Here is a 280,117-nt window from a genome sequence, read left to right as displayed (position 1 = left end):
GACGGAACGGGAAACCATTCAGCATCACGGACCCTCAGGTTTAACCTATGCCAATCAATCTAAAAAAAAAAACACACTGCATGATGGCACAACTGTTTTCTAAAATCAATAGGTTTTTGAGATCCTTCAGCAGGTTTGCGTCTTTGAAACAACTGTACATCAAATAAGATGTAAGCTCGGAATGTGTTATCATCTCTGAGAAATTACTCATAATCTTGCCTCAGTGGCCTACTCTTACATTTGCCAAGTTGATGGAGAATCAATTTCTTGAGTTGGTTAAGTCAATTTCGTGTATTCTTTTCCAGCTCAGATATTTCTTTCTTTTACTGACAGATATGTGCAGGTAATTTTTCAAGGCTCAAGGAAGCTGTGTTTTCATTTTATTTGTTGGTTCAATTCCAGGGCTCATGATTAAATTGGGTTCGCAATCCCTACTCCGTAACAGAGGTATCCTCAATAAATTCTTTTCTGGCAATGTTGGCTCCAAAGTCAATACTTCAAAAAAATGTCACAAAAATTCCATATGGTGCTTATGGGCTCATGAATAAATTGGGTTTGCAATCCCCACTCCATAACAGGTTTCCTGACAAATTCCTTTCGGAAATGTTTGATCCAAAGTCAATACTTAAAAAAAATGTAACAAAAAAACATAACAGTGCTTTTGTGGCTACTCTAATAAAGTATCTAGATAAAGAGATGAAATGAAACCATTCTTTGTAAACACACAGTCTGCAGTGAACAAACTATTTGACTCTTGTAAATTTGGGCAAGCTCGGGACAGTGTACGCAATACTGTGACACACGAACAGTCTTCGTTTCTGTTTTCATTAACAAAACTGAGCAGAAACTGTAAGAAAAGTCTCTCAAGAAAAGAGCTTTCTTTTTATGAGAGGGCGCTGACTGAAAATTAACAGCGGACAAAAACTGAGTAAATGTGTGCACTTGAGGGTCTATAGACTGACTGTGCAGTAACGTGGCACATACGGAAACAGTCCGTAAGTGAACAGCTGCCAGTGTCATGCATACCCAGTCAATATTTGCTGCCAAAATTGGACGGAGTTATAAATTCAATTGAGTTAGGCAGAATCATAGACATGAATGCCAGTCACAGGTACTTAATATTTTATTCAAAAGATGCATATCGTTAAAATAAAAACTGATAAAGCTTAATGACTAGAAATTAAATGAAGTACAGTGTATATCGCATTTTTTTTTGCCAGTAGTTTTGAAGATCTTGTTGAACTAAATTTGTTTGTTTGTAACAGGGTAAATTTCACTCTGCTGACTAACGTCATCTAAAATCATCTTGTTTAATTCCATAATATCATGCGATGCTGTGGTATTGTAACAACACCGAAACACAACTATTCTGGTCTTTCTGTTTCTCTTTTTGTTACTAATCCCATGCAGAAATAAGCATGCATCATGTCGCACTGTACAGCTGAACATGAATGATGTACCACACTGGACCATGCACACATTGAATGCGATGTATGTTGTATAAAAACTTCAACAAGAACACTCAATCACTTTGAGGATGCAAGTTTCATAAATGGTATCACTCAAGCATGTCTGACAAAAACATACTAGGGAACAAGTCTGTGCCAAAATATGGCACAACTTGTCTACAAGCATGCAAATAATTGAATATAAAAGGATAATACCGAGTTTGCCAGCTGGTGTCAAAACTTTGAAAAGAAAGGTAGAACAGGGCCGGGAATGGAAACAATAAATAAATAAATAATTACATTTAAATTTGGGTAATTCATATACTAAGGTTAAATCAAGTCAGATTGTAAGGAGATATACGAGAACCCTTGTACAAGACGGGGCCAAACTAAAAAAAAAGAGTATAAAAGCAGCTTTTTACAAGATTTCTTTTTAAATCAAAACTGTTGGTTAAAGGATGTAGCTGCCATTTGCACAAGTACTACAACAGAGAAAAGCTCTGCAACAACATTTGAAGGGTAAAACTTCTTCAAAATGTATCGGCTGAAAATAAAATTGCATAAGATATGCAGGACAAACAAAAACTGTCACTTTTGTACAGGTACAGTCGAGAAAAAATGATAGTGCAAGACAATGTGAAAATAGTGATTTGGGTTAAAATTTGTGAGATTTTCTGATCAAGTCATCAAGTATAAAATGATACTTTGGTGTGAGGTTTTCTGTAACTAATGCGTGCAGTGTTAGTTTGCAGTACCGGTAAGTGTGCTAGTTTGACTGATGTGGCTACTGTTGATGTAGTATGGCATCCAGGCTATTGCTGAGTGTTTCTATCTACCAACTTCCTGAGGGTTAGCCTAGATACCATACTATTGGTGATACAAGGGTTACTCTGTCAACACGAGCATATCCCAAATGGTATGGTAACCAGGCTACCACCAGGCATGTTCTTGACTCAGTGATACCCTGGAGATCATACTACAGTGGCCGTTAGTAATCTGTGAGCTGTAAGAGATTTAGAAATGAGTTAGAGTGGGTAGAGAGAAGATGCTAAAATTGTTGGTTCTCAAATTTATTTTGGGGTTATTTGCCTCGTTTTGCCCTCTGCGGTCGATCGGTGATCGTTTCTGACGCGAAGTCTACATCAGTCTCCTCCCCGATTCTATATTCTCTGAATAACGCAGTGGGGGTAGTGAAGGTGGTTGGGTGGGCTGGTCCGGGGTATGGGTAACGAACAGGGAAAGACGTTAATACATTAGGGGGTTTAAGAAGGGGTTGGGATATTTCGCATGTCCAACGTTAAAAAAACCAATCATTAGAATTTGTTGCAAAAAGGCCCATTTAGGAACCCGACATGTGCTCATTTGTAAAAAAAAAAAAAAAAAACAAAGGGACAAAAAAGAAGACATGTGGTTAGATACGTGCATTGAAAACGTGCAAATTAAGGCAAGCGTTAAGATATTCTTTCTCATGCAAACTGAATTATTGGATTTTTTTTAAAATGAATCTCAACAATTTTATTATCTTGTGAAGTTAGCAAACATACTCAGAAAGACTATAAAATGAATTTGTAGTTCTCCGGCAAATTGTTCAATCTGTTAAACCACCATGCAAAGTTTCAAATCTTATTTGTTAAATCGTGTTACTCGTGTTCTTTAACAACAGTTTATACATCATCTACACATGCAATGCCCATCTAAAGTTAGGTTAATGTTTCAAGTTTTTGCAAAATAAAAACGAGCAACGCTACATACATTAAACATCTCCGACAATAATGCAACATCACAACACCCACAGTCAACAGTTGACCAAATCAACAGGTGCATAAACATTTAAGTTTATATAAAAAAATTATAAACAAATTACCTTTCAGATCGTTCTTTTCCAGATCTTTCAGCACCTGCACAAACGCCCAGCTGCTCTCAGACAAAGGCCAACTCTTACGCAGGACCTTAGCCTGGATGATGTACTTATGAGGCTACGAACAAGAAAAACAAATTACACAAAAATTGATGTCAATTCAAAGTTTTGTCTTAAGTATGATATTCTGTTCAGTATTTGAATGAAATTGTGACTTTTTTGGAAGCTAAGTGTCCTCATGAAGCTACATCTAAAAGTCAATTTGAAACAGTTTTCAACTTTTTAAAAAACCACAAGATTCCAATATCCACTTACCCTGAATTCTGTGTCGTCGCCTCCTTCCTCAAATCTATCTGTAGATCCCTTGCTAGCTCTCTGAAATTGAAAAGAAAAGTACAAATCATCTTTCAAATTTGAGAACAATTTTTCCAACAATTGTCAGCGTTTTTTTTCACTTTTTTTTTTTTTTCCTGACCGACTGAGTCACTGACTGAATGACTGTGTCACTGAATATAATAATGTTCTAAACTGCGACTTTCACGTCCAGCTCAAGTCTTGTCTTTTTATTTTGTTATTTTTTTTCTGCCTTTTGCTTAGCTTTTGTTTGAACTGTGTGGACAGGAAAGTTAACTGACCGAGGCTCTTCCATCGTGACTGCTGGCCGAGGGCTGGCGTTTCCTGGCAGAGTTCAAGCTTGACGAACTACCGTGGTGGGGCTTGGCTCCCCGGCCCAGTACAGCTGCAAAACAAGGAAAACAAATGTCTTTATTGATTCAACAACCATCACGTAAAAAGGGAACAATTAATCCATTGAAGAAATAATCAAATCTAGCTGTGGGCCAACTTTTAGGGACTTAACAAGCTAGACGGCTGTAGTCGAGACACTTGTAAAGGATCATGAGTATGCAGGTCAATCATAAGTCCATTCACAAGTTCAATCATAAGTAACAGGGGATGAACAATAACAAAGGAATGACTTCATCTTGGTTCATTTGAAAAGCTTGTGATTTGACTTTGGACTGGATGACTTGTCATTGACTTGTGAGGACGTGTGAGGACTTGTGAAGATTTGTGAGGACGTGTGAGGACTTGTGAGGACCTGCGAGGACTTGTGAGGACTTGTGGAGGTTTGTGAGAGACTTGTGAGGACTTGTGAGGACCTGTGAGAACTTGTGAGGACTTGTGAGGACCTGTGAGAACTTGTGAGGACTTGTGGAGATTTGTGAGGACTTGTGAGGACTTGTGGAGATTTGTGAGAGACTTGAGAGGACTTGTGAGGACCTGTGAGAACTTGTGAGGACTTGTGAGGACCTGTGAGAACTTGTGAGGACTTGTGGAGATTTGTGAGAGACTTGTGAAGACTTGTGAGGACCTGCGAGGACTTGTGAGGACTTGTGGAGATTTGTGAGAGACTTGTGAGGACTTGTGAGGACCTGTGAGAACTTGTGAGGACTTGTGAGGACCTGTGAGAACTTGTGAGGACTTGTGATCCTCGACTAAAACCCTGCCAGAGACTTACACACTCTGCTTCCCGACCGTCTCTCCTCCTCCCCCGGCTCTTTATCCCGATGGAAGGTGAAGGCAGGAATGACGGCGTGTCCTTTCCCCGTTGTGGTTGCCATCACCTCCTCATGGTCCAAGACTTGTAGATTGACGTAGACGTCCGGCTTGGAGGTGCTGAACTGGACACTGGCGACGTGGTCCTCTTGGGGCTTGACGACGTACCTGGAGAGTGGGGTTTGCAAATTAAGTCAAGTTTTGGTGCTGGTAAATGTAATCAAATTGTCTATGGACTCTTTGTAAGAACAGCTAAAATCTGTGTGTCTACTAAAGGGAGGTGAGCCAAGAAACATTTTGTGTTGATTGTTTCCTGTAAGAGGATCCTTGAGAACAATGGTACCAGCAAGGGCAATTCTAAAACTGCCAGTGTTTGTTGTGAGCCAATGGTGCAGGGTATGACTGATAGTCAACTGAATGTGCACAAAAGCAGACTATAGGGATTAAATCATCCATTCTCAAAAATTTGCTATCAATTCTTAGTTGAACTGCCAAACCAGCAAGCAGGAGTTGCAGGTTCAAAACCTGCTCAAGTAAGTGTGTGGTTTTTTTTGCACAGGCTCTCAAAGGGTACGGTGCACACAGCATTAATAATACAATGCCAAGCATGAAGAAAATCCTTGTTTCACAACTTCTCTTCTAAGTTTCTACTGTATTCAATTTTCACCCAGGAAGCATTTTAGGATATTTTCAATGCTCGTACCTCATGATAATGTCCTCTTTGTTAGGGATGTAGTAATCCCTGATCTCACGGACGGTGAAGTTACTATTAGGATGATCCCTGCTGGGCTGAGGCAGCGGGCTTGACGAGCCAATCAGACGCATCCTCCACTTGCCGCTGGGTAAGGGAAGGTCGATGGTACGCGCCTCGGCAACAAACGTGTAGCCTCTCTGAAATGGGAGAAAATATTGAGAAATGTTTACTCGCAGTTGAGGCCTGGAAGCATATTTTATTAATTGTTGAGTACACGAATTTACTTAGCACAACAAATTTTGCTTAGCAAGAATAGCTTACCAGCCAAAATAAATGTAACATACACTGCTTTCGAATGGTTCCCTACGAATTTAAGTTTAGCAAAAATATTTGCTTAGCAATATTTTCTGGTGAGCACTTTCAAGAAATTGGGCTCATATTGCTGAAATAAATTGTGACCCTCACCCAAATGAATGTCTATTTCATGTCATAGGCTATCTATGGCTTAGGCTAAGACCAAAACTCTTTTCTGAAGCTATTGTCTAGTCTGTAGCTTTGAAAACCAGTCTCGGACGCCGCCTATGACTTCAGACTAACCTTATTGCGTTTGTATTCGTATGGAGCAACACGCTGGAAGACCCTTGGAATCTCTTCACCTGTATCGTTATCGATTACTCGCAGCATGCAGGTTGGAATGGACACGTAGAGCTTGGGGACAACCAACATGGGTTCCTGTACATAGAACACATCCCTACAATGGCAAGCAGAACAAAATATTGCTATCATTGATATGTGCTTGGTATCGATAACTCTTAGCATGTTGATTGAATCTCACAATGTACCTGAATGTAGGAAAGCCAATATTAGTTCAAATAATTGAACAACTTAATTTCTACCAAGGAAAACTGTGAAAATATTGATATCATTGATTTGTAAAATCATCAATAACACTCAGCAGACATGTGTTTTATGCATTTCAGACATTTTCAAATATACTTCAAATTTCAAACAGGTAGTAATACTTTTTTAGTCAAGTTCAAAACAATGCCTCTTGTAAAAAGTTTGAACTAACCTGAAGACGACAAACCACGAGTTGACAGGTTGTTCTTGGTAGGTGCCCTGGAAATCCGCATAGGAGATGCGGTTCCATTCATCCTGATAGAAGGGGAAATCTGGCATCATATCAGGATCTATCTTGAACATAGTCCTGGAGAGACAATAAGATACATAGGCATGGTGTAAGTCATCCCACTTCTGCAACCAAGTCATCCCACTTCTGCAACCAACTTTTTAACCACCTTTTTTTTCAAATTAAAGACAGATGGCATAATTAAAATACACGACTGTTGCAGTTGTTTAAAAAATGACTCCAGCGTCTCGTCAACATTAAATTAATACATAAAGTTTGCCTGACTGAAACCAAAATGTAATTTTGTCGATCCAAGTTCCAGGCAACTCAGGCACACCACTGAAACGGGTGTAATATTGTTATAACTAAAATGACAAACAAACTTCTCAAATTGTAAATGCTCAAATTCCAAGTGATAGCGTCCTCAAGGCTCCCAGTGCTTTACGTACCTGAAAAGATGTAATGAGTGTTGTTCAAAGTTGGCCTCTAGGGTTGACCAGACTTTCAAGAGCTGTTCCTTGGCCTGTAGGTTCTCCTCAGATCCTGAAAAATTGATGAATTATTGATTATTGATTAATTGATCAGTGGATCATTACTGAATAAATACTTTACTGAATTATCATCTGGCAGAATTGTTCATATATTCGAGCATGAATTTGGATGGAATATGTTCTACAGCAAATTATATCCTAAAGTCATTGATTGAAGTACCTGCTGCTAAATCAGAATGGAACTGGCCCACAACCTGTGGTAAGCTCGATGGTTAAGTAGTAAGGCTCTAGTAAACAGACGGTTGTGGCTTCGAATCCTATCCAAGTATTAAAGTGTGTGATTTTCTGTTCTGACAACTTCTCAGAAAGCACTGCTCATACAGTGCTTCTGTTGGTAAATGGCAAAGCCATGCTGAAATGAGCCATTCTGGTTTGGCCATAAGCCCCGCCCACCACCTCTCAAAGTGCTCGTGACTAAATTTGACCAAGCAACCATGGTCACCTGACCACAAGTCTCGATCTAATTGGTCAATGCGTAGTTTGATTGACAGGTAGGTAGGATCAACTGAGTATAATGTAGTCCGGCTGTGTGTCTTAATACCTGGTGTTCTTGAAGCTCTTATCTTGCGGATGAAGTAACTCCTCCAGTGTTTAGAGATGGTAGTGACTGCGTCCATCTCGTCCTCAGAAGGCTCTCTGTGTGAATCAATCAATCAATCAATCAAAGTAAAGTCATAGTGTGACAAGTTAAGCTGAGGACAGGTGATAGGAAACAAATAAAAGTTGAGAGTTCTGGTTCTTCTCAGAACCACTGATCTCTTTAGGAAGAAATGGTTCCTTTTCTCACTTCAAAAAGTGTATCTGCAACCTTGTCTCAACATGTTAACCCTCCCTCTCTCAGTGACAATGTGTAGCGAGTAACCCTAGGGGTATAAATGTAACAGGTTTTAACAGGTCTGTAATTAGCCTCATACTGGTACAATTGACAGGTTAAAATGGCTGCAACACAAGCTGTACCAGTATTAATGGTCAACCTACATCTATCTATCAAACCACTTCAACAGGCTTTGGCAGTTATACGGTGTAATCCATAGGGTCTCTGGTAGTTGATGACCAGCCTGTACAAAAACTACCGAGAGAGGTAGGGGTTAGGGTTTTTGAGAGTTTGCGATAGTTACCAGTATAGGAAGGTTAATCAGGGTTTATTAGGGTAAAAACTATTTCTTTATGCAAATTAGCTCACCTGTTCTGCCATGTGTCAGGCACTTCACCTGCGAAAAACAAACAACAAAACTTCAAATACAATTGCCTCCAATTACTAGCATGGGAAAATCTTTTCAAATCACTGATTGAATTTTATAAAATAACAAGCAGCTGAATTGCAAGGAAGGCAGCAAGAAGAAAATACAGCATTTGTATTCCATCGAAGCGTTAGCAAGAAAGGGTTTGCCAAAAATGCAGAGCATGAGAAAAAAGGGAGCTCTCATGGTGAGTGGGAAATAAGGCATTGTAAAAAAGACTAACCACAGCCTGTTAATTGTAAACTTTGGGACAACTCCTCTATGGCTGTTAAGCTATTGTTGTTAACACCGATGTTATTCTCTCTAATATGAAATTTGTTATTTTTGATGTTGGAATATATCAACATTTTTATGTTCATGCTGTATGAGAATGACGTTAGATATCCAAACTACTATTAGTTACAGAAGAAATTGAAGTTAATCCAAGCTTACTTTGAAGAAATGGATGTTTCTCTTAAAACTTGCCAGGCTAAAAACCGTCAGGCTACTAGCCCGAATGTCACTAAATCTTACGTTCACTATTACCAGGTTTTAAAAAATACTTGGACAAAAAAAATGCAAAGATATAATAAAACTAAAATCTACATGTTTATTAGAAGCCAGCGGACAGCAATGACATTTTCAAGAACACATTCAATAATCAAGACCAAATAAAGAATTGTTTTGTTAATGTTAAGCTTAATATACACGACATACATTCCATTTCTGTAGAAGTATAATCATACTGATATTTGTTATTTTCAATTATTTCTACGCAGAATTCTTTGCAGGTGGTATTTTTCATACTAAGGAGAGTCAACCAGGGGGAGTTCCAACTCACGATGACAACTTTTATTAACCAAACCTCCCCAACTCCATCCTCCCATTTTGGTGGATTTGGGGGACTTGGTCCTGCAGGCCTGGTTTGACTAAATACTGATGGAGTATGATGGACTTGGGCCTGGAGGCCTAAAGCAAAGCATGCATTGGAAGCAGTGTAATTGATGGATTTTGGCGGACTTGGTTCAGTACTTAGTAGAAGACAGTAGGGAGTTAGGGTTAATGACGACAATTTTCATTACTACTTGTATATGATTTCAATTTACACAATTTTGAAAATGCATCCAAAACGGCAGCATCTGCACTACATTATTCATAACTAGAGTGTTAATATATGCACAAGGTCCACAGTGCTACAAATTACAATCACTGTTACAAACGGTCTTCCGACCCCTCCCCAGTCCCATCTCACTACAAGTACTTTTTATAACCACGACAAAAAAACATTTGACTTAGCAAAATAAAATAAGATTTCAGAAGGGGTGCCAGTGGTTGCAAATGCTAACTAAGAATTTTACAGCAGCAGGTGTTGACATACTCTAATGACGACAGCATGGAATTCAGCAAGGGACGTGTTTTATTAACGAGTGTTACGTGTTACCCAACGGGACCAACTTACGTTTCTTGAGTTTGGCGGACTTTCTGGAGGCGGCCGTAGCTGAAAGCAAATTTACGTCGGTTGAAATTTAAAAGACACATTGACAAATTGACGTGTGCAATCAGAGGGTATGTTTTCCTTAATGCCCAAAAGAAATTCATTCACATTGATAAGACTATGATGTGTTTTGTGCAAAAAATCTAATATTCTCAGGTAATCTCTTGTTTATTTTTTACAGCATTTTGAACGAACTTGTTGAGGCTTCCAAAATGTTATTTACCAGAACCAGTGAAGTTTGTTTGGTCCTAATTTTGATATTTTTTTCTAAGTTGTTCTTTTATTGAAAAAGATACGAAATGCTTCCTAAAATTTTAGTATGTGCCTGGTGAAATAGATGCAAAAATGATGATGATCAAAACTACAAAACTGTTAATTAAAACATGCAAACAAGAAAAAAAAAACAAGACTAAAAAAAATAACAAAAGAAAACCAAAAAAAAACCAAAAGGGAATTCAAACCAAGCATGCAACATGTGACAGGGAATTCTCATGCAAAATAGTGAGAAAAAAAATCCTCCAAAAAAGAAATGTAAACATAAAATATAAAGTTCTTAAAATACATAACATTCACCTATAAAGACATCTCACGATACACCAATTGTAAATTTCAGTTAATTCCATTTCCAATAAAAACAAAAACTAAATTCTACGTTTTAATTGACTTACACTGAAAGATCATAGGGTGTAAAACAAGCGGAAGACAAAATAAATCACCAACTTTCCGAATAAAATTTTCAACAGTCTGTACATCACAACTATTCCTACTTTTTGAGTAAAATCCTTAAATATCTAGTTCGCGAAATCCTTGTGGAGACCTATATTCACCTTTAGAAATTGCCAAGTGGAGACATCTACAATATTTTGTTCCGTATACCCAGGTCTCCGCAAGGCATAATTTTTCGAAGCACTCCATCAGACACAAAAAAGCCAATCAAAAAACACAAAGCCAACCACCAGCTTCCAAACAAAGAAGATCACCCCAAAATAAATCCAATTATTTCACAAAACCTGAAAAAGACAGAGAATACAGAGACACAAAAAAAAGATGTGCTACAGGACTTAGGAAATAGACTCCAAAATAAAAACACCATCACAGTCACAAGCTACATACTACCATTAGTACCTGTAGATTCGTGTGCGGCAATTTCATCTATGGTGGGCGGAGCATACAAATTAAGGGGGAGGAAGGTGATCAATGGTTGAAAGGAGGAATTATTGACTGGGGTTTTGTCAACGGGGGCTGGGGGAGGGGGTGCAGCCGGGGGACGGAGGGGTGCAGCCAGGAGGTGCAATACACAGTGTGTAAATGAGATTAAGTTGGGAATAGGTTAACAAAATATTTGTAGGCATTCACGGTTCAGTCAATGCATGCTCATAGAAACTTCATGGGTTAGCTATTGGCAAAAGCAGATAATAGCTTTCTGAATACTTTCTATCTATTGCCCACATTTGAATTACAAGTGCACTATTCAGTAAATTGGGATAAAACCAGCTTTTTCACAATCGCATCTTAATACCTCATAGGGACCATTTTTCTAATAATAATAGTAATCTTATTACCTTGCTAAATGAAATCATCATTGCTAAATTATCAAGTATATTTTAATAAGTTTCTATTAAAGAGTCTCTTTTTTGAGGGCAAAGTATGGATTCTGTCAGGAATTATTACAAAAAATCTTCTTTGCAAAGTTATGTATTTGTCCACAAAAAAATTCAAAAAAATTAAATATTGTGCAAAAGTCAATGAAATTTAGCACTATTGGCCAAAGATGATATATCCATCTTCATGCATATTCATCACTATGCAAATAGTCATCACTGCATCAACCAATCACAGCACACACAATACCTGGCCTGCTTTCTGGAGCCAACGCTGTGCCTCCTGAAATTACCATGTAAAAAGGAATCCCAATTGTTTTTTAAAACTCATAGACTGCTTTGTTAAGTCGACCACTCGTGACAACTTTTCAACACGATATTTCTTAATTGACAAGCCATCTGCTGTTGAAAATGTGTTCATATTTTGTTTTCCATGACTGTAACTGTTTTACACCCTCAAAACTATCTACAAGTGTAAAACGCACCTTTACTTTCCATTTTCAATATTTCATTCCTAGTTCCTTGAAAAAATACCAAGGAATTCTACAATTACATGTTGTAACCCTAATTAGCAGCTGTCGAACGACGTACAGTTTGTGTGCAATTTCCCAATTTAAGGTACCTTTGGAACGATATACAGAGAGTCAGGATTTACTGCACAAACGAAACTAGCAGGACTAAGGTACTACATCTGGAATTTTCTCCAAAGACATTGGTCTGATAATTTGGTTTTTTTTAGCATGTTGTTACCCTAATTAGCAGCTTTCAAATAACGTTAATGCAAATTTCCCATTTTAAGGAAAGACCTGAAAGCCACAAGCAAACCTCCGACAACCCATGTAGGATACCAAACTCTGCGTACCCTCCACCTGCCAAGCAGAGGAACCGAAATACCGCCCTCTATCAACCATGCATAACCCAGATAGATTTTCCCACGCCAGCCATGCTCACCTGGTCTGCTGCCAGCGTAGTTGATGCCGGACACCGTCTTGGAAGTGACGTCCAAGGTGAAGACCTTCCAGGCGTAGGCAATCTCGGGGGTGAAGTTCTCCCCGAAGGCCTTACGAAGGGTCAGGAAGAGAGACTCCCCAAAAACCTGTTGGGGGAAAAATTAAATTCTATATTTCTAATGTTTATTCCCTTGTTCAATTTTCAAGTTCTTGTTGCCCAGAAAATTATGACATTGTATAGTTTTCAACATATTTCTGACATTTTGCTCTAACAATTATTTCTATGATTTCCACCATCTCTTACAAATTTTCACCATTTTTCATCAAGTTTTTATTAGTAATTTCTTGTCCTTGAATTTTCTCACAAATAAATAACAAATGTGGTTTTGAAAAGATTTTTGTGGCTACTTTTTCTTCATTTTTATATTCTGCAGGATTAAAACAAACTGTGATTTTTTACAGCATTTCTTGGCCAATTTTTTTTTCCATTTTTTTTTCATTTTGCAAGTTTTTCAATGAATTTTGTGTTCGTCTCAAATTAACTGAAGGCTTTCCATTGCTATCCCAGGGAATTTAAAGGCTTTTCTAATTGTCCAGGGAAATCTCACACTAACTCACATCAAAGTTGTGTAGGACGGGCTCCCTGTTTTTCCTGACAGGGCAGTGGATGTTGTTCATGGTCGTCATGGCTTCCTTGAGGGTTTCTGCGTTGTCCACTTGCTGGATGACGTTACCGATGGCTCGCATTAATTGGCTGGCATGGTCTACAAAACGACAACTCTCCTGATTGGTAGAAAAAGGTTCAAATATGAGTAGAATAGAGAGGGGGGACCATCTGTGATTACATGATTAAAATGAGATTGGAGGCTTCAGGAGACTGAGAATGATGGAAATTTCTTCAAGTCTGGAGTAACAGATCGTCTCACAACACCGTTGTCCGAAGAGATGAATGTATCATTAAGGAACAACCAGTACATTTTTAGAAGCAATTCAAAGTTGCCATTTAGCAAAGTTTGGAGGCTGGAATAGTGTAAACACTTTGACTTTATGAATTTCAAAACTTTTGCACCGAGTTAACTCAATACCTGCAAAAGGGACCTGTTTAATTTCTATCGTTCTCTTGGGTTTGCAAAAACACTACAAAAAAAATCAAGATAAAGCCTTGTACAAAAAAAAATAAAAGCAACTGAACAGTGTTAGAGGCAAACTTAGAAAATTTACTGAAAAGTACCAGAAGAAGTATGTTACTGATTTCTAAATATTTTAATTCGAAACAGACCAATCAGAAGCTTGTCTGTACCTTGACCAGGTGCGTCATGACCGTTTCCTCCTCCCCATACACGAATGGTACAGTCGAGCACAGGTGCACATGGTAACCCAAGGGGGCGCTCATGGTGAACCGTAACACGTGTCGGCCGGGGGGTAAGGTGAGGGCCGCGGCCTTGGTGGAGGTGGTACGGATGCGTAGGATTGGCTGGCCTACGATCAGGCTCTTCCAGGAATAAGGCTCGGCCACCAGGAGGCCTGGAGTATTGGGGGTGATGGTAGGGGCGGTGGGGGGTTCCTTTGTCAGGGCTGAAGGGATGGGGGAAAAATGAGGGGTTGCTGTTCAGAATTTACAAATATTTGGTTGGACACAGAAATTGAGTGGATTCGAACCTGCGACACCTGTTAATCTGTTTTACGGTTTCATCTGTGCATGATTTGTGAAGCGCCTTAAATCTGCTTGTTCATATCAAAAATTCAAAGATGACTGGTCAAACTAGGGTCAAATGTCACTGCAAAAGATTTTTGGTGGAATTTACGTTGACAAATTCACTGAGATGGTTCCAGGAAGTACGGAGAACAAAAGGTACATTCATTGTTGATTAGCTTTCACTGGATAAAATGTAAACCATTTATCTTAAACGATCTTGCTCACAGAGGTAGCATTAAGTATAACTGAGATAGCACATTAAGAAATCTTTAGTGAACAGTGTGCTTTATAAATGCTGTGTTTGACTTATTCGGAGGCCTTACCGACTCCGTCCGCTACGCTGCTGGATCCAGCCACTGATTCAGCATCCTTGTGTTTGTCCTTCTCTCTGGTGGAGCTGTGGGAGGTCTTGGGGGGCTCCAGTGGGGGTTCCAGCCACCGAGACAGCGAGGAGAAACTCACGATGATCTCCGTGGTCTCCAAGTTATCCACGACTGAAGTTGTGAGGAGTTAAGGAACGGTCTCACTAGCTAGCATTTGGAAATGGCTGTTTTTAAGTGCCTTATTTCTGTAATGTGGCTGGTTCAATTCTCAGTTTTTTTTATGAAAAATTCCTTGAAAGCTTTTGGGGAGATTTAAACTATTAAATGAATGAACAAATCTGAAAGGATACAGAAATAGTGCGGGGCTCGGTCATCCAAAGGAGTCTGCGAAATCAAAAGAAAAATATTGAATTTAAGAAATTTTAGCAATGAGGAATGTATACTGATTTAATGTAATTCATCAATACAGATTTCTGGACTAGTCAAATAAAAACTTTGGGACACTTCAGTTACGTTTTTATCATGGCCGGTTTGGAATGTTATATTGTCCTTGTTTTCTGTCCCTCTATCTTCTCTCCCCTGTCAAACTGTCCACCCTCCCTTCCCTCCCCCCTTGACCCATTCTTTGTCGCATCCTTCAGTCTTGTCTGGTCATACTTTTTCAATTTCCAATTTTGTTTACTTTTTGATATATCTTTGCTTTGTCATTGTACTTTTGTTCATTTGTTGGCCGAATAAATAATAATAATAATAATAATAATCATGGCAGTTATTGTTGGAAGTGATGGCTCATGTAAAACTAAAGATTCTAAACTGTGGACTTCAGTGTCTTCTTAACACTTTTATTCATGGCATGAAATACTACTATGAAAGGAAACTGGTTTCTAAGATGGAAATTTTGTGGAAGCTGGATATTTTTTACAGATCGTTGTGTCTAATTGTTGGACATGTGCAGCTCAAGCAATCATGCACAGATGATATTTACACATCATTTTAACTCTCTCAATACATACATACATGCACACGGAAAGCTAAACATATTAAATGATGAAAGTATCTAAATGGTATCTTAATATTATCTGTGGCTATTCGTGTATTTTATAAATGCTACATAAGGGCTCAAAAGTGCAGCAGCGTTGTTCGCTAAGGTCTACAGGGTGCATTCATACAGTGCAGAGTGAAGCTAAGCAACAGTAGCAGAACCAGAACATTGATATTTTTTTTCCTGGGAAAGCTACCGTTATTGTGACAGAAACTCATTTCAATTACCTTGTCTTTTTCCTGATGTGAAATATCAAAGCAGCAAATGGAAGAATCAAATAAATTGGGGATTAAGTCAGGTTTACACAATCAAAATTTTGTCACTATCCAAAGGAAGAAACAAAAACAAGTTCGGAAGTAAGTTAACATTTAAGTGGTAATAGCCAGGATTGTGAAACAGGATGTCAAATTTTCAGTGAAGTGAAAAACCGGGTGCCTGAAGTGTTCACATACATTTGCATGAAAAAGGGGAAAAAAAAAATGACAAAAACTATTTTTGAATTGAACTCAAGTGATTACAAGACACGTAACCTGAAAATGATATTGGAGTTTTTTGTAGGAGTGAATTTACGTAGCGTGCTGGTCAGACTTACGTGGTGTTGTGGCGACGGGCTGAAGGGGATCCTAGCCGGGGTCTGTGACGTCATGGAGGCGCTGGGGTTAGGTCCACCGGGGGCCGCAGACTTCTTGCTGCCTGTGGGCTGCACACCCTTCACAAGTTGGGAAACGGAACAGAAAAATGAAATTAGTTGGAAAACAAATGGAATGCGGGATTGATTTTTGTAACCGAACAAGTTCAGTGTTTTGAATCTGGCTTTAAGTCCAAGGCAGTACCAGTGAAAAAGAAAACTTGGCATGTATGTGAGTTAAAAACTTGGGAGGGAAAAGGCTCAAAGTTTGACTTAACGTGATTCCTGATTTCAGCCCAGTTTTGATCCTCCACTAAAGTAGACTTTTCAATGTTTTAATGGTCTTAATTAGACATTATAATCTTGGGTCTGAGCTCACCAAGTCTGTGTGCAAGTCCAAGAACGTTATGGCATTAATAAGCAACTTTAAATCCAATTTTGATTTAATTCAGGTGTTTTAGTTGACTACCATATTCCAAATTGTGACTTGTGCAATCATTACATCTCAAGCAACATCAATTGGAAGACCAGACAATGACACAAGATGTCCAATTCAACATAACGTGTGCTCCAAATAAAACCTACCACGCACATAAAAAAAACACAAGTACAACTACAAATGATATCGTGCCTGTCATGTACATGTACATATCACTCCTAATGGAGGTTTCTTTGGATTAATTCAAATGAGTTAATTATATTCTACAAATGGGTTAGTGGTGATGATTGTGTCTTCCAAATTAACTGTGCTGATGCTGGACTAAATGGACAAATCACAGATCTGGGCTACATCATGAATATGCATAAGGTGTGATAATTTTAATCAACCAACAACATACACGGGGGGGGGGGGGGGGGGGGTCCCCAAATCTATGAATGAGATTTACATTTAATATATCTATTTTTAAGTCAACAGAATATACAAAATGTCAATTAAGAATAAATGCAATTTTACATCTTCAAATTTGTACTTTTCACTTTTTTGCTAGACAGAGAATTTACTTGTTTCACAAAACACACAAAGAAATACAGAAAATTAAAAACTTTGTGACTTTTACAAGGAAGAGGGCCACTAAAAGGTGAAAACAAATATTTTTTCAATGCATGCAAAAAAGGGAACATTTCTTTCACACCAGAGGTAAACAAAAAGTTTACTTTTCCCAAGGAAATATTCCACATAGGCAAGGGTGTGCACCATGCTATTAAAAAATAACCAGTAGGATAGACATGCATCTCTACAGAGCAACAAACAATTTGCGTATCATCGTACGTAATCATGACAATATTCCTGTCTAGATGAGGAGCGGCAAATCTTGGGAACTTGCAGGAGCAGCTAGAGAATGAGTAGCAATGAGATTTAGCAATAAAAGAGAATGTTGTTATAGTGTAGAAGAGAAAGAAGAAACATCTGCATTGGTTTATAGTGGAAATTATTAGGCTAAATGTTGGCCACTGAAAAATACAGCCCTTTATCTGGTGTGGCTATCAAAAATTCATTTTGTGGAGGGATACTTATCTGTACAAATATAGCAGAAAGTTGTAAGTGATGATTTGTTCATAAATTTAATATTAAAAAAAAACAGTTCTCCGAGCATAAGATTACTTTTCTCCTTTCTAAGTTTTCAGAATGATGAACAACATTGTTTTCAATGGCCATATGCATGTACATTAGTGGAGCAGAGACTCCAAATTAATTGTAACATGAGTGGCTTGAGCTAGATTATTTCTGCACTGATTTCCTGGAAGTTTTTGTTACGTTAATATAGCATGCACCATCAGTACATGTATGTAAATCTATGCAAATGTTCACCGCTTCGCTAACTTTGGCTGTTATTGATTACACACGATGTCATTATGCTACCACCATGGAAACAGTGAATGTACATGATGTCTTCTATGATTATGCGAATCTATTCAAAAAATGAAATTGTAATTAATTCAAAAAAAAATTTTTTTACATGTCACCTTTGTTAGTTCTGTAGATGGAAGTGAGTATTGTTTTATACAATATTCTGAAAGGGCCGTAACATGATTTTGTAAAATTGAGGAATAAAAGACGATTGAAAACCTGAGATACGTCACTCCGCCGACTGGAATAGGTGGGTAGCATATTAGTCAATGGTGCAACCTCAAGCTGTGGGGTGTATATTTGGGGTCGGAAGGGGGTCAAAAGGGAGTCAGAGGGGTCATAGAGGTCAAAGGGTGTGAAACGGGTCAAAGTGGGTCAAAGCGGGTCAAAGTAGGTCAGAAGTAGGTCAGAAGAAAGAAAAAGGGTCAAATGAGGTCAAAGTGGGTCAGAAGTGGGTCGAAGAAAGAAAAAGGGTCAAAGGGGGTCAAAGCAGGTCAGAGTGGTCAGAAGGGAGAAAAGGGGTCAAAGGGGGTCAAAGGGAGGCAGGGAGGTACAGATTCAGAAATGACACAGGAAAGAGGAATGTTTTGGAGTTCAGAAAAACAAGGAACAGGAAAGGATGACAAAACAAATTTGAAGTAAAACAATAGAAAAAGATTTGATGATGAGCATTTCATGCATTGCAAAAAGCCTCAATGGAAAGACAAATATACTGGCTAAAGCTTTGGAGTTTGTGAATTAAAAGCAGGCGGAAGGAGTGAACTTCCCGACTCGACTCTAGTCAAACTCAATGAGTGAGTTTTCGATAACTCGACTTGAGTCATTCCCAAGTGACTCAATTTATCAATCCTTTCACAGCTTACAAATCAAGTTGTACTAACACAATTACTCAAATTTCAGTATACAAGAGGAACACAATAACAATACCAGATGTCTGTCCAGAAAAACACAACGTATTTCGGAATGATATAAACAGCATACATGTACTACCGATACGGACTAAAAACGTGCCATCAATTACTTGAAAAACCTAGGCCAACACTTTTGTGCAAGATGAAATTGTTAGCCTGGTAAGCAAACTGCATGGGTGTCGGATACAAACAAAGTAAGATGAAATTTTGCAGACTTTTACAAACCTGGGCATTTTTGAGATATTTTTCCAGTTTCTAAGCAGGAGTTAGCATTAATGAGAAAATCAAGACTATTAGCAGAGCATCAGATAAACAAAAAAATGGTTAACAGCTCGAATAAATTAAATTATTAAATATAAAGAGAGAGATGGTTATATTGCCGGTCAAAACCATGCAAAATTTGGATAGGAAAACTGTATACATTAAACTTCAAACAAACAAAAAATGCCCCAAATTTTCAAAGATTTTCAGGGTAAAAGCATAATCAAAATGCAAAACCACATTTTTTTGGATGATATACAAAGTACAGGGTCTAGGAGAAAATTACTTTTTGAAACAGATTTCTAGATTCATGAAAACACAGTTGTTAAAAGGAGGAAAATTGGGACTCTAGCTTAATGGCTGAGACACTTGGCTTGTAACTGGAGGTTCAGGGTTCGAATCTAGCCACATACAAGGGTGGAAATCTTACCTTGAGATCTGATACTCTGTGGTTGCACATGTAGGTAGCTGGCTTGTGGAAGATGTACAGAGTCCTGTAAATCGAAAGACACATTTTTTTTAAGTTTTACGGAAAGGATTTGATGATTCTGAATAACGTTTGTTCCATTTCAATGAAAATGTACAGGGCACAAACATAATTTTTTTAAGAGGATAAAGTTTGGTATAAAGCAAAAATACCGTGAAAGTTTAAAACAGACGTAGAAAGGAAAACAAACAAACTTTAAGTAAATGCTACAAAAAATATTGGTTAGTGTAAAATGCTCCAAACTTGTAAAAAACAGACTGCCCAACAGGCAGACAAACAGACTGACCAACTGATTGACCCAAAATTATAAGACTCACTTGAAGCATTTGCAGAAGTCTTCAAAGTCCATCCAGATATCCTTGGGCACCATCTTCTCAACCTTGACCTCCTCCTTGGGTGGTTCGGCCGTTCCTGCCTCCCCATCCATCGTTGAGCCTAGCCCCTCCCCTGCCCCAGTCACCACTGATAGGGTGTCAGTCATCTCATCACCTGGCTTCAGGGAACCGATCTCTGCCAAAAAAATATCATAAAAAGTATAAAGTTATTAAAGAGCAGGAAAGTGTTTTCTGAATAGCGACTTCATCCCCAGGTTCAGTTTCAGGCTAAATCTCACGTCTATTTTCTGCTACTCAATATAAAAAATAATTTAAAACACAATGGCAAACGTAGAGTTTTTTAGTTCAAGAGTTATAGGCTCCGTTGTCACTCTGGAGCTGCAAATGAAGCCAGAGCTTGAGGCATGGCCACGTTTTGGCAAACATCCCCATGGATAAATTCAGTACCAGCATAGAGCAACAGTCCAGAGCTTATAGATTCTTTGATTGGCTTTTCTCCCCCAACTGACCTGATTTGTCCGATGAGTCTTTCTCCTTGGTTTCCACCTTGGTTTCCTTGACAACCACCTTCATCTCAGCCTTGGCTGGAGTCTTATCGGCACCTTTGATTACCTTACGGGCCGACTTCTTGCGAGTTGGGCTAGCACTCTGTCAAAGAAAGAAATCACAGGACAAGTTACAATGGGACGACTGCAACAGCTAAAATTACAAGCAAGACGTAATAGTCTGTGACAGTTCTGTAGTTATGATCAAAGTTATTGACTACGTCAAAAAACATTTGACCCAAAAAACACAACTTTCAAACTAAAATTCCCCAAAATTTAATTTAAAAAATTTGGCTGATACAATTTGTTCCTTGGACTCATACCTTCTCCTTGTCCTTGTCATTTTCAACTTTGGGGCTCTTGTTGTCGGCACGCTTGACGACAGCTGATGACTTGCGGCGATTGGTTGGCGAGGCACACGAGGTGGGCACCGGTGATATAACATCAGGTGGTTTCTGGATGGGAACCAGTGGAAACAATCAATAACAATTCTCAAAGAACCCATCAAGAAGGAATTTCAATCCCGCTTCTAAATTTTACTTTGCCCCACCCATCAAGATGGACTTTCACAAACCCTCCTCCAAATTCTCCTCAGCCCCGCTAATCAAAACAGAATTTCTATTCCGCCTCCTATTTCTACAGAGAGGACTTTCTATCAATCCCCCAATTCTAAATTGCCCCGCCCATCAAGAAGAACTTAGAGAAGAGACTTTCTGTATTTTCAGATTTCATGCTCGTCTCCTAACAGCCTCCTGATTCAATTCGGCCCCGCCCATAAGAGTTTCCATCTCTAAATCATACCTCAGAGAAGAGACTTTCTCTAGTCTCTGACTTCATGCTCATCTCTTGCAGTCTCTTCTGCTCCATGGCAGCCTTGCGTTCCTCCTCGGCCTTTGCTTCTTCCTCTTCGGACTTCTCCGGAGCGTTCTCATCAACCTCATGGATCTCCAGCATGGAGGAGGAGGCCCCACCAGTACGAGAACCGCCGCGGGATAAGGAGGACCTTGGACGCTTGCTGGAAAATAAATTCTCAAGAATTATAACATCTATATTTTGATGTCTGGATGGGCATATTTCTTCGCTCATGGTTCTGTGAACGGCAAATACCATTCACATCATGTGTTTAGACTGTACTCACATATCGGTTGGGATGGGTATGGGGCTGACTTTGTAGTTAACGTAGGGCGAGGTCAGCTGGACAAACTGTTCTGGTTTCTTGACCTCTTGCTCTGCAGATAAAAATTAAGAAACACACCAAAATAAGTTATGAATGGTCTGCACTCTATCTCACGAACACAACTACTAAAAGCAAGAGTTATAATCAAAACCATTTGAATCTGTCAATTATTGTTACAAAAATACTGGATGAAACCACCCTCTGGCAGCAGAACAGCCTGGCCTCATCACTGCTCGTTAGGGACCGCTCTGAAGCACGTTTCAAGGCACGTGTCCTCACAGAAAATCTGGCTTTCCGACGGGAGCCAGAAGAGTCATGTTTAGGATCCCATGAAAGCATTCATTTGCGGCTACGTCTTGGCTAGATAACAAACGCTGATCTCTAACTTTGCTAGATACTTGAGGAAGATGAAAATAAACTCACCGGCTGCTTCGTCCGTGGGTGCCACTTTCTTCTTCTTGGGTCTGATCATCTTCCATGCCGGGATCTTAGGGGGTGGTGGGGGAGCCACCAGGGGGCAGGATCGGGTCTGGGTGATGAGTAAGGGGTGAGGATTGACGTGGGACAGACCGGCTTGTCTGAGACGCTCCGATGCGTCGGCCTATCACGATTAAGAAACAGAGAGAAGAAGAAATTACTAACACTCTCTTAAATCTGTTGAGACATTTTCGTAGATTTACTGCTTTGTAGTATACTACTTACCATTTCTCCCAGGACAGATATTCGGATAGGCACTTTGGGTGGATGCTGGTAGCTGACAAAGACCGCTACCTGGGGTGTATCAGGTATGATAGGGGAAGGCTGGTCCTTATCTGGAAGGGGGAGAAAAAGATGAAAAGTGAAAGAGACCTTATCTCAACAATCCATCTTCTGAGTTTAAAAAAACATGTACGTTAAATTCATGCACGCATGAGCTAAAGGTTTTAGGTTTGAAGGACAAAGCATAAAAATGTGGTAAATTACATTTACTTTTTAAAGGGGTGCCTGTGCAAAATACTGGCTAAGCGAGAACTCATTCCTGACATGAAGTTGACATTTATATTATTGTGCTTTTCTGCAGTGCTAGAACTCATGTGGGACAATGCAGTGCTTAATGTTGATATCATTCGTTATTAGTTTTACTTTGTTACGTTTAAACATGACAAATGTATTTTGCGTAAACTGCGAAGTTAAAAATGAGGGAAAAACATGAACAGCTTCAAATCCAGTGAGACGAATGCTGTGAAAACCACACATTTCATCTTGATGTACACATCATAACAGTGCCCTTCACATGCTGGTCACATGCTTGTCACATGCTCATCACATGTTTGTCACATGCTGGTGTCATGGAACTCACATGCACATAACATGCAATCTTCATGTAAATCACACGTCTATATAAAACAATGGTGACAGCACAAACTATGTACATGCATGTGATCTATGTTTCAAAAATATGAAGGAAAAATCAACATGTGGGTGAATTCTTAAAAAACAACAACAAAAAACAGCGGTTTGTGTAATTAGTCCATGTATATGAATGGCAGAATGATCATGCAAAAACTCTATGCAAAATTCAAAAGTTTCGGAAATACAGGAGATATCTGCAAATAAATGACGAATGATTGATTCTGAATCGATTAGTAACAGTATGATTAAAGACTAGTAGCTAGTTATTCTAGTAATTACAGTTTTGGAAAGTTGGTCAAGATGAAATGGACATCAAGCACAGTTGTTAAAAGTTTTATTGAAATTAGTAAACCATTAAACCTGGGTAAGAATTGGAGAGAAAAAAATTAGAAGTGGGTGCAAAAAATTTTTGTCTTAATGACTGCATTTTTTTGGGGGGGGGGGGTCCACTGTGGTTCTCAGTTAGCATTCTTGGTGCTAAATCGGGGCAAAAGTATAGCTGGCATGCTGCCAACTTGCTAGAATGTCAGTTTAATACAAATTTGTAACTTCTTTAAAAAAAACACGGTGAATTTTTTTAGCAGATTTTATAGGTTTCAAAGTTAAAGCAGCTCTAATCAATGGAAAAAATGGCACATAACATTCAGCCAACCGAATCCATAGTGTAGATTTTACAAGTCACCACACTCACAGTCATGTGAACAATATGCAAATGAGCGTCTACACTTCAATCTATTGGTTGTGTGCTTTAAGAGACAGAACAGCAGAAAATTAGAAAAAAGTCAAGTCAGAAATAAGAGAGAACAGAGTCAGAGTCTCAATTTATTGAGAGAGAGACAAGCTAAGTGTCTATTTCACACTGCAAAAGAGGCGTTGAGATTTTCTTTCTCTTTTTTTAGCATGCTTCGTTAACAGACCTAACTGCCCGTCCTTGTCAATTGGTCCTGCGATCAGTAGGAAAGGAGTTGGGTTTGAGCAAGGGAAGGGTTAAAATAAAAATAATTATTACAAAAGCAAGGGTGAGGTTAAACGCTTGGAGAACAATTTAAATTTGATGAAAACTATGTCATTACTGTCGACTATTATTTTTTTGAATCAGTCATTTTAGAGGGGACTATAAAATGAGGGTCGTAAAAATTAGTGCTAAAATTGAAGCAAATAATTATGAAGAACAATCATCAAGCTATTAAAAAATTTTCTGCAATTTCTTTAAAAGTATGTTTATAAGCAACAAATTGAGAGATAAGCACAATATTCATTTTAGCATAATGTTTGGTACAGCAGTTATCTGTTAAAAAAACAGAGCAACATCTTCAAGATGAGCTAACAAAACTGATACGGTTTTGAGTTTCTTACGTTTGTCTTTATCCTTGTCTTTATCCTTCTTGTCTTTCTTATCCTCCTTGTGCTCCTTGTGACTGCTTTCTTTGCCTCCTTTCTCCGGTTTATCACCTGTTCAAAGAAAACGTGTGAATTTGTGAAGAAATCAAGTGGAATTAATTACGGAACTAACCAATGTATTGACAAGCAACTAAAAAGAACATCTAACCTTCAAAAGTGTTTTAAAAAATCTTACTTTTGCCTTCTTTTCCCTCTTTGCCCGTCTTCTCATCTTTCCGCGATTCCTTGGTCGTGGAGGAGACCTCGTCTGGCTTGCTGTCCTTCTTCCCAGCACCGTCTACGTCAGAGTCTTTAATTTGTTCCTCCAGGTCCGGAAGTTTGAATTCTGGCAGGATTTGTTTCAAGAGATGCCAGACTTTGTCTAGATGACCGTACCTGATGGTAAATGTGGAAACATTTATAGGAATTAGGCATCTTAATATCTCAAATTTATCTTTGCATCACTACGTCCGATAAATATTTGATTTTTTTTTTTTTACACTTTATTACATTGCAAATTAGTTAAAATGTTACTTAATCATGCAAATTGGAACACTGCTATTGAAACTTAAAAAACAAAAATTTCACACAATTTCACACGTGTTCAATGAAAGATGTTTAAAACAAAACTGTTAAGAATTTTGCTTCACAGCGCTAAATCAATTGTATGTGCAATCATTTGAAAAGCTACCAGCCTCCAAAAGATATTTGAATTGAATGCAAACAATAAAATACCATCAAAATACATGTATATAACATAGTTTGAACATAGTACCAAAAAAACATTAGCATAAACATTTGAAAAACACAATAGTCAGAAAATAGAAATATCAAAAAACAAAATGGAAAGATTTTTTTTTTATTTCAAACAACTTCAAGCCAACACAAAAGCAGAACACCAAAGAATAAAAAATTCCAACTCCGCTGATCAACATTTGTTTACCCTCCTTCGCCAGCTTGTTCTTTCTTCCAAGGAAATTCTTTCGGCCTCAGATTGTTGCCGATTGTGTCACAGAACGTTCCACATGGGTTTGTTCCTTCCAACCCTCCTGCCTTTGTCGGCAGAGCGTGTTTCATCTGTCCGTAAAGTGCCCTTGTGTTGATTCGGGTACATAAATTATTTCACGTTGTAACCGATATTTAGATAGAGTTCTGAGAAAAAAGCTTAAAGACTTTTCAGCAATGTAATTTTTATTTGGTTTGCAGAAACCCTATTCAGGTTGGGTTGAGGAATTCGATTTTTCTTTAACCCTAAAACCATGTTCAATTTTTTTTTTCAACACCACATTTTTTAAGTTCAATGAAGCTGTTTAAAGATTGACCTACTATATTTCTCAATTTGAATAAATATTTTTTTTAAAGATTAGGCTAAAGTCTTTTGAGGACTCCTAGAAATGAGGAACTTAGGGTACTTACTGCAGTGGTATGGTCTCTGGCAACCAGCCTGTCAGTGCGTGGATCACGCTCACATCACCAAACTCACAGCTACTGTTACCAGAAGCATAACTGAAAAGACAAATCAAAGAACTTGCTCAGTTTGATCAAGATGTACATGTAACTAGAGGTACCAAATCAAAAATTTTCAAACATTTTCAAAAAACAAAAACTGTAACTTGAGTGCAACTTTGGAGATGTTTATGAGTGGACAAAATAAGTTTTTGCTCGGAGAGAAATCAGAGGTTTTAACTTCTTAGAAGAACCAGAAGTATAAACTGTATTTTAGTCAGTTCACTCCAACATTCATGTGACTTGCAAACAGGGATGACTGGTGTGTGTAAAACTGGCCCAAGATACTCACTCCAGTGATATGACTTTGATGAGTGCTTTACTGAGCAGCATGGGCCACAGCTCATGCTGCAGCGTGGTGGCTGGGAGCAGCATGTTGCCGTTGTCGTCAAACGGCACCGTGTCGTCAATAGTCACTTTACGCCAACAACCCTGAAGAAGAAAAAGTGGTGACAAGGCAAATTTTTAATACAGCAATAACTATTAGGACCATTTGTGTCCGAATGATGATGAACCAATGAAAAAATATAACCACATATCAACAAAATATATCCACTTCCCTTTCAAGATTCTTCATTCTTTTTCAAGAATAAGATCAGCGTCATAACGTCATGGATGTCAACTAAAATAGCTGAGTAGACTTTTTGGTCCAACAAATTTAGGCCCCAGACCTTAAAGGATATTGAATGTATTAGATATAAATACCGTATAAGATTTATTCAATTTCTGGTATTATTATCTTATTTCAACAAAAAATATAATTATGGTTTGGTCCAAACTAGTAACGAGTAATGTGCAAATAATACTCACCATCCAATAGAGTCGGACGATGTATTTGCCGTGGGGGTTATACTGGGGCTGGTGGGGTCCCTTCCCCACCCGACACAGGGCAAAGATGTGGTCCCACGGGCGCCAGTTGCGGGCCACGCCCCCGATGACCGACGTGGTCGATGTCTCAGGCTCGTTACGGTCGGCGACGGAGACACGCCAGAGGTTGGTGATCTGGCTGATGATCCAACGCATCGTCTGCATGGGAAGCAAAAGTCAAGAGATGTAATAAGAGCGCCCTCTGTCTCAAAGAATTGGCAGGCAGATTTCAAGTTCCTAAGAGTACCTTTAATAATTTGCAATTCCTCAGTCAATTCTTTCATAGAACTTGACTATTAAGGCGCTGGAACAATTTCAAATGGCATTCATGAGCAACAAGAGTGCCCTCGATAGTCTAAATTACTAAGTTGATAAGAATACATTAACAATTTTGTAACACTTCTCAGAATTATTTCAAATTTTGATGATATTTTTTAAATTCATTTCCAAACATAAAAATAGGTTATGAACAGGGAACAAAAAACTGAAGCTTGTGCATGGCCAGGCCCCAAGATATGATTTTGTGCAAGAACCAAAATTTGAGGGTGTTATTTCCTGTGTCTGTTGTGTCGTGGAATTACTACTTCTGTTATTATTTGCCTCAAGTAACTGACCTCACAATCATTGATGTGTGAGTTAGCACTGAGAAGGTCAAAGTCCATGCCGTTGTCAGGGTCAAAGATGACCGGCAGCTTGTCCGTGATGAAGTCCTGGGGCCGCTCAACGTGGTCAATCCTCGTCCTGAGGGAGGGCGGCATCTCGATACGCCCCTCGGGGTCATCAAAGAAATGTTGCTGAGAGATGAAAGAGACAAAAATGTAGAAATTAGATTGGCATAGTGACTGAGGCTCGTTTGACACCCTACAACCAACCTGAAAATGCTCCAGCAACTCAACCAATTTCCTACAAAGATTGAGACTTGCAGCCTCCAGATATGTGTTGATGTACTCTAAGCATAAGTAACCCATCAACAGTTTAAACTAGTAATCCTAACCTCATATTCTTTCAAATTCAACATAAGATTTTCGAAGATTATTGCATGATTGAAAAAGGTAGGGCCGGTCCACTGTAACACTACAATGCGCTTGAAAGTTGGAGTACAAAGAGTGTGCCAGTGGTTTAATTTTGCGGACTCTGGAAAGGTCCTGCCAAAAGACCTAGGGGAGTAAGGTTCCAAAATTTGAGAAAGACATTTCTTCGATCTGCCAGTGTTGTGACTGAACAACTAACTCACCATGCTGCTTGGGCTCTTCCCTTTCTCCTTCTCTTTGCCTTTGTGTGGTGCATCCTGTGGGATAATAACAGACCTTCAAATCTTAGCTCAAGTAGCTGGGATGAATATTAACATGACACGCCATCTAGAACAGCAAAGATTACTGAATTCATTATTCTTCCGTTTTACTGATCAGAACGTATCAATTCCTGTAATCACTAAAGCAAGTCCCAACTGTTTCATATTATACACAAGAAAAAATACATTTTGTAAATAAAGTACTGAACTGTGAAAATGATTGCTATCAAAATAGGTGACACGCTAATACTTGACTTCCACGACTTTGAAAAGCTTACCCATTTTTCTGCGTTTACGTCTGTATCGTTCCATTCCGGCCAGATGACTAGCTTTTGTTTCCTGCCTTCCTGCGAGCCGACCACACTGGCAGCGATGGATGCAGCTCTGCACAACAAACCAAATAATATAAAGTGCCTATAAACAACTAACAAAAAAGTAGTGGATTTCCTTCTTACCCAACTCTTACCCAAGAAATAAAAATACTGCCGCAAACTCATCGCTGTCTGGCTTGACCTGAAATATACACATCGTAAATGTTATAGACGACCGGGCAATTTGAGTCAACTTTTGTATTTTTTGTTCACCTGATGAGTTTTGTCCCACGACTCTCGCGTGAAACACCCAGTAGCAAACTGGAAGGCATTGGCTTTAGATGTGAATCACACAACAGGATCCCGACAAAAATGATAATGAAAACTGGTGAGCAGTGGAGAAATTACTCCACACCGCATCCTCCTTCAAAGACAACTGATACAAAAATGACAACGCTTCTACAACACAACGCTATGTAGTAAGACTCCTTGCACCCAAAACAGGTGTGAAGGGTTCTTCAACTGAATACACCGTTTGCACGATACTTCAGAAACAAAACAATATTTGCGTTGTAACTCAACTCAAGTATCTTCGAGCACACGTTGCCTTTGTGTGTGTAATCCACACCTGAAGAAAACCAATTTTCTGTTTGTGTTGGACACGTATGAGGATTATTTCAATCTCTGCTGTCTTGGTGACCGATTGGACGGAAGTCCGGGGGAAAGGTTTTCAAACCCTGAGGCTATGAATCTGTTGTTTTTATTGACATATCGAGAAGAAATCAAACAACCATCCTAACCATCCTATACATTTGTATGGGTTTATCTGCATGTATGCCTTCACCACCTGCAAAGATATACAACGAAACTGCAAACAAATACAAGGCTCTTCAGTGTAGTATGATTCTTATACATTAGGCTCAGGTGGGCTCCTCTTGTGCAAATATTCCATCTTGGAACAAAATCGTCATCTTGAAATAAAAGTCGTTCCGAACATGCAAAAAAGACTTTGCTTCCTATTAATATACTGTATAAGTTGCGAAGCTATGACAGTCGACCAACTTTATAACAAGGTTTTAGGTCCAAGTAGGACTCTACAAATTACCTTTAATAACAGGTACCTTGTGTTATCAGTAATGGAAAACAAAGGAAACCAAAGAGAACAAAGACTTGGGGACTAACATTCTAAGCAGGACGTTGTATCAGTGTTCTTATTCATGTACAGTTCTGACTAAAACTCCCTACTTATGTTCAAAGCAGGAATGTACATGTACATTTAATTTAAATAAATGGCAAATGGAGTACACATATTTTTCCAGTAACACATTTTTTTTTCTCAATGTAAACAAGTCACTGAAGTCCTCAAAAATACAAATCCTACGATTTTAGTTGTAAAATACAAAATTGTCTCGTATCCGTCGCAAAAAAATGCTGAATGACTTACCGAGTCAAAATCCACTCTCGAATCTTAGCTTTCTCACGTCTTTCACGGAACGAAGACGGATTTTTTGAAAACATAGTTTAACAAGTTTCGAGTGATCAAAGTTTGTACAAAAACAATGTTAAATATTTTTTTCGAAACCCAGTTCATCAGAGCCTGATCAGCAGTACGGCTTGAAGTCCATGTGACTTTTACCAAATTTGAATATGAAAATAGCGACCAACACTCGCATGTTACAAACTCCAAAAATCCAAACAGATTAGATCCCCTATTAAGATAAATCATGAATAGGCGTGATGAATGTCAAGTACTTGCTTAGGTGTGAAGCATCATGTACCCTGCTTTAATGATCACTAACCTCGGCCCTAATCGGCATATTTAGAGAGATTTGTACATTTACGGAGAGTTAAGTGGTGATTATCGGCTGACCCCATGGCTTGGAACAACTCCAGAAACTGTGGATTCAGTGCCTCTTTCAGGACCAAAAATGGCCATAAAATTTGCCTACTTGGGCAAACGGTTTTGCTGAAATTTTCAGATACCAACAAAAAAACAAAGATTCTCTGCAGAGGTCAAACATTTTATCTGTTCTTTTGTGCAATTTGTAATTTATGACTGCAAGACAAGACTTGGCGAAAATAAAACTCTAGGGGCCTATTAATAGCAGCAAGAAACTGTACATGTTGATTGTTGAAACAATTTTTAAGTGAATCTGTACAAGGCAATTCTGGGGGGGGGGGGACTTAGAACTAAGGCCAAAAAACAAGTCTCCGGTTTCTGATATGGAGCTTGCCCAAAAAGTGGTGTGGCGACACGGCTTTTGGGGTTTTTTTTACTGTTTTTTTTCCTTCAAATGTCGGCTGATGACTGCACATGGTGCCCGACTAAACTTAGTGCAAATATATGGGAGTCCAGAGAGGCCACATAATGCTTATTCTTGATCGTAACCCCATCTAAACAAACGTTAAAATTGTGCAGCAGCAGGATTACAGTCAAACCAGTGAGTTTGGCAGTTTTGAGACATCATCTTTCATTGAAAATAATCTTGTTAATTTTGCTGACGCGCATGGCTACGGTGACGGGCGCACATACCAGAAACCTGACATTTTTTTTTGCCTAACAGTTTATGGAGTAAATCTATGAAGTACCATCAAACTTTGGGCGAACATTTTACACGTAATCAATTTTGACAAACTGAAGTCACATACATACATATTTTGAAATTCTACTGCTACAATTTAAAATCTTGCTTCATGTACGCTCTGAGTGAAGGATGCAACATTATAAAAGTTCACATCTATCACTGGTCAAGAGCGAATACTTTGGATTTCCTTGGTCTTCTACTCTTCAGAGTGACATGTGGGCTAAGTTCGTCACCCGAGCCCACCTAAGTCTGAATACAAACTTGAAATTGAAATACAGACTTTCCTAACTTGAAAAGTGCACACTACCTTTTCAGCAAACCTGGCATCCCAAAACAGATATTCCACTATCCCACGGGTTATCATAAACATCCACACCTAGTGAAGAACTTTCACATAGTCTGCTCAGACGAACAGACTCAAAGCACGCGACAACGGTATAAAACACCATCCATAAGATCCTGATCAATATCCATCACACTCACACAAAAGCGAAGGAGGCTTTTAACAAATTGCATTTTAAGTTTCTTCAACCCATTGACGTCAGTTGTTTGAATTTTAATCTGCTGTCAAAAGAATCTCTTGGATTGTCTTTGGGTGTCGGGCTAATCCCTTAAAGTGATTAAGTACTGATCATGACAGGTTGTTCCTGGGTCTTGACAATGGGTACACGCCTAACTCATTAAATATTTATCATCAAACGGCAGTTCAGTATTCTTCAATTTCTTAGCCATGTGAGTATGGATTTGTGAAGGATCACATAAGAATGGACCTGGCAGAGTGGGTAGGATGGGCAAATAAAAAAAGACATCGTACTTTGAGAGTGGACCACTTTCATAAGTTGCTTGTAGGTGCTTTTGGGTTTTCAAAAGTTCGTCTGTTATCATTTTGTTTTCTAGAAACTACTGCCAAAAGTAACAGAATAAGGCCACAAAAAAAAATACTTCTGCTTCCGGTTACCCTACCTACCCTATACTGACAGCCTTTACCCTGATTTTTTTTGGGGGGGGGGGGGGGGGAATGAGCAAAACAAAACGAAAACCATCAATTACTGCCGTTTACCCTATACTACACGCAGACACCTCCATAATGATCGCATACACAAAATCATAACAATGACTTTTTTATACATGCAGTATTTTTTTTTAAGAATAGAACTGATCAATATTGGAAACATGGTAGGCCTCTTCGTATCATGCACATTAGCTAGCTGGTATGATCTAGCTTCTCTGAATAGTTCAACAGCATAATGAGCAGAATATATACACAAAGTTCTAGAACAAATCATATTCCTAGACCTAGGTCTAAAATTAGTACAATTTGTAATTTAAGCTCCCCAAAAATTGTTACATATCTGAGGAAAGAGGAATATAAATAATAATATGTGTCGTGCACTTTGCAAGTTTTACATCATTTCCTTTTTTTTTATTTGTGACTTAGTTTTGTGCAAAGCCTTTTGAAAAAGGCATTAAGCAAAGCGCCGGTTGAACTATAAGCCATTTTGGAGTTACAACTGTGCATGCGCACATCACATGACAACGATTAGGGTCGGGGATAAACAGTTCGCCACAAGCATGCAAAATCATAGCGGGGTACCAACGAAATCAAAGAAAAGTTCTTGTTTTGAAGAAGATGTAAAATGGTGATTGTTTTCAACGGCACCATGGTTTAAGAGGTTTTTGTATGCTCCAACTTTTGTGGGAACAAAAATTTCCATCTTCTTTTTTACTAAAAAACAAAACCGCAAAATGTGGATTCGGTTACCACGTCCCATTAGCCTTGTGTGCATTTATCTGCCGTGCTTATTCCCCCCCAAAAAATTGTCAAATCTTGCTGTGCACCAGACTTTTTTGGAATACTGAACGGGCTTTATGTTGAGGGAGGGAGGCCGGAGGGATCTGGGGGTAGGCAACAAACTAGTCCGAAAATTTGGGACTCTCAATACTGTGTATGAGAGTCCCAAAACTTAAGGTATCCATATCGTGCAAAAGTTTGTGCTGCATAATAAAACCAGTGTGAATCAAATTTGCAAGCTTCTTACTCACTACAGTTTTTTCAATAATCCCTGAAACTTTTGCCTCGTAAAGTTGCTGTTGTGAGCATTGCATCACCAAAAATTCAGCTTTTAAATCTAATTTTACAGAGAGTTATCGAAATCCAAACGTGAGACATCATGTTGATGTGTACTGCAATGCATTGTGCAAAAAGACTCCTCAGCTATAACATTTTCATCGTGTAGATAAAACAGCGCCCTCTTGTTGATCTGAGTAAATGCAAAATGTTTCATTTTTTAACAGAGGGCGCTATGTTCATTTGGCCATCGATTAAAAAACAAGTAAGCTGCAAGGCTTTTCCTACACCTACCCAGAATACATTGGGAATCACACACCCATTTCCAGAGCATGGAGATTGACGTGGATGGTTTTTGAACTGCCAAAAACTTGCCTTAAAATTGGATTTAAGGTCTCAAATTTCGCATGTGACATGCTTGCAACTATATCATTTTGATGTATGTGTTGTCTGGGCATTAATTAGCCTGATGGTGAGTAAAAAAACGTCAGTAGTAATTTTGCACGTTTTTATGCACTCACGGTCCCAGTCTGGCAACAAACATGACAAAGAAATTGTGCACTTGACTGCAATTGAATTAGGACTTTAGGGGCAAACTTTTGACAAGCAACAGAACTTCAGAAGCTACATTATTTGATTAAAGTAAAAAAAAACAACACATGCAATTTATCATTGATTTTGTAAATTGTATTTGTACTTCAATACTAAAGTCTAAAGTAATGCAGTCCGCAGCGCACGTCCCGGCGCCATGTTTGTTTGGCTTTTTAAAAACAGTGTCAACAGACCGGCGAAAACGGAACACACTTACTCCTTGTTTGAGGCAGAGTTCACCCTATTTGTTGACTTTTTCTCTTTAGCGAGCTTGGAAGACATATCTTTGGTATTCTTTAGCCCCAAAGAGGCTTTAAAACTGGCTAAAATGTGTGGTTTTGATAAAGGATAGCAACTGCGAAGTGTCCCGTCGTCAAGAACAGGGGTCAAAAGGTCACAGAGTATGTTAGTGTGGTTACTGTACAGCAATCTAGTTGAATAAACATAGTTTTCGTCTGGGCACTAGATAGTAGATATGGGAGGCTAAATGATAATGCGCATGCGTTGTTCAATTAAAGGTGCGCTGCAGGTCCAACCAACGAACTTTGCTGCCTCGTATTGTCAGTAAGAACACTGAGAAAAATGAAATCGATTGATTATCAAAAGGAAACAAATACAATTTCAATATTCCTTTCTTCCGCAAACCTTTTGGAATACATTTCTCAACAATCGAAGAAAAGAAATCAAATTTAAATCATTATAAAAAAGTTATGCTCTTTTCCACACAGCCAATTCACTAATTTCTTCATACATGTATTTACAATTTGACTCATAGTGTTTAAATGTTACAAACAAATTATGACAACGATGATGATTATAATGATGATAAAGATTAGAAAAGGGAATATGATGAAGATGATAGCCATGATGATTGAAACATTTTGGAATAATTATTGATTTAATCATTATTGTTTGTAATAATATAAGTATAGTTTTTAAATTGTATAGTTACCAGATCAATATTGACATCTTAAAATTATCAAATCAACACAACTCACTCGTCTTCAGCGATCGATGGCGGTACATTTGAAATGCTGAGCCCGCTCTTACGACCCTCGTGGCCGCCAGGCGGGACAAAACCCCTCTCAGACCCCGGGCCAGAAAGCCGCCGGGCCCCGTCATAACCAGCCCCCGGTAAGCCCACTGCTCGACGGCGGTCATACCCGGGCCTCTTGATGCTGTCTTCGGTCTGCGAACCACCGGGGAACGGAGAGGTCGCCAGAGACATCCGTTTCTCGGACAATTGTGAGCGGCCGCGGGCACGGGCAGCCCCAGGCGGTGGTAATGGCAGACCGGCCGGTGCGGCTTCCTCCCCATCCTCGGTGTCCACATAAAACACCGGTCGTGCTAACAATTTGTCGGTGTACTTGGCCGCACGGTCGTAGATCTCGTCCAGGGTGATCGGGAGGGTTGGGTAGGTGACGTCGCGGTGGTAGGCTGTGCCCTGGGCCTGTCCTGAGGTGAAGGAGCCGGGGAGGTTCTGGGTTGTTGGGGTGCGCACGAGCGCACCTCGACGGTCCCGAGCTCGTGACATCTTCAGAAATACAAACTTTCTTTTTCAAAGTTAGAGATGGTTTAGATTAATCCTTGTACAGTTACAGAATATAACTGCAAAATCCTGTATGTGGTTCAAATTTAGCCTGTTTAATCTTTTATGTGGATCCAGATAATCCTGCAGCTGTGATGATGTGGTGATACAGGAAAACCCGAGAACTTGCAAGGAGATTGTTCATCTGCGAATTCTAATTTCTTGAGTATTATCAATCTGCCATGTGAGAGAGAATGGTTTTCCGCCTGAGTTCATGTAAACAGAGTATCAGACTGCACAAAAGTCTCTCAAGTTTCCCGAGAACAGCCTTGTCATTGATTAGTCAGGTATAGGCCTACAAAGCAAAGTCAACTTCTGTCCTGTCCAACAAATAAACAAGATTTTCTCTCAAACGATGGAGAAAATGTCGGAGTATACACGGGGAGCTTGTAGACTTGATCAACGATTGCTGACTCGAGTTACCCGGTTGGGGTTTAGTGACCGTAACTTGGTAACCGACTTCTCCACCTGAAAGTCACTCCTCGCGAGGTCGATTACTTCTGGCCCGTGTGCATATCAAGTTTTCCTTGAATATTGTTCACTCGGAAGTTAAAAATGATTAAATGAACACCTTTTTACATGCATGTAAATCAAGACAAGTCTGCACAAATGACCTTTGGTGAATGTGGGTGGTTTCAGTTTTACTTTTCTGACTTTTTGAAGCTGGTTGTTTGAAGAGAGAGAGAAAATTAATTCCTGCGTCTTGACCATGCATGAAGTCACCTCCTTTTTGTTACAACAAACAAGCTGTTCCTAACAACGACTTATACAAAGTTTACAAACACATAAAGTTCTTCAAGAAAGAGTTGCTTATCAAGGAGCTCCTAAAAGAGCAAAAAAAATACCAGCCCGAGGGGCTCTGAGGAATTCTTCAGCCGATGAAGTATTTCAACAAAAGATGTCATGGAAGACCCGCTGGTGGACGTTTGAAGAGTGACAACTGAAGTTGGCTTCTTTTTGATGTCTCACTTAGTTGTGTTTATTTAGTTGGGCGCTCTGCGACAGTTTACGACCGGCCTCGCCAAATTATCCAATTAAGAGGCTAGTCAACTTGGTTCCAATATTGACAAATAGTACTTCACAACATTTGTTAAATGTTTCTTGTTCCTCCTGTCAAGTTGGTCGGTTGGTCCTTGCTCTGTGGTTGATCAGATCATGGCGGTAGGAATAGATGCCCTTAATTCGTGGATGCTAAGAGATGCAAGATGTTAATATCTCCAAAAATGTGAAGTTGTCGCTGCAATGAGGTATCAGTCTCCGCTCTTAATGTCAACATACGGCATAAGATATGTGTCTCAGTTGGACTTCATCCCGCTGACTTCTTACATCGAAATTCTAACTGCGTGGAACGGTATGAACGACATGACAGGATATTCTAGTAAACGCTGTACTACTTTGCCGAAGCAAACAAATAATGCGAAAGAGTCACTACAGAGGAGCTATGCGTAGGGAGGGCCCAGTAAAACCCTCCTCGGTATCTCAAGGAGACTCACAAAAGGAGTTTGTGTTTGTCTAGCGGATCATCCCGAAATCAGTGTTGTCTCTGTACGGGTGACTTGCAAGAAGCTAGAACTGGTCAAGCGGGTAGTCTATTATGAGTCTTAAACTTAAGACGCCCGTCTCAATAGAGCAATGGAGGCATCAGCTTCTTAAGAAAATGCAAGTTGTGGTAAATGCATCATAAAGGAGTTGTTGTAGTTATGGGACGCCACATTGTTACAAAAAGCCTGCTTGTTTTGCGAAATTGGCCTGGTCTGGCGGGGGTTTGGGTATCGGTTTGCGATGTTTTCAATTCGGCAAGACTTTGAGTACTTTAATCTGATAAGATGCGATCCAATTAATGTAATGAGGAACAAAGAGGATGAGACGTGAATAGGAGAAAGATCATTGAATATAGAGCAGGGAATACCATGCGATGAGATAGCGATGTGGGAAGCGGCACAGGAATCAACTGTTTTATTGCCCCCTTCCACTAGGCTCAGTAAAAGATTTGAAATTGGTGTATATATAGGAGGAAGGAAGTGAAATGTTAGAGGAACTCCACCCCCCCCAAAAAAAAAGAACGCACAATATTGATAATTCCCCCAACATTCAGAAACGTTTTGCACGCATCCGCGCATACGGCTATTCGAGTACCGCAGTGAAATCTCGACAAGTCAAACTCTGATAACTCAAAACAACTGTTAAGTCAAACAAAGAATCCATTGCCTTAAGTTGCATATTCAACCCTTCTTTAATAACTCAAAACTCAGTATGATATGATACATCTCGTAATTCTTGAGTAGTTGCCTCACTGACGGGGTTTGGTGGTGGAGATTGAGACCACTATTCATGTGGCGCGCCCTCTATTGAAAGAAAATTAAAGTAGGCGTTGGTGCGAGGAGACCACTAAGTAAAGGTTTCAGACCTGTAAATCGACTCCCATATTTACTCGTACATACTTTCAATTGTTTTTTGTTTTTTAAATACTCACAACTCTGGATCTCCAGGCGTTTGGAATATTTATTTAATGCTTCTAGTTAACTGCAAAAATGGAAAATTAATATGCTCGTTTTTAGGGCAATTACCCAAGAAATACCAGTTGTTACCGCAAGTTCAAATTTTCTCCAGTTATCGGTCGTGATGTAACATTAGGAGATTCGATTTGGTGAGAAGAGTTTAAAATGCGAAACTATATAGGCCTACAATCCGAGTGAAAGTAAATTTCGTGGAACAAAAGCAACACGTTCCTCTTGCAAACTTCGGAAGAAATACCTGTTTTGCTGAACTGGAAGTTCTTTTGTTTTAGTACTTTGAAAGGGCATTTTACACGCTCAGGTTTGTCACTATTTTTTTGTCGAAAAGGGAGTGCTCAAACAAATCTTCGGCACAGAGGAGAACAATGCATAGTAACTTGAATCTAGGCTGGTATATGCCAACTTGTGAACTGTCTTGTTACACGGCTCATTTTTGGGCACTTCAAGTAATTACTGCCAACTAACAGTTCGTTCGAAAAAAAAAAGGGTTGAGTCTGCAACTGCTCAAGGGAATCACAAATTTACAGTTTCTCATCTTACTAAAGATAATGCGTCAAGAGAAAACCCATAACAGTGATCTGAGGACATGTGCTGGATGGCGCGTATGTAGTGTAGTACCGAGCGATGTACGTACGTGTATGCACTGTATGACGCTGAAACGTTCAAGTTGCTAGAAAGGGAAGTGTGTGTAGAAGGGCCTCACATTTGAAACGATTTTTCTACTTGAGAAGTTTAGGTATTGGGAGCAATTTTCGACTAGCATTATTAAATGGATACTAGACAAAGGGATCATGCTGATTTTTGTTCTTTGTTTGCAATTTGTTTTGTATAAAAACGATGACTTTTGATACAAAATTGTGGATATTGACGTACTAAGAGTTATCAGTATGTTTTCATTGTGATTACTTAAATTTAGAAAAATAAATATAATTCTAAATAATCGTTTAACGCTTTAATTGGGAATTGAGAGAAAATTCATGGAACTGTCGAGGGGGATTTTCATAATTTAGAGGTGTATTTGTGAAGAGACAAACACAAAACAAAAACAAAACGCGACATTTTACAAATATTCTGCATTCCGAACGTACGCCTCAACTACGTCCGCAATACAGATATTAATATGACGCGCAATAAAATTATGTTATTTCTGATTGTGTTTGATCAATCAACTGTTTCATCGTTCTGTCTTCAACAATGGCTGCTTCTCCGAAGAAAGCTGCTTCTCCGAAGCGATCTCAATCGCCGACTAGGTCTCAATCTCCGACCAAGAGAGCCAAGTCTCCCAAGAGGGCAAAGTCTCCCAAGAGGGCCAAGTCTCCTTCCAAGAAGCGAGCCAGGTCCCCGAGCAGGAAGAGCAAGCGTGCGGCTCACCCTCCCGCTAGCAAGATGGTGGCGGCTGCCATTTCTGCCATGAAAGATCGTCGTGGTTCGTCCGCTCAAGGCATCAAGAAGTACATCGCAGCCAACTTCAAGGTAGACACGGCCAAGGAGGCTCATCACATCCGCCGAGCTCTCAGGTCTGGCGTGTCCAAGGGTTCTCTTCAGCAGGTCAAGGGCAACGGTGCTTCGGGTACATTCAAGCTGACAGCCAAGCCCAAGAAACCCGCCAAGTCCAAGGAAGCCGCCAAAGCCAGGGCAGCCAAGGCTAAGGCACGGGCTGCAGCGAAGAGGGAGAGGGCAAGAGCAAGAAAAGCAGCTCAGAAGGCCAAGAAAGCAGCAGCAGCAGCCGCCAAGAAAGCCAAGGCTAAGTCTAAGAAGGCCAAGAAACCTGCCAAGAAAGCAGCCAAACCCAAGACAGCAGCCAAGCCCAAGAAAGCAGCCAAACCCAAGAGGAAGGCAGCCAAGAAATCACCAGGGAAGAAAGCAGCCAGACCCAAGGCAGCTAAGAAGGCACCAGCAAAGCCCAAGAGAGCAGCAGCCAAGAAGGGAAAGAAGACAGCCAAGAAATAAACACGTCTTGGTCGTCTCATCAAAACAAACGGCTCTTTTCAGAGCCACCAAATGAATAAAAGAGATAGATTTCCTTGTCTGTAAAATCAACCTTTTTAACTTGGTTTTTTTTTTAGTCTCACGGGCATTCATGGCTAGTTAACATGGTTAAGCAAGGTCACCTACATTTCCCAAAATAGGCACATGTTTGTCCTTTCTTCTTGACTTCAGCTTCCAACTTTTGATTTTTTTTAAAATTTTTTTTCTTTTGACACTAGTTTAGCCTAGCAATTTAGGCATAGGCCTACCCCTTCAAAATGATTTTAATATTCAATCAAAATGTATGAATTTGTGTTCATTTTTTTAGAGGGATGGGTGTCTCTATTACTTATATAACTTGGGAAGCCTCTCACGAAGTTTCAGTTAATTTCATTTACTTTTTATGACTGGTCGACATCATAATGATGCATAGGCCTAATTAACACTTGCAATACCCGCTCAATTCCCAATCCCAAAACCTATGGTCCACGCCCCCCCCCCCCCCCCCCCACACCCACTGTCGAGTACGAGTCTTGAATAAGATGGAACGTGATCTTCCGATCGAAGCAAGCAGGCCCTGAGATACGGTTGTACAACGCTCTATAAAATAGAATTTCGCTTTTTTTTGGGGGGGGGGGTAATATTCAAGTCAAGTACATTTAATTAACCAAGACATTTTTTTTCAAAGGTGACGTCGTTAGATAAAACACTAACATTTGAATTTTTAATCACAAAATTAACCGCAAAGTTAAAAATTTAAAATATTATGACATGGGCCTACATCAAGGGGAATTATGTGGTCCAGTGGTAAGATCTTTCGCCTACCACCTGGGTGAACCGGGTTCGAATCGAGCCCGTGTCAGCATCATTTCAAGGTTTTCCAGATACTAGATCTCCTTTCTATAAATTATTTCTTCGGGATTCGCGGGATGTACTTTTGAGGAAGCTATTCTCAAAAAGATGTTTACATTTGATGATATTCGTTAACATTCATTCTTCAAACAAGAAGATCTCGCAATGAAAAGTGCCAACGCTCAACAAAATGAGGCAACGAAAGACATGTATACTAATAATCCATTAATTCCGTTTGGTTGAATTTTAAATGGGAGTTCCTAAAATATAGCCTCGACTCAAGTTACCAAAAGTACATTAGCCGTTCAACTGTATGGGAGGATTGAAAAGGAAACAGTCATAAATAAAAAAAAAATCCAATTCTCACATTTTGAACTTTTAAAGGAAATAACAAATAATTCAGTATAATTAAATACAATATACTGTATAATTTACGCTCGATCCAACAAACAATTATAGACCTAGGACAGTGCCGAACATGCATGGTGATAGCTCGCTTCATAAATAAGACGGATTTGTTTCCCCTCAAAACGAATATCTGCACTTATGAAAAAAAAATAATAACTGAAACGATTTAAGAAACCCATTCCATGGAATTTGCACAGATATTTAGAAATTAACATCGTGTGCAACAACAAATTTCATTAACGCAGTTATTTTTAAAAGATTAATGTTTTTCACACAAAACGTTTTTTTACTGCCGATTAAAAACAACGTAGGCCTATGACATGAACTCAAGCCAAAAATGAACTAAAATGCGAGACTATTCCGGTCCCCGTTTAAAATTGGTGGAGAGATGTGACCCGGAATTTCCCCCTTCCTACGGTTATTCCTGGAGGGAACACGAAGTGGCGGCAATGTTTCAGAAGCGACCTCGTCACTTGGTCGTAAAACCAATGGTTTCATGTAGTTTGCGCCGTCGTTTTCAAGAAATCCACTGGACTTCTTCTTTGGAATTATACCGGCAGGCAGTTTAGGGACCCGACTTTTGGCTTCGTTTGGCCATGCGGGGACATTCGTTCTGCCGGTTGAGGTCACTTTGTTCGAAGTTTGTTCGTTCTTGGTAGTAACGACGTCATTTCCGGTTTCGCACCTTTTCTTCTTTTTCTTTGGGGTCAGCCGAAAATTGCACAGATGAATCGGGTCGGTTGATTCTTCAAGTCCGAAACTTCCGTGGCGCTGCCATTTTGTGGGCGTTACCCGTTCTTCCTCGATGTATTCGACTGAGGACTGGCGAAGGAATTCACGTTCAACCTGCATGTAAGTGCAAAGGCCGCTGTGGCGTGCCGGCTTGGCACAGACCAACGGTGACTTGGTGCGATTTATCGGCATGAGTGGTGCGCCGCGGCCCGGTGACTTTTTGCTGTCGGTATTCGACCGTATTCGACTCGGAGAATTTGCACTTGGCGGGACACTTCTAGAGCTGCCTCTGCTTTCCTGGCGAATCAAAGACGCGGAGTGGTTCTGATGCCGCAGCAACATCTCTGATAGCTTAGCCCGCCGAAGCGCCGTTTCCACTGCCGCAAGATGGTCAGTGCTAGTGTGATCGCTCCAGTGGTCAGTAATGGTTAGGTCTTCGTCCCGCCAACTCCGGCGGGAAGATGGTCTGGAGAGGCTCACATCCTCCTGAGGTCTGTCCGGAACTCTTGCCTTGACACAAGGCTCGTCTTGGAACCCAGGCACGGTGAGAAAGGCAGACCTTCCCGTGGTGCCGGGCTCTCGTGCTGGCGTGAAGTTCAAGTCCGGGGTTGGACTGGTGGGCATTGATAACGTGATGACCGGCGGGGGAGAGGCAGGCGGAGACGGTAGGGACACTGACGGCAACCCGGTCACCGGATAGCGCTTCGATGATGAGGCAGGCCCTCGCATGATGGGTTTGAGCGAGACACCGCCCCGTGATTTTGCCAGACTGTTGGATAGCGACAACTGGTAGTACAGCTGTCGATAGTCGGGTGACTGGAGCGAGTGAGCCAACTTACTGGAACCAGTATTTTTCGAACACAAGACAGAAGAATAATCCTTCTTGGTTGGCATGACTCGAACGAAACACGACACCAAATATTTTTTTTTAAATGATAGAAAGTCTGAAGTTTGTCGTGATGAATCCGGTGGCAAGTGCAACTCTTGCAAGGTGAACGATCGATGCGAACAACTCAACGAGAAATTCTCCTCAAGGATCGCTAATTAGACGCAGAATTTAAAATCAGGAAACATGCGAGTTTCACACGGCTTCTCTCCAAGAACGGCACCACATGTGGTTATTACATGCGAGCATACATGATGAGTTAGTTCCCTTAGTAACAGTAGATTTCTAACGTTTTCCCCTCAGTGATGAAGCGACTTCATCTATGGTTAGCTCCCCGCCTGCAAATCATTAGATGGGATTTTGCGGGGGGCATATTTATACTGGAATGTTAATGAAGGGTAAAACATGTCAGCATTTCCTGAAGGTGAACCTCATTTTGTCTGTAATTGTTTTGAGGTTTTATCATCAAAGTGTTGACGTGAAAACGAAATTAGTTGGTTTGTGGATGGACGAGATGTTCGGCTGCACGAAGCACGGACATATTCAGGATTCAACGGCGTCGAAATGATAGTCTGCCCGAGTTAGTCCTTGGCTGTATTTTACATCATCGCCCACGCAAAATGCAGACGAAAAATGCTCTTCCTTTTTTGATGACTGCCAAAATTTCGGAGACAAAAATTTGAAGATGCGAATTATAACCGCCGAATATTTATCCAACGAAGGAAAATCAATCTCGGCCTAGGAACTACTATACAGAGGGAGAGTTATCGAAAGAAGAAAATCGAAACAAAATTATGCTGTCGTTATCGATCATGAATGAGGCGACAGTGTTTACACAAACAGTCCCGGGTAGCTTTGCCAGTGCACTGATCTTGCAATACGGATGTTCCACGAAGATAATGGGATGTTGAACTCCAAAGTCCCGTGTGCTTCGATTACTCAAGTGCTGAGGTTTCCCTTGTGTCACGTGGGTGCATGCGTGATTCTGGACGGTCCCCTGGGACAGCGCGTGTGCGGACATGCGCGTTCGAGTAAATGCAAACTCAGCACGAGCTAATCTCGTCACGTCACTCGAATGCAACCCACTCCGTGTTAATGCCCTCGCGGTGTCTAAACATCACATTATCCTTTTGTTGCGAAGACTCTCTGCTTATTTGTGATTTCAATTTAGACGAAGTAATTTTTGATGGCGATAAGAATAGTGTCTGCACTTAGCCAAGAGCGATGCGTGCGTAATCATCTTAATGGTTGAGTTCCTCGCGCACTTTGTTGTGACATCCGTCCGAGTCGTAATTTTCATCAGTGTTAGAGTAGTCCGTACATTAATGAGAAAGGCATTCATGAAAACCCGAGGAAGCACGTATGGCATGGCTAATCAATAACGTGTCACGCTACATGCTTTCTGCAAAATACATCCACGTATTTTAGCATGTAAGTTTCATCTTCCACAGTGTCATCTGACGTCATATTGAAGATGGCCCGGTATAGATCGCCGAAACGTAGACACAAATCTGCGAATCGGTATATTTCAATTTTCCAAATAGAATTCCCTGATAAACACGATCAGAAATAACTCCGAATTTAATTGTCTGGCAATGAAGCAGTCAGAAACATGGTTTGTTAATTTGCAGGTGTCTCCAATTTACAGCCGCAGGTCCTGGGGCTGTTACGATGATAATATCTTCCTCCCCAACAAGTGCCTCTCTTGCCTCCAATAATGCCAGTAAGATATTTCCTTTTGTCCTCCAAGATGCTTGTTATTGAGCTCCTGTGAATACAGAGAGAGATGGCGGAGAAACTATCCAGTTTAATGTTATCTCCATGGAGCTACTGATGTGCATGAAGTTAGAGCGAAGCATTCATTTAAAATCAGGTTTCTTTGTCCAACTCACGCTGAGTAATTTGTTTTTCACTCCCGATGTAAAAATCAAAAATGAGATAATAAATTGTTTCCATTCAGAGCCGGATGGTTGTTATTGCCACGAAGTTGAGCTGAGGCCTGAGGATATACGGGCTAATCCAGAGGAAAAAATTCTAGGAGCAGATTTTGTTTCCGGGGATGATGAATAAATCGAAGACGACCTTGATGGAACGAGCGTAAGATTGCTAGGAGATATTGTGTCACTTGCAGTCTGGAAGAGATATCTTTTTTATAATCTTGGAGCAGGTGAGATGCCTTCAGGCGCGTGTAGCAAAAATTGAGTCCATCCTGGCCTTCCGTAAGAGGTCCAATCTTCCTGACTTGACGAAAAAGAACTTAAGTCCTGACGTGAAATACTCCAGTTATGTTCTTCTGCTCTTTTTGAAAACACTTGTCTCAAAGCATGGCATCCCAATTTATAATACTCGCTTCTCAAGATCACTAGATACATATCGGAACGGTGTGACGGGGACAAACAACATCATCTATCACGCACGTGTCATTTACTTCGGATGTTTCCTCATCGTGTGTTCCCCAGGTCTCGTTGGCCCAGAGCACATCTCTCTTTTGTTCACGGATAAGACACGAAATCTCCGGAAGACATCCACGGCCGGCCTGTCAGGATGTGAAATATGTCTTCTTGAGACACTTCGTTTTCCCGGCAAGATGTTTATACGGACTCAGCCTGACAACAGCACGATGTCCTTATCTCTCATCTCATCAAATATTAAAGAAAGTGAGGAAAAATAGTGTTTTTTTCTGAAGTGGAGATGCTCTTTTGACCGCCGAGAGCGCAGGTTGAGATGGTGCGAGATTTCGTTCTTGTTTTACCGTGCAAGCATCTTTTGCTTCGGGGTTAGACTGATGCAATCACCGGTTGAGACTTGCTTTGGAGAAGTAGCGATCGATATAAATGCTCTTACAGTGTCAGAGTTGTCCGGGATGAGGCGCGCGCGTGTGCCAAGGAGTGCTGGGCGATGCTGCATTTAATGGATATACTTGACATCTTCGATCGTGCGTGGAATTATAATTAAATTAATACTCCACAGATTTTGTTCAAGGTACTATGTCATACGGAATAATATGTGAGCTAACGATACGATGTCTTTCTGAGAATCGAGGAGCACATCAATATGAGATCAGCATGGTCGTTTATCTAAACTCACTATTTATTTTTCTTTGGGGGGGGAGTTCTTCCTTAATTTTAAGCCTTAAGTCTTCTCACGTTTTAAGTATTAAACATTTTCTTCATGAGTCTGTACATGTATATCAACACAATTAATGTTGCAGATATATCGATTTGTCGTATCATCGATACGTAATCGATAAAAATGATCTTATCACACTAATTCTATTTCCAATTTCAGTTGTTTTTTTAGTGCGTAATAATGACAGTGCCGTTTCGAGATTTTAATCAAGACATGAACATTATGATTACAAGAACATCTTAACTAAGAAAAAAATCTCCCTTAAAAATACTTAATAATTATCAAGACTTCATTATGGCTGATAGGACGAGCGAAGAAAATACTAACAAATTTGATAATATTATATCTGGGTCTGCACTTAAACGGCTTTCCCCTAGTTCATGGCAAGGCAAGGGCCAATCGAATTCAGATTTGAATTTTACAGGCACGAACGATGCTTAACAAATAAAAGAAAACTGGGTGTAAGGCATTAAGTATTCACAAATACGTGGTTATATCTGAAAAGTACTTGCAGTGTTATATGGAAATTATCACACTGAAAACACCACATAACGTATCGCCTCACTAAGCAAACAATGATTTACGAAGCGCACGAACAGCTAAACACACACCACAAATGAACAAACAGACTGGAAAATATTGAACAAACAACACCTTAATACTCTTGAAACAAAACGCACACAAACAAATTAAAGGCTGGTCTTAAAAGGTGGAAATCTTCATTAATTTTATCATCTACATGCGTCAGCAAATAAAAGGGGGGGGGGGGTCTGCTCTTCGCTGGATGAAATGGCCAGGCAGTGGCATTACATCAAGATTTGATGCAAGGAAGATCCAATTACCGTGGCAACGGGCTGTAAAAATGGCGCCAGTGATGTAATTATCCGCTAGATAATGGGAAAACGGTCACTTCTTCCCTCGCTGGGTCAATCCCTGTGTGGATGAGGGGAAGATTGAAGGCGTTGAGCGTCATCAGTGAAGCTAAGATTATGAGGAGAGCGAGAAAGGACAATGACTTATGTGTGTACTGGAGAGTGGAGACGACCTCAAATTGAGGACCGAAACGTTGGATTCATTCAAGTTGCGACTCCAAGTTTGTTGTTGTGAATGAACTTTGCAGTTAATATGCATTCTCTGCATGCACGGACCGCCATGTTAAAACCAAAACGAGGCTCACTTGCAAAATAAAGATTTTTTCCCCGAGTTATTACGTAAGTTACTGAGATATTATGTATGCTTACAATAATGCAGCCTCTCTTTCAACGAAACCCTTCAACGAAACCCTTTACAGGGACAGCTGAGAGGTGCAAAATAACGATGCTGAAATTGGGGTAAAAAAAAAAATGGGGTAAAAAGTGATGAAGATGATAAAGTCTAACGGAACTTTACATTACTGTACAAGTTTTAGAAGGTGTACCGGCGCCGTGGCTTAGATGGTTAAAGCGCCTGTCTAGTAAACAGGAGATCCCCGGTTCGAATCCGGGCGGTGCCTTAAAAAAATGCCTTCTCATTTTAATTATTCGTTATTTTTTGTGTGTTCATTTAAGTTGCATTGGTCAAGAATCGGTTAGTTGTTTGGAGCAAGAAAATGCGGCAGAGCCCGGTTAGCTCAGTCGGTAGAGCATCAGACTTTTAATCTGAGGGTCAAGGGTTCGAGTCCCTTACCGGGCGGAACTTGTTTTTGTTTTCCAAGCAAACCAACCGAAACATTTGTATTCAAATGTTAGCGGCCTAATCAAGTGGAAGAAACTAAAGATGGTGCAAAAGTTACCCTAAGCATCTCGATCGAGTTTATTTTGTTATAAACTCTAAATACTGACCAAGCAGGGGATTATGAAACTGCAATGGATAAGATCCGTACTTCCTCTATCCACGGAAACCAGCTGACCTCTCAAGACCAGCCAAAAATCTCTTACTCAAAATTTTTTTTTTTCAAAACTCAGATGAAGCACATTAGATGATGTCTCACACAAGAAGGATTCCTTCCAGTTCCAATATTCGTATTTCCACACACACACAAAAACCACTCCATGAGCTGCATGACTCTAGGATAAATTGATGACAGATAATGAAGACCTATACCTCCATTCAACAGAAACCGTTTAGCAGAGGGAAAATGAAGAGTTCATTTCCAACTGAACGTGTGACGCGCCATTTTGTTCCCTTTTAGAATCCCACTGGCTCTCCTGGCAGCCCAAAAGCAATTTCGACGGCTGTTATATACTTTAATACAACTTAAGCTCACAAAATTAATTTTGGAAACAGCATTTATACTGTTTCACAATTGTGCAAATGTTTCAATTTGTTTCAAAGGGATATATCGCGGTTTGAAAATAAACTCTTCAAATGAAAACGAGACACGTACCTTGGGTTTAGTTTGGCAGACGCCATCAGTTTGCGTGGACTGGCCATTGCTGTTTACACCGGTTAAAATTCCAGGGTTATTTCCAGTAAAATGTTTTCCAAATTGCGATAGTTTACTCACAGTACATTTGTATACGGGACTGTAAGCGGCTAGTGTTGTTTTTTTTCCTTCTGACAACGGCAATTTATGCATATCGCTATGGATAATATTTCCCTGTGTAAACATAACGTGTAAAATCTCTGCCACGAAATGCACGGGTCCAGAGGTCGGCGATTACTCGGCGGCGGAATAAATGGATATTTCATTTGGATGAAATAGTTAATAAAATTCCACTTGGAATCCGTCCTTTGTAGTTAATGATAACCTTTGAGTGTCTGGTAGGATTTTTTTGATGATGGATCGGACAAAGGCCGCTCGAAAAAAACGTGAGCTGAATACAATGGAATGGGGCTAATTTTCAAGTCATAAAATATTATTGTTGAAAATGTACAGCAAGCAACTGAATTGGAAAACCATTTGTATACATAATAGTGAAGTGAATGCTTTCCATGTGCGTTGTACATACATGTGCATCAAAATATTCTGTGAGTATTTGTGCCAAAGAGTCTGGAAAGAATGCCCAACATTTTTGAGGATTTTATATATTTAAACATAAACCATTCAAACTATACAGACTATAGGCCTATATACGAGTAATGAAAACTGGAAAAGGCTGTTAAATCACCAAATAATTATCATGCCCAACCAGAAGTAAAGACGAAATGCTATATACTGCACATAATGTACACAACCATGGATGCACGGTCTATCTTGCAGCTGTAAAATAGTGTTGATACTGCTTTATCTTTCAGCTGGCGCCGTGGCTTAGTTGGTTAAAGCGCCTGTCTAGTAAACAGGAGATCCCCGGTTCGAATCCGGGCGGTGCCTTTGAATTTTATATTTTCTTCCTCTTTTTTTTTTAGTGTTCATTTACACCTAGAATAAAGCTTGCAACAAAAAAGCGTTCGAGCCCGGTTAGCTCAGTCGGTAGAGCATCAGACTTTTAATCTGAGGGTCAAGGGTTCGAGTCCCTTACCGGGCGATTTTTTTTTCTTTATAAACTTTATCGTAAATTTGCTTTTTAACGAGAGCAAAACATCCGTCTGATTTGGCGAAGATTCTTAATGTGCATAGCGCCGTGGCTTAGTCGGTTAAAGCGCCTGTCTTGTAAACAGGAGATCCCCGGTTCGAATCCGGGTGGTGCCTTTAAAGAGTGCCGTATTATTTTAAAGGATTTTATGTTTTTTAGCAAATGTTATTCAAGAAAGGGTGCAATTCTATTGTACTGTTTATTTTGTGCATCAAGGCGCCGTGGCTTAGTTGGTTAAAGCGCCTGTCTAGTAAACAGGAGATCCCCGGTTCGAATCCGGGCGGTGCCTAAAAATTGTTGGTTTTTTTTAATGGAGAAATTATTCATTGTTTCGGTTTTTTTTATTTTTTATTAAGTCGTCCAAACAATTTTTGCGTTCCAGTCCCTCATTGGGTGAGTACAGATAATGTTTCTTTCTTTCTCGAAAGGTGTCCATTTTTTTTTTACAGGAAATCTAAAAACAGGTGGAAAGCGCTTCAAAAGATAAATGCATCTGCCATTTCACTGGATATCACCGTGATAAAGTGCAGATAGATTTGCTTTTATTATACTACAACTTCAATTGCGTGTTTCTCGTGGAAATATTATTGCGACAGATGCGCTCAAGGTCGGTTCCTATTGATCGTTGCTGGAAAAATCCATTAAGTATCCTAAACAATATTTATAATCCCCACACAAACAATGCATAATAACCCTGTCCCTGTCGATTCACAAAAGGAAGAACACATCATAATCTCCATTACTTCCGTGGAAAGGAGCACTAGGGTAAAGCGGCAACTGAAACGAATACAGCTATGCTATGCAATTGGTCGGCTCGCCTTTCATCGAAATCCTGGGAATTTGATAAATAAAAGATTTCTCCCTCGAGTAACGATACTAGATCTCTTTACAGCGGTTTGACTGGTGACCACTCGAACCTGACAACAATGTGGTTTTGTTGGGGGGCATTTGGCTGAAAGTATTGACCGGAATCTGAGCGGGTTATAGAGGATCATGGCGTCATCGCACGTTGCAGTGATAAGGATATTTCGTTTGGTGTCAGCGGTGGGATTCATCGGCACCTGTGTTGCAGAACATGACATCATGTCCAAATGGAGAAGGTATACACAATATCAGATTGATTTATTACTTTCCATTAAGTTGAAAGATAATATAAATGTTACAAGTAGCCACTTACCTACATGCCTGTGGGTATATAGAAAATGTTCAATTAAGTAATACATTTTATAGAAATTTATTAAGACTTTATGGCCCGAACTACATGTATATATTTGTCCAGGTATGGAGGGGACATGGCCGTGGCTGAATCAGCCGCCATCATGGTGTTCTGTTCCTGTGACTTGGTGGTCGGTCTCTGCAATATCACCATGGCAGGTCAGCTAAATAAATCGTTTTTTTGCTAACTTCGTGAAAAATAACACAACACATCTGAAGGGAAATGTATATTCTATTAATAAATAAATGTGCTGCATTTCCTACTGAACACGAGATTTCTTCTGGTAACCTTACCTGGTTATGTTACCTTTTTGGTAACATAATAATTTCTCTCGTCTTTTATTCCTTATTTTCGTACTACTAATAGTAGTAATTAATTAGTAAGGTATTTTAATAAGTGTTTTTGGGATAATATCATTTTTTTATTGTGAATTTGTCTTAATTCGGCATATTGCCGAGATGACAATTTTTATGCAATAAACCATTTCAATTCAATTCAATTCAATTTCCTTTTAAAAACAAAAAGCGAACAGTAGTTTGATTATATTATAGCTAGGCCTTTACAATAAATCAGGGCCCTTGGGAGAATAAAAGCAAACTTTATTACTAAATGAATAAGTAGAAAAAGCTCAAATGAGTACATGTTTGGATTTTGCAGCCCAGTTTTATCTGCAAGAAGAGCTTGAGTGTCACGCGATATGTGGAGGCAGAGTGGAGTGCGCTTACTGCGCCGAGCCAGGATGTACGTGCTCGCAGCAAGACATGGAGACGTATCGTCTATGCCAGCTGGGCAATAGGTAATTAAAAGATGCAACCATGCAGATATAACAGACCGGTTCCAAACCAAACTCCATCAACCTATCACTGTATATGTTCCCTGGTGAATCCATAAAATAAACAGTGAGTGCTTGGCCGGTTTGGGTGGAACAGAGACTACATTGTAATAGGTTAATTAATCTAACAAAGACCAGCAAAATCAACAGTTCGACAAACAAAAGATTGACGATTGCATCGCTTAATTAACCACCAAATCGACCGACCGACCAGCCAGTCAACAAACAAAAAACCAACATACTAACGAACAAACGAACCTGACGAAAACCCCAACACAAACCAATCAAAATGTCAATTAGGGTATTATTAACAACAGAGGGCGCAAGAGCAACTACGAAAGCAACCACTTTGACATGAATTCTGAATGTGTGGTAAATTTATCTTTAACTGACAGAGCCAAACTGTTCCAGTGTACCAACTACTGCACTGAAAAGGATGCCATACCGATGTGCACCTGCGAACTAACGATCGTCAGACAAGACGAGTAAGTCCTAAAAAAAATTGAATAATTTGATTTTAAAAAGTTTGAAATGACGAATTCGAAAGAAAACTTGCTCCTAAAGGCAAAGAGGTTGGCCAGAACATACGTTAATATTCCTTTGGAACACATAACTTCATAAATATATATAACTTCACACAGGCCATAACTTCACCAATACAGCATCACTTTGGCATACATTTTCAAGATGATTGATAATGATTTTTCGTTCCACTTTAGAACAACGCGCACACCAGTGAGAGTTGACCCAACAACCACGGTCAAAACTGCCCACGTGCCGGCAACCATCAACACCTCGTTCAGTCACGGTTTACTGACAGGCCTAGCCGTTGGGGGATGTATTCTACTGCTTCTTGTTGTCATCGTGCTTGCCTTGGTTATTTTTGTCATCAGGAGACGGACCATGAACAGATCGTAAGATTACACATTTTGACATCTTTTTCCCTTTTTCACCCGTGAATTTGCATGGATGATTAAATCCTATTAACATGTGTGATGTAAACACGAGTAAATGGTAAGTATAAAACGGTTTAATGATTTCGGCAAAAATTACGAGACACGATCATTCAAACAATTTGGATGGGGTAAAAGGATCGGTCAGATGTGTTTGATCTAAATGAGGGCGCCCTTAGCTTACTCCAACACCGCGTTGTACATCCTGAGACACACACTTCAATAACATGATTTTTTTTTCACAACACACCAAAATATATTTGGTTATTTCAAAAGCACCCAGAGGCCTTCCAACTTTTGCTCTCGCTAAACATGACGACAACTTCTTTATTCTACAGATCCATGGCGAGAACCAACACCAATTCATCCACGACACCGATGACGTCATCAGAGGGACTTAAAGGTGTGGTATGGTTTCAATTTTGATAAATTAAAAAACAGTTCTTTGACAACATCATTGGTTTGAGATGTAAACCAGTTTACCAACTCTGTTTATCACAAAATGTGAATCTCTGTGGTATCATTAATTGAGAATTTCAGCCATTTTGTCCAAAGTCATGCATGAAATGCATTGGTCATAATTATCACAGGGGTACCGATTTGTTTATGATCACTTCAGGTGTCAACAATCCTACATACGACTCATCCAACACAACACTACCCGGGATCGCCGCTCCTCATTCCTCAACCTCGTACCTCTACCCGTACGCCCCACGCCTCACAGCCAACAGACAAATGAGCACCTCAAACAGAAACACCTCCAGCATCGCTTCGCCTCAGTCTAGCACCCAACCGACTCCCTATTACCAGGAGATTACACCTCGAAACGGAGACCAGCCGCCTACCTATGAGGACTCCGAGGGGTATACTCGTTACCGGCCGCAGACGCAGGTTGACGCGGGGCTGGAGCGCCGCCAGCCGGTATACATGGAGCTTGTGAGGCCCAGTGATCGTTCTTCCAGACCACCAGTGGACACGTACATGTATTAGGGTTGTTTAAGCACTTGTCAAAACTGAAAAACTTCAATTTCAGTCATTACAATCATATCACAATAAGTAAACAACGAGCTAATTAAGACAAAAGTGGCACCTGCGCATGCGACTGAATGTCTGGACTATAGTTAGCTTGTACCTTTTCTAACAAAAAATACATGTAGCTATATATTAATTTGCTCGAGGCTTTGGTAAAGCTTACCTTCTGTAAACAAAACAAAAACATGGATCTTGACGTATTCTATCGATTAGCAACCAAACAATTATTACGAAGTTAACCAGTTTGGGGCCCTCATTACATCGATAAAAACTTACAGATCTGTTTTGTGGCGCGATGTTCGATTGTGGCGGCCGTCACTCAAGGACGACACCGGGCGATGGACGACTATCGCCGGCACGTCTGCCTTTATCCTCCGGCCCGCTGTGGCCTGCGCTGAGTGTGAATTCCGACGATGGTTTCGCTCCATCCTCAAAAATTTCACGATAGCCGGGCGCGGGTTTTCAGCCGTCTCATGATTCCGTGGCTTGACTTCAAAGTAACAGGTGTAGCCGGCTTTTTTGATTGAAATGATTCGTTTCTCCATCTTTGGCGATTGGATTTTTGGAGCAACAAATTCAAGAATTAGCGAGTTTAATGCCGAGTTTACACCAATTCAATAAAGATTCTTGCGCAACACACAAGTCTCTTTCAATAATGGCCGTCTCAACTTTCTTCAGTTTGGGAGCCCAATTCTGAAGTTTCCCTCGAAGAAAATATAAACATCAGAATTTGAGAAGTAACTGAAATTTTCTCCTGATATCCTTGGTCGTATCATTCGGGTAAACTACCGAGTAGTCTTCCTCAAAACATTCCAAGAATAACCGTGTAAGCGTGTCAGATCGGCAACAGTTCGCCTACACGTCTCCGTATACGTTTCGGTACCCAAGCGGCAGCGACGAATGGTGCTCATGGGCCAAGTCCTCCGAAAAACGGCGGCAGCCTCTGCAGCCAACAAGCCCATAAACCGACCGAAAATAATCAGCGTCCAACTCTGCTGATTCACAAAATACAAAGTGCAGTTACATTAACTCCAAAATTTTGACATCTGATTTCTTTCTGATAGCCAGGTGACAAATCAGCAATTTCGAATATACAAAGGAAACAATTTCCGAGCGCGTGTTTATTGACAGTACTGCCTTTGGCATTAATTTCCCTTCGCTTTCATTTAATTATATTGAAAATTTTTATTTCTCGCTTTAAGTATTATTTTTTTCTTATGTACTATTTATGCATATTATGGCAGATGTTTCGAAATAATTGGTTTGTAATGGTATAGGCCTATTATTCTTTATGGAGTATCTTCTAACGAATATCTTGTTTTCAGAAGCTGATTTTGAATTTCAATTAGTATTGTACCCTTGTCTTTTAGAATAATGAGATGAATTGATATATTCTGTATAAATGCATATGTATAAATCTAGTTTGTGTTTGCTATTTTCTTAATAACTTAATGGTGATAAAAAACGCTCGCAGATTGTTTACTCCTTTAAAGTTAAAACATGTTTAGTTACAATTATTTTAGTCACTTATAAGGGAGTCGCATATAAAAGGTGGCAACTTATGTCTCTTCTAAAGTAAATTCATATGAATTGATAAATTCACATCAAGAAAAAGATATTAAACAGTGCATTTCTTACGATGTTGTTAGTTGATGGATTAACTAGGCGCCTGGGACCCATTCTGGCCACTAGGAAAGGTCAAAGTTCACGTGAGAAAATCACAGTTCTACACAAGAATTCTGTCAAACTTGTCGACTGATTTAAGGCGTAAAGTGGACACAGATGGTGTACACGTTCAAGGACAGCCTGTGCTCTTTGAACCCTTGAAAATAATAAATCTTGGAAATGCGCGACAGATATTCGCAACAAACTGAAAAGAATTATGTTGAGATCGCAAAAAAATAGCTAGGTCAGGAATACACTGCTGGTATTAAATGATGACTTTACAAAACATTAATTGTATGAATTAAATTACGCAATGTAATGTTTGCATGTGGCTTTCATGGCATTTCTCGGTAGAAAGAGAGACTTTACTTAGGACTAAATTATGTTCAAAAAGGCTCAAAATTTCCATCAAACCAAACATGACGAGTAAATTAAAACGAAAGGAAGTTTTTGCAGGTCCGTGTATATGCCTGTAGGTTTTTTCAAACCATACGCCAAAATGAAGCTTGCATGTAGGCCTATAATATGGCCAGCGCATTTAATTGACCTTTCGACCCCATGTCAAACTCGATAGGGTGGTTGAAGGAAATGAAGGAAGCCTACATAATACACCCAGAAGACTGGAACAAACAAAAGCCAAAATGTACAAGCAATTTGCTGTTGAAATAGGGGTTAATATAAATTCACATTTGTGCACCCACTTCACCAATTAAGTGATAAAATCGCAATGCGATATGATACACCAATAATACCTGAACTAAATTACTATATAAACAACACATAAACACGAACAAGATATTCTACGTCACCAAACTCTTCGGTGGCAACATTATCATCTGTACACAAGAATATGTTATTTTACTAAACCAAAGAAAGAGAAAATGACATATTTGTATTCTATTTAAAGCAACATGAGTACCAATTCCGTGGTTCTACTCTAGCGTGACTAGCAGCACCAACGTATCTATGGGGCCGTAAGGCGATATTAACCGTAGCCCAACAAGCATATATAGCTCGGTTCGAGAACCATGTCACGAACTACAATTTATAATTTAACAATACTGTAGCGAGGGATAAAATGGTCATTTATAGGCAACAATTGTCACCGTCAGAATGTGTGAACGTGAAAAACACAGCGCGGCTCCTACTACAAACTTTTTCAACTTTGACATTTTTGTTAACCGTCACACTCACAATGCCTTGGCGTACCGTATATGATTTATCCACGGTAACACGCACGCGTCCATTTTGTTTCTGTCGCAAGGAACTTATCATAAAACACAAGGTGTAAAGCTCAAATACAAACTTTGAATCTGCGATACCATACCAACCACCAAAGCAGACAGAAGCTTTCGAAATAAGGGGAGATATACTTACTTGCTCACCGCTCGCAACTTCCGCCATTTTGACTCTGTGCTAGAACTTGTCAACTTCTCCATCAATGACAACTTTTGCCTTCATAACATCCGTCCACTCAGAAATATGCGGTCCTTTGTTCGAGTACAATAGCGCAGAACACCTGTGTTCTTTTGTTTAATGTAATACATTTACTCCAGAATTTTTCGACAGTTCGTGGTCATGCGTTCAGACTCTTATATCAGTGTGTTATCTTTTTACAGGTTGTGTGCTTTTCGACCGTGAGCGCAAACTGGGCCACTGGGGGTCAGTTTTGAAACGGGCGGTATAACCCCGTCGTCATAGCAACGGAGTGATAATAAATATGATTCGAGAGTATTGCTGTTTCTGTTCAATTATTTCAAGATGTTTGGTAATAACCATACTTCAAACATGCAATGTTGAATGTTTGAAACGTAGTGGAGAGCCTATATACTTGCAAAATTTGCAAATATTTATTCACTTCTTCTAAAACTTTGGGCTTTTTAAACCCTGTTAGTAAGTGGCAACCACGCCAAATAAACATACGATACCATTACCAACCCAAAACGTATTGTTGTTTATTTCTTAAAAAAAAAAATTAAATCGCAGATTCAGCATTATTTCACCAATTTACATGGACAAACGTATGGAATCTGTTTCAAAAATATTTCAAATATTATACAATACTGGAATTTTAAGAGACCAATTTTCTCCCAATAATTGACAATTTATGAAAAGTTTTCAAATCGTACATGTTACTATACAGTATAGGCATGCTGGTGTGTACTCCAAGAAATACAATCAACAGCCAATTTACATAAAGTGCGGTTGTCTTTATCAAAGTATATCGAAATTTATCACTCAACCGACATTTGTTGACTCTACTGGATGTATTTGTTTTTGGCAGTCTGCGGTAAAATAAAAATGTACCTGCATAGCAACCGTTAAGGATTTGAGCTTGACCTTTGACCCCAAAGTTTTCGCTTATCTTCTAATCATGCGTGAATAATAATTACGGCACAAAATAAGTTTCATTGCTCGAGCACTATGCGAAGTTTCACCGGTACGTAATGGATATGTGAGATCACTGAACTAAACCTATTCATTTCATGTTAATTGTATAATGAAGAAAAATGATAATAAAGTAGAATGGTGTATTATTATGCATCTTAAAAAAACACAAAGTCGGTGAGTTATTCAAAAGTATACTCACGCGCGAAACCGTTTCATCTCCGGACTACGGTTCAGCAGGCTGATCATGCTGGCGAATTTTGGCTGCGATTTCTCCATTTCTGAGTTTTTACTAGTCCTTTTTGCCTACTGATTTTCACTCTGTGTCACTTTTCACTTCAAGAAGGTTTTCAAATGAGCAGGAGTATCTTGTGCGTAGCGCTCTAATTGTCATCCCAAAGTTTTCAGCTGACAAGTTAGCAATCTGTTTTTATTTGACGCCACACAGTGAGACTTAACTTTACCAGTACAGCCACCCACGTCAATTAAAAACACAGCAAAAGTCAATGTTTGTTTACGAAGCATGTACAAAGGATGCGTTGGCTACTGTGTACAGACATAATTACTGGTAGGGAGTTATACTACGAAGGCAAACATTTTAGACAAACGGTGGGGGGAAAATCATGTTGGACATACAATGGACGAAATGGACAGTCAGTGTATGACTGTGTGTAAACTAAAGGATTACATCTACAGTTTAGTCACCATGTATACATAAGCTCTACTTTCTTTTGTGGTGTTTAAAATTTGCATACTTCGGTAACTTTCCTCTCAACTGAAGTGCATGTCGACGCCATGTTCACTGTGTTAAATAAACGCTTCCTGGAAATATACTTTTATTGACACTACAGGTGTATTTTTGCAAGAGCTTTGTAAGTATGCAGGTGAGTAAATTTCTTAGACAAAACAGCAGAGTCGCGGAGAACCAATCAAAAGCAACGGAAACCGACACATGCGCAGTTGCGCGAATGGCCACGTGATCAAATAGTCACGTGGAAGTCCGTTTGATTTCGAGTGTAATTAGAAAATCGGAAAAAAACCTGTCACATAAAGTCGTGCAGCATCAATGTTATTGTTTTGTTTTTCCAGCCAGTGTTTTCCAAGAAGTCTCGGGCGAGAATACCTTATGAAAAAAATATCCCTTCATAATCAACCAGTAATTTTGGTCACACTTCAACCCCATAATCAATGCATTATATTATTTTTAAAAAATAACTAGTACATGACATTTAAAATAAAAATTGTGTCTTACTGGTGGACAAGTTTTATTATTAGTGTCACAAGTTTCCATGATTTTCTGATCTCGCCGATTTGCCGAAAAATGACGCGCTGCGTCTTCAATACACACCATGTGGACCGGGGCGATGAGAGGAATTTTACAAAACCTACAGTGGTATTATTTCTCCTCACACACAGAAATAGACCTAGAAATATGCTTCCTAACTAGAATCGGGGTAGAGACAGAGTTTCAAGCAATGGTAAGGTTAAAATAAGAAAATAAAGTAATGGTACCTTAAAGCTAAGTAAAACTACTGATGCAAGACAAGCTAAAGGAACACGCCTAAATGCCGAATCGATTATAAAAACTTGTCTCGGTTAGTCGTTATGTTAATCAAGCTTCCGTTGCCAAGGGCCGGGTCCATAGCAATGATTTCAGCACTAAAAACACGTCGAGTTGTGTACTTACATTCCCCGGCCGTTCAGAAATATTGTCGATCGCCTCCTGTCACGTCTGGCATACTTGGGAAACGAAAAGGTCTGATTCATCACTGATCAACAAAGCGAGACAGAAACTCTTCCAAAATGAAAAAGAACATAATTCTCCGACTTCTCAATCTTTCGAAACAAATTCGTCCATGATTCTGAACCGGAGGTAGTCGTGGTACAAAGTCACGTCACAGTCAGTTGCCGTGAACATTTTACTTGACAAACCCATTTTGTCCCGTTGAAGTGTTTTGTACTGAACTGTTGACATACTTTGGAGAGCCGTTATTTGTTGGATGTGTTCAAGTACTTGTTGCCGAGTTTGCAGGCAGTGGCGTGTTTCCTCCCCAACCGATGAGTAACACAAACTCGACAACCGTTTTAAAAAAAGTCATAGTGCGTCGAATTCAAAGCGAGCATAAAAAAATGTTAATGAAAAAGCCGGGGTTCAAACCCTCAAAATCACGTCAATTTACATAGGACATGGCACAGAGATATACTATTTGAACTTAAGAGCATGCTAGTTCAGAACTACATTGTAGTGTTTGATACAAATTGAAAACAGTGGGATAAAACAAAAAAAACATTGGAACAAAATAACTGAATTGCATAACTTCTCAAAAATATTAAGATTGACACAAGAGAGCTCGAGAGCTCGAGTCGGAGTACCGACACAACACTTTTCCCGCTTTTCCCCTGTTTTTTTAAAATCTAAGTTGGGGATAGTGTCATAAAAAACAAAAAGACTGGATCAGTTGGATTATAATTCGATAAAATATTTCATTTTCTAAGAAATTAAAAATTAAAAGAAAAATCTGACAATTAGCTTTTTTAGTGGTTTCTTATTCCTTTTCATTAAAAACTACCATCAAAATGAATAGGCCAATCTATTTCGTTACAACATCCATGTTGCAGAAAAATGTTGGGTTTTTTTTTTACCTTTGTTGTTATTTTGTAAATTGTGCGATTTCTAATAATTTATTTTTAAATAAAAGAGACAACAAAATTCCCATGACAGTGAGTCAATCAGACAGTGCGCTGGTTTACGACACAACGCGAGGTAAAACTCGTGTATTGAGCAGACGACCAGCGAACAACAAAAGCAAGATGGCGGACTCGGATGAACTCGAAATTCCCGTCAAGTTAAAAGCGATTCGCCCGTACGTTCTGCTGGCAAGAGATCACGACAAAAGGGACCCACTGGTCGCCTACTTTTGTAAGTATCACGGGGTGGACTTTGGATGTAACTCCGGTCTTGATTTATAGGAGAAATCAACTGTTGAGCTTCGGTGTCTTGACATTAATCATCCCATTCAGACACACGTAAAATACATGCACCCGTAACACCGTGCACGTTATGCACGAAGCTTCGAACATTCATTTTTATGCTTTGACTGCAACTTGCACTTAAATTTCAGTGCAATAATGAGACTGTTCATTTACATGTTTATGCAGTGATCATACACGACTACCCGTAAGAGATCACTAAATGCTGTACGTATGCGAGATCAGACAGTCATGATGGGCGTGGTGTCTGATTGGGGCGGGCGGGGGGGGGGGGCTGTGAAGGTATGGGGGTTTTTTTTCTTAGGAATAGGATCTTCTGGGGGGAAGAGCTCCATGCTGGGCCACCACTCATATTCCCTAATATGATCTTAAAAGTACCAAAAGTTGTAAATCTGATGAAAAAAACACCATTTACAAATGATTTAAGGAGTGCAAAAATTCTTAAAATACTTAAACTTTTTCTGTCATGGCCCGCCCATAGACTTAGTGCAGGAGGTCTGAGTGGTGGCCCAGTATCAAATTCTTTCCCTTCAGGGTATTAAAATTGCCGGGACAATTTTTGATAACCAGGAAATGCCAAAATACCAGACTTTTTTCCATTTATTTTTGGACCAAATTTGACAATCACTCATTTAAAAGTTGTATTTTTGTAGGTCATACAAAAATTCCATCTTATGAATAGGTCATATCTTGTATTTTAATATTCTTATATGTTTATTCCAATACAAAAAACGGGGCAAAAAATATATATACTTTAATTTGATCTCTTCAGGTGAATCTTGCCATTCCTTGTATGATAAGAATACTCACCCGTTGTCGTCACTCAGCAAACCATCGTTAAATTTGTCCTTGTCCCTCAGAGAGTGCTTGTATCTAATGACTTTGATTTTAGTGATAAAACGTAGTGCTGTGGATGACATCCTAAAGTGTAAATAAAGGTCTTGCTACATGTTCAACTACGTTTAAAAAATCACTTACATTGTCTGGTCCTATATGGGGAATTTTTCATATGGGTATAATTATATGCCTTTTCAGCTTTTCTCAAAAGTTGTAGTTGCATCAATTAACAGGTGCTCGCTTACATTTGTTAACACAAAGTGAAGGGACGACCACACTTGTTTATTTTAGGCATCAGCTAATTGCAAATTGAAAAGTAAACACAATTAGTGGCCTAGGAGCCTAGGAGGGACAGGAAGATAGTTAAAGAAATTAAGAAGTGCTAAGAATAAATGTCACAGCTTTTATCAAGTACCATTTCTGTTTACACATGTGTATTCTGGATTGATAAGTGATGATAAAATGTCATAGTCTTCACTTAGTATGTCAGACTTTATTCTTGAAATATGTGCTTCGGGATGAGAGGACTGTCATTTTTTTTTATTTACTTTGTTATTTTCAGGCAGGCGTTATGCAATGGAAACAGCCCTTGCACTGGACAAACAAGACAAATCTCCAGAGCATAGGGCGTTTTTATTTTCGTTAATGGACAGGCTAGAAAAGGTGAGGAAACAAGTTTCTTCCAATTAAGCCATAACTTATTTTTCAAAATCCTCCAGTTGCCACCATGTAAAAATTAGATGCAGCCTCAATCCTCCAAAATCGCCTGTTATTTCTTGAATGTGTTCAGTGGGGGTGACCAATGCCTCAATCCTTAAAAATCATCCAACAATCACTGTTAATGGGTTGAGGCAGTGCTGATGACATTCAGAAGCAATGCAGATGATATGGATTATAATGCAGGGCTCAATTATGCACGGCTGAGCATAAACATGCTGGGTACAGCCTACGAACTCAACACAATGCATCCTCCAAAATCAACCGACTCTTTTTTTTTTTGCCATTCAGCCTTAATCCTCCAAAATCCTCCAAAAACCGCCTGGAGGATTTTGGAGGATGTAGAAAGGTCAGGGTTAAGCCCAGCCCCTGATTGTTGACCAATCACAGCAATACTGAAATGGTCCGTTGCAAGGCATTTGACACTAGATTATTCCACAAAATCTTATCGTGGTTGTGGTATTATACAGTGAGTGAAGTTAGAGTGGCTTTAAGAAGTTATTTTTTTGTTTCGATGGTTTTGTTTCAGTCCAAGCAAGAGTTGACTCCTAACGAGATCTTGAGCAATGAGCTGGCGTCCCAGGCACACGTCGAAAACTGCTCCTTGAAGATATTTGTGTATGCAGACAATGAGGACAGGGCAGGCAGATTCCACAAGTAAAGACCAGAATTTAAGTTTTATGCAAAACCTCCAGTTTCCCCAAACAAGATTTTAAGTGCCTTCAATTTAGGGTCTAATTTTTTTACATTTTTCTATGATTAAGAATTGTCACCAGGGAAAATGGGAATAAAATCATACACTAATTTTCATTTCTGTAACAAGCTCTAAATGATGACGTTGTTACAACGGGGATCACATGACCATACCTTCGGATGGACATAGAGGGCGTTTTGGTCCAAGTGTCGATAAATAAAATAAGTGTCAATTTCTACTTTTTTTTCAGGGCAATGGTAAAGTCATTTTACAAGTCTGGTCTCCTCTTCGATGTCATGCAGACATTTGGAGAACTGTCGGACGAGGTATGTCACCATACTAATTTCTTTGAAGTCAAAGACAAGATTAAAGCAAAAAGAACTTTCTTCAACTTACAGTTCTTGTTTTTCCTTTTGTCATCAACTGCCAACAGCTGCAGCAAACAAAAAAGTACGCCAAATGGAAAGTGACGCACATCACCAGCTGTCAGAAGCGAGGAGAGACACCACACGCAGGGCCGCTGGATGAGGAAGGGGAAGAGGGTGAGTTTGTGGTTCGAATCCAACCAAGAACCGAGTTGCATCCTTGAGCAAGGCATTTAACCCTGTCCCATGACCTGTGATAAAAAGGGTACAGGTTCAAATGTCAGCTTTGTCCGTATTTCCTTTCCCTTGACACGGCTCAATATTCCTCATGATGTGTGGTCAGAGAGTATAGGTTCGAATCCAGTTGTGCCTTTAAGCAAGGCAGCTTACCTTACGGCTATTGTTCTCATGACCTGTTATAGGAAGGTCACAGGTACAAATTCATCCACTGGCCTATCATTTGTGTCCATTTGCAGGCTACTTTACCTTGTCTTTATATCCACACGACTCATGATCAGAGGGCCTTGGGTTCGAATCCAGCTATTTACTACAAAATAAATTATGTTGTGTCCTTCAGCAAGATACTCAACTACAATCATCTTGGTAGCCTTTATCATAAAACTCTGTGATAGTTGTGAGTGTTAACAATCCGTAGGAAAGGTGTTTTAAAAAAAATCCATTTCCGACTTCTCTGATTTTTTCTCAACAGGTGCCATGGCGCCCGGCAACCTCTCCTTCCCCGTCCCCCCAGGTGTGCCATCAGGAGCCTCCTCATTCCCTCCCCCGGACCCCAGCAGCCAGCAGCCTGGCCCCGCCTACCCTCCTGTCAATCCGAATCTCATCCCCCCTGGGATGCATGCCCCGCCCACCACGCCGGAGCAGCCTGGGACGTTCCAAGGGGGTATCCCGGGCCCCCAGCCTACACCGCCCTCAGTTGGCGGCCAGAATTCAAACACAGGTTCGTTGTCACGGATATCTCATCCTCCATTCTCGAGATTTTTTTTTTCAGTTGACCATTTCCCTTTGCCATAACTGTTGAGCCTGCTGTGTGGCCTCACAGCAAGTGCCTCTTTTGAAATTCTATTTTGGTTTCTCAAGATATTGATCCATTTACATGAGTTTATGACTTTGACTGTAACTCTCTTCTCAAATCCACCCTGAAATTTTTATGAGGACGCAAAGTTAAGAAAGGTACAACCCAGCCACTGTTAATACATGAACAATTTTGCCCCTTGAAATTGGAAGTACAAGAACATGTGCCATTGGCTTCCTGCACAGCTGAGGATTTTGGAGAATCCACGGAAACTCCAAACATAAATTCTGACGGAGTTAGGGTTCAATTGGCACAATTTCATTTTCACGTTCTCGTCTTTTTCTTTCTTGGAACCAGGATTCCCCAAGTTATCGACGGATGATTTCGGCAAAGCACAGAAGTACTGCAAGTATGCTGGCAGCTCGCTACAATATGACGACATACCGACGGCAGTGGATTATCTAGAAAAGGCGTTAAGGTTGCTCAAAACGGGAAAGGAATAACCGAACAGTTGGAACCAATAAGCCAGGTCGGTATTTCAACTGCGCATGCGCACAATGATATGGGTCACGGGTCATTTATCGAAGGCGTGCGCGCGAACGCGCATGGAGAAGGTAGCACCACGCTCGCACGTTAAGTACAAGCAGAAATGGCGTTCGGGTAACATCACGTCAGCGATTTCATCCTGAATGACCTTTGACCTGGACTACTTCATCGAGATATCGAACTGGCTTATTGTGTAGGGCTGCTTAGTGCAGAAATCTGCTAAGCACCGCAAATATCTGCTTAGCAGAAACAGGTTACCAGCCAAAATGCGATGCAGTGTGTATTGTTTATGGGCATTCAAGCTAAGCATTAAAATTTGCTAAGTGGTATTTTCTGCTCAGCAGAAATTGGGCCTCCGTGGTAGGATATCCAAGCCTCTGTGAAATAATCCCTGTCAGATTCCCTGAAGCATGTTCACAAGATTATTTATATGCATCATCAGCACCAGACTAAAATTTAGACAACTTTATAAAAAGGCATTTCTCAAGCCATGGGTTTGTCTCCAGGTGTGGCACAGACATCTTAATTTTAGCCCCTGACTTTGGCGATTGCTGCTCAACATGGATCGATTTTCCCCTATGAGAACTTAGGAAGATGTGGTTAAATAATCTATTCAGGCAACATTTGTTGTTAGTTGGTTCGTTAAGTCAATCATTAAGTTCTGCAGATGGTTTTTGGGTCAAAAATAGAGCCGAACCTGGGGACAAAACCAGGATTTGAAAAATGGCCATAGCTTTGATAGGGGACAGACTGTTAGGGTTACTTGTTCAACTGGGTCGGAAATGTTTAAAAGATTATTTAACCTTTAAGTGAATGACAACAAAATTATAAATTTATTGGTTTGAATCGTGATAAAGACGATGGTTGTGTGATTGATTGTGTGATAATAATGATGATGATGAAAAGTTCTGTGGCAAAAAATTGTGAAAATTGTAACATATGCAAATCATAAGGATTGACATTCAATGCACAAATGACACATCACCAGTAAATTTTGTCTCACTTCAACACAAATTAAATGTAACTTTAATCCCTGGCTAGTTGTAAACATGCAAAGAAAAGGTGTATTTATGTCTGGTGTCTGTCTCTCAAAAATGTCTTCAAAAGAATGGTTTTGCTCCTTTGCCTTGCTTTATTCAACTATGTGTTGGGGTTTTTATGAGGATGTCTGTGTGGGTACGTTTTGTATGTGAGTAGGAGAAAGTGCTTAGATAAATGATGAAATAATTACAAATGATATGTGAGATAGACGTGAACCGTGGCCTAAAAAGATAATTTGTTGCCGTCTTGATTATATTTGTCAACTTACTGCAATTTGTTTTATATGTGTGCAAATAAACATGTATATACCTATATGTAGAACTTTGTTTCACGTCTTTTCTCTTTTGGGGGTTGTGTTACACGCCATTCTTCATCCATCACCCTGCCCCGCCCTGCTCCACCCCACCCCACCCCATCCCGCCCAAGTTCTATAGCAGGATTGAATTAGTCAATCGAATTCAGATGTTTTTCTTGGTTTCTCCTTCAATTCTGTTTATAGAAAGAAAAAAAAATTAAGTGATTTCCCCTCTTGTGTTTTGATAACTTCGGTTAGCAACAATGGGTCAGAATGTTTATTAAGGAAGAAAGTTAAAAGGTGGTCGTAGGCACCGCCCGGATTCGAACCGGGGATCTCCTGTTTACTAGACAGGCGCTTTAACCGACTAAGCCACGGCGCCGCGTTATTCAAAGAAGATGTTGTATTTGCTGATTTTATTTTGTTTGTAAATCGTTACAAGAACAAAACAAGTACCATTACGCCCGGTAAGGGACTCGAACCCTTGACCCTCAGATTAAAAGTCTGATGCTCTACCGACTGAGCTAACCGGGCTCCGGAAACTCATATTTGCTGCATACTTAAGAATCCACATTATAACTGTATGTAAAAAAAAAAAACACACAGAGAGAAAAACCAAAATGGAAAATAAAACTAAAGCAACGACCGGATTCGAACTAAGAATCTCCTGTTTACTAGACAGGCGCTTCAACCAACTAAGCCACGGCGGCAGCTGTTCACAAGGTGCACCATTTTTCTTGTATTTATATCTTATTTTGTATACAAGGTTAAAAACAAATTAAGCAACTTTTTTCGCCCGATAAGGGACTCGAACCCCTGACCCTCAGATTAAAAGTCTGATGCTCTACCGACTGAGCTAACCGGGCTCTGAACACAAATTTTGCGAAGTAAGTTAACCCATTTCCAAAACAATTTTAAGAAAAATAATGATTTGTTTTATATTACATAACAAAAAAACAGGCACCACCCGGATTCGAACCGGGGATCTCCTGTTTACAAGACAGGTGCTTTAACCAACTAAGCCATGGTGCCACGCTAAAAAGATACCTTTAAAGGTAAAGAACATAATGTCCAGTTTACCAAAAAAGAAAGTTTGATCACCCGCCCACCCCCCCCCCAAAAAACCCCGATAAGTTTCAAGCATAAAAGATAATCCGATGAAGAATTACCCCCCCCCCCCCAAAAAAAAGGCACCGCCCGGATTCGAACCGGGGATCTCCTGTTTACTAGACAGGCGCTTTAACCAACTAAGCCACGGCGCCGATATAATAAACAAAAACAGAAGTTGATGATACCGGAATTCCTATTGCACACAATTATTTTAGGGCCGATATAGTTATGATGTATTAGTGATAATTAGTGAGTTATTTTGATTCTCCCTGTAAACTTGAATCTTTGAACATTTCTGTTGGAAGTCAATTGCTTTATTTTTTTTTAAAAATAATTCATTGATTTATCAATTTGTGTAGTAAATACGTTTTCGATTGATTTTCTGTAAATTGGAGGCAATGCGATTTCAGCGGCTCAAGAAACTGCTCATAAAAACCCAAACTTGTTTTTCTAAACAGAATTTATGAATTTGTAAAATTAATTTCACCTGTTCTTTTACCCTATTGACTTTTAATACACTTAACCCCATTCCTGCGGCTAATCCTTGTACGGAATAAATAACTCCAAGCAAGAAAACAAACAACCAGAAGGTGGACATGTTTTAGGCATTGTTAACGGATTGTCTTATGAATAATTCATCAAAACACAGGTGCCCCCATTGTTGACAAAAGTCTGGCCCCTACTGAAACATGAATGAAGCCCAAAAATGATGTTATTGTGAGCGGGTCAGCCGGACAATGGTTACCCCGGGAGAGCGTCTTTGGCCCCCGGTCAATTCATTCGATCGGCGCGCTGGTGGTCGTGCTTGGTCAATTACCTATAACGTCAAAATTGCACGAGTAGTTGAGACTGCAGTTTCACTTGTACAGTCTTGGAACACGAAGGGCGTACCCTGAATTTGTGAACCGGGAATAAACATCAAAGCAATATCTTTGATTTTAACCGTTGCCCGGAGATGAAGCAGTGACTGATGTTTTGATTTGGAGATGAGAGGTTTCACTCTGTCACGCGGACAGTTCCACCCAGGCATGGCATCCTTCATTATTAACAAGCACTCGTAATGGACTGAGTACCTGCCCAGACAGATTGCATTATTAAAAACAGACGACAACCTCTTGATTTATCAAACTCGGAGGCCAACGAGTCGACAATGTCTGATGTTGGGGAGGCTAAACCGTCCCGTTGCAGGCACTCACACGGTGAGGAGGATGAGAGCACGAGCAGGAAGACCGACCAGAGTAAGGGGGTTCGAAAGCCCTCAAAGACGCCCTCCCAGGCAAGCTCCGTGAGGTTCAACAATTCCCAAAAGGATCCGGGCTCCCAGGTTTCTGTGCCGCTCTCGCACAGTGACAGGAGGTCGTCTGGTACCTCAGAGGTAGCCTCAGTGACAACCAAAGATTCTATCAATGAGGCATCGGAACCAGAAAACCTCTCCATTGATGATGAGGCGGCCGAGAGAGCCTCACTGAGGTCCTCTGGCAGTACGAGGTCCGTGTCGGGGAACCTCACATCAGAGAGGGCCCCGTCAGTGGACTACTCAACAGATCTAGATCTTTCGCAAAGTGCCTCGTCACTCAGAGGAGGTTCCGACAATAGAAGCATGGGAGGCGTCTCCGATCTCTCCAAAAGAAGTGCACCCAGTGAGGTATCAGGTAAGAGCCTCAAGGCCTCAAAGAGTGATTATAACGTTTCTGAGGATGGAAGTAGACATTACCCGAATCAAGGTGCAAGTGAGAAATACGAACCATCTGAGAACGGAACGAGTGAAGTATCTAAGGATCCGGAGGTTACAGCTGATGAGGTTCCTCGGGGGGAAACCAACACGGCCGCCGTCTTTACCTCCTTCATCCAAGCCTTACGTGAGGAGACGCAGCGCCTAGAGAACACCGAGAATCTTAGAAAGTTCGAGAGTTCCCACGTCCGAGGGATCCTGGGCGAGCTGACGGACACGCTACGAGACAGTGAGGATCAGAGCCTGAGGCTCTATGAGGGGATTGAGGCGATCCGTGAGGCAGCGCAGGGACTGAAGAGAACCCTGGAGGCGCGGCTGAACCGATCAACTGATGCTGAGGCTGAGGTGATGATGGAGGGACAAGAAAACACAGGTAAGACATTTTGATCGTTTTCAGCTGTTTATTGAGGTTTTAATTTCATAACATCCATTTTTATATAATAGTGATTAGAAAAGTAATGACCTTTGCAGGGAATTATGGGCATGAGAAACCAAGTTTTATGAAGGACCTCAATTTCCCATACCACGTCCATACCTTGATGAAGAATAACCCAACACATGTGGTCCTCCTTTATGCCGACTCTTACAATCAGGCCCCCAGGTCTCGGTACAATAATAATACCTTCCCATAAATAATAAGACCGCAATATCATGCCAAAATGACGCTCGTGAGATTGTGGGTGGTCTACTGAGAATGGCTGGCACGTTCATCTGCCTGAACTTGATCATCGTGCATGCCACACCCCAAAAGAGGAGCTGATACATGTATAAAGACAGATAAACGGATCTTGAGGGTGGGGTCTCGAAAAACTCGCGCCTACGCAAAGCTACTCCCGCCCTGAGTCAATCATTATGATCAAATATTTCAAAAATTGAGATGAAAATCTTACAAGAAGAATAGCATTCACACCTGATCATTAGTACAGCGGACCCATGTTAATATTTTGCTCTGGCCAGATCAAGTCAACTTTTGGTGACTTCTCCTGAACAAACAATCGGCTTTACATTGTACACTAGCTAATCCAACAACCTGGCACGGCCAATACTCGGTATTAACGCGATATGGGTGAGGCGTAACCATACGATCACAAAACAGTGCAAATAGACATTCAGGATCACGATTGTGTTGTATATCACCCAATATCAACGCCGCCCCAGAATAAACGCCGAATAATAAAAGCCACGGCAAAATAGAATTTGTTCATCATTTATTAATGAAGCAAAGAACAACACTGAAGCAATATTGGAATACAGCATCAAATACAGTGGACTGGGCCGCACGAGGCATTTGGAGAGAAATTGTGGATGTTTTGTCGACGATTTGGATCTTTCGGGATCATTCGTTTGATTGCGAAGACCTTTGCGAAGTCACGAACGTATTTGGAGACTTGTTTAACTTCGAGGCCGACGCGCGAATTTTCAGCCCGGGCGAATCGGTTCTGAATAGCCGCCGAACTTCAGCTGAACTTCAGGTACATTTGAAACCTTTGCCTATCTTAAAACACATGGTTTAAAACAAAGTTTTCTCATTATGAATCATTACTCATTAATACAGACTTGTATTATTCTTCTTAATACTCAATCAATTTTGCCAACATTTTCCAAAAATTGTAATTCCACAATTTGGATAATTTTGTTTTCTCTGAATTTGACACAAGAATTTCTTGAGCTGATAAATCGATTGGGAGACTGTTAGGACGAATTTCCTGTTGTAGCCTCTTTAAAAGTTGTTGTTTGAGTCTTTCCTTTTCTGCAATTAATTTGTTCAGTTTCTTCGTTTGAGCATGAGTGGCCAAAATGTACACGGATCGCCATAATTGCAATGAGAACAATCAAAACCCATCGGTAAATACCTCCTTTACGAGGTCAAACCCTTCGCTTTATTAAAGTTTCCCAAGAGTTTAAAATCGGCATTTCAATTTTTCATGTGCAAGCCTCATCATGTACAAATAATTTAGCATATTACATGTCCTAGCACCACATGTACTATGCATGGCTCTGTTTACGCTGTCATAGCAACGGTATTTGCTCTTCGGCTCGGCCGTGAGGTTTCCCAGCAAAATCGACAAACTGTTGACATTAAACGAAGAGTAGAATTAGCGCGCGAAGTATTGTGTTAATCCTAATTGACGAGTGAAGTGTTTTGATGTTTGTCGTTTTTGGCCATTGAAAAATCTTGGTTCAGTTCGTGGATTTTCATCAAAGCCTGAGAATCATAAAGTTTGTTAAGTTCTGTCAAAACGTTAAAGTTTGAAGCTTATTGGAATTGAATTGGAATTTAAGCATTTCTCGCGACACCCACACTCCTTTGCGTTTGTTCTGGTATAATCATTCCAGTGAATGACTTGCAACGAGCAAATGTTATTTCTGTCATAAAGTGTCAAGAGTTTGTTCTGACTAAAACTAAACAATATGATAAACCGATATTGTGTGGTATGAATCCTGGAAACGGTTAAGTATTGATTCGAACTTTGACCACAGAAAACCTCGGATCTCTCGCTTTAGAACTTTACATTCGTCATTTTACAGACAATATGTCATTTGTATTTGATGGACATTTCGAAGTGCTCAGTCTGAGCTGTTAAATTAATTATTATAATCCACTCAATAAGTTTGCGGTTTATCGAGAAATTGTGCTCCTTATTGTCATTATTTGAGACCTCAACAAAACTGAATATTTTTTTTTTCTAAATTCCAGACGTTTAGTTTTCAGGCTTTCCGTTGATGATTAAACAGGATAAAGTATGGCAGACTTGGACGCCATTTTTTTTTTTCATTTCAGTGCCAAAAGATTTACATGAGATTGTACCTTAGGCAACGTTGGGATGGTCTGAGGTTGCCATGGTGATGATTTGCAGTCAGCGAACATCGAGCACATGCGCATATATGTGAAGGGTTGTTGAAATGTAGGTCTGATCATGTTTGTGCTAGATACTCCAGACAAGCCGGGGCCTGGTGCGTAAAGCATGCTGAGCTGATATTGTTTGGCTTAGCAAAATTGAATTACCAACGAGAATTTAAAGGGATTTTCCTCTGCATGTGGCAGGTTCTCAGTTGTTTTTGCTTAGCGGAGTACAATCGCCAAGTGCTATTCTTGGCTCCGTCAAAAGGCTCACCTAATTTTGGGGTTTATTTCAGATAATAAAAAGGCTCATTCGAGGGCAGTCGCCGCCGTTTCAGCTGCTAAGGCGTTACTGGCCGAGGTAGCACTCGACGTGACGGAGGCTGCCAAGATGGCCGCCGAGGCGGAGACGGCTGCGGCGGAGGCAGCGGCTGCGGCTGAGGAGGTGGTCGAGGAGATTGGAGAGATCGAAGACAGGCTTGATGAGGTTGAAGATGGGGAAGTGGAGGAGCAGGAGGAGGAAGAGAAGGAGATACCGGTAGGGGAGGACGCAGGGAGGCAGAAAGATGAAGAGGATCGTGAAGCAAGTGATGATGACGATGATGCAGGACAGTCTGGGGAGGATGCCCATTCACATACCTCCTCTCGCCTTGAAGACGACAATGAAGATTTACAGACCAAGGAAGATGGAGAATCGGATAGGGAGGATGAAGACAGGGAAGAGGATGTTGCACAAGAGGAGACTGAGAAAACAGACGAGAGAAAGGCGGAGACTCCTAAACCGCCGGAATCGCCAAAGAGGAGGAGGAGTATTAAAGACAACGTCATGGAATGGCCCTATCACATGTAAGAGTTGTTCAAGTTACTTTTAGTTCAGACAGGCATATGACTTCCATTTGTTTGTTTGTCTGTTTGATTGGTTGGTTAGTTGTTCGTTTTCTGTTTTGACGACATGTAGATAATGATGTGTAAGCCTAGGTTTTGAACTCAGTGTATCGTGAAGTTTTTCTTTGTTTACCGATACTAGTTTTATTCTGGTTCTTGCAGTATTACAGTCATTAGCAACAACTTTTATTTTCTTTTTGCCTAGATTGAATCTTCCAGACGATGACGTCACGGACGACGAAATCGGCTGCGTAGTCCGCTACAAGGCCGAGTACTTCACATCCTCGAGCCCAGACTTCTGCTGCGTGGTCAACAACCACATGAGCGTGGACGCGGTTGGGGACAGCGAAGAGTTGGTCAGCCACGTTGTGAGCGTAGAACACGTCGAGGACTCCCCGGGGGGAGAGCTGGAAGCCCCCATCGTGGTGGCCGTCCCGTACGGTGTCAGTCCACGCATGATGAGTACCAGGGAATTCGTGGTCAAGTTTAAGAGTGGGAACGAGGATGAGTGGAAGGTTGTCCCTATGCTGGCAACGGATAGCTCGTTTGCAGAACACAAGGTTCGCAACTTTTGTTAATTTGCACTAATTATGTAGATTATAATACAAAATCGGGGCATTTATTGATACGGTTGATAGGAGACTGAGTGATTTATGACTGACTTGGTTATGTAATGGCATGATGATGGCGACATTGACAAAAACAACAATCTTGATTCAAAGTTGCAATCGAGTCAGTCACAAGTCGAATTTCAAGTCAGGTAACAAGTAGAGTTAAAATACATTTCATATGTGATGACATGCGATTATCTTGTGATGACTTGTGATGACTTACAATAGCTTGTGATGATAGGGATGACTTGTGATGACTTGCGATAGCTTGTGATGACTTGTGCTGTAGATTAACACCTCTTCTTGATTAAAATTTGATTTAACAATCTGGATGCAACACCGTTAACTTCTCTCCATCTTGTTCCATGCAGGGTCCTTTCGCCGAGGTTCGCACGAACCAGCTCGGCTCCTTCGCAGTCATCGCCCGCCTCATCAAGGACCGACAGACCATCACCAAAAAGGGAGGCGTAGTCAAATCCTCCTCCGATCACCGCATGAACGTCGCGTACCCTCCCGGAGTCTGTAGTCTCATGAGCGTCACACTGCAGGTACGGCGTGCTACAAATTGTCTTGCGGCGAGTTTGAACAACAACTAATCGCTTATTAGGCAAACTTTGTGAATGTGGTGTCTGCAAGGTGAATTTTCACTACAATTTTGGCAATCAGGTTTTACTGAGAACAGGACACCGGGTTTTAGTGGACAGCTTGGCATCATAATTGTTCGATTCTCTGTACTGCTGTCCTCGAGTCTGCAAAAGTGTCGTTTAAGTTACTTAACTTTTTCTTGATTTTTTTTTAAGGTTCAACCGGCAGAGCAAGCGGTGAGTGATCTTCGAGCGCGCATGCGCCACTGCTCAGACCTCATCGCCGCAAGTCCGATCATCACCCTAACCCACTCCTCCAACAAGCCCTTCGAGAAGCCTGTGACAGTCACCATCCCCTGCCCTCCAAACCCGCTCAAAGTCCCGGCAGCTGGTGGTGTGAGCTCCGCTAACTCCCCGTCGAAACCCGCGGAGAAGCAAGCCCCGCTGTCACCGGACGGAGCAGTCATCATACGGGGGACCAAGAGCAGTATCTTCGGCGGAGACCCAGCAAACGACACGCTGCATCTGATGCACCGGCAATCTAATTGGAACTACTGGAACGAGGTGGAGAATGCGCAGTTCAAGCAGGTCCGCAAGGATCTGGTGTCAATCGAGTTGGATAGACCCATGGACAAGTAAGAGCCACTGATGTGATTGCCACTGCGGCCAATTTACATCTGCAAAGCAAAACATCGTATTAATTTCTTGTCCTATTCCACCAACAGTTACCTACCAACATCCTGAAGTAGGCCTTGATCTATTTAATATCGATAAACTACCTAGATCTTTATAGTCGTAATACTAACATTGTGATAGGCAAGATCAGCTCCTTCAATTCTATTTGGTTGCGGTATACTCGCTGCAATGAGATTCGAAGCAGCCAGCCAATCACGGCAAGCTCGGTGGTCGAGTGGGTTCGAGTCCCACCAAGTAATTTGTGAACTTTTTCTCACAATAACTCGTGTTTTTTAAAATACGTCGGGGAAGAGAAAAACCAAATATTGAAGTCTTTCAACAGGCTGTCAAAAGCATCAGCAATAACGATGTCCAATTTCCTCCACAGGCTCCTCATCCTTCGCATGACCTCAGACGGACGCTACCCAGCCAAGAACGTCGCCCAGACCTTCGAGAGAGCCCTCCAGATCAAATACGCAAGCATCATCCTCCATCATCGAGTAGACGACCCACAGCGCGTGGTGGTGCAGTGCGTGCCGGCAAGACAGCTGGATAGTGCCCTCAGACGGCTGAGCCAGGATGGGTATGAAGGACCACCGGATCCCAGCGTAGATGTACCCATGTCGGAGGGACAAGAGATAACTTTGAAGTATGCTCTGGGACTTTTGAAATATCGGTTTATCTCCGACTTCGGCTTTAGACTCCAACTTAAAGATCTCAGGCCTTGATTTAGGAGGCCCCAGCTTAATCTGGGTCCATTTCTGTTCTTCAGGCACATAAAAATCCAAAGTTGAATGTATTTCCAAATGGTTTGAACGTTGAATGCATCTAAATGGCTTGGAACCAGAGATGACGTCATGCCGGTGACGTAGCCAAGATAAGCATATATGAGACATTCCAGGCCAATCGGCCCACAAGTAGTCCTATAGCCTCCTCTTGTTCTTGAAGTACTATACGTCCTGTTCTTGATAGGCTTCTGTATCCTTACTTTTGATCAAAAAACGTACATTTTTATTCTTGATGACAAAGTTTCTTTCCTCCTTTATCCAGGTTCAGCGGCAACATCAAGATCGTGGGCCGCGACCAAATCACCTTCACCTTCCATTCCCATCGCAGGAACATGGTCGAGTTCCTCATCGAGGAGACCAACAAGTTCGGCAACCACAGCTCGGACGAGTACCGTGGAATGGCCGAGTTTTACGGCACGCCGCGCATCACGCTCGCTGACATGGAAGATCCGGAGGAGGTCCGTCAAAAATGATGTTTAAATTATTATTCTCCTTAATTATTTTTCTTGATAGCACGATCGAAACTTTGGCCACTACATTCTTATTGGTCCACACTAATAATTATATCCTCTGCTGCCTCTTAAGGTCCTTCTTCGAGAGGCTGAAGCCAAGGCAGCCGAGAAGGAGAACAAGCGCTCCGGAGCATCCATGCTGACCAAGGCGGAGAAGAAGAAACAAGAGGGACTGGACGGAGGTGGCAGGGACTACCAGAGTCTCCGGAAAGTAGAGTCGGATCTCATCTGTAAATTGTCGGTCTTGTTACCAAAGGTAGGCAGGAGTTGACATGTCGAGGTATTTTGGTCTATCTTTCCGTTTAATTGTTTTGCTGTATGACTTAGTATACATTTATTTTGTCTCTTGCAACTGCCGTTGTCGAGATGCTGCTAAATCTGCTTGGGTGTTGTTGTTGTTGCCGCTTCCCTGCAGTCACTGTCGATACGTTGCTGCAGTTTTTGCTATTGCTACTGCCGTACTATACATGTATTTCATCGCTGCACTGCCCTGATAAACTGCAGCTGTTTCTCCTAAAGGTGTTGTGAAGCTGTCACACATGTTGTTATTGTAGCTGCAGTTTCTATAGAAGAATTGTGTTCATGTCAACTACAAAAGTAAGATTTTACATTTCTCTTTCACCAGGCCGAGCCGGACCCTCCACTACCTCCCAGCCGATACCGTGCCACCGCCATCGACGCTGGAGGTTTGACCGTTTTCAGTTTCTTTTCCCTCATAATTTGTTGATTATCTGTTGATCAATAATTTGTTGGCGGGAAGTCAAAACCATAAAAACAGAAGGCTGTAGAATTATTGATAATTATGTCGGAGTAAATTCATCTGAATGTTTTATTTGATCACTTAAAATGCTCTCATAATGTTGTCGGGAATTTTTGGACACTATAGGTTTTGTGAGCAACGCCAATCTTCGTTGGTTATCCTCGGAGCTTGGTAATGAGTGGGAATCTTTAGCTACTGTGCTGGGAATCAAGAGAAGCCGACTGCAGAGCATCAAACGGAACAACCCCATCAAGGTTAGACCGAGTTACATGTGGATTTAATACTATGACCTGACGCACAAGAACATTGGCGTCACTTTTAAAGAAAGCCCTCTACAGAGTGAAAAGGTTTGCAGGCAAGCATAGACCTTGCTAATAGCTTTAAACACAAACGTTAAGTTGTGCAAAATATTTTAAAACGTTGTCAGGTTTGAAATAAAGGTATAGACAAGAAGACGTTACTGGACAGCACTGGTACTTCGCGCAAGCGCCCGTCGCATGCGCACGCCATCTTCAACTTGAGGCGCGCGCGCATTTTGGCAACCACATTGCGAAGATGAGAGCCAGTGGTATACCAAGTCCGTATGTTTGTAATTATCGCTATTAGTCCAAACTTTAACAGGCATGTATAGCATATGTATGTTATTATTACTTACGTTTCCTTGAACTGACTTTGGTAACGCTGTTTTCTCCCAAAGGTGGAGCATCAAGTGCTGGACATGTTGGTAACATGGCGGAGTATGCTACCACGAGCCTACGACAAGGAGAGGAAACTCTGCCGGGCGCTGGTGCGATGTGGACGGTACGACCTGGCCGAGGAATTGAAGGAACGCGACGCTAGCAACACGGAGATCAATCACATCGCTCATAATAACAATCTCAACGTGCTTGATATGGATGAATACTAGGAGTTTGGGTAGAGAGAGAAAGGATAAGGAAAGGGTTGGCGTCTACAAAACAATAGAGGGCGCTAGTAATTAATTGTATGGGTAAATTGCACGTTGTGTACAGCTCTCTGCAATTGCATCGATTATTTTTTTCAAAATGCACTTAAAAAAAAACATGGTTTAAAAAAAACTCACATCCATATTACCGCATAATAACCTTTTCCCAGGCATCATCACAGCGCCCCCAATCGATTAGGCAGGAGAGGCTGTTTGGTAGACTAGTTACAAGTCCTTTCTTTATTGATTTATGATGAGTTTTTTGGGGTGTGAAGAGGAAGGCAGTTCGGGGTTCGTCGCGGGGTATTTTGGTGGGGAGGGTACTTTTTCTTGGGTAATTCAATTCATGCCTTATAAACAGAGAGATAGCTTATATAAAATGAGTTGAACTGTTAAAGTTGTTTTTAAAGCACCTATCTACACATACAAGATTACATGCAACTAACAGAGTTCAACCAATGTTTTTTAAAACAAATTTCATCGATACTCGTGAAAATGCACGATTTTACGCACCTTCACTTTGACCTACGCACAGTCATTGGTGTTACTTTGATGCAACTACATGTAATAATATTTTGTACTTCAATATTCGTAATTTGTAAAGTAATTTTGTTCATAACTTGTTGCAATATTATGACAACCAAATAAATTATGCACTTATTATTTAATGTTAATCACACATTTTCACAAACCCATTTTATGTTCAAATCTTTGTACGAGTTTTAATTTTTTTTTGCATCATATAATAAAATCAGCAAATTTACCACATTTGCGTTTGTGTCCCACTTTATATGCACCTTTGGAACCCACTTCATGTCAATGAAACCGTCCGGAATTCAAGACTGATTAAAGATGATAAAAGATTATAAAGAACAACTAACTGCAAATCAGGAAAAAAGGTAATGACACAAAAAGACCATCATTTTGAGTTATAATCAATCTTTAATATTCACAGTTTTCAAACAAATTAGAAATTTTTTTTTTAACATGCTTACTGTGTTGAAAAATGCTATCCAACTTGCCAAATGTTTATAACTATCTCAAAATCAAACCAAGCGAACTCTTGTAAACTTCTTTTCTTCAGTTAGAACTGTTGTTTCAAATATCTTTTTGTATTGAAATGTTTCAGGTCTTGGTGATGAGAAACTTTTAAATTAAGTTATTTTTTTGAATTCTTTTTAGAGATGAAATCCTAATCCTTGGGAATAGCCAAAAAGATTTATCTTGGGAAATAAACATTTTTCAAACTGCCACACACTATCGAAGCATTTTTCAAACCAAAACATTATAATTGTATTACTCTTCAATGTACAAAACTGCCATTACAAATCCACAAAAAACAATGGGGAGATTCTCGTGTCCTCTAATGCCCCACTGGATTTAGAAGAGCAGCTGAAGACCATCATCCTCTTAGTAACGCTCTTGGTTTCTGCCATTTGCCCTCTGCGTACATTCTCTTTTCGTATTTCTGCAAGCGTGAATAATCAAGCACACAAATAAGAGAAATTTCACAAATAAGTTTGAACGATTTGAGTTCAATGGTTGAAAATAAAAAGAAAAAAAGGGGATATTCCTCACCTTGTACTTTCCTAAGATGTAAATCAAGCCCACTGGAGGTAGAAGTCCGAACAGGAAACCGAGGGCTGAGGTCCTTGGAGTAGCTTTGAAGAACTGATAGGAGCTGTGTCTGGCGTGGTTCCACCGGACCACCGCTGGATCCAACTGAAGAATACAGAGAGAGAAACATTTGTCAAGTTTGGTTAGAGACTTCAGTCAAATTTGATCAAGTTGTGGACTAGAAAGGTGGGTAAGAGGTAATGCTATTTTTCTTGAAGTTTTCTTTTTAGTCCCACTTCAAGGACTAGGACCTCGAGTGCACAAAAACATGCAAAACAAAATCTTGCCAACTTAACTCGCCCTTAAAAATCTCCCAAATTGTCATTAGGCCAAGACAGGGTCCTCAGTTTTTCACCAGGAAAGTTTGAGGTCTCAAGTCAATTTTTGAAGGAGACTTAACAAAGTGAATTCAATGTGAAGCCTAAAGACTAGACTGGTACATTTTAAACTACATGTACATGTATATTTGAAAAGATTGACCATTCAGTAGTCTGGTGCTTGGTGGCAAAGTCAAACTTTTGCCCAAAAGCATTGGGTAGCAAATTTATTTTTCATTAACAATTGTCATAAATGACGAAGCAAATAAAACAATAAACATATAACAAATACTCATCCAAAATATTAAAACGAGCAAACCCAACCGGCATTATTAATCATGAAATATAGTCATGTTCCCTAACGTGGCGCACTTCGAAGCTTACCCAACTTTCCTCGTGTAGTGTTGCCAAACCTCTTTGTTGATGAACCTCAAATTCATGCAGTAAAATACTGGTACTTTTACCTTTTTAATGCTTGCTATTTAACCTCTGTGAACAATTTCGGTTTCATCAAATTTAATCCGAAATGCAAAAACGGTCGCGTCCGGAAATTGGGCACAAATTGGCTGAGTGTTCCCTAACGTGGCGCACTTGAATAAATCTCAGAAAATTCCAAATTAACATTTAAGGATTTCTGTAAACTTGATAAATTCTGATAAATCATTATTATATTTACTTTACAAACCCAGCCAGATGTTTGTCAGAAAATTATTTTCTTATTTTTCGGGGAATTTTCAAAGGGTTCACTTTGAACTTGGAAATAAAATCGGAAAATCACGCCAAAATATTTTTTTCTTTTAACTTTGTAACGGGTAAATAAACTCGCGATTGATGAACGGGAGTGTTTAGAACTTGATGAAATTTCACTTTCTGTGAAATTTCAGTTAAAACTTTTGCTCTAACTAGGCGCTACAGGCGAAAAATAAAAGTGCGCCACGTTAGGGGCCACGCCACGTTAGGGTACATCAACAATATATTATTAACTGCATGCATATGCATTGCAATTTGCAATCAATGCATTTGCAATGGCAACTGTGCAAGCCAAACCTCTGCACCATTTAACCGACAACTGCCCCTATTTCTATGCTTACCACCATGCCCTTTGCCTTTGGATCATTGACTTTCCTTTGATAATCTCTTCGAATCTCATTTCTGATCGCAGCTCTCTCATGTTCCGCTCTTTTTTCTTCGGCAGAAATTCCAAAGCTTGCGTCCGCCATTTTGAAGATTTGCTTGTTATTTCAGCATTCTCTTTCCAGTGGGTAAATGACACCGAGCGTTTCATTAAATAGTCCCTGTTACCCTTTCCTCAATCTAAATTTACACAAAGACGCAACATTCAGATTAATAGATTTGTCCATAATTTTTTTCCCCCAAAGATCTCCTTTCTATTGTTGGTCTGAATTTATTGGCATCTTTACGCAATGTTTGAATGAAAATGCCTCTCTGGTTAGAGAGTAGCAAAACAGTGTACTAAATCGAATGTACTCCAGAGAGATAACAGACGCTTTTAGCTTTCAGTGAATAAAACTACATACAGTAGGCCTGGGTGAAAAATTGAGGGGACAATAATATTGATGGAGGAATTCAGTCTTCACATTGTACAGACGAATTCCTTTATTAATGTTTAAATGAAGTTGATCAAAGATCTAATTAATGAAGTGCCGGATTTTTAAATTTTCTTTATGCCTGTTACAGCCACGCCCACCGCCGATCTAATAAAACTCTTTTCAGATAATTATAAGTACTTAGAACGAAATAGGTTTCAATGATCCCCCCCCCCCCCGGCCTTGGAAATTATAGGAAGCTTAATGAGATATGTACAATTATGGGGTTGCTAGAAGACAATGTTTAATTTTTTTATGACTTAGTCTTATTATTTGGACCATGTGATCATGTCCAAGTTATAAGCGCAATAACTTTGAAGGTTCTCTGCACTTTTGAAGAAATTGGAAAAAGTACTCAAGACTGACAAAACGCCGCATGTCACACCGGTAATACAAACAAAATACCTTCCGTGCCCTGTGCTTGGGTGAATCAATGGCAACGTTCACTTCAACCAATAATTAATTAGTGACCAGGCTCCCACCATCATTAGTCAAGCCTTGCACGCGTACCGTGCGTGGAAAGTTGAGCAAGTGCATCACGTGGGAGGGGCGGACACATACACACGGCCGGCCCTTGAAGCCCGTCCCCCCCCCCCCCCCCCCCCCCCCCCCGCCAGCTCGATCGATCCTTAATTTGGGCATTTCTTGAACTGCCCGTAAACTGCTTTCATTGGGTAAATTTAGTGGATATCTCATGTGAATTGACGGTATATATTTTTTTGATCTTGTGTGCCTAGCTAGTAGCCGAATCAACTTATTCCTTTTTTTCAAAATTGAAATATTTTCCCGACGTCTGAGCAGTGGAGATTTGAGCCTATATAGAAAATGGGATTGGCCCTTTTCTGAACCTCGGATATATGCCACTGTACCTGATCAAATTTTAATAAGCCGTTTTACATTGTGCAAGGATAATACACACACATATTTGCATATAAAGCATGATTTATTAGACTTTTTCGGTTCTCATGCTAGCGCCGGGCCGGCGGGACTACGCAGCGCGGCCCCAGCGGACTGATGACTCCTCGCCGAATCGGTGACACATCGTCACCACATCACCGATGACTCAGTCTGGATCATCACTCCAAGATGAGTTTTTTGTATCATTACATTTTTTTTCAAGAAAAGTATTTGTTTGCCCCTTTTCTATCGTAGACTGTTAAGTTTTATTATGTAAAATACTGATAAAATCATGTCACCATGAGTGCATATTCTAGAATGTGTGGCGCGCACGTTCGTCTGCAAACATCATTTCTGTTGAGACCGTTTAGTGAGACCATCACATGCGTAATACATAAACTGGTTTCGTCTGGTATGGTGTGTGTGACTGAGGACCGACTGTAGGACTTTTTTTGCAGATTTAAACGACATTTCGGTAGGTTTGACTAATTTTTGTTTGAACTTGAATGATAGATATGTTTGGGCAAATTTGAGAGCTAGTTTTATGCTGCAATTATGAGATTTGTGTGTTTGTTTACTCGTCGTCTGGCCTGTTTTTGAACAACGTGCTGTCAAAACTCAAATGTTATGTTGACGCACGCATTGGGCAGATGAGGGCGTTCTTCACAGCACAGGCCTACAAGTACAACATGTCATTCATAACGTTTTTGGGGTAAGGTTATGCAGTATCCTGACTGCCTGACGCCCTTTCACCGTATAAGCTCAGTGGTGGTGAGTCACTGAAAATAATTATTTTGAACCACAAAAAAAAGGATTTGGGAATAAGAAATATTTCCTAATTTTGTCAGACTTTTTTTTTTTTTTTTTTTTTTAAGGTGGCAGTGCGGCATTGACACAAGAAAGATCCTTGACAGTTTAGACCGATAACAACTGGACAACCCAACACAATGCCAGCCAACAAACTCCCAAAGGCTCCATTCGGTAAGAACTATTATGAATTAGGCCTAGGCTTAAATACGACAGAAAATTTCAAAACTTTTATCAAATTTATTAAAAGTGTGAAACTGAAATGTCTCTGTATTTTTATATATTTACCCAACCTGTACTGTACTCTTTTCCCTTCTTTAATTTACCAGTATCATTCACTTGGGACGAGTACCTAAAAGGCAAAGATGCAAATCCGGCGCCCCAGGCATGCTTCAAACAGGTAGGCAGCATTCTCTCCCTCGTGTCACATTGATATTCTCATTTAGGGGCGAGAATTTGGTAAAAATTTCCTGTAGACAAAATGGCACGAGATTTTTCAGACTTTTGTCTAAAATCTGACCTTTTCAATCTGAGTAAGAAAAGACATTTTCAGTCTGGAAGGATATGCATCTTTCAGACACTTCATCCAATTTTCAGACTTTTGTTTTTTAAATTGACAATCTCATCCCTGTGTTGATTGCGAAAGTATCATTGGGGATTCCCCGCAGTGTCGCAATTCAAGATTGCAGTCTGTCACTGGGGAAGTCCCCAAGATATTGCAGTCATCCAGGATTTCACAATTTCACATGCCTAGACTGTTTTTCAGGCTGATTCTCATAAGTTAACCATGTTGTATATTTACCAAAAAAATGTGAAAATGTTCTCTATATCAATTATTATGGATAGACATTTGATAGACATTTTAGGAAATTAAAAAAAAAAATTAGGTCGAATGCCAAATGTCAAACATGGACTTACATTGATTTTCCACAGTTTATCTTTGGTATATAGAGGGGGCTAGACCTAATTTAACTCTGGCTGTCTTGTTCATGATGAAAAGTTTATTCTGCTTAGTGTTCAGAAGTTTCATGTTTCCAAGACAAAAATGAAATCGTTAATCCTACTTCGCTACGCAGGCACCTGTCCCCCCACCCAACGACTTCACCCTCCACTCCAAGCTGGAGGCCCTGGATCCACGGAACATCACCTCCACCTGTATCGCTACCATCGTGGGCCTGCAGGGACCCCGGCTCAGGCTAAGACTGGACGGCAGCGACAACAAGAACGACTTCTGGCGTCTGGTGGACTCGGGGGACATCAAACCCATCGGGTGGTGCGAGGAGAATGGCGGGATGCTGCAGCCTCCACTTGGTAAAGATTGTTGATAACTTAACGAACCCTTCCCAACCCAGAATACAACCAACTTAGGAACTAACCTAACTCGGAATCCAACTTAGTTGAGACTGAAATACCACCCATTTAGTAGTAATCTTTTGCTGCACCTGTAAGAACTGACTATTCAATGACTATTATGTTATCGCAATTTTAAAAGCATGTTTGCTTGGAAGCTTCATGAATGATTCAATATCATTTTTGTAATTTTCTTCCAGGATTCCGTATGAATGCATCATCATGGCCAATGTTCCTTCTGCGGACTCTGAACAATGCCAAGATTGCACCGGAATTGGCATTTAAAAAGGTAACATCGTGTCAACCCTCTAATTTAGCCCAATTCGGTTTACAGCCCCGTTCATAAGGCAGCCCAACACAGGACCCAAACCAATTCAGAATCCAACTAAGTCAGAAACCAACCCGACTCAAGATCCAACCCAACTCAAGATCCAACCCAACTCAAGAACAAACCCAACTCAGAATCCAACCTAAATCAGAAACTAACCCAACTCAGAATCCAACCCCACTCAGGATCCAAACCAATTCAGGCTCGAACCGAACTCAGTACCCAAACCATCCCAGAATCAAACCCAATTCAGAATCAAATCCAAATAAGGCCCAGACCAACTTGAACAAATACCAACTCAGACCCAGACTTTGAGGCAATACTTAGACCAACTTGTAAGTAGGCCAGATCAATCCTAGTCACAACCAGCTCATTCAAACTCCTGTTCAAATTGCAAATTTGTTTTATATAAGATACCAATCTGTCAGAACGCATTCATCCCGAACAGTTAAAATGTGTGAGAATCTTTAGGGCAATTCCACGGTTACTCACATTACATTTTTGATGTACCAGTACTTTTGAGTTTCCTTGGGCTGTAATTACCTTACTGAAAAGGTTTAATAACTGTTATCCCCATGATAGATAGAGTAGACCTAGACCTACCTAAGCACCAAAGATGACATCCAGAAAAATGTTTTATGTATGATAAACAAGACGCACAAAATCGGTTAGTCACATTACGAAAATGTAACGTGAGTAACCATGGAATTGCCCCTTCGAATAAAAGTTGACTTTGAATTCGGTCCCCCAACAGGAGCCTCCCACTCCGCCCGAGAACCTCTTCAAAGTCGGCATGAAACTGGAAGCAATCGATCGCAAGAACCCCCACCTCATCTGCCCTGCCACCATCGGGGGAATCAGAGACAACATGATCTTCATCTCCTTCGATGGCTGGAGGGGTGTCTTTGACTACTGGTGCGAGTTTGATTCGAGGGACATCTTCCCTGTGGGCTGGGCTGCGAGTACTGGTCACTACTTACAGCTACCAGGAAACAAAGGTAGACTCTTAATCAATCACCTGTTTTTAATTTTAAGTCCTGGAACCGAAAAGGATGGATCATACCTGCAGCAGCAGTCGCGTGCATACTGTAAGTAGATGTATCTGCAACTGAAACACCAAAAAGAACTCTACTTCAACTCTGGTAGTGTGATCATTAACCCTAACCCTGCAGTTTGTCTAAGCCTGCCCAACCCAACAACATGCAAGTTTTGTCAAAGTGAGAAGCCCGCCAAATGGATCAAGATCCATCAGGTCCAAATTTCCAAGGACAAACTGCCTCTGAGTCTGTGGGTGCCAACTGCAACAGGATACAACTGTGCCATTGTTCAATGAGACTAGCTCTCATTGTCTGAGAATTGGCTGTTAATGCACTGGTGTTAATAACCCAATGCAGTAAGTTCCCACAGACTTTTAGGCCTGATGCACTGTGAAACTGACAGGGTTAGGGTTAATTACATTGTGATTTTCGGCATTCAGGCACGTCATCAACTAGGGGTCGCAAATCCAGCGCAGCATCCACCGTCTCTCAGCCCCCTGGTGCTACCCCTTCGGCCTCGGCCTCATCTCCTCCGGTATCCCCGATGACTGTGGAATCAGGAGACCAGTCACCTGCTTACGACAACGAGCCTGATACGAGCAGTCCGCTATCAGTCAGCTCAGTCTGTGAGTCAGATATACCCTCATCGTCAATTATAACCTTTACACCAACATTAAGCCCAACCCTGTAGGCCTTTTTTGCTAGGAATCATCTTCAATCCTCCAAAATCCTCCAAAATTTTGCACCTATGTTCAAACATCTATGTTTCTATACCCAGCCGTCTCCTTATACATCAACAACACCTGCGTCTCCGGCCCCTATCTCAGCCCCCACAAGGTACTGCAGATGCCTAGCCTCATCGGCCCAGCTCCCATGGACAGGGTCCTTACAGAGACGCTACAGATGTGCGTCAACTCGGCCGTCCAACAGAAAGCCGTCTTTGCATTCCTGAAAGCCGAGGAAGGCGGGACAGTCAACGTCACAGGTACTTTGTTCCTTTCTATTTAGAGGATTGCTGATTTGATTTGTGATTGAAATTCTGATTCGACTTGTCATCAACTTCTGATGTGACTCGTGATTGACAACATCCATTGGTTGTTTACCCCAGCTCATTACAGCAGTCACACCCACTCCGTCAGCCTACTAGCTCCCGAGACTACCAGAGCATTCTGGTCCCTGATTGACCAACTGTGTGAGGACCTTCTGTGTTGTGGAAACTTCTTCACCAGCAAGCCGCTACACGGACCGTGTAGTAATTGTGCCAAACAGGGTAAGTATCGTTTGCCATCGAATTAACCTTGTGACGTTTACACCAACCTAACGTCACCATAATATTCCTTCATCATCCGTAACTCCCCAGCGTCTTTGATTTTGATGGAGTTGGGTGGTTATGGTTAAATTACAGAATTATTTCTCAATGTTTCTGGTTTGCATGACTGGTGTCAGAGAAATGAAAGAACCTTTCCCCTTTCCCTTTACCTTCTCCCCGTTTTGTTCTCCTCCAGTCTTTCAATTGTTCCCACTGTTCCCTTTTCCCGGTTGTTATCCCTTACCCTTACCCTTACTCTTACTCAGTTACTCTTTTTATGTGATTTTTGTGTCTTTCCATAAATGTTTTAATAATAAAGAACAAGGAGTCGAGTTTCATGTTTTACATGCTGAGAATAAATTGAAATTGAAATTGAAATTGAAATTGAAATTGAAATTGAAATTGAAATTGAAATTGAAATTGAAAATGAAATTGAAATTGAAATTGAAATTGAAATTGAAATTGAAATTGAAATTGAAATTGAAATTGAAATTGAAATTGAAATTGAAATTGAAATTGAAATTGAAATTGAACTTGAACTTGAACCCTGGAGTGTCACCAATACTTGAGGCTTCGTGTTTTTAGAAATTCTTTCATTCCATTGATTCAGACGATGGAAGTCACCATGGCAGACACAGAAGTTACAGCGGTAACACCACCAAACCCTCCGCGGCGACCAAGAGAAGCCTATCCACAGACTCGGCAGTGTCGGACAGAGGAGACCTGAAAGTGCCAAGGAGAATCCGAACAGAAGGTAAGCTGCACCAAGATTTTGAAAATATTATCAAGGTCCAGAGTTTTTATATGTCATAACAGAGTTGATAAGTTAAACTGGTACCAAATCTGGATGTAAAATTAATAAAATAACTAATAAAGGCCATTTTTTTAAATCATTGTGCTTTAAACGTGTTGATGCTATAACAAAAAATCCACTTTGTCAAGAAATTCTTCTCAACATTTTTGTTAAGGCTTGGTCTATATCACATTAATCGCACCCTTCATTATAAAAAATAACGTTGATTTTATGACTTATTTAAGCAAGGAATGGAATACTCGCATACTATACAATTTGGTGTATAACGATTAATACGTTATGTAAAGAAATAGTCAACCCAGGTGGTTTCTGATCAATAACAAAAAACACAAAGGAATTGACTTGATATCTGAATTTTTTTTTGTAAACAGCCGCAAGTTCCACAACAACTGTTTCCGAGAGTAGGGAGGCACGGAGCGAGAGTAGACCCTCACTAGGCCCCCCGTCTCGAGACCCTACCAACTGGTCAGTAGAGGAGGTCATTAGATACGTGACAGATGCTGACCATGGCATGGCGTCGCATGCTGATACTTTCAAGAAACATGTGAGTAGCACTCAAGAGTCATCAAGGTTTGGAAATTAAAATTACGGTGGAATTACGTTTAATTTTTAAGCTCTGGCAGTAGCTTCTACATGTCACTTGGTGGTCGTTCAGATGGTCTGTCTGTCTGTCTGTCTGTCTATCTGTCCCCGGAAAATTGACCAAACATATGGTGTTCCATATGTGCCATCGGCGTCGCATTTTTCGGCTCTGGCAGGGATTATTTTAATAGATTTTATGCAAGGCTTTCGTGCAAGACTTCTTGCAACACTTCTTGATTTTTTGACTGAGGATTCAGTAAAAAAAACATGGGTGTTGAGGTTAATGAAAATTTAGAACTGTAAGAAAACATTAAAGTGAACACTTTTTAACTCATGTGAATTTCACTGTGAATGTTTCGTGACGTCATATTCGCTTAGCATTCGCAGTTGTGTGAACCAGCCTTCAGGAAGTTATGTAGCTAAAATTTTCTTGGGTATTTGAGTCAACTTCAAACCTCAATTCTGGGTGTTTTTTAAATTGTTGACAGGAGATAGACGGCAAGGCGTTCCTACTTCTCAACAGCGAGATGATGATGAAGTACATGTCACTCAAGCTGGGACCGGCTCTCAAACTCTGCAATCTGATCGAGAAACTCAAAAACAAGAAATACTGATGGCGTCCACTCCGCGCCTGACGGGAAACCACAGATGAAAGCAATACTGGTGAGCAAATTCCTTTATTTGATATTCCTTAGGAGAGGTGTAAGTGCTTTGATGAGGTGATTTCAGTCTTGTGTACCCGCCGCACAACGCTGTTGAAGTTTGGATTTACTGGAGTAATGATTGCACAACAGCCGAACACGGATTGACTTGGTTTGGCTAGAGGTGGATATGTTGGACCGGAGGTGTTGCTGACTGGAGATATTTCAAGAATGTTTTGTCTGCGTGCACAGCGCTGAACTGCTGCGATTAACCGAGCTGGTCTGTTTCCTTTTTGGAGAAAAGTGCGTCTTCTGACTTGGATTTGTACAGGATCTGCCTATTCATAGGAGACGAGTGCACCAAAAAAAGATGATCCCTCACGAACAGCTCACCGGTGGTATTTCCAAGTTTTTGACTTCTCCATGCACGAGCCCAACTGATGCGAGTACCAGGAGCTGATCTTTCTTGCCCTGAGAATGTGTCCTCTGATATTATCTTTGTGCATGAACTGTAGAGGGCACTATTTTACCTATTAATGACAGGAAAGTTCACTAAAATTGATTAAAAAACCTACAGCTTATTGAATGTGCAAATTGTGCATCACTCGTTATCGTTACATCCATGGAATGCAACTTTAACACCAACCAACCCCAACCCTTCAAAATCCAACTGCATGTTTTGTTGGAATCTGTTGGAGTGAGTACTGCACTAGTAAACTGATTTTGCAAGAGTGAGGAAGGTTCCTAGTAAATCACTCATGGGGTTAGGGTTAAAGTGGATAAATAGCGCCCCTCACTTAACAGTAAAATTGGCATGTCGGTTGATGAAGGGCCTCTATGCAGTTGTAGCTCGTACTTGAGTCTTCTTATCAACCATCCTAGAACAACTTCAAGAAGTTTGAGTCGACAAGTATGACTAGTTCAGATATGAACATTTGCCGTTGCCAGAAGTTCTGCTCCTTGAGTCAAGAGGGAGTGTTTTTACAAGATTCACATCAAGTTTGCTCGATGCTGAAGGATCCTTCTTTCTTTGATGATTGGATGGATTATCCATCAGCTCCAGCTCTGCGTTTAGGAAAAAATAAATACATCTGCTACTCAGTTGTTAAGTGGTATTTTAAAAAAAATTACAAATTTCACAGTCACAAAATAGTTAACGAATCCAGTGAAAAGTTGGCGTGAAAAATACAGAGGAATTATTTTTGTATCAGCGAATTTCGTTGAATGGATGAATTGACCAAATTCAAGTTATCAAAGTTGAACTTTTTTGCCTTTATAATATCCATTTGAGCTATGCTATATTTTGTTGTTAGAAATAAAGTATTGAAATAAACTAACAGTAAGAGTATTATAAATATTCAAAATTCAGCATTTACAAAAAATACCTGACATTGCTAATGTGTCTTTTAGTCAAAAAATGTGGCATATACAGCTGTCAGGTTTTCATAATTGGTATGTTTTTTTTGTTGGCCGGGACGGATATAGGAATGAATTAATTGTTAACGAACCTTTTCCAAAATATTCCTAATTAACGTGTATATGTTATTACCTGTTAAGAAATTTGGTCTTGTGTTTTTTTGTGGAAATTTGATATTTTGTCACTAAAAAAAATTGTAAAGTAAATACGAGGACCATCAGTTTCTATACAATATTTTGTGCTTCATAGAAGATGTATACATATTTGAGAATTGTACACAAACCAAAGTTAAGGCGTTCAAAATTCACAGCTGTGATCCTTTTGTGCTTGACTTTTCCTTGGATCAGCTGATTTCTTCTTTTTTTACTTCCCATGTGTGCCATTGAAAATAGAAAAGCACTGTACTGTGTACAAAGTCTGGGAAAAATTTTGAATTTCCTCTTTTTTGTGATTTCCCAGTTGCATGCCAAAGATGCTATCTTGCCTTCTATAGTCCCAGTGGTGCCCTTGGAAGAAAAGTTGAAGCTTACTCAAATTCCCATGTTGGAAAAGCATGAAACCATATATTTTTTTCCCATAAATTAAGGTATGCTTTACCTCGAAACGAAATTACATCACGCTTTAATAGAAAACAATGTCAGTTTAGAGTTACATGTTTATCATTTAATGATTTCATTTACTCTGATGAACGTAGAAAACAATGTCAGTTTAGTATATCATTATTTTCTCTGAGGAACGTTTAGAATCTGCACTACCCATCTAAATCAAAATGAAACTTCTTTGAAACAATTATCATTTTTTCTACATTCCAATTGTTCATTTATCATGATTTTGATGCTAGATGTTGCTAAATTTGAGTTGAACTCATGTAATGGTGTGTTCCATGATGTTTTGTGTCCCCAAGGGAACAATTTGTGTTGTGGTGTCATCTGTAAACCAGAGTGAACAAATGTCACCGAAAGGCAACGCTGATTGTGCCTTTCTCCCCCTGGGATGTCAGTTCTAGAAAGTGTACAATTGTAGAAATTGTAGCACACTTCCCCGGGAGATTATATTAATAATAAAATTACTCAAATTGATATTTTTTTTAATTCCCCTTATTTTCTGGGGGTGATTCGGACAAGTACCACAGACGTGGAAAAAATGTCATTGTTATTCACTATATATGTCACTTTAATGTGACACTGTAACAGGTGTCATGATTATTTTAACACATTGTGACCATGACCCTTGTCATGTTGGTGTAAATTACCTAAATCCAATTTTTTTTGTTGAAGGGCATAGTTTTTCTTGAAGTGTCTGATTTTAAGAGGACGTGACACACTTCCTTAGCACCACATGTTCGACAGAAAAATGTGTGTGAAATAGTTAAATATTTGAAGATTGCATGACCAACCACCAGGTGCACAGTTTATTCCTAATTGACACAGACTACGTTGAGATTTGTTTTGCGAGTCAGGTGACGTTCTGATGTCAGATGAGGCATCTCGGGCCTGGGGGAAAAAATGGAAAGGGGGGGGGGGGGGGTAGGCAGCTCCGTGCCAGCTCTGGAGCCACAGCTACATGTAGGGGGGAGGGGCACACCACAAGAAAAAACCAGCATGCAACTTTTCCTCGGATCAGCTGATTTCCTCTTTTTTGACCTCCCATGTGTGTCATTGAAAATAGAAAAACACTGTACAAAGTCTTGGAAGATTTGAATTTCCTCTTTTTTTGTGACTTACCAGTGGCATGCCTGAAAACCATAAACATATAATTTTGATGCTTATTGTTATTGCTGGAGGGGGGCTAATTGCGACAAGCCTGGGGGGAGGTCACAGAACCCCCCCCCCCCCCAAACCACTTTACCCAATTCTTGAACGTCTTTGGTTTTACATTGGTCCTTAAGTAACTTGTCAATGGCCAAGAAACACAAATTGAACCCCAAACTTATGCAGCTTACTGAGTGTAGGCCTAATTTTTGGCAACTTGGACATGCAAATAATAAATACTAATGTGCGCCATTGTATAGAGTGCATTGGAGAAAGCAAAGGTGGCTTTTGCGCAAGTACATGTAGCTCTGGCGCAGACTTTTTTTTTTTTTTTTTAAATCTTTGACATCTTCTTTCGAATTCCGTATCAAAGAAACAAGTAACTGAATGCATAGCATTTACCTGCCCCGTGTGGTGTTATTCCGTGTATATTATGTACAGTATTGTATTCATGAAAATTGTAATTTTTTACATAAAATCTCGCAGGCTGGCTCAAGGAGTTCTCTTGAATAAAACACATCAGTTCTGTTTGAAAGCCCTTTGAGCACAATGAAATATTCAGCTCAAATTGGCATAATAGATATTCTAATGACCAATGACCATGGAACACTCCAAACTTCCAGCTTTTTATAAAAAAACATCTGAGATAAAATGGTTTGATCCTGTAGCGCAGGGCAAATTACATTACATTTTTTTGCAAAAGAGAACTTTAAAAAATGGAGCTACATTTGGCACTGATGGCGACTGCTTGGCCATAAATGACCCCCTTAACAGTTAAAAGAATTGTTTTCCCCAAATATCACAGACGTGTTTCATGAATTAACTTTGCCCCAAGTAGAGATAGTTTGTCTAGAAACTTGTTACACCTGCCCGTTCGGTTCATTTAATCAAATCAGGCAAACAACAGGTGGTTTTATGGCAGATTTGATGGGCGGGGCTGACCGAAAATTGATCCCAAACGCACACGGTGACGGGTAATACCCATGTAGATGTACTTTTCACATCCATATTCTCACATGGTGTTCGAGAAATTGATTGATTACGTTGATCATTCCATAAATTTGTTTTTTCCTGTTCCTGTTACATCTGACATCTATGATTTTATAATTCCAAATGCACTCCTTAATGTGTTTTTCCTCCAAGAGTGATCATGTGAAGCAACCTGCCTACCCAACTAATAACAAATAAATATTTGAAGTCATTTTCAATGACATTTGCATGGCAAACTTTAAAGTTCAGAGGTAAGGCAAAAACAACAAAAATAGTCGGTCTCTGGTCAGACCGAAGTTCCGGAATTGATGCGGCGACGCGGTGTTTTTTTTTGGTGGCTTTTTTTTTTTCAAGCTTGATTTGTACAGACAAGGTGGGTACTATTTTGCTTTTTTGTGTCCTCATTATACATTGGTGTCCTCCATAATTTGCCTTGGTGCCCTTTATCATTTGCCTTGGTGCAATTTCCCCATTCCTTGGTGCTCCTTGGTACAAAAATGTGAGGAAGCGCGGCAATAGAGGGCGCTGTTGTAGCTTCCGTGTTAATTTGAAGAAAAAAAAAGTTGACGCGCATGATTAAAATAGACGCGCTCGCTGACCAGAGACCGAGTTTTTTTGGGGGGGGGCCTAATAACAAATAAATATTTGAAGTAATTTTCAATAACAATTTGAATGGCAAATTTTAAAGTTCAGAGGTAACAGGGACAGGAAAATGTCACACTTTGGACCCTTAAAGGGAAAATACAACATTTGCAAACATCAAATAACGAAATGATCAAATTATCACGAAATACCTTACTGGATTGTGAGGAATGACAGTCTAAAGCATCCTTTAAAATCGTGGCTCCTGGTGTGCTGACATTTTCAAGAAAAACTGCATTTTTCCAACGCTGGTCGGCCGACCAGCGTTGGAAAAAAATGGTTTTTTTTCAAAAACTGTTCTTAATTTTTCATATTTAGTTTTCTGAATTTTCTTTGCAATTTATTACGCACCTCTGTAGGGGTACAAGCCTGCTAGACTGATTCTCTGACCTTACAATTCCCTAAAGTGTATTAAGTGCTCCGTTTCATCTTATTGGGGTCAGGGAACCAGACTACCAGAACATGATAGGTTTTCTTGGTTTTTCCAGCATCTACAAGCCCAAAACGTGAAACATGTCAGTTCAACAATATTTTCTATAACATACTAATCCTCCAAATCCATTTATTTCTGAAAATTGAAGCAAAAGCAGATGTTGTACATTCCCTTTAATTTATAGAATGACCGTACATGTATCCTACTCAACTTTTCCCAGAAAATGTATTTATAAACATGTATTGTATTCAATTCAGAAACCAAATGTGCAGTTGCATTCAGTTCATTATGAGTGTGTGCTAGTTTTGTATGCCCCTGGCAAAAGTAAGTCAACCTTGGGTAACAAGTTTTACATGTATATTGTAGATATGCCTAACTCGATTTGCAGAATATACAGCAGTTGAAAAGTTCGCTGCATACATTTTACAGCTGCTCCATTTAACTTGAACCCTCCAGTGACCTTCAAACCTCTCAAAATCTACCAGGTGGTTTTGAATGCTTTTGTAGGATTTAGGAAGGCAAGCAATGGGCACTATGATTTGAACATGATAACCATGGAAAGTACAGTGAATGTTCTATTGGGTTTTTGGTTTTGGGTCATGGGTTTTGTAGGGTTTATGATTGTTTCTAGCGAAACTGCTAACATTTATTCTTGCATTAACACACTTTGTAAGTGCACAATTACAAAACCTGCTGACAGTGATAATTATTTAGCATGATACAGGCATGCAACTTTTCCTCAGATCAGCTGATTTCCTCTTTTTTTACTTCCCATGTGTGCCATTGAAAATAGAAAAACACTGTACAAAGTCTGGGAAAAATGAGAATTTCCTCTTTTTTTGTGATTTCCCAGTTGCATGCCTGATGATAAACAACACGCAACTTGAACACAAAATCCTTAAAAATAATGAGAACCTCTTGTGTCCAGCCTGACGTTGATTCGTTGATTGTTGCTTCTTTACATATTTAATTAATCACTCTTTTTTTATGTACAAATAAGATAATTGCTATATTTTTGTATTGTTAATTGCATGAGGTTCGGTGTTTGTATGCTTATTGTGTACGTTTAAAATTTACATGGCACATGAACATGTGATGTACAGCTTATTTTATTCTTGTTTACATTGTTGGAGTCAAATGTCAAACATTATGCCAGGCTACATGACTGACAAAATTTCACTCATTTCACGTTGTCCTTAGATATTCTCAGAAATATTGATAAACACACCATATCGGTACCTCCACAAAAAGTATTAAAATGTAATATAGATTTTATTGTTATGAACACCTAACAAATGGTAAAATGATAAAAATGAACTTTTGGTGGATTTGTAATCGAAGTTTTGGAAAAAAAAGGCATCAGAAAAGATTCTGTGTAAAAATACTATAGTATTAGTAGTGGTCTTTTTTAAAATTTTATTTCTTGTATGTTGTCTTGCTTCTGTTTGCTTTGGTTAGAAGAAGTGTAGATACTTTTACTCTTTTCCCTCGGATTTCCCAAATTTAGTTTATAAACTCATTGATCTGTCTGCACTCTGCACATTGGGAATGTTTTACCACTTTGAAGTGGCTGTGATGTTTATAGGAATTTATATTCTAAAATGATTGTCGGCAAACCATTGTGGATTTTATGGTGTTATACACACCATTGCAAGTCACAGAATATAATGTTATTCAGACGAGAAAAATACAATAATAAAGTGCATGTTTTGGAAAAGAACTTGTAAAACAACAAGACATTTGGGATAGAAATGAAACAAGGAATATTACATTCCCTTTTTTGGGGGGTTACTCAAATGAGAGTAAAGAAATTTACAAGGGCTAATTTTGTGTATAAATACCAGTTCAATATGTTGTTATTGATTGGCCAATTGCTCATTAATATGTATGCCTTAATTTTTTCCCCAAAAGGTGCTTTGTGTAAATAAAAAAAGCTTTATATTGTTTTTAGTGCCTGTGAATTTTGTCACAATAATGGAGCTTGTTGGTGACTCTGTCATTTTGTGGCCTTTCTAACTGTCGTCGCCCTATTCAAATATTTACATTTAGTTGAGAATGAGATGCCATTGTTATATCAGACCATTGTTTGACGGTGGTCATGGTTAAACCGTGATTATTTTTTTCACCCATCATGGCTTGTGCATGATGAATATGAATATGCATGATGATGACGTCGAAAACTTTCCAGACCTGCGGCGTTTGATAAGGGGAACACCCCTTCACGCGCGCGTCACAACGCGTCACCGCAGCTGGACAATAGAATCATGCACTGGCCATTGTTCACGTTGGTATAATAGAAAGTGAACGCGGCATAAGGCCAGGTGACTGTCTTGCCGCCGCCTCGAGCCATTGCTCTTTTACACGCCAACCTTGTCCGGTGACCGTACTCGTTTGTGTATATTTTTTTCTATTTTGCATGAACACACAGGATCCGGTTGAATTTTGTGTTTATTGTCCCTCACTTTTTGTCTGCAATCTGTCAAGGTGGGAGGCTGGGTAAGACTAGTCATGTGACTTACTGCAATTATAATGACCTGCTATTTTTGCACACAATTTCGCTGAATGGCACTAGGTCCAGGGTTGTTTACGGTTACCGTCAGCCGCGCAGTCGTTCACCGAGCACAAAGTGCGCTGCGGCCCGCCCGCTGTTATTGCATCATCACGCCGATCAGCTGTGCTCGTAGTGGCAGCACACGATACTCGAACAACGGACTCCCAGTCTTTCACAATGAAGTCCAAAGTTCTCTTTTTCTTTTTCTGTGGACTTACCAACTCTTTTACTCCGTGATTTTATTAAGTAAATTCGGAGCGGGGCAAGGACGAAACCTACAGGCCTACTGATCGCTGGACATACGGACAGATTTGATAATTTGAGTGGAAATAATTGGTCATTTTTACATCGGTACGCTGCTGTGTCGCACACCGGAGGGCGGCTTCCCCGCTGGGAGAACGCACAGAGAAAGCATCGTGTTGTGACAATGGCTACCGTAAAAACCTCTTCTAGTTTAAAAGGACCAAGAAACTGATCGTCAAAAAGCCCAGCTTTTGATCTGTGTCCCGACTCAGGGGTCCACCAGGCCCACGAACTTCCATGACGTGTGTAACTATTTGATCAAACGTCAAAGGCCGATCGGTGCAGGCCTTGCGTGCAGCAATTCCACTGGAGTGCTGCTAAATCAAGGCTTTGACAATCAACTGTCAACATCAGCTGATCGAATTTATGCACCGCCATATCTCTGGAGTAGATTGTGTTTGTTAAACTCTTATTATATTATCAAAGTTTAGGTACGTATACGCCAATCCATTGGGTCAGTACATCCATGGTACATCAGTGCTAGAACTTGGGAAGAAGTTACGAACATCGGTTGTGAGAGGAACAGTTTTCATCGACGGTGACGAATTTATACTTGTGTCCCACAGCTGTCAAGTCTTCGTGTGGCGAAAGTCGGAGTGGTTTTATCAGCTACGTCCTTGTATAGGCCATTGCGACACTGCCGTGCATATTTCCTTTCAGTGGTGTGATGCCTTGCTGACTTATCATATGTCAGTTTTGTCATATGGTGTTACGCAATAGGATGGTAGAGAGCTGTAATAATACTATACAGCAGCGTCACATTTAATGCATGGGTTGGGGAGTGCTAGTTCGTATATGCCATAAACAAGTATAGGCTTGCCGATTTATCGTGTGACTCCAGCTCTCCGAAACTTTTCGAGAAAGCCGGACAACACACTGTATTTATTCCTGAATAATGACGGCTAACAGACGGTGCTCATCGTAGTTCACAATCTAACATCTTCCCCTGCTGTTATTGTTGAGAAACGAGGGGAAACCTGAAGATTTACTAATCTCGCCAAGTGACAGACAATCTTCTGGAGGTAACGTCCGTTGGTCGCCTCCATCATCTGCTCTGAAGTCAGTCGTGAGGAGACAGAACTTTTGTGAATGGAGGATAGATTACATCAAGAGCACGTGTCTTCAAGAAATAAGCATCGATTGTCCGGTCTCGTATTTTGTGGATAGATATCTTCTGCAACTCCAAGTTTTAGGCACCCCTGAAACTGTCATTCACCGGTTTCACTAGCCACTTTCAAACCGGCAACTGTTACAGGGAGGCAACCTCACTGTTGACAAAATCTTACTCTAACTTAGATTTCACGCGCCGGATTTTACTCGCCAAATTTCAATCGGCAAATTTCGATCGCCAGTTTGTAATTTAAAGTAAAAAGCCCCTGCACGTCTCGGGTTCTCAAGAGATTAATAGGGACAAACTTCCACTGGCCACATTTTACCGGCCACATTTACTACTTCAAAGGCCATTTAACAGGCCAATTCAACCATGGGTCGATTCCGGCGTAGCAGCAGCACCGGGATGGAGATCGATATGGACAAGCTGAGGCAGCGGCGGGCCAGCGCCTTCATCGTCCCCCAGGATGGGGGCTGGGGATGGGTGGTCTGCCTGGCTTCGCTCTGGACCAACGGTACCATCTTCGGCATCATCAACTCCTTCGGGGTCATGTACGAGAAGATCTACGAAGAAGTGGAAGGGGCCAACAACTTCAAGACTTGTAAGTGAAAAACAAAAATTGTTTCAAGTTTGTAAGAGAAAAATCAAAACCTGGCAAAATGACACAGGAAATATTGCAGTTTTGAATCAATTTTTCAGTCATTTTTTGTTAATAAAAAAATATTTGTGACAGAATTTACCTAATACTCAAGAAACTATATAGACTTTGTGCACAACCTCATTGAATTGAGGGGATTTAATTTTTCTTTTCGCCATTTTTTTTACAATATACATGTGTTATGGTAAGTGATGCAAAAAAAATATGTTACCAACAAAAAATTGTTCGGTATAATGAGCAACTGTTAAATCTCGATAGGTCGAAATTTCGAAAAAGTTCGAAATATTTTCTTTTGACTTCCAGAAGACATGAACGAAATCCAAACAGAGTGGTGTCTAAATAGCCCACTACATTTTTCTTAGGAACACTTTACAAATTACACCCCAAATCGGTCATTTCGGTAAGTTATGCATTCTGGTTTATTGAGGCATAGCTTTATACAATGACCTGTCCTGTACTGTATCGGGAGAGTTTGATCATAGACAAAATATTATGTCCAATTTCACATAATAAACGAATATTGACTGTTACTAAGTTAATACACTGGGTGCGTGTAAATTGGTCAAGATATTTTTTTGTCTGCCTTCCGTGTCGCAGTTCACCTTTCACTGTTAAGGAATTCAGAAATATACCCCTGTTACAGACGAATTTTATTTGACGCCAAAAAAAGTTTGTCCATTGCACCTTGATCATTATAATAACGGCATAATGTACATTGTACATCACTCTGGCATTCATACACAATGAACATCATATTCATAAAAAAAGTAGTAAAGTACATGAAAGAGGAATTTTATGCCTTGAATAATTATTCATGCATGCATGTTGCAATGATGGCTAAGCGATGTCTCCGGGATTGTACACGTACAGCTTAAATCTATACTACAATTCAAGGAATCTCTGTCTGTCTGTCCGTCTGTCCGTCGGGCTGTCTGTCTGTCCGCCGATTATCTCCAGAGCCGGGCACCGTATGAAGTTGAAAATCGGCGGGTGTATTGCTCGGGGCAATAGAATGTGCAGTGCCAAGTTTGAAGTGGTTTGGATGAGCGGTTTTCGAAAAAGCTGCAAAACAGCAGTATTTTCGGAGGCAAACGTGGCAGCTTAGAACATAACACCACGCACTGCCGTTCTTTTCAATTGTTTACGTCATGTATAAGCTAAAGCGCGCGTGCTCAATATGACGCAAACAATGCAAAAAGGACGGACACGCGCACGTGCAGTGGTGTAGGGCGACACATTGTCCAGTACGGGTGAATAGCACTGCATACCATGTTTTCGTATGTACACGGGCACATTATTTTTGCAGTCGACAGAGCGACCATTGTAGGTGGTCGAACTTCAAACTTGGCACAAACTTTGACGTAAGTGTGCGTTCAACCTGTGAAAACAACACCATTGAATCGCGTGAGTTGTTTGCACGAGCAGTTCTCCAAACCTCTGCAAGTATGCAACCTATACCAGCGGCAAAGCAATTTGCGCTTCCCGAACATGCACATTTTAGACGGGCACTGCACTAGTCCTATATAATTTACATAAATCCCTTTGTTAATATGCAAATTTCAATTTGAATATTCAGTTATCTTAATTCACCGATGGTTTCAGCAGTTGGGGAAATAGCCAGACTGTTTTGTTTCGGGGTAAATTTTCTGCCATGCTTTTGTTTAGTGGACAGCTAATACAGAAAGTGAATTACAAAACGCTTTTGTCGTGTGACCAACAGTTCGACAAATGTACTGAGAATCGAAATCTGTCCGAGAATGTCAAAGTTAATGTCCGTAATGGTGTGTGCTGAGTATAATTTGAGGTTAAATATTGACGGAAATTCGCAGAACAGGTTGCTTCAACTTCCTCGCTTTCATGCACTGAAATGACAGGGTTCTCAGTATCCTGTTTATTTTTTCTACCACTGCGGCCGGAAAAAAAACAATGTTTCTCTCGAATTTGTTTTTGTCGAAACAAAATACCATCATGTAATGTTCTGCTCAAGGTAAAAAAAAAACACCACGTTAATTCAGCAGTTCAAATTTTGAAAAAGAACAAACAAAATTATTGCCCAACAATTTTAATAGTCTCTTATTGCCTTGTTAATGCATTGTTTGTTGCTGAGACAGTATAGCATTAGCAAAGAAACTGTTGATAATGGTTTTAATATGAGTTGTTATCGCGACTATCCGATTAACCTATCCGTGGTGTCCGGGCATTGTTCCTAGCGATGACCTGGTGGTTTTTATTATCTTGTTGGAAAGCGAGTATCTCTCTTGGTTGTGTAAATAACAGAAAAACGTTTCTCGGCTTTGCGTGTTCTATTTTTAGTCAAAGTTACAAAGACATGCTTGCGTAGGTCTTTTTGCCTTTTCGTCAAAAAGTCTAAAATAATGTTGAAACAATAATTTTGCTTTTGATTTTTTTCGTATCTTTTTGGCCTACTCGGAGAGACTCAAAATTTAATCACACCCACTCATGATGTTTCTATTTAGTATTTTTCCGTAACGCAAACTTAATGCATTACATTTTCATATTTGTATAACACTTTTATGAATTAGTTTTCGATAATGGTATTTCCTATAGAACAGGGCAGAAGAAATTAAACATTGAAACACCCCCCCCCCCAAAAAAAAAAAAAACCCGGAGAAATTGTGATCATGAAGACAATTTAAAGGTAAATTGTTAGGGTTCTTAGCACTTTGGGAAATCTGACGAATGTTCGAGATGACGGAGATTACAAAAAACAAACACAAACGTCCAAAGTACACTGAACTTTTCTGATCAAGACATCGATCAATCAAAAGACAATGTTCACAATATGACGATGACCGCGCATGCCCATCAGCTAATATTTGGATGCTGTTTTTCACACCCAACCTTTTGCATCATGAAAAGAGTACGTCAGGGGTTTCATGTTTGACTATTGGGAAATAGCTGGTTGAATAGCACTGGCAGGTCAAATGACCAAAAATGGTTTCCTATTGTCTATGGGTTAAGCAGAAAGACGGTTTCCTGTTTTGCATACAATTGAAGTTGGTTATACCGTTGTTAAGGTGAAGTGGTATATGCCGGCAGGTATGATGCTCATTCAAGCGATGTAGCTTGAGGGAAGTATATACATTTCAGTCTGGCATGGCCATGACCAATAAATTATAATGCTGCACGCATGCGCACACCGCGCGTCTGAGGCGGTTGTGACAGACAGCATACGTTCCGACAGAAAGTACGATCTTCTAGTCTAGAAGGGTATCTAGAAGGGTATCGTCTCGAATCCTGATTTAAAAAAAAGAAATAAGTTTATTGGGATGGAAGTAACATTTAATACTGTTCAAACAATGATAATTTAACCATTTATTATCCTCTTTTAATATGTTATCAATAGTGCATGACTCCACCTGATCTTTACAAAAAATGATATCGTTCTTCACATCGCTGGGTTAAAAGATCATCGTTGTTTATACATAAATATATTTGACAAAATACAAACCATTCATTTTTTAAATTTAAATGCTTAAAGTAAATAAACCAAAGTCTAAAGTTCATTGAAAAACAATTAAATGTTTCAAAGCTTTTATAACGGTTAACTTGTACCTGCTGTTGAATAACTGCACATTATGTATTGAGCATTATCACAGAAAAGTATTGTTGCGGACAAATAAATAAATCAATAAGTAATTAAATAATAAAAAAAAAAAGGTTTTCATTAAAAACAAGTCATGAAGGTGCTTATAAAGCAGCTTGCTTAATTTTTTTATTTAGTACCTAAATATTGCTAAGCTAAAATTTGCTACTTAGCTTTAGTTTGAACACAGCGCGCGTGAGGTTTGATCGGAATTAACCTCGCGCGCGGTATATAAGCGCGTCAATGCAGCTTGTGAAATTATGATATACATTAATGGACGCGGAACGCGCAAAATCTGAGACAAACAAAACTTATTAAGTTCACAAATTCAAAAAGGTTGTCTAAGGGGCGTGGCTAACTCGCAAACGGCGATGGGTCGATTTTTTGGGTCCGGTTGCCAAAGTTCCCAAGACTGGATGTGATTAATTTGTTCAAGTTGTTGATAACGCCCTGAGCGACACCCTCTGCCGTCACGGCGGCTTGACCACGCTTACCAGGGATTGATACTTTTCTGGCTGCATCTCCACTAGGGAACTGAAAACAATAGGAAGAATCAATAATTGTCACACAAATTAAATAATTTGGTGGTGTATTTATTTCGTTCTAGCTTGGGCCGCTTCGCTGTGTTCCGGTCTCACCTTTATGCTGTCCCCCATCTCAAGTATCCTGACCGATCGCATCGGCTGCCGAGCTGCCGGCATCATCGGCGGCGCCTTGGCCTGTGGAGGTATGATCGCAAGCTCCTTCGTCACGAGAATCGAGCTGCTCTACCTTACCTATGGGGTCATGTCAGGGTGCGGCTTCTCCATCGCCTACACCCCGTCTTTGGTCATCCTTGGCCGGTACTTTCGCAGGAGGATCGGTTTGGCGAACGGGATAGTGACCTTCGGGAGCGGCGTCTTCACGATCGTCTTGCCTCTTGGCTTAAAGGCCACTTTAGAAACCATCGGGTTGTCCAACACTTTACGCGTCATGGCAGGCCTCTGTTTCGTCATGATGCTAGGCGCTATCGTCTTCCGCCCCGTGCCACTACCGGCTAATTTCGACATGAAGCTGTTGGAGAGTCTTGCCGAGTCGGCGCCCCGCGGAAAGCCGTCTCTGAGGAACCTCTTCGGTCTCTTGGACTTTTTGGACCTCCGGGTCTGGAAGAAGAGGAACTACAGGATATGGGCCATTGGGGTACCTGTCGCTGTCTTGGGCTACTTCGTTCCGTTTGTACATTTGGTAAGATTTATTAACTGTTGAGGAAATGCAAATGTTTGTTTTATAATTTACCTTGTTGGCCTTTGCTGTGCCCGTCCCCTCGATGCAACGTATATTCACAGCTTCCCAAGAGCTTGTCAAAAAAAATTTCACAAGCTTGCTCGGGTTGGACTTGAACCCACGTCCTTTTGCTTTAAAAGGAGTCCAGACATCTTAACCATGCACCCGACCACCTCGTGAGCTTGCCAGGGTCGGCTGGCTATACTTGAAACTGATGTAAAAGAGGGTTCCGTAATTAGCGAAAGCAATCTTTCCAATCCTTGGGGATGATTGCGTTAGGATATCTAATACCGTCCCCGGCGCCGTCCCCGGTCTTTTAGGACTCTGCATTTATAATTTGGTAGACTTGCACAGGGTGATTTATGTTGATCTCGTGCAATATGTCTTCGTATAATTTGGAAAATTTACCCCGAACCTTTATTAATATTTTTTGTTTCCGACTTTAAGGTCAAACACGTCAACAACCTGAACCTGGGAGGCAACGCTGCCATCCTGATCACCTGCATCGGAGCCACCTCGGGGCTAGCTCGGCTCGTCTTCGGTAAAATCATCGACTCTCCCAAAGTCAACCGCATCTACCTTCAGCAGATCGCCTTCCTCGTCATCGGGGTGACTTCCACCCTTCTCCCCGTGGTGAGGAACTTCTATGCCCTCTGCGTCATGATGTCCATCATGGGTATCTTCGACGGGATCTTCGTGCTGCTGATCGGCCCCATCGCTCACGACGTGGCCGGTACGGAGGACGCCTCGCGTGGCTTGGGGTTCCTGTTCTTCATGATGTCGTTTCCAATGACGGCAGGGCCGCCAATAGCAGGTAAGTTGTTTTATTTATGATAAACCTTTCTGGTAATTGAGATAGACGGAGGAGCCTGACGATGAAGACTAAATTCTGCCTGTTTTGGTGGAAAACTCCCGAAGAATATTCCAGGAGAAACTCAATAAAGGGACTTAACCCGTACTTGTCGACCTGGGAGGCCGACAACCGGTGTTTGCCCTTCCGAGGGCTTGCAAAAAAATACTGCCAAGCTTACTACTCGAACCCACGACCTACTGCTTACGAGTCCAGACGTCTTACCACGTGAAAATGAGCTTGCCGAGGCTGGCTGGCTTGTTAATGTTTAAATCTGATTCAGCGTGCAGTAGGTGCCGCAATGGCGAACAAGGAAGTCTTTATGACTTGTTTCTCCTTGTTTATCTAGGTTTCATCTACGACAAGCTGCAAGACTACACGTTGGCTTTCCTTCTAGCTGGGGCGCCCCCTATCATCGGCGCTTGCATTCTCTTCTTCGTCAGGCCCGAGAGCCACGACGCCGACAGCGACGACGATGACACTCCATCAGACGACAGGAGCTCGGAGGACGACCTGGAGCAATCCCGGAAGCTCCTCAACAGCAGCTCGGACACCGATGAGTTCTGGCAGACCTCACCCTACGCCAGGAGGAAATTCCTGGAGCTCAGAAACGCCTGGAGCCCGCCCCCACCATGTCTGAAACCCCCTTCCAACCTGACCCCAAGGCCCATTCTTAGCACGGGGAGCAATAGGCCCAAGACTAACGGGTTACCAAGGAACGTTTCTGCACCGGCCATGTTCACCTTTGACCTCGAAAGTACGCCACTAGAGGGCGTTAGCGAGACACCACCGCCAGACGTAGACGTAGACGTGAACGAGAGATTTCTCCGGTCTGGTAGGCGGGTCACGTACGGTGACGTGGTCTACCACGGGGAAGTCTCAGAACTGAGGCCGTTGCCAGATCCGGACAGACTTTTCATAGAAGAACGGGTTTCGGTCGTGTGAAGAAAATTTGTGTGTGGATTTAGATGACCAAATTATATAATTGTGTTTATGTCCTCATTGTTGTTCGAGGATGCAAAGATTTGATATTCTACGAAAATTTAAAGAAGGTTTTAAAACTTGTTTAGATCCCTATACATACCTGTTCATAGTATATCATAAAATGGCAACCGTTTGTTTATATAGGTGCACCTTAATATCAACCTTTTAATTAATTATAACACTAGTTTCGTTTGGAAAACAAATTTGCAAAAAAAGTAAGCAAAAAAGTCTACTAATATCTAAGAGACCTATTCGTGAACGATCGGGACGCGTGACGTGCCCTTCATGTTATAATAGAGAAACAAGTTTACAAATTAAATATGAAAGTACAATATTGGAAGACATGAGAAATGATCAAACTCAACTACCGTTATAAGAGAGACAAGAATAACGAAATGATGTTATGCTGTAAAAGTGACCTTCCCTTGCTTGAGAAGACGAATTTTACTAGTTTATGCTCTTATTGGTTACCTGGACTCATTTTCGTTGTTTTCTTTGTTTTACAGTGATTATGTTAATTCTTGCATTCAAATACCAGTAACAAATTGGTACCCATTTGTGGTATATGACTTGTGTGTGATTTAAGACAATATAGATACAAATTGTTTTCGCGTAATATACTGATTGTTTGTTTTTGCCAGAAAGTTATCGTTGGGTACCAGCGAAATGTATGTGCGCTTTATGTTGAGATGGTTCCTGGCAAATGTTTTGTTGACTGAACATGGCTGAATCTAAACTCAGTGAGTATGATTTTAAAAAAATAATTCAATTTCGAATTTGAAATTGTAGATCGATGAAGTTGTAGATCGATTTGGAAAAGGGCATTCGATCGAGCTTTGGTAAATTTCGTTAACGATTGTAATGTAGGATATACTGCCATAATGTAACTTGCATTAGACATGTAATATTTAATGGTTTCGATAATTTATAAAATGGTTTTGGAATTATTGGTGCAGACATATTGCCAAACATCAAATTATTTTTTATTCTGGTGTCATATAAAAACTTGTATGGTTTTTAAATATCAAATAAAATTTGATATCGCTGGAAATATATTTGAAAAAGGTGGTTCTCTATGCTCGGTTTTTTATTTGCATAAACCAATGTCGATTTTCATAGGGCTGATAATTATATGTCGTCTTGGAAACGTGGACTTTTCATTAATAAGATTTTCAACAACAATAAGCTGTGAACTTATCTACAAGAATATGGTAGTCTTGTGGTTTAGGACACCTTTTATGTTTCACAAGTTCCGGTAATAAATCAAAACCCTACCCTCTTTCCACAAAATTAAGCTAGCTGCTATTTCACAGGGTATCTTAGCGAACTGTTTAGATGATTCCAAACACATAAAGTGTCCTGCTTGTATCATCGCCAAATGTTCAGGTATTAAGTCCCAAAACATAAAAGTGTCTTTTTGTTCTCTTCAAGTTATTGGAACGGGGTACTAAACTACACGGTTACCGAGAATATTTAGATAATCTGACTTATCTGAGGACTCATTACATTTTAAAGAATCAGGAATAAAAGTCAGGATTTCAAAGCGACAAATATAAATCATTCCATACCAAAAGCAACCCAAATTCTACTAGTATCTCGAAGCGCCCTCATCGTTAGACCTTAATTTATATGCAAGAAAAATTGAGATGGAAGGACCAGTACACGTCTATTATGATGACTGGCACGCTCCAAGCAATAGAGGGCGCCCGTATCTGCTTGGCGACGTCATCGCGATATTTGCATAGCATAGTTGTGGATGGAAACAGGCAACCTGGACATCAAATTTGCTGAAAATACTTCTTGAAAATGATCAATTCTGAGGCGACAGGAGTGGATTTATACGTGTTTTAATTGTTTGAGTTTAGGCCCAGTATGCATGGGTCATGTAGGTGATGACGTCAACGAATTTTACTCCCCGGATCGGTAGAAATTCAAGATGCTGACGGGAGCGTATTCGTATCCTTTTTCTGTGTGGTGATGATTCCTTATTTTTCGTACAATCAACAATGATTTAACACTCGTTTGCTCCAGTCATGATTGCATATAGGATGACTGCAATGTGATTTGGTATGATTCCCATGTCTGGCTATCACTAATTTGCCCCTTCAGTGACCTGTCAGCCATCAAAAAGTGATAATATGTCCTAAAAAGTCAAATTTTGCAGGGAAAATATTGAAGTATTTTTACAATTATAGAAAAAAACCCACAAATTTTCAGACCAGTCTCATACGGATTGTGCACAGAGTGTCAAGTGATGGCCATTATATGGGAATCTTTTTGTTAGGCTTACTAACTATGCCAAAATCATGTTTGTTATGAATTAATAATGGCAATTTAAAGGAAAATAAATAAGAAGTTAAAAATTTGTATAAAACATCACTTTTTAATTCCTTCTATTTCTAGTACATTAAAGTAAAGGACTAGGACTGTGGTAATATAGGAATATAGGATTGTGCATCGGAACCGCGAATGTCAGGAACCATTTTCAGATTATGGGACCGGGTACCCGTAACCAACTTTAATAAATTAATAAGTAACTTCTCAGACAATGAAAAAGAAAGGTTTGGAATGTTGTTTGTGGGGAATTTTCAAAATGATTGAAAACCAGGCTACATGGAAAACCAAAACAGATTTCACGTTTATGTGCATTGCAACATCGACCTTCTTGTAACGCGCGACAGACGGTCGCTCGCAAAAGTTTCAGTTTACATGATAAAGCTATAAAGCCCTTCAGACACTGCCAATATTCACACTGTTGAGTTTAGTTCAAGACTAGAGACGTGAAAAGTGCAAATTTACCAGGTTGCGTTGTTTTTTTCGTCTTTAGTTTTGTTAAGACCGTCCGTTAATGTTACGGGTACCTGGGTACCAGTGTTTTACTTCATTAGGGTACCCTGTTCCGGTCCTGTACAACCTGTAAATGCACAACACCACAGAAATAATATTTGAAAGGCCCTATATTTAAATTAAAAAAAGAACTACATAAAGTCACAGGAGAAATATGATTTCAAAATTATGATCAAATGAGAATAATCAAGTTTTATTGTAAAAAAAATTAACTGAGTTGATACACTGACAAATCTTATTCTTTGGTTTAGGCAGTAGCTTCACAAAATAGAGTAGGCCTATTTCTAATATTTGTACATTTTTCTCGAAAGATTGGGCAATAATTGTGTACAAGGAAAATCTTGTTAATTATAATATTTAGTGCTGAGTTTGTCATTCTGGTTGTAAATTTGTACTGCCAAACAATGCTCAGGCTACAGAAAAAAGAGTGCTTATATGAATACTGTTTAAAAAAAATAATTTTCAGCCCATTGCACTTGAAAAAGAGCCTTCAGACCAGACAAATTGAGCAACTAACGCCTGTGATTGCAACCAGATGGGTACAGTGAGTGTAACCTTGTATACATAATTTACCATTTTTGCCCACAAAGGTTTCCGTGGTAACAGGCAGAGCCATATGCACATAGCAGGAGATAGCACTTTCAGCAATTAAGTTGTCTGAGGCATTGTTCCAGAGTGGTTGCCATGGAAATGCTTAGGAGGATAATGTGCATCTACGTGATGTATTGCCATGGTGATGATGAACGCTGTGCAAGTTTAATGATGATTTTTCTACAATGAATCATGCATAGTTTTCGTGCACTGTGTCTTATGGCTTCACATCACTATAAATTTAACCAATACCAACAGTAGGGAAAACAAATAATTCATTGTGTTTTTCTTCTTTAGTCTCGACTCTTGCTGTAATTTGCAAATCTCATATTTTAAGGCCTCCACTGGTGAACACAATGTGTGCATTATTAAAGGAAATTGGTGTTCATTTTTCAAGATTGTCTTTACTGATATTTTTAGATTCATAAATTCACATCCTGTTCCCATTCTGAGCAGTTAATACACAAAACCACTTCAACTTTAAGATACAACTACTAGCAACACAATTTTTCAAAGCTGAACCAGTGAATGAGACATTGTCTTTATTTACTTGTGCTTGTTCAATATTTCCAGACTTAATTGCCAAAGTATTTCTCACCAAATACTGTCTTCAATTTTAAAAAGGAATTTACCCCCCCCCCAAAAAAAAAACTAATAACATCCAACATGGTTGATTTTTAGATACATATCATCTCTATTCCCATTGTCTTGTTTTGCCACAAAAATGTGAAGTTTTCCTTGACCAGCCCTTGTCCTTCCAGGCAAAAATTCAAGGATTTGGAGCCGGATCGTCTGGCCAGATCCAGCAGTAGTGACAGCCTGAACCATGCTCAACAGCTAGCTGCCAGAGACAAGGTTCGTCAGCTGTCACTGGAGACCAACAGAAGACGCAGGTAAAATATTGAACTGTTCTCATTGCTGAAATGATTCCAATGAGCTACAGGCTAGGGGTTTGAATCCAGCTGCTGGACATATGTTGTGTCCTTGGGCAAGCCACTTCACCCCCACTTGCCTCTCTCCACCCAGGAGTATAAATGGGTACGGGCATTAGCTGGGGAGTAACCTGCGATGGACTGGCATCCCATCCAGGGGAATTAATATTCTCAGTCGTTTCATGCCACTGACACCGGAGATAAGGTCCCCCCCCCCCCCCCTCCAAAAAAAAAAAAAATAGCTCTGCTTCCGGTTACGTGGCATTTGAAAATAGGGTTGGTAGGTAGGGAATTTGGGTTTTTTTGGGCAAATTTTTTTTGTGTACGATCATGGTGTCAGGTGTCAGGTGTGCTAGTCAAGGGTAAAAGGTAGTAATTGATGGTTTTGGGTTTTTTCCCCTCATTTTTCCCAAAAACAAATTAGGGTAGGGGCTGTCCAAATAGGTTAGGTAGGGCAACCGGAAGCTGAACTATTAGTTGGGTTTTTTTTGGCCTAAATGCCGGCCTGATGGGCCATATTGGCTCGGGACAGACTTTAATTACTTTACAGACGAATCTTGCATTGAATCTCTCGTCTGCCTACGGACAGCACTGAATTTACAGTTCTTACAAATATATTATCAGTGAAGGGTAAAACCCCTTGGTGACTTTACACCTCCCCGACGCAAAATTTCATCTTTTAGCTTGCTAAATGTTCTAAATAACAATATTGTATTGTTTGGATGGTGTGTACATGTGAGTCAAAAGTTTACATCATTAAAATGTGAATATTAGAATACTAAAATTAGCTTCTAAAAAATAAATGAACCTGATTATCATTTCTGGCAGGGCTGCGGAGTTGAAGAGGCGCCTAGAGGCTCAGAAGGAGGCCAAGAGGAGACAGGAGGTGTTGGAGGAGAGACGGAGGAGACAGCAAGAGGCGACTCAGAAGTACCAGAGGGGTCAGAGGGGGTCGCCCAAAACAGGACCAAGGATTACCTCAGGTACTAGGGGGTTACGGGAGGGGCATAAGGGGACAATTTATGGCCATTAAGTTAAAGGCATATAGGGTCATTTGCTTTGCATGCATTTTGTTCGTTTCCAACAAAACACCACTCAAAATCCTAACAAGAACGTTGAAAACCCAACCTGTCGCATTTTCCGCTCACTGGATATTACACGTTATAATTTATATTTTTTAACTTGTTTTGACTTTTCGTCCGAATTGGAATAAATATGTGCTTGGCCGGTATTAAACAAGTCCGTTTAAGACCGGCTGGGGGCCTGGTCGCCAATAATATCCCTCGCCTTTGGCTGAGGCTATTATCAGTGTCCATTCCCAGCGTCCATTCCGTCCTTTGGCCTGGTCGCCAATAATATCCCTCGTCTTCGGCTGGGGCCATTATCAGCATCCATTCCTCCAGCCAGTCTTCAACAGACTTGTTTAAAACTGGCCAAGCACACATTTATTCCCTTATTAATAGGATACCAGCCAACATGATACACATAAAAATCATAATTTTGCCTCTTTTTAATGCACAGGTAAAGCGTACAGTGACTCCAGACTGCATGATGGCGTTAACATCGCCAGAGGGTACAGTCAGAATGCGACTTACGCAGGTACATGTATAGCTGGTTGAACTACCCCCCCCCCTAACTCTACTCCTGTCTCCGCCCCTTTTATTGACATTGTGAATGAAATTCTAATGGAATTCAATTGAATTATTTATTTACTTATTTATTTACTCAATTGATTGCGGTGCATACTTGAATGAAACTGTTCATACTCTCATTATCAATTGATGCTATTTTGGCGTGTCTTGTCTGATCAATATTTACCAGGTTCATATTGTCTCCATTTTCATCAGGTAACTATAGCAACCGAGCCCCGGCATTGGAAGAGGCACTGCGCATGGTGGGAGTCAACACTGCCCCGGCCGGTTCCACTATCTACAGGGGAGGTGGATACGCAGGAGGGACGGATTATACCACTGATTACAGAGAGGGTTACAATGATACGGGGGTGGCTTTCAACCATGAGGTGCCGATTAGGAGGCCAGTAGTTGACACCAATGGTAACAATGTGAGTGAAAATAAGGGTCACCATTACCATGGTTACTCAACGATGGCAACGTCAACATACAACAGCAACGTCAACCGTGACGCGACCAGTGCGCAGTTTCAGCAGACATTACATGAAAAGCAGAAGCAGCTCATGGAACAGCAGCAGGCTGCGCTGAACGAGTTCAACCAGGCTGTGCTGAATGAGACATTACCGTCCCAGGGGGAGGAGCAGCAGCTCCAACGTAGCAGCAGCCTGTCCAGCGTGGACAGTCTGGAAGAGGAACAGCCAAAGAAGCATCTCATCTTCGATGGTCGCAGGCAGCAGCCTGGACCCGCTGCTAACAAGTCCGTCCACACTAGTAAACCAAAAACTGATGGAAGTGCCGTCCAAACTAGAACTACTTATGGGAATAACTACTCGAGGCCAAACGAAGTTGAATCCGGACAGAGTGCAATATCTGATAATCGCTTGTTCACGTCCCAAGTCACATCTGAGCAGCAGCATCCCCACTCTGCACACAGAGGATTGAGCAATGGAGAGCTGCTTGTGGAGGAGACTAGCGAGAGCGATTTTGTCCGTGAACCCGTCGAAACCAAACCCACGCTCCTTCAAGGGACCAATGAGTTGCATTCACAACACCTGTCCTACGGACCATACTCAACCAGGACATCACAAGCTTGGACCACACAGGCACCCACTGAAACTCAGCATTTCCACCACTACGATGCTAGCCACTCACCCATAAAGTATACAACTGGGCCAGTGAGTGTCCATGCAGGGCACCGGCCATTCTCGGCTCGGACCACGGCTACAGCCACTTACCCAGCCAGAGTTCCCGAACCTCCCGTCGACCACCACTATGGCGGACAGCAGAAACTTGAGCAAACCGTGCCAAACAGGGCAATCAATATGTCAAAATACAGCGGCAGTAATCATGAGGATTCAAACTACACAAGATCAAAGTATGGCATGTTAAGCAGCACCCCTCAAGCCGTAGATTTTCAAGTTGCTGATGGACCTACCCAAACATCCAATCACCCCCGAGAAGATGGTCCAGGCACAGAAAAACTCGACAGTACTCTAGAAACACCGGAAAAGATAGTGAAAAGCATCTTGAAGCGTGGCCAGGGATACAGTTTGACACCACAGAAAGTGAAACTCGGAGATATGAAGGTCAGGGACAGTTTGGAGATATCTCGGGCAACTCAAATGACCAAAGCTGACCGTAAGTCAGTCAGATGGACAGATCTGAAATACGCAGAGATGGAGGAAGATCTGAAAATGGAAAAGGAACAAAAAGTATCTATTGAATCTGCTAAGACAGAGAGATCAAACTCTGCTGGCACTGGACAGAATGATGTTGGAAGAGGTCAGCTCAAAAGTGAACGCCAAAGTACAAGTGCCGGCCCACCACCAAGGGGTCCAACGAAGCTTCGACGGAGGACCCACAATGCATCCAAGCCACCTCCTGGCCGCTCAAACTCTAGCACTTCAGGGAAAAAGGTGGAATCCGAAAACCCCCAAGTAGTGTCCAGGGTCAGTGGAAAAATAATAACCCACCAGCAGGAATCGACCAACAAGCTCACCCCAGCTTCCGCCGATGACGGCAGGCAGTACAAGAATGGAATCCGTCTGGATAAGACTCCCACCGACGACGAAATTAACTGGCTGTGGGATAAAGTTCGGACGTGCCTGAACACCCAGGAGCAAGGAATATCTGGCCCTGATTCGGACACCTCAAGCAGGCAGCCAGCTAGTGTGTCCAAGCAGTGCATAGATGGGAACCGGTTAACGGCCAATCTCAGGGTGTCAGCCCAGGGTCACGTGACCGACCCCCACGACCATCCGTTGACCAATCAAAAGAAGTACAACACTTACCCAAGATTTCGGACCAACAGCGACTCCGGTACTGCGTCGCTCCGCAAGACGGCATTACTGCATCAGCGGAGACAACACAACACTGTTGGGAACCTACGTCCCGGGTACCAGGGAAGGAGTAATCAGCATTACGCAGGTCCGGTACCCGGACTTCAGCCAAGCCCTCCTTCCTCTGGGAGTCATCATCAACCGGGCCCGACTGCCAGCAATCAAGGACCCAGCAGAACAGTTGGCGGATTACCTCAAGGTCAAAACCAAGAAGGTATTTTCATGTTTAGTTAAAAAACCTAGTTTCAGAATTTCAGTTGCTTGTCAATGTATCAGCAACAAATAGTTGAAAATTCCCCTAAACCCAAACAATTTAGCCGAGGTTGTAATTGTGTTTGACATAACTTTTAAAACTACATGTTTTAAGACAACTTCACAATAATTTCAAAATGAGTTGTTAAGTATCAACAACAAGGGTTAGAATTTAATTAAGAAATTAGATTTGCGATGTTTTTGAAGTTAAAATTCTTGTTCTTATTACAAACCTTTGACCATCGCAGGTTACATTTTTGTTGTAGATGGAATAATTTTGTTGTCTTGTTTTGCAGTGAGTGATAGTTTGTTGGCGTTCCAGCAAGCAGAGCGTCTAGCCGCCCAGGAGAACCTGTCAGAGTCTGAAATAGCGGCCGCCATGGAACACCGGAATAACCAAGCATTCATGCAGAAAGGTATTCCTTACCAAAATTCTACATTCTAAAGATACATAGGATATCATCAGAAATTATCTAAAATTTGTTTTATTTTGATCATTTGCCAGTTTGAAAGCTTAGCTTATGTTTCATTTTTGGTTTTGAAGAAAGTAAGTGAGTTTATAGGCAACATGGAAAGCAGGCCCAATTTCTGGACAAGCTAAAAGTATTTTTTTTCCTTTTCCATTTTTTCTTTAAAATTCTGCAGCACCCACTGCCTTGTCCTTGGAAGAGCAGAGAATTCTGGAGTCTCTGGACAAGCTGAATGCGCAACTGAGAAGTAAGTCACGATTGAAACATGAAATAGTTTAGCATTTTTAACTTACCACTTTTGACTAAAGTTTTTGCTGACTAAATGCTGTATGTTCTTTTCTTTACTTTCAAGATCAAAATCCTCTACAGGGTGAGTAAAAAAAACAAAACCAAAGGTCGGGACCATTGTTTTAGTGAAGTTCTGCATGTAGCACTTTCAAAATCTAGGATATGAAAGCCCAATTCATAAGCTTTCTTTTAGTACAAGAATCATTCAAATCACTCATGTACTTTTCAAGTTACAGGGTTTTAAACACAACTGCCGTTTTAGGGTTCTGTCCACGGATCACAAAAAAGTTCAGTCTTCTTTCAGCAAAACGAACACAAATCACATAAGGATGTGTGTGAATTGTTTTCGTTTTACTGAAAGACAAACACCTTTTTTGTGATCCGCGGACAAAACTTTAAAACGGGGGTTGTGTTTAAAACTCTGTAACATGAGTGATTGGAATGATTCTTGTATTAAAAGAAAGTTTATTAATTGAGCTTTCATATCCTAGATTTTGAAAGTGCTACATGCAGAACGTCACTAAAGCAATGGTCCCCACATTTGGGTTTCGTTTTTTTGGACTCACCCTGTATAACATCTTGGTTAGATTTTCGAAGGATCTGGAATGGTGAGGGATTAAAAGAACATAAGGGATAATCATAATAACATTCCATTTTTGTTTGTTTGTTTGTTTGTAGCTGTGACCTCAGACACTGATGCAGCGATCCAGCCGTACACGATGCAGCCAAAACCACCTCCTCAGGTAAGACATAACAAATATTTGTACCCCCTCAACTGTGAAAAACAAAAAGGGCGCTGATATTGAAGGACGCTTGAGTTGCTCACAGAACATGTGTGTTTGTCTCAAACATAGATGGTGTGGGTTTATACTCATCACAGTTGAAAATTGGGGAACAGTGCTACTTGCGGTTTACATAGATGTGTTCTCCTTGATCCAAATTATTCAACACAGAACAGGATTGTTTCAAGTTTTAAAATACTCTAAAACAGCACTGTCAGGTGGTGTCCATGTTTTTGTCAAGCATTTTCTTGTTTTGTTAATATTTTTTCCTTTTGAATTTTAGGGTGCAGGACTCCGTAGCCAGCGTGCAATCAGTGCGCGACAACGAGCGGTAGCGGACCCAAACCTAGCCCACCGGACAAGGACTCTCTCAGCCGATCGGAGTAACGCCAGGATCAACTACTACCACTGAGGAGAGAGGAGAGCAAGACATCTATCTGTCATAGACTTGAAGAAGTTCCTTGAGATAGGGCCCAGTTGTCTCGGGATTGAGAATACTGTGATTCTAACTATTCATGGACTGACACAAGTCGAGGATTGTGGCAACGGAGTATAAAAGAACGTTGCACAAAATGTCGACAGTTTCTTTAAGGCACGGCATGCGAGTTGAAGGCTTTAGGCCTGCATTTTTTTAACTGAAAGCATTAAAACTAAGAGAAAGAACAAAATCTTGCCGATAGAGGAAATTGATAGTGATGTGTTAGAGAGGCTTGGTTGAGGATTCAAATTGCAGAGCAGGGGAAGTTTTATAAGCAAGAATGCTCCATGATGATTAAAGACGCTAAAGTGATTTGATATTTGAAGTTTGATTCCGTGAGGTGAATGTATCTGTGACGAGAAGACTCTTTTTAGAAACTACAAAAGGATCTTTAAAAATTCAAGTGTGTCCCACAAACTTATGCATAAAAAACAATCTTGATGGCACCCCAAAACACACGCATATAAAACACGATTAAAGCCACCGAAATTTAGACACAATATTTTTGTAGAATGGTTAATAAATGTACTTTAAACAAAAATTTTACTATAAAGCACCAAGTTTGTGACTTAGAATTCTTGATGAATTTGATTTCTCACATAAAGTGATGTTTTGCCATCAGTTGAGAAATATATACATGTACACTGGTGAGATTCTGTAATTTTTAATGAATCAATTTTCAAAGATACTGTCTTTCTTTACAATTTGTGTATACCTGCAGTGCTGCCTAGGTGCCTATTGGAAGTATTTCACGTTTTAAATTTCATCTGAAACCTTACCAACTTCTTTTCAACGATCTTCATATTTAATTTTTTTTTCCAATTAGCAATATTTAGGAGAAAAATATGAGGAATTCAGAATTTTATTTATTTAATTTTTTTTGCATCCATCCAACTAGTCTACATTTTGTGCTGTGGTGTTATATTTTCAAATTTTACTTCATTTTGAATTTGAAAGTGGAATTTTTAATTATTTAAAAAAAAAGTGTTTACTTTGTTGTGCTGCTTGTAACTTCACTGCTAGGCATCGAACTATTCTATGATTATTAAAATAATGTGTATATAAAAACATGTATATATGTCAAAATATGAAATGGCTATAAATTATGTGTTCATTATCAAACATGACTTGTTCCAATAGTCACATTTTCTTCTTCTTTTTTTTTGGAGGGGGGGTTTGTGGTGGTGGTCGTTTTTGTATTTGTTTTTTTCCCCCTGAGATTTGAAGAAAATATAGTTACATTTGTATACTAAAAAAGTAAACAATTTAATACAATCAAACCAATCAAACGACAGACGACAGCAACGTCATGTGCCCAGACGATATTGCTTGGGCACATATAGTTTCACATCAGGAAACCAGACTAGCTGGAGCAGACGACAACGTGTTTTGGTGTCAATAAAGAAGTTTTCTAGTTTAAAAAATGGCGGGGAAAATTCTGGACAACAAAAAGCTATAAAATTTTACCCTTTTCTATCAATTTTGATCGAAATAAAATGTGCATGAATTTGTTCTCAAACAAAATTGTGTAAAAAGAAAATCACCTTTTTCACCAACTACACGTTTATATTGTTAGTCTGCAGAATGTTATTCTCATGAAAACGTGCCCCGCGAGCAGCTAGCTGCTGCAGACGAAATTCAGTTCAGTGAAGTGTACGTTAAAAACCCTTCTTAAAATGTCCATTCTGCAACAACATGCCGTACATTCCAGTGTTCCTCAGTAGCAGAAAATGGTCTGAACCGTGAAGAAACTGCGCAAATGTTCCTTTGCTTTGCCGGTTTATCTGCAGAGATTTTTAGTTGAAAGGAACCTCAAGCTTCGACCCCGCGGTATACGGAACTGTACATGGCGGCTGCAATATAGCATGATGCCAGCATGATTGTGTTTCCGACTGGCACGGACATGACGGAAGTGACGGAACATGGATATAAATACAGTTTTTACTTCCGTTTCAACAGCAGGAATTTGTCGGTAAGCTCACCCCGGCTTAATTCGTACTTCACCCACCGAGTTTCGTCTGACTCCGCAAACATTGGACGAAGTTAAGGTAAGGCTGAATTTCAGTGAAATTTATAAAATTATTGCAGGAATAAATACATGTAGAATGCACTGAGTATATAGCCTAAACGTGACAGATGTAATTTTGTTGTGCACTTTCAGTTTGTAGGAGTCGTGGATATTTTGCAGAATGTTTTTTAAAATTCTCTCAAATTCGTGGTGTTTTTTTTCAACAAGGAAGGCATGAATGACTTGTCAAATTCGTTGTATTTTCTTTTATTGCAAACTGGTATAGGCCTAATGTGTTAACCACAAAAACCCTCGATTAAACTCAAGACATTGCATTCTTCCCTTTACCCGCTCGGTGTGAATAGTAAAATAGAAATTATAGTGTAATTTTAATTTTTATAAGCCCGACACTGAAACTTGTTCTGGAAGTATAAAAAAAAACCAACAGGTTTTTCAACTCTTTCATGTATGAAGTAAATTAACCTGGCCAAGCTTGGGACTAGGAAGTAGGAGTTCGTGTGTTTAAATACAAATGTATTTTTTAAATACAAATGTATTTCCTGGAGTAGACTTGTTACCAGTCCTGAAATATTCCACATCGTTGCCACTCATGCATGCCACTGCTAAAATACATGTTGCACAACACATCTCATAATAGTCAAGTTCACTTTTTAACCTTCATCCAGTCACAATTTTTTTTTATTGTTTTTCCAGTGAGCTCAGATAGATTATAGGTATAACAATGGACTACAGAATACTCCATAAATATATAAACCCTTTACATGTGATTATATAAACTTGAGGAACATATAGAAAACGACAGGCGTCCTCACTGGTCCAATATGGCAAAGACATTTTCATCAAACCATCTGGTCGCCTAGCGACAGGCGTTTTCCAGCTGGTCGTCATCAGCTCTTCAGATTTTACTGTTGCCAGTGAGGGCGCCCTTACGTTTTGCTATATCCCTTTCTACCAACAAAATAATTTTTATGAACTCAAAACTTTCAGACATAGAAACACATATACGATCCGGAGGAGATACTTTGTAAAAAAAAAAAAAAAAAAGTCTTAAATACGTCTGAGTAAAATACAAGTTTGAAGAATTCGCAGACAATTTTGTTTGTTAGATACGTACACATTTGGGCCGTATAAATACTTGGGCCTTTATCAGTTAAGTGGCTGTAGATGTATTTGGAGGTGCGGCAGATTACATTAAGTGCAGTTTTATGGATAGTGCATTATAAGATTGAATAGGCCTATATTGAATAATGTGACCGTATAGATGTATGGAAGCTGAGAGTTCATAGCAACTTTAGTAGCCCTCTCTGAAGTGATAACATTTGATTACAAGAGCTAGCCTTATTTTTCAATGGATAATTTTTTTGTACATGTATTAACTTTTATTGATGTCGTGTCCCAAAACTGTGCTAATGTGTTTTATCTTTCCGTGAATGATTAAAATACCTTTGAGAATGTAGTTCTGCCAGTGCTGGTTAGGAAAAGTCTACACTAAATGAGAAAGTCTGATCTAAATTTGTTGATCTAAGTTGAACCATCGTCATGTTTTGCTGGAAAAGATGTTTAACAGTTTTTCACATCAAGTATTATCAAGGATTGAAAATTACCCGGAGATTCACGGTGGAATAAAATGTTTGTGTCATTTTTGTTGCAATCGATCATCCCTGATCGAAAATGAGCCTTACAAGGTGAATGAAAATACCAGAAAGTCTATCTTAGTCGATGTTGTCTTGAAAGTAGTCTTGCAGCCAACTTCTGGTCGTGTCTGTAATGAGAACGTCCGGGTTCATCATCTGTTTGCTGATTTGATCACCGACATAAATGACAGCGTCTCCTTGGAAGACGAAAACTCTGTCCGGGTGAGCATTGTACACCTGCAGTAGGAGGGAAAGAAGTTGTTCCATACTAAACTCTCAAGACTATAACCACCATTGTTACTTACGCTGTAAATCTCTTTGAATAATATAAACGGTGCTGTTCGGTTGGCACATGGGGCGAGTTTACATACATACATACGTACATATAGGCATTTTTGTAGCGCCCCACAAAGATCGGAGCGCTTTACAAAAGCTGACAAAATAATTAAAGATACAAACAAAAAATGCATTGATACAGATACAAAAAAAAAACTATACACGCAAAATAACATATGGCATGATTAAACAAATAAATGGGTTTTGAGTCTATTTTTGAAGAGCTGAAGTGTGTTGGCTTCCCGGATGTTACGGGGAAGGGAATTCCACAGCCGGGGAGCAGTACGCGACTTAGTTTGGGGGTAACTGTGGCGTAACTGTGCCCCCTCACCCAGGGCCTCTCCCGCCTTGTGCACCCCGTTCACATTTTTGGAATAAAACTGAGGGTTTTCTTAAGTTAAAAATCCACTAAAGTAATTCCAGAAAAGGAGGCCCAACAAGTGCCACCAGATACTTCACAGATTGACGGTACACATTAATATACGCCATTGGAGGGCAACTTTTAATATTGAAATATACACCTTCTGAGTGCAAAATTACATCCAAAATTAAATTGTGAATTGTTTTTACCTGGGCGAAGTCGTTTGTCATGGTGTCTGTAACGATACGAATCAAGCTGTCGTCGAGGGGGTCATCCGTAAACGTCCGATGGTGTTTTCTGTCTTCGGTCAGCAACTCGCTGCAAATTGAACAGTGAAATGTGTCAAAAGTCAACTTTTTGTTTTTCATTCTGGTGAAAGAAAAGGAAAAGAAGATGCCATTGTTTTGCAAATCTTATTTATCCCTTGCTGAGTATTTTGTTCTTTGTCTTGTGTATTTAGCCTCCTCGCTCTTTGGGCGGGACCGAAATGAATCGTAAGGAGGAAGGACTGTTTTGTACAGTGGTATTGGCGTTGCAGAATTAGAAATAGTCTTTAAGATACCATTTTAGTAAATATTGCGACGAAGAGCTTGTGGTATGGCACAGAACAAGAAATTGAACAAAGCCATCCAATAAAATGACACCGTCCCTGTATGTCCGATCCACAATGCTTTGCGTAATGGGAAACCCACCAAGATGGCGGCCTCTATCCCACAGACAGAATTTCACTGAATTTGCTGTCCTCGGTGAGGGCGCTCTGTGCACATGGTGCATGGTGTCTATTTTCATGATTGATCATGCTTACTATGCAGCAGCGACCCTCTCCTCTTCCGTCTGGTGCTGTGGGACTTTGAAGGTGGTGTTGAGGTTGAAGTGTTCGGTGGGGTGGGCCTCGGCGAGATAGACGCAGAGGAAGTCGGCCCGGTCCTTGTACTCGTGGAACAGTACGGCGAGAGTTCCACCCAGGACACAGGCCTGTCATTAAACAAGAAGAATCAACAGCGATTTTCAGTTTCTTGAGTGATTAACCCAAACTCTTAGCCTTTTCCTGAAACATCCCTTATTACTGGTACTGTGCTTGAAGCTTTAGTGTCGCATAACTCTGTACAATCATGTGCCTCCCGAGACCTAATGGAAGATACTTTCATCCAGCATCATATGAAAAAAATAAGCATATACTTTACATCAATTGAATTGAATTGAATTGAAGTCAGAGTAAAGATATCCTAAACTAAAAGTGCGATTCCTCAATTAGCAAAACAGGAGGAAGATTACCTGAAACGGGGGTCAGGAAAGAGAAGACGACAGGACGACAAAAGGTCTGTCTTTGTGAAGATGCAGCTCGGACAACGCCATTGGCTGTTTGGTCTTCATCGTGATGAGGTCAAGGTCGGGTCGCTGACCGTTGACCTTGATGTCATCGATCATGCGCGGTACTTTGGGAACGAAGAACTTCAGCATGTTCATTATCTATACCAGAAAGGAAAGACACACTGGTGGTTACGGAAGAGTGGTAAAGTGTCTGATTGAACCCTGACATGTTTCAGTGCATGAGCTGATTAGATTTATTTTTACAACTGAGTTTGGAGCTTCCCCCTTTTTTGACATGCTGTGGGCTCTGTACACGCTATTGCCGTCCGAGGTATTCCGGTGGGAATCGAACCCACGACCAACTACTTGTTTTTGCAGGCGTCTTAGCGGAGCTTGCCGTGATCAGCTGGCCGTTTCGAATCTGATATATAATTGTGGGTACCGCAATTCCATTCGAAAGTCATTTAGACAATAGTGTCGAGGAACAGATGGACTACTGTCCATTTTTATATTTTTTTTTATTGACAAAGATTCCATGTCTATTATTTTATATTTTTTTATTTACAAAGATTCCTTGTCTATTTTTATACAGTTCTGGGGCTGGTATTATTGCGTGTTGCAGAACTTCTTTCTAGTTGATTCTAGTCTAGTAGTTTGTCAACAATCACATCTGCTGGCGATACTCTTCCTATTGTATTTGTGTTCTGGGGTTATTCTACTTTGAACAGATCTTTTTAAAGAAAGAGAGATAACCCAGCTCATGTTCTGAAGGATCTAAATGCGTTCTGAACCCGTCCCACTTTACTGAAAAGGAGGCTTATCGGGAAACAAATAGAGTGCACCCTGTCTCCAAAACGGCCCACCTTGTTCAAACAGCGACATTTTGCCACTCAACTTACGCGACACTGGGAAAACCCTGATAACTCCCCCTGTGTGAACAGTTGGCCAATCGACATTGCCGTGTTGCAATTGTTAGTCATTTTTGGAACTCGTTGGTAAAAATAGATGGTTTTGCTTTTGTCAAATCAAAAAGTTGTACTGGGTGGCCTGTGATCGTTACCTAATGGTTGTTTGCTTTCCCGATAAGGAACAACAGCAGGTGCAGGAGGTGAAGACTGCATTTATACCTTTGTGAATTGTAATTGAGTGATTGACCTAAAAATGGCGAAATAACTGGCTGCCCTTGAAAGAAAGGCAGATTAGGAGTTGTGAGGGAAAAGGGTGACCTACTTTTGTCATGGTGGTTAAAAAAAAAGGTTCAACCTATAAGTCTCCATGCTTTACTTGCCGTTTGTTCTAGCAAGCTTCTACATGGAGGGGCTCCATCTCCCCCTTCACACCCCCCCCCCCCCCAAAGGAAGAAAACAAAAATCACACCATTTGCCCAGGATTTTGTTACAGTTGAGCGTAATCCATTCCCTGAACTTAATTTGTCTTGTCCAATTAAGGCCAGTGACATTTTCTGTAGAGACGGGGGAGGTGTTGTGAGGCCCCCCCCCCCGGCCAGCTCCCCGTTTAAGGTTTACCGATGACCCCTAGTGATTTAATTGACTTACCTCTTGGTCATGCTTGTACATGGCCATTACCGGCATGAGGAGGCCGGGGAACTTGCTCCAGTCCTTGACGTGCTTGTCCAAGCCCAGCTCCTCCAGAGCGATCCGATCTGCTTCGTGCTGAGCTCGCTATGTAAGAAGAAATCATAATTAATTAATTTGGTATATGAACAGGTGTCAACCTGTTGACTCATATGATGAAATTATCGTGGTATGATTTTGCATGTTCAACGTGGATACTAATTAGGATCAAGATGAGAATGTCACACCAGGAATTTTGTTCCACAACAAAAAAACTTGCAAGGAAGGCAAGGGCCTAATCAGAGTACTGTGATTAATGTTACTGTTATTATCAAACATTAATTTCATTCCAAGACATACATCAATCAATCAAGAAAAGGTGGGCGGCGAATCTCCGTTTTACCATGTGAAAGACAAAATCCAATATTGAATTTACATCTTCCTGACACAAAACTTTCATCTTACAAAACACTGACGAAGGCAAAGTGAGGTGCTAATTTCCCAGGCACATTCGAACACGATAAATTAGACTAACCTTGATCCTCCTGAGCAGGTTGGGCTGTGTTGGGTCGGCGACCTTGGCGAAGACCTCCTTGCCTCGTTCCCCATCCAGAACCTCACGCTGCTTCCTCAGTATGCGCTGCACCATCTCCCTGTCAGCCAGCAGCTCGCCGTCAAACGTCATCATCATCGCCTGCATGGTTGCTTGCCTCTCTTTCTAACCTCTCGTGGAAGAGTTCTTCCTTGTAACCTCTTAAGTCTGTAAACCTCTTGAGGTTCACCTCGAGGCTTGAGGCTCGCCTCGTGTGGGGCTCCTCTCTTTGGTCGTCTCTCGTATTTTTGTGTTAGTGCGTTAACAATCTCTTTGGTTATTGTCAGGACTTTATGAGGTTCACCTCTTGAGGTTTGTCCCTTGAGGTTTGCCTCTGGTGGCTTGTCTTTTCTGTGGTGGGTAGCCTCTCGTCACCCACGCGCCGCGGTACCTCGTGTTCACCTCTCTTTTTGGTAACCACCTCAGTGTGTTACCTCTTGAGACCAGGCTCTCCTCTCGTTGCTTGCTCCTCCTGGCTTACCTCGAGACTTGTCTCTGACTTCCCGCTTAGATCTTCCCTGGTTGCCTCAAGGTCTCGTCCTGTGAGAGAAACCTCTTAAGCCTTATTTTGAAAGTTTGTCAGTTGTTAGCTTACCTCTGCGGTTCTTCCCATATTGTTTACCCTGCCCTTCTTTCAGATACCTCACGTGCCTCACTCCTTGTAGGAGCCTCAGCCTATCGTAAATAACCTCACAAGATAGCCTCATGGCCTAAATGTTCGTGCCGATAATATCATCACAATGAGTCAAATAGAGTAACCCGATAAGAGATAAAAAGGTCCCCCTCCCCGTACAGATTTATTCTGGCCTGTGTGATTCAGTTTTGGTTGGGAAAGTCTAAATGTAATAGTTATTCTGTCGAACTCTTTTGAAGAGTCCTTCATACACTGGAAGCAAGTTATCGCTGCATATAGTACTTGCTAAGTTGCTATGAAAGAAATCATGCTTATGTTTAATTATGCTTATATGTAAAATTGCATATAAATATAGTTTAAAAATTTAATTTAAAACTAGCATTGGTACCGTCACGTTTCTTTTTCGATATGGAGACGAGAGCCTTTAACAAAAAGCACATTTTCGTTTTCAAAATCATGTGGCCAATATGTATTTTCTTCACTAATTTTCTTGTTTAGCTCCGCGCTTACTGAATCTTTAAGCGATCGAAAAAATACTCACAAACCTTTAAAATACAAAGCTCATTTGGAAGTGATTTTCAACGTTTCACGATTCGCGTGAGTGGCTGGAATTTCTGGCCCCACATTTAGAAACATGAATCAGTTGCTATGATTCATGTCCTCATCCAATCAGACTCTCGCATTCAAGTGACGTCATATCAGAGAAAGTGAGTAACTCATGCAACTCTCTTCAAACTCCTTGCAAGTTTCTTTTAATTTGTGGATATCGGAATCAAAGCTGTAAGAAATTTTGCTTTTTGCTCTTTTTGTGCAAATCTACAAAACGAAAGCTAGAAATAGAGCAGTGCAGTTCAGCAACAAATGACGTTTACCTGATCATGAATCATGAACTCTTATTTTTCCGAAAAAAAAAAATCTTCTGATTTAAAAAAGAAAGAAAAACGAGGCAAGAAGGGGTAGAACCTTCTTGCCACATTTCAAAGTTCGGATCGCACGTGGCTCATAACACAAACTTCTTTCTTACAAGTTATTATTGCGGATAACCAGAGAAGCTAAGGTATAATTGAAAGTTCGACAGATGAGACACATTTACTCACAGTTCTTGACTGAAATCAAGCTGTAACCAAGCTCGGTTGCTCGCTTGCGCATCATTTCATGGGATGAGACGAACACTAGCGATGCTCCCAGACTGGTCTCTCCACTCTCCAGTCCCTCCTTTTTATTGGGCACAACTGGGTCTAATTTGAATATTGTATCCAAGCATCTCCCTATCATGATGTCTTGATCATCCAATCAGCTCCAGAATCACTGCGCCAGAGCCAAGAACTCATTTGAATATGTAGAGCGGTTGTATAACTTCAACTGTATCACACCTCTTGTTTTCTTGGTGATTATGATCGAACCAACTAGGCCAACCCCGTGTATGTACCGAAGCCAACAGCCCGGTTGCACCCGCACCCGTCTAGTTCGCGTTCGGAACTCCAGGTGTTTAAACGTACGTGCGTGGGTGCTGTCTGGGTATCTCAAGGCATTGTATGTGAACCTCTCGCGTCAAAGTCCAATAAATACTCTCACGTATTCAGTTGTATTAATGCCTAACAAACATTCTTAACTATACTTACTGGGTATTACATCTGAAATTTATTGCCTGATTTGCATTATTCTTACCAGAAGAATACCTCAATAAAACGAAATTTCTCGATGTCGACAAGTCACGGTCCAGGGAAGTTTCCAGAGTGCATGCACCGTCCTTGCCCTGATCAAGAGAAACGTTTTATCATTCAGCGTATCAATCATTCAGCTCTTCGTCAATGCTGATACATTTCGACAAGTGTTAAACATAACAAACTATCACAATCTGTATTTGCTGTGTCTTCAGTGTTAATCGCAACACAATCCAGACTCGCAAACGTCGAGCAGTAAAGCAGATAATTACAAACGTTACCCACGAATGTTTACCATCTTACAATTATCACGAGATAATAATTCATTTAAAAATGAGTCGTACTTCGACCTAAATAAAGTTTATACCTCAAAATGTGACACTCGTGTATTTTACCAATTGAAGGTACACCGATATATATATTGCACTGAGCTTTGCAAACGAAACTGCAAAATAAATTCAACCGTTATGATTGTCGACGCACGACCGTGTGTAGCAGGCCGCCTACACGCGTGCACCCAACCTCATCCCTCGCTTTGAGTTTATGTAACCACACAAGTGTGACCCAAACATAATACCTGTTACCTCAAAACTGTGACCAAACATGAACACTTATGCAAACAACGTTTGCGGTTACTTTTATTTTCAATCAGTGGCATAAGATATCCACTTTTTTGCTTTGCAGAAATTGTCAGAAAATCAGATTTCCCATTCTGTCTTTGTTCATTCATGGATTCATTTCGTTCGACACTCTTCACCACACTCTTCACCATACTCTTCACCACACTCTTCACCATACTCTTCACCATACTCTTCACCTTACTCTTCACCATACTCTTCACCTTACTCTTCACCACACTCTTCACCATACTCTTCACCATACTCTTCATACTCTTCACCATACTCTTCACCATACTCTTCACCATACTCTTCATACTCTTCACCATACTCTTCATACTCTTCACCATACTCTTCACCATACTATTCACCACATTCTTCACCATACTCTTCACCATACTATTCACCACACTCTTCACCACACTCTTCACCATACTCTTCACCATACTCTTCACCACACTCTTCACCACACTCTTCACCATACTCTTCATACTCTTCACCATACTCATCACCATGCTCTTCACCTGACCATACTCTTCACCATTCTGTACATTTGTTCGACATTAATACCAGACCTGTTTAGGCCAAGCTTCACAAGTTGAAAGCCCTCTCGGGAACCCCCTTAAGCCCATGATTCTCGTTAAAAGGATTTGTCATCACTTATAGTACCAGCGGATACTCTAGTTTCAGTGTTGGTTTTGCCCTCTTTATTGCCCGTCAAAGAAGGAGAGAAATTGGGCCAAACTACGTGAATTTCCGCTCAGAGACCTCGACTGCCCGTCCCTTGGGTCGCCTCGAAGCAAATTCATCATAACCCAAAAAAGCCCAACTCATAATCCGTCGCGGAGCCCAATTGAGGTTAACAGTAACCATGCGTCCTCTAGTCTGCATGCACTAAAGGGTGGACTCCGTGTTAGTCTCCTAACGCATCCGCTGATTCGTCTTTCTGGGTCGCCTTCACACCTTTGGCGGAAAGGACCAATACAAAAGGACGTTAAAAAATTTGCAACCAATTCAGCTCGCTACCGATACGCTGCTCCAGTTACCTACTTAGTTCTGTCCCTCATATTCGTTTTTTTTTGCGCTCTCACGTCACAACACATCCACACATATCAGGCAGTCACCACACTCTCACACACACAAAGAATTAGGCCAATGTACAAAAGAAAGTAAGTCTCATTGAAAAAAAAACCCAACAAATTCAGAGAAACGTGAACCCTCACCCACAAGACACAATCGGTTGCCCACTTTTAGCCAAAAAAATGTTCATTCGACACACCTCGTAATACCGTCATAGTCACGATTTTGGGTGTTTGTTATGATAAGACCTATTTTTAGGGAGCAAGGCTTTTGAGGGACCCGGTCGCCCCCGTTGTGCTGTGTGGTCTTTGCTCACACCAACAATGTATTCGTAACCCGGTCCACTTCCGTTTAATCATTAATCGTGCATTAAAAAGGTCTTCGCGAGTTGGAGCCTTGAAAACGAAATAAAATGTTTCATAAATGCGCAAAGGAACAATTCAATATGCACAGAGCTGTCGCTGCTTGTATTTTTGAATGTTTGAGATTTGAATTTTGATGACATTCTTTTTCCCTTTTACTATTCTCTGTTCACCGCCCCTTTTGAGCTACAGAATACAACCCAACTATGCATCCGAGGATGGCCCCAGGAAGGCCAATTAGGATGGGGCCATAGCCCGTATTCACGAGGAATCGTGTTCCCTGAATCTGTTTTATAAATTGTAAACTGTTGAAAGGGATGGTGCCAGACTATTTTATAATTGGAGTGTGTTCCAAGCCTCACTTTGATTTTATTTTTTGAATGTGGTTTAAAACATTAGGGTATGTTTAATCAAACATTTTAATTATTCATCGGAGCAGAATGCACTCTAAAAACAGATTGGTTGAAATAACCAATATATTGGTAGGATTGGTAGATATGTGTCCAACCAATCACTGTTCGGGTTAGACATCTACCAATAGCACCAATATATTGGTTATTTCAACCAATCTGTTTTAGGGTGAGGTATTACTTTGTAATGAACTTTTATTTCATTGCTTTCTACTAGCAAGTTCCAAAAATGAAAAGTTTAACTCGCTTTGGCTGGTAACCTTATTTCTCTAAGCACATGTTTTTGGCGCTTAGCAAATTTCTGTGATTAGCAGGTCTGTGAAATTGACCCCAACACCAAATCGCCAACCGCCACGTACACACCTGCAATCTCCAGCACCCCTCCCTCCCTCCCCCCCCCCCCCAAAAAAAATGACATCGCATATTTGTAATTTTGAGAACACAAAATTAGGCCAATTAGATCAAGGGCGAAATTTTTTTCTGGGTCACTACTCGATATCTTCTATTCTTGGAAGAAATGAGGCTAATTTGACCATGCCCAGACAAAAAAATTCGAAGACTGAATCAGGTCTCTCTTGGGACCAGAAATGGATTATTTAGGTCAATCATTCCGTACTGCGAGGATTTGACGCTAGCCTTAGTATTTATGTTGTCCATGGAAGCATATCGATTTGTTTCCGATTGCTGCCCCCCCCCTTCCCTCTGAAACATTTCGATTTTGCCCTGGCCGGTTGCCCCCCCCCCGGAAAAATTGGTTCTGTATCTGCCCTTGGGCAACAGACACAACTGCGAAAAGAAAATCCTAACTTGAAATATGAGGTATTTGTTCTCAGTTCATAAAGATTATTTCTGCATATTGTTGGCTTATTAACTTGTACAAATTAATGTTGTGTTGCTTCCCATTTCTTAAAATGTGGGGTGTTTACAGACACGCCCCTTACTCGGCTTCACAAGGCTCCTGGTCGTTCGCTAATCATTTCTGAATTCCTTCCAGTTCACTCACTCCCCAAACTATGCTTTTCAGACATTTGAATCGTCGATTGACTTCAATTTATCAGATAAGTTTTCGTCCCGTGTGATTCTTTATCACAGACGCAAAATGTCAACTGATGATGGCCATTAGGTAAACCATTGGCTGCGAAAAGCATACAGGGTGAGTCAAAAAAAGCGGAACCCAGACCCCCAAAAATGTATGTCATATTTTAAAAATATATGTAGCACCAAAATAATATTGACTGGGAAGCCAATTTCATAAGCTACTGTTAGAGCACAAATTACTGAATTTGCTCAATCCGTTCAAAGAATATCACCATTTGAACACAATTTTGACCATACCAAATGCGATTTCAAGAATCGTCGACACAATTGACTACATGTACACAAGCATCACCAGCGATGAAACCTCAGTTTTAAAGTCATAGTCCTTTTGAAGGTCTGTCTTTAAAAAAAAAGTAAATTTTATAAATCATATTGTTTGCCTAAGCAGGGCTCTTAATAAAGATATTGTGTACTGCAGTCGTTGACAGTTGTTGAAACATGTATTCGGGTTTTAGGGTCATTGCCTTTAAATGGTGATATTCTTTGAACGGATTGAGCAATTTCAGTATTTTTTTCATCTAAAAGTAGTTTCTGAAATTGGCTTTCCAGTGCATTACTGCTTTTAATGCTACATATTTTTTTTACATATGAAATATAATTTTGGGGGTTTGGGTTCCGCGGTTTTTGACTCCACTGTACGTCATCATGTCGACCTTGCTGTTCGAATTTACAGCAGATTGCATTTTAACAAAGACAAGGAAACGATGGTAAAGTCAAAATAGGCGGAACTGGGTAAGCCCACGGTGAGGAGACAAAACCCATTCTGCAATCGTGGGCGATATTTAAACAAGGAAATTGCTGATTTATTTCTGAAATTAAAACGGGCATGTTTTCCCCTATGAGCCACTATGCGTGCTCTTTATAAATAAAATGAAACTGAATTGGTGCATTGTAGTAATGATATTTTTAAAGTTGAACAAAGAAATTGACTGGGAAGGGTTTGAACCTGCGACCTCCGGATTGCTGGTTTAATAGTGTACCAGAATGTATGGAATATAATCATGTCACCGATGTGTGCGTTGTAGACGAAAATAAATGAAAATTCATGCTGTGTTACCAGATTCAACCAGACTCTTTGAAGTACATTATACAACGATGCTTTTAGCGGTAGACTAAAACTATTGAATGATGTTCTGAACTTCAAACTATATTTTGTGAGGCTGAAACCTGGCCTGGTTTTGCTGTTATTGGTAAGTAGTTCTCTCGCGATTGTCTATTGGTCCAGCAGTTACAATCTCCGCGACATACCTTCATGCATTGTTAAGGTTTATCATTTATCATTGTCATCAGGATTTAATTCCAGACCTACCCTAACGATTCCGAGATAACCTGTTTTGTGGGTTTGTCCTGGGGAATTTCGTCAACGACCAAAATACCAGGGCAGTTCATGGAGGGTAGGGCCCCGAGAAACTCAAGAAAACTTCATTTTGTTTCCACATAGTTTAACGTCTTGTTAACGTTATCTGTGACGTCATGTCTGTTTCACCTATAGCCGAGAGTTAAAAAAGAAAAGAAAAAAAAACACTTCATTTTATCTTGTTCTTTCCCACATTGTACATTCCCACATTGTACATTGTACGACAGCAACACCTATATTACAGAATATGTATATAGAATGGAGTAGTTGGCTTTTCCGGTGAAAGATTGGGTCACGTGACAATTAATATGCACATTTTGTACATGTTTGATTATTTCGTTGTCGGGGTGGGTTTTTTTTAGCCCATGCGCACCTCTTTCGTTTATGCACCCCACATTTTGTTCAGATGTTACAGAACCTACAAAATTGTGTAAATAAATGTTGCGGATCTGGGCCGGGTGAATGCCATTATACAATCAAGTGCAGGTGTGTGATCCTGGGAGTTCCACATTTAAGCGTCTACGCTTGACTTAACCAACGGTTCAGAATTCCAAATTCCAAGTACAATGTAAATCATAATCTTTTTGTAAAGCATGTTTTGAAACCATAGCAACCGCCTAAATGTAAATACCATGCACAGAAGTAGGACGGGATCATTAATGTCAGAGAAGAAAAAGAATGTTCTCGTTTTCGATTGCAGTTATACAATTAGCTCTTTTGTCATTAGCTCGTTTGTGAATAGCAATGCATTGGTCACTATGAAGCTATATTGATTTAATATAGCTCTGCTGGTTTTAACAGATATTCATAAATACCCGAGACAGTTTACCAATTCCTATCGGTCGAGAGCCCGTCACGTGGTGGTTTTAAACCGCCAGCACATAGATATGGAATATATATGATTGCCGGTAAAACACCGCTGCGTTCTGCGCCACATCGCACAGTATGTACGCGCCGCGCGCTAATTTCCATAATTTTTAGCACTACGCGTGCAAGACACATGACATGGCCAGATGGGTGTTGCACAAAACATAAAGTAATATTGCTGAGCAAAATCATTGGAAATTTGTGGAATTTTGACTCATTTTGACTTTTTGACCGAGCCTTCGGTCGTTATCCGCGTCCGGTCCCCTGTCCGGTTTTAAACGTATTGTTTATTTCGTCCGCATTTTCACGAAGGGAAAAATGTGTCCATGGACCTTTAACAATGAATCCGTAAGCACAAGGACTGATGCAGGATTCGAACCAATGCCCAATGTATTCCATTACAAATCTGTAGGCCTTGACCCAGCGGCGGCGGAACGGGTTTGAAACTGGGGGGCATCACCAAAAAGGGGCACTTGCAAACCCGTGCTGAAATGTCGACACGTTTTTTTCACCGGACACTTGGCCTCCGTAAAATCAAATAGTCTGGGTGTGTGTGGGTGTGTGTCTGTGTGTGTGGGTGAGCTTGTCTTACATACGCAGTGTGGACTTCCGAACAAAAGACGTCCACATAATGTAGGTAGCACCGACGTTGTGTGGACTTGCCCACGTCCACACAGTGTTTCCCCATTTCTGGAAAACAGGTTTAGAGGCATTTTTGGGTTAGGTTTATCTGTAGCAGAATGAAGAGAAACACTAAAGGGAATCATAGAAAAAAAATTGGGTTGAAAGAGTTTTCACAGTTTGAGAAAAATGAGTTTTTTCACTGGTTTTTCTTAACTACACGAAAGCAATGGAAAGTCCACACTAGTCATGTGAAACAAGTATTTGTGTGTGTGTGTGTGTGGGGGGGGGGGGGGTTACCTTCTTCCAACATAGGGGGCGCTCTTCAAAACCAATGATTATATGCTAAATATGCATTATGTGCCCATTTTCAGGGCGTATTGTATCGGTTTTGGGACTTGGTTTACATATTCATCGTTTATATCAAAAATATCTATACCATTATTGGGAAATGGTTACTTCTAAGAAATAGTAAGATACTTTAACGGCATTTTTGTTTTATCTCGAGGGGACACTTTAATGCTCGAGGGGGCACATTTATGGCCGCAAAAGGGGCACTTGGGAAAATCGGGGGGGGGGCAAACGCCCCCCCCCAGGCCCCCCCCCCTCCCCCCGGTTCCGCCGCCCCTGCTTGACCAAAACACCATTGAGAATGATTTAGTGAACATGTTCGAAATCTGTAAACCAAACTTGGCCACAAGGTTGTTTTTTTTTTTTTACCTTTTAGAAACGCGGACTTTACCCACTGGAGAAACTATTACTATAAATCACCGGTTGTTGTTGGGCTCAGCAAGGCGGAGAACAAGGTGTAACTTAGTTGCTAGACCATTGAACCTGTATTTTTTCCCCTGACGTGGAGTCTGTGAAGCCAGGCTTAATTTCCTCCTGCGTAATCATCATCGACTCTGCCGGGCTGCAGATTCGTTGCACCCTTTCCTCCTCAGACCCAGTAACACACTTCATCTCGCCAAGTGGCATAACTGGGTCTTTTTTGTCATTTGTGGGGCACCAGCTGGTGAGCTGAGCCACGCTTCTCTCTATACTAAGACAAATTGATTTGCTATTACCTTGTTCTGTCCAAGGACACCGGTTATTGCTAATTCTTTGAATCTATTGAATAAATATGGTTTGACTGGTTAGCTGAGGTCAGTGTGGTGTGCCACCCAAAATCCTTCCCGTCTCCTTCACAATATTTGTGAAAGAGACAACTTGCTATGGTTAATGCGGTTGGAACGAGGAAAGTTGACAAGTTGGTTAGTCAGTTTTTGTTTAAAATCTTGAAAAGAACGCCAGTGACGGAAAGGACGGTCATGGTGATCAGAACCGACATGAGCAACTACGTAATTAACAACAGTTGATGACCTTTATGCATGACGATGTACAACCAAATGAACACATGAGCTGCTTGTGGGTAAATAAATATACGTAAAAACACTCTTTTTGAAAATGGCTACATGCTGTATTTTGAGAATTGTTTTTGCACAATGTGAAAGGCCAATTTTAATTCTTCACAATGAAAAAGACAACATCACTCATCTTGTTTAATGTTATTATTTTTTTAATTACCCAAACTTTAGGAATTACAGGAACGGGCGGAGACGAATAAGGTATAGGAGGCTGTAAAAGCTTGGAACCTAGCAGACATCAAACCAAGAGGGCGCCCCACACAAGGTAAGCGTTTACCTAAAGGTTATCATAGGTCGGTTCCAAAGATTTACAACTTCCCGACAGCTTATTCACTTCACCGTACCTGTTGACTTTAACGCAGTAAGAATCCTCATACGAAAAAAAATCCATTGGTAACGGAAAAACATTAGCTTCATTGTTAATTACGGTGCCTGCTGGATCTGCCGGTTTCAAATTAATATTTGACTGAAATGGTAAAAGTTAGAAAAGTCCCCAGTCGAACTATTGAAATTAAAACATTTGCACAGAAAAAAATTGGACAGAAAATGGCCCCTATAACAACACGCGCACAATATTGAACCCACAAAAAAAATGAACAATCATCTCCCGTGAATTCGTTTCGCGCCCTGGGCAATGTGGTTTCTGTTGGTGCACCCACGCGGCGCCACCCTTACCCTGCAATTTCTTGCAGTCCCAATTGCCCAAGCTCAACACCCGTATAGCCGAATATTTTAACCTTATTTTAACCTTATTTTCAATTTTGATTTTGCCATTTTGGAAAGGCATTTTGGTGCCTTTGTTAATTTTTATGCTAATAAGAAATTCCATATTCATGAGCAAAAGTGTGATGTCATTTCAGGCAGAAACCTCAATGTTGCAGCTCAATTTCAGCACAAAAAAATCGTTGTTGTTTCATGACATGAAAGTAAGCCAATGAGCACAGTTTTCTCACAAATCATCCATTAAGTAAATTTTGGAGTCACAATTTGAACAGAAAACGCATAAAGTGAACAGTGTCTTCCTGAAATGACATCACAGCAACAGCGCCCTAATTTATCAGGAAAAGCGTGGACATTTAAAAAAAAAAAGGTTTAAAGAAGTGCACTTTGCAATTAAAAATTAACCAACAAGGGATGTCAAATAGTTTTCATACATAGTAGAAAGTTGCGCAAAACATATTCCCAAGTAAGAATCATGTCACAGGCCCTTTCAATACCAAACCATGTTCTGTCATCTTGTCGTTTATTTTTTTTTTCCTGAGAAAGTTGTTACCCCTAAACTTAACCAAGTCTTTCTTGCAACCATTCCCTCGCCTCGTCCGTCATCAACATGTGGGGCTGATCTAGCTGGTCGTTTACGTTGCGGCCAATGAACGTCACTCTGCCGCCCTCTATGACGAGGATGCGGTCTGGATGCGCGTCGTAAGCCAGCGCGAAGCCGTTGTCCATGTTGTCGAGCACCAGTCTGAGTTTGGTCTGACTGGAGAGATCGTCGGTGAAGGTGTGGTGGTTTTGGGCGTCTATCTCCATCAGTGAGCTGCGTGTAAGTAAAAGAAGTAGCTGATCAGTAATGTTACTCATGCAGTAACCTAGAAATTGGAATGTGTGGCCACAGGTGGCCACATTGGACCATTCCAGATTCGGCCTCAAGCCCCATCCACCTTTGGTTTGTGTACACTACCCTGGTCACCTGACCAAAAGTCGTGATCTAATTGGTTAATGGGCACTGTTTGATTGACAGGCAGGAGGAAGCTTCCATCAATTGGTGGATCATTGGACTTGTGATCACATAAAGGTGTCCACATTTTGACCAGTGGCAATTTAAACATGTGGCCACCGTAGATGGGTGGCCACAATTGGCAGGTGGCCACTGTGGTAGGTGGCCTCAATGGCAGGTAGCCACAATGGCTGGTAGCCACAAGGCAGGTAGCGACAATGGCAGGTAGCCACAATGGCATGTAGCCACAATTTTGGCCCAGTGGTCAAAACCTATATAATAAATCGTGATAAACTGGTGGCCGTATGGAGCAGGTAGCTCAAGTCGGTAACCTCAAAATGTATGCCATAAAGGAACAGGTAGACCATCTTGTTCTTCTTACCGTGCAACCTCCACTCTTTCTTGTATGGTCTTGTGCTGGTCCATCTTCTGGTAATCAAACCCAAACCCCCACCTCCCCTTCGGGTGTGCCTCGGCCAGGTACACGCAGAGGAAGTCGACCCGGTCCTTGAAGTCTCTGAACAACTCGTGCAGAGTACCTCCCAAGACACAGGCCTGTACATTGGATCAAAACAGCAGAAGTCAACAATACACCTATTCTTTGAGAACGGAAGCCTTTGGAATGGGGCATGAAGATACGGCCGTGACGCCAAACATGATAGCATTCAGGAAAGTCCCGGTGCTCCAAGCTTTTTTGACTGATGACAAATTTAATTCCAGTTCAAGAAGAAAATCGATAAGGTAAACAATTACTGTGCACCAGACAACCAACCCATCGCACGTTAAACAATGCACAAAAAGTAAGTTACTGTTTAGAACTTGTTTCTAGCTAAATGAATGGTAGAAGTTGTATTACAAGAAGTTGTTTTACTCCTGTATAGTAGACTTTGTGACAGACAATGAAGGGTGTTCTTCAATCGGCGTGACAAGCATTCACTTCAAATTACATGGGAAACTCGCCAACACTGACGAGTGTTACCACGGAAATCGCGTATACGCCAGCTAATGTTAAAAATTTCTGAGGAATAAAGTATCGGAGATGATTTCCAACAAGGCTGCTTTACTCACCGCAAACGGGGGTCAGGAAAGCGAGGAGGCGATGACCAAGAGAGGGCGCTCTTTGTGCACGTGCAGACTGGAGAAGGATACCTCCTCGTTTGCCATGGAAACCAAGCCCACATCTTCCATCGGATCTCCGACTTTGAGAGTAAAGCCCATGCGCTTGATGAAGACCACGAACTGCATGACTTCCGTCAACACCTAGATTGAAAGAGACATTTAACTAGATACGCTTACCGTAAGCAAGGAATTTCTGCTATAGTAAGCAGGGAGTTTTCGCTAACTGTAAGCAGAGCCAAGAAATTGGGCCCTGATCTTGTTAAGCACAAACAGTCTTAGGAAAGGTCTTTACTTAACATCGCCATAAAAGAGACATTTATGTGGGCAAGAGCCACGGCTGAACGTCTGATATGTCGTAGCATGTAAATTGTATGCGACCCCGCGCGCCATCGGAGTGGTCTTATAATAAGACACTGTGATGTCATTTCGATCAGAAATGTGGACTAAGCTGTGGATTGGTCAATTTGGATGCCATGGTTTTTTTTAATACAACAACGGGTTACGGAAGTCCCGATAGAAGGCGCCCGCTGAATGGTCAGAATGTCAAGGTCAGGACGCAGTCTTGTTTTGCATAATTAATCGCCGAATCTGCTCGCATATCATAGACCTTGATGTGCAATGGGCATATGTCATAGATCCTTACCGTGGGATCAACACTCCACTTGTGAAACATCATCTTCAGTATACCAGGGAATTTTTTCCAGTCGGTGATGGATGACGCCAGACCCAATTCCTCAATGGTGGTTCTATCAACAGATCGCAGGGTAACCTACGAGAAGTGTTATGAAATCACGAAATTTAAAAGTAATTCCTTTTGCTGTAATTTTTAGAAATGGATATTTCATAGCAAGTATTGTTACACTGACCTGTTTAAAGTTTTGTATTCATAGATGCTTGAAAAACCAAGGAATTAATGCTGTTCTTGTAGTCTGGTCCCCTGACCCTACTTCAGAAGAAATGCAGCAATTTTGTAGGCGTCAGAGGAATGTCAGTTCAGGGAACCAGACTAGCTGGCTCGCACCTGTTCACGGATGTGTAACCAATTGCAAACAAAATGTGGACTAACTTAATTTGGTAAATTGGGGGCAGTATTTGAAAAAGTCAGGTTTTTTTCCCGAACATCCTTGGAAATGGATACAAAATTCGGATTTTCTTGAAAATGTCAGCACACCAGGTGACACGATTTCACAGGATGCTTGAGACTATTTTTCACTTACGGTCAAGTAAGGGATTTCATAATATTGGTAGTTGGGTTGGTTTTTTGCAAATGTTGTATATTACCTTTAATAAACAACGTTCACAAATAATTTGATTGAAACTAAAAAAAACCCAAATATTTATTGAACATGGAGGATCAATGGACAATTTTTTTGTGCTTTTTGTTTGTTTCATTTGTTTGGTTTGGGGTTTTTTTCTGTTTGTTTTTTATTGTGTGTTTGGTTTTTATTTCATCACCCATTTAATTAATTTTGTATTATTAATTTCATTTCCCAAAATGTTTTTATTTATGTATTTATTTTATTACCTCAAACGTCACCATGGCTCCCGGCTTGCTGGGGTCGAAAGTTTTCTTGAATTTGTCCGCCGAATCCTGCCGGTTCGAAATCTCTTTATACTTGCGGAAGATCTTGAGGGCGTCCTCTCTACTGTCGAAGAGCTCCAGGCCCTGTGCGTCTGGTGGCAGGCCAAACTGATTTTGATACGAAGCCCCAGTCGATTTTTGAAGGAAGAAAAAAACAAAAGGAAGCAGGATCGAGAAAATATTGATCTGGATGGAGATGAAAAAAAGTTTAGAATGCAATACAATGGCGAATGAAGCACAAGTGAAATCGTCATTGTCTTTATGTTTTTTATGTGCTTATAAAATCCAAATTTTCCAGACCATTTTCTTGAAGGACGGATTATTTCCGTCATTTTTTTGTGGCCTTCTTTCGTCCATTTTCCCCTCTACATCTCACCACACTCTGTCATAGCCTCCCCTACAAAAAAGGCATTTTCCTTCAAACACTGTCTTTAAAATTGAACCTGTATTTGCTTATAAGTTCTCCTATATGGCATTTTGTCACTAAAGCACTGATGGTATACAAAGGTCGAAAATTACCCCCCCCCCCACCCCACATAACTAGACTTTCTGTATAACTTTAATGTAGTACGCAAGAAAAACGACAACTTGTGACTCAGAATTCCGTCCCAAGTCCTATTTAAGTTGGAATATAGGCCTACGTGCTTTTTCTTCTTCAAAATGTCGATTTTCTTTTCCGAAATTTAAAGGAATATAATGTCCTGTAACAAATACATTAGCTTGTTTGTTTTTGCAGGCCTTTACACAGTTTTTTTAAAGTGGTTTTAGATGGCGCGCTCTAGTTCAGAAAGTTTTGAGCGATATGATTACTATTCATATCTAGTGACTTATCAGCTCATACATTATGTATGTTAATTTTGGAATCACGCGTTTTGTATTCGCCTGGTCCGCCGATCCTAGGCGATGATCGCCGGGCCCGGGCTGGTTTGCGAGACTGCTCTGCGATCAAAGTAGGCTCTCTTGCAGTCAGGCTGGCCTGGCCGCACCACACTCCACGTTCTATCAGAATCTCTGCTACTTTTGCGTCTTTTCCTCTCACTGGACGCAAACCCATGGTTTTCCAAGTCTTGTTTTACGGTACCTGTACGACACTGTCATGTACATTGTACGTACCGTGTACACACATATCCATTAATTCAAAAGTTCAAATTAGTTAATTGATTACTTGTCGAAGGCCGATTTTTTCGCTCGATGACTCATTGGAAATCTCATAACTAATGTAATGCTAGAAAATTATCAATTCAATTTGAAAATGTATTTTTAAGGTGCGACACCCAAAAAGCACGTACTTTTTGTACCAACTTCAAAATGTTAACCTACCATTCCCATCCCGGTCGCAAGACCTGGACCGTGCCCGGACATTTCAGCAGTGGGTGTCAGCGATGCTTTTCTCCCCACGAACTATCCTTCAGTATCTGCTGGAAGCTTGTCGTTCCCACGCACTCGGTCCAACTTTTAAAGGTCCTGCACGCACCGATTTATTAGTTGTACGCAACAAGGCAAAATAGTTCCCCTCTGATGTTAAGTTTTTTGTTGTTTAATAATGCCAAAAAGTCACTAAGCATGACCACTGAAATGCTTCCGCCACCCAGCCCATTCAGAATAGTACTCGGAGTGAGTCTTTGCAAAATACAGTTTGCCCCGCGTTCAAAGTTCCAAACCTGTTGTCTGTATACGGTCAGGTCTGTTAATTAATAGACAGTTATATAAAAGCACCGCACCTTGCAATAAAAATATACATTCTTATGTAAATGCAGCAGTTTCTGGGTCACATCAAAGGTCAGGTTTATCACTAGGATTTTTCATTCAACTTTGTTTGTTTGCCACGTAGGCCAGTGTTATCAATATAGATCTTGATCTATAGATCTAGCACTTGCCCCCCCCCCCCCGATTTACCCAAGTGCCCCTCTTGCGGACATAAATGTGCCCCCCCCCCCCAGCATAAAATAATGTGGCCCCTCAAGATGAAAACAAAACTTTCCCTAAAATGTCGGAGAATTTGTTTTCAGTACCATTTCCCAAAATACAGAGTTTTGATATGAGCGGGGAATTATGACAACCAAGCCCCAAAACCCATACAATGCGCCCTGCGTAGTTTGCATAATGGCCGGATTTGAAGAGCTCCCCCTATTTTGGAAGATGGTACTAGCCCCCTTTTGTTTGTCCACTAGCCCCCCCCCCCCCCCCCCCCACCACCACCACCACTATTTGATTTAACAGAGGCCAAGTGTTCGGTGGAAAAACGTGTCGACATTTCAGCACAGATGTGCCAAAAAAACTGCTGGATACGCTGCTGCACCGACCGAAGATGCCTGTTACTGAGCAAGTGCCCTTTTTTTGGTGATCCCCCCTCCCTCCCGTTTGAAAACAATTCCGCCGCTTCTGCATGAAGGGTTAATAATTACAGGGCGAGTAAAAAAACAAACCCAAATGTCAAGACCATTTCTTTTTAAGAAAGTAGTTTGCACAGTAAGCATAGGCCAATTTTAATTCTACACAATTAAAGAGACAACATCACTCATCTTGTTTAATATCATTTTTTTAACTACCCAAACTTTAGGAATTACAGGAACGGGCAGAGACAAATAAGGTATAGGAGGCTGTCAAAGCTTGGAACCTAGCAGACATCAAACCAAGAGGGCGCCCCACACAAGGTAAGCGTTTACCTAAAGGTTATCATAGGTCGGTTCCAAAGATTTACAACTTCCTGACAACTTATTCACTTCACCGTACCTGTTGACTTTAACGCAGTAAGAATCATCATATGATGAAATTCATTGGTAACGGAAAAACCAATAACTTTTAATAGTTAATATATGCTGGTGTCTGCCGGTTTCAAATTAGTCCTTGACTCGACCGTAAAATTGGGAAAAGTCCCCAGTTGAATTGGCGATCAAGCTAAACGAATAGTTTGTCGGCAATTATGATATTAAGATACAACCCAAAATAGGTTAGTAGGGGTGGACATTTCAAAATGGACTTTTTTCACTTAAATCAGAAGGCTACATAATAATGTCCTCTTTCATGTCAACTATTTTGTTTCCGAGAAAAACTCACGATAAAGTAGTTATAATGTGACATTTTGGCCAAGGAGTTAATATCCAATAACCTGAAATAAAGCATGTTTATTGTTGCTTGATAAAAACTTCAATTTGAATAGTTGATTAGTCTGTTGGATTTCCGAGTCTCATAACTTCATTTAAGATCGTATTCACGTGGGGTTTTCAGCAAAATATAAGCTGAAAGATATATAGCTCTGTTCAAAATTATAAAAATCGATAAGGCGCCGCGCCGACAAACGACTCATTTAGCTTGATCGCATTACTATTACTGAATCAAAAACATTTGCACAGAAAAAAAAATTGAACCCACCCAAAAGAAATGAACAATCATCTCCTGTGAATTCGCTTTGCGTCCAACATTCAGTGTTGGTGCAGCTTTATAGCGTGAGTAGCTTTCACCCACACGGTGCCAACCTTACCCTGCCCAAGTTCAACACCCGTATAGCCGAATACCCATTACCGATAACGTAAGATTAGAACCTTAAATACCAAATCATCTTCTGTCACCTTGTTGTCGTTTTTTTCCTGAGAACGTTGATGCCCCTAAACTTAACCAAGTCTTTCTTGCAACCATTCCCTCACTTCGTCCGTCATCAGTGTGTGGGGCTGATTCATCTGGACCTCAATGTTGCCGCCAATGAACGTAACTCTGCCGCCCTCTACGACTAGGATACGGTCTGGGTGCGCGTCGTAAGCCAGCGCGAAGCCGTTGTCCATGTTGTCGAGCACCAGTCTGAGTTTGGTCTGACTGGAGAGATCGTCGGTGAAAGTGTGGTGGTTTTGGGCGTCTAGCTCCATCAGTGAGCTGCGTGCAAGAAAGAAGTAACTGATCAGTAATGTTACTCATGCAGTGACCTAGAAATTGGAAAGTGTTTTTTTAGAACCAGCTGGCCGTGACAGGTGGCCACATTGGACCATTCCACATTCGGCCCAAGTACCGCCCAAGTACCTTTGGTTTGTGTATTTCTCACTCATCACTGAGTTTGACCATAGAGAAAGGACCAAGAGGTGGCTCCAACGAACGGAAGACCACAAATAAAAGGTGGCCACATGTTGGCCAGTGGCAATTTAAACATGTGGCCACCGTGGACGGATGGCCTCATTGGCAGATGGCCACAATTAGCAAGTGGCTGCACAGTGGCAGGTAGCCAAAATTCTGGCCAAGTGGTCACAACCTATAGAGAATAAGTCACGATAAACTGGTGGCTGTGGAGAGCAGGTAGCCTATGTCGGTAACCTCAAAAGTGGCGCCATAAAAGGACAGGCAGACTCGGTGGTATACCATGCGGTCTTAACAACCAACGTACGGTTCCTCTAGTAAAATTTGATACAAAGATTATTGAGTACTCTTTTCCTATTCAAGACTCATCTTGAGCTCTTGTTATACTTACCGTGCAACCTCCACTCTTTCTTGTATGGTCTTGTGCTGGTCCATCTTCTGGTAATCCAACCCAAACCCCCACCTCCCCTTCGGGTGTGCCTCAGCCAGGTACACGCAGAGGAAGTCGACCCGGTCCTTGAAGTCTCTGAATAACTCGTGCAGAGTACCTCCCAAGACACAGGCCTGTACATTGGATCAAAACAGCAGAAGTCAACGAGCTAGATGAATGACAGAAGTTGTGTTTCAAGAAGTTGTTTTATAAGACAGTAGCACTAATTTGTGTCAGAATGTTCGACAATCGGCATGGCATGGGAAACTCGCCAACACTAATGGAAGTTACCACGGAAACCGTATATAATATACGCCAGCTAATGTTCAAAATTTCTTAGGAACAAAAGTCTTGGAGATGATTTTCAACAAGGCTACTTTACTCACCGCAAACGGGGGTCAGGAAAGCGAGGAGGCGATGACCACAAGAGGGCGCTCTTTATGCACGTGCAGACTGGAGAAGGATACGTCCTCCTTTGCCATGGAAACCAAGCCCACATCTCCTATCGGATCTCCGACTTTAAGAGTAAAGTCCATGCGCTTGATGAAGACCACAAACTGCATGACTTCCGCCATCACCTAGGATTGAAAGAGACATGAATTTAGAAACCGACTTTATCATATCAAACCATTGGACATTGAAATGGAGTTGTTCATCTTTGGCAGTTGCATTGTAAATAATTATGTAATATTGTGTAATTTAAGTTTATTTTTATCAAAGCCTTCGTTTAGTCGAGCCTAGTCATCGTATTTTTGCTAATAGTGGAATTATGTGCTTGGCCGGTTTTATTGTACCGCTGGCTAGAGACATGGTCGTGGATAATGGCCAGAACCGCTGAATGGTCAGAAACTCGAGGTCAAGACGCAGTCTTGTTTTTCATAATTAATTGCCGAATCTGCTCGCATATCATAGACCTTGATGTGCAATGGGCATATTTCATGGAACCTTACCGTGGGATCAAACCTCCACTTGTAAAACATCGTCTTCAGTACGCCGGGGAATTTGTCCCACTCGGTGATGGATGAAGCCAGACCCATTTCCTCGATGGTGGTTCTGTCGACGGATCGCAATGTAGCCTACGAGAAGTGTCATGGAATCAGAAAATGTAATAAACATTTTTATAATAATGTGCTTATATTACCTCTGTTCATCAGGTCATGAGATCAGTTTTGCAGCAGCTCGAGATCAGCGCATTCTAGTCTCTACCTTTTAACAGGTACCCATTTATACACCTGGATGGAGAGAGGCAGTTGTAGTAAAGTGTCTTGCCCAAGAACACAAGCACCATGTTCCCCGTCAGGGTTCGAACCCATGTACCACGGCACCTGACTTGAGTCGAACACCGTAACCGTTGGACCACCACAGCGCTCCACAAACTGCGATTGTAAACTAACGAGCAATGGTATTTTTTTATTGAGGCCCAATGAAACTTTTTTTCTTTTCTGTTTTGTTGTTTCCTTCCGTGTTTTTTATTTCGTGTTTTTTTTTTAATATCTATATTTTTTTTTTACCTCGAACGACACCAAGGCTCCCGGCTTGCTGGGTTCGAAATTTTTCTTGAATTTGTCCGCCGAATCCTGCCGGTTGGAAATCTCTTTGAACTTGCGGAAGATCTTGAGGGCGTCCTCTCTACTGTCGAAGAGCTCCAGGCCCTGTGCGTCTGGGGGCAAGCCCTGCAGCGGAACATGCTACGAAGGCGCAGTCGATTTGTGATTGTAGAAAAGCAAGGGATCAGGAATTGACTAAAGAATTTAAAATCGTGGCAGAGTGGAGAATAGGCATGAAGTGCAACCCGAATGTCTCGGTCATTTCTTCTGGTGCGCATGTAAGCAGTATTTTTCGGGTTAATTTTCTCGAATGCAATAATTTCTCGTCATTAAAATCGTCGTGTAAATCTAACCACACCGTGTTCCATCCACGGTCCACCCCTAAAAAAGCCATAAAGTGCACTGCGTTGGGTTTTTTTTCCAAACACAGCCTCTTACATTCATGGTGTATGTGCTAACTGCATATTCCCCTCATGTGTTTTTTCCTCCTGATTCTATTGGTACATTATTTTATTGTTAATATAAAGGTCCAACGTTTCACAACAACTGAAAGTTAACTTGCGTTTTATGGTACATTACGTCAATTAGTCTTCTTGATGTATTACGCCAGTAAACGACAAATTCTGACCCAAATTTCCGTCCCAAGTCATTCTAGAATGTTTACCTACCTGGGACTCCCCTTTCATTCCCATCATCCCGGGCCCATGAGCTTGATCGGTATCAACCATCACGGCAGTGGGTGTCCGCGATGCTTCTCTCCCCACGAACCAGCCTCCAGTATCCGCTCAAAACTTGTCGTTCTCACGCTCTCGGTATACACCCTGGCCTTGGGTGAACGAATTTAGTTGCTCGCAACAAAGCAAAATATTATTCCCTCTGCTGTTAAGTATTTTTTTCTTTTATGACGACAAAAAGTCAATAAGAGTGACCTCTGAAATGCTTCCGCCAGCCAGTCCTTTCAACCTAGTAGCACTTACAGTTTATTGTTGCCGTGTCGCGTTCAAAGTTCCCAACGTGTTGACGTTAACGTCAGGTCTGTCAATGGACGGCTTATAATAGCGCCACAGTTCACAATATACAAAGACGCATTCCTTATGCAAATGCAGCAGTTTTATCAATAACATATCGAGTTTAAAGGTCCATGAAATAAACTTTTTCCTTCAGCATATGTTGTAGCCAACGTCGATTCCCCTAAAATGTATACAAACTATGAGACATCCCTTTTTGGTAAACATTTTTACAAAGTTCTTTTTTTTTACATTTAAAAATGTTTCATGCTTTTCCCGACAACTGAGGGCGCTGTGATTGTGATGTCACTTCAGGAACACACTCTACAGATTGGAGTTTTTCTCTTCGAATTGTAAACTCAACTACCCAAGATGGTGTTTTATGGAAAACATTTGGTGGGCATAAAGTTTTCTCATTGCCTTACTGTCATATACTAAAACAACAACGAACCACTGAAAGCGGCAAAATATACCACGGCCAACGCTTAAAATTCCGGAGACTTCTTAAGAATCTTATGCAGAGGCAGATGCGAAACTGAGAATTCTGCCTTGAATGACATCACAGGGGTGCTCATGAATATAGAAAATTTGAATTAGCAAACAAAAACAAAAACTGCATCAAAACGCCCTTGAAATGGCAATATGAAGATTAAAATTAAACTTACATTGAACACAAACGTACAATTCAAGGATTGCATTTTAAAAATAAATCCATCACATGATCTTTAATTTTGATTTTTATCTATTTTTTGCCACATAGGCTCAGTGTTATCAATGTAGATATAACTTAAGTAAACTTTGAAGTCATTGTTGTGCAGGTCACTGCGAGTAATGCTTACAAAACACGCCTCGCACGCACACAGCGAAATTCAGTAGATCTCAGGCATACTCTTACATAAAAATTATATGTACAGAGTTTAAAAAAAAAATAAGGTGATAGTTCAGTTGCTAGGCTGAATACATGATTGTGTACCTGCTTATTCACCCTTGAGTAACTTACAATAGTAGTGGGTTCAAAAATGCAAACAGGTCTCCGTGTTGGATTTAATATTTCTCCAAAAAGAAATCAACCATTGTTTGTTTCTCGACGCGCACTGTTCCGAATTTCCTGTTAACATCTATCGTGGGGCTCTATGCTTCTATCATGCCAATGGCGCACCTAGGATTTGTTTTTTTGGGGGGAGGACTGAAGAAAAAAAATGTTTTTTTACAAATTTGTTAAAAGTTGATTTTTTTTTTTTGGCAAAAAAATGTTGCCCAAAATTTTTGGCCGCAGAAAAAAAATGGGGTGTTTTTTTTTGAGGGGCGGCCTATTTTCACGTTGGTGGCGCCACTTACACCCCTATTATACTACTCGAAAACAGGCCACATTCGTATCACCAAGGCCAAACCGTGGGACTAAAAAAATAATACCCAAAACAATAAATAAATTGACAACCACTGGTTATAAAAAAATGCATGGTTGTTAAATATTTCAGTTAAGTGGCAGTAAAAAGGCCGACAGTCATGATATATTCATTGTGCTATATTTTAATTGCTGGTTGAAGTACGTCTTTACATAGTGCCTTTTAACGAAATTTCCTGTTAACCTCTATCGTGGGGCTCTATGTTTCTATCATGCCAATGGCACACCCAGGATTTGTTTTTTTTTTGGGGGGGGGGGAATCCAAAAGTTTGTTTTTTACAAATTTGTTAAAAGTTGAATTTTTTTTTTGCAAAAAAACTTTGCCCAAAATTTTTGGCCGCAGAAAAAAAATTGGTTGTTTTTTTTAGGGGCGGCCTATTTTGACGTTGGTGGCGCCACTTACACCCCTATTATACTACTCGAAAACAGGCCACATTCGTATCACCAAGGCCAAACCGTGGGACTAAAAAAAAATACCCAAAACAATAAATAAATTGACAACCACTGAGGGGGGGGGGGGCTCAAGCCCCCCCCCCCCCGAGGTCCCCCTCCCCCCGGGTGCGCCACTGTAACATGCATGCGTGCCTGATTTTTTATCGTGTGTGGTTATAAAAAAATGCATGGTTGTTAAATATTTCAGTTAAGTGGCAGTAAAGTGGCCGACAGTCATGATATATTCATTGTGCTATATTTTAATTGCTGGTTGAAGTACGTCTTTACATAGTGCCTTTTAATGAAATAATAATAATAATAGTGGGTATTTATAAAGCGCACGTATCCACCAGGACTCAAGCAAGGGCGGATCCGGGGGGGGGGCAAAGGGGGCCATGTTTCTCGACGTGCACTGTTCCGAATTTCCTGTTAACCTCTATCGTGGGGCTCTATGCTTCTATCATTTTTTTGGGGGGGGACTCAAAAAATTTGTTTTTTACAAATTTTTAACAAGTTGATTTTTTTTTTTTTCACAAAATTTTGCCCAAAATTTTTGGCCGCAGAAAAAAAAAAGGTTTTTTTTTTAAGGGCGGCCTATTTTGACGTTGGTGTCGCCACTTACACCCCTATTATACTACTCGAAAACAGGCCACATTCGTATCACCAAAAAAAAAATCCCCAAAACAAATTAAAAATTGACAACCACTTGGGGGGGGGGGGCTCAAGCCCCCCGAGGCCGCCCCCCCCCCGGGTGCGCCACTGTATCATGCATGCGTGCCTGAATATTTATCATGTGTGGTTATAACAATATGCATGGTTGTTAAATATGTAAGTTAAGTGGCAGTAAAGTGGCCGACAGTCCCTATCATGATATATTTATTGTGCTATATTTTAATTGCTGGTTGAATTACGTCTTTACATAGTGCCTTTTAATGAAATAATAATAATAGTGGGTATTTATAAGCGCATGTATCCACCAGGACTCAAGCAAGGGCGGATCCGGTGGGGGGGGGGGAAGGGGGCCATGCCCCCCCCCCCCCAAAAAAAAAACGAATCAATTTTTTTTTAGTGACTTCGCAATAAAGGCAAGCAATGAGTACACCACCATCTTTTCCTCAAAGAAACATTGGTTAAAGTGGTCAAAAATTGCCTCAGATCGCACCACAGAGCATCTAGAATCCAAAAAAATTTCGGGGCCCTTAAGCGGGCCACGCAATTTAGCCGTAATTTTTTAGGACACACTTTTTGGGGACCAAAATGTTTTTTTGGCCTCCCAAAAAAAAAATGTGTTCTGGATCCGCCCTTGGACTCAAGGCGCTACATCGTTATTACCCCTGCTCATTGGGCCAATGAAACATTCCAAAATACCATCTGAGCACATTGAGTGACATTTGTTCATGCTTTTTGTTTTATGTGATGTTTAATGCTTTCCTTGTGGTTGACTTTACCTCGTAATGTAAGTGCAGCATTGTCCTAGATCATTTCCATTGGCTGCTGTATCGTGATCAGCTAATATGATTTAGCTCTCTAGTCGTAGAACTTGTTTCTGTTCCATAGGTCATGCCTGTAATAGAATGCATTGGGTGCACCCTACGTCGAGTGCTTAGTGTTTCAGATCCTCCTTTGTCGTAGGACTGTATGGCCTATTCGATTAAGAAGTATAATATTAGGATTCATTTTTTTCTCCATCTTTTGGCGACAATCAAGTATGTGAAGTAAACCATCAAAGAATTCAACAAAAGATAAAGGTTCATTATTCAAATTATGAACCAGAAAATTAAATGTCGAAAAATCATGGAAAAGTTGTCCCATTCGTTACATTGTGCTCTGAAGCATTTGCCAAGAATTCATAGACGCCTGTACAAGGCCTATATCAGAATTGACTTTGACATTATTCCAGACTCGCTTCTCCGTAGAACGTCGACTCCTCCATCTCGCTAAGCTGGCTGATGTGCAGACCATCCACCGCTTCGCTCAGCACGCACGTCAGATTCTCCGCGAAGAAGTTGAAGGAGCCGCAGCGCGCGTCCCACAGACACGCCTGGGCGCACTCGGCGTAACCACACCCCGTCTTGTTGGCCAGGTTGCGTTGGAGCAAGGCTCGGTGCTTGAAGGCGTACAGGTGCAGCTGACGGGTCTTGATGATGCTGCCATCGTCAGTGTCTTGGGGAGGAGCTGCTTGATAGCGAACAGCTAACAACGCAAACACGATGATGAAGCACAGAGCTCTGATGGTTCCCATTCTTTTTATGAAGTATGAAGTCTTCCACCACAGGTCTCGATGTCTTCAAGAGATGAGGTAGTCCTCAGTTTCCAGAATTTTGCAGGTGACCGTGTTGACAGTTTTGAAAAGAATGAAAGAGATGATGCTGCCGCTCCTCCTGTCTCCTGACTAGCCACCTTCTAATTATAAGGGAATGATTTCTGGGCCGCACATTGTATCATCATTGAATGCCCGAGCGGAGCTGGAGGAACTGGCGCATCAGGGACTGGTCTCTTACATTACCATGGTAACGTTGCCTTAAATAAAAGCTTCATACCATTATCAACGCATCGACGATTAAGGCCAAAGAAACTGATCCCGCATCAGGGACTGGTCTCTTAAATTACCATGGTAACGTTGCCTTAAAAGATTCATACCATTATCAACGCATCGACGATTAAGGCCAAAGAAACTGATCCCGTAACGTCCATTCGCAACCGACCATAGAGGGCGGACGTCACAATAATGAGCGTTTTGCTCATAGGTTCTTGACAGAGGGCGCTAGTTTAAAAGGACGGCTTGGTTTCGTTCGAGGTTAACTTCATTTTGATGCCAAACCACAAAGTGTTTTATTTGGTCTCGACGGATCTAGCGTGCGACGCCTGACACTGAGTTTTACTTGATTACCAGTATTCTTTAAAAAAAAATAATTGTAAGAATGATTTAATATCGGTTGTGCGTGATATAATGCTTCCTTTACTTTGCATGCACGGAATTTAAAGTTTGACGACCGTGCATGCGCACTTGGGTGCAGACAAATTCATCACGGATACAACTTCAGCACGAAACACACACTACTCTGGTCCTTACACCTGTTGTAGAGTGTTAAGTGACCGTGTTTCCTTCTCTATTCACCCCGAGTATTTGACACTTGCCGACGCGGCTGATAACATTGACTCGGTCCGGACGGGTCATATTTGGTGTCTGATTAGAAACTCATCAATCATTTCGCTAAAAAGAGGTTGGCTATCTCTCGGCTTAACAACACTCTTCACTCTGAAGGAGATTTATATTCCATCAGTCAATTTTACTCTTTTCTGAACAGCACATCAATCTCATAGAAAAGGTGCGCTAAAGCTTTTGAGGCAAACACGCGTTTTGTTGCCTTTTCCCCCCTTTCAAATAAACAGTACTGAACAGCAGAAATCATAAACAGATTTAATATTGTATATTTTTTAATAGAAGTTAGAGTCTCTATAATCTTTACAGTTATTATAACTTTACAGATCACTTTCTGCAAAAAAAAGTTCAAAGTCTCAAAGAGTTTGAGTAAGCATTTAAGTGTTCAGCTAGGTGACAATAATAAACAGGTGCATGGGCGTGGTCATTTGCATAGCCGTTGGAATACAATTTTCATGCACAAATCAGCACACAATTCTCTCCGTTAGGTCCCTTCAGATCTGTTTTTTTTTTCAATTTCCACAAAAGTTGACTGTTTTAATTCTGTTAAAATTATATTATTTTTATTTCGATAACAGACAGCATCACTATACTTTACATCATGCATATGATGAACTGCAGTATACTACACACAACCCTGATCTCCGAATGGCCTGAGAAGAATTGCTCCTCGACAGTTAGACCTAATTGTGGAAGGATCAAAGAAACTAGTTCAGATAATTAGTTTTAATTTGTGTATTTTTTCCCAGTCGATTAACCTTCCGTGTCTGACTGCTTTAGTTTTCATATAGACCCTAGTCCATTTGACGTCATTGTGACGTCAAATCATAGTCAAGGCAGTGTGTCGAGGAAATCGTCCAGAATTATGCCACGATGTGCGTCTCATGACCAAGGTTAGAAATCGATTTTAAAAAGGTCTTAACTTTGCTCTTAAAGAGTTCTTGTAGTGATCCTAAACAATGTTGCAATGGCAGTAGGCCTACCTGTCCCAATTTTAGGAATTTGATCAAAATGTATGAACGGGCATTCTTTCTTCTGCTGGCAACAGTATGTATGATAAACATTCAACATCATGCATAGGTCATTTATTGATCTATTGGTTGGCTATCTGCTGGTCACGATTTAGGATGCTCTCCCATTCTCCTCGCCGCATGGAACCAGCAGGAGCCTCACTCCACAATGGCCCGGTCCAACTCCCGCGCCGAAGTCCCAACCGAGAACGACATAGTCCGTGATTTCAGGTATCCGAACCCCCCACTGTCCACCCTGGTCCTGGGCAGATTTCCCGGGTTCAAGAGCGACACAGTCCTGCCTCGGAACTCCGGTAGATACGGGTCCTCCATCAAGGCCATCTGATCGTCCAGCTCGCACAGGTCGTCCCCGTCTTCGTAGGCCAGGAACATGTCGTTATTCACGGTGGAATCCAAGCCCTCGGCGTTGGACTCGTAGCGAGAGAAAGACTCCACGGAGGCGGCGATGCGAGGCAGTTTGGCCACGGGGCGCTGGCCCGTGGTCACGGTGCCCTTGAGCTGGTAGATGACGGAGCGGAGCTGGAGGAATTGGCGCATCAGGGACTGGTCTTGTTGCTTCAACTTGGCCTGTTGGGGTGAAATGTCAAAGATTTAATCTGTCAGTTACGAAGTGAAACAAACTTGGACATTTCGAAAGACTATCAGTAAGCTTAAAACGAGTGTTACATCAACTTTATGTCAGTATTAAGGTCTATTATGCTTGGCATATTAAGGTCTATGCTGCAGACTACAGTCATGCTGAAAAGATCATAACTGGAAGTATACCTAATTAATTTATTTTTCATGATTTCAATGACAATCTTTGAAACTGTGTGAAAGATTTTTAAACCTGCGTCCTGCGTACTTGTCCAGCTTATTTCTAGTAGCAACTCAGTCCTTCAGGCATTTCAAATATGTGTCCTGGATCATTCTCCAATAGAAGAACTGAAACCGATATTTGGCAGGTCTTTTCTATTAAAAAAAGTTCACATCTCAGTCAAATCTCTGCGCCGCGCCTGTAATTATTATACCCAGACAGGCATCTAGCGCCCACGCTTAACTTGTCACTGTGTGAAATCCCTCTCGCCTTGAGAAACGTCTATACTCTCCTAAACTGCATGGATTTGACAGACCCACATTGAGTCTTAAGTGAACAACATTATCCCTATGGCTCTCGTGTGGTTTCATGTGTGGTTACTTGTGTGGTTTCAGTGACAGATGGCGAAAGCACATCGTACCAACTGTTTCATTAATTAATCAAGAAAAGCAACCGCACATGAAGTAATGTTTTATGTTCATTCATCAAACGATTTAATTTGATGTGTTCAATTGATTGTCAGCATAATATTGACCTGAACTGCATATCGTCGTTGTCATTTTTAGTCACCAACTTGGTCCCTTTAATGGCCATTGTCAACTTCGTCATTATCGTCCGTTGTCATTTTTTGGCACCGTTGCCGTCGTCATTATGGTCTGCGTCGTTGTCAATTGTCATCATATCCGTCAATGTCGTCATATCATTTTTGTAGTGGTCAACTTCGTCATTACATTGTCATATAGGCCTATCATGACATTTTCAATAATGTCCTTGTCAATATTTGGCATATGGCTCACTATATTGTGCCAAATTGGCATCAACATTGTCGTAATTCGTACGCCGTCTACATTTCTTCAAGACACATGACCCTCATTTTTAATTTCGTGCATCGTGTCACGCATGCGTGCAGTCATCGTCTTAGTGACATTGGCAAATTTCCTTTCCAAGAAATGGCATGCACGGCCGCATTCATTCGGATGGTTTAGCTATCGTTGTGATAGAGTACGAAAACTGATGGGAAGTGAATCATTTTAATTTGAAATCTCAAAAATTATTTGTAATCCATATGTTCCGCAACTTGATTTTTTCCGCAAATACATTTCCTGCTAAATTACATGATATAAAGCATTTTACAAACATTTTTGAATAATTGTTCCCATTTGCTATGTTGTTTTAACGAAACGTACATGATATTTATCTTCTCTTTATTTGGAAACAAAAAGGGAGGTTAATACAATATTTTTTTAAAATTTTGTTTGCATTGACTACAACCTTTGCCTTTTTTTCTTTTGGCTTCGGGGCTGTACGTGCTCTGAAGTGAGTGTTTGTAATTCGGTTTGCCGTGACGGAGACGTTGAGAAACATTGCGCGAATTATACACAAGCCGCAGGGCTCGAAATATTCCGCTGCATGTTGGGGCATGCAAATTGTCTTGTGCATGAATAGACTATAGAAATTAGCTTCAAGGGGACTCTTTATTTCTGTTTAATTGATTTATGTAAGGCCTATTTATTTTGTTTCTTTACCCATAATTGTAAGTTTACCCAATTGAGACACGGTTTGTTTTAAACATGTTTAAACATTCGTTGCAAACATAGGCCTAATATTATTATCATTCGGTCAGTGAAATTTAAAGGGCCCGTGTAATATTTTTTTTTTTAATGCAGTCATTGTAAGTGCACCTTTGTGTCAAATTTTACCTTATTTTCAATTTTCATTTGGCCACTTTAATGGCATTTTAGTGCCTTTTTGTTTTTTTATGCCAATGAAAATTTGGATATTCATGAGCAAAAGTGTGATTTCATTTCAGGCAGAAAACTCAATGTTACAGCTTTTTGCAAGAATTTTGGACATTTTTCCGTCGTAAGTTTTTTGGTGATTTGTTGTTGTTTCAGTACATGGCAGTAAGCCAATGAGCAAACTTTTCTCACAAAATGTTTTCTATGAGCAAATTTTGCGGTTCACAATTTGAACAGAAAACCCCGCAACTGAACAGTGTCTTCCTGAAATGACATCACAGCAACAGCGCCCTCATTTGTCCAGAAAAGCATGGACAATTTTAAGTGTTTAAAGAAATGCACTTTTCAATAAGATTAATCAAAAAGGGGTGTCAAGTAGTTCTCATACATTTAGAATGAAGAGTAGAAACTTGCACAGAATATGTTCCCAAGTAAAATTCATGTCATTGGTACTTTAAATACATGTTTCCTGATTCGGAAAAAAAATACGAAAACTTGACCGGACTTAATGTCAGTCGGTCTAGTTTCGTTATTTGTTTGTGGAATTTGGATGACTAAACCAACCGTTTATGAAGAACAGAAAATGCAATTTCCTCATTTTAATATAAGGAAAACGAGAACAGATAAATATCCGGGATACAATGTACATGATAATTAGTCATGTTATATGTTATAAGACAGGGAAAATTAGATGTTCCCGTCACTCCAAAGAAAACAGTGAATACTGATGAGACAGGACAGGAATAGATATGTGAAAGATAACATTTGGAAGTATTTTGCTTGATGTTCCGACGACGAACCGGTAGCGGTTTGAATTGAATTGTGCTAATGGGATCCGAATGAGTTTAATAAATATCAAGATCAATTTAGAGTTGCCACGGGTGATTCTGCGATTACGGTAAGTAGAACCATAAATTGGGCCCGAGTTATACTTAGTTATCTGAACTGAAGTTGAGCAAAATAAAAACCATTTTAGTGTTGTAGCTCTCCACTTCCAGATAATTGTCATTACCCTAGAACTTTGTGGAGATGAAGTCAAATTTGGACTTACTAATGGCACGAACGTGACTTAGATCATTACTCGTTTGATGGTCCATGGGGATTGCGATGTTTGTTCAACTGTCTGTCATTTTAACTGAAAATGAGCTCAAAGTTTCTACTCATTCGGTGATATCTATGAAGTGTTTATATTATCAAACAAACTCCGAGTCGAACAAGGTTATGCAAGCATATAAACTTGGTACCAGACCAATTTGGTGTAAGGGTCCATGGTCGGCATCTCAGTCGAATTTTAGGGCCAATGCAAGACTTATGCAAGTCTAATTCACACAAAGTGATTGTCAGTCAGTGACTCAGTCGGACAGTCAGTGGTGTAGGTATACATGTAATTGTACAGAGCTAACTGACTGTAGGCTGTAGGTAGTTTTATTTGGGGGGCAGTGGGGAGGCTTATGCACGTGACAGTAAAGCTGCATCCGAATCAGCTGTCTAGAGCTAGGTCTAGGTCTGCGCCCATTGAAAATACGCGGGGACGCGCTGACAATAGACGTAGCCGTAGCTCTGGAAGACCGTTTCTGTCATGGCCTAAGTCAGTGGCTCAGTCAGCTCAGCCAGTCAGTGAGATAAGTACACACATGACTGTAGTCTGGCCCTCTGTGACCAGCAAGTCATTTTGGGGGCAAACGTGATACTTGTGCAAGTCTAATTCACAAGTGACATTGAGTCGGTAGGGGAGTCAGTCAGTTAGTCGGGGAGTCTGTCAGTCTGTCAGTCGGGGAGTCTGTCGGGGAGTCAGTCAGTGAGGCGCAAAGAGCAAGTTATGGGCTGGCTCCTCTCTGGAACTAGAACAAAGTTGTAAAGAGAACCAGTATAATATAGACAATAACCGCACCTAACAATCAGAGAAATCACCATACAAAACAGTTTCAGTGAAACATTTTGAGTGTTTAAATCGGGTCAGTGCCTAAGCTACTCCTACTCAGGCAATTTGCAATCCCTCAAACTCTGCAGTAAATGTATCTTGCTGATTAAAGTGTCAGTGCGCATTTTCAAAATAAGCGATTTCGCACCCCTGCATCGTCTGGAAACCGTCTCCCTGCAAAAGCTGGCAAATCCCTGCCTGAGGCGTTGGGTCGGGGTTAAGGCACTGGCGGCCAGACTTATTCTAAACGGATTGCGAGGCGACCGAAATAGCATAATACGGGTGGAGTTAATATTCACAAGCGTGTTTCTCATCCAAAGCGTGGTTTAGAGAAACAGGGAACGAAGTAACCTTCTTTGGGGGGAGAAAAGGTCAGTTCTTTGTGTATGTAGACGAACCTGCTTTTGATATCGTTCTTTACCCTGAATTCCACCTGCAAATTTGGCCAATGAAATTGATGTGGTGCTAAGCTTTGCAAGAAGGTGTCAATGAAATGAATTCAGTATCACGTTTAAGCCCAAAACCAATTACTAGGCAGCTATTTGTGCAAATTTGTATTAGATTTGAGTCAAGGTCTGTTATTCACGCATGGAAATCTTGACACTACACTGAATTGTAATCGTAAACTGCGATTTTCTTATTTGCTTTAAATTGAGTTAAGGGGTGGGGAAATTTAATACTGCTAATTTTTAAACCGGCTGGTCATTACTGCCAAATGACCGCAGGTGACCAGTACACAAATGACCACAGTGGACAGGTGTCCAGAATGATGACCAAGTGGCAACAAGTGGCCTAAATGGGATAGGTATCACGTTGCCATGACCGTGTGCCAATATACGTTGGCAATGGGCCGCTATATTCTGAAGAAGACCGCAACAAAATGCGCGAAACGTTTATCCAGTAAGATTAAAGAGTATCAACTCCAAGATGAATAGTTAGGTTCCCAAGTATGATAAATGTCAGTCTTTTCATCTTCGAATTTCAAGCCATTGTGAAATACGACCAAGTATGAACACTTGCTCTACGACTTGAATAACCTTTATATTTACTAAGCGGCCATCTTGAAAATCAAAGTCCTATAAATAGAAGAATACATCAATTCCAAATCAGATTGTTTTAATTGGGTGTCCGAGTAGTCATCTAGACCAGCTTTTTCACAGCCGAGTAAATCATTTGCAAACCGAAAATTTCAATCATCGAACAAAAATACCTAAAGGAAAAATGATAACTATATCAGCACTTCGCCAACTGTTTGCCAAACCTACGTACTTGACATGTCGTGGCCTATTTTTTATGCTTGAATAAAAACGCATCTCAGATAGAAATTTTGTAAAACTTCTCACGATAAAGAAAAGAATACGAGTTCAACCTGCCATTCATTTCGAAATCAATCTGCGAGATAGTAGCGTTACACAGGCGCCTGATTGGGACGATTCTACCCCTATGTCTGACAAACTTATCTAGAAGTGTCAGCTGATAGTAAAGCCTAACCCCCCCCCCCTTGAGTTGGTCAGAAGCCAGGTCAGAATGATATCTCTGTAAATTGGAGTACCCTATTTATTATCAAAAGGAAAGAGCTTTTGTGTTCAAGTTCAGAGCGCGTAGCACGGCTGAGGTAACACTGCCGCGCAAGCTGCGAACGCAAACATTGAGTAATGCGAATTTGATCACTTCAATCATAGTTTGTTCCGCTGCTCATGGTGTTGATACACGAAGTCCAAGTCCTTCATGTAATTGAGTTTTTCTCCAAGTTAGACAGTGAATAATGAAAATTGTGCAACAAATATTGTTTTTTCGGCGAGATATGAAAAAGAAATCAATGACCCAGTTAATGCAATAAAATCTTGTGATTACAATTTCGGTAGCTTTAAAAATGTGACGTCAGAACTGTTAGGCTCTGAAGAAGAAATCTGACAAGATCTAATTGTGATAAAACTGGAAATGTCTGGGGATTTTTTTTTTTTTTTTTGGAAAAAGAAAAATAAACTGTAATATTTCCAAGGTAGCTAACTCTTCTACATTTTTATGTTCCATAGTCGGTGTTCGGTAATTTTTATTGATTGAATAAATTGGTATATTGTGTAAATCTCCAAATGTGAACGTTTTTACCTCAAAAAAACGAGTAAAATACGGCTCAATAACCTCATGATTCACATGCCTGATAAAAAGTATACATGTCAAAAGGATTCGGCTACAAAATATCATGTGCAAAACAGAACATAAAATCACGATAATTTTACTTACGATTTCATCCCTAATCCATTCGATGTTTTGCTCCATTCTGGCCTCCCGATCTCTTCTGTCTGTCCTCAAGGAGGAGGCAACATCCGCAGACAGTTCTCGCTGAGATGGTGCCTTCTTCCCGCCCTCCATACCTCTGTACCCGTAAGAGTCTCCCACCACGAAAGAGCATTTGTGATTGGCCGCCTCGTCTCTTAAAGGCGTCACCTCTCCTCCCGTCGTCTGGTCACCTGTCTCACCGTCGTCATTGATTGTCGTCACCTGGTCCAGAAACCGGACACTGGACTTGCGCTGTATCACAGGAGTTTCTTCCTCCCGAGACAAACCGTCCGTAAACTCCGGAACTTTGAGGTTCAGTCGCCCAAGCGAGGCGTAACTGCGCAGAGAATCCCCCATCATCAGTGACATCAGTTTGCCTGAAAACAACCGCGTTCTAATCAGCTTCAAACACAAGCATGGTTGAAAGCAGCAGATCTATTTCACACACTCCAGGTAAAACAGTGTTAGGTTTCAAGCGCCAAATCCTGTTTTCAGAGGAAGTGTGGCTGGCAAGGCTGGCACAGTGATCCACTCATGATCATGGTTATTACTTGGACGCCATGATCTCCCGTGTTATTGCCTTTATCCTGTCCGGATGTCCGTGGCAGTGTTTTTCTTTTTATTCACCAAAGTCATCTTGTTCATAATCCTTTCGGTTCCTGGTGACTACTGTAGTGTTTTTATACAGCGCTGTGGCGGTGGATTTGTAATCTAATAAAGCGCCGTACGTCCTTTGAACCCATGCACAAGCAATGCTGTGTGCTGTGCAGCATTTCGCTCCAGACTCGTGGATATTATAAGTTTTGCTACTCGGCGAGTGGGCTTAGTGGCTTGAGGTAGCCCGGTTGGAGCTCGCTTACTTTTGGGTATCGCTTTACAAACAAGTTGTTTTGAGTCCTTCAGTCCTTCAGTGGTTTTCTGGTAGCTTTTCATGGAGCTTCTGGCTTAAGATTTGGCGGGTTCCTCCATAGCAATCCATGAGGAGCATCATGCATGAGTATTGAAAAAAATCGATGATATTTTGTTTCACAATGAGTAGGGTGTATACAGCTACTTTGCTTTCAAGTCATATGTCCTGGGTTCGCATCCCACTCAGTGAAGAGACAGTCATTCTGTCCATCTTCAGTTGACGCTCACTTTATATCTTGCCTTCTGGGTCGTTTAATGAAGTGGAGACTGTTGGGGCTGATTGAGCTAATGAGGCGTGAGATTAACACAGACAGAGAAAAAAGTAAAAATGCCGGGATATATCTCACGCAAGCCACATACGGAAATCGTTTGTGCTAAAAACTAGGTTCATTAAAATGTGCCCAGCATCCTTGAGAATGATGGGTTTAAACCAATGAATTTATGCGGGTATGTTTTCTTTACATCAACAACATTTCGAGTGCGATATAGTTTGCAAAACAAAACGGCGAATGTTTTATTGGTTTTCTCTTAAACATTTACAAGCAGACAGCCAGACACATTAAACAAGCAACTTATCTCACCGCCGCGTTCTGTGCATATATAACATTTGCCGTTTTATCAAATAAATTCCCCCATAATATTTGTTCAGTTTAGCCGTCAGTGAAGCGCTTCGCAATAATGATGTCATCAATATCAGTCAGTCTGCTTATATCTTTCAGCTTTTCTGATAAGTCACTGCTAGGCCTGTTCCTAGATCCATGGCCTGCTGGACTACCGGCATGGACATAAACATGGCGTCTAACTATCAACGGCCAGTAATTACCTGGGCACAGTTAGACTCTAAAGCTGTATCGGAAAGCCGTTTAGGCGTGCTCAGTCTACCTTGGGACGAGTTTACACGTGAGCCAATGCGCATGCGCGACTTTAAATGAAGTCCACGAGCAGAATGTATTTTTGTCCGAACTTGTGGCTGGGCCTGCGAGTTTTGTACGAGGGAAATTCCAGCACAGGATACTCGAGTTTTAATCGTGGACTCTTCAGATAATATCTCAACACAAAAATTGGCGAAAATTCTTTTCGGGAGCGGATCTAGTTTTCAGGAAACGGGGGCGGGGGATATGAATGGGGGTTGAGTGAATGAGTGCCTTGCTAGGGGGTCCGGGGGCATGCCTCCCAGAACATTGTGAAATCTACAGATTCTTTCTCCTGCATTCTAAAGCAACTTCGGGATACAATAAGGACATTTAACATTCCATTTATTAGTTTTGGCCCCATTTTACTAGTATCATAACATTAACCAGCGGTTGCACGGGGGGTGTTGTGTTCTATCGAAGGTGGTCGGTTATTTCGACTGCAACTTTTCTTATTTTTAAAAGAATTCGAAGACAGTGTTTGACCACTCTATTTTCAAAGGCCTGCAAAGGCCATTTATATTCCTCCAATAACTTGCCCCTAGCACTTTCATAAGCATTCCGCATCACCTTTGCGCTGAGAGAATGAGGATGATGAACAACCTAACAATCCTCAGAAATCGTCTCAATCCCCCTCAAGAATAATGAGCAGCCGCTGACGGGACCATTGCATCAAAATGCTCCCGAGAGTTGAAGAGTTCATCTCTGGCATTCCCCGCGCAGGCTTCTCAGCTCAATCTCAATGACATCAGACGGTGATGCTGTGATCGCAAAACCAACTTTGGGCGTGACGGTGTTACCAATCCGACCAGGCAGCAGGGTGCTTTTAACGGCATAGCTTCATTAGCATTGCGCCGCTAAATTTAACAAAGAGCGTAAAGTTACACCTTGGAGTAAAACGATTCAACTGTGAGCGAATATTGAAAAGAGACATGAATACGTAAACCTCGTGCTTATGACAAACAACCATCCCTAAATATCGTTTGAAGTTTTATTGGCTTCCATTTTTAACAAAATGTGATTGACAAACGCAAATAGGATTTTTTTTAAAAGGATTTTAGGGATAACGTGCACAGACAACATTGAGTTATGTTATTATATAGAACTGAATGACATGTTATTATTTTGACCACCTTTAACTGAAAATTAAAATTAAAATATACACAACTACAACTTACCTTCTCTAGTATAATTTAGATTCAAATTGTAAATATCATGCTTTTTTAAATTAAAAGTCTGTGTTAACATTGAAAAAATATGAACATCTGGCCAGGAGGGGTTATTTATGATCTCATTCATAGTTACACAACTATCTGTTCTAAAAAATAATGCATGATATATTTAATTGGACAACTAATAACAAACACAGTGGGAGACCTTATCTAACAAAACCTCGGAAACCCCCAAGTCCGTCATTCATTGATTGGGGTCATGCAGAGGGAAAGTCCCGCCGTGTATTCTCTTTGTCTCCCCGTCGATTGCGACACATCGATCCGGGACAGTCCACGGCTTCCCGGTCAACCATCATCGGTGACTGGGCCGGGGAAGGGGCACGTTTTCTCCCCCGTGTATTTCACGCTCCCCACGGTCATTGTGACACAGACATCGTGGTTCCTACTCGCATTTCTCCCCCTCTCTCCTTTTTTAATATTAATGAAAACAAAATATAATTTCAACATCCATATTCAAAACAGCGTATTCCAGACATTTCTATCAATAATACACAAAACTTAAGCTCGGCGTGCACAATTATCGTATATATTTACTTTAAGGGGTTTGAATTAGAGAGTTATCGTATTATGTTTTCTCCACTGCGAAAAAGCTATATTTATGCTGTTTGCTTTATTTTATGAAATGTTTTACGCAGGCAGTTATTATTTGTAGACATCTTAGCACTGCCAATATAAATTTCAACTATAATCTTCAAAATCCATCCACCGAGATACGATTGAAAATTGCATTTCTTTCACACCTCTTTCCTCGGTGTTCATTATTCTCTCCAAATCCCATCCCCCGAGGGGTGTCATTTTGACGGTATATTGCGATGTGGATGTGCCGCGGTGTGTAGTTTCATTAGTGAAAGTGTTCAGAGCAACATTATGTTTCCCACCTGCCACGTCTGACTTTGCTTCTGGTTTGACGCAAAGCCTATAATTCTTTTTTTTTTTTGGCTCACAAAATTTTGACTGCACCGCAGAGATACAGAAGTAGAAATATTTAACAGAAAAGGGACAGATACTTAAATCATAGAGCAAATCCTCGCAACTTGCGCATCACCATAAAGCACCTGACTTGGAGGAGGGAATCGTACTTTCTAACAGACCTTTATCATGCTGCCACCATTTTAGTCATGTTCTCTGTATCCAATAACAGTACTGAATGATAAAACTTGTTTGTGCAAAAAGGAACCAGACTATTTTCCCTTCCAGCCTCGCTTTGGTTACGTTGATTTGAATGGGAAAAATCATGATGGCCGCAACATGATAAATGTCTATAAATGGGGAAACAAAACAGCTCAAGTTTCTGAAAGATGCCCATCATTAAAAAAAATATATCCATGGAATAAGTTTCTGTCGGTATACCCTTGAAAAATATGACCCAACCATATTAGCCTTTTAATTAGGAAGAATTGGAAGCAATCGGTTACGAATAGCCGTGCAGACAGCTGTGATCGCCGCATGCCTTGTTTAACTTGCTTGGGCCACCAGTGGTGAAGATAATGGCTACCGTCCTGTTCTGGCGACCGACATGACGGTGCACCAAATCTTTTGGTTTTGGAGGTTTTCCAAACAATTTTAGGTGAATCAAAGAGAGTGTCATGATTCCATGCATGGTGTTTAGTACATCATAAAATTGATGGACAACAAACGTTGTGCAAAACTTGATATTGTTCAATTTTAAGTTAAAACAAATTAAACATTGGTCAACGAAAAATTCAGCCAACATTGACCATGAATTTCTGGCCAAAAGGTGGAAAGACATGACCTACCTTAACCACTCAACAAATTATTTCGATGATATTATTTGTTTCATTCATTACTTTATCTGCATGCTTTTACGTCTCGTTTTTACAAAATGATGCAAATATCTGGGAATTCATGTGTCATTTCAATTTTCCAGAGAGCAAATTGAGTATCGGGAAAGCAGATGGAGGAATTTCTGTAAAAGTAAACAGACGCGAAATTAGATATGAACACTTATCAATATTTGCATGTCCAAAATTGAATTTTTAAATCAATAAACATTATAATGCATTGCAGGCTGTGCGTTTTTGTTTACTGTTTTTTCAACACCAAAATACATTAGACTTTGTACATTGACTACATCCACTCATTATAATAGGCCTGCAGAGAATGATTTGCATACAAAGTGCCTGGAATGAAGGTAGTGAGTATAGCATTAAAACATAAACCAATACAGTTATGTGAGTATTCGAGAATCAACGAGAATGCCCAAGATGATAGAATTCTTTAACCTGAACTCCCCATATTGTTGATAGCACAGTCAGCAAAAAAGGTGAGTATGGCCAGCTTAACCCTTCGAGCAGCTTGCCCAAAAAACAACAGCCTAGGGCCTAGCAAGTTAGTGTGGAAAATCTTGCTTTTATTGTTCAACAGAGGGCGCTTTTCGATATCTTCGTTCAGCCATAATTTTGTTTGCGCTAAAAGGAATAAACACTGGCCACGAACCTTTAAATTTCGATCGTGTCATGGTGATCGTATCCGCTCAACTTTGCAATAAATTTGCTCGTTTTCAATCGTCTCTCCCCCTCTCCCGCTCTCTCTAGTTTCATTTCCCACTCGGTCCAACTAGCATCAGACCAGTCCATATTCTGCAGTGCGCAGGACCAGTTCATCATCTTCTCAATTTCCGAGCAACTAGCGTGACAAAATTAAAACCTCTCTTGAAATTAACTGTGTGGTGATGTTTTTGTTCATGTATGTTCTCTTGTACAATCATTAGGCTGTAATCAATCGTTAGGCTGTAATCCACCGCTATCAATTGTTTCAAAGTTTTGTCTCAATAAACCCTTCTTTTCCGTGTTGCCGCACAAGACGACATATCATGACTGTCTCTCATCATCAAGTTTGTCGTCTTGTTTTCGGACTTGGCATTTTATGAAGCATTCTACACTGGCTGCTCGATGATGCAGGTCTTATCACAATCTCGACAGTTTTTTGAAGGACACCAGAATCCTAACTTCTGGGGAACTGCATACACTTCCATGTCATAGTCGAATTAGAGAACAGGTGTACGAGGAACGTGGAATCCATGGCCTTCATCGTAGACTATTTCTACCATCTAGCGCCCTCAATTTCTTTTTTCTTTTGCGGATCAGTATAAAACTGTAATTTCAACACAAATTCGATATGAGGTCCGCTTGTAATTTCGTCGAGTAACATCCAAGTCCTTCCTCATTTTATTAATAGAAAGTTTAATATGAAGGACTGAAAACTAAACAAGGAAAGTAAAACTGTAATAAATTATTCAGTGAACGGAACTTCGCAGGAACATCAACTTTCAGTTTTCAAGTTCTTCCATGCAAGTGATACGGAATCAGTTTTTATCAATAACAAAGCAGACAATTTTTAACCTAAATTATGAAAAAAGGGCATTTTATCGAAACTTGAATTATCAGAACTGTTGGATTTTAGTTACAAGGAAGTCGTGTGGTAATAGTAGTTCCTATGTACAGACATGGCGTATACGTTCTTCTTCTTCATCAATGCACGCACTGTACGTGCTCGACAAAACGTAAATAAAATCGAATTGTTGTTGAAATCCGTCTTTGCGGTTTTTCATTACAATAGAGTTAAACTTTTGAAAGGATGCAAACCTCCATTAAACCTTCTGCAGTCAGCCGTGACATTTGGCAATATGCCAGCTTCATTCTGATCGAGATTGCATGAATTAGAGTTCAAATTTCAGTTCTACGGTACTTTTCCGCAATGATCACGCCACATGGTTGCGCAACACACAAATATTTCCTGATGATTGCTGAAGTTTACTTAACCCTAGTCTGTCATGAAAACAAAAAAAAAGCAATCAACCAAAGTCAACTCTTCTTTTCCTAAAGTTCAAGTTCGAAAGTGAAACAATTTATAAGCCTTCCTCAAAGTTTCATATTAATCTGTGTCAATGACAACCTTAATACAGCCCAAATATACAGGGACTCTCCTCAGTTTGTTTGTTTTTTATTTTGAAAACCCACTCGTCTGACCAATACATTTATATTTATAACAGACTGAAATTTCTTCCCATGTTCACATTGCTACTTTTTCCAGTAAATCATTTTTTTTTATGAAACATTCGGTATCTTGTCCGAAAACTTAAGTTCTGGTCATCGCTAAAATAATAATCATTATTTACATAAACTTTGCAACGTTGTGTGAATCTGCTGCCAACCAGCACATTTTCAGAATACGTGGATAACTTTCTCAATTAGTTTTCATCTGTGAACAATTCCCACATAAATCGATGTTTTGTGACAATGAAACTAGGCATATGCATGTTTATCAATGCGAAGGACCATTATTGTTCGGAGCCAATCATCGTTTGCAAACCAGGAAATAACAAAAATCAGTCATCAGACTGCAGAACCAACCCAGGGAAATACCAGTTCGTCAATTCATGTCCGGATAGCGGGAAGCAGTTGAGGATATGCATCTGTTGAACTTAAGACAAATTGAAAATCATAAACTGACCGAAACTCCGAGTTGACTCCATCTTTTTCAAGGTCACATTTTGAAGGATAAATGTTGAAGGTAAGTATTTTTTTTTCAATGACGGAAATTGCATGCGGATTGTCTGCGGACTTGCGCCAGTGAGATGGTTGCGTAATTGTCTGTTTCCTACATCGTCCTGTTCAGATATTTCATGGGGATCATTCTTGTCGTTAATGTAAATACAAAGTTGGCCGTATGGGCACATTGTGCATTGTACCATGGGCCGGCCAACAAAAAAAATTGGGGATTTTGGGAAACAACATTATATAAATGCTTAATTGCTATGGTTAAAATTATAATTCAAGAAAATACTTGAATTTCTGGCAATTGTCCTCCGTCCCCGTCGATTTTGTTTGAATGCCCAATTTAATTAGCTGAAACTGTAATGTTAAGCTTTAAATTAGGGTAAAGTCTGTTGTGATATTGCACTTCATATTCATGTCGACGTGGCATTTTCGAAATGTGTTGCGAAAATTTTCGCGCAATAGAATCAACGAATGTTTTGTTGGATCTAATTCTACCCCCATGGTTGGATAGTTGGATCAAACGGTCGCGGGGAGTCCCCGCTGATTGCACACTGCAATTACGCTGGTAAACTGCATCCCCCAGTTACGCATCTAATCTCGCGTTCAACGGTTGGTAGCGTGTGATATAAATAGCACCAAAAATGACGTCATTGTAATGGTTGGGCCATTTGCAGGTGCTTACGAAAATTATTTTCACTTAGTAAAACATAACTTTTTATCAAAAAACAATTAAAAATCGACGAAATTAGGGCAACAACAATAAAAATATAGTTTCAAATAATTAAAGTACAGAAATATAAGAATTCTAACTGATTGAGAAGATTTACTTAACTATCTACGTTCGATTGCAGTTACATTGACCCCTTGTCACAATGGTTCCGTCCAAACAGCCACACGAAAGGGGAATTCCTAACAGAAATCGCGAAATCACCGAGTACCCGCGAAGATAGAATTATTGCACAGTTTTAACGCTTTTTTGTCCCCTAATTTTTGAAATATTGGAACAACAAAGACTAAAAATAAGCCAGTGACCACCTCGAAGTGATTTAGGTAAGTTCCGGTTTCCTTATTTTCGGAATTGGTGACGATAAACCTGCAAGTTACGAATACGGAGAAAAAATGCGCACATTTTACGACTTGCATTTCGCATCATTTTTTTTCCAATTATCACTTGTCATTCCTATAAATACCAACCACGAAATTGAGTAATGTTTGTGAAGTTGTGAGGATTTGATTTTATTGTCAATTCTTGCATTACTAATTGTTATGACTATTTTCCACATGTGCAAAGTCATGCATGCACGGTGACATGTTGATTATCATAGTGCACTTTTTTCAGTGTTGTTGTCTGACATGTTTGACATGTCTGACGCGATTTTTTTGAGGCAAAAATGCAAAGTTAATCAAAACTTCCTACTAGCTGCTCCACTCTATCCACGTGCCATGTCCAATAAAGATATATAAAGGTATTCATACTTCTTTAACTACTTTTAGTTTTATCAACAAGAGATACGTGATTGACTAACTGATGGGTTTCTTTTAAAAACAGTGAATTACAATAATCTGTAATTTCGGTGTATTTGTTTTAACTCTTTGTGAGGATGAAGAGGTTTTTTACTGTCATTGTGTCGCTCCTATATCTCCATGGTCCTACGAAGTATTTCATTCATGCCATTTCAAAATAATACGGTAAAGTTGGTGAAACTTTTGCCATATAAATATATTGGGAAGAACATACTTAACATTCTAAGTGCATTTATGAATGAATTCAAGTGAATGTTGGAACATTTGTTGGGAACATGATTGTTTACAAACATTTAGAAATTTGATCTCAGTTGTTGATATGATGAAAATCATGTTGGGTATTGAAGTGACCGTACTATTATACTTTTCAGTCATTGACAGTTAACCATTTTCTGTCCTGTTTTTTTGTTCTTCTCCCATGTAGCAGAGCTGAAATATACCGACAAACTACTGAGTACCAGATTTATTGACTGCAGTCAGGAAGAGAACATTGTTGAACATATCACATCATATCAAGTCTTGTAAGATGTCGCCAAAGGACCGAGCAGACCAGGCGGAGCAGCGCTCACCTCTCCGTCTCCCCAACAAGATCTCTGACGCTTCTCCAACCATTACAAGCCAGCTAAGATGCAGCATCAAAGAGGAGATAGAAGAACACAGGTGTGAATTTACTTTTTGTAAACCCACAAAATTACTGATGTGTACCTTAGGTCTTCAGCCAGAGGCAGCCAGAAGATTGTGATGTTTTTTCCGCGATAAGTGATGTTGTTGTACGAAGTTTTACGTACAAGTCATCCAAGTCAAGTGAAAATCTGTTGAAATGGAAAGTCAGCAACTAAACATGATGCTTTTGTCACTGTTTATATCCTGTTATTTGATGCCGGAATTGTGGTTTTGTTGCGCCCCAACTATGGCAGTGGTCCCAACTATAGTTGGGCCAGTCCCAATTATAGTCGGGGCTGTCCCAACTGGGACGGAGCAGTTGGGAATCCCAACTATAGTTTGGACGTAACACAGCGGGAGGGAAGTTGGGAACGGATGTTTATTGGGCCTGTCTAGGAAAAGGGGTACATAATACGCAAGTGTATACGCTATATTAGATAGTCAGACGGGGTGGAGTATAGAGGTCCGCAACCATAAGTGCTTATAAATCAGACTTCTTCTCAGACTCGCATAAAGATTGAAACATGACAACTGACTTTGATGAATATGTGCCACAGTTTAAATTTTACTTCATCCTTTGTGCCAGATACCAAATTTCTTGCAAAGCCGGACATTCAATCAAAATAGTGGGCACACCAGACCCAAGGCCAAGTGGGTACTCCAACTTCCAATACCTTGGGAGCTAATACCAATTCACAACCCTCAAACCATGTTTTAATTTGTATAACAATACTTGGTGAAGCAGTCCGCTGGCTTTTCCATTTTCCATTTGTTGATTTCCATTTTCTTTCTAGGCAAGACGACACCTTGACTCGTTTCTTCCTTCAGATGGCCACCTTCACCTCTCTCCTCCCTCCACACTGGGAGAGCTACCCGTCGGACCTTAAGATGTTCCTGGAGAAGGAGATGTTTGACCCAGTCCTGGGTCACATTCTTCAGTCCGAGGGCTTGATGAACTGGTGCCCCTCCGTCAGGAAAGTGTATCCATTGATAACTCCAGGTAAGAGCTGGAAGTGTAACAAGAGTTAATGGTCACGTGGTACAGCACCCTCTGTATGTGACCTCAAGTTAGTACACACACACTGGAGTATAGAAAGGTCACACACCCACACACATAAGATGGCTAAGACAAAGGAATGAGACTTGAATCATTATCCTGACTTAAAGATTACAACAGGGAGTGAGACTCTATTACCTTATACAGATAAATTGCTGAAATCACTAGCTAATGATCAATTTGACTGCCTCTGCCTAAAACACATACTTCAGACAGGTCTCAGTGGAGCTGAGGACCAGTCAGAGGCAATGTACAAGACATGGCATCTTGGTTGGTAGCCGACTTTGTCAAATTGTTCTCTGTGCTTTGGAAGCGACAGAGTCTTTCTAGAGTGGAGCTAAGTCATTCTGTGTCAACAGTGTGGATAGCCTGGTTGCAGCCGTACAGTGGCAATAAATATAATTCCAAATACCTTTTAATTAATTTGATCATCATCTATGTGTTTATTTATCATTCATTCATCAACCTTGTTTCATAAATCTTTGAATCATCGACCAAAAGTTCAATTATAATTTTTTAATGAAGTGTGTGTTCATTTATCATTAAATCATCAACTACATGTTCGCTTATCATTTAATCATCAACTGCATGTTCATTTATCATAATCATCAACTGCATGTTCGTTTATCATTTAATCATCAACTGCATGTTTATTTATCATTTAATCATCAACTACATGTTCATTTATCATTTAATCATCAACTACATGTTCATTTATCATTTAATCATCAACTGCATGTTCATTTATCATAATCATCAACTACATGTTCATTTATCATTTAATCATCAACTGCATGTTTATTTATCATTTAATCATCAACTACATGTTCATTTATCATTTAATCATCAACTGCATGTTCATTTATCATTTAATCATCAACTGCATGTTCATTTATCATAATCGTCAACTACATGTTCATTTATCATTTAATCATCAACTGCATGTTCATTTATCATTTAATCATCAACTGCATGTTCATTTGTCATTTAATCATCAACTGCATGTTCATGCATCATCTAATAATCAACTGTGTGTTTTTTTATTTTTCATCATCCCCAGGTGATGGCAACTGCCTGCTGCACGCCGCCTCCCTGGCAATGTGGGGGATCGAAGATGATGAACTGGTTCTGCGTACCGCCCTCTTTCGGCTTCTGAGGGACGACAGAAACGAGAGGAACCACATGCGGTGGCAGAGGGAGCGCATGAGAGCAGATGCCGGTATCCCAGGCAGTGGTCTTATGTACAATACCACAGTAAGAAATAGCTCCCAAAATATACTTTTTTGGCTCTGAACCAATGGAAGTTGTCTCATAATATGCCTATCTTGACTAAACAGAACAGGCAGCTAATTTGAGGCAATATTTAGCATATCTTTATTTGCCGATGTCCAATGTGCATGGTCTTAAGTATCATACCATTACAAAGAGAGGCAGTTTGTAACATATTATGGAGTTTTTAACTTGATACTGTTTTGGCTCAGGGCCAATGACACCCCCATGGCCAAAAAAAAAAATATTTTGGATACATATGAAATTTTATGAAAGGCAAGCAATATTAACAAAGTCTTTGTTCTCAGCTATTTTGCTTTTCCACTCATGAAATTGTGATACTTTTCTAATAGGAGTGGGACAGTGAGTGGGATCTCATTAAAGAGCTCGCAAGTCCTAAACGACGCCCGATGACAGCACATGGGCTCCCCTACGAGAGCCTGGAGCAGTTTCACGTCTTCATGTTGGCCAACATGCTGCGTCGTCCCATCATCGTAGTGGCCCAGGACATGATGCGCAGCCAGTGGGGTCACTCCATCCAGCCCCAGGATGTGCAGGGGATCTACCTTCCACTCAACTGGGATCCCGCTGTCTGCTGTCGCTATCCCATTCTCCTCGGTTTCCACCAGAACCACTTCACCCCGCTGCTGTGCACGGCCAAGCTGGACTCGGAGGACGACCTGGACAACTATCTCTTTCCCATCGTCCAGCAAGACTACACCCCGATGAAGGTGCATTTCTTGGAGGAGGAAGAAGAAAAGTTTGTTGATAGCCTTCTCCAAAAGTACCTGATCATCGAAGAGATCACCCACATTGGGAAGAGTCTCAGCCGAGCGCAGGAGCTCCCAGGAGCTCGACTTGTTTCCCAAAACAGCCATCCTGATCTTGATCTCATGATTCCCTACCTTGCACTTGCTGAGACCCATTACCGGCACTACTTGGAGGGGGAATATGGAAACACCGTTGAGAGTACTCCAGCGATTGAAGCAAGAGGAAAGGCAGATGTTGCATTGGGGAAAGACCCACAGAAGCTTCAGTCATTGCAGGAACAGCCAAGATCATTTCCATCTTACAGCATCCCTACAGGTCCCCAGCCAGGCAAGACTTCATGGTCTGGCCAAGGAGCACCCGTGGGTCAGCCATCAGATGCAACCCACAACGCAGGATTCGTTGCCTCCAAGAACCTTCCCTACAAAAGGGAATTCTCTCTGGTCGAACAGTCCTGCAAGACAGAAGGGTGTGTCTACTATCGCTCTGTCAGCACTGGGGAGTATTGCCATGAGTGTTCCCAAAAGCAAAGCCAGGGCAACAAGTGTCAGGGGGAGGGATGCCTTAACCCAGCTGAACAGGGCTGCCAAGGGCTCTGTCGGGTCTGCTTTGACCAGAAGAAGCTGACGGAAGACCCTATGGTCAACGCCACGGCTCCTTCATTGAGCAAAATGAGTTTAGATCCTAATGTCAACGTTGGGCCATCTAAGAGAGATGTGGATAGTCGTTATTGGTACGGCAAAGGAGACGATGGACAGAATCCTGGAAGCAACATCCCAACAGAGCAGGGACAAATGCCTCCCCACCTGGGGGTATCTTCTACAGGATCTGCAGGGTTGGCAGTTAGAAGGAAGGAGCCAGTGCTCGAAAAGGCAGGTCCAACCCAGGGTCTAGCAAAAAGTCCAGACAATGAACTCAACTCCATGATTGTCCATCAGAAGCTGCCAACCAAGAAGTGCATCATGCCAGAGTGTCCCTTGACCGGAGAGCCCACCAAGAATGACATGTGCAGCAAATGCTACGCTGAGAACCTCCAAGTGGAGCAGGAAATAGAAAAGTCAAAGATGCATAGGCAACCTGCAACTGTGGAACCCCCTGCTTACTCCGCATTAGCGACAGCCGCCTGTGCAGCCAGCAGCAGCGCAAGTGCACTCCCACAAGCCTCAGCAGCTGCAGCAGCCTCCGGCAAGTTGTTGTATCCGGAGAAGAAGCCAACCTTCACTGTTCAAAAGAGCATCTGTGCCACCGCTGGCTGCTCGGGAATCCGTCTTGACAAGCCACCATATAACGGATACTGCATCAGCTGCTACAACCAGAATAATAATATCCCCAACCAGGCCACAACTGCTGAAGTGAGAAACCTAGGAATCTCAAAGAATCAGGTCAACCCCAATCTCATCCAAAATGGAAGAAGCCAAGACCAGTTTAGACCAACAGGCCCCAGGGGAATTGATAAATATTATAGTACCGCACCACAAGCAAAACAGGCCGAGAGACGCTCGGGAGAAGCCCATCAACCACTTATTTACCAAGCTGCAGCTAAAGTTGAAACCACTACCGAGAGTCCAGCTCCTCAGTGCGCTGGTCGTCGATGCAACAATCTGGCTGCCCCACCCAAGTTCATTCTGTGTGAGGAGTGCATTCCAATTGCAGAGCTGTACAAACAGGAAGGTACAGGTGGATCTGTCGATAAAGAAGCAGTCCGCAGTGCAGCATTGGAGCCCCAACCAGCCGAACTGAATCAACCAAACGGTAAGCAGCAACAAATTGATTTTTGAGGTAATTCTAATGTAATGATAATGATTGTCACTCATGTGGACATTATTTTGAAACAGTTCAGCACACTTATCTGTCATGTAATTTTGTTGTTTCTTCATCCCTCAGACGCTGCTAAGCAAGTAGCTGAACCTCCTGGAAGTACCCCATCTTTGCTCAGCAAGACAGCAGCTGGTTTCAAGAACATCCGTGTCCAACGTGTCAAATGCCAAGTGCCCGGAGGTAAAGAAAGCAATTTACTTGTTTGTGTAGCAAGAGAATTGCTCGCAGCACTTGGGTGTTTGTTGAATCCACTGTCAATCGATTCTTTTCTTTGAAGACCACATTTAATACAAATCAGTATCCAGGACCTTGCACTTATTTAATAAACCATTGGTACTTGTAGTGTTCTTTTTACCTTACTTTTGTTTATACATTTTTTTCAAGATATTTTCAAGTTTTAGTGGTTAATGCCAAAATGCATTTCAGACATTTTCATTTGCTATAAAGTTGCTTTTTTTTATTGATCCAGGATGTGCAGATGATATGTACGGTGATCCAGCGTTGAATAATCTGTGCTCTCGCTGCTCCGCAAAGATGTTGATGAGACGTACCCGCACCAGAGCATCTCCCCCACTTAATCAAGCCGAGCCCCGGCCGACCCAATCCCCTGTCCACCAGTACCACACGGCACCATTAAGCCCCTCCCCCCGCATCGGCCAAGTCCCACCCAGGGCCCAGACAGAGTTCCTGTATGCCGGGCCAGAGAGAGGCCAAAGAGAATTAGGGATCCAGAAACGACACACCTTACCGGCCAACTTTCAGAAGTGTGCCCAGCCCAAGTGCCCGAACCAAGCCAACTTGCAGATCCTTGATGGGTTGTGCAACACCTGCCACCGGGTCTACCGGAACCAGGGCTACGCTCCTGAACCCTTGCCAATCAACCCTGACCCCCTGGTTGGCAACAGAGGGCGCTATGCCCAGCCGATGGTGCCAGAGGCACAGTTTTACCCGCCGGGTTACAGCTCCAGGGAGGAGAAGATTCTGAATATCGAGTCCGGTCCCAGAATTCCTCCGAGGCCGGAACGCAATCGCACCGACATGGGTTGCCTTAGCGAGGGATGCACTAACTACGGTAACCCCCGTTGCCAAGGTTACTGCAACAGCTGCTTCAGACTTCTCAAAAATTAGAAGCCATATGGAGCACAGCCCAAGCGTCAAATTTTTTGGCATTCAGGTAATTTGCCCAAACTAATACGGAAAGAACTGTAAAAGCAACCCTGTGGATGCATGTACATATTTATCGCGCGAAGGAAGAGGGAAGACATGTGTTGATATTTTGCTTTTTATTAAGGACTTACTAGCAGAGCAATTGTTAATGCACGTTCATAGCCACGCGTGTTAAGCTAACAAATGAGGCAAATCTTTGAAACTGATAATTGTGTTGGACCTACAAGTCAGAAACAATGTCATACAAATTATGATTCTAAAGTTTTGGTTTATTTGACAAACAAGTTATGAGTGATTTTTTAAAGTAGTTTATATTTGTTATCTCATATGTATATTTATACACATGTTGTTTATAAAGGTCTAATTACATAGCTGACACACAGACTGAAATGTTCTTAATGGAAAAGCAGCATTAATAAGTTAAAATTAAAAGCTGTTTTGCAAAAACAGAGCGCTATACAGAACATTTACCCTAACTCCCTAGGCATTTGCTAGGATGTAAACTGCGAAATCCTCCAACTGCCTTCATGTAAAAATTGCATACAGCCTCAATCCTCCAAAATCATCAGTTATTTTTGTTTAATGTGGTCCTTGGAAGGGTGACCACTGCCTCGATCCTGCAAACTCCTCCAGCATTCCCTGTCAATATGTTGAGGCAAAGCCAGTGACACCCTGGAGCAGTGTGGAGGATTTCAAGTGTAATATAGACCTAAGTGTATGCATGGTTGAGCATTAACAACACAAGGTCAAGTTTAAGACCTTGAAACAGTGCATCCTCAGAAAACGGCCACAAAACTTTGCCATAAAGCTAGTCAATCCTGCAAAGTCCTGCATTTTGTAGAGATGAGTTGGAGGATTTGGGAAGGTTAGGATTAATGAAACTTGTTCCATTTAACAGTGGCAGCAAAAGGAATGAATTTTGTAAATAATAGCTTTAATTCAAGTACTTCTCTTAGTGCACAATACAGCTACATTTCAGTAATTCCATGGTGAAGAATCGGCTAAATATTCATTTTATGCATTTACACATGTAATTAATTCTTCGCATTTAATCAACTCTTTGTACTTAATTCGCAATAACTTGTCATTTCCTTTTCGAAGGATCAGCTTTTCCCAAGTACAATGATTGTAGTTTACTAAATTAGTTATAGGGTTGCACAAAACGTCTGTATGCTGGTAATTGTTTGCTGTACATAAGCAGACTATAATGATTGTCATGTAATATGATTATTAATATTTTCTTTTTTTATTCATAAATACCTATGGCAATTTACCCAATCCCATTGGTCAAGAGCTTGTCACGTGGCCTGTTTTAAATGGTTGATAGAGACTGGCTGGCTGGTCTTAATTGCTTTTCCAGTGTCACAGGAAATTGGGACTCCGTTGAATTTGAAATCCAGTTCCTGCACCGTGTTATTGGTTTGAACGTTCACAATCCTCATGTAGTATGCAATACCACCAGTGAGTAAGAATTTCATAGTCCTAAATGCTCACTGCACTGATGTTGCGTGAATTTAGGTTGTCTGTAATACGGGCTAATTGGTGGTGTTGCACATGCTCATGCATAGATAATTAGGAGAGGGACCGGTCACATAAGAGGGTTTAACCAATAAAAGGGAAAAGTAGTCCGATTTTCACAGGAGTCTGATTTTCATATCACACCGGCACAGCTGTGCTCTGCGCCACATCGCGTAGTACGCAGATCTCCATATAGGGAGTTGTTTATTCAATTCAATTCAATAGACATTTATTTCTATACATTGCAGAGAAAATAGAAGAATGAATAATAATGGGTAAGATAATTAAACAAATGCATGGAGGCCAATACACAGAAAGCAACAGCTTGTTACGGAAGGCCTAGATATTTACATGTATACACTACATTCAGAAGAATTAAATAAGAACAGTGAGCAGTAAATTAACACAAAAGTAGTCAATAGTACAATACTTGTAATGTCAAATCAAATCAAATCAAAGGCGAATGCAGATGGACAAAACGCTGACAGAACAGAGAGACATAACTTTACATAATATAGCTAGAGGAATGTTACGAAAAACATAAAGTAAAATTGTTGAGCAAAATCGTTGGAAATTTATACTTTTTACTTATTTTGACCGACAAGTTTTGATTTTTTTTTTTTGCCGAAAAGGCCTTCAGCTCGGGTAAGTATCAGCATCCAGACTCCAACTGATTTTAAACTTAGTGTTTCAAGTTTCATACCGGCCAAGCACACATTAATTCCCTTATGATGAAACTCTCACGGCCAAAAGTCCCAATTGCGGTTGAATGTGCATTTCATTAATTTAAAAAGTTAAAAAAGTTACACAATAGTCACTTAATTTCAATTTATATTATATGTATAAGTGTCGTATATATTATTTGTATATATTCTGTGTCTTTTCCTTAATTTAACAGTTTTGGCCTGCAGACATTGCAATTTGTCGATTATTACTTTGACTCTGAAACACATTTTTCGTTTTGGTGACTTTGATTTAAATTTGAACCAGGTTTGGATAAATGGTGGACCTTTCAATTCAACACAATTTGCTCCCAAAAATGTCAAAATATCAAAAAGAAAAATTAGAGGCATTCAAATACAGGATGTTAATTGGTTTCTAAAATGTTAAGAATTTCAAAGATTTGTCTCTACTCAGAAATAAAATATTAAACAGATCATTAGAATACAGTTACTGTAAAAACATGCTTTTTGTCAAAATTCTTATGCACTTACCTCAATCTTTACAAATATGCTTGAAACTTGCTAGGAAGATGCCTGAGGACACTTAAAACACATTCCCAACATTGCTCGTGACAGATGTGGCGTTCAAAAGAAATATGGCTTTCACAAAATTGGTAAAAATTGATTTTTATTGAAATTTCTTCCAAAAATCCTTCATATTTACCCAAATTTCTTAAATAAGCACTTGAGGATGATGAAAACATGCTCATCATGCATTCTAAAGTGTTTCTGGGTTGTTTTCAGAAAAGTCATTTTTTGACCAAATTTGCTAAAAATGTAAGGCTAACCCCTTGCAATTTTTTTCAATTTTGACCAAAAAAATGAAATTGCTTGAAACTTGCTAGGAAGATGCCTGAGGGCCCTTAGAACACATTCCCAACACTGCTCGGGACAGATGTGGCGTTCAAAAGAAATATGGTGTCCACAAAATTGGTGAAAATTGATTTTTATTGACATTTCTTCCAAAAATCTTTCATATTTACCCAAATTTCTTAAATAAGCACTTGAGGATGATGAAAACATGCTCATCATGCATTCTAAAGTGTTTCCGGGTTGTTTTTAGAAAAGTCATTTTTTGACCCAAATTTGCAAAAAAAGTAAGGCTAACCCCTTGCATTTTTTTCAATTTTGGCCAAAAAATGAAATTGCTTGAAACTTGCTAGGAAGATGCCTGAGGGCCCTTAGAACACATTCCCAACATTGCTCGTGACAGATATGGCGTTCAAAAGAAATATGGCTTTCGCGATATTGGTAAAAATTGATTTTTTTTTATTGAAATTTCTTCCAAAATCCTTCATATTTACCCAAATTTCTTAAATAGGCACTTGAGGATGATGAAAACATGCTCATCATGCATTCTAAAGTGTTTCTGGATTGTTTTTAAAAAGTCATATTTTGACCCAAATTTGCTAAAAATGTAAGGCTAACCCCTTGCATTTTTTTCAATTTTGGCCAAAAAATGAAATTGCTTGAAACTTGCTGGGAAGATGCCTTAGGGCCCTTAGAACACATTCCCAACACTGCTCGTGACAGATGTGGCGTTCAAAAGAAATATGGCTTGCACAAAATTGGTAAAAATTGATTTTTTTTATTGAAATTTCTTCCAAAAATCCTTCATATTTACCCAAATTTCTTATTTGAGCACTTAACGATGATAAAAACATGCTTAGCATGCATTCTAAAGTGTTTCTGGGTTGTTTTTAGAAAAGTCATTTTTTGACCCAAATTTGCTAAAAAAGTAAGGCCAACCCCTTGCAGTTTTGGTCAATTTTGGCCAAAAAATGAAATTGCTTGAAAATTGCTAGGGAGATGCCTGAGGGCCCTTAGAACACATTCCCAAAATTTCTGGTGCCATATGTGGTGATTAAACGAAATATGGTGTCAACAAAATTGGTAAAAATTAATTTTTTTCACATTTGTTATTGTCATAAATCCTTTATATGTGCCCAAATTTTCAAAATTATCACTTTAGAATGATTTCAATATGCTTACCATGCTTACAAAAGTGTTTCTAGGTTGTTTCCAGAAAAGTCACTTTTTGAGCCAAATTTGATAGAAAAGTAAGGCTAACCCCTTGCATTTTTTTTCAATTTTGGTCAAAAAATGAAATTGCTTGAAAATTGCTAGGAAGATGCCTGAGGACCCTTAAAACACATTCTCAAAATTTCTGGTGCCATATGTGGTGTTTAAAAGAAATATGGTGTCCACAAAATTGGTAAAAATTAATTTCTTTCACATTTTTTATTGTCATAAAACTATTGTATTTGCCCAAATTTTCAAAATTATCACTTTAAAATGATATAAATATGCTAACCATGCTTCCAAAAGTGTTTCTAGGTTGTTTCCAGAAAAGTCAATTTTTGAGCCAAATTTGATAAAAAAGTAAGGCTAACCCCTTACATTTTTTTTCAATTTTGGCCAAAAAATGAAATTGCTTGAAAATTGCTTGGAAGATGCCTGAGGGCCCTTAGAACACATTCCCAAAATTTCTGGCGCCATATGTGGTGTTTAAAAGAAATATGGTGTCCACAAAATTGGTAAAAATTAATTTCTTTCACATTTGTTATTGTCATAAAACTATTGTATTTGCCCAAATTTTCAAAATTATCACTTTAAAATGATATAAATATGCTAACCATGCTTCCAAAAGTGTTTCTAGGTTGTTTCCAGAAAAGTCAATTTTTGAGCCAAATTTGATAAAAAAGTAAGGCTAACCCCTTACATTTTTTTTCAATTTTGGCCAAAAAATGAAATTGCTTGAAAATTGCTTGGAAGATGCCTGAGGGCCCTTAGAACACATTCCCAAAATTTCTGGTGCCATATGAAGTGTGTAAAGGAAACATAGCGACTACAATAATAAGCAAGGTAATAATTCAATTGCGTTGTCAGAGCTCGGCTTTTAACCTCGTTCCCAGGGTCCTAACCTCGTTCCCAGGGTCCTAACCTCATCCCCAGGGCTTTTTTACCTCGTTCTTACCTCATCCCCAGGGCCTTTTCACCTCGTTCCCAGGGTCCTCACCTCATCCCCAGGGCTTTTTTACCTCGTTCCCAAGGTCCTAACCTCATTCCCAGGGCTTTTTCACCTCGTTCCCAGGGTCCTAACCTCATCCCCAGGGCTTTTTCACCTCATTCCCAGTGTCTTTTAACTCGTTCCCCAAGAATTTATAAAATATTACCCCTCAAAATTTGATAATTGCTTTACTTATTGCTCAAGTCAGAGTGCCCCTTAAACTCTTAAAATAAATTTATTAGTATCCATAATTGTAAATTAAAATACTGCCAATTTAACCATCTCCATCTGCAATGTATTCAATTTAAAAAAAGGTAGACATTATTTTAAGACACCCCCAATATCCGTTATTTATGATTTTAAGGCATAATTCCCCCCAAAAAAATTAACAATAAAAATCACAAGTCTGAAAACAAGGAAATTGACACAAGTTACAAAGACAGTCGAAACACAATATATTCAGCTTCAGTTCAAACTCATTTATTTCAGCTTAATAAAAACTCCCATGGCGTACACAAAATTGGTAAAATTAATTTCTTTTTTAAATTGTCAAAAATCCCTTATATTTGCCAAAACTTTCAAAATTGTCACTTCACAATAATGAAAATATGCTAACCATGCCTCCTAAAGTGTTTCTAGGTTGTTTCCAGAAAAACGAATTTTTGACCCAAATTTGATAAAAAAGGAAGGCTAACCCCTTGCATTTTTTTTCAATTTTGGCCAAAAAATAAAATTGCTTGAAACTTGCTAGGAAGATGCCTGAGGGCCCTTAGAACACATTCCCAACATTGCTCGTGACAGATGTGGCGTTCAAAAGAAAGATGGCTTTCACAAAATTGGTAAAAATTATTTTTTATTGAATTTTCTTCCAAATCCTTCATATTTACCCAAATTTCTTAAATGAGCACTTGAGGATGATGAAAACATGCTGATCAAAATGAGACAATACACTCCCTTCTAATTTGTATTTATCTTGGATTTATTCAGTGATTTCCTATAAATATACACAGTTTACAGTTCTTCATTGATTGTGGACAATACACATACATGAATAGCATACCAAGTATAAAAATAACCACAACTGATGTTTAAATGCTCCAAACTAATTCAATCCGGTTGAAATGCACTTTGAAGTGCAAGGAGTGTTTTAGAGTTGTGTCCAGAAAAGTAATTTTAGAGCAAAATTTAATAAAAATGCAAGGTTAAGCCCTTGCATTTTTTTAAATTTTGGCCAAAAAATGAATTTGTCTGAAATTTGCATGGAAGATGCATGAGGGCCAACAAAAGCACAGACGACAATGTTTTTTTTATGCAAAAAGGATCCAGACTATTTTCCTTCCAGTCTCGCTTTGGTTAGGTTGATTTGAATGGGGAAAATCATGATGGCTGCAACATAATAATGGTCTATTCATTTAAGTTTAAAATAAAAAACATGTAACTGTTTGTTCGACATTACATATTTTTTTGTGTGAATATCAGGCAAAAAATATACATATTAAAAGCACAAAATATGCCGAATGCTTGATTAAGTGTCACTAGCATGACATCAATTGATGTTCTCAGCTTGTCAAGAATTAAAATATATGATTTTAAATGAATTACATGCTCCTCAAATTGAAAAAGAGAGTAATCCAAACAATGAGCAAATAAATGAAATATAAACAGACAAAAAGAAAAGAAAAGTCACCTTACTAATGAGAATACAATACGCGGCAAGCCTTGTCAGTTTGGTTCCAATAAGTGTCAGTAAAAAGGAAGATCTGAAGTGATATAGTGCAGTGCCAAAATCGCTTCTTTTACCATTTTTGTTTTTGTTTTGAGTGAACTAATCACAACTCCGTGTGACCGGTACCTGGCTTTTCGTCATGCACTTTCAGTACAATCTTTCCGATGTTCTTATTGGCCGCCATGTATTTGTGGGCGTCGACGATCTCCTCCAATGGGAACACACGGTCTGTAATTGGTTTAAGTCTCGTCCCAAAGTGAGGTAAGGCATTGTTGGTGAATGCTTCCACCAGGTCCGTCTTGTACTGGATTGTAATGAAACAAAAAGGATCAAAAAAAGGGTAAGGCCAAAAAAAAAAGTCTCCGGTTTCTGGTAAGGAGCTTGCTCAAAAAGTGGTGCGGCGACGCAGATTTTTTTTCTTTTTTTTTACCTGATTTTTTTGCTTCAAATGTCGGCTGATGACTGCAAATGGTGCCCGACTAAACTTAGTGCAAATATATGGGAGTTCAGAGAGGCCACATGAAGCTTATTCTCGACCATAACCCAATCTAAAAACACGTTAAAATTGTGCAGCAGCAGGATTCCAGTCAAACCAGTGAGTTTGGCGGTTTTGAGACATCATCTTTCATTGAATAAAAACCTTTTTCATTTTGCCGACGCGCATGGCTACAGCGACGCGCGCGCATACCAGAAACCGGAGACTTTTTTGGGGGGCCTAAAGAGGAAATGAAAAAAGTAAAATGTAATCACTACTCACATAAGCAGAAAAGCTAGTGGGTTGCGGGGAAATATACTGCAACGCCAACTCAAATGTAAGGTTATATGTGTGGGCACCGAGTGTGTCCTGCAAACTGGGGGGGGGGGGGGGTGTCAAGCAGTGCCATCTGCTTTTGTGTGAACTTGATAAGTAAATTATAACTATTAAGTACACTGATCCATGAAATAAATCATAAGTAGGCTGATCGAGTTCATTTTCTAAAATTAGTGAGTGGACCGTTCCAAATATGGTCATAAGCCCTGCCCACTTTGGTTTGTGCACATCTCTCACAGGGCTTGGTCACCTGACCAAAAGTTATGATCTGATTGGTCAATCGCAGTTTGATCGACAGGCAGGATGGAACTATTAATTCAAGGGCTAAAGTTTCATTGAAAAGAAACACTCACTTCAACGCTTCTTGTTCTGAGCGTTGTTCCAACTAAGGTCACCCTCTTGCGAAGTATTCCTCCAAGGATGGGTCCATCTACGTTGACTCCGCCCATTAATCCATACAGGACCCAAGTCCCTTCCATTGCAATCACCCGCAGGTTTTTCTCCCCGTAGCTGCCTCCGACACAATCCAGAATCAAGTCTACTCCTTTGTCTATAAAAAAAAATGATTCCAAGTCTTGGTTTATTCCAACTAGTTGGGGAAGAAATCTGTTTTGCACTTTGACGGGCAAATGGCCTTTCAGGCAAAACTAAACTTTGCAGGACCTTTGTCAAGCTTCACAATTTCACATTATTTGGTTACAAAAAATCCCCAGCACTGCTAAAATCAGTTTTCATAATGGGAACATTTTTGATTTCTTTTGATCTCATCTGAAACCTTTCTGGATTATTTTCTCATCTGAAATGCTGTCTTTGATAAAATAGTTTTTTATTGTAAATATAGAAACGTAAGAAAAACACTTAGAATAGACATAACAATTTGAATTCAGCAGGCATCTTTAAGGTGTTTATTTTTATTATTTTTATTCCACTCATGCATATATCCCCTTGGAACAAAAGGACACCTGATAGATAGCTGCAATGTAAAAAATTTACCTCACAAGACACAAACCAGCATGAAGGGAAGAATTGGATTGATATCAAGTCTTACTTTGCGTGAATTCCAAGACTTTGTCAGCAAAGTCGACTTGCTTGTAGTTGAAGCCAGCCACTGCACCCAGCTCTTGAGCCATATCCAGTTTAGCTTGTGTCCCGGCTGTGACTATGGCTTCTGCACCTGCTAATCTGACCAGTTGAATAGCTGCGGTTCCCACGCCACTGCCCCCGGCATGGATCAGGACTCGATCTCCTGCCTTCACGTGACCTGTGCAGATGGGACAAATGAAATGTCCTCACTACATGGAACAAAATTTGCCAAAACTCACAATTGTATATTTCAAACTGAATTTTACTACAAATTCATGCAAGTGTAGAGACTTTATCCAACTTTGAAAGCCAACACCACAGCGCCTTTCAAAAGAGCAAACTAGCATCCTAGTCTCTCCTGAAGACGGTCAGAGCATACTGACCGGAACGTTGAGTTTATACCTCTGGTTCTTTTCAGAACCATTCTCTTACTTGAGAAATTATTTGCACATGGTGTTTCCGCAAACCTTTCATTATTTAGTATCTCCACCATGCAAAGCCTCAAATCTTACTTAGCATCCTATTATTATTCTATGGTGGTTAACATTTCAAATTCTTGGTTTCTTTTCCCCCTTCGGCTCCTTGCTCCAGCTGCATGACTTCAGTCCCCTGACTTGACTAGTTGACCCTGACTTGGTTCATTTTCTGCTTTAGACACCAATTTATTTCGCAAAAAGGCCAATAGTTAGAGTATTTTTAGTGGGTCTGAACATTGCAGGATTCTTTGGCTAATCACAAAGACAAAACTAGATCATCTTTTAACAGACAACAACCAACCTTACTTAATTGAAACAAGCTTATCAACTGACTCACCAACAAAGTGCAGTAGCTGATAGGCAGTGAGCCACACCTCTGGAATGCCAGCAGCCTCCAACATGGTCATGTGACTTGGCATAGGCATCAGGTGACCTTCATGGGCCAGTACAAATTCTGCATTCCCTCCTCCTGCAACAAGTGCTGCCACGCGATCACCTTAAGAAAGAAAAAATTCAAGATAGCGAAACGTTTATCGTCAAATCTGTGCGCATGCTCGATGCGAACCATGAACTGGCTATTATCTTGTTACTTAACCCAAACCTAATGTCCTCTGACTGACTGTCTGACTCCCCAACTCCCCCACCGACTGCCCAAGTGACTGGCAGACTGACTGACTGACAGACTGACTGACTGACCAACTCCCCGAGTCAAATAATCATAAATAATATCCATAACTGAGACTTTTAAGGTTAAGCTCGACAAGGCCAACCTACTCTGGCTTCACATACCGATAACACACAGCCTTGTAAGCAAATTGTCCTTACCTTGTTTCCATTTGGATGAGCACCCTGGTCCTAGTTGGACAACCTCTCCAGCTGCCTCTAGACCTAGGATTTCACTGGCACCCGGTGGTGGGTTATAAGATCCTCCCAACTGCACAAGATTACAAAAGCCACAATTTAATCAGGTTATACTAATTAAGGTTTTTTTTTTAAATGTATGCAAGCAATTTTACAAAATGAGTCCACAGGAAAGTCTTTCAATTGTTATGCTATGAACTTTTGAAAAAACCTAATGACGGTAAAACAATTCCAACAAACTTTTTATAATAGAAGGTATATTTTCTGTCCCTGATTTAGGTTTTTTTCCAAACCACATTTTCTTTTGAAAAAACCTAATGACGGTAAAACAATTCCAACAAACTTTTTATAATAGAAGGTATATTTTCTGTCCCTGATTTAGGTTTTTTTTGGTAAAAGGGCTTTAATAACCCCATTTGTATATTCTACTTTGAGGTTTCCTTAAAAAGGCAAAATTGTCAAGAGGCAAAATTGTCAAGAGGCAAAATTGTCAAGAGGCAGAATTGTCAAGAGGCAAAATTGTCAAGAGGCAAAATTGTCAAGAGGCAAAATTGTCAAGGTACCTTTCCTTGTGTGCATCCATACCTGTAGTGTGTCAGCTCTGTTGATGGCCGATGCATACACCTTCACCAAGACCTCCCCCTGCCCTGGTTCAGGCCGCTTCACCTCCGCGATGTACAGCTTCTCTGGACCACCAGGCTCGTCAAAACTCACTGCTTTCATGGTTGCCATGCTTTCCTTGGAAAATTAAATTGATCAGGAACACAAACTGAAGTCACAAATGGCCAATATTTCTTGATCTGTTCCCAAACAACTTAACACCAATCTCAGACTATGCTCAACCAAATAAGCAACTCATGTCAACCAAAACAAATTTTGGTTCAGACGTTGACATTTCATCATGAACGGTTTGAAACTTTGGAAAATTTACTTAATAAGAATCTTAAGAATAACTTGGTTATACGTGTATACTGAATAAATCAAACAAACAAATGACAAGCCCAGTAGCACAACTGAGGGTTACCGGGGGCGTTGTGAGCCAGAGACCTCTCCCCCACCCTTGTGTTCATCCCCCCCCCCCCCCCCCGGACTCAGTGGGGCAAGAAATCTGAGCTAATATAAAACCCAGTGAATACCCCTCTCAAGAAAATTAACTCTTACAAAGTAACAACCCCACAACACCCCCTCCCCGCTGGACGCCAGTGAAGCCACTAAGCTGTGATGAAAGCAATTATCACAAAATAAATCCAACCTTTTGGCTACTTACAGTATCGCCAAGTGAAGATGAAACTTGAAGTGGTTGCTGCAAAAACAAAACACCAGACAGGAGAATGATAAGACACACTGTTGGATCAACCATTTAAGAAAACCTGGTGTGTTCACAACCTGTATATGGAGATAAAATACAGTGAAAGTGGAACCCTCGCCTTGTATGCAATTATTTGTATGCAAGTCATGAAAGACTGGGATCTGAAAAACAAAGGCATTTTTTTTCTTTCTTTCTTTTTTCTTCTTCATAGTAATGAAATAAATGAAATGTGATATGAAATAACTGTTGAAATGCTACTTGCTGTAGCATCTGGTGAACATGTACCCTCTAGAGTCCTGGGTCACTGGTACTTGTGTGTCACTTTGTAACTGATACAGATACATGTACATATGGGTTTCATATATTCAAAGTGCAAAGTGTGACCCTGCACCTGTTACCTTGGTTCTTTGTAATTTGCTATTCAAGTATTTGACTCCAAACAAGTGTTATTCCCTGGGTAGGTAGTTTGCTATTCATAAGCACTCATGGAGGACGACTGCATTAAGGAGTGCATCAGAATTATAAAATCATAGATGTCAGATAAACAGGGACAGGCAAAAAAGTGGACCCACAATCAATAGAATGACCCATATGGAAATGATATGGGGTGTCCAAAAAAAAACCTCGATGCGCCCCCTTTTCCACAGCTTTTACAAAAATACATCGCAAATATTTATACATATTTAGAGAGTACATGTATAGTCTGTTAGCTTTTCAACAAAGAAAAACTCTTTCCAATTGGGTAAATATTGATTGAGTTATGGCCAATTGAAAACAAGCACCGCTTTTTCATTTTGTCTTCTTCTGCTTCCACTTCTGCTGGATATAGTCAGGTGGATTAGAACCATTTTTTGACAAGATTGTGACCGACTGGTCCAAAGCACCAAACTTGGCAGATAGATTCTTATAGGGGTGACACCTGAAATTCTTTTGGGAAGGGTGCCTAATTTGCACAAATTGTAAATACCTGCCGTGTAATATATTTGTACCCATATTGGGGTCTATTTTAAAAAAATTTGAAAAGTACATTTTGGTGATTCTACTTACACATCCTTTATACATCAATAACATTTTCTAAAGCATATAAGAGACTGGATAATTATTAGGACAAAGTAACGATCCAAAATGGCTACTATTATACCCTAAAGCTGCACGCTCTTACATTGTACCTTGTCTACAGATATCATCAAGTAGTCTTGCCAAACCTCAATATTGATGAGCTTCAAATTCACCAGTTTGCTTACTGGCACAGTTACCCTACTGAAACGTATTGAAAATCATGTGAACAATGATAGCATTGTGATATTCAGCCCAGAAAACGAAAACGGGGGCAAAACGAGGTGTCTGTAAATTGGGCTAAAAGTAGGTGAAGGTTCGCCTAACGTGGGACACTTGAACAAGTCCAAGGAAATATCCAAAATGATTGGTAAGAAAACGTTTGGATGTAGACATAATTATTGTAAACAACAATAATCTCTTATTTGGGGAGATTTCCTTGAATTTGACCCCCACGTTAGGCAACTCTTTGCCTAATTTTGAACCGAATTTTACGGACACCTCATTTTCCCCTTTTTTGATTTTTGGGCTAAATATCAAGATGTTATCATTTCCACATGATTTCCCATTTATTTTTGTTAGGGTAACTGTGCCAGTAAGTAACTTTGTGAATTTGAAGCTCATCAATACCGACATTTGGGCGAGACTACTTGATGATATCTCAGGAAAAGGTGAATACGCGCAACTTTAGGCTAAAATGGTAGCCTTTTTTTTTCTTTATTATGTCCTAATAATCATCTGGTCTCTGATAAGTTTCAGAAAATGTTATTTACTTAAGGATATGTAAGTATAATCCCCAAAATATACTTTTCAAAAATTAAAAAAATTCAAATATATACCAAAATATCGGAATAAATATATTACACGGAAGGTATTAAGGATTTACCATATGACCATATGCCACCTGACTAATACGTACAGTATTAGTTAAAGATTGTTGTTAAAATGCATTGGTCAGTGTGGCGGTGGTGATTAAATTTTGTGATGAGCTTTTTTGGCCAGCTCATCCATATTTATTTGATTAATTACGGCCTATACATATATGATCCCATAAGGTGAGTAACGCTATAGGATTACAATGTCCAGATATTATTCAAATACATGCATCACACCATATGGCAGTATACTTATAAAGCTGTCTATTAATTCAGAGGACACCAAAGACCCGGCCTCAGTTTTGGACTGGAAACATAAATTTCACGTAACACATTTTTTTCCCTCTCTTACTCATTAGTAAAAAGATCAGTTTTGCCTTGACACAGATCAAAGATTCTGAGGGTGGGATGGAGGTAGAGGGATGGGGGTAGGGGGATGGGGGCAGGGGTAGGGGTGTGGCTAGGGGTAGGGGTTGGAGGAGGAGGTAAGGGTGGGGTGGAGGTGGTGGTGCGGATGCGGGTAGGATTTCACAAGAGGATGCATTTTTATCTTTATATTGAATATTCATTGAAGTATTGCACAATCCACCTCCCCTCATGTTGGTACAGCCCACTGAATATGCTAATTGTAATGATCTTTGAGGCCTTCGAGCTGGTTTTTGGGTTTTTTTCCTGGCCAGTTGTCGTCAGAGTTTGGAGGAGCTCAGATCAGTGGTGCGGTAGCATAAAATTTGTTCCCCAATTGTGGGAATTTGTTCCCCAATCAGTGGCAAAAGCCGAGCTAATCTACCAGTGATATCGGTAGCTGCAGAGTTCTAAAGTTGATAATTTAGTTACACCAATCAGTCAGAAAATTGTCAGATCTTTCCAGTGCGGGAGTCAGGCTTTGAAGACAGCTCTCGTCTTAAAAACTGTAAGTAAGTTAATTATTTATCATTTTGCTTTGTATAAATTTCCCTTTATATTACTATCAAATAAGTCAAAACAACCTATTCATTTGCAATAGTTGTTAGACTTATCTGTGTACAACCAGACTTTTGGAGTATAAACAAAAGCTTTAAATTAGTCACAACATTTGAGTTGTTGACTCAAAACATATTGTTCACTCTAAGTAGATTGTAAATTTATAAATACATTTCAATTTTTTTTTCCTTTGTAAATATCAAAATCGGCTTCTAAAGATTTCCCTTTTTTTGGTCAGTGATGTGGCCAGGACACTAAAATATTTCTAGGTTGAACCTGGTTTGTGACATTGGGGTTGGGGTGTTCAAATATTCACAGAAATACATGGCAACCATGAAAGCAGTGCGGTATGATGAGAACGGTGGTGCAGAGAAGTTGTACATCACGGAGGTGAAGCAGCCTGAACCAGGGAAGGGACAGGTCTTGTTGAAGGTGTATGCATCGGCCGTTAATCATGTTGATCCCATGCAGGTAATGTATACTTCGTATTGACTGGGGAAAAAATTGTACGAGCCAGCGTGACGAATATATTTAGAAACAAACAGCAGGGAAACCTTGCATTCTTTCTTTCAATTTCAGAGTCTCACGTAAGCCAAGTCTGGTATTACTTCCCTAACTTTTCCTCCAAAGGATTAAACCCTAATTTTGTTAGGCTTCTTTACAAACTTGAAACCATTTGAAAACAAATAATATCGTTTCATCACATGTGAAAATTATTACACTAATTTCATATACTGAATTTCATATTGGGTTAAATCACACAAATTATACCACTTGTAATATTAAACTAGATTTATGTTTGTGGACAAACAGGCCTGTTTCGGTAATTTTTTTGTGACTTGTGACATGTAAAGTTTCAAGAATATGTTTCATCAAGGAAGGATGTGTAGTTCTGTTTAGAATAAATGGTGGCATATAATATGTGATTATATGCTCATAGGGCTTTGAATAATGACGTCACATGTCACGTGATGACTTCATGATGACGTCACATCAAGTTTCACCTATAACTATAATATTATATCCCGCCGCCAGGCGCATCAACGTGTATAAAGGGGTATTGCGCGATCTCGTATTTTTTGACTAGTTAACCCCATATTTCTCTCAAACAAAGCTTGTAATCTGTCTACGACACAGCTGTTTGTTCAGAATGTGGCATAACAAACAACTTACAAATAGAATGTGTTCATCTGTGGGGAAAAGTGTCCTAAACTTCACCATCGCCATAAAATAACGAAAACAAAGGCTGTTTCGGCTGGATGCCGAAACAGCCAAAAAGTTCAGATAAAGCAATTACAATTTATTTTTTGTTGATATTATTAACAGGTGGCAGGAAATTACACACCACCTGCACATGTGGATGCAAACCTTGGCATGGAGGCTGCTGGAACAGTGGTCAAGCTGGGACCAGGGTGCTCCAAGTGGAAAATAGGTTCTGTCATTTATAACCAAGAGCCTGGGAAGAACGGAGACGGGGAGGGGGGAGGGAAAAGGGCGGGCGGGGCGGGGGTGGGGGGGGGGGGGATATGGCCCAGTCCTGCTCCCCTCTCCCAGTCTCCAAAAAGGAAATTAGAATAAGCAGGACAAGGCCTTGACAAAAAAATGTGAGAGATTTGGTTAAATGCAGCGTGTGTCAATTAAAATGTAGTCAATCCATAAATATTAAAAAATACCAGCATTCTCATTTTTGCAAAACGTAGAGTCGGAAGGTATAGTAAATACTATACACAATGGTCTGTGTCCCATCTCATTTGGACACCCCAGTCCAGAGATACAGCTAATTAAATGTAAGGACTTGAATTCTAAGTTGGGCCACTTGTCAAGATTATTTGGTATCTAATGAAAGGCATTCATATATGTACATGTACCAAGAAGGTGTGTGAATGCCTTTCAGTAGATACCAGATAATCTGAAAAGTGGCCCAAACAAATTTAACAGGTTTGGACAGTCTTTACAAGCTTTGCCTTAAACTTTTAAACAAAAGATCCAAATCACACAGAACGAAAATCATGTCAGGGGTAAATAAACACTATCATCTCATGGTAATTTTTTTTACCAAAATAAAAGAGTTAACTTCCTCAGAAAAAAAGATTTTTGACTGCCACATTTTTTTGAGACACGCTGTACATGTACATGTATGCAATTGTTTGTCATTTGTGAGTTCTTGCTGGCTGAAGTTAATCAATTATGTACCCATAGAGCCCTTCCAAGTATCTGTACCACCCCAAACAAATTCATCAAGGAGAACATACAATGTAAAACAGTAGAGTACTAATGGATTAAGTCAAATTTGAAAAACATCATGTAATCTTTAGCAGCTTCTGGGAAACTTCAATTCATTTTTATAAATGAAGCACGTTTTCCCCCTCACGTTTTGCTTTTGAAAGGAATTTATCTGACTTGAGCTAAAATGTATGTCTACCAAAGGGGACCGTGTAGCAGCACTTCTTGGTGGTGGAGGGAATGCAGAATTTGTAGTGGCCCATGAAGGTCACCTGATGTCTGTGCCTGGTCACATGACCATGCTAGAGGCTGCTGGGATACCCGAGGTCTGGCTGACTGTCTACAAGTTGCTCCACTTTGCTGGTAAATTAATTTTATTATATTCCTCCTGTGGACAAGGCTACTGCCTTGTGTGATAGAGGATCGGCACAAGTTTTGTCATGACAGGATCCTAAATTCAGACGTTGATACTGGATGAGCACTAAATTTTCCAACTAAATCACTAAGAAACAAGGATCACTTAAAGTAACAGCACAAAGTTGCATTGCTCTTGTCACAGGTCACGTGAAGGCAGGAGATCGAGTCCTGATCCATGCCGGGGGCAGTGGCACGGGAACCGCAGCTATTCAACTGGTCAGATTAGCAGGTGCAGAAGCCATAGTCACAGCCGGGACACAAGCTAAACTGGATATGGCTCAAGAGCTGGGTGCAGTGGCTGGCTTCAACTACAAGCAAGTCGACTTTGCCGACAAAGTCTTGGAATACACACAAAGTAAGGTTATTCCACTATCATCACCATGTTTCATTCCCCTATTCTATATGTTATTTACACAGGTTTTCAAATCTACATTTTTGAAATGAACCAGTAGGTCACAGCATCAGTATACAAGCTACAACCATTGTGTGTGTTTCTTTCACTGCTTCATTGTTTTTGCAGACAAAGGAGTAGACATGATTCTTGACTGTATTGGATCCAGCTTTTGGGAACAAAACTTGCGGTCCATCGCAGTGGAAGGCACTTGGGTCGTGTACGGATTAATGGGCGGTGCTTATGTGAATGGGCCTGCCCTTAGAGGGTTAATGCGCAAGAGGCTGCAACTGGTAGGGACAAATCTGCGACCGAGGAATGACCAAGTGAGTACACCTTGTGGTCCCATGAGCTCCATGCACAAGTACCCCCTCAACAGTTAAGGGGAGTTGGAGGGAGGGGTGGTAGGATGGGGTAGGGGTGGGGTGGGGATGGGGGTCGGGATAGGGTGGGTGGGGTGGGGGTCGGGATAGGGTAGGTGGGGTGGGGATGGGGTGGGGTGGGGATGGAATGGGGGTTGGGATGGGGTGGGGGTGGGGATGGGTGTCGGAATGGGGTGGGTGGGATGGGGAAGGGGGTGGAGGTCGGGATGGGGTGGGTGGGGTGGGGATGGGGGTGGGATGGGGATGGGGTGGGATGGGGTGGGGGTGGGGATGGGGGTCGGGATGGGGTGGGTGGGATGGGGATGGGGTGGGGATGGGATGGGGGTCGGGATGGGGTTGGAATGGGGTGGGGTGGGGATGGGATGGGGGTTGGGATGGGGTGGGGATGGGGTGGGGTGACTTCTAGAATTAGAAGGCTTCTCTCCGTCAGAAGCCTGATGGAGAAAAGCCTTCTAATTCTAGAAGTAGGGTGGGATGGGGTGGACGGGGTGGGGGTGGGGATGGGGTGGGGTGGGATGGGGGTGGGGTTGGGGGAGGGGACCACCATGCTTTTGTGCCAAGCAAATTTCTGTCCAAAGCAGCTGCAGGCCTTGGCACACGAGGACAGACAAAGCACAATTGAAATGTTTACTACGGTATCAGTTTAATTCATCAATTGTTTGGTTTGGTCCATTATTTTTTTTCCTTTTGTAGTACAAAACAGATTTGGTGCAGGCATTCACCGAAAACGCCCTACTTCACTTTGGGAAGGAGTTAAAACCAATCACAGACAGTGTGTTCCCATTGGAGGAGATTGCCATCGCTCATAGACGTATCACGTCCCAGGAGAACATTGGGAAAATTGTACTCAGCGTATGTGAGGAAAAGCAAATAGCCGACTAATTGGATTATTTTTACACACACAAAAAAAACACCTAAAAAAAGAAAGAAGCAAGGCTGTTTTGCTTTTAAACCTAACCAAGACTTTTTAAGCAAGCTTTTATGTTAATACTGTAGGTTTACCTTGAAATTTTATCTTCTAACGTAGTACCTGACTAATAATTAACCTCATTTAACAAACAGACATGTATTCTAAGAAGACAAGTCAAAAAGAAATGGGAAGGCCAAGTGGAAGAAACAAATATACAAGTCTTGTTTCTGTCTATACTGTCTTATCAAATGGAGCTGAGGGTTTATAGGAAGTTGAGGTTGCTGTAAGCAGGTTAGATGAATTTCAGGTTTTATATTTTGCTGATAGATTTTAGATGACACATGGGGTACTTTGAAAAATATTCAGAATTTGTAAGAGGGTTATTCAATCACAGAAATGCACTGATTTTGTTTCTCCTAAATCTACACTAAACTAAACTAGAGAAGACTTTTCGTTTTTGAATTTTGGCGGTTGTGCTGTGTTTTGTACTGTCAATTGCATTGCATGCTACTAATAAAGGGACAGTGAACTTATCAAACAAGTTTTGTCCATTCTCAACATTATTTTAAGTAAATCCTCGGTCATATGTTGTAAGCTAGTGACCACAGGGAGTTGAGTATAATAATATAACATTTTAAACAAGGAAACTTTCCAAAGTCCATCATTCCTTCACCAACAAATATTTATTTAAAAATGGTAATTAACTCTCCGTGACCACACTTTTTGCCCAAAGCATTTAAACTTGATTAGGCAACTTTTATAAAAAAAAATTATTCGTTGAAAATGTTTTGTTTGACAAAAACAACTTCATAATTTCAATTCTGAAATCAGATTGTAAAGAAAACCTTCACTTTTTCTGTTTTTGCTTTAAAAAAATAGCCTTCTGTTTCTGGCAGCTTCTGGCCACGATTATAACTAAGTTAAGTTCAGAAATGTTTTGTGAGTGCCTGCCGCTGTTGTTTGCCCTCACTAACTTGTGTGCTGTGACCTTGAATTTCCCGTGTTTGCGCCCTGCCTTTGATCGATTATTTTTCTCAAGTTTATCTACGGAGCCATTACGTTGTGTTATGACAATTATCAACCAATTACATGTACATGTATACAGAGTTCAAAGTAGCGTACAGTTGTGTAATGAGAAGTTAAAGCGGTTCGTAATGTGAATAATGTACAGTACACTTAGATGTACATGTAGTTGGCAAGTATAAATAAGAGTGGCATCCATTTGTTTCTGCATACTACCATTTTGATTCAACCCGAAGAATATTACTCAACAGTCGAAGCTTAAGGATTTTGATTTCACTTCGCACATTGTGACTTGTCTTTACTTTTTGTCATCACGATACTGAACAAACTTCCAAAGAAAAAATTAAAAATTGGAGACAAAATGTCTCTGCGCCAAGCAGTGCATCTACTGAATCAACTGCAACTGGGTGAAAGCATTGTGGGATTCATTGGGAATGCTCTGGTATGCTTGACAATACTGAAAACCAAAGCACTGCACAATGTCACCAACTACATGCTTTTCAATCTGGCTGTAGCAGATTTCATCGTTTCCATTGAAGGTATTCTGGAACAAAGTGTGGAAAATCATCGTCGGGGGATAGGGATTTTTGGTTACTGCACTCCCTCATTCATCTACAACTTCAACGTCTATTTCATCTTCTCATACTTTCAGAAGGTATCTTTTGCAAACTCTGTTTTTGCTCTGACTTTGGCCACGTTTGAGCGTTACATCGGCATCATCAAGCCTCTGCATTATTTTACCTTCTTCACCAAACGACGACTGATCAGCATGCTTCTCTTCATGTGGTTGGCTCCATATCTGACAGAGGCATTCTCCCCAATCTTCTACATCACCGCTTATGAAGCAGATAACTGTACTGTACCATCAGCTGAGAAGTATCCAATTACTCGGGCTACTGGTATAGTGAGACTCTTCTTTGTCTTCATAATACCATCCATTGCTTTGGCTTACATGTACGCCAGAATCCTGATCAATCTGAAGCGAGGCGCTAGGCATCTTGAGAACCAAGGCATCCAGGGGCCACAGTCTCAAGAGCTGCACCAAGCCCACAAGAAAGTCACCAAATCTCTTCTCCTGGTCATCGCAGCTTTCTTCATTCTCATCCTACCAAGTCAAATCCTGCGAAATGTCATCGTTTACCTGAACGTATTTGACGGCGATTATTACGCTGCTGAGCTTGTCAGCAATTTAATCGCTTGTCTGTCATCCATGAATTCTGCAATCAACCCTATCATGTACGGTTTGAGCTACAGTCAATTACGGCGCGCCTGTATCGCCATGTTGTGTCCGTTTGATCGCTGCAAGCGATCAAATCATGTTACTCAGGTTTCCATCTGAGTGTTGTTTGCAACATTTAATGAAGTTTGCACATGAGAATGTGACAACCTTCACCTGTACAGGTATGTACATGAACACTGTTTCAGTTCTCATGGTTCAATGTAAAACTTGTACAAATCCCCTTACCATAAAAGAAAGACTTATGAATATGTTGAACCTATTTGTATTAGTCCTTGTACCACCCAAAACTGCAGAGCAAACAATGATTTCATGGAGTCTTTGGTGAATAAATGCAATGAAATACAGTGTAGGTCATCGTTTATAAGTTAAGTAGTTTATTCAAAACAGTAGTGGCAAGAATACGTTTGTGCTGTCTCGTTTCACGAATCTCAATAAGAAGTGTAACCAGATTTGTCATACAAAGGAGTAATTTTGCTTATACATAAAAAGAATGGGCTTGTACGTACAAAATGTAATATCATTATCCAGTAGGGAAAAAATCAACCACGAATGACAGAGCTGCTTAGATTTTAATTTTATTTTTCGTAACACAATTGTTCATCAGAACATACAGGTATGTTTGGAGATAATCTCCATTCTTTCTGGTTAACATCTTTTCAAATGTAGTTAGCTACTGTAATCTGCAAGGGATGGATTTTTTTAATTTCATTATCTCAAATTTAGTCGTACATTGTATTCAATCCACATCTCACTCTAAGATGTTAAAATAAATGAACAATTCCAATTTAAAGAGTAAGAGAAAGACATGTGCAAGATAAAAAAAAAAACGCACATCCTCTGCAAAAGATGCTCATATAAAGAGTGGTAGTACAGGTTTATTTCACTTGTCTTGGCAGACTACCGATACAAGTTGTAAGGGTGGATGTTCTGGAGCAGTGCAGAATCCAAGTTTAACGTGAGAGGTCCTGATAGATGACAAAATGTCTCAAGCTGTGCTTCAAGGAATTACCACACTGATACAAGTGCGACTGAGTCTGGGTGTTGTGGGAACCATCGGGAATGCTCTGGTATGCTTGACGATACTGAAAACCAAAGCACTGCACAATGTCACCAACTACTTGCTTTTCAATCTGGCTGTAGCAGATGTTGTCGTTTCCGTTGAAGGTACTCTGGGACCAACTATCATAGATAATCATCGCTTAGGGATCGGTTCTTTTGGTTACTGCACTCCCTCGTTGATCTACAACTTCAACGTCTATTTCATCTTCGCATACGTTCAGAGGGTATCTTTCTTAAACTCAGTTTTTGCTCTGACTTTGGCCACGTTTGAGCATTACATCGGCATCATCAAGTCTCTGCATTATTTTACCTTCTTCACCAAACGACGACTGATCAGCATGCTTCTCTTCATGTGGTTGGCTCCATTTCTGACGGAGGTATTCACTCCAATCTTCTACATCATCACTTATGAAGCAGATAACTGTACTGTACCACTAGCTGGGAAGTATCCGATTACTCGGGCTATTAGTATACTGAGACTCATTTTTGTCTTCATAATACCATCCACTGCTTTGGCTTACATGTACGCCAGAATCCTGATCAATCTGAAGCGAGGTGCTAGGCATCTTGAGAACCAAGGCATCCATGGGCCACAGTCTCAAGAGCTGCACCAAGCCCGCAAGAAAGTCACCAAATCTCTTCTCCTGGTCCTCGCAGCTTTCTTCATTCTCATCCTACCGAGTCAAACCCTGCAAAATGTCCTCGTTAACATCAATCTATTTGACGGCGATTTTTACACCACTGAGGTTCTCAACAGTTTGATCCAATGTCTATCATCAATGAATTCTGCTATCAACCCTATCATGTATGGTTTGAGTTACCGTCAATTACGGCGCGCCTGCATCGCCATGTTGTGTCCGTTTGATCGCTGCAAACGATCAAATCAAGTTACTCAGGTTTTCACCTGAGTTTGCACATGAGCTTGAACAACATTCACCTAGATACAGGTTTGTGCACTGCTTTGGTTCTCATAGTTCAAGTTTAAAAGTTGTAAAAATCCTTTTGCTATCCATAAAGTCAGTTAGTCCTAATGCACTGCCCAAAACCACCGAGCAAGATCTTGTTCAACACAATGCAGAAAAGCTACATGTAAGTTTAAGCCATTTTACATACAATCTGAATGATTTTTCATTTAAAACACACTGAGTTTTGGCTAACTTTTTATGATGCATGTGATCAGATAACGTTAAAGATGAATAGATGTAATCTTTGAAAATCAATATATAATCAACCGTGAGAGACCTGAACTTGACGTTTGTAGGAAATGATAGAATAATCCAGGGTCTTCATTTATTTATATTACGTGCAAAATCACGTGACCCTCCCTTCTGGTTGAAACCAGAATTGCCTTGTAATTTAAAATTGGTAAAAGATGTGAACTTCCTTTCAACGAAGTACATGTATGCTCTGGCTAACTTGATTTACAAAAAAATAACGGTGACGTCATAAAATGTTAGAGCGCCCTCAGTCTAGCGGCAGGTTGTTATAGATGATTATAGATGAAAATTGATGTGATGTCATCATGACGTCACATGTGACATCATAATTCAAAGCCAGGTGAGAATGTAATCACATATTTATATGCCACCATTTATTATAAACAGAACTTCACATCACATCCTTCCTGGATGGAACTTATACTTGAAACTTTACATGTCACATGTAAGTCATAAAAAAAGTTACCGAAACAGCCCTGTGTTTGTCCACAAACATAAGTCTAGTTTTATTTTATTTTATTATCAATAAAAAGATTTTGGTTCTGCATGATTTTCCAGTTTGGTGGGGTCATACTCATAGGACACACAGGTATTTTTTTCTTGGCCCAAGCAGCAATTAAACTTCTAATTATACAATGTGCACACTTATGAAAACTAGTACAAATACAAAAGTACACTGCACAGTAAGAAGAATTAGTTGATCATCATTCTTTGATGTCTACACAGTTATTTTATTATTGAAAAAAGATCGAAGGAAAAGTGGAACATACATGTGTATACATGTATACAATGTACATGTACGTAAAATGTAATATCATTATTGGGGGGGGGGGGGAGACATGAAAGACAGAGCCGCTTAGATTTTAATTTTATTTTTCTTAACACAATTGTTCATCAGAACAGATGTTTTGAGAAGATAAACTCCGTTATTTTTGGTTTACATCTTTTAATATGTAGTTTTATATTATCTGCAAGGGATGATTTTTTAATTTCATAATCTCAAATTCTGTCGTACATTGTATGTAATCAACATCTCACACTAGGATGATAAAAAAATGAATATTTCCAATTTAAAGACTAAGGAAAGAAATACATGTGCAAGATAAAAAAAAACCCGCACATCCTCTGCAAAAGACACTTATACATGTATAAGGAGTGAAATACCTCCGTCAGAGGTTCATTTCACTCATTTTGGCAGACTACCGATACAAGTTGTAAGGGTGGATGTTCTGGAGCAGTGCAGAATCCAAGTTTAACGTGAGAGGTCCTGATAGATGACAAAATGTCTCAAGCTGTGCTTCAAGGAATTGCCGCACTGATACAAGTGCGAGTGAGTCTGGGTGTTGTGGGAACCATCGGGAATGCTCTGGTATGCTTGACGATACTGAAAACCAAAGCACTACACAATATCACCAACTACTTGCTTTTCAATCTGGCTGTAGCAGATGCTGTCGCTTCCGTTGAAGGCACTATAGGAGCAACTATCATAGATAATCATCGCTTAGGGATCGGTACTTTTGGTTACTGCACTCCCTCGTTCATCTACAATTTCAAAGCCTTTTTCATCTTCTCATACTTTCAGAGGGTATGTTTTTCAAACTCTGTTTTTGCTCTGACTTTGGCCACGTTTGAGCGTTACATCGGCATCATCAAGCCTCTGCATTATTTTACCTTCTTCACCAAACGACGACTGATCAGCATGCTTCTCTTCATGTGGTTGGCTCCATTTCTGACGGAGGTATTCACTCCAATCTTCTACATCACCACTTATGAAGCAGATAACTGTACTGTACCAACAGCTGAGAAGTATCCGATTACTCGGGCTACTGGTATAGTGACATTCTTTTTTGTCTTCATAATACCATCCACTGCTTTGGCTTACATGTACGCCAGAATCCTGATCAATCTGAAGCGAGGCGCTAGGCATCTTGAGAACCAAGGCATCCAGGGGCCACAGTCTCAAGAGCTACACCAAGCCCACAAGAAAGTCACTAAATCTCTTCTCCTGGTCATCGCAGCTTTCTTCATTCTCATCTTACCGAATCAAATCCTGCATAATGTCATTGTTAACATCAATCTATTTGACGGCGATTTTATAACCGCTGAGTTCGTCAGCACTTTGAACCTAGGTCTATCAGCAATGAATTCTGCTATCAACCCTATCATGTATGGTTTGAGTTACCGTCAATTACGGCGCGCCTGCATCGCCATGTTGTGTCCGTTTGATCGCTGCAAACGATCAAATCAAGTTACACAGGTTTTCACCTGAGTTTGCACATGAGCTTGAACAACATTCACCTAGATACAGGTTTGTGCACTGCTTTGGTTCTCATAGTTCAAGTTTAAAAGTTGTAAAAATCCTTTTGCTATCCATAAAGTCAGTTAGTCCTAATGCACTGCCCAAAACCACCGAGCAAGATCTTGTTCAACACAATGCAGAAAAGCTACATGTAAGTTTAAGCCATTTTACATACAATCTGAATGATTTTTCATTTAAAACACACTGAGTTTTGGCTAACTTTTTATGATGCATGTGATCAGATAACGTTAAAGATTAATAGATGTAATCTTTGAAAATCAATATATAATCAACCGTGAGAGACCTGAACTTGACGTTTGCAGGAAATGATAGAATAATCCAGGGTCTTCATTTATTTATATTACGTGCAAAATCACGTGACCCTCCCTTCTGGATGAAACCGGAATTGCCTTGTAATTTAAAATTGGTAAAAGATGTGAACTTCCTTTCAACGAAGTACATGTTTGCTCTGGCTAACTTGATTTACAAAAAAATAACGGTGACGTCATAAAATGTTAGAGCGCCCTCAGTCTAGCGGCAGGTTGTTATAGATGATTATAGATGAAAATTGATGTGATGTCATCATGACGTCACATGTGACATCATAATTCAAAGCCAGGTGAGAATGTAATCACATATTTATATGCCACCATTTATTATAAACAGAACTTCACATCACATCCTTCCTGGATGGAACTTATACTTGAAACTTTACATGTCACATGTAAGTCATAAAAAAAGTTACCGAAACAGCCCTGTGTTTGTCCACAAACATAAGTCTAGTTTTATTTTATTTTATTATCAATAAAAAGATTTTGGTTCTGCATGATTTTCCAGTTTGGTGGGGTCATACTCATAGGACACACAGGTATTTTTTTCTTGGCCCAAGCAGCAATTAAACTTCTAATTATACAATGTGCACACTTATGAAAACTAGTACAAATACAAAAGTACACTGCACAGTAAGAAGAATTAGTTGATCATCATTCTTTGATGTCTACACAGTTATTTTATTATCGAAAAAAGATCGAAGGAAAAGTGGAACATACATGTGTATACATGTATACAATGTACATGTACGTAAAATGTAATATCATTATCGGAGGGGGGGGGGGGGACACGAAAGACAGAGCTGCTTAGATTTTAATTTTATTTTTCGTAACACAATTGTTCATCAGAACATACAGGTATGTTTTGAGATAATCTCCATTCTTTCTGGTTAACATCTTTTCATATGTAGTTAGCTACTGTAATCTGCAAGGGATGGATTTTTTAATTTCATAATCTCAAATTTAGTCGTACATTGTATGCAATCCACATCTCACTCTAAGATGTTAAAAAAAATGAACAATTCCAATTTAAAGAGTAAGAGAAAGACATGTGCAAGATAAAAAAAACCGCACATCCTCTGCAAAAGATGCTCATATAAAGAGTGGTAGTACAGGTTTATTTCACTTATCTTGGCAGACTACCGATACAAGTTGTAAGGGTGGATGTTCTGGAGCAGTGCAGAATCCAAGTTTAACGTGAGAGGTCCTGATAAGATGACAAAATGTCTCAAGCTGTGCTTCAAGGAATTACTGCACTGATACAAGTGCGACTGAGTCTGGGTGTTGTGGGAACCATCGGGAATGCTCTGGTATGCTTGACGATACTGAAAACCAAAGCACTGCACAATGTCACCAACTACTTGCTTTTCAATCTGGCTGTAGCAGATGTTGTCGTTTCCGTTGAAGGTACTCTGGGACCAACAATCATAGAAAATCATCGTCTGGGGATGGGTTCTTTTGGTTACTGCACTCCCTCGTTGATCTACAACTTCAACGTCTATTTCATCTTCGCATACATTCAGAGGGTATCTTTCTTAAACTCAGTTTTTGCTCTGACTTTGGCCACGTTTGAGCATTACATCGGCATCATCAAGTCTCTGCATTATTTTACCTTCTTCACCAAACGACGACTGATCAGCATGCTTCTCTTCATGTGGTTGGCTCCATTTCTGACGGAGGTATTCACTCCAATCTTCTACATCACCACTTATGAAGCAGATAACTGTACTGTAGCACTAGCTGAGAAGTATCCGATTACTCGGGCTATTGGTATAGTGAGACTCATTTTTGTCTTCATAATACCATCCATTGCTTTGGCTTACATGTACGCCAGAATCCTGATCAATCTGAAGCGAGGCGCTAGGCATCTTGAGAACCAAGGCATCCAGGGGCCACAGTCTCAACACCTGCACCAAGCCCACAAGAAAGTCACCAAATCTCTTCTCCTGGTCATCGCAGCTTTCTTCATTCTCATCCTACCAAGTCAAATCCTGCGAAATGTCCTCGTTAACATCAATCTATTTGACGGCGATTTTTACACCACTGAGGTTCTCAACAGTTTGATCCAATGTCTATCATCAATGAATTCTGCTATCAACCCTATCATGTATGGTTTGAGTTACGGTCAATTACGGCGCGCCTGCATCGCCATGTTGAGTCCGTTTGATCGCTGCAAACGATCAAATCAAGTTACACAGGTTTCCACCTGAGTTTGCACATGAGCATGTAACAACATTCACCTAGATACAGGTTTGTGCACTGCTTTGGTTCTCAGAGTTCAAGTTTAAAAGTTGTAAAAATCCTTTTGCTATCCATCAAGTCAGTTAGTCCTAATGCACCGCCCAAAACCACCGAGCAAGATCTTGTTCAACCCAATGCAGAAAAGCTACATGTAAGTTTAAGCCATTTTACATACAATCTGAATGATTTTTCATTTAAAACACACTGAGTTTTAGCTAACTTTTTATGATGCATGTGATCATGGTCTAATTACGTAAGAACAAGTATACATGTATAACAATGGTTTTATTTTGTTCTTATTATTTCTTATTAGGCTGCACAGGTTCTCTTTACTCATTGTCATTGTTAGGCTATTCTTTCACAAAGCTCAATATGTACATGAAAACCCTGCCTGTGCATTGCCCAAAAAACAACTCAAGCATTAAAGCTTTTTTTTAAAAATATGTCCAAAAAAATGTGTTCCTATTACATTAACAACATGAGGGGTGGGTGGGTGGGTGAGTTAACTCCTCCCCCTTTTTTTTCCTCCAGATTTTTATTGTTGCCACCCCCAGAAAAAAAAACCAAGTGGGAAGATGCTCATTTTTTTTTTTAAATTAATTATTTTTTTGCAAACATTTGTAACAGTTCAGATGTGAATCGAATAATCATTCTGCATTTGCTGAGCTGTTAAAAAGCTTCATTGCACTGTGCAGCAAGACAACACTTCCAACCAACTTACAAAAAAAGAACAACAATTACAAAATGAAGAGCATTCTCCGTGGGTGGCACCATACTTTTTTTAAATTTAATCTATATTTTAATATAAAGATTTTGGTTTTTAATTTGGGGCTTTGGACAGGGTCATAGAAAACACAGGTAATTTTTGTTCTCGGAATAAGCAGTAACTTTAACTTCTCAGTGTACGGTACATATGTATGTACCATTATACACACACTTGATGGTACTCGCACTAATACAAACTTTGCACCGTAAGAAAAATTGGTTGAATCATTCATTGGCATCTGTTCAGTAATGATATTGAAATCTGAAGAAGAACTGAATTACGTTTGAAAAGTCAGGCCGCATTAATTCTTTAGATATTCAACTACGATCAAAGGAAAACCACAATACGCAGGTATGTAATATCATTATCAGGAAAAAACACAACCTTGAATGACAGAGCTGCCAAGATTTTAATTTTATTTTTTTCTCAACAAAATTGTTCACTAGAACAGATTTTTTTTGAAAAGATAACGTGGGTTCTTTTTGGTTCACATCGTTCAATAAGTAATTAGCCAATCTGCAAGGGATTGATTTTTGTTAATTTCATAATCTCAAATTCTGTTGTTTATGTTATCACAATTTAATTGTTCGATGTAAAAAAAGAAGAAATATTCCAATTTAAAGACTTAGAGAAAGACATGCGCAAGATAAAGCGGAACACGTCTTCTGCAAAAAAAAGTATACACTCAAGTATAAAAGGAGTTAAAATATTGGTTTATTTCACTCATTTTGGCAGACTACAATTTGTAAGGGTTGTCGGCAAATTTTGGAGCAGTGCAGAATTCAAATTTTGACGTGTGAAGTCCTGATACAAGACAAATGTCTGAAGCTGTGATTCACGGAATTGCCGCACTGAAACAAGTGCATCTGAGTCTGGGTGTTGTGGGAACCATCGGGAATGCTCTGGTATGCTTGACGATACTGAAAACCAAAGCACTGCACAATGTCACCAACTACATGATCTTGAATCTAGCCATAGCAGATGCCATCGCTTCAAGTATTACTATTTTGGAACAAACAATCATGGAAAATCATCGCTTAGGGATCGGTATTTTTGGTTATTGCACTCCCTCGTTCATCTACAATTTCAAAGCCTTTTTCATCTTCTCATACTTTCAGAGGGTATCTTTTTCAAACTCTGTTTTTGCTCTGACTTTGGCTACGTTTGAGCGTTACATCGGCATCATCAAGCCTCTGCATTATTTTACCTTCTTCACCAAACGACGACTGATCAGCATGCTTCTCTTCATGTGGTTGGCTCCATCTCTGACGGAGGTATTCACGCCAATCTTCTACATCATCACTTATGAAGCAGATAACTGTACTGTACCATCCGCTGAGAAGTATCCAATTGCTCGGGCTTCTGGTATAGTGAGACTCATTTTTGACTTCATAATACTATCCATTGCACTGGCTTACATGTACGCCAGAATCCTGATCAATCTGAAGCGAGGAGCTAGGCATCTTGAGAACCAAGGCATCCAGGGGCAACAGTCTCAAGAGCTGCACCAAGCCCACAAGAAAGTCACCAAATCTCTTCTCCTGGTCCTCGCAGCTTTCTTCATTCTCATTCTACCGAGTCAAATCCTGAGGAATGTCCTCACTTTCTCCAACTTGTATGGTGGAGATTACTTTGCTGCCGAGCTTCTCAGCACTTTAATATTTTGTCTATCATCCATGAATTCTGCCATCAACCCTATCATGTACGGTTTGAGTTATGGTCAATTGCGACGCGCATGCATTGCCATGTTGTGTCCGTTTGATCGTTGCAAACGATCAAATCAAGTTGCACAGAATTTCACTTAATCTGAATCTGATTAAATACAGTTAACACAACTGGCCCCTCATATCACACCAACTTGAGATAACATCTCAGGTGGACCAGCGTTATACACACATTTCCATATCACACCAATTATTCAAAGTTTAAAAACACTCTAAAAGTGTAGTTATTCATTTTTACTATCTTCCAACCAAACACACGAAGATCTGTAAAACGTGTTAAAAAATATATTGGTTTTGTAAAGCTCACAATATTGTAAAGCTCACAATATCAAACATTTATTTTAAAGGCAGAGTCCATCATTTGCAGCTATCAAAAAACTAACTGGCGTAATCATTGTTGAAAAACATACTTGGTTGAAAGATAGTAATGGAACTAAACTCCCTGTGAAATTATTCTTTCTGGCAAGCTGTCATTTTGAAGAAATCAACGAAAGAAGGCCTTTCCAACGGTGCGTCTTAAGAAGCACCGTTGGAAATTTCCGTTAGTAGTTCGTTTTTTTTTTATTCGGCGAAGCGCGCGCAAGCCTTGACACGACGCATACGCGCGCGTGGTTGCTATAATTCGTCAAATCGGTGCGCGACATCGCGTAGCTGCAATCGGCTCAGTGAGAACGTGTCTTGGACGCTGAATTCAGCCCCGATTCAAAACATGATTCAGCAACTTTTGATTTGAAATAGAGATCCTAGAATGTTGTTTTTCTCAAAATATACAGCTGAAGCTGAGCTGAAACTTCATCAGGTTAGTTGTTCAGCACCCTTGTTTAGATTTTGAGCACTTTTGTTGCTTCAAACGAACAAAATGCACGCATTACAAATGATGGACTATACCTTTAAGTACTTTACAAAAGTACTTCTATAAAATGTGACACAATTCCATCTTACCAGTACTTTGGTTGCAGTACCCACTGCTACTGTTATGTCAGATTCGAACCAGCCAGCCGACCCGGCAAGCTCGCTGGTTGAGTGGTAAGACACCCACACCAGTAAGCAGGGGGTCATGGGTTCGAGTCCCATAACCTCTGACAATAACTCAGGACAACAGTGATGAGTATTAAGTGTAAAAAAAAAAATGTCAGTGAAGGGCAAAACCCAAAATTGAATTTATGATAACCATTGAGAAAAAATTGTGTAAGAAGTATTCATGTGCGATCATTCTTTGATGTCTGCACAGTAATGATATTGAAAAGTGATCAGAGGAAAATATTCCCACTGAATTACTGTTATAATCTTTTATGTAAAACAAATTTATTACACTCTTGTTTTTCAGAAGTTTGACTTATTTAAGTTTTGTTGATTTTACAGTAGGCCTAATTGTTTGTTGACGTAGACTGCACCATGAGTGTCTTACTTGGCAGATACTGGCACTATAAGTCCTCATTATTATTAATTTTCACAGCTCTACATGTACCGGTAGGTACATTTTGTATAAATTTCAAATTCTATATATGATGAAACTTCGTTAATGCCACTTTTTCCCAAAACATTTTCCTTCTTGCACATTCATTTTCTTGAGTCAACAAGAAAGCTAACACTGGAACTCAGTGTGAGAGGTGTTCAAGTAGAACACCACTAAAACAAACATGGGAACAGCATGTGTGGAAAAGTAGTCATTGAATGCAGTGAAGTGTATTGTACACATACATGTACTTTCTGGCAGCTCAAAAGGATGTTCAATGTATAGCCAGCTGACATAGTCAATGGACTCCATGCACAAACAAAAGAGGGCGCTTTTTGACCACTTTCGAGAGCTCCAGTGGTAGCTGGGTAGGACACATCGACTGCTCATACTGGTTTGCGCATGCATTGCTAGAAATACGCACTATTTATTCTAACCAGAATCCCTACAAACCCCGACACATCTTCACGTGCAATGCGTTCGAGTGTCTCTCCCGGTGGTCTCCCCCAACTCTCCCTTGTAACCAGGGGTACTTAAAGTGCACAGATTCCATAGACTGGTGTTAAATTCATACACCTTATGTGCCATTCTGCAGTACATGGAAAATTTCGGTTGAAATGCCTCTTTTGAAAGACGATTAAAGCGCTTTGACATTTTTAGGCACACCCATTGCTGCTACAGTGTACCGGCATGTAGCACTTCAGACTGTACATGCCCTTTAAATAGGACCAATCCCGGCCAAAATATCCTTCAGATGTACCAGTACCGGTACATGTATGCACATGAACAAACTACTTGAAAATCTTCACTTTTATATCAGATGTACACAGCTGATAACAAACACTGATATCATTTTGTACAGTGATGATCATATCTTCATTTGGATTGGTTGGGAAGGTTTCCAACAAACTTCACCAAGAGTACACATGTTTTTCATTAATTTTACCTCTGCATGTCAACAGCCGCCACAATTCTACTTCTTTTTGCCGATAATTTACTCTCAATTTGCTTTAGATTAGGACTTAATTCTAGAATTTTTTTCAGCTTTCACGTCTCAAATTATAAAACTCTTGCGCAGTGCTCAAGATAATTAGGCGCATGATTTAATTCTGCTGTTCCAGCAAAAGTTAATTTCACGATTTTTTTTTAAGGCAAAATTTGATTGAACAGGCTATTTTTGCAGCCGATTGTTAGATAACTGACTGCATTAAAAGATTAAAAGATGTAAATGTCCGCCGTTACTGCTGTTGTTAGCTACCGGTAAAAAAAGACTCGGTCATTCACTTGTTTTTAACACAATCACTCCTTACGTCCTAACTAGAATTAGCAGTGAAGTTAAATGGTAACCATGTCTACATGGGACGTCACATGCATCTGTCAGTGATATGTCTTGGTGATGTCTGTATTCATATTATTTGTTTATATTCTACATATCCATGTTTACATGTTAGTGACACACTGAGATTTTAAAATGTATTCAGTAAAGTGTTGGTTGGTTTTCCCTCGCAAAGTTTGAACTCGGAAAGCAAAGTTGCATAACTGATTTGCGATTCGACTGGAACACAGGCTTACAGCATAGGCATGGACACACAAACGGTGGCTTTCAAGGTACAAGTCAAGGTTTCTTCTTGGAATTATAAACATGACTTCTTGATTTGGCAACTTGTTGATACCCAATTTCCCAAAAGCTTAGCGATCGAGCCTGAAATGACCTAGTGTCGCAACTCAATGCAACCACAGTGTGCAATTTGTTTTCACATAATTAACTGTGCATTTATGTTCAATTGCAAATCTCACAAAACTTGTTTTGAATGGATGCTCTAAAGGCAATGATTTATTTCACATTAATACTTAATTTGTGTTGCCTTGTGTAATGAATTGTAATGTTACGTAATATAAATGTAACTTTTCATACATGTTATGTATAATATTATAGTATTGCTAGAGTAACTTTTCGTTATATAAATAAGAGTAATGCAACAGTTATAACTCTATCTTAGTTGTAAAGCGCATTGAAATGTTAATGTAATGCACTCTGTGAGTGTAAATTATTATTTCATATTATGCAAATGTTTTCAAAAATGTACATGTGCAATTTAATTTTAAAAAACATAAATGAAATAGGTTAATTTTCAGTAATTTTTTATTGGTGTGTGGTGTCCTAATGCTACTGAAGGATCGAAAATGGGATCAATGTACAATACATCTACTTTAAAAGGAACTTGAAAATGAATAAAACTTCTGCAAACTGCTTATTAACTGGATTAACCTTGAATATATATACAAATCAAAAAAATTGAAGGGTCTAACGTTTCGGTTCTAGCAGGATGTTTGTGATAGGCAAAAATAAAGGTATTAAATTCCTTGAATCTGCAGGTACTTCATTTACATATTTAATATATATTCCTTTTATTTACATAAATTGTTTGATTGTAAAGTGCCATGAAGCATTTTTAATGGATTTGGCGCTATAGAAATTTACAGTATTATTATTATTATTATATTTGAGTCATTATTTTCAAAAACTTTCAAGCAAACTTTTTGAGCAGGTTGTCCATCACATTATCACCAGCTCCAATTTTCAACGGTTTTTACTTATTTCATTATCTACATGTAGATGTAATAATGTACCCAGTAAGTCGCTGGAGAAATAAAATTAGAACCTATTACGTTTTGATCGTTCTTTTTCAATAGAGGCAATGCACTGGCTGTAAATGCAATTAAGGCAGGTGTGTAGCGAACAGCGTCTATTTTTATCACTCTCTATTCAATAACTGTACTTAAATGAATATTTATATCTGTCCTGTTTTCTTTTGATCTTTTTCCATCTGCATTATCCTCGCTCACCACAATTTTGCAATGCATCTCACAATACATGTACTTGTTTTTGAATGGATGTTCTAAAAAAGCAATGATTTATTGCACACTATGCAAAAGTTTTCACAAATGTACACGTACCATTTCATTAAAAAATGTAAAAGGAAATAGTTTTATTTTTAGGAATTTTTCATTGGTGTGAGCTGTCCTAATATAATGCTGAAGGATCAAAAATGAAATTTATGTACAATATTATGTCTCATTTTAGAGATATTCCGCAGTGCACATGCTCTAAAGAATACAACCAGTGATATGTACTCTTACAAAATGAAAAGGTTTTGATGCAAATTACAAGAAAATTACCTGTTTCTTGGACTTTCTTGGGCTGTAGGTTTCGTCAAAATCTTGCATCAACCAAGCGGCACTTCAACAGTCACTGCATAAGGATCATGTTTCCCCTGTACAGATTAAAATTACTGTTTCATTACTGGATCACTAATATATTAAAATGTGCATGCCAATTGCCAAGTTGTACAAAAAGTATTAAAATACATATATATGATATATTTAAATGTAATAAGTGTAACCTCTACAACCTTCTGATATACAATTCAGTAAACTGCAATGTTTAAAGCTACAATTATTTAATCACCGTGTCATTAGTGAATCTGCACCTGACTTTGCAAAATGTGTATAATTTATAAAAAAAAAAAATTTTAAGCACAAAAATTACGACTGAATTAAAAAAAAAAAATGTAGCTCTGTGAAAATGAGTGCCTAGTGGAAGTGGTCACATAAATTGAATAAGTTTGATATTTTGAATGCAATTTTCACTGTGTTTAAAAAGCACTACATATGATGTACTCATTTTCTTCTTTTTAATCAGTAAATTAAAAAAAAATAGACTCAATGACTGTTTAATCTGAAAAATGAGATTTGTAATCATTTTATGGTACAAAGTTTCGTAACTGATACCCAGTTACGGTACATGTATAAGCTTACATGCACATGTATGTCAGTAACTGGGATAAAAATGGTGGAATTGATGAAAAAAAAAGATATTTGGAATGCAACTTTCACTGTGTTTAAAAAGCACTACATATGATGTACTCATTTTCTTCTTTTTAATCAGTAAATTAAAAAAAATTAGACTCAATGACTGTTTAATCTGCAAAATGAGATTTGTAATCATTTTATGGTACAAGGTTTCGTAACTGATACCCAGTTACGGTACATGTAGGCCTATATAAGCTTACATGCACATGTCAGTAACTGGGATAAAAAATGGTGGAATTGATGGAAAAAAGATATTTTGAATGCAACTTTCACTGTGTATAAAAAGCACTACATATGATGTACTCATTTTCTTCTTTTTAATCAGTAAATTTAAAAAAAATTAGACTCAATGACTGTTTAATCTGCAAAATGAGATTTGTAATCATTTTATGGTACAAGGTTTCGTAACTGATACCCAGTTACATGTTTAAGCTTTACATGCACATGTATGTCAGTAACTGGGATAAAAATGGTGGAATTGATGGAAAAAAAGAGAGATGTATTGCACAAGTGTTAATCATGTATCAAAGTGTGTAATATAGAAAGTTTTGAACAACAAAAATATTTTGGAACAAAACTGTTCGTAAAAAAAAATAAGTAATGTGTCTATCTAGGGTTATTCAAAATTATTTATGATGTACAAATGGGTGACTGCTCTATGTTCCGACTCCCCTATGTTCCGACAGCCCGCACATAAGATTGTGTTACTCCCGGTTAGGGTTAGGAATAGGAATATGTGCAGTCGGAACACAGGGATGTTGGAACATAGGGGTGTCAGAACATAGCGGTGTAACCGTACAAGTGTATGTATGTACTATTAAACTAAAGTGCACTGATACAGGGGATTGAGAAGTTTGTCAGCTCAGGACTTAAATTTCCTAGAAATTGAAATCTTTTGCATAAATTGATTCTTTGTGCATTAACAAATTCTGAAAATGGATAAAAAGTGTTGGAAACGCCTTATTTGGCAGGAGGGGTTATTGTAACTAACTCATGGTGTTAATGATATTCTACAGTTAAACTGTTGACAACTTTGGATGGTTCCTTGTGCTGAAGAAAATTAAATGAAATTTGTTTGCACCTTAGTCAGTTTAATCTTGTGAAAAGACTGTTGAACTTATATTAACCATGGATTAACTTTATTGGTTTTAAATAACATATTGGTGGCATGTATTCAGTGTTAGAGAATCTTTTAAAAATGTATACATTTGTACATAGTGGTAAAGAAGGTTCCGATTGCAGTATAAAATGTTTTCTTGACGTACATAATACGTACTGGGAATTCGTAATTTCGTAAGAGAACGAAGTGGAATGGAGGATGGGGAAGATGGTGGCAAATAGACCATTATCATGTTGCAGCCATATGATTTTTCCCCATTCAGATCAATGTAACCAAAGCGAGGCTGGAAGATAAATAGTCTGGTTACTTTTGCACAAAACCATTATCATTCAGTACTTTTACTGGATACTGGGAACATGACTAAAATGTTGGAAGCATGATAAAGTTCCATGGGAGTGAATCCATGGTGATATTGGTGACACTGATGGGGATGCTGGTGATGATAGGATTAGGGTCATGGTTACCTAACAACATAGCTGGACCAATGCACAAACAATGACTTTAAAGTTTTCTGCATATATGTAACAAGTACAATCAGTGTTTACAATATTAACAATGTTTAAACATGTAATCACAAGCACTTTTAAACGTAAAACGTAATGTTTGGGCCATTCTTTGGTTGCGTGTGTCCTTAAAATGGGCAAATGGAAACACTATATTCTTCTGGTTAGGTTATAATTTTTTTTTTAAATGAAAAAAAAAAAAAGGTCTAAAAAGCACAATTTTAAAGGTCAAATGGATACAATACCGGTATTTGGAGGTTGCCAAATTACATTTAAGCTAAGCATCACTTCAAATCAATGAAAATGTTTTTGTTTTGTTCCATTATAAATTTTCCAAAGAATGGCCCTCATGAATATTGATAATCCTGAATTTAATTTAGCACATTATAATTATCAAGTGGAATGGCAGGATGTGAGTATTGATGTAAGGCTGAGGATAAGAGCCATACCCTGTGGAAAACCTATTTTCTTTCTCATGATTTTAAGCTAGGATATGATACTAGTTTGTGGTTTTGCTTTCAAAATGTGAAGGACAACAAAACTGATCTACTAGAGCAATATGAATGAGTTGGAAAGGAAAATCTAATAACTGGGACATTCTCATTTGCTTATTAGTGGAATATCTTAGCATTTCTTGGTTTGTTTAGTAGCTCATCCTAGCTACTATGTGGCACAGATATTGATGAAGGTTAACGAGAACAAAAATTTGTTATTTTCTTATAACAAATGTTATAATGTCTTGAAGGATCAGTAAATAGATTGTAATGTGAGGTTTTAAATTACATGGAACATAGAATTGAGATTGTTTTGGGGGTGGTGGACATCAGAAGGAAATAAATATGCACAAAAAAGAAAGCTTGGCTCAAAGCATGATTTATTTAAAGTCTTGTCATGCTTGTGTGTTGACCAATTACCGTCAACTGCTGTCAAATACCTGCAAAACAGACCCTCATGCTAACCTAGTAATAAAAGAGGCACAGCACTGTACAAAATTTGAGGAAGTAGAATTTTGACTGATTTGACTTGTGTTTTTGTTCGTAAAAATATACTTTTCTTCTGGACAAAATCTAAAGATCTCACTTCACCTAGCTTGAGTAACTCCAGCTGACATGCTCATATTCATTCACATGTTACATGTGAATGAATATGAGCATGTCAGCTGGAGTTACTCAAGCTACAAGTGCTACTGCTACATTCTAAACAATAATAAACGTGATGCAAAGTGCAAGTTTAAACTTGCGCGGGGGACTCAAATTGCGCTCGACAGTGTTTTCTTTGACTTGAGAGCGGAACAAGCATGACAAGTAAAAACGGGAGGTGACCTAAACTACACCAGTACACGACTACCATGAAAGGAAACCTCAAACGACATTCATCCTGTTACTTTAGTATAAATGGTCAAATTTAACGTAAATTTAAAAGCAAAATCAAAGACTCACGACACTTCTTAGTTTCTGCTGAAACTAACTGCGCAGACGACACCGACAACACAATTTTGCCAAAAAAATACAAGACATGACCTTACAAAAATAGGGTGGGTATCTAAATATGATCGCAAAAAAATGTATAAGATCTTTTCAACATTCAATAATATTTTTAAGTTAAGTATATTATATGATTTTAAAATTCATAAAAATAAAATTTGATCCTATTACATAAGGGACAAAGATAAATAATTTAATTGTATAGAATAAGTAACTTTACACACCCCTATCTAAAATGGAATAAACCTTTTAAAAAGATGGCAGTCTTAAACCTGATACCCTCAACGTGCCGTCAGAACAGAAAGGAGACAGTGAACAGACTACCAGTACTAGCGATAGCGCACTAAATGCCGAATGGTGGCGCACTATGCAATGCACATGGAAAACCTTGAGATCTTGCATCAGAACATTCGGAAGTGTTAGGTATTTTCTGTAACTGTAAGTATCGTTTTAATCCTACTTTCTTAAGTCCCCCGCACTACCCGACCCTTATGGTCATTGTTGGGATTTGGTCTTGGTTAAAAGGCCCCAGGGTTGAGGATTTTTGCCTTTTCTCCCACTTCAGTTCACCGTAATTTTGTTTTTGTACAGGCGCCGGATATATGGCGGAACATTGTGTGTTAAGTCGGTCAAGCAAGTCGGTGTCTGAGGCCGGGGGTGGGGGGGGGGGGGGGGGGGGGGGAGGCGGACTGTGGTACATTATTGCTTGATAAAAATGGAAAATTCACATTTGCACTGTACATTGTAATTAACATTCACTCATGATCATATCTGTAAATGATGGATACGACGTTTTTCACATTAACTTATTTCTGTCTTGTTATTTCAGGGGTCAGCAAGTTCGTCAGAAGGGCAAGGCATTGTCCAGACCCATCTATGATCTGATTTGAGCTTTTCGTCCTACAAACAGTATGGCAGCCTGCGTAGTCACAACGTTGAGAAGATTTCCTCTTGCCATACATCACCATGGCAACCTCAGAAACGTACAGCTAGTACAAAACGCACCACATAAAAACGCCTCAACCCTGCTCCTCCAAAGAACAAGAAGTAGTGTACAAATCTCCAGACCTGTCAAGACTGGAGTTTGCACATGTACGTGCTCACAGCTCCAGAAAAACCATGGCTCACTGAAATCAAAGGAGCCCTTTTTAATATCTTCAAACCTGGCCTACACAACTTCTTCGATTTTTACTGGAATGCAGGATCAAGTATTCAAGTCGAGATCAGATACAATTTTTGGCAGTCAAAGTCTTTACAATGGATTTGTGGTTGCTCCTCTCATGCATGCGCCAAATAGCACAAGAAGCATTTGTTCAAGCGTGCCTCTGACAAACATTCACCGCAACAGGACTCCAGGTGGCGCTTCTAGTAACCAGCTGACTGGTCCCCACCTATTGCGTGGTACCCCATCTCGCAGCCTGTTTGGATTGCCTGATAGGTCAGCTTGGGCCAGTGCCATTGCTGAGGCAGAGAAGATAGTCGGGTACCCGACCTCCTTCATTGGTCTGCGTTGCCTGTTGAGCGACGAGCTGTCCAATGTGGCGATGCAAGTACGCAAGCTTGTTGGCACCAAACACCCACTGGTGAAAACGGCAAAGTAAATACAAACTCATGTGTGTTTGCTTTTGTTTTATCTGATGCGGGGAAAAGTCTCAAATCATAATCCTCACCGACAATTTTCCAATTGTCAATCTAATCAGCGTCATTATCAACATCGTCACCATCAGGCATGCAACTTGGAAGTAGCACAAAAAAAGTAAACTCCAATCTTTACAAGACTTTGTTCAGTGTTTTTCAATTTTTATTGGCATGAAAGTGTGAAGTGAAAAACGAGGAAATCAGCTGATCCAAGGAAAAGTTGCATGCCTGCACCATTTTGCTACTACCATAGCTTTCATCATCTTCAAAAGTGCAGATCACTTTATTCATTGTTACATTTTCTTAGTTTGAACCTTCAAACTGCATATCCATTGACTGATAAGACATTTAGCCCCGCCTTCTTTTTTGACCAATCACAGCATTGATTGCACAATGAATGAACATAATGGGCGGGGCTTAATGACTCGGTCTGTTGTCTTGCCCCATTTTACAGGAATTTGGTCTACGATGGCAAGCATAACATCCAGACGAGAGGCTTGATCATTCTACTGATCTCCAAGGCCGCGGGGCCCTCCCCAAAGGGCACAGACAACCAGAGCATGGTCAGAGGCATATACCCAAGGTAAAAAAAACAAAAGGGGAATTCTGTCTGCCATGCCATGGTTTTTTTCCTATCAAATAATTTGGAGATTATGAGGTACAGTGTATGTACACATTAGCTTACTCTTTGAATGACATCACCAAATGTGTGGTGATACATACAAAGTTAATAGAAAGATACTTATGCAAAGTTATTGAGATCATGGTCTTTGTAGCGGCTGTATCTGACTTCGTAACTCCAATCTTTTCCTGCACTTTATTGCCATTTTCCAGTCAGAGAACCCTTGCTGAAATTGCCGAGATGATCCACACAGCCTTCTTGGTCCACAAGGGCGTGGTCAACATCCGGGACCTCCTCCCTTCCGACGGGCCCCGCAGCGTGATGGAATTCGGCAACAAGATCTCCGTTCTGAGCGGCGACTTCTTACTAGCCAGCGCCTGCATGGGGCTCGCCAAGCTGCGCAATACCTACGTAGTGGATCTCATCTCACAAGCCATCTCAGACCTAACGGAAGCCGCCTTCATGGCCTTTTCGGAGGAAGGGGCGGAGCCAGGAGCCACTGGGCGGGGTCAGCTACCCTTACCAAACCTGGGCGTGGCCGACTGGACGCGGTACGTGTACCTGTCCTCGGGCAGTCTGATTGCCAAGAGCTGTCGGGCGGCGCTGGAGTTGGCTGGACACGGGGAGGAGATGCAGAAGTGTGCGTTTGAGTTTGGCAAGAATATCGCCCTTGCTCAACAGGTAAAGAATACATCATACATGCACTTCAGACTGGTACTTCAGTGTGAATTTATGCAAGTCAGAACTCACATTTTAAAAATATTTGGCTAATGTATATGTCCTTTTTTTTTTTTTAATCTAGCTCCATCAAGAACTACAATTGTTCACAGCATTCAATGGCAGCCCGACTTCCTTTAGTCTGACATCCGCCCCTGTCCTGTTACATCTTGAAGGCAGCGGAAACCGAGACAGAGTCAGTAACCAGACCAAACTTGACATGAAAAAGGTCAGACACCTAAAATTCTTATGTCAAGTACAATTTTTTTTTTTTACAACAGTTCCAGATTGTTTTCTTTAGTGCTCCTGAAAAATCATATAATTGTGAAAATTAGACCAAGACCTAAGCAGTACAAAACATTTTTAAGATTGTTCTATTAATTTTAGCTCCCTTATATTATAATCTTACAGATTTTGAACAGATTTCTTTCCTTCATTCTCACATTTCAGCTTCATCGGGAAATCCGTGCGGGATCAGCGATTGCAAAGTCTCAGGACCTCTGTCGGACTTACGCCGAGTCTGCCCGTCTCGCAATCAGTGAATTCCCCCAATCGGAGGCACGGGACGCCCTGCTGAAAATGGTCAAGGCCGTCTCATGATGATAGGAGTTGATTCGGGACCTTGATGCCTTCTAGGACATATTTCTTAAACGCATACATGACCCTTCATATGGTAGCAGCCATCTTGGTATAGTTCCTGTGTTCATCTCTTTAAGAATACCACATAGAAGTTTAAGACATCAGCCTTATTTTGACCCGAGACAAACTAACCTTTATGGTTATTAAGGATGGAATTTTGAAAAGAAGGGTGCTACATGAAAAATGCAAATTCCACAATTATTTTAATTTTAAGCTCCATTCAGATTTTTTTCGGCAACAGGAACTTATACTTTTTTTATTCCTTGTGGAATAAAATATGTCTTTAGTCAAAGTAAATGTACAAAAAACAAGATTTTAAAGAACCAGTGTTTTCTAGATTTTTAATCCCTAAAATTCACATGTACTTCATTGTGGTGAATATAGGATGTGTGTTGTATTTGATTTCCCAATTAAAGAGATTAATGACTTATATACCAAAAGAAACGGTCTAATTGAATAATTTGAATACATGTAATAAATTTCTCACCATAAAATGTACATGTAGTACTACGTACATATTAAAATGAAACGGATTTGAGTTTTAAATATTTACATCAGAGAATAAAATTAAATACACAATTTTGTTTGATAATCTCGTTTCTTTTGAAGCATAATCTTTGAAATTTTTTCTGAAATGTGTGCCCAGGGTTTTATTCGTGGTGGAGGGCAAGTGAATCTCGGAGATACCACTGATCATGTGATGACGTAGTAAACCGGTTCCTGCTGATCACTTGATGACGTAGAAAACCGGTTCCCCGCTGCCTGGTTTCTTGCCCATGGTCAGCCGCCGGAGTTTAGCCAGCAGCAAGGCAAAGGCTTTGGTCTTGGAGCCTAGACTGAGCGCCTGCATGTCTTTCTCACTGAGGAAGCTCCCATCTGTTGGGTTATACACAAGGGTGGAAAAGAAAGAAGTCTTGGTACTAGAATATGATCGCGTCCAAATTATATGGCTAGGGCTCGTAGTTGCACATGCACCCATGGCAGTGGCTGACGCTGGTCATCGGCAATTACAAGTAATTCGAATGTGACCTGAGACCCAGCCGACAGTCGACATCTGAAAAGGCATTGTTGTCCGTGGCTGTGGCCATTCAAAGTAGCAGATCATGAATAATACAAACCAGAGACCAATACACACACAAAATAACAAAAAGAGCATAATAAAAACCAAAGCCGGAGGCTTGAATTAAAGGTGATTTTTTTGCTTAGAATTTTTTAAAAACAAGCATTTTTTTCTTTTTAAATGTTGACCCAATTCATTCAGAATATGGTATTACAAAAAGCAGCTCCGAACCGTTCATACCTTGTTTTTGGGATAGCATTGCATTGATGTCGGCCAGTTTCTGGTTGATCACGTCGATGGGGAACAGACGCTGGAGATAATCAGCTACTTGTCCAAACTCCGCATCTGTCACCGGGGCGATGGAGCAGTCCACACTGAATCAGAAAAAAAATGGAATGTGAAATTTGAAATTTGACATGAGTTTTTGAATTTTGATTTTGAATTTGAATTTGAATTTTGAATTTTGAATTTGAAATAAAATTTGAAATGTGAAATTTGTGGAATTTTAAAATTCTGCTGGTAAAGGGAGGACTAAAAACAACTGGGAAAAAATGGGAAAAATTTCTCCTCTCAATGTATATTTGCCTCTGCATATGTAGGCTAAATTTAAAGGAAAGCACAAGATAAGTAAAGTATTTTTGTAATTAAAAAATGTAAAGGTGCTTAGCCTTTGCAAATTTACGTCGTGAAAAATTTTGCCCTTACAAATTTGTGTTCGCGTTTGCCTATTGCCAGGAACGGCCCTTTCCAACTGGGTACAAACTGGGTACAAACTAAATCCCAATGTGGACTTTTTCAATCATAAAAAAAATTGTCTTACCAATTTACAGCGGAGGTTTGGTTTGGTTTTGTTGCCTGGCTTGGTTTTGTCGCTTGGGTTTCATTGAATGCACTCTGCAGGACAGGTGTCCTCGGAACATCACCATGGCTGTCGTATACATGGGGTTCAGGAATACTGTCGGCCGGGAGTTGAGGGGCGGGTTCTACCGAAACTGGCTTGATGTCTACAAATCTTTCAGAATTTTTGGAGAAGCATGTCGATAAAAATTTTTTAGTGAATGTATACAGTAAGCAAAATATTAAGCATGGAATAACATTTTTGGCTAGCAAATTGATTTTAACCTCCAAACCACATTTAGATCTTGGTTTAACCAACAATAATTATTTTGACAACTTTACTGTTGGGCGTGTTACCTTTGATACGTCATGGTCAGTTCTGGGGTCTGCGGCATTTCGGGTTCCCCGGCCAATGCGGCCAATCGTTGATGACCCTTGGGTGTGGTTGTTTGGGAAGGTTGACCATTGCCTGCTCCCGATACTGTAAACAAAAAAAATTGTCCCAGAACTTGTGAGACAAAAAACCATCAAGTAGGACTCGAACCCATGACCAAAGTTTTACAAGTAAAGATTTCTTTACCAATCATGCACTAAACTTGCAAGGGTCTACTGCCTAAAAAAACTGATTTTAATAAAAGCGGGTACCAGAATGAGGAAATTAAAAACAAATTCTGTCATGGTCGTGATGTTTGCTCTTACCCTGAAGAAACTGTGGTTCTGGCTGGATATTGTTCTCGGACCCAAATTTTTCTGCGAGCTGTACAGGCTCCGTTGGCATCTCGTTCGCAGAAAACTGCTGGTATAACTGAACTGGCTCACACGGCAGTGTGGGGGCGCTGTTGAACCTCTCTGTGAGGCGCGCAGGCTCGGCCGGCATGGGTACCTGGGTGGCCTGGGTTGCCAGGCAGGGGGGCATCGGGGGTGTCACGTCTGCCGAATCAGGAGGGGCGTGGAGCTGGGTTGGGGGTGCCGGAAGAGGAACATACTGGAAAATGACAAAAAATTTACATCGTGATTAGCAACTGTAAGCACTAAAACTTAAAAACAATCTTACATCTTCGACCAGTTCTAGAAGGTTTACCTCCGCCCAAGCGGTGACTGTAGGGGGTTCTGGCTCAGGACTGGCCATGTCCGCGTCCCGTCGACTCGTGACCCTGAGGTCAGAGGTCATGGGCTTGACCTTCTTGGTTGACAACAGCACCGGGGGCACTGGGGAGTCCAGCAGGTAGGATTTGGTGTCTGGAAAGAAACAAAAGCAATATTGGGGAAGTAACTTTTGAATATTTTTTTTTTTTTAATTTTCAAATCATTTTTTTGACTCGTTTTAAGTTTGACTCACCGATAAACTGCTGGGGTGTCTCTGTGGGTATGCTCCGACTCCCGAACATGCCCGGGGTGACCAGAATGGTCCTGTTAGTGAAGGGGGTGAGCTGCAAATGCTTCTGGTATTGTTGAGGGGTGGAGGGGTACATGTAACTCGGGATAGCTGACGGAATGCTGGATGAAAAAGAATTCAAGCTCTTAAATGTACTAAGTTTGTATTAAATTTTGTATCAATCAATTTTGTATCAAGGAATAAATTTGTATCAATCTGATGGATAAGTTGCATCAATAGATCAAAATTTTGTTAATGCAAGAAACAGCCAACAAGATGTATTTTTGTCAAACACGAGTGAAGTCTTACCTTCCATACTGGTACCCGGTAAAATTCACCGTCTTCATGTCCTGTGGGTTACCGTTCAACCCGACGTGGGCCAGTCGGTCTATCGTCCACTGACTGAGGCCAAAGTCGGCCAGCTGGGGGGTTTTGTTCGGGTCGACCGGGGGAGCTGAGGAGGGGTCCTTGGGCGGAGTTGAGGGGCTGGGAGTTTTAGTTAAGTATCTCAAGGAAGACAGTCAAATATCAACAAACTAAGAAAATTTCAGGTCTCAAAAATAAAATAAAAAATTTAAAAAAATTGTTGAACTTTTGGCGTTTGTGTAACATACAAAAAATTCTTGGAACAAGAATAAATGAGAACAATACATACTAAGTTTTTCTTTTTCTTTTCTAATAGGATACATTTTTTCTTCAGTGCTGTGACAGTCCTTGGTTGTTTCTGGAGAAGGTTCAGGTGTCACATTTTCCTTGGATTGTTTCTTCTTTTTATCTTCAATTAAAATAAAAAGAGAAGACAGTTTGAATAAAATGTATAAACTTTTGAAGGAGGCAAAGGATAAGGCAAGTATTTTTCCAACTTTGGTCGTCAACAATGTGTACAATAGTTTGTGTCTTAGTACTCATTGTCTTCCACCTGTGGAAGACACTTAGTTTACTTTTTGGCATTTTTTGTGTGTGTGTTGATTATATGCAGGTGTCTGCGTGTAGTCATGGGTAAAAGGTGTTTTTTTTTCTCATTCCCCCCCCCCCCTCCAAAAAAAATTAGGGTAAGTGCTGTCAAAACAGGGTAGGTAGGGTAACCAGAAGCAGAACTATTATTTGTTTTGGCCTCACAACTCAAAAATTGAAAAAAATGTTTTCCTCAGTAATAACCTTGCTGTGACTGTAGTTTCTCCACACTGTTGTAAGGCTTGTAGCCGTATTGCTCTAGGTACATCTCAAGATCAGTCACTTGCTGCTTGGTTATCTCACACAGACCCTCACAAGCATCTAGGGTCTCCTCAAATGATTCCGATGAGACATGGAGTTCTTTCAACTGCTGATGGACTTTTTCCTGCTCAAAATGATGATAATCACAACTTGTTGTTATTTATGTGGGGGGGGGGGGGGGTTGAGCCAGTAGGGGTGGGGCAGAAGAAGTATACTTAGTAAAAAACTTTTTTTTCATGCCCAACTTAGAAGTGAAGACTGCTTGGCCTCAGGCTCAGACATGTCAACAAATACTGAATGTTTTCCTTAATTTTATCAATCATCATGATCATCGTCACTTCAAATGTATTCATTCTTTTTTTTTAACAGCGTTATGATTATGGAAATAGACAAACGGATAATTTAAAAGGGATAAAATCAGACATCATTTTAATTTTGATAAAAAGATAAAATCTGAAAACCTGATAAATATTTCGCTGAATTTTCGGTAGGGGCCTAATCAAATCATGAATGACATGAATGATGTTGTAGGCCTACTTGTAAAATTGTAGTTTAGTAGCTGGAGTTACCCAGCCCTGAGTTTTATCATTGGGTTGTCTATTAGACAACCCAATGATAAAACTCAGGGCTGGGTAACTCCAGCTAGTAGTTTAGCATGTTTAGGAGGAAAAGCGTTTAGGAATTAGCCTCTATGACTTTTTATAATATGAGACTATGTTTTACAAGTTCCATTCATAAATCAAAGCCTCTGCCAGCCACACTGCAAAGAAGCCAAACTTCAAGTTCAAAGTACATTGTAGGCCCACCTTCATTTTCTGTGCATCATACTGCATTTCCTTCAACACGAGCCTTGCTGATCCATCCTGACTCGATGCCGACCTCACGGCGGCCGGTTTCTCCATACACGCCTTCAACCTCGCCGTTTCGCCCTCTGTAGACGTCGCCACACGGCGAAGTTTGGTGAAGAAATTCTCCTTTTCCATCGCTATCGACTATCGTATATAAATGGTCAAATGTTCAATCTTAGCGCAGAAAATTAGAGCGAAAATTTGAAGGAGATTTCAACAGTTTGAACATGGCGCTCTGAAAAATCCATCGATTGGAAAAGTGAAAGAGCGCCCTCTGTCGACTGATAATTTCAACAATTATTTGCTCCTTTTATTGGAAGTGTCGATGATTTTGAGTGGATAATTTACGGCCCAAAAATACAATTCCAACATGATATCGTGAGCTGAAATTCATCATGCGAGATCAAGGGGACTTCAAGAGTGGTATGTTGCTTATTTTATTTTATTTTATTATTTCTATTTCATTTTATCGAAACTTTTGTTTAACGTGTTGGACATGTGTCCCGGATGTGTCCCGGATCCCAGCTGTGCTGTCACAGTGCTAGTGTCACAGGCCGGCTGTGAGCAGCGCATGCACGGCGGAGAACTTACATGTAACCTGCTGATGATGATGCTTCCAAAAATTGCATGGACCTTGATGTGTGTTGTGACTAGGTTGATTGATAGATTAATTGAAACGGCTTTATTATCAGAATGCACGAACTTAAAAATGTCGCACAATCTAATTTGCCAGTTGCATATATCTGGCAAAAAAATGAATTTAATAATGGGGGAAAATGCAAAAATGTGCTCTTTGGTTGTTTATTTGTTTTTGTTTTTGTTTTTTATACAGTAGAGACTAGAGGAAAACAGTGAGAACAATTTCTTGAATTTGTTCTTTTTGTTATTTTCCGAATCTGCAAAAAATTATTATTACAGTTTAATGATTGTAATAAACTTATAAATTATAAACATTACCAATTCATTTCAACAAAACTTCCCAGATGGTTCTACAACATCTACAGACAACTTTTAATATCTGAAACACATCAGCATTAGCTGGCCTAACATATTTTCAGTCTTATTAAACAAGACCTTTCTCAAAGGCAAACTGAGAAAGGTCTTTCTCTTGCTTAAGACCGAAACGTTAGGCCAGCTAATTTTGTTGATTTGTTAATTTCAATTGAATTAAGTAAAGCAGTTGCAGCAGTTAAATAATTTATTTTTTAAATCTAACTGAAACATGTGAAATTGCAATTATTCTTATAATTTCCTCATCATTTTCCTGATTATGAAAACATTCACGAATGCTGATGGATGTGAACATTGTCCAGGGTTGGTTTTTATTTCAAGTTTTTATACCTTGAGCCTTTACTGCACGCTTGAACAAAAAAGGGCTCGCCTGAAACAATGAAAAAGTGTATTTTAATTGAACCATCTCTGAGGTTTTTGTGTAAAAGTGGCGTCATGATGCTGTATTTTCTAAACGTTTTTTTTTAAACAGAATTTTTGTACACAGTACAACTGTACATTGTGTCACGGTTCCTTTGGCTTGAAGATGTCTGTCCCTCTGTCAACCGTATTTCAATCAATACTACCAGCCGGCCAAACAAAGCCACAAACCTTCAACAGAGCTTCAATACATTGATTTTTCCCAGGCTTTCTTCTCTCCAATAACAAGAAGATTTTCCGTCCTGTCTCTCTCTCTGTTTCAGTGTCAGGCTGAACTCAACTTGAATGGAACCGTTATCGACCGTGTCCATTTTGCTTTGAGGCACCGTCTTCTAGTGATTTTCTTTTAAGCCAAGTGCCTAAGGTCAAGCACCCCTGGAAAATATTTAGTAGACATTTTTTTGTCCTTTTTATTATCTTTCAAAAATATATACACTGTACATTTGTTCATTTTATTTCTCTTTAAAAATTATCGATGCAAATTTCAAGTTTTCTGCCAAATTTGATACATAATATATGTTTATGTTCAAATATTTACATGTGCAATAAATTGTGCACATATTTTGTCAACAAATTGTCTTCTTTTGTTTGTTTCCAACAAAATTGTAGCTATGTAGAAATGGTTACGGCTCCTATCCACACAATTTTGCGGCAGCAGAAGAGTTGAAAAAATGGAAAAATTCATGAGCCATCTTGGACTATCCACTTGGGGAAAAAAACAACAACAAAAAAGACCCTGCCTCCTTCATTTAAAAAAAATGAAAGTATTTTTTTTTCTTTTTTACTCTGCCTAAGTGAAAATTAAACCCCTGTAGTGCTCTATACTGCAATAAATTAGTAAAAATGACATAAAAATCATGCACTTTTTCCCAATGGCCATACATGTACGGATTGGATGCAAGATTCTTTGGAAAGACAGACTTGCATGTTTACCATTTGACTAGTTTGATCGACGTACAGTAAAACGGCGTTCAAGAGCAGGGCAAATATTTCTGTGTATAATGGAGGAGGGATGCGAATTCTTCCGCATCACCTGCCTGTTGCCATGGTTATGAACAAACATTGCTTCTCTTGCCAATATACCGTAGTGGCTGTATATATAGAAGCAGTAGCAAGTTTAATTGCATTTGTTTTAAAATTTAAAGAAAAAAAAGGAAAGGCCAAATTGTGAGTTTCACATTAAATTTTAATACTTGATTAGGCCAAGTAAGAAAATTAACCAGTTTTTTTTTGTCCCCGCCAGCTTCCTTTTTTCCTGCCTGCATCTTTTTATTTTTGCTGGTTTTTTTGGCATTCATACATACATTCGCAAGTTATTTTGCAAGTATAATATTGTCAATATTGTCTGTTTATTTGTTTATTTCAAACCCAATTGTAGCTATGTAGAAAGGGTTACTGCTTCTTTGGACACAATTTTGTACTGAGAGCAAAATAGTCAAGAAAAAGGAAGAATGCATCCGCAATATTGAAAAATCCTCCACATCAGGAAAAAAACAAAACAAAACGCCCGCCCCCTTCCTTTTTCCAAAAAGCCCGTACGAGAAACTATTTCATTTTTTTTTACTCTGCCTTACCTTGGGAATGACTGTTTTATTCAAATTATATCAGAAATTTTAAGGCTTCCCATGTTTTTTTGACAGTCATGGAAATTACAGCAGAATGAGACAGCTCTAAGATTAGATAATTAATTTTAACAAGCTTCATATATCTCATTTTGTCATATCTTTAAAATTGTTGTTTGTATTTAGAGATTGTATGTGTCGTTCAGCAAGTTACAGACTGAACACATACCTGTACATGTACTAGTAATAGTTTTTGTCAACAAAGCAAATAAAAACCTTTTTAAGTCAATTCTCCCTACTCCCCTTCCCCACCTTAACTCTTCATCCATTTTACAACCAGTTCACGTTATTTACCCTACACTTCAAACAAACCTTCGTCTTCATTGAAGAAGTGTTTCCAAGTCAAGAAAAAAACCCTGTATGGGCTGATTGGGTTAGTTGATAGGCCATCCATGGTGATAGAGGCTTAAAACGCTTGCCTGGTTTCATGTGTATTGGTTTAACATTTGAATGAGAATTCGCTATCTGTTTATCCGTAAGGACACTCTGGTTTGGGGGTATCCATTCAGACAACACCATGGCTTATGTACATTGTGTGTACTCAGTGTCTGTACAACAGGGCAGTACCAGTTCGAAAATACATGTACTTCTGTTGATACAATGTACATGTACATGTATATGAAACTTTATATTCAACAAACTTCACAGTGCAAATTTTGCTGAATTAATTGCAGTATCAACTTAACTTTCAGTGAAATGATATCACATGAAATACTACCATTGTCAATCTTTAATACACATTTATGAATGTTTTTTTTATTATTTTACTTTTTATTATTAGATACCATTTCAGTACATTCCTTAAGTCTCAACAAACTTTTCTGACAATTTTCAAGATGATTTTTTTCATAAAGCTTTTTTTCTTTGAGATTTTCCTTTTTTTGAATGATGTACCTAAACCTCTATTGAATTATAGTACATGTAGAAGGTTTTGGGAAATATTAGATTTCTCTACTTCCCAGAATTTTCCGGCTTAATTTTATTCCCAAAGTAAAATCAAACATTTCATTTAAAATTCCTTTTAGACCTTCCAATTTTTTTCATACTTAATTTTCTCCCCAAAATGTTCAATGTATCTGAATTCAAAATCCTTGTAGGCCAACAGCACACTTGTCAATTTTCCAATAACGTTGTCCTATTTGTCAAATGCAAACAATGCACCCCATGGACATCCACACTGATTATTATCGTTCCGTAACAAAGGCGACTGATCGGACGTGAGGAAAAGATACAATGAATAATTGGTGCCCGAACTATGAACTTGACCGGTCACCGTGGCAACCAATTGTCATCACTTAGCAACTGTCAACAGCGTGCAGGGATGGTTGTCCGCGTTGATTAAATATTGATTATTCATTAAAATTAATTGGTTGGTGAATATATGAACATGTACATGTATTGATTGAGCAAAATATCTGAGTAGTGTACACGCACACAGATATGAAACGTAATGTAGCATGTACAAACGTACAAGTATTAGATAGATAGATAGATAGATAGATAAATGGTTTATTTTCATTAGACTTGATGTGGCAATCAAAGATTGAATTGGATCAAGTCAACAGATAAAAATGCTAATACAAATACATTAAATAAAATAAATTAAATTAAATTTAAAATAAACAAGTACTTTTACATTGAAAGGTCCAAAAACTGTCTTAACCCAAAAGTATCTCTTCATTAATTAAAAATTCCATTTTACAGATAAAAACAAATGTCATATGGTATCAGTTGTGATAAAAAAATATACAGATATGTATGCAATAATTAAGAAATTTGACAAAGATAACGATAAAGATAACGAGAACAATAACAACAATTAACCACAATCACGACTATATAATGATGAGAATAACGATTAAGACAACGATAATGACGACAAGAACCATAATCACAATAATGATGACAAAAGTAACAACGAATACAACAAGGACAGTATTGACTACAATGGAAACAATAACCACAATTTCCACAGTGACAACGAAGATATAACGAAGACAACAACAACAACGATTACAGCTATAACGACAACCACAATCACCCCGATTTCCCTGCGATTCATCAGGATTTCCCTAAAAAGAATTGGGGTCTAGCAAGGAATAAAAACTGGTGAACTTCAAATCTAGCAATCATAAAATTAAAAAAACACTGGAATTAATTAGAATTAATTAAGTCAATGAGGTAGGGTACTGCACTGTTCTTGAATCTATTTGTTCTATATTTTTTTTTGAAAATGTTGCATATTATCTTTAACCCAAATCAGTACTACATGTATGATATCACTAACGATAAGGGTATAAAGCCACTAAAGTTATGACTGAGATAAAACTGTCTTCTCATTGTTAATGGCCTTGTAAAAAGTGCCGCGACAAGAATTCGTGGCACAATTTGTGTAGTTATTGACTTAGTTATTGAATGCTATTTTAGTCAAAATATTTTAGCTTTAATATTCACAGCAAAGTTTCTGTTCATCTTTCTGTAATTCCTGATTGACAACAAATTTGTTAAGGGAAACAAAAGAAAAAATCCTCTTTAATCAGAATTGTAATACAAGTAATTATTGATGATATTTTCTGATTTATAGGTGTTAAGCGTTTTGCTTATGATGGCGGGAAATCAAACAAGAGCAACGCTGCAAACGACGATTGGGACAGCTTTGTTGTAACTAAGCCAATCAAAGGTAACATTCCAAATCAGAACTCAAATATCTAAGCCAGATTTCTTGCAGTTGCTAATCAAAATACATCTTGCATAGCGTACTTTTGCTAGCATGTGTGAGACACATCAAGAGAAGTTTACACTTGTATAAAATATCACATTTTGAAAAATGTAGCTTTAAATCTGTTGTTTTTATTTAAAAATCCTGTCCAAAGCTCATCTCAAAACTTTTTATGTTCAGATTGTAAAAACAAAAATCAAGTTGACTTTTTGAAAGAGCTCATTTTCAACTTCAAAATAGTATTAAAACAAAGGCGAGTGCGCAATAAGCTCTGGCAAAAAATGCAACACCTTTGGCACATATGGAACACCATACTTTTGGTCAATATTCGGGACAGACAGACAGACAGACAGACCAGCTGACCGACCGACCACCTGACTGACATGAAGAAGCTTCTGCCAGAGCTTGAAAAAAATTGTAGGCATAGTGGCTCTAATTGTGTGTCAGATATTCTACAGAACTAAATGTTTTTTGTTCATTTTTTTTTAGAAAACAAAGAACTGGATGAGCTCAATGGCATATGGAGCATCCAGAAGAACGTCTCTCTCAGCGGACTGCCTCCGAAACCCCAGGGGACGACGGTCCAGGCGGCCCCCACGGGAACGGGATTCTACTCGCGACACAGCCAGCACAACTCAACGAAGACAACGGAGGGGACAAGACACTCGCCGGGTATGAACGCAATGGGTCAACCAAGTAAGTTCAAGCAAAATCTCAAAGTTTTTTTTTTGGGGGGGGGGGGGGGAGCCCTGCCCACCTTTGGTGAGTGTGCATTTCTCACAGTGCTTGTGACTAGAGTTTGACGGAGCTACTGTGGTCACCTGACAACAGTCGCGATCTAATTTGTCAAAACAAAGCATTCTAATGATAAGCAACTGATTTAAGTTGTTAAACAAAATCACCAATTTTCTACATACTTTACACCGCAGGAAACAGCTTTTCAATGAACCCGCAGCGATCCGGCTATTCCTACTCCCAGCCCGACTCCAGCTCCCCTACTACGACCTTCCCTCGGCTAGCCCCGACCAGCGGGGCGACCCACTACCAGTCACAGAGTAGATATAATGACACAACTCAACCAACAGGCAACCAAAGACATCTCCAGGGCGGTCCTGGTAAGATTTCTTTGGAAAATTTGTTTCAACATATTAATGTTCATTTGAGTTAAGAGATTTGACTAGTATGGTTTTACAGCAAATTTTTATCAATGGACGGTTTCTGGATTTTGGCAATTTAAGCCCCGCCCACTTTTGGTTTGTGTACATTTCTCACAGTGCTTGTGACCAAGTTTGACTAATCCACTGAGCTAATATAGTCACCTGACCAAAACTTGTGATCTCATTGGTCAGTGTGCACAGTTTTTATTGACAGGTTAATAACCAATTTATCTACAGATGATGGTTTCACTTAAATACTCTCCTGATTTGGAACGAGAAACCACATCTTTTTATTCCAATATTTTTGGGTCTTTTCTTTTCTGCGTTTAGTTCTAAATTCAAGGACCCAGCATGGCATGCAGAAACCGAGTCAGTACTCGACCGGTTCCCAGCAGACCGGGGGCAGCAACAGGTCATCTAGGACGGGGAACCAGTGGCCAAACTTCTAACATTAGCAGCAAAAACATCAAATTCATATGACATTTTGCATTGTCGCAGGACCGGAAAGTTGCATCCTTGGGGTCAAGGGTCATTAGAAGCACTTCTGTTGCATTACAACCATGTCATTTTTTTGGTGTGTGTTGCCTTTGTCTGAAAATCCTTTTTATTACTGATCTTGGGCAAAAAGTTTAACGTCCAATTCAACACTTGCGGACGTAAGCCTGTGTGTTGCATGTGCGAATAACGCCAGAAAACCTCGGTTGGAATGCCTTGTAAGGCCCAAATGGAGTTCAAAGCATGGTCCATTTCTCTGTACATGTATGTAATTTTAAGTCTTCATTAATTGAACATTTTATGCAACGAGACTAGAAGAAGTTTGGACACATCAGATTTTTGTTTAGGGAAGTTCAAAAGTGGCCTTTGACAAAAAAATACCTCAATGCCTTATGAAGTCACGCAATAATTTACATGCAAATAATCTAATTTGCATATTAGCAACATGCAAATCAGCTCATTTGCATATATGTGTACTTACAAGGACACTCATTTTAATGTATGCAAATCACTTTTAGAGCTGTATTGTACAAGGATGGATTTCACATTGTCACAAAATGTAAAATATTATTTATAATTTTTTTGTTATTTTGACGAGACCAAATCTGGATCACTGTATATAATTCTAATATTCAAGAATTTTTATCGTAGCCTGGAAAATGTACATATTTTAAGTTAAACAAACTGTTTGCTGTGTGTGTGGTTTAACACTTGTCTTAAATTTATTTGAATTTTATTTTTCAAACATTCCGTGTACATTATAGTTTAAATTTACGATACAAATGGGAGTTTATGTAAATTATTTGTTTACTTTAGTGTACTCTAAAATCGAAAGTTTAAGTACAGAGTTAAAATTTTTTGGAGTTTTTAGAAAAGTTCCTAGAAAAAAATAATCAAAATTAGGGTTAAGGTCTACCTGGTAATAGGCAAAACGTTACATACCTGGCATTTTGTCATCAATGGCTCAATGAAATAGAACTCGTAACAAGAGCCCTCACTTCATTGTGAATAACAATTGGCTAATACCCTGTTTTTTTGACACAGCTAATTAAATAGTCAATGGCATTGTTGTGTTCAGAGCACTTGCGTAAATCAACCAAAAGAGGTGGGGTTGGGGGGTTTTTTTTGGGGGGGGGTGGGAATGTGGAAAAGAGAAGGCAGAGTGAACCCTGTTTTGCCTTCCGGGTTAATTAACTGGATAAATTGAACCGCTTTTCAATCTGGGTATTGGTTTCTGTTTACCAATCCATTCATGGTTCGATATCAGTTTGTTTACTCCTGTTACCAGTTTACAATAAATGGTTTAGTGACACACTATCTGGGAGTGGTGGGATTTTGTTTCAGGAGGAATTTGTTTTGGTCATTGCCAGGGTTGCCATTTGAAGACTCCCTGAACTTATGTAAAAACCTTGGTTAAAAGGGGCCATGGCATTGTAGAGATACAAATATTACCTACATGTATTTAAGAGTTGCGAAAGTTTCAAGATGTTTGTGAATTTTCTGGAACTGTCCTTTTTATACAAAAATGTGGGAAAGGGCATCATCAAACATGGCTGAAGTGAAGAAAAGATATAAAAAATTATTGAAAAACCTACATTGTTAATGTAGATTCAATATTTTCATTGTTTGACTTTTACAACTCGCATATGTGTGCTTTCTTTGTACATGTATTTTTGGGGTGGTTATTGTAATTCAACTCGGTAAGTTCATTCATAAAAAAAAAATAATAATAACTGAAGTTTGAGGTTAATTAATTTTTGGACAGATTTATTTTGTGGGGAAAAAGTATAAGTTTGTCTAAGTATGAGTATGTGTTTTGAGACGTAATGATATTTTTCAAACAAATTGTGATTTCTCTGACACTTTGCTCGAGGTTGTCAGATATATGAATTTTTTTTTTAGCACTTTATGTTCGGATAAGAAGCATTGTGCGATTAGTTTTTCATAAATTGATTCTAAAACGTAATCGTGATCCGAATGATCCTCTGAAACCAATAAAATGACACAGTAGAAATCACTGTAAGGAAATGTCTGGATTGAATTGTACAAATGTATTCATTTTTGTATCAGTATCAATCTTTGGGTATGTTCATCGGCTGATTCATTCAAGGTTCAAGGTTCATTTATTTTCCATATTCGTATGGAAAGAAAATAATCTGAGCCATTAAATGAAGTTCAAGTATATTACTCATAATTTATTGATTCATCTTGTCTTTTTATCCAAATTTGGTACGATTATCTACATGTAATCCTTGTATTGCAAGTTTTAATATCAAATTTCAACAATTAAAACTTACGCATGCACGGGAAGCTTTGGATTTGTTACAAATCTAAAAAAAAAAAAAAAATCCAACACTTTTAATTTTATGTTACAAATAAAATATGCTGGGGGTTGAGACTTCAAATTGCGGGAGTTTTATCCACAAAGTTGAAAAACAAATTAATAAATATAATATTGTTATATAATAACCCATTCAGAAATTCATTACACTTCACACATTTATGTAAACAGATCTTGATAAACCAGCCTCGGCACAACATTAGCATATTCCTATTTTAGGGCTGTTTGCGCAATGTTGGTGACCACATTTTTTAAGCCCTCTGACTGATATGCCGTCCCAAATGCAACTATTGAAAGGTGCCTGTAAACCAGCTAAATGCAATTGCCTGCCACAGCTCACTCATTGCTGAGTTGAGCAGTGCCCTCGCTTGTTAATTCAAGTCAAGTCAAGTCTTGTCGCAAGCTATTCAACAATGAACTGTGACACGCATTCCTTTGTTTTACTCATCCCGTCACCTGTGACTGGTCTTGTGATTTACTTTTGACCAGACTTGTGATGGACTTGTGATGGCAGGGATGTACATGTAGTCACGTCCATCACAAGTCCCTGCAAGTCCATCACAAGTCCATCACAAGTCCCTGCAAGTCCATCACAAGTCCATCACAAGTCCTCCAGTCCCAATTCAACTCCCAAGCTATTCAAATGAGCTTTGACAAAGGCATTCCTTTGTTATCGTTCATCCACTGTTACTTGTGATGGTCTTGTGATGGTCTTGTGATGGTCTTGTGATGGTCTTGTGATGGTCTTGTCTTGTGATGGTCTTGTGATGGACTTGTGATGGACTTGTGATGGTCTTGTGATGGTCTTGTTATGGTCTTGTGATGGTCTTGTGTTGGTCTTGTGATGGTCTTGTGATGGTCTCGTGATGGACTTGTGATGGTCTTGCGATGGACTTGTAATGGTCTTGTGATGGACTTGTAGTGGTCTTGTGGTGGACTTGTGATGGACTTGTAGTGGTCTTGTGATGGTCTTGTGATGGACTTGTTATGGACTCGACTTCGACACCGGTGCTTAGTGAGTGTGTGATGGGTGGGTCGTGAAGGGATCGCACCCTCTGACCATGAAGGGAGCCGTGTTGCTGTAGATGTCGGTGAAGGCCTCCGACGCCGGCAACTCCGCTTCGTTCTTGGCTCTTTCGACGCCCTCGTCGATTTCTGCTCTCACGCCTAGGTCCACTTCCTAAAGTTTCACGATTAAAGAAAAAATGTAGTGTTGTTTATTTTGTCCCTACTCTGTTATATCCAAACAAGATGAACATTTTAGAAACCATCTTTTACATATTTCATTTTTTAAGTCTGCCATTAGATATATTTCTTGTTATCTATAACATAAATAGCTACATCCACCGTTTTTGAACAAAACTTCTTGCATTGTCTGCAGCAAGGCGAATGATACAGTTTGTTTATTTGCAAAATTGTATCCCCAGCTTTACACAGTGGCGTGTTCTGCCCTTCCAAAGATTCTGACATGTGTGGGGTCACTTAGAGGTTGTGATGTAAATATTCTAATTCATATTTTCTTGGCAAGAGAAAATCTGACCTTGAGTTCCTGGGCAGTGGCCAGCCCGCTAGTCGTCATCCGATCTCGGAAGTTGGTGATGGGGTCCCTCTGTTGCCTGATCTCCTGCACCTCATCCCTGGTACGATAGCTGGTACCCGGATCACTCATGCTGTGGCCGCTGTAGCGGTAGGTCTCGACCTCCATCACCAGGGGTCCCTGGTACCCGTCAACAAAACAGGAAAAAATGGCATCAAGTTATACAGTGAGATCTCAGTGAACGAGTACCCTCTCGATGGTTCAAGACAGCAGACAATGAAGGACACGCTGCTATTCATACATCAGAATTCTTGAGAGGTGAATTTATTTGGACCCACCTTGCCCGATCTGCAGTAGTCGGCTGCAAATTGTGTGGCCTCTCTGACCGCGAGAACGTCCATTCCATCAACCTAAATATTGAAAAGAAATTAAGGTTTCTCCCAAGTCAATAATAAAGACACCCAGTAAAAAAAAAAGAATTATACAATTATTTCAATTCTCCAAGATGGTATATCAGTCCATCTCCACCTACTCTCCAGTTAATGCCTGTACCCATTTAAGCTCCTAGGTGAAGAGGGGCGAAGAGAAGTGTCTTGCCCAAGGACACAACAAATAGTCAGCAGCTGAATTCGAAATCTTGACCTTCAGATGCCAAGTCACGTACCCAAACCCCTAGACCAAGTTCCCCTTCCCAAGGATGAAACAAAATTGATATCAAATCACACAGACAACATATCATCGCATCAGTGCAACAAGGTCGTAACTCGATTCTGCAACAAAGACGTATCTCGCGCGAATATGCTCCGTGCAACAAGGTCGTATCTCGTGTATCGCGACGTCCATTGACTTTGTGTGTACATCCGGGCTATTTTAAGCCAGATACGACCTTATGACATTGAAAACTCGCGTTTCACGTACATGACATCACACACCACTTTAGTAGATACGACCTTGTTGCACAGTCACGACGATATGCAAGCAGCTGGATTCGAACCCCTAACCCTACAATCCCTAGTCACGTACCCTAACAACCAGGCCACGCTCACCAAGAATGGAAACTTTGAAATCCAAAATTTGAAAATCAAAACAGTGAAAATAAACAAATTGAAAATTCAATTCTCACCCAGATTCCGGGCACGTAATCCCCGCGTGCGTAGTAGTCAGTCGAAGCGGATGCTCTCTCCACCGCTGTGCCCATACCGTACTTGTTATTCTCGCAGACAAACACGCAAGGCAGTTCCCAGAGTTTGGCAATGTTGTAGGCTTCAAAGATCTGACCCTGGTTGGCCGCGCCGTCGCCGTACAGCGCGACACAGAGGTTGTCAGAGCCGGAGTACTTCAGGGCGGTGGCTACGCCTGCTCCAAGGGGAACCTTAGAACAAGGTGAATTAGAACTAACAGTTAAGAACAAAGCTTTGGTTTTAGGCTACTAAATCAGGGGAGTTTTAACTTGAAGCAAGTTCACATTTTGCTTCAGGAATATCGAAACCTGTGATGTGAGGCCACGGTTGGGAGTATTTCAATTGTTTGCATTTAAATTGTTCGCGAATGGAGCCCATAAGGCTTCTTAACGATCTCAAAGGGAGAAATAGAACAGAACCTGGGGATGAAGCTAACATTTTACGACATCTGTTTAGAGGTTTACCGCAGATTTCAATTGTCAAACTGAGGAAATGCCAATCATTTTGATGACTTTTTCATCATTTATCATTTTTCATATTTACCTGGGCTCCAACAATACCGTTTCCCCCGTAGAAGTTCTTTGTGTACATGTGCATTGAGCCTCCTTTACCCTTGGCACACCCTGTCCGGCGACCTGCAGAACAATCAAATTGAAAAGGTTTTGAACTTCAAGAAATTTTACAAAGACTTTGTGATCCATCTATCTTTGCAATCAACAGTGATGTTGATCTATAGCTTGTCTTCATTGACTCGAAATATTCCTAGATTTAAAAGGCCAAGTTAAAAAAAGATGTCTAACGTCTGGATTTTTCGGGAAAAAAAGGAAGGAGGGGCTTTTTATTACTTATTTTCAAGATGGCTGCATTTCTTTTTTAAATTTCCAACAACCGTTGGTTTTTACACTGTTCAAACTAAAGACACAAAAATGAAAGAGACATGTTGGACAAGAGAATTGAACATATTTACGGTGGTTTTAATAGTTTCAGTATAATAACAAGATGGCCGAATCTTAACTGGCGTTCATACTTTACCTGTTAACTCAGTGAGTATTTCGGCTACCGACAGTCCCATTAGGTGTGCCCAGCCGTGGGCTCTGTAGGCTGTAATCAACGCATCGCCTTCCCTCATAGCTGCCTTGATGCCAACAGCACATGCTTCCTATCAAAAGTATTTTTTCAAAATGTGAAATTATTTTGAATCCTTCAACTTCAATCACTGCAATGGAAGTCGGTGGTATTTTCCTTGTACAAAGACTTCCATGAGTATCACGTATGCATTGAAAATGACCATCACCAGGATATGAATATTCATGAAGTAGATGAATATTCATGACTTGTGCATTTATTACCTGGCCAGAGTAGAGATGACAGAATCCCCGGACTGCCTTCGATTTATACAGGTTGCCAGCGGCCGTCTCCATCCGTCTGATAACCTGCATCTGTCTGTACAACTTCAGTGCATCGTCTCTGGTAACGGTCACATTAGCTGAGGGACCAGACTCAAGCTTGTGAAGTTTGTAGTCCTGAGTGAAAAAAAGAAGAATTTTATGACAAGTCAATAATGACTTAGGAAAGATTTTTTGTGTACAAACCCTATGAGATTGGACTGAAAAATTCTAAGTGTTTTCTAAGAAAATGCTTGTATTTTCTCACTGCTCAAATTGACTTTGATGACATGAAATTGCTATCTGGGGGCTTGTTAGTCAATACAGAGGAAAATTAGTGAACTTCGTATATGGAAATCTTTCCGGCTTTCGAAATGAAAGTAAAGATGTTCATAGAAAATAAACGAACCCAAATGAACCGAATGAAAGTTCACTAAAATGAATAAAGTTGTGGCCTAAATCACACTCAAAAGTGACGTTTACTATTCAAACTCAAGTTTCTTATCCTTTCAAATTAAATTCAATGTTAGAATTCTTCCTTTATGTGAGTTACAACAGGCTTTTTCTCTCACCAAAACCGAGAAGGATGCTTCAGTTTGTTCATTGGTGTACTGACGTCTGGCAGCTGCTGGCAAAACCCTCTGTAATTAAACAACAAAGATTGCCATCTTTTTTTAATAAATGGGCGTGCTATCCACTAGACCAGACGTTCACTCGACGAGAACATGGAAAAATGGTAATTATATCTTATAAAATCAATGTCGGTGTACTTGTAAATTGTATAGGCTACATTCATGAGCTACATTCATAGGCTACATTCAAGAACGGAAAAAATGCAAGACCGGTGCACAGATAAACAAACACTTCGAAATGACAAATAACGCCCCTACAAACTATCTGCAAATTGCCCCGCCCCTACAAACTCTCTGCACTGTAAGTGTTGTGTTTGCTGCCACCTATCGACAAAAAATGGAAAATGCAACAGAGTTACTGAAAATATGAATTTCGGGGCTTAGAATTGGCATAAATTCTCACATGTGAGTTTCGAGAAATGGCGCCGAACCTCCGACACACTAGTGAGAACATGGTGCTGAAAAATGTGGACAATCTGCCTCTTCTTTCACGGCCAAAACCGCAGTTTCGTTACTCAGTCTAGTCGGCGATCGGTCCGTCAGCTGTTGATCACCTTTGACCTAGATAAATGACAACCTTTTACCAAAGACTTGCTATTAGCTGTGCATTAAAGTGAACAGCAGAAATGAACGAGGTTGAACGTCGACTGCAGACAGTGGTCTTGCACCCAGTATCAATACCCAAGATCGCATACTACATATCGTTGAATTACGTTTTCGATTCTGACAGGGGAACAGACTGAATTTGGTGAAAGGGAAGAAAAATGTTGACCTGAAATTCTGTCTCAGGATGTGTCATCTTTTCTCCGAACCTTCCACCTTTTCCCTTTCCCTTTCAACCCAGCTAAATAAATGTCAGGTCAGAGAGGCCCGGCTCCAGCCAAGGTAGGCTTCGAGAGAATCCGAGGCAACATCGCTCTGAAGTTTTTAAGCGGGTGGTTCCGAGACCAGAGCGGGAGAGAAGTCGACGGGAACAACAGCAACAACAACAACGGTGAAGAAAGCACAATGCCCGGCGGTAGTCACAAAAGCCAAGACAGCCAGGGAACGAGTACGAGCTCTGCCTCCACGCAAGTCGTCTGCGTTTTCAGCTGCCAAAGTCCACACGATGCCTGCAACAAGGCCTACGTCTGCCTGCAGACGGCTTGCAAGAATGCCAACTCCACTAAACTCAAGCGAGTGGCATTCGAAAAACTGGACTTTGGCGAAACTAAAGTCTTGGATACATTTTACGGAGCGGATATCGTGGTCGTCGATATGACTGTCATGGTACAGCAGCGCACGCTGTTCTACCATCTCGGAGTGCGAGAAAGCTTTGGCATGGAGCGTAACATTGTGCTGTATTTTGACGACATCGATCCCGATACAACCTCGTCATTAGGTGTAAGTGTCAATTGCATTGCATATAAAAAATTTAGGCTATCCACCATACTTTTCCTTCGAAATGTATTGACTATTGTAGCAAAATTGTCAAAAATATTATTATTAAAAATTGTTAAATCATTTAACCAACTATTAATTAACTGAAATTATGTTAAAAATGAAGTGTATGAAAATTTGCTTTAAATTGGTTAGTTAAAATAGTTCATTTGTAGGCTTATAGGCTCCTAAACAGAATTTTAAAAAATGATGGCCGATTCAACGACCAAATTGTCAAATCCTTCAATTTTATCAACTCAGCCATTTGGCTTTGAATTCACTTTATATCTTTTTTAATTCAAGGCCTTTTTGTCGTTGCATTGCAATTATGGCGACCCAAGTGCAAACTGTCAGCACATTTAGTGTTTTCTGTTACACTTACAGGCACAGACTTATACACATTTCTAAATTATCAAAAATGTGATATTTTTAATGGTCATGTATGAATATTCATTTTCTCTCATGTCGCAGCAATCGTGCCATAGCTCCGGCTATCTCTTCCTACCCTACAAGATGAACAACGGCGATTGTTACGTCTGCGACATGGCCTGCGTCCGTCCCACTGCCGGTCCTGGGGGCGCTGCTGCTGCTGCTGCTGCTGCTGCAGGTGCTGACCTGCAGGACGCATCGCTGATTCATCAGCTCTGCCCTCCACTCACTGAGCGACTGCAGAAGATCTTGGAGGAAGTCCACATATCCAACAGGTAAAGTTGACCCAACACTACACTAGAACCATCCTAATCTTTCTAAGTCTTCTAAAATCTACCAAGATGTTTCAGAGGGGGTTTTTTTTGGGGGGGGGGAACACAGATTTTAAGTGTTGTAGAGAAAGGATTAAACCTAAATAAATTCAGTCTATTTGCAGTGGAGATTTGAATTAACATGTTTTTAATTGTTTTGCACAAGCTCATTGTATTTTTGTATATGAATGGATTGTAGAATTTTTGTGCACTTTTCGTTCATTATTGCCTTTTTTGTGTGGTTATTTTACATTTTTGGGGTTTACTTATTTATTTTTCTATAGGAGCAATGCCCGAGAAGTTCTCTTGAGCGACATACGTAAGGCGCGGACCAAATACAATGGAGCTGAGCTCGGCAGGGTAAGAACTTTTTAACTTAAAATTTGTTAGATCTTTTTACCTAGAATACACAATAAATATCATGTTTTATTTGTGGTTTGGCAAATTTGATATTTTGGAGAATTGTGCAAAAAAAAGGAAATGTAAGAAAATTTTAGCTTTAATATTAATTTGCCTCGTTTCTCCTAGAACAAAAGATTGTGACACTTTTTCTGAAATATTTCATTGCACAGATTGTTTTTAATGTTCTGTTTAAAATCAGCGTGTGTAAAATATAGATATATCTTGACAAGTTTAACTGTTGCCGCATCCAGTAAAGCATTTTCCAAGTGATGGGATGATGACCACATCACATGCAACAACTTAATACAATTTACTTTCCACATTTCTGATTTGATCTTAAACACCTGGGCTCAATCTCATACAACTGCTGAGCTGAATAATATTGCTTACAAAATTTTTGTGCTAAGCAAAAATCAGCTGAGAACCAGTTACATGCAATACACATCGCATGGCATTTTGGCTGGTAAACCATTTTTGCTAAGCAGATATTTTCTGTGCTTAGCAAACTGCTGTGGTGAGCATTTCTATGAAAGTGGAGCTGCTAAGCTGAAAAAATACTGCTTACCAGATTTATGTGCTAAGCAAAAATCAGCCGTGTACCAATCACAAGCAGTATAAATTGCATGGTATTTTAACCGGTTACCTAATTTGCTAAGCACATAATTTCTGTGGTTAGCAGCTTTTGTGAAATTGGCCCCGGTTGAAATGATTTGAACCAAATGCCACAGCAATACTGCAATCAGTTTATGCTGTGGGATTCAGTGAAGACAGACATGATGTGATATACAGAGCATTAGTCACGGTGTGTGAGTAATGCACTGTCGGTCAGAGTAGATTATACACCGCGATATCCATGTCATATGTCAGCACATAATGAATCTATCCCTGGTAAATTGGGTAATTCCATTCCAAGGTTCTGATATTAAAGATGAATTTTTGAGGCGTCATCTTCGCACTGAACGACCAACAGTTTTCCTTGGAAATGGTTAAAGGGCCCATGTAATGTAATGTTTTTAATGCAACACTTGAAAATGCACCTTTGTGTCCCATTTTATCCCTAATTTTCAATTTTTATTTTTGCCATTTTTAAGGGCATTTTGGTGCCTTTGTTTGGGGTTTTAATGCAAATTTCCATATTCATGAACAAAAGTGTGATGTTATTTTAGGCAGAAACCTCAATGTTAACAGCTGTTTCAGCACCAACATTTGTCAGAATTTTGGATATTTTGCTGTCGTAAAATGTCTTTTCTTTAGTGATTCGTTGTTGTTTCAGTACACGAAAGTAAGCCAATGAGCAGGTTTTCTCACAAATGCTTTCAATGAGCAAATTTTGGATTCACAATTTGAACAGAAAACCTCTAAAGTGAACAGTGTCTTCCTGAAATGACATCACAGCAACAGCTCCCTCATTTGTCTGGAAAAGCATGGAAACTGTTAAATATTTAAAAAAGTGAATTTTTCAATAAAATTAACCAGAAAGGAAAGTCAAATAGTTCTCGTACATTTCAGAGAAGTAGAAAGTTGCACAGAATATACATGTTCCCACTTCCCAAGTAAGATTCATGTCATGAACCCTTTAATCCAAAGTTGCAGTGAAATGCTATGGCAACTTGCACAGGAATTAAAGACTAAATACTTTATCAATATGAGTATTCACGTTTTTTATTTAATGATAAAATTATTTTACATCTTATAAAAACTGTACTTGTAAAATATAATTTATGTCAATTCATTCACAAGTTATCCACAATACATACATATGTACCAGTACATATGTACTTAATAGTGTTTTTTTTTGTAGGTAGCAAAATGCTGGAAATAAATATTTATGTACCAGCATTTTTCCAAAACGATAACAGTGATTACGGTTTAACCGAAGAAAGATTAAAATTTTGAGGCTTTGTGTCAAGTGTACAAGGGTTTGGGGAATGCACTTTGTTGGAAAGTTGGTTATGTTGGTTGATCAGGTTTATTATTGGCTAGTAATGCTTGTTGGTTTTGTTGTGTCTGTTAGTTGGTTGTGTCTGTCTGTTGGTTATAGTTGATTATCATTGTTTTCTTGATTGTCTGTTAGTTGGCTATCTATTAGTTGTTTATGTGAATTAGTTGATTAACTTTGTTAATACTTGTCGGTTGGTTGGTTATCTTTTTGTTTGTTTTGTCTGTTAGTTGGTCAAGTTAAGTAGTTGTTATCTCTGTTTACATGTTTGTCTGCTAGTTGATTATCTTTGTGAGTTGGTTGTGTCTGTTAGTTGGTTATGGTGAATAGTTAGTTATCTTTGTTTACATGGTTGTCTGTTAGGTGGTTATCTTTTTTGGTTGTGTCTGTTTTTTGGTTATATTTGTTAGTTTCCTACCTTTCTTTTAATAGTTGGATGTCTGTTAGTTGGTCCTGTTAGTTGGTTCTGTCTTTTAGTTGGTTATGTTTGTTAGTTGGTTATTTTTATAACTGGTTAGTTGTTTGTTGGTTGTATCTGTTAGTTGTTCATATTGATTGATTACATGTACGGTGATTGATTAGTATGTATGTATGTATTTTTTGTTTATGAATTATTCATGCAAATTTGAAATAACATAGTATTCGCTTCCAATGTACCTGTATACTCAAACAATTGCAACACAAAACAATATGTACACAAGTGTATGATTCACCTGTATCTCCATTCATAATTGAATAAATCACCTGTGTATAACATACCCTGTTGACCCGCATTCTTACTGTGATAAAAGTCACCAGGACACTTTTTGGAACTGTCCGTAGGAAACAGGATGCAACCTTTAGAAATAATTGAGTGGGTTTTGGAAATCAAAAGGTTTTGTTTGGCCAGGTCAGTGAAATCCTTGAGTCAAAATATCTGCAAAAAAAAATTACATATCTCCATATGTTTATATGTGTGGTGTTTGGATGAGATGTAGTGTAGGCCTAATTATGTTCATGGATAGGTGAACCGGGCATGTTGTGTCCAAGAATGTGCATCTGCTGTATGGTGAGTTGAAGAATTTAAGCATTATGTTTGTCAGAAAACTTGGTTGTAGTGAGGATGTAAAAGCTACATAGGGGTCAAGATCTGCTCAACAAGTTTTCTCTCATAAATTTACTACACATGTACGTGTACAATGGAGCAGATTTTCTGTACATGTATTTGTTTTACGCTTTGACATGTGACATATTGGTTGTCAAAATTGTACACGTTTCTGGCAGTTAAAACCCTCGAAAATCTCCAATAAAGGTAGAATTTACAACTTGTTTTATTACTGTTTTTGTAAATGAAAACATTACTTGGCACATACATGTATAATATTTCTTGGAAAAAAAGTGGCGACACATTGTTGACGGTTGACTCTTTTGTCGTTGCACAAAACACCAAGGGCCCTGTCTGCTGTAGTTCTTTTGAATGTGTGCATTGAGGCGTTGAATGTAGTTTGGCATGCCCTGGATTAATACACGCTGAAGACTATTTTCATGTTTCAGCAGTCGTAGTGTGATTAGATATGCATGCAGACGCAGTAAACAGCTATTTGCACACATGGTACTGGCATTATTGCACACGAGACTAGTCATGTATAAAATGCATGTACCAAACCGTCTGAAATAGGTCGGAATTAACCAGAGTTTATGGTTAAGGTCCATGCCTCTTAATCTTGAACATTGGGAATGAGAGAAACTGGCAACATTTACATCCACATTAACGTCCGCACTCATTAGAAAGTGAGACTTTTTTGATATCAAAATATGCTCCTTTTAATTGGAAAAATGAAATCAGTGAAAATGTAAGCTTATTCGTAGCATCAGGTTTTTGCTTTGTTCTAAATACTCCTGGGTTTTTGTTACTGTCTTTAAGGGAAACGAATTTGATACCAAAAATTTATGTGGTACAGAAATAACTGCACGTAACTGCAGAAATGGAAATTGTTTTTCTACTAAAGCTAGCCGTTACAACAACTTTTCTACTTGCGTAAAGCGATGTAAAAAGTTCAAGCTGTAGTGCAAAGTTTTCTGCTTTTTAAGGCCTAATTTCATGGCTCTGCTTATACCGTTAACCAAAAAATCACTGCTTACTGTTGGAGAAAATTCTGCTCTCACAGTTAGCATATTTCACAGGTTGGCGAGGAATTTGGGCTTCTGTGCATGCAAACATCCCATAAGTATTAAAGGATTCTGTGATTACACTAGTTACAGGGTTAGCGCAGAATTTTTCTGCTAGTGCTGTTAGCATAGAATGGTGATCGTACATCTAAGCATGGAAATCCGTGGTAAGCAAAGCCATGAAATTTGCCCCCGGTCTAAACAGTATGCCCATTTCAATTTCACATGTAAATCTGCTGATAAAATATTATAATAATATTATAATTTTTCTTTGGAATCTCAGGAGCTGGCCGCTCTGAAGTCACGCATGGACGAACAGCTGTTGCTAACCGGAGACATTGTTCACCAGTTCCTGTTGTCCTACCGCGAAATCCAGGTAATCTAAATTTTCTCTTCTTTGTCATACATCAATGGCCATTCTACCTTTCTTGTAAAAAACCCAACAAATAACCACAAATAACCACATAAACACAACCGTCAAAAAATAACCACAAAATCCGTTTTCACGGAACCCATGATATTCGTTGTAGTGGGATATTATGATCTACCAATTCATTTCTTGGGCTAAGCACATGATTTTAAGCACAGCAAAAGGCACGCTTACCTTGGAGGAAAGATTTCTTAACTTAGTGATGTTACACTAGAAATCTCCATGTGCGCGCGACCGTTAGTAACATACAGGCCTTGAAATAGTGCTTAAGGTTAGCACATTGTTGTGCTATGGTTAGCACAAAAATTTGCTTAGCAGCTCTTAAATATCTGCTTAGCAAAATCCGGTCACCAGCCAAAATGGCATGCAATGCGCACTGCTTGGGACTGGTCCCCTGCAGATTTGTGCTTACCGCATAAATTTGCTTAGCGGTATCTTCTGCTTATCAGCTTCTAGAAACCAGAAATACAGGTCAGAAACCTTTTAATGAAATGAAGCCTCAACACATTAAAAATCTAATTGAAATGCACACCACTGCGTGCTGGGCGACAGATTTGTCATGCATCGCTGCTTTTAACAGTGGGAAGTTAAGGAAAAGATATGTAGAGAATGACACCCTTTCTTTGTCATGGTGATTGTAACTGACACCTGTGGAATTAATTGATACAGCAGGTGTTTTGTTGGGGGGGGGGTCTTTCGAGACAGGTTGCTGCACCCAGTGATCCTGCTGATCATGTTGGGCCAATGAGTTTTTCTGCTTAAAAAAAAAAAAATAATCAGAAATGTTTTCCACATTTCCTAATGCAGCAATTGTCAACTAGTATTGGCCTCAAAAAATGGTCAAAAAAATTTTGAGAGGGACTTCCAGTTCTAAAACAAATCCTGCTTATTTTCCCAAAGTTTTAGCTGAAATGGGAAATTATTGACTTTTATCATCCAGTCTCAAAAAAATGTCGATGGAAATTTATAGAACTTAGATTTCATGGGTTCTTCTGAGTGAACCAATTTTAAAAAAAAAATGTTTAATTGCTTTGTAACTTATTGACTTGAAATTTAATCTACAACTTATTCCCCCTCCGCCATTTTCTTGATTGCGGTCGTCAGGATTACAATTCCATGGTGGCGCTAGTTGAAGACATCAAAGAGTTGGCCAACGACAATGTCACGCAGAAGGCCGCCATCACACACCTCTATGCCTTTGCTCTCAACCGGTAAGTTGATTTTTATGCTCATCTCACAGTGATTTTGATTTTGGCAAGGTTTAGAATTTTAAGCAAGACCATTAGCTCATAAATCCATCTGAGATCTTTACGTTGGTGCACACTGATACATTGCAGCACATGATATTGTCCAGATTAATCAATTGTGTTTTAGGTATTATAAAGCATATACACATGCAAACCATATGACTGGCTACTTCAAACTTGGACGTTGTATTTGTTGCCGCCATATGAATATGTTTTATGCCAAATACTTGTCAGCTTTCAGCATGAGTGCTAGGCTGCTGTTGATGTGGATCATGTCACAAAATCGTTGTACATGTTGTAGTAAATTCAGCGCAGAGAGAAAACCCTTTTTTCTTTACTATTTTGTAGTTTAGTTGTCATTTTATGTTCTCTTATTTTTTTTTACAGGAGAAAAAAGCCAGGCGACAGAGAGAAAGCACTGAAAGTCATCACTTTTGTAAGACGCAATAAACTTTTGTATTTTATACTTCACTGTAAAGCCAATTTTAGCAATATTTAACCCTAACTTTGCTGAACCAAAAGCCCATAAGCCACAAATTCATAAGCCAAAAATAAAAGTGCATTTGTGATATAAGTTACCCTTGTCCGTATTAACCATTTGATGTTACCGTCGGCCTTTAATAATAATAATGATCAAAGTGCTTTACATTATTATTACCCCTGATCATTGGGCCAGTTGAACATTCCAAATACCGTCTCAGCTCCCTGGGGAGTATACAGCTCGATGTAGCCTGTTAGGTGCAAGGAAGCTAATTCAATCACAATAACCATCTCTGCCCTCACAGATACCCATTTACTCCTGGGTGGAGAGAAGCAATGAGTGACAAAGTGCCTTGCCCAAGGGCACACGCACCATGACCCCAGGCTGGACTCAAACCCACAACGTGCAGCTTTACCCGCAGACCACGAAGAGTGATGTCATTGTCTCTGAATAAAAAAGAAATTATTTGTTGATTGCATCTCTGCTGTTGTCAAATTTTCCAGGCATTGAAGAAGCGTGAGAACCAGGTTCCCGACATGTTCTGCCTGTGTGGACGCATCTACAAGGACATATACACGGAGACTAACTATGAAGACTGTGAAAGCAGAGACCAAGCCATACACTGGTTGGTGGAAAAATACTTTCATATTAAAAACTTTGATCTCGGGGCATTTCCAGTGTCACAGACATTACAAATCAGACATTTTTTTGTTCTTTGAAATCTCAGCGAATAAATCTCAAAATGTATTTATCAAATCTTATACGTCCATCATCTAGCAATGGTCAAGGAGATAACAGACTAGGCGCTTTGGATCATTTCTGAAGGTAAAATGATAACTGCTCAGCATGATTGTCTGATTTTATTGCTTCCTTGTCAGGTATCGCAAAGGCTTTGAGGTTCAACCCAACGAGTACGCGGGCATCAACTTGGCAACGCTCCTGGTTCTGTCTGGAAAGGACTTCAGCAAGTCCACTGAACTTCAGAAAATTGGTAAGTCTAAGACGAATCTTCACTGTGGAGGATTTTGTAGGATTTGTCGAAGGTAGAGCATATTCGTTATTACTTTACACAGGGCTTGATACTCTTGAAAGTAAGAAATACAAAGAATATTTAATATGCCATTGTTGGTTTTTTTTCAAAGATTGACTTTGGAGGATTCAGGACAGTTTCTAGGAAACTTGAAGAGTTGTGGTAAAATGCTTGAAGAGTTGTGGTAGCAGGAGAAACATGACATGGCATTTCTTATTATGATGGAATTTTGCGTCGGATGATTTTTATTGGTTGCGGTACTCGCTCGACCCCCAGCAAACTCGATGGTCGAGTGGGAAGACGTCTGCACTAGTAAGCAGGAGGTCATGGGTTCGAGTCCCATCCGAGTAAGCTTGTGAAATTTGTCTCACAAACCCTAGGACAACACTGAGTATTTATAGTGTTTATAAAAATCACGTCAGTGAAAGGCCAAACTCAATTTAAAAAAATGGCATTTCTTAGTGGGCAGAACCAATTATTTTTCTTTCCCTAGGAATGACGTTGAACAATCTCCTTGGCAAGAAGGGCAGCCTGACCTCCTTACAGGACTACTGGGATGTTGCCACCTTCTTTGAGATCAGCGTTCTGGCAGGCGATCTGGGCAAAGCCTGTCAGGCGGCCGAGTGCATGTTCAAGCTCAAACCTCCCATTTGGTAAGAATTGTTGTCCAAACTTTTTTAGCATTTTCTGACGCCTGTTCAGACTGTCGTTTCGGGTCAATCCAAAACCATTTCGGTTTCAGGCAGGTGAATTTTATGAATTAATTTCTCATTTATTATTCTCTTACATTTGTTCCGAACGATTGCAGTGGACGATTTCTTGACGTAGTCGATCCTAACTGTTTCAAACCTCAAATTTTTCATGAACTCAAATCAAATCTTTAGATTGATGTGGTGTGGCAAAACTCTGGAACATTCTAGCGCACTTCAAACTGTCTGAAACAGGTGTGAAGAATTTCTTTAAAACTGTTGGAAAAATGTCCCCCGAGAAAGGTCCTTAGTTTGCTCAATTCTTACGCAGGTATCTGAAGTCGACACTGGGAAACATCAAAATGATCAACAAAGTGCGACTAGCCAACACAGACAGTAATCCCACCAGAGATCAAATGGTAAGTCTAATTTTTTTTGGACCAAAATATTTGATATCTAATGCCCATCCTTTTTGTAATTCAGTTGTCATTATGTCATGTATTGATCATTTAAAAAGATTGCTCAAATGTATTTATTGTTATCTTTTCTTTTTTTTTAAGCTGTTTGATTTTTGGCTGGATTTCTTCGTCGAGGCGACCAAGGAAAATACCACTGACGTCCGTTTCCCGGTAAGTCAAACAGTTTTCAAAGAAACACTAGTTAAAGTCCCTACAAGCTGGAAAGTTCCATGCTGTTAATGCCTCTAGGTATATTGTCTTGCCGCAAAAAAAAAGTTCTCACATTTCAATACTTTTTTTATACAAAATTGTAAAAAATTCCCCGTGTTTTTTCTTGATGTTGTTGCAGGTTCTCGTTCTTGAGCCCACCAAAGTGATGAAACCCAGCTATATCACCATCAACAAAGACGACCAGGATTCTGAACAAAAGGTATAAAAATCCTCCTTTTTTTTTTTTCTTTCCAAAGTTAACAGTTGGAACAACATCTAACGTTGCAGCAGTTGAATTCCTTCTGGGCAAGTTCAGCGTTATGTAATAACCGTGACTCAGCTGTGAAGAGCTCAGTGAATAAACCTGAAAATGTATTTTTCAAATCTTATACATCCCTCGTCTAGTAATGGTCAAGGAGATTGCAGACTAGGAGTTTTGGATCATTTCTCTGAATCGTTAATTAGATATCATGGTGCATTGGCTCTGTCACGGACATTACACTTCCTTTTATAATTCTGGAACTGCCTTTATACAAAGACTGTTCTTTGAATTAAAGCTCAAAGTTTCTTATTCTTTTTTTCAGTCTCTGAGGCTGTGGCATGTAGGTGTTCCAGAGGGCTGCAAGGTAGGATTTTTAGTGGTTAACATTTTGTCTTGGGAATTTATTCTATTTCTTGACAAATTGCATCATTGTCAACAAATTAGACTTGCTTGCTAAATGAGAATTGAATGAGCAGTTATAGCTGGACTGGCGATGGCTTAGAACTCCGCTTGTTGCTTTTTACAAAGTGCTAATAATGAAGTCATTTTTGTTTGTATTTTTTGCCACAGGGCATCAGTGAGTGGTTGTTCAAAGCCCAATCTATAAAAGGAGTCAGGTGGGTTTTTCAAACATTTCTCTATCAGTTAATTAGTCCCTCCGTTAATAAAGTAATCAATCCCGTAATCAGTTTATCTAAATCAGGCAATCAATGAAATTGTTTATTGCTTGATCAATCCCTCAATCAATTTATCAATCAATCACTTTGTTAATCCCTAATAACTTAAGAAATTAATCCTCAATTACTCGATCAATTCATTATCGATCACTCAATTGATCAATCAGTGCCCAATCAATCAATATTTAAATTCTCAATTACTTGATGAAGACCTCAATAATCAATTTATCAATCACTTCAATCATTCAATCAATAAGTTCGTCAATCAATCACTTATTAATCAATCAGTTAATATCCAATAAATTAATTCATCAATCCTTCAATCGATCAGTTGATCAATCAATTAATCAAGTATTTATTTGATTAATTGATTTGATCCCGCAATCAATCAATTTATCGATAAATCTCTCAATTTGATCAGTTTTAATCAACATATCTTCAACCGACCATATCTTCTTTACACAGTCTGTACAAGCGTGATGACCGCTGTGTCTTCCTCTACGTCCAGCAGAACTCGGACGACTTCCAACTCTTCTTCTCCTCACTACACCAGAGACAAAGGTGAAATTGTTGAACAAATCTTAAAAACAAAAAACTTTTTGTCTTGATTTGAATCCTGTCCCTTCTTTATTCTCTCGTTGTTTCTCAGACAGTCTGTTTATTGCACTTTCTACACCCATTGTCATCTGAATAAATTGTGAATTTTTTTCGTTTCAGTTTTTATGAGCTGGCGAAAGAGATCATCGCAACGGCGCAGGATGCGTTTGTTGGTGAAATGGATTCTGATCTCTCCAGTGAGCCGATTCAGGTAATGAGCTCATTAATATGACTCAAACATTTCAAAACAAAGTGAGTAACCTTCAGTAATTCTGTGTGGATGTTGTGATCTCTCCGCCTGTGAGTATTTTGTCACAAGCTTAGTCTCAGTTTTGCAGTACTCGGCACTGAGTTTTTTCATCGTACTCATACTCATCAAATGTTCTCAACTACATCTCACTTATAGTACCACTCATGCCGAGACTATAGAGTTGCTCAAGAAAAGGAAAATATTCTCATCCCACTCAGAAATGATTAACTAAAATCTCTTCAGGATATAAAAGCTTAACTAGTCGGTTGATAGTCAAGTAAATTTCAAGACAAGTATGGGAAACAAAATACTCTGGTAAGACTAACGAGTCGTTGAACGCTTATCTCTGATTTCAGTTTGAATACGAGTACAACGAGAAGGGGGAAAAGATGTTGCTGGGCCGAGGCACGTACGGCGCCGTCTTCGCAGCCAGGGATACCAGGACACAGGTCCGCATGGCAGTCAAGGAGATCCCCATCAGAGATATGAGGTAGGTTCCAATCCAACCTGGTGCTTCGTTGTCCTTGAGCTAGACACTTTACTGCAATCTCTTTTGTTCTGTGTGATAGAGCAAGTACCAGTGAGGGTAGATTTAGTGGTGGTTTTGTTTTTGGTTACCAGTTCCTCGGGTAGGTTAGAAAGTCTTTGTCGCTTGTGTCCTCAAGCAGACTACTTTACTGTAATTACTTCTCTCCTCTCAGTATAAAATAAGAACCTTTGAGAGCAGAGGTGTCCATTATGTGAGGTTGATCGCTATTGCCTCAGGTTGGTTAGAATCCAGACAAGGAGTCTTAGTACTATGTGTCCCCAAGCAAGACATTTTACTGCAATGTCTTCTCTTTAACTTTGAATGAGAAGGAATTTGTACCAGATGGATTTGCTTTGGTCTTTTGTTTTCAAGGAGGATGTCTTAACAATATTTGACTGAAAGTAGTTTATGAAAATTGGAGTCTTCTGGTGGAGATGAAATAGTAATTATAATTGTATTTGTTCAAACAGAGAGTAGTTGTGTGTTTTGGGTTTTTTTTTACGCATCCTCCATCCATAACAATTGGTTTACACTGCTCAAAACCTTGAGGATGTGAAATGTCTTTTAAATCTATCCTCATTCTCTTGTCTTGCTTCTTCCTCAGAGAGGTCCAACCATTACATGAGGAGATCCTCCTGCATTCCCGTCTCAGCCACAAGAACATCGTCAAGTACCTAGGCTCTCAGAACTGCGATGGCTTCTTCAGGATATTCATGGAACAGGTCCCTGGAGGTCAGCACAATATTTTGAACCAAAAGAAAATTACAAATTTGTCAGCATTTCATTGAATTTGTTTTGAATATTTTTAAAGGATCTCGACTATGAGCTCCGTGCGCCACCGAAAGAGGGCAGGGCGCCCATTTACCTAGCAACGACGTCCCATGGGCGGGACATTTCGCTGGTTGACGCGCACCGTTCCTTGTGTGTGACGCACGTACACCAGGTGATTTGTACTCGGATACACGCAGTGGCCGCGCTTCACGGCAAAATATTGCAGTCAGGCAAGATGGCGTCGGTCGGTCACCCCCAACTGTACTTCCTTTGCCGGTGAGGGGGTATGTGTGAACGGAGCGGATACAAATCAAGTTGGCAGACGACTCAGGTTTTTGTCATCGGTGATTTTTTTTTCTTTTTTCAGGAAGCCTTTCGGCCCTTCTCCGGTCCAAGTGGGGTCCTTTGAAGGACCACGAGGAGACAATGTCATTCTACACTCGCCAGATTCTGGAGGGACTCAAGTATCTGGTAAGGAAACAAGAACTTTTGTAAAATTGTTCAGGAGTGTTAGAAAAATTTAGAGTCGAAACCGCAGTCTGAATTAGACTTCGAACTTTAAAATAATACAGGTTTTGGGAATAGACAGTTTTATATATATTTTTAAAATTATTTTCACAGCATGACCAGAAGATCGTCCATCGCGACATCAAAGGAGACAATGTCTTGGTGAACACTTACAGCGGTGTCGTCAAAATCTCTGATTTTGGTACCTCCAAGAGACTGGCTGGTATCAACCCATGCGCCGACTCATTCAAAGGTAAGGGAACCAGTGATTGAGTACACTGGTACCAGGCAAATGAATCTAGTGATGGTAATGAGTGTGGAAACCAGCTAAACTCTCATGCAGTTACTGTAAAACCAATCTTCTCCTGCATGAGAACCATGGAAACATAGTAATGGCACCAGCTAGGGTCACCTGATCACTTTGGACCAATCAGATTGAGTGAATTAAATCCACAGTGCTAGTTTCATCAAACCAGTGTTCCAAACTACTGTCGGCAGTCGATTCACACTGTTTAGATTTCAGCACGGAGTTCTGATAAAAGATGAAATGGACTGCAACTCGTTCTAATTTTTTTCCCTTCAAATTTCACAGGTACCCTGCAGTACATGGCACCAGAAGTCATTGATAAGGGCATCAGGGGGCACGGCGCAGCTGTGAGTACCAGTTAATTTAGCATAAATATGTTTATTCATGAGGCAGTAGGCCACACGCATATGACAACCTCAGTGAAAATATTGATCAACGGATATTTTTTTCAAATATGATATTTTCTGTAATTGCAGAGATTTAAAAAGAAGTAACATATTTTTTGTTTTCTTTGTGATAGGCGGATATCTGGTCGCTTGGATGTACCGTTGTCGAGATGGCAACTGGAAAGCCACCATTCATTGAGGTAATTCAAAATATTGGTGCTTTGCGGTTGATTCAGAATTCATTTAAATTCATCAATTGATTATTTGTTTGTTTTGTTTGCTTGTTTGTTTATTTTTGATTGTTTGTTTCTTCCAGCTTGGTTCTCCGGAGGCAGCCATGTTCAAAGTGGGCTTCTACAAGATCCACCCTGAGGTTCCTGCCTCCATGTCAGAACCGGCCAAGAAATTCATCCTCAGGTAAGCTCATCCTCGGTAAATTTGTGGAACTACTTCATCCTCCCTGATCTCTCAAAATACCATGAGAATTATGGTGCACATTTTTTTTGTCTTGGGCAGATGTTTTGAGCCAGATCCAGAGAAGCGGGCCACGGCCGTCCAGCTTCTGAACGATCATTTCCTGATGAGGCGGAGAATATCGCAGCGCAGCGCCGCCGCCGATTACAAACATGACCGCAGTATATCAGGTCAGTAGAGGTCATTGGATGCGACCTTTCAACTCTGACCTCTGTAAAGTCAGTACAAACTTTGTGTTGACAGCATTTTGTGATGACCTTTGATGACCTTTGATATCTAAATGTCCTTTCAATCCTTACCTTTCTTTTTCATATTTTACCCGTTGCCTCTTGACATTGGAATGGATATCTAAACATACATGCACCACCATTATTCCTGTCTTTTATCCCATTTATGTGTGATCTTTAAAAAATATTGTGAATTCCACAACATTTTGTGACATTAAACTTCATATTGTTTTCTGTGACCTTTTAGACTATTTAAGTGAAGATTTTAAAAGAAGTACTGCCTGAGGTTTAAAAAAAAAAAAATCACCTTTTTAATTTTTTTTTTACCTTACTCAGTCTTTATTTTAACAGTTTGACTAAAAATCCTGTCTGAGTGCGTCCTGTTTGAAAATGAGATCAGCATGACAATGGCATCGTCATTCAAGCATCACTTTTCCATTATAATCAAATTCACACTTTCCTGTTCTTTCTGTCTTGTGTGTCTCATTGAATCGTGCAGAACCTAGCGCCTTTAAACTTGATCCCGGTAAGCCTTGTGAAAATGTTTCTCAAACAAAATCTGTCTTTGGGAAAAAGAAACGCATTGTGCTTGTAGCTTTCTGTTTCTAAAGCCTTTGAGTTTTTAGCTTGAAATTTCTTTCAAACTTTTTTAGCTTTTCATTTTAAGTGAAATTTTAATGAAAATTGAGTTCACCTTTTGAAAAATTTGCAAGAATTGATATTCTAAATTTCATTTAAACAAAATTAAGATTCTAAATTTCAGTTTCTGCTAGTTTTTGGTAGTTTTCAAATAATAAACAGTCTCTCACCTAACAAACTTGAGTTCCATTTAAAATTGATAACACTTTTAACAGTAGTTACGTTAGGTTTTAGAAAAAAATTGAATGAAATTGTAGACAAAACAGCTCGCATTCAAAATCATTTGTGTTGATCCAGACATTTGTCAATTTAAAGTTCCCAAAAATTCGAAATAAAACTTCAAATTGGGCTTGAAGCCCCCTTATTTTTTGTTTATGAGCCCTACAGCAGGACAATTTGAATTTGATTTTTTTTTTGTAAGTTGTGTGTTAGAAACATGTATTGACGTTATTTTCAATAGGATATGGATCGAATACTATAGAAAATATAGCGACTGTTGCTATCAAATGTTTCCCCGTGCATGTAACTACCAATCACTGTTCAGAATGTGTTAAGTTGAATGTGCACCCCAGAATGCAATATGCTTTGTCTTTATTCCTTTGATTTTTATTTTAGTATGGTACTCTTTTGTGTCCGACAGAGCACTGATATTTTGTGATGGTATTGTGCTTGTGAATGCATGTAAGCATGTGGTACCAGACTCTCACTCTATCGCTGTTGGCTTCTGACTTGTAGTTCAGGTCAAAGGTCAAACAAAACTCAGAGATTTCTTCTAAGGAATAAATTCTTCCTTGTTTCACTTCAGAAGACTTCAACTCTTGTTTACTTCAACAAAACTTTTCTGGATTTTTTTTTTTTTACATTTTCTCAAATTATATAATTGTTAACTAAATAAATGCCTTCTTGTTTTAATTTGTTTAATTTTTGTTATATTTCTGCAAAAGTATTCTTGAGTTTTTTTTAAAGCTTTTGTCAAAATGTTTTAGTGTTAACTTTCTTGTAAACAATTCTTTTGCAGTTCCTGCCCTGAAGTATCGTACCAACAGCAGGCCTGAGTCTCCCATCCTCGGTGCTCTGTCAGAGTCGGCATCGGCCATTCCCGTGGACTTTGACGTCAAGTGAGTACATTAGGCTGTGGCCATCTTGGACATGTCCCCTGACTTGCCTTGGTTGAGAATCGCACTGGTCATGAATGGCACCATTCTATAACAGCTCAAAAGGAAACTGCTCAAATTTTGCATGGAAATGATTAAAACTCATCAGCCCTTTATACACATACGCTTACGAAATGTCTCTTTTTGCATGATTTTCCAACAAGCATGGGCGTTTTTTTGTACTGAAGTATTCAAAATCTTTTTCACTGCCTGCTCTCTTAAAACAGACCTTTGCTGTGTTAAACCACAGTCATAATTCTATCAAAAAAAACAACAACAATTATTGTGAATTTAATCACGACACATAATCAAAAGAGGACAATTTCAAGAAATTAATACACTTTGTGAAAATACATTAACAAGTTTTGTGGTTTATTTTAAAAAGTTTTGAAAATGGATAAAACCACAGATTGAATAACAGAAAGATTGTGTTCCAATTAAATGTACTCTGACTCATATCCCAAGTTTAATTAATCAGGCTTTGCTGAAATTGTTAATCTCTCATTGAAAATTCTATGTAGTTAATTTAGTTAAATCTTTTGCAAAGCTGAGTTGCCGATTGCAGCTTAAACAAGAAAAAAAAGTCTCAAATGCTGCACCATCTTGGTCTAGTTCCAAGAAGTCCACACAAAGATGAAAATGCAGTCAGTTACATCACAGGCACCAGACTCTTTTTATTATCTACCTCGATCTGAGCTCGATAGGTGATGGCTTTAACAAAAGGAAAAAAATCAACATTGCTGCCAAAAATGACGGTGCATGCTTTCGTTTGACTAACTTTGGTTTGGCGGATTTAGTGCACCTTCGATTTTGAAACATTTTTAACAAGGTTTTTTTTTTCTGGTATGGTTTTGGCTATTGTGCTTCTATTGCATGCTGACTTCTTCTGATGTCTCTTGTTTAACCTCACCCAGATCGAAACGTCGGTCAATCGACATGGTGTCACCAGGGTATGTGATTGGTCAATTTTTTTCTAACTTGTTGCACCGCCCTGCCATCCTGCCCAATCCCACCATTTTTCGTCTGCTCCCTAAATCACCATAAATTCCACCACTTGTCAGTTCATCACTGTTTACAAAGTAGAGTATTTCTGACTGTTTTATGATTGGCAATGTCTATTTGATTCATAAGATGGAAGTTTTGCGTCGTTTTTTAAAAATTCAATATTGGGTTGTGCCCAACACCAGTGTATTACTCAAGCTTGTCCCGAGTAATTGCGAGAAAAAAAAATCACAAGACTGGAAACCCAGCCAACATACCCTAAGAAGCTCGATGTCGAGTGGTAAGACCTCTGCACTTGTAAGCAGGAGTTGTAGGTTCGAGTCCCACCCGAGCAGTTTGTGATTTTATTCCTCACAATCTCTCGGGATAGATGTATTTAGTGTTTACAAAATACATCGATGATGGACGAAACCCTTTAACGAATTTCTATTTTATTTGCCAGTATATTTTATAAGATGGAATTGTATTTTAAGTGAGAGTCTGAAGATTTCAAAAAATAGCTTATGTTTGTTTTTAGATTTGTGATACGGTTATGTTTACTATAACTCTGACCTTCAAGTTATCCTAATGTTTCCGCTTGGATGTAGATAAACTTGGTATTACACCAACTGTCATAAAATAGGACATCACAGGTTGTGATAGACATTTTGAGGTTTTGCCCCTAAATATTTACCAGCCAAACTTTGTAATGAGTTTGTGTTAGATTTGAAGGCGAAATGTTTGCAAAGCATATTTTTTTTTAAATTGGTCTGTATTCGTTTCCCCTCGCTAAGTTATTACATAACGTTTGTTTGCTTCATTAACATACATGAATGATTTTGTTTGTTTGTTTGTTTGTTTGCATGATGGCATTTCCCCCATTCCGTTAGATCCCCGAGCAACTTCCTTGAGGTGCCTAGTGTGAATATGTTTGAGGGGTAGGTGAATTGTGATTGGCTGGCTCGGTTGTCTGCTGTGTTGTGATTGGTCTCTTGATTGGTAGCAAATATATGATTGGTTGTATAAATTTCTTTGCTTTTTGCTGATTGGTTGTAGATGTTGGTTTTCGTTTTTGGTCACTGACTTGGTAGCAAGGATACGATGGGTTGTTTTAATTGCTTGCTTTGTGCTGATTGGGCAGTTTGTAGATGTTGGTTACTTTTGATTGGTCACTGACTTTGTAGCAAGGATGTGATTGGTTGTTTTAGTTGTATTGCTTTGTGCTGATTGGGATATGAGTAGATGTTGGTTCCTTTATAGTTTTGTTGGTAGTTGTGATTTCCGCTCTGTTCTTATTGACATGCTTCAATTTTTTTCTGCTCAGCGTTTATGTTTTGGATTTTAATTTCTCTTTCCCACGTTTTTTTTCAGAGTAATTGTTTGTCCTAGCATTATGATATTGTTTAACATAATTAACTTGCTAACTTGTGCATTGTGTCTTCATAGCATCTCAAATGCCAACTTAACCCATATGGGAGGTAATGTAGAATTAGTCTAACCCAGAAGGCGAAGGTTGGTTAAGTTAAGCTCATACATATAAATAAATTAATCTGTTTGTGTTTACCGTTTTTAATTAATCTGTATGCACCCAATGACTTGATTGTATTTCACACTTTGTGCACCATTTCATATCATATAATGATATGTAGAAGTCGACCTAAATTTGAAAAGAAAACATCGAAATGAAAACTGGGTTATTTTAACGGATCTTTTATTAACCATCTGTCTGTCTTACAGGTCAAGTGAAGACAGCACGGCCGAGACGCCCACGACCCCTGACCGGGGCAAAGGTCACGGGTTCTACATGCTGCGGAAAGACAGCGAGCGCCGCCTGACCCTGCTGACTATCCTGGAGTCGGAGCCGGACAAGATTGTACAGCGGTGGATGGGCAAACTGCATGCTGGTACCCCGCCAACCAAGATTACCACTGTAAGTTGCATTAGTTTCTACACGGGTAAATTTCCGAACCCAAAATGGGGGTGGGGGGGGGGGTGGCAATACAATATTTAGGTGGTTTTTGTAGACAGGTTTTTTTTTAATTCACTTTTTAATTGTCAGATTTTTTCAGCAATTTCAAAGAATATAGCCCCAAAAATGTGTGTGCTTTGAAGAAGATATTCAGTAAAATGTTTAAAGAAAAAACCAACAATATTTTTAATTGGGGTGAAACGGGTGAAATTTTGCAAGCAATAAAAAGAATGGAAATAATGCAATGCTACACCAAGAAGCTTCTTTCAACGCATTGTTGAGTATGCAACAGGCCAGATGTACATCGAGAATACCACAGATTTCTCTAGATTTGTACTCGTTTTTGTTTTTGGTTTCCTAGCTGCACCTCGGCATCCTCATGTCGGGCATGGCACAGTACATCAAGACCAGAGAGAGAAAATTCATCAGCGAAGCCATAGGTGAGCAAAACCAAGACACTTGAACCTCTCCAAGCACTACATATCATCCTTTCAGAGGTCAAAAGTTAGAGGTCAAGGATCTGAGGTCAGATGCATTCCAGTTGCATTGATTGCTTTCCCTCCTCTTGGTCGGTCAGCCGGCCGGCCCGGCTGGCCGGCAGGCAGGCAAAAGACTAGCCTTTCATATTCAGCAAAAATACAGAGACATTTGCACGTTGCAATTGCAGCCTTCCAAAGTTTAGCAATTCTATATTCAATCGTGTAACTTTTCCTCGGATCAGCTGATCTCCTCATTTTTCACTTCACACTAATGTCATTAGAATTGGAAAAACACTGTGCACAGTCTTGTAAAACTTGGAATTTACTAATTCTTTTATTACTTCCCAGTTGTATGCAATGTATATTGAAATGATATTCTAATGATAAAATTTGTAATGAATATTGTTCTGTTTGATTTACCGCAGATGAGTTGAAGATGGAGTTGGACTATGATCACGTGGCCCTTGGAGAGATACAACTAGCTTTGTACACCTTCCTGGATACGGTAAATAGTTTCAAAAATAGTTTGAAATTTTTTCATTTTTTCACCTTTTTTTTTTTTTTTTTTTGGGGGGGGAAATTTTTTTTTTGGGGGGGGGGGAGGGAAGAGGAGCTTATGTTGATAACTCTGAATTCATTTGTAAATCCATCAGAATTTAATGTTTGATTTTGAAGAATTTAAGACTGTTGAGCCTGGTTTACGGTAAATTGTTAGAATTTCTTTTAATTTGGTGTGAAGGACATTGTGAGTACTGTTATAATATTTCGGAAAATTTATAATAAAAATATGAAAAACAAGTGTTATTATCAATGTTATTGACTTTTCTTGCGATGTTTCAGGTTGTGGAAATACTGAAGCAACATGTCAACAACATCAAACCACACTGGATGTTTGCATTGGATAACCTGATCAGGGACAGCGTACAGACAGCCATCACGATACTCTCCCCTGGTGAGTGGTCTGTTTGTTTGTCTCTAGTCTGTCTGGCTGTCTGTTTGTCTGCCTGTTTATCCCCAGACAGCATACAGACAGCCATCATGATACTGTCCCCTGGTGAGTGGTCTGTGTGTTTGTCTCTAGTCTGTCTAGCTGTCACTTTGTCATGGTGTTTGTCCCCAGACAGCGCACAGACAGCCATCACGATACTGTCCCCTGGTGAGTGGTCTGTGTGTTTGTCTCTAGTCTGTCTGGCTGTCTGTTTGTCTGCCTGTTTGTCCCCAGACAGTGTACAGACAGCCACCACGATACTCTCCCCTGGTGAATGGTCTGTTTGTTTGTCTTTAGTCTGTCTAGCTGTCTGTTTTTGTTCATCATGCCAGCATGAAAGTCTAATTCTCAGTTAGCACATTATTAAAAATACAGATGGTGTAGTCATACAGGTCAAAAAATTCAATGAAAATAAAATTAATTGAATAATAGCAGTGTTACTTAAAATACAGTAAAAACCTCAAAACACACAAAATGGACCACGTTGATCGCAACAAAAACAAAGCCAATATATTGTGGCTATCCCAAACAACAGACTGTTTTATTTTGCCTTTTTTCCCCCGAGGCCAAACGAGGCCAAGCATTATCAAAACTCAACTCTGACATAGTTCACATCCTGTTGATATCTGATTGTCACCTCCACTGATATTTATCTGAAATCTCCTGATTTCCCTCACAACTTCCTCTTTCCTCTCTGGTCTCCCAGTTATGTGACCTTTGACCTCGCCGGTAATCACGCTTGAGCGCTCGCTTGTATCACCCCTGTGGTTTTCAGTTTCTTTCATATCTGTGGCTGGCTGTGGAAACTGACACACAATAGCCACACATGTAGTTAGGTATTTGCAGTTGTTAGATGTGTAGATGGCTTCCTACTTTGTCGATGCGAGCGATGTAAACAAGCGGGATATCAATGATCCGTTTGGGTGTAAAAAATCCAAGAATGGTAGGACCTTTCTTGTGACATTATGTGTTTTTATGACCAGCTTCATATTTTTTTCGGCAGAATTTTCTGGTTGTATATAGTGATTTTGAAAATAAATCACAACTGTAAAGATTTACATATCATCAGCATATTGTCCTTGGCAACTTTTGCTTTGATTTTGCTGGAGCAGGTTACATGATTGACTGTAGGTCACATGATTGACTGTAGGTCATGTGATTGACAATAGGTCATGTGTTTGACAGTAGGTCATGTGATTGACAGCTGGTCACATGATTAAGAGCAGGTCACATGGTTTACATTTGGTATCAATATATGTGTTTGTATAGTTTTGTTTTGTGTTTGCATTTTTTACCTGCTTCAATTTGTAAAAATCTGTTTTGTTCCAGCTTAGTATGTAATCTGTGATTACTGAATGAATTTTTGGTGTAATTTCAATAATTCAATTCAATTCAGTTGACATTTATTTAGCACTCTCCAATAAACCAATACAAAGTCGGATAATGTAAATACAATACAGTTATATTTAAACAAGCGATTACAAATGTGAAGGTAATTACCACCAGAAAAAAATAATGCTTTAATTGAATCTAGTTATTTAAATTAAGATTAATAGCAAGCGAAGTTGAGAAAGAGTAGAATAGAAAAGGATAATAAATTTGTTCTGTTACCATGACAACAGACTTGGGCCACAACATCGCGCCCAATCAGCCGCCCCACCAGGACCAGACGGACCACGCCCACCACCATCAGTATCACCACGAGGAGGAGGGCGTCAACACGTCGGGCGTGTCCACACTGAGCTCCAGTAAGTCCCATGAGCGGGATCTATTTATGGAGCGGGCGTCGGCCACCACCATGCAGACCGAGTACAGGAAACTGGTGCAGGAGCAAGGAAGGTGGGTTGTAGACTTCATGGAACTAATAAGCGTAGGAATATGCTGAGCAAAAACAAACCATTTCTAAGCAAAAAACAACAATAAAATTGTTTAGCAGATACATTGTTTTGTGTGAAAATCAAATTTTACAAAGCAAAAACAAGAATTTGTAAAAACCAAAATTTGCTTAGTAAAAAAATTAATTTGCTAAGTAAAAATGTGAATTTGCTAAGTAAAAACGTGAATTTCCTATATAAAAAATGTGAATTTGCTAAGTAAAAATGTGAATTTGCTAAGCAACAACAAATATTTGCCTAGCAAAAACAAAATCAAAATTGAGGTGCAGGCAGGGAGTTTTACTGCATTTATCAAAATGTAACCTGACTTTGAAATGTTGAATTTGTATTTTTTCTTGCCTGGATTTGTTGTCCTTTTTCTAGGCTACTCAGTGACCTTCTGGAGGTACAGCGGACGCTCAATGACATGCTGGGAGGTCAGGTCAGGACAGGTCGTGAGGTCGTCAATCACATGAGGTCAGTCAGGTTTCCTTGGATAGTACTAAGCCTTGCTTAAAGGGAAAATACAACATTTGCAAACATCAAAAAATAAAACTACCAAATCATTTTGAAATACCTTGCTTGACTGTTAGTGAATGACAGTGTAAAGCATCCTGTAAAATCATGGCACCTGGTATACTGTCATTTTCAAGAAAAGTGGTATTTTTGTATCAATTTCCAACGCTGGCCGGCCGACCAGCGTTGGAAAAAACTGGCTTTTTTTCAAATACTGGCCCCAATTGACTATCGCACTTGTTTGCAATCGATTACACACCTATGAACGGGTACAAGCCAGCTAGAATGGTTCCCTGACCTTACAATTCCCCAATGTATGTAAACTGCTCTGTTTCTTCTTATATGGAGTCAGGGAACCAGACTACAGGAAAATGATTGTTTTTCTTAGTTTTTATAGCATTTTCGAACCCAAAACCTCAAAAAAGTCAGTGTAACTATATTTGCTATATATTTCCAACCCCCAATTCCATCCATTTCTGAAAATTACAGCAAAAGCAAATGATGTATATTCCCTTTAAACAACTTTGTTCACTGCTGCTGAATCCAAAATTGTCTGCTGAACCTAACAAGATGTTAAAAATTCATTGTCAACTGTTGCATTCGACAGTACTGCGGCTGAAAAGAAGAAAGATTTTTTTTAATGACAATCTTCTTACTTTCTCTCTTTTTTGGCCGTGTTTTTCAGGGAGGATGACCATGCTGGACTTGAAGGAAGAAACAGTGGTAAGCAGGCAGTTATTTGTGCTCAAATCAACTTATTAAGCATATTTGTCATTTTTCTCAAAACGTATGAATTGTACAGGCTTTTGACTTGCTCCATCAAAATGAGGATTAAGTCCCAAATATTGACCCTAACCTTCCCAAATCCTCCAAAATCCTCTTTGCAAAATGGAGGATTTTGCAGGATGAGGCTATATGGAAAAAAATGTGTGTCTGATTTTGGGGGATGCACTGTGTCAGGGTCTTAGGCCGGACCTTGTGTTGTTTATTCTCAGCCATGCATAAATTTAGGCCTAGATTATACTTGAAATCCTCCACACTGCTCCAGGATGTCACTGGCTCTGCCTCAACATATTGACAGTGATTGCTGGAGGATTTTGCTAGATTGAGGCAGTAGTGGTCACCCCTCCAAGGACCACATTCAAGAAATAATGGAGGATTTTGCAGGATTGAGGCTGTATGCAATTTTTCATTGGAGGCAGTTACGGATCTTGCAGGATTGAGGTTGCTTCCTAGCAAAAATGCCTAGGGAGTTAGGGTTAAGTTAAAGATTTTACCAAGGGATTTTGCAAGAGTGTGTGCTAACAAAGCTGACACTTCTTCTGAATTTCAGGTGGAGGTGAGGATGAGACTATTGCTGAGGAGCAAGGAGACCAGGAGCTGATTGAGTGGCTCCGTAGCCTCTCCATTGATGAGCACAGCATCGGAAAGGTATCAAGTAAAACTGTAATTTCTTCACATTGTCTACTCTTTACTGGGCCCCATGGGAGACCAGTGGATTCCACTGAATGGGCTACCCAGTTCAAATAAGAAATAAAAATAAATAAGTAAGTTCATGGCTTTGCTAAGCAGATGTGTTCATTAGCGAGAGTAAAATGACATATTTGGGCAATTCCGGCGTTATGAAAGGAGGTGTAATGTCCGTGACAGAGCCAATTCACCATGATATCTAATTAATGATTCAGAGAAATGATCCAAAACTCCTAGTCTGTAATCTCCTTGACCATTACTAGATGATGAAGTATAACATTTGAAAAAAAAATAATACATTTTCAGGGTAACTCACTTGGCGTATGCTTGAATTGCCCACTTCAAAACCAGAACTTCCTGAAATGCACTTAGCATGCTTAGAATCCAAGTGCTTGATTCAGCTTTGATGTATCGTTTGTCATGTTGCATTGAATCCCTTTTTTATACATTTCACAATGTGTGAGAATTCTTTTTTTATTAATTTGACAGTTTGTGAGAGAGACCTACACCCTTGAAGTTGTCCAAGACATGATGACGAGAAAGGATCTACGGCACATGGGACTCAAGTCAGTCCAACTTCCCTTTCGTTTTTATATATTTATTTATGCCATCTTCCATCTTTTCTCCACAATTTTGCTGTAAATGTTTATATAACTTCATATAACAGAGGGGGTCCGCTCATAAGTCCGACGCCTCATAAGTCCGACAAAATCGCATCCCCCAACCAAATAAAGGCCCATAAGTCCGACGCCTCATAGGTCCGACGCCTCATAGCTCCGACGCCTCATAGCTCCGACGCCTCATAGGTCCGACGCCTCATAGGTCCGACGCCTCGTACGCTTCGTTTTTCCAGTGTCGGACTTATGAGGCGTCGGACTTATGAGGCGTCGGACCTATGAGGCGGAATAAATAAATGTTATGCCTCATAGGTCCGACGCTTCATAAGTCCGAAATTTCGGACTTATGAGGCGTCGGACCTATGAGGCGTCGGACTTATGATACGGCCCCTAACAGAGCTGTCATCCATGACAAAATGACAATGATTTCAGGTTAAAAACGTAATGCCAAGATGTTTTTGTAAGGATTTTACTTTTGCATCAGAAAAAAATCAATTCATTGTCCTAAGAAGTGATTGAAAATGGCAATTAATAATTTAAAATTAATATTATTATTTATTTTTTTGAAGGGGAGGTGTACAGTGCCGAATCTGGAATGCTATTCAGAAACAACGGAGAGACCCATCGTAGCCCACTGCAACTTGGTCAAGAATAAAACTGTAAAGATTGTGTAAATATATCCCAAATTGTGAATAGAAAAAAAAAGATGTTAATCTATCTGTGTGAGAAACTCCTTCCAGAATTTAGACTTAAAATATAAATAAATAAAAACAGACGCTGCCATCACAATTTGAAGCCAATTACCTGCGAAATGAATACCACTCTTCAATAAAAAAATCTCTGTAAATAAATAAAAACAAATGTATCTTTTATTTGTAAATCTAAAATCATGAAATCTGAGTGATTTTCGGTTTTAATCGAAGCAGTACATTTTCTAGTTTGTTTATCTTTGCGACTACTGCCGTTGTCGGTTCATAAAAATCATGAAAATTTTAAACAAAATTCCAATAAGTTTGGTCAAAAATTAAGAGACAAGAACCCCCCTTTCAGTATGCTAGTTCCTTTCATAGTCTAGAATATGATGGAGTGACTGGGAACCAGTCACACAGCGCCCTCTTAAGTTTGATAATTGCAAAGGTCTGTGGGGCAGACCACATAACAGGCCATTAATTTAACCCCCAAGATTGTGCGAAAAATCATATTAAAACTGGAGTATTCAAGACTGTTAGGAATAAAAATTCCACAATGTGTATTTTTTTTTGTACAATACGTTTTCCTTTCAGAACACCTCATCTTTCATATTAAACAAATTATGTCATTTACAAAATCTTTAAATTTCTGTAGATTTTTATACTGCTGCATAATTTTTACTCCAGTCCTTGAAAAAAAAATAACAATCTACAATAAAGCTAGCCCTTTCCAATTTGTAAAGGTTCACTCCCAGTAATTTTTTTCGCACTCTGACTTTATGCTCATCCATCCTTCTACTTTCAGTCTTTGTTTACTGCATTCATTCTCACCTCCTTTTTATTGGCTTCGTTATTTTTTAACTTTCTGAAAGCGTACGTCCCACAAGGTATTTTTAAAAAAAACTGTTTTAATGTTCATATTTGTTGATTCGCTTTACTTGTACAATGTTTCTCATGTAATGTTTTAACTCCAAAAAGAATTGGACCCATTGAAGAAACTTTGTCAAATAATAAGGGAATAGAGTACCGGAGTGCACCGCGTATTCTGTTGCACCCGCACAGCTTAAGTGTGTGAAGACATCAGCACGCGAATCAAAGTGAAACAGAACAATTACAGCTGACGTCACACTTCGCTACTCTATAAATATGTGATGCGATCAAGCTAAATGAGTCGTTTGTCGGGAATTTTTATTTGGAGATACAGGCCAAAATAGGGCCACTTCATCACATCACATCACTTCATCACATCTCTCGGTGTTCCGACCTCCATAATTTTTGAACTAAAGATGGTACCAGCATGCAGTTTTCACAGCAGTAATGCTGAGATAGTGCTCTTTTGAAATCTGTAATAAACAAAAATTTGACGAGGGTCGACAAATGAGAAAGTCCTTTATAACAACAGCATAAATTGTATAGTAATGGGGGAACAATGCACATTGGTTCTAGTTGCCAGGTTTTTTTCTATTCTTTTGATGGTAATATAAAAATAATTCCATATTTTTTGCAGCTGAGCATCATTGCATTGCCTCAAAACTTTTGAATATTTACTATCCAAACGATTGGAAAGTTTCGAAAAATTATGGGGTTAGCCCATTAAAAAAAAACACATGAAGCACAACGGCTGATTTAAAATTTGATACAATGTGGCATCAACATGTTCTATGCATCGTTTTGTTGCCCTTAAAATGTTTTCAAGTAGGTGTAGTACTGTGTGAATGCAAGGTAGGACAATAGGGTAGTTTGAAATCTTGTTTTTCGTGCAGTTTTTATTATCACTCTGTAAATAAAAACTTATTTTTCTGAAAATTAACCAAAATGAAGCGTTGGGCTATGGGTGAGGTGGCGTTACGTGGCCGTAATAATCTGAATATAATCTGTTGTCAAAGAAATCTGCAATTTGCCTCCTGCACAGTGGACAAAGGAATTATGGTTTGTGATGAAAGCTGTTGATATTGATGAATAAAACAATCATAATCATGCGATTTCTATTTTCATTTTTGTGTTTGATTTTCTCCTTTTATTTTTTCAAGAGTAGTTAGCGGTCAGGCTTGTAAAATCGCAGGCCCACAGGAGAAAGAAGCCCTAGGGAATTAAATACTTGAGAAATTCTTGAGAAAATCTGAAATTCAGAAAATTGGAAGAAACAGATCCGTACGGTTATCTTTTGTAAGCAAGTTAAAATAAAAAAAATCTTTCTCAAAATATGGGATGAGATAAAAAAAAACAAAAAAAACAATTGGGAGAGAAAATAAGCGGGACCACTGATCCTGAATATTTTTGGGTTTTGTGAAAAACCAGTGGTCCTTGCAGACGACAGCAACATCGGCCACATGCTTTTGATGAGCGCCCTCAACCGTTCGGGTTGCCGAATCAAGCTGATGAGATACAGCCCAAGATCTAGATTGGAGCAGTGCGGTCTACTACTACTATACTAGCTCGTCTCGCTTTTCTGGCCCGTATTTAATGTCTTGATATTCAAATGCTTCGTAGGTTCGCTTTGCTGGCAGTTTATTCAAACTTGACCAAGGTAACTGTAACAATATACTCCTCATTTTATCATATCAGTCGCAATCCCGGCGCGATTTGGTAACAACTTCATCACATTCACAGTGTTGTTGGTTGGGGGCGTGGCTGTGCCCGGCGCCCCTCCCACTTTTTTGGACTAATTATTGAGTTGTTTCTCACGTGTCATAATTAATTCAGCAACAGTTTTAGGGATTGCCAGAAATAAACAGAACTATTAGGATTGTTTCTCCAAAATTATAACATTTAATTTTGTAACAAATTAAGCTTTTTGCCAGGCATGTCACTTTTAGGTTAGATTGACCCGTTTGACTGGTGCCAGTTTAAGTAAACGTTATTTTAACACAAGCTTTCTCTGATTGAGTGCACCAGCTTAAGTAAACCCTAGTTTGCTGGAGGAATCAAAGACGAACTCCAGCAAACTAACGTTTACTAAAAGAAAGCGGGGAAAAAGTAAAATGAGCCATAATCAAAGAAAGCCTCTGTAGAAACAAGTATTTAATAATAATAATAATAATTTATTAATTTATAGTGCGCAAATTCCATTTAAAATATGTTCAAATGCGCATTACAGTCATAAAAAAAAAAAATAAAATAAACAGACGTATACGCAAATTCAACAATACAATGAACACTGATACAGGGTACAAAAAATCAATAAAAAAGCTCTCATAAAAAGATGAGTTTTAAGTAATTGTTTAAAAACATTCAGGCTACTTGCTTCTCGGATATTTAATGGCAGTGCATTCCATAAATTAGGTGCAGCACACTCAAATGCACGATCACCAAGAGTGACCTTGGTTCGACTTGCTGAGTAACTGAGGAGTGTTTTGTCATTGGAAGATCTGAGATTGTAATTGGATGAAGATCGTTTTTGGATTAGATGGCATAAATATAAGGGAGCTAGACCATAAAGAATTTTATAAGTTATTAACAGAATTTTAAACTCAATCCTGAATCTCACCGGAAGCCAATGTAAATCAAAAAACAGTGGGGTGATATGACAGTATTTGTAAGCGTTACAGACTAGTCTGGCGCAGGAATTTTGCACACGTTGAAGCTGTGATATTTGAACGTCAGGCAATCCATAAAGGAGGCTATTACAATAATCCAACCGACTAGAAATAAAAGAGTGAATTAACGTTTCAGTACATTCCCTGGTCAGATACTTTCTGATACGTCTAATATTATGTAAATAATAAAAAGCCGTACCACACGTTTTTGTGATATGAGTAGACATTGTCAAGTTTGCATCGAACCAGGCACCCAGACTCTTCACAACGGAGACAGGGGAAAGTCTGGACTCCCCAACATTGATGCTGTCAATATTAACCTTAGCCAATTGTTGGCGAGTACCCATGATAATAAATTCAGTTTTATCATCGTTTAACATCAACCCATTACTGAGCATCCATTTACGCACAACATGTATACAACCCTCCATTGCAGAAAGAGCAGACGCCTGGCTCGATGCATCATCTGGGCAAAAGGAAAGATAAAGTTGCGTATCGTCAGCATAACAATGCACATCTGGAAGTTGAGTCTCAATAATTTCGAACAAACTACTGGTATATAAAATAAACAACAAAGGACCTAAACAGGATCCTTGGGGTACACCCCACTCAAGGTCAAATTTCTGAGACAGTTTACCATGAACAGAGACCCGTTGAGATCGAGGAGAACAGTCCCATCAATACCAAACTTGGACTGGAGCCTGTTCAACAAAACCGTATGATCTAAAGTATCGAAAGCAGAACTTAAATCAAGTAAGACTAATAAAGAAACATGTTGTTTGTCCATAGCCATTAGTAAATCGTTTTTAACTTTCAATAAGGCCGTCTCAGTACTATGGTGACTACGGTAGGCCGACTGAGTAATTGGATATAAACCGTTCAATGTTAAATGAGATTGTAGTTGGAGTGCGACTGCCTTTTCCACCAACTTAGATATGAATTGAAGATTACTAACAGGCCTAAAATTTTCCATCTTTAAGTCTAGACTAGGCTTTTTAAGCAATGGTAAAACCACTGCTGATTTCCAGGCTGCTGGGAAATGACCAGTACATAAAGAGGAATTAATCATTCTGGTTATAACAGGCAATAACAGATCTAAAGAACTCATAAGTAACTTCATTGGAATAGGGTCAAGGATACAACACTTCTTACTAGAACCTACAATGAGCTTACGAACACCATCTTCAGAAAGTTGCACAAAATCGGTCAATGTTCCCCCAGACCTAGGTGATAAGGGTGTGGAGGAAGATAACTGAGGTGAGCAGGTCTCATTACTCAATCTCAACCTGATATTGGAAATCTTTTGAACAAAGAAATTACCCATCTCATTCGCAAGCATCGAATCATCGGTGTGCGGTGGCACAAGAGAGCTTTTGTTAAGATTGAGCAGAGACCTGCTAACCTGAAACAATTTCCGTTGATCACTACTATTTTCATTAATCAAGTTGGAATAGTAATCCTGACGAGCATTGTTCATCAAGAAAATGACCTTATTTCTGTTCAAAAAAGAAAACCGGTACCAGCCAAATATCCACTGTTTTTTATTTCATGAATAATTGCAACCACGGCCAGCTCAGCTAACGCTTAGTCTAAGCTTCGTTTGAACTAGCACTGAGCCCAAAATGACAGTTTCTTCTCTCGTAGATCAAGTGCAGCGCTCCAATCCATCAACATGCTTGGCTGGCAACGCGGCACAACCCTCCATCACCTCGAAGCCTGACCAATCGGCTCTTGTCAACCTCATCAGTCGTCATGAAGGACTCGCAAACCACGGAGCAACATGACGCTGTCCGCAGACTCCTGCCTGACCTTTTGACCCCGACGGAGGGCGGCAAGTGGTCACCAGGGAGGTCACTGTTGATGGCGGAAGTATGTTGACCTTTCAAAAAAGTTTGTGACCTTTTCCAACAAAGTTTGAGGAAAGTGGAAGTGGTCAGTTAAGAGGTTGAAGTGTCCCCCACCCCTTCTCCACCACCCCACCCCAAATCCCCCTGCTCCCATAACTCCCCCCTCCTCTAGCTCCTCCCTCCCCTATATTAATATTCCCTGTTTAATATTTTAAATGAAGTTAATGTCCAATTTTAAATCTTGTTTTTCAGGCTCACATCCGTCAATTCTGCTCCCACTACAGCAATCTTGACGACACTGCCAAGGCAAAGTTTCTCTTGGCCTTATCACAGCTGTGCGGAGTCCACCACGAAAGTGTCTACAAAGCATTCAAGAATATGGAATCTGCCCAGGTGAGATATTTTTAAACTTGACACTTCTTCATCAAATATTTTCCATATAAAGTCACAGTGGCAGAATACGATTTCTGCCTAAGTTTTTTCCCACTAAATAACAGGCAGCAGGCCTATGAAAATTGTGTGAAGACTTCCGAGTGCAAATTGTCCCATAAAAAAATTTAAAAGGTGGAAGGCAATGATTGGTGTCAAACTACACTGCGATTTTATTTTTTTAGGAGAAAGAAGAGGCGACATTACTGCAGTCAGAGCAACGTTTAGCCCAGATGCTGACTCCAGGGTACAAGACACTATTTGCTAACATCGGACGGCTGGAGGGAGGGATCAAATTCCTGGTGGACATGAGGGCAGACTTACGTGTGAGCTATAAATTCATACAAAATGACTTTACTTGAAGGAAAAGTTGAGTGGCTTGACGAAGTGCAAGAGGGAGATGTGGTGTTAGGGTGGGGCTGGGGAGGGGCACCTCCCCTCCCCCAGCTTAAATCTTACAAGATTGAGTGTTGCTGACAAATTTACTCTAACTTTTTCTTTTTTCGACAGACATTCCTGCATCATCATCAGCAGAGCCTGACCAGCGAAGCCCACTTGAGGGCGCTCCGGGAGACATTGAAGGACATGCTGGCTCACTGGTTCTCGGCCGGTCTCCTGCAGCTACAGACCATCACGTGGCAGTCCTCATGCGAGATGCTCCAGAAGGTGCCAAACAATGCACAGAATACCGTCATTTCACTCAGCTTGTTTGAAACATATTTTTGAAGAATAGCGCTGACAACTCCTCAACCATTCACGTCTCCACAAGTCTGATTTCCACGATGGGCTAAAAAGTTGAAAAGGAACTCATTTATTTTGATTTTTGAATTTGTGAGGAAAATACAAAAGCATTTGAGGGGTGGTAATTTTTTAAAAAATTGCTGGGAAATTTGGGAAGTTTTTTACAAAGTTGCCTTTTTACCAAAATGTAGGCCTACTGCAAAATATTGGACTTGAAGAATAATTTTATTGGATAGTAGTTTTTCTAAACCCAACCTAGCAGTAGAATGGTGTCTGGCCAAGTACCAGCTCGGTAATCATTGCTCAGTCCTTTGATACCAGACCGCAATGATTGTTCATCATTTTATCATTCTCGCAATTTTGTACGATCCTTCAGATCAGTGAGTATGAAGCAGTTCACCCAGTCCGTGGCTGGGCCGACCTCAAGCGTCGAGTGGGACTCTACCGACGCTGCTTTGTCTACACTCACAGTAGCATGCCTCAGGAACCAGTCATCATCTTACATGCTGCGCTTACCGATCGTATACCATCTAGCATAAAAGTAGGTACATGTACAAGACTTTTTCCGTAAGCATAAACTGTACAAAATTTGGACTGTTCCAAATTTGGATCGTTCCAAATTTGAACCGTTCCAAATTTTGCAATAAGTCCCGCCCACTTTTGGTTTTTGACTAAGTTTGATTGAGTTATTATGGTCACCTGACCAAAAGTTGTGATCTAATTGGTCGATGCCCAATGATTGACAGACAGGAAGGATCCATTACCAAGGATCCATAAAAACGGCCAAATGCTGGCTTTGATTTGAAACAACCCAAAGCGTCCTCTTTTGTCCAAGAAGAAGTATAACTGTATGACCTCAAGTAAGTACTGATGATAAACTTTTGTTCATTTCCGGATTTTGTTATGTCTTTTATCTTAGTCCATAGTCGGAGAGACGAGAGACCACAATCCCTCCAAAACCCCTCTGGCATTGGAAGAGCAAGAGGACCCTGAACGTATCACAGCAGCGATATTCTACTCCCTCAGTTCCACACAAATGGGTAAGGCCATAGCCCATTGGACAATTTTGTAAAGGCTTTGTTTTTTACCATTGTTACTCTGCAGAGGTAGGCACTAGCCATAGTCATAAAAGTAAACAATTAATAATGGTAAGACTATAGTTCAAGAAAAGAAAGTTTCAAATTCTGGACCAGAACTTTGTAGAATGCCTGTTCTCGTTGTATTCCAGTCGGTTCTTTTAGAATTTAACTTTGAAATTGTTATTCCTGATTTGCAGGATTGCGAGGTGTGGATCTTGGCAATCATCTCATCAAGCACGCCGTCCGCAAACTGCAAGCCGAATTCCCCAAGCTTGAGATGTTCTCCAGTCTGTCGCCCATTCCAGGATTCCGAAGCTGGCTCCTTGCCGAAATCGGCAGGCATCCCAAAGGTATTTCTCAACTACTTTTAGGAACTCATCGCTTCATAATTCAAGGTGTTACACATTACACCCCCTTATTAAAAAGAAAACTGACCACATTCTGTAGAATGATTTAAATGAAGAAAATTGTTGAAACTGTTGAATAAAGAAAATGGAGCAAAACAGGAATGGAACCTACTACCGCTGACAAACAACTCCAATGTCCAGCACAGAAACTACTTAAATTTTCTCTTAATGCCTTCTTTCTGAGTCCAAAGATAGTAGTGATATGACAGATTTTTGTTTTTCTATTTGTAAAATTATTTTTATAGGTAAAAATGGCGCGATACTTTTCACTTCCGGTGAGCTTGGAGATATCCAAAGTTTGGCGGGCCGATCTGACGAATCAGAGATGATGACGGTCAGGCGATTGTTGTCGACCAATCAGTGGGCTCAGTCTGAAAAGCTTGTCGACCTCTTGGAGCAGCCGTTAATGCGATTGTGTGCAAGGTAAGACCCTTTTGGGAAAAAATTTAATTAAGAAATAGCAAGATTTGCATATTCTTATTCTTAAATTTATCCAGTTTCTCGTTTTTCGCTCAATAAATTCTTCCTTTTGGTTTAAATTTGGGAATTTATGTTGAGAAAAAAAATCCATGATTATTTTTTTCTTCTCTGGAAAATTCAGGTATTTGTATGCGGAGAAACATAGAGGATTTGCTTTGGACTCTGTAGGTAAGTAAAAGTTTGTTTTAAGTTGAAATTTATTTTGATAATAAAATAGTTATTATGTGACCTAGCTTTTCTTTACTCATCTTAGTGATTAGTAAAGTACCTAACAGTGGACTGGATAAAGATTTTTACTAAAATGTGGTGATTTGTAAAACAGTTTTTGTAATATATGTGCTTATTGCTCAAGTAACAAACAATGCCAAAAAGAAGTCTAAAAATTGTGATTAACAAAACAAAAATCTCTCCTAAAATGTCCAGCCAATTTTCACCTTGGTAACGGCGCAGTGATGTGGCGACTAAACTGGATGGGTGACCTTACCCCCCGCGGCCTGACGCAATCCTGCGGCATGATGGTCAACTATCGCTACTACCTGGACAGCACCCAACACAACAGCCAAGCCTACACCGTGGAGCAGAAAGTCTCCACGACGGAGCAGGTTCTGGGGTTAGTCGAGGAAAGCCGACTTCTGGAACAGAAAAGCAGACTGTGATTGCTGGGTATATGAGACCTCCGTTCAGGAACTGTTGAGGGCAGTATGCGACCTGAGAACCCAACGTTCTTCACGGGACCAGATACAAGCACAAAGGAGATACAAATTTTCTTCGCTTTGATTTTCCGTGTTACAAATGTTCATATCTTACTTGCTGTCTTGCAGGCCAGTTAAGTACCGAGTGGAGAAAAACGCCAAGCGTTGGATCATAGTAGATGGTCGAACCCGCTTCTTGAGAGGCAAAGATCACTCTCTAACTCTGATTGATTGATATACTTATTGGTTGCTTCATGGTATAAAAGATGGCATGATTGATGATGATTGAGGATGTAATTTGGGTTTTTTTGGTGTTTCAGTTTATGCTCAGAGGGTCAAAACAAGTCCTGTTGTATTTTTGTTTTGTTCTTTTGTTTTTTGTTTTTGCGCTTATTTTACCAAAGTTATGAATACCCTAAAATGATTTTATATATCGATGTAAATGTTTATGCATACATTATTGAGTGAAACTCAGATAGTCAATATATAATCAGTATTTTTGAATATGGTTTTAAATTGGTGCCTTTTATTCTGTTTTATATATGGTCTGTGGTATTTTGCCGATGCGATTGAAGATTTTGTATTGAGCAGTTATTTCTAACATGTTATCATGAATTACGCTTTTCATTATCACCAACTTGGGAACTGTTTCAAACATGATTTCTCCCCCTCCTAAATCTTCATAGAGTTCATCATTGCAACCCTCCCCCACTCCCCTAATTCCTGGGATAAAAAAACAAAATCCAAAACCATATTTCAAATTCCATCTTATGCATATTTCATTGCTCTAAGTATCCCAATAATTTTTAAAGAATCTTTTGATAAAAACAAGCTTAAATATCTATCCATTTAACTTTAGAAGCACCCCCCCCCCCCCTTAAAAAAACATCAACAAAGTTCCACCCCCTCAAAGTAAAACTGTATGACTCGAGTTCCTCTTGAGGGCGCGCTTCGCCGGTAGATTTCGGTAGTTTCTCGAAAATTCAGCGGAAGAGGGGAGAAGATCCCGCAGACGTTCCAAAAAAAGACGCTTTCAAAAACTTGATTATTTATTTCTTGTGAGACTGTCAGGACAATGGAAGAAATAGAAACTCACTGCTACAACAAGGGGTGCGGGAAAAAGTTTGTTCCATCGGAAAATGGGCCAGGTAAACTTTGTTTTTCAGACTCGTGACTTCGGCAACGTTTGTCCACGGTGGTTTGTCATTCTGACTTCTGTCAGTCACCTTTAAATATTTTGGGCGATCGTGTAGTTACGGGCCCCTCTTTATTTCCGATCAAATAAGAGTCAAGGGTGTTTTTATCATTCAAAAATGTCCTTTTCAACCTAAAGTAAAGCAGACTTCTCTCAATTGTCCATCCTAATGTGAGTAATGACACCTTTTTTGTAATTTTGAACAGAATTAGTACAAATAGCATAAATTGAATGGCAATGCCAATGAATGGGGAGGATTGAAAAAAGTCCAAGTCCAATGTAGTGTTCCCAGAGTGGCGATAGGCGACACAGATACGTAGAAACGGGGTGGGATTGAGAAGGTTTTACTGAGGGCAATCAACCGTGAATATGTAGCCGGCTACAAGGTGGATCGATCGAGTGGTAGGGTATTCTGCAATTGTGCCTTGTTTGCTTTTTTTTCCCGTCAGATGCTTGTGAACATCATCCAGGAGAACCAGTATTCCATGATGCGTACAAAGGCTGGTCCTGCTGCAATAAACGAACCACAGACTTCACAGAATTCTTAAATATAAAGGTAAGTCAAGATGTTTAGCGTGTGATAACTTCTGAAGAAGAAGAAGAAGAAGAAGAGGTTACCACATTTAAACAGACTTCAACTTTATATTTGCTGTGGTCATTTTGACTTATCATCAAGTTTAAATTACAGTTATCAGGTATTTCTTTCTAGAATGTAAATTTCAATTTGTGTTAATTTTTAACTTTTCCAAGTAATTTTCATTATTAAATTTTTTGTTTCATATTAAGGGTTGTGCCAAGGGGCTTCACAGTAACCAGAAACCTCCAGAAAAACCCAAACCTGCGCCGTTGTCAAAAGAAGAAAAAGAGGTGAGTGACAGAGTAAACTCTGTGTAAATCATTTTGACAAAGACTACTGGTACTTATAACAATAATATTCAAAGTGATATTAGGGAAGAGTTTTATGGGGTCACTTGTTTCAATATGTCAAGAGTTCTTTGTTTTAAAAATATCCTTTCCGTAATTTAACAGTATCTGTATTATTTTACTGTCTAGGTCACTTTCTGCAAGCTCCTTTAATAGTTTCTTGAAATTTAATGTATGATACTGTTTTTCTTTGCCACAGGCAGTTGTCGTCGTAGAAGCACCGAAACCTAACCAGCCAATTGAACCAACAGAAAGACCAAGGTATGAAGGACAAGGATAAAACTGTCACTACTCCGCCACCACCCCACCACCCCCCCACCCCACGCACCCCCCCCCCCCCCCCACCCCCACCCCCCCACCCCCACCACCTTACAAATACATTATCCGTCTTGATATTCACCCTTTTCTTTAAATCTATTCCCTAAACTTTTTTGTATCTTAGTCAAATTATTACTCATCTTGTTCTAATGAAACATTTGTATTGCTGGTATCCTTCCAGTGAAACTGATCCACTTGTGCGGTTACCAGTGACGGTCGGTGCTTCGTTGAAAACCGCCCTTGAACAGCTCACAGTCAGTGACCCCGGTGTAAAAACAGGTGAGGATGTCACAAGACAAAACAATGCCTACTTTTCTGGAGTAGAAAATATTTCCCGAGCGTCGATGCAAGTTCATTATTGTAATTGCTTGATATACTTCTGTTTTGACAGCCGAGGGCGCTACCTCCAATGATGTTAAAGAAGGAACTGTTTGTAAAAACCTAAGCTGCCAAAAGGTGAGTCTACGTTTCATATAAAGGCCGGAAAGAATGTTGCAACCTGACGCTGCGTTTTTCTTCATATATCATCTCAATGAAGGTCGGTCATTGCAAAAATGATGACAAGACATGAATCTGGGACTGAGAAACATTTCCAATTTTGTTAGGAAATACTTGGAAACTTTTCTTGACTCTCTATAGACTTTGTACATGCCCCCTGAAGAAGCGTCAGGTTGCAACATTCTTTCCTAAAGGCCAATGTTTTAGACACTCTGCTATGATATTTTTAAAGTAATAATGAACACTTATATTGTTGGGTGTAAACAAAAGTATTAAAACAATTTTCATTTACAAATATCTTTGAATGCTTGGAATTTACCTTTAAAATATTCATCTTTATCTCAATATACCTTTGTGAAAACTTTTTAAAAGCTTTTTAAAAGCTTGTTATTATGTTGCTAGCTGGGTTATTTTTTAAAGAAAAAATATATCTGCAACTTTTTTTTTAAATATTATGATTGTGCTCGTCAGTTACGTAATTCAAAGACTTGTAATGATTGTTTACTTTTTTTTTTTTTTTCTTGTCATCAGTCATATGTCAATGAGCAGTCCAACTTCGAAAAGTGCATTTACCATCATGGAAAAGCAATATTCCACGAAGGGTAGGTAAAAAAAGTGAACTGTTGGAATTTGTGTTTCGTAAAATCATGCCAGGAGTGTTTCAGAAGTTATAAATTGAGAGAGCGTGTGTGAAATGTAAGGTTTAGAAATATGGAGGCGAAACTGTAATTTTTTGGCAGCACAGTTTCTCAAGATTTTATCAATAAAAGGAGATGCTTCTCAGATCAGAATCAAATTGAACGATGTAATTATTGTCTAAATGCAAATGTTTTTGGTTTTTCTGTTCAATCTCCAGAATGAAATACTGGTCGTGCTGTCGGAGAAAAACGACAGATTTCAACAATTTCCTGGAGCAAGAAGGCTGCACGGAAGGCAGCCATGTTTGGATCGTCAAGGAGGATGATACAAAGAAACTAGTAGACTGCAGGTATTATTTATTATTAATATTAATTATTTATTATTGATTTTTAAAAATGATTATTAGCACCAGTCTTTCCGTAATATTGTTTTGACTGCCATTGCTAGTACAGCTGTAGGTCCAGGTACCAGACCAGTTGAAGGTATACTACAGAATTTGGTACTTAACCTTCCTATGCAAACATACATTCTGTGCCAAGTTGTCCTTTCAGTGGAAATCAATCAAGTGACTGTTTTCAACAGTTAAGAGCTCCCAGCCTACATAAAGCAGGATGGACTGGCTGTGACATCTTATGTAACTTGATACAGCCCGATGCTTTGACTGTAGGTGATTGATAAGCCAGCTGTGCCTACCACTTGCCTGTTCTTATCTGTTGACTGAATTTGACTAGTCACAGTGCTTGCTTGAAATATGATCTGACTGTTGGTGACTAGCCTGTGTAAAAGGCACGGCAGGGGAAGAGGATTGATTTTTGTTACTGTCTGTGTCTGTTCAGACAGCAGGAGGGTTAATGATCACTATTCTTTGTTTATAACTGTGCCAAACTTTTGCTGACTGACTCGAGCACAAAATTCATTGAAATCTGTTAAATAAGCTTAACTGAGCATAGACTTTTCTGCTTCTGTAAGTGCAAACGGTAAAGAGCAACATAAAATTGGGTGCTGTTCTGTAAGTGACTTGTTACTTGTCTACATGATTGTAGGTATGACTGGCACCAGACTTCATCCCAAGTCGTCCTCTCCGTGTATTGTAAGAATTCCCAGCCTGACTTGTCGTTTGTGGAAGCCAATCAGGTCCTTCTGAATGTCAGCATCTCCTTCAATCAGGGGAAGAACCAGTTCACCAAGACTATCCGTCTATATGGGGTGAGTTGTCCCTGCGCAAACAAGAGAGGGCGCTTTTTACCATTATCGAGTACCAAGTGGACGGGATACACTGTGTGCCCATACTAGTGCGTGCGCGTATAGCGTGAAGTAGGTATGTCTGATTTCATTCTTAATATTCACCAAGCCATTGCGTCTTTGCGGGATTGTTTGCAATGCGTTCGAATGTCTCACCTATCATCATCATCATCACCATCATCATTGGGCGGCCGCAGCCGAGATGGATGCAACCAAACTCTTCCAGACTCTCTTGTCCGCCATGGCCGTGGTGATTTCATCAACGTGCTGGCTCACATCACTGCATACAGTGTCGACGTAGTTGAGGTGTCTCCTCACTCTGTTGAAGCAAGGCAATCTCCATCAGATGAGGCCAGAGACAACTTGCTCATAATTGGCTCTGTAGCAGTGGCCGGCAAGGTGGGCTCTGCGCTGTGCATCTGTAGTTGAGATAGGTTGGATGCTGCCGTATATTTCTGCCTTGGTCTAATGCTCCTTCCAGGAAATATTTTTGCGCTCTTATGAGGAGGCGAGTGTAGGTGCCATCTTGTCTCACCCAGTAGTCTCCCCCAACTCTCCCTTTCTTACCATTGAGGGGGTACTTGTGCACGGAGCCCAAAGTCAGTATGTTTTCAATGAATCGTTGACCACCTCCCATGCGTACATTGAGACATTGGTGCTAAATGCTATAAGAGCGCCACATTAATATTATTATTATTATTATTATTAATGCCAAACCTAGGTTTTGTTTATTTTGTACATTTAACATATTTCGCTATTGTTTCCAAGGTGATTGATCCGACCAGAAGCTCCATGACGATGCTGGGCAGCAAGTGCGAGATCAAACTCAAGAAAGGCGAGGCCGGCTCCTGGAAGAAATACGAGTTGCCCCCGGCAACCAAGACCACTGCCAAAGAAGACGGAGCCAATTGACGACGGCCTTCTCCAAAATTAACATATTGAATTCTTCTAAAGGCGATTTTCGGAAAAAGCAGAGTTCAGAACATATCTCTCTACCTTGACTAATCTTTTGCAATGATGGTGTAAAGAGTGTTGTCTTCACTTGAGAGTTATTTTTGTGGAAAACTTATTTGTAAAGACCATTTATTACTGGAAAGGAGATCTACTGAAATTGATCAAAGCAATTTAGGAGTGAAGTTAAATAAGGAAAAAGGAATTACAAATAGTCCTTTTGATGTATCATGTAAACATGGTAAACTAAGTTGTCATGAATTTTAATTCTACAATCCCGTGGAATAATTATTCTAAATTTAGATGGAAATGGAAATTAATTTGGAGGATGAAGTCACTTCCAGAAGTTTGTATTCAAGAAATATTGCATACTTTATTTTAAATACAAACGGTAACAATTTTCACATTGAAAGCAAACTTTTTTGGGTTGGAAAAGCCACTAGTCAATATTTTTAGAATGTAAAAAGATCCAACATTACTTCCAGTGATAAAAAAAAGATGTGTTCTTTTGTGGGATGTTTGTCACCAATGCACTTGTGAGATATGCAATTGTAAAGTCGATATGTTGGTAAATTTATTCGTAATTGTGATTATTCCCTTTTAAGGATTTTAAAATATATTTCTAAATCAAGAGCATCACAGGCAGACAGAAAAGTTCCGATGTGGAATACCATCTTCACTTTGCATGTACATTTGATCTTTTCCATATCATTAACATTATATCAACAGTCTACCTTTTGAGAAAAGTGAAACTGGTTTCAGCATTGCCACATTTTATGTTAAAATAAATTGACAAGATATTTCTTCTAAGAAATCCTTTGTCTTGAAGTCTACGTGTGTGTCTTTTGGGAAAACTTAATTGTCATTTATCTATGAAAAAAATACCTCCATGACCTTTAATGAATATATTATGAGGTCTGTTAAATGTATATACCGCCCTCTATTGAAGGGCTGTAACTGGGTCAAGTACACCAGCCATCTTGGATTCACACATGGTATCCCAGTACACACACACACATAGTATCCCAGCCAGTTATTTATAAGTGCATTGCATCCAATGTTGCATGGTGTCGGAAGATAGACATTCGCGTCGAAAGCATTCACAGAAACACAAACCAGATACGCCCACATAGAAAAAGAGCTAGCTGCAGTGGGTTTTGGTTGTGAGCGGTTTCACCGGTACCTGTTTGGAGAGAAT

General features: G+C 39.8%; 26 protein-coding genes, 1 long non-coding RNA gene and 11 other non-coding genes across 54 annotated transcripts in view; 23 read left to right on the top strand and 15 right to left on the bottom strand.

The window, feature by feature from the left end:
* LOC119746003 (androglobin-like) overlaps nt 1-36,878 on the bottom strand; it is a 42,719-nt gene extending 5,841 nt beyond the window's left edge. Inside the window, exons 1-41 of one of the 2 annotated variants that reach the window (XM_038222752.1) lie at nt 34,747-36,878; nt 28,472-28,577; nt 28,137-28,190; nt 27,517-27,696; nt 26,846-27,061; nt 26,328-26,467; nt 25,946-26,035; nt 25,473-25,622; nt 24,726-24,925; nt 24,506-24,601; nt 24,067-24,093; nt 22,460-22,569; nt 22,181-22,358; nt 21,719-21,809; nt 21,382-21,595; nt 20,904-21,035; nt 20,545-20,683; nt 20,018-20,210; nt 19,644-19,707; nt 19,178-19,207; nt 18,261-18,326; nt 16,157-16,273; nt 15,792-15,803; nt 14,873-14,906; nt 14,523-14,693; nt 13,804-14,078; nt 13,122-13,286; nt 12,505-12,649; nt 11,804-11,836; nt 11,078-11,104; nt 9,917-9,955; nt 8,421-8,448; nt 7,779-7,873; nt 7,136-7,229; nt 6,630-6,764; nt 6,155-6,308; nt 5,567-5,754; nt 4,826-5,031; nt 3,942-4,045; nt 3,622-3,681; nt 3,313-3,424 (exon numbers count right to left, since the gene is read on the bottom strand). In XM_038222752.1, the coding sequence (XP_038078680.1) occupies nt 3,313-3,424; nt 3,622-3,681; nt 3,942-4,045; nt 4,826-5,031; nt 5,567-5,754; nt 6,155-6,308; nt 6,630-6,764; nt 7,136-7,229; nt 7,779-7,873; nt 8,421-8,448; nt 9,917-9,955; nt 11,078-11,104; nt 11,804-11,836; nt 12,505-12,649; nt 13,122-13,286; nt 13,804-14,078; nt 14,523-14,693; nt 14,873-14,906; nt 15,792-15,803; nt 16,157-16,273; nt 18,261-18,326; nt 19,178-19,207; nt 19,644-19,707; nt 20,018-20,210; nt 20,545-20,683; nt 20,904-21,035; nt 21,382-21,595; nt 21,719-21,809; nt 22,181-22,358; nt 22,460-22,569; nt 24,067-24,093; nt 24,506-24,601; nt 24,726-24,925; nt 25,473-25,622; nt 25,946-26,035; nt 26,328-26,467; nt 26,846-27,061; nt 27,517-27,696; nt 28,137-28,190; nt 28,472-28,577; nt 34,747-35,282 (5,206 nt within the window). In that variant the 5' untranslated portion in view covers nt 35,283-36,878. The remainder of the gene's footprint in view (nt 1-3,312; nt 3,425-3,621; nt 3,682-3,941; nt 4,046-4,825; nt 5,032-5,566; nt 5,755-6,154; nt 6,309-6,629; nt 6,765-7,135; nt 7,230-7,778; nt 7,874-8,420; nt 8,449-9,916; nt 9,956-11,077; nt 11,105-11,803; nt 11,837-12,504; nt 12,650-13,121; nt 13,287-13,803; nt 14,079-14,522; nt 14,694-14,872; nt 14,907-15,791; nt 15,804-16,156; nt 16,274-18,260; nt 18,327-19,177; nt 19,208-19,643; nt 19,708-20,017; nt 20,211-20,544; nt 20,684-20,903; nt 21,036-21,381; nt 21,596-21,718; nt 21,810-22,180; nt 22,359-22,459; nt 22,570-24,066; nt 24,094-24,505; nt 24,602-24,725; nt 24,926-25,472; nt 25,623-25,945; nt 26,036-26,327; nt 26,468-26,845; nt 27,062-27,516; nt 27,697-28,136; nt 28,191-28,471; nt 28,578-34,746) is intronic. The other variant, XM_038222753.1, reaches the window with a different exon arrangement.
* Nucleotides 36,879-38,975: 2,097 nt separating this feature from the next.
* Nucleotides 38,976-39,860, top strand: LOC119746002 (late histone H1-like). Its single transcript, XM_038222750.1, has one exon. It carries the CDS (start codon nt 39,047-39,049, stop codon nt 39,800-39,802), a length of 756 nt encoding a protein of 251 aa, XP_038078678.1. The 5' UTR covers nt 38,976-39,046; the 3' UTR covers nt 39,803-39,860.
* Nucleotides 39,861-47,245: 7,385 nt separating this feature from the next.
* On the top strand, nt 47,246-47,319 carry Trnat-agu. Its single transcript has one exon. It is a non-coding gene; the product is annotated as a tRNA-Thr (tRNA).
* Nucleotides 47,320-47,425: 106 nt separating this feature from the next.
* Trnak-uuu lies at nt 47,426-47,498 on the top strand. The gene has a single exon. It is a non-coding gene; the product is annotated as a tRNA-Lys (tRNA).
* Nucleotides 47,499-49,045: 1,547 nt separating this feature from the next.
* On the top strand, nt 49,046-49,119 carry Trnat-agu. Its single transcript has one exon. It is a non-coding gene; the product is annotated as a tRNA-Thr (tRNA).
* An 81-nt stretch (nt 49,120-49,200) lies between these two features.
* Trnak-uuu lies at nt 49,201-49,273 on the top strand. The gene has a single exon. It is a non-coding gene; the product is annotated as a tRNA-Lys (tRNA).
* A 90-nt stretch (nt 49,274-49,363) lies between these two features.
* Trnat-ugu lies at nt 49,364-49,437 on the top strand. The gene has a single exon. It is a non-coding gene; the product is annotated as a tRNA-Thr (tRNA).
* A 99-nt stretch (nt 49,438-49,536) lies between these two features.
* On the top strand, nt 49,537-49,610 carry Trnat-agu. The gene has a single exon. It is a non-coding gene; the product is annotated as a tRNA-Thr (tRNA).
* A 494-nt stretch (nt 49,611-50,104) lies between these two features.
* On the top strand, nt 50,105-53,312 carry LOC119746001. The gene is made up of 7 exons (XM_038222749.1): nt 50,105-50,421; nt 50,601-50,695; nt 51,195-51,333; nt 51,765-51,854; nt 52,089-52,283; nt 52,661-52,725; nt 52,942-53,312. Exons 1-7 carry the CDS (start codon nt 50,315-50,317, stop codon nt 53,310-53,312), a joined length of 1,062 nt encoding a protein of 353 aa, XP_038078677.1. The 5' UTR covers nt 50,105-50,314.
* A 6,835-nt stretch (nt 53,313-60,147) lies between these two features.
* LOC119746000 (vacuolar protein sorting-associated protein VTA1 homolog) lies at nt 60,148-65,952 on the top strand. Its single transcript, XM_038222748.1, has 7 exons — nt 60,148-60,327; nt 61,798-61,898; nt 62,482-62,609; nt 62,897-62,972; nt 63,080-63,188; nt 63,721-63,969; nt 64,402-65,952. The coding sequence occupies exons 1-7, from the start codon at nt 60,219-60,221 to the stop codon at nt 64,545-64,547; spliced, it is 918 nt and encodes a 305-aa protein (XP_038078676.1). The 5' UTR covers nt 60,148-60,218; the 3' UTR covers nt 64,548-65,952.
* A 282-nt stretch (nt 65,953-66,234) lies between these two features.
* Trnat-agu lies at nt 66,235-66,308 on the bottom strand. The gene has a single exon. It is a non-coding gene; the product is annotated as a tRNA-Thr (tRNA).
* A 79-nt stretch (nt 66,309-66,387) lies between these two features.
* Nucleotides 66,388-66,460, bottom strand: Trnak-uuu. Its single transcript has one exon. It is a non-coding gene; the product is annotated as a tRNA-Lys (tRNA).
* A 259-nt stretch (nt 66,461-66,719) lies between these two features.
* On the bottom strand, nt 66,720-66,792 carry Trnak-uuu. The gene has a single exon. It is a non-coding gene; the product is annotated as a tRNA-Lys (tRNA).
* Nucleotides 66,793-66,884: 92 nt separating this feature from the next.
* On the bottom strand, nt 66,885-66,958 carry Trnat-ugu. The gene has a single exon. It is a non-coding gene; the product is annotated as a tRNA-Thr (tRNA).
* A 156-nt stretch (nt 66,959-67,114) lies between these two features.
* On the bottom strand, nt 67,115-67,188 carry Trnat-agu. Its single transcript has one exon. It is a non-coding gene; the product is annotated as a tRNA-Thr (tRNA).
* A 568-nt stretch (nt 67,189-67,756) lies between these two features.
* On the top strand, nt 67,757-78,136 carry LOC119745452 (death domain-containing protein 1-like). 2 transcript variants are annotated; one of them, XM_038221802.1, is made up of 12 exons: nt 67,757-68,712; nt 68,761-69,141; nt 71,907-72,456; nt 72,701-73,055; nt 73,478-73,654; nt 73,907-74,325; nt 74,754-75,014; nt 75,416-75,611; nt 75,739-75,921; nt 76,291-76,351; nt 76,552-76,679; nt 77,123-78,136. In XM_038221802.1, the coding sequence occupies exons 1-12, from the start codon at nt 68,187-68,189 to the stop codon at nt 77,330-77,332; spliced, it is 3,447 nt and encodes a 1,148-aa protein (XP_038077730.1). In that variant the 5' UTR covers nt 67,757-68,186; the 3' UTR covers nt 77,333-78,136. The 2 variants fall into 2 exon arrangements, with proteins under 2 accessions (XP_038077730.1, XP_038077729.1); XM_038221801.1 differs by having other exon boundaries at nt 67,757-69,141.
* A 151-nt stretch (nt 78,137-78,287) lies between these two features.
* On the bottom strand, nt 78,288-80,563 carry LOC119745453 (NADH dehydrogenase [ubiquinone] 1 beta subcomplex subunit 4-like). Its single transcript, XM_038221803.1, has 3 exons — nt 80,394-80,563; nt 78,947-79,090; nt 78,288-78,836 (listed from the first exon to the last, which is right to left on the bottom strand). Exons 1-3 carry the CDS (start codon nt 80,520-80,522, stop codon nt 78,771-78,773), a joined length of 339 nt encoding a protein of 112 aa, XP_038077731.1. The 5' UTR covers nt 80,523-80,563; the 3' UTR covers nt 78,288-78,770.
* Nucleotides 80,564-82,164: 1,601 nt separating this feature from the next.
* Nucleotides 82,165-89,019, top strand: LOC119745792 (polycomb protein SCMH1-like). Of its 2 annotated transcripts, none has more exons than XM_038222395.1 (12): nt 82,165-82,281; nt 82,682-82,787; nt 82,943-83,013; nt 83,690-83,924; nt 84,164-84,252; nt 85,046-85,289; nt 85,769-85,954; nt 86,107-86,313; nt 86,437-86,598; nt 87,248-87,391; nt 87,823-87,995; nt 88,522-89,019. In XM_038222395.1, the coding sequence occupies exons 2-12, from the start codon at nt 82,754-82,756 to the stop codon at nt 88,645-88,647; spliced, it is 1,671 nt and encodes a 556-aa protein (XP_038078323.1). In that variant the 5' UTR covers nt 82,165-82,281; nt 82,682-82,753; the 3' UTR covers nt 88,648-89,019. The 2 variants fall into 2 exon arrangements, with proteins under 2 accessions (XP_038078323.1, XP_038078324.1); XM_038222396.1 differs by lacking the exon at nt 82,165-82,281 and adding an exon at nt 82,490-82,577.
* A 7,288-nt stretch (nt 89,020-96,307) lies between these two features.
* On the top strand, nt 96,308-106,289 carry LOC119744762 (monocarboxylate transporter 10-like). The gene is made up of 4 exons (XM_038220874.1): nt 96,308-98,473; nt 102,745-103,361; nt 103,848-104,214; nt 104,600-106,289. The coding sequence occupies exons 1-4, from the start codon at nt 98,245-98,247 to the stop codon at nt 105,193-105,195; spliced, it is 1,809 nt and encodes a 602-aa protein (XP_038076802.1). The 5' UTR covers nt 96,308-98,244; the 3' UTR covers nt 105,196-106,289.
* Nucleotides 106,290-106,957: 668 nt separating this feature from the next.
* LOC119744761 (centrosomal protein of 126 kDa-like) lies at nt 106,958-115,913 on the top strand. The gene is made up of 9 exons (XM_038220873.1): nt 106,958-107,190; nt 109,434-109,565; nt 110,433-110,587; nt 111,126-111,203; nt 111,452-113,788; nt 114,123-114,242; nt 114,472-114,543; nt 115,263-115,327; nt 115,650-115,913. The coding sequence occupies exons 1-9, from the start codon at nt 107,171-107,173 to the stop codon at nt 115,776-115,778; spliced, it is 3,108 nt and encodes a 1,035-aa protein (XP_038076801.1). The 5' UTR covers nt 106,958-107,170; the 3' UTR covers nt 115,779-115,913.
* A 1,825-nt stretch (nt 115,914-117,738) lies between these two features.
* LOC119744588 (tumor necrosis factor alpha-induced protein 3-like) lies at nt 117,739-176,568 on the top strand. Of its 5 annotated transcripts, XM_038220592.1 has the most exons (9): nt 117,739-117,892; nt 133,969-134,062; nt 140,776-140,869; nt 167,549-167,784; nt 168,582-168,787; nt 169,905-170,098; nt 170,467-172,633; nt 172,766-172,879; nt 173,169-176,568. In XM_038220592.1, the coding sequence occupies exons 4-9, from the start codon at nt 167,651-167,653 to the stop codon at nt 173,825-173,827; spliced, it is 3,474 nt and encodes a 1,157-aa protein (XP_038076520.1). In that variant the 5' UTR covers nt 117,739-117,892; nt 133,969-134,062; nt 140,776-140,869; nt 167,549-167,650; the 3' UTR covers nt 173,828-176,568. The 5 variants fall into 5 exon arrangements, with proteins under 5 accessions (XP_038076520.1, XP_038076522.1, XP_038076521.1 ...); XM_038220594.1 differs by lacking the exons at nt 117,739-117,892; nt 133,969-134,062; nt 140,776-140,869 and adding an exon at nt 165,506-165,613; XM_038220593.1 differs by lacking the exons at nt 117,739-117,892; nt 133,969-134,062; nt 140,776-140,869 and adding an exon at nt 166,513-166,650 and having other exon boundaries at nt 167,552-167,784.
* On the bottom strand, nt 118,473-121,796 carry LOC119744593. The gene is made up of 4 exons (XR_005273577.1): nt 121,480-121,796; nt 121,010-121,179; nt 120,414-120,522; nt 118,473-119,744 (listed from the first exon to the last, which is right to left on the bottom strand). It is a non-coding gene; the product is annotated as an uncharacterized LOC119744593 (long non-coding RNA).
* Nucleotides 126,708-127,124, top strand: LOC119744962 (NADH-ubiquinone oxidoreductase chain 5-like). Its single transcript, XM_038221185.1, has one exon. The coding sequence runs from the start codon at nt 126,708-126,710 to the stop codon at nt 127,122-127,124; it is 417 nt and encodes a 138-aa protein (XP_038077113.1).
* LOC119744592 lies at nt 134,644-139,878 on the bottom strand. The gene is made up of 6 exons (XM_038220599.1): nt 139,536-139,878; nt 138,159-138,323; nt 137,277-137,402; nt 136,583-136,774; nt 135,897-136,069; nt 134,644-135,334 (listed from the first exon to the last, which is right to left on the bottom strand). Exons 1-4 carry the CDS (start codon nt 139,575-139,577, stop codon nt 136,595-136,597), a joined length of 513 nt encoding a protein of 170 aa, XP_038076527.1. The 5' UTR covers nt 139,578-139,878; the 3' UTR covers nt 134,644-135,334; nt 135,897-136,069; nt 136,583-136,594.
* Nucleotides 135,079-136,171, bottom strand: LOC119744961 (type I iodothyronine deiodinase-like). The gene is made up of 3 exons (XM_038221184.1): nt 136,154-136,171; nt 135,897-136,069; nt 135,079-135,334 (listed from the first exon to the last, which is right to left on the bottom strand). The coding sequence occupies exons 1-3, from the start codon at nt 136,169-136,171 to the stop codon at nt 135,079-135,081; spliced, it is 447 nt and encodes a 148-aa protein (XP_038077112.1).
* Nucleotides 140,742-145,380, bottom strand: LOC119744591. Its single transcript, XM_038220597.1, has 6 exons — nt 144,923-145,380; nt 144,219-144,395; nt 143,658-143,783; nt 143,094-143,285; nt 142,669-142,841; nt 140,742-142,082 (listed from the first exon to the last, which is right to left on the bottom strand). The coding sequence occupies exons 1-4, from the start codon at nt 144,980-144,982 to the stop codon at nt 143,106-143,108; spliced, it is 543 nt and encodes a 180-aa protein (XP_038076525.1). The 5' UTR covers nt 144,983-145,380; the 3' UTR covers nt 140,742-142,082; nt 142,669-142,841; nt 143,094-143,105.
* Nucleotides 150,508-159,214, bottom strand: LOC119744590. The gene is made up of 2 exons (XM_038220596.1): nt 157,993-159,214; nt 150,508-151,859 (listed from the first exon to the last, which is right to left on the bottom strand). Exons 1-2 carry the CDS (start codon nt 158,395-158,397, stop codon nt 151,431-151,433), a joined length of 834 nt encoding a protein of 277 aa, XP_038076524.1. The 5' UTR covers nt 158,398-159,214; the 3' UTR covers nt 150,508-151,430.
* Nucleotides 176,569-180,074: 3,506 nt separating the features above from the next.
* On the bottom strand, nt 180,075-212,977 carry LOC119746135 (quinone oxidoreductase PIG3-like). 5 transcript variants are annotated; one of them, XM_038222938.1, is made up of 9 exons: nt 212,890-212,977; nt 209,135-209,234; nt 185,341-185,376; nt 184,659-184,811; nt 184,038-184,146; nt 183,550-183,708; nt 182,702-182,914; nt 182,007-182,203; nt 180,075-181,146 (listed from the first exon to the last, which is right to left on the bottom strand). In XM_038222938.1, exons 2-9 carry the CDS (start codon nt 209,180-209,182, stop codon nt 180,946-180,948), a joined length of 1,116 nt encoding a protein of 371 aa, XP_038078866.1. In that variant the 5' UTR covers nt 209,183-209,234; nt 212,890-212,977; the 3' UTR covers nt 180,075-180,945. The 5 variants fall into 5 exon arrangements, with proteins under 5 accessions (XP_038078866.1, XP_038078865.1, XP_038078862.1 ...); XM_038222937.1 differs by having other exon boundaries at nt 209,135-209,229; nt 212,890-212,975; XM_038222934.1 differs by having other exon boundaries at nt 185,341-185,459; nt 209,135-209,229; nt 212,890-212,938.
* Nucleotides 187,837-193,250, top strand: LOC119746136 (quinone oxidoreductase PIG3-like). 2 transcript variants are annotated; one of them, XM_038222940.1, is made up of 7 exons: nt 187,837-188,230; nt 188,595-188,747; nt 189,603-189,708; nt 190,704-190,862; nt 191,059-191,271; nt 191,437-191,633; nt 192,384-193,250. In XM_038222940.1, the coding sequence occupies exons 2-7, from the start codon at nt 188,601-188,603 to the stop codon at nt 192,570-192,572; spliced, it is 1,011 nt and encodes a 336-aa protein (XP_038078868.1). In that variant the 5' UTR covers nt 187,837-188,230; nt 188,595-188,600; the 3' UTR covers nt 192,573-193,250. The 2 variants fall into 2 exon arrangements, with proteins under 2 accessions (XP_038078868.1, XP_038078867.1); XM_038222939.1 differs by having other exon boundaries at nt 187,839-188,226; nt 192,384-193,249.
* Nucleotides 193,818-195,234, top strand: LOC119746139 (trace amine-associated receptor 9-like). Its single transcript, XM_038222942.1, has one exon. The coding sequence runs from the start codon at nt 193,985-193,987 to the stop codon at nt 194,960-194,962; it is 978 nt and encodes a 325-aa protein (XP_038078870.1). The 5' UTR covers nt 193,818-193,984; the 3' UTR covers nt 194,963-195,234.
* LOC119746138 (alpha-1A adrenergic receptor-like) lies at nt 202,656-204,714 on the top strand. Its single transcript, XM_038222941.1, has one exon. The coding sequence runs from the start codon at nt 203,593-203,595 to the stop codon at nt 204,577-204,579; it is 987 nt and encodes a 328-aa protein (XP_038078869.1). The 5' UTR covers nt 202,656-203,592; the 3' UTR covers nt 204,580-204,714.
* Nucleotides 212,978-213,280: 303 nt separating the features above from the next.
* Nucleotides 213,281-217,129, top strand: LOC119746133 (all trans-polyprenyl-diphosphate synthase PDSS2-like). The gene is made up of 6 exons (XM_038222932.1): nt 213,281-213,372; nt 213,764-214,531; nt 215,027-215,155; nt 215,407-215,875; nt 215,997-216,140; nt 216,362-217,129. The coding sequence occupies exons 2-6, from the start codon at nt 213,846-213,848 to the stop codon at nt 216,509-216,511; spliced, it is 1,578 nt and encodes a 525-aa protein (XP_038078860.1). The 5' UTR covers nt 213,281-213,372; nt 213,764-213,845; the 3' UTR covers nt 216,512-217,129.
* LOC119746132 (spindle and kinetochore-associated protein 3-like) lies at nt 216,741-222,152 on the bottom strand. The gene is made up of 11 exons (XM_038222930.1): nt 221,844-222,152; nt 220,981-221,161; nt 220,510-220,597; nt 220,132-220,308; nt 219,787-219,944; nt 219,529-219,686; nt 219,147-219,432; nt 218,805-218,928; nt 218,431-218,622; nt 217,851-217,984; nt 216,741-217,426 (listed from the first exon to the last, which is right to left on the bottom strand). The coding sequence occupies exons 1-11, from the start codon at nt 222,018-222,020 to the stop codon at nt 217,278-217,280; spliced, it is 1,824 nt and encodes a 607-aa protein (XP_038078858.1). The 5' UTR covers nt 222,021-222,152; the 3' UTR covers nt 216,741-217,277.
* A 10-nt stretch (nt 222,153-222,162) lies between these two features.
* Nucleotides 222,163-231,503, top strand: LOC119746134. The gene is made up of 5 exons (XM_038222933.1): nt 222,163-222,308; nt 227,523-227,618; nt 228,147-228,353; nt 228,587-228,772; nt 229,145-231,503. The coding sequence occupies exons 1-5, from the start codon at nt 222,281-222,283 to the stop codon at nt 229,261-229,263; spliced, it is 636 nt and encodes a 211-aa protein (XP_038078861.1). The 5' UTR covers nt 222,163-222,280; the 3' UTR covers nt 229,264-231,503.
* A 1,101-nt stretch (nt 231,504-232,604) lies between these two features.
* Nucleotides 232,605-236,954, bottom strand: LOC119746254 (probable pyruvate dehydrogenase E1 component subunit alpha, mitochondrial). The gene is made up of 9 exons (XM_038223092.1): nt 236,789-236,954; nt 236,326-236,394; nt 235,718-235,891; nt 235,401-235,527; nt 234,912-235,003; nt 234,311-234,559; nt 233,526-233,597; nt 233,191-233,367; nt 232,605-232,830 (listed from the first exon to the last, which is right to left on the bottom strand). Exons 1-9 carry the CDS (start codon nt 236,837-236,839, stop codon nt 232,663-232,665), a joined length of 1,179 nt encoding a protein of 392 aa, XP_038079020.1. The 5' UTR covers nt 236,840-236,954; the 3' UTR covers nt 232,605-232,662.
* A 52-nt stretch (nt 236,955-237,006) lies between these two features.
* Nucleotides 237,007-264,565, top strand: LOC119746253 (mitogen-activated protein kinase kinase kinase 15-like). 5 transcript variants are annotated; one of them, XM_038223086.1, is made up of 38 exons: nt 237,007-237,768; nt 238,276-238,508; nt 238,829-238,904; nt 243,317-243,409; nt 244,568-244,674; nt 245,098-245,146; nt 245,695-245,816; nt 246,070-246,182; nt 246,715-246,874; nt 247,242-247,329; nt 247,471-247,539; nt 247,718-247,798; nt 248,163-248,204; nt 248,411-248,457; nt 248,983-249,078; nt 249,235-249,325; nt 249,721-249,854; nt 250,498-250,625; nt 251,032-251,135; nt 251,286-251,424; nt 251,764-251,825; nt 251,999-252,064; nt 252,181-252,281; nt 252,381-252,508; nt 253,065-253,091; nt 254,223-254,322; nt 255,273-255,308; nt 256,230-256,277; nt 257,077-257,269; nt 257,670-257,748; nt 258,213-258,292; nt 258,628-258,739; nt 260,398-260,614; nt 261,034-261,126; nt 261,851-261,888; nt 262,499-262,596; nt 263,125-263,201; nt 263,822-264,565. In XM_038223086.1, the coding sequence occupies exons 1-38, from the start codon at nt 237,238-237,240 to the stop codon at nt 263,880-263,882; spliced, it is 4,119 nt and encodes a 1,372-aa protein (XP_038079014.1). In that variant the 5' UTR covers nt 237,007-237,237; the 3' UTR covers nt 263,883-264,565. The 5 variants fall into 5 exon arrangements, with proteins under 5 accessions (XP_038079014.1, XP_038079016.1, XP_038079018.1 ...); XM_038223088.1 differs by lacking the exon at nt 256,230-256,277; XM_038223087.1 differs by lacking the exon at nt 253,065-253,091 and having other exon boundaries at nt 237,008-237,768.
* Nucleotides 264,566-266,323: 1,758 nt separating this feature from the next.
* On the top strand, nt 266,324-273,659 carry LOC119746252 (malonyl-CoA decarboxylase, mitochondrial-like). The gene is made up of 11 exons (XM_038223085.1): nt 266,324-266,468; nt 269,122-269,346; nt 269,577-269,717; nt 269,939-270,079; nt 270,264-270,419; nt 270,871-271,035; nt 271,414-271,534; nt 271,771-271,923; nt 272,226-272,403; nt 272,582-272,628; nt 272,884-273,659. The coding sequence occupies exons 1-11, from the start codon at nt 266,421-266,423 to the stop codon at nt 273,114-273,116; spliced, it is 1,608 nt and encodes a 535-aa protein (XP_038079013.1). The 5' UTR covers nt 266,324-266,420; the 3' UTR covers nt 273,117-273,659.
* Nucleotides 273,660-274,063: 404 nt separating this feature from the next.
* Nucleotides 274,064-279,738, top strand: LOC119746250 (cysteine and histidine-rich domain-containing protein 1-like). Its single transcript, XM_038223084.1, has 10 exons — nt 274,064-274,300; nt 274,797-274,903; nt 275,134-275,214; nt 275,471-275,532; nt 275,771-275,868; nt 275,981-276,045; nt 276,619-276,689; nt 276,944-277,075; nt 277,770-277,932; nt 278,737-279,738. Exons 1-10 carry the CDS (start codon nt 274,228-274,230, stop codon nt 278,878-278,880), a joined length of 996 nt encoding a protein of 331 aa, XP_038079012.1. The 5' UTR covers nt 274,064-274,227; the 3' UTR covers nt 278,881-279,738.
* Nucleotides 279,739-280,117: the final 379 nt, after the last annotated feature.

The sequence above is a fragment of the Patiria miniata genome, unplaced genomic scaffold (genome assembly GCF_015706575.1).
Source record: "Patiria miniata isolate m_02_andy unplaced genomic scaffold, ASM1570657v1 HiC_scaffold_7, whole genome shotgun sequence".
Lineage (NCBI taxonomy): Eukaryota > Metazoa > Echinodermata > Asteroidea > Valvatida > Asterinidae > Patiria > Patiria miniata.
Note: the sequence above shows the minus strand (reverse complement) of the source record. Positions and strands in the feature narration are given on the sequence as shown.

Coding starts and splice junctions, on each gene's coding strand:
- LOC119746253 (XM_038223086.1), top strand. CDS start 237,238: ATGTCAGGTCAGAGAGGCCCGGCTCCAGCCAAGGTAGGCTTCGAGAGA. Junction 252,509..253,064: donor ACATGACCGCAGTATATCAG/GTCAGTAGAGGT, acceptor TGAATCGTGCAG/AACCTAGCGCCTTTAAACTT. Junction 261,889..262,498: donor ACTTGAAGGAAGAAACAGTG/GTAAGCAGGCAG, acceptor TCTGAATTTCAG/GTGGAGGTGAGGATGAGACT.
- LOC119746139 (XM_038222942.1), top strand. CDS start 193,985: ATGTCTCTGCGCCAAGCAGTGCATCTACTGAATCAACTGCAACTGGGT.
- LOC119744591 (XM_038220597.1), bottom strand. CDS start 144,982: ATGGTTGATACCGATCAAGCTCATGGGCCCGGGATGATGGGAATGAAA. Junction 144,396..144,922: donor GAATGAAAGGGGAGTCCCAG/GTAGGTAAACAT, acceptor GCGCCTTCGTAG/CATGTTCCGCTGCAGGGCTT. Junction 143,286..143,657: donor AGTGGAGGTTTGATCCCACG/GTAAGGTTCCAT, acceptor TTTCAATCCTAG/GTGATGGCGGAAGTCATGCA.
- LOC119746000 (XM_038222748.1), top strand. CDS start 60,219: ATGGCGGACTCGGATGAACTCGAAATTCCCGTCAAGTTAAAAGCGATT. Junction 60,328..61,797: donor CCCACTGGTCGCCTACTTTT/GTAAGTATCACG, acceptor TGTTATTTTCAG/GCAGGCGTTATGCAATGGAA. Junction 63,970..64,401: donor CGGCCAGAATTCAAACACAG/GTTCGTTGTCAC, acceptor TCTTGGAACCAG/GATTCCCCAAGTTATCGACG.
- LOC119745452 (XM_038221801.1), top strand. CDS start 68,187: ATGTCTGATGTTGGGGAGGCTAAACCGTCCCGTTGCAGGCACTCACAC. Junction 72,457..72,700: donor ATGGAATGGCCCTATCACAT/GTAAGAGTTGTT, acceptor CTTTTTGCCTAG/ATTGAATCTTCCAGACGATG. Junction 75,922..76,290: donor TGTCGGTCTTGTTACCAAAG/GTAGGCAGGAGT, acceptor CTCTTTCACCAG/GCCGAGCCGGACCCTCCACT.
- LOC119746133 (XM_038222932.1), top strand. CDS start 213,846: ATGGCAGCCTGCGTAGTCACAACGTTGAGAAGATTTCCTCTTGCCATA. Junction 215,876..215,996: donor ATATCGCCCTTGCTCAACAG/GTAAAGAATACA, acceptor TTTTTAATCTAG/CTCCATCAAGAACTACAATT. Junction 216,141..216,361: donor CCAAACTTGACATGAAAAAG/GTCAGACACCTA, acceptor CTCACATTTCAG/CTTCATCGGGAAATCCGTGC.
- LOC119746001 (XM_038222749.1), top strand. CDS start 50,315: ATGGCGTCATCGCACGTTGCAGTGATAAGGATATTTCGTTTGGTGTCA. Junction 50,422..50,600: donor ATCATGTCCAAATGGAGAAG/GTATACACAATA, acceptor ATATTTGTCCAG/GTATGGAGGGGACATGGCCG. Junction 51,334..51,764: donor CTATGCCAGCTGGGCAATAG/GTAATTAAAAGA, acceptor TTTAACTGACAG/AGCCAAACTGTTCCAGTGTA.
- LOC119746254 (XM_038223092.1), bottom strand. CDS start 236,839: ATGTTCTCACTAGTGTGTCGGAGGTTCGGCGCCATTTCTCGAAACTCA. Junction 235,528..235,717: donor GTCATCTCTACTCTGGCCAG/GTAATAAATGCA, acceptor TACTTTTGATAG/GAAGCATGTGCTGTTGGCAT. Junction 233,368..233,525: donor ACTACTGCAGATCGGGCAAG/GTGGGTCCAAAT, acceptor GACGGGTACCAG/GGACCCCTGGTGATGGAGGT.
- LOC119746250 (XM_038223084.1), top strand. CDS start 274,228: ATGGAAGAAATAGAAACTCACTGCTACAACAAGGGGTGCGGGAAAAAG. Junction 274,904..275,133: donor CAGAATTCTTAAATATAAAG/GTAAGTCAAGAT, acceptor TTTCATATTAAG/GGTTGTGCCAAGGGGCTTCA. Junction 277,076..277,769: donor AAGAAACTAGTAGACTGCAG/GTATTATTTATT, acceptor ACATGATTGTAG/GTATGACTGGCACCAGACTT.
- LOC119744588 (XM_038220592.1), top strand. CDS start 167,651: ATGTCGCCAAAGGACCGAGCAGACCAGGCGGAGCAGCGCTCACCTCTC. Junction 167,785..168,581: donor GAGGAGATAGAAGAACACAG/GTGTGAATTTAC, acceptor TTTTCTTTCTAG/GCAAGACGACACCTTGACTC. Junction 172,634..172,765: donor CGAACTGAATCAACCAAACG/GTAAGCAGCAAC, acceptor TTCATCCCTCAG/ACGCTGCTAAGCAAGTAGCT.
- LOC119746136 (XM_038222940.1), top strand. CDS start 188,601: ATGGCAACCATGAAAGCAGTGCGGTATGATGAGAACGGTGGTGCAGAG. Junction 188,748..189,602: donor ATCATGTTGATCCCATGCAG/GTAATGTATACT, acceptor TATTATTAACAG/GTGGCAGGAAATTACACACC. Junction 189,709..190,703: donor GTGCTCCAAGTGGAAAATAG/GTTCTGTCATTT, acceptor TGTCTACCAAAG/GGGACCGTGTAGCAGCACTT.
- LOC119744590 (XM_038220596.1), bottom strand. CDS start 158,397: ATGTCACTGATGATGGGGGATTCTCTGCGCAGTTACGCCTCGCTTGGG. Junction 151,860..157,992: donor AATGGATTAGGGATGAAATC/GTAAGTAAAATT, acceptor TCACCCCAACAG/GCCAAGTTGAAGCAACAAGA.
- LOC119744762 (XM_038220874.1), top strand. CDS start 98,245: ATGGGTCGATTCCGGCGTAGCAGCAGCACCGGGATGGAGATCGATATG. Junction 98,474..102,744: donor GGCCAACAACTTCAAGACTT/GTAAGTGAAAAA, acceptor ATTTCGTTCTAG/CTTGGGCCGCTTCGCTGTGT. Junction 104,215..104,599: donor GGCAGGGCCGCCAATAGCAG/GTAAGTTGTTTT, acceptor TTGTTTATCTAG/GTTTCATCTACGACAAGCTG.
- LOC119746135 (XM_038222934.1), bottom strand. CDS start 185,433: ATGGTTGATCCAACAGTGTGTCTTATCATTCTCCTGTCTGGTGTTTTG. Junction 184,147..184,658: donor ACAGAGCTGACACACTACAG/GTATGGATGCAC, acceptor AATCTTGTGCAG/TTGGGAGGATCTTATAACCC. Junction 181,147..182,006: donor TCAGAACAAGAAGCGTTGAA/GTGAGTGTTTCT, acceptor ATTACAATCCAG/TACAAGACGGACCTGGTGGA.
- LOC119744592 (XM_038220599.1), bottom strand. CDS start 139,577: ATGTCCGGGCACGGTCCAGGTCTTGCGACCGGGATGGGAATG. Junction 137,403..138,158: donor GAGCCATGGTGACGTTTGAG/GTAATAAAATAA, acceptor CACTTCTCGTAG/GTTACCCTGCGATCTGTTGA. Junction 136,775..137,276: donor AGTGGAGTGTTGATCCCACG/GTAAGGATCTAT, acceptor CTTTCAATCTAG/GTGTTGACGGAAGTCATGCA.
- LOC119746132 (XM_038222930.1), bottom strand. CDS start 222,020: ATGGAAAAGGAGAATTTCTTCACCAAACTTCGCCGTGTGGCGACGTCT. Junction 221,162..221,843: donor ATGATGCACAGAAAATGAAG/GTGGGCCTACAA, acceptor CATTTTGAGCAG/GAAAAAGTCCATCAGCAGTT. Junction 217,427..217,850: donor AATGCTATCCCAAAAACAAG/GTATGAACGGTT, acceptor ATAACCCAACAG/ATGGGAGCTTCCTCAGTGAG.
- LOC119746002 (XM_038222750.1), top strand. CDS start 39,047: ATGGCTGCTTCTCCGAAGAAAGCTGCTTCTCCGAAGCGATCTCAATCG.
- LOC119744962 (XM_038221185.1), top strand. CDS start 126,708: ATGGATTCATTTCGTTCGACACTCTTCACCACACTCTTCACCATACTC.
- LOC119745792 (XM_038222395.1), top strand. CDS start 82,754: ATGCCAGCCAACAAACTCCCAAAGGCTCCATTCG. Junction 86,314..86,436: donor CGGGACAGTCAACGTCACAG/GTACTTTGTTCC, acceptor TGTTTACCCCAG/CTCATTACAGCAGTCACACC. Junction 87,392..87,822: donor AAGGAGAATCCGAACAGAAG/GTAAGCTGCACC, acceptor TTTTGTAAACAG/CCGCAAGTTCCACAACAACT.
- LOC119746138 (XM_038222941.1), top strand. CDS start 203,593: ATGTCTGAAGCTGTGATTCACGGAATTGCCGCACTGAAACAAGTGCAT.
- LOC119744761 (XM_038220873.1), top strand. CDS start 107,171: ATGCTGACGGGAGCGTATTC. Junction 109,566..110,432: donor GAGACCAACAGAAGACGCAG/GTAAAATATTGA, acceptor CATTTCTGGCAG/GGCTGCGGAGTTGAAGAGGC. Junction 114,544..115,262: donor GCTGAATGCGCAACTGAGAA/GTAAGTCACGAT, acceptor GTTTGTTTGTAG/CTGTGACCTCAGACACTGAT.
- LOC119746134 (XM_038222933.1), top strand. CDS start 222,281: ATGCGAGATCAAGGGGACTTCAAGAGTG. Junction 222,309..227,522: donor TCAAGGGGACTTCAAGAGTG/GTATGTTGCTTA, acceptor TCTGATTTATAG/GTGTTAAGCGTTTTGCTTAT. Junction 228,354..228,586: donor GAACGCAATGGGTCAACCAA/GTAAGTTCAAGC, acceptor TTTACACCGCAG/GAAACAGCTTTTCAATGAAC.
- LOC119746252 (XM_038223085.1), top strand. CDS start 266,421: ATGCTTCGTAGGTTCGCTTTGCTGGCAGTTTATTCAAACTTGACCAAG. Junction 269,347..269,576: donor GGTCACTGTTGATGGCGGAA/GTATGTTGACCT, acceptor CTTGTTTTTCAG/GCTCACATCCGTCAATTCTG. Junction 270,420..270,870: donor CATGCGAGATGCTCCAGAAG/GTGCCAAACAAT, acceptor ACGATCCTTCAG/ATCAGTGAGTATGAAGCAGT.
- LOC119745453 (XM_038221803.1), bottom strand. CDS start 80,522: ATGGCGGACGCAAGCTTTGGAATTTCTGCCGAAGAAAAAAGAGCGGAA. Junction 79,091..80,393: donor CAAAGGCAAAGGGCATGGTG/GTAAGCATAGAA, acceptor TGTATTCTTCAG/TTGGATCCAGCGGTGGTCCG. Junction 78,837..78,946: donor ACATCTTAGGAAAGTACAAG/GTGAGGAATATC, acceptor TCACGCTTGCAG/AAATACGAAAAGAGAATGTA.
- LOC119744961 (XM_038221184.1), bottom strand. Junction 135,335..135,896: donor GAAAGAGTGGAGGTTGCACG/GTAAGAAGAACA, acceptor ACTTACACGCAG/CTCACTGATGGAGATAGACG.